Source organism: Pinus tabuliformis, chromosome 1_1 (assembly GCF_031772625.1).
Source record: "Pinus tabuliformis cultivar Carrire ecotype Pingquan chromosome 1_1, CPIR1, whole genome shotgun sequence".
In the NCBI taxonomy this organism is placed as follows: domain Eukaryota; kingdom Viridiplantae; phylum Streptophyta; class Pinopsida; order Pinales; family Pinaceae; genus Pinus; species Pinus tabuliformis.
In genome coordinates this window covers 853436399-853679867 of record NC_142297.1, presented here as the reverse complement: position 1 = coordinate 853679867, position 243469 = coordinate 853436399, and the positions used below count along the sequence as shown (strand labels likewise).

The 243469-nt window shown below is 39.8% G+C and overlaps 2 protein-coding genes across 3 annotated transcripts; one reads left to right on the top strand and one right to left on the bottom strand.

Moving 5' to 3' along the window:
- Positions 1-9996: 9996 nt before the first annotated feature.
- Positions 9997-11146, top strand: LOC149216956 (transcription factor MYB36-like). The gene is made up of 2 exons (XM_089391294.1): positions 9997-10356; positions 10596-11146. The coding sequence occupies exons 1-2, from the start codon at positions 10345-10347 to the stop codon at positions 10764-10766; spliced, it is 183 nt and encodes a 60-aa protein (XP_089247420.1). The 5' UTR covers positions 9997-10344; the 3' UTR covers positions 10767-11146.
- Positions 11147-25739: 14593 nt separating this feature from the next.
- On the bottom strand, positions 25740-238492 carry LOC149216955 (phospholipase D delta-like). Of its 2 annotated transcripts, XR_016251158.1 has the most exons (11): positions 236783-238492; positions 230708-230824; positions 228886-229080; positions 175518-175814; positions 175343-175411; positions 174850-174997; positions 163750-163898; positions 115683-115856; positions 33704-33901; positions 25906-26307; positions 25740-25814 (listed from the first exon to the last, which is right to left on the bottom strand). XR_016251158.1 is itself a non-coding variant. In XM_089392867.1 (10 exons), the coding sequence occupies exons 1-10, from the start codon at positions 237731-237733 to the stop codon at positions 26014-26016; spliced, it is 2592 nt and encodes an 863-aa protein (XP_089248993.1). In that variant the 5' UTR covers positions 237734-238492; the 3' UTR covers positions 25740-26013. The 2 variants fall into 2 exon arrangements, 1 of the variants encoding a protein (XP_089248993.1); XM_089392867.1 differs by having other exon boundaries at positions 25740-26307.
- Positions 238493-243469: the final 4977 nt, after the last annotated feature.

Genomic DNA, 243469 nt, shown 5'->3' with positions numbered 1-243469 from the left:
GAAAGGTTCGTGTAACAGACAAGAGTATATGGCCTTCCCATAGGTTACAAGAAGTTCTACCTTGTTAAAAGCAGTAGCAATTTTAATGTGCGGGTTAAAAGGTAGAGCTTCCCATTCCAAAGAGTTTGGAGATTCAATACAAGGAACGCGACAACTTTCAACGGGTACAAGCCTCGAGGTAGCATTACTCTATGGGCTAGTCAGAAACACTAAAAATTCAGTATTGGCTAATCAATAGCCACAAAATTCATAAAATGACAAAAATTGATGTGAACGAGTCTAGGTCGGGCCGTGAAGAAAATCATTTTAAACAACGATAAAATAGGATTACAAATCTCCGGGGGCAATAATGGAGGTAATTAACAGCAAATACCACCAAAGTGTCATGCAACAAATAGTACTAAACATACGATGGCCATTAACCCACGTGGCTACAGTTTGGATCTTATGCTCGGAGGGCGACCGTGATTGTCCAGGCTAAGATACAGCTAGATTCTTGTTCCTGCTACTAAAAACTAATGCAATCACACCTACCGGTGCCTAGTGGATCTTGTTATGCTCATACCTACCGGTGCCTAGTGGATCTTGTTATGCTCATACCTCCCAGTGCATATGCAATAAATAAATATAATTTAAACAAACAAACAAAAAAGAACACGGCCGTCATAAAATTAAGTGCGGGAATTCATGTCCAATAACTAAATAACCTCTACTCAATGCAATTGTGCATAGAATACGCAGACAAGGTACTAACAACAAGAATGAATGTACCTGAAATGGAGACTAAAGAAACTGTTATCACCTCCAGGAGCAGTGATTAGACTTGTACCCTACTCTCTTGCAATTTTACATAAACAGTAGATCAATTACAGCCAAAATTGAACCACAATTACAACAAAACCCTGAATTTAAATAATAATGAAATTTGCAAAAACCTTGAAAATTCACAGACAATGTGTCGGACGTCGTGAACCACCAGGAAAAAAAAATTATAATTTCTACAAAAATTAGATAGGATTTGCATCACTCAATTAACACAACTAAATAACCTAACACTGAGTAAACCCATTTTCAGCCCAACAACAAAAGAACAGAACCCCAAAACTGGATCTCAAATGAGTTGTAAAAAAGTTGTACCTTTGACAGGGCGCCTGCATGATAATTTGTGTTGAAACCCTCGGAAATTCAGCGGCGGAGGGTTTGTATTTCGTTTGGGAATCGAACCGACGAACAACGGGTAGTTAATATCTCGAGTGCCTCGAGGCTCCTTACACTAAAATAAACCTACTAAACTTGTAAGAACGATGGAGAAATCTAGCTTTTGAGGATATGCGGGGGTTTGGACCTAGCCATATCTTCTTCTACCATATTTCCAATGCTATGTCGCTTGCTTGCTTCCTGTTTATTCTGAGATACCACTTACCCCCTGTGAAAGCTGACTTTATCAAACGAGATCATCCAGACACAACAAGAAGATCATACCCAAAGGTATGGTGATGGGCTGGCTCGATACTTCCGGCCTTGAATTTGACAACAATAAGATCATGCCCAAAGGTATGGTGATGGGCTGGCTCGATACTTCCAGCCTTGAATTTGACAATGGCAGCAGTAGGGCTTTCTCTCACGATGCTCATGGATCCCCCTGGCATGATATCCACATCCTGGAAGTTTCTCGTTTTGCTTAATGAACAGAGAGCGCAAGAGGGTTTTGCTTAATGAATAGAGAGCACAGGAGGATTCGGAGTGCAATGCATACTTGCCAGATGATAGATGCGATGCACGGCCAGATGCCAGATGCGATGCGTGGCCAGGGATAATGAATCAAACACTTCGAATCAAACGGTGAATATTAATTCCATCGTCTAACAACGAAATCAATGGCGAAGAAAGTATAGACACTAAGTGCTCACCTAGATGAGGATCTAAATTGGTGAGAGTTAGTCCTGGCTATTTAGTATTGTTTTTATATTACAGTACCATTTCTTATTAACAGACGACAGAAGATAAGATAAGACTAGTTTTATTAATGGCAGTGGGTGACCAAAAGAGAGGTCGACGAGGCTAAAAAATACACTAGTTACAACATACTGTGGAAGTGCCCATTACTTGTCATTAGGTATAGATGTAAAAAGTATAGGAGGGAGAAGAATCATCCACATCTGTATCAATCACTCTGTAGCTACTGATGCGTTGCTTAATAATGTCACCTAGGGAGTGCCTGGGTAGTACCAATCTATAGTCTACATATTTAAATTAGTGCTGGAAAGGGGTTTAGAAAATTTCAGTCCTTTCATTAGTTGAGTAGGGTTTGATTCCCAACTTAAATCGTAATCTAGAATGAGATTCTTGATTTTGCCCACAATGAAACTCTCTAAATTAGCTAATTTGTAAGTCTATTTCAATTGTTACCAACCTATATCCTTTATGAGCTGGATGATAGGTATCACGCCTCATTACGAAAAGTATATATATTTTTATTATCTTATTTATGAGCCCTGGGGTTGGCTTGATTGGCCTTGGAGTTAGACATTGAACTTCTCAGAAATGGGATGTCACAAGTTCAACTCTTACAATTCCTTTGGGGTTATGCACTGTAATCAATGCTGATGGTCTACCTGGTTTACCATCTATGAATCATGGGGAATACTTGTAATCAATGCTGATGGTCTACCTGGTTTACCATCTATGAATCATGGGGAATACTTGTAATCAATGCTAATGGTCTACCTGGTTTAGCATCTATGAATCATAGGGAATACTTGGAAGGTCTCTGTGAATTTAACAACATCTATTTAAATTTTATAGTTGATTGTATTGTGACATGTATTGTTTTGCAATCGCTAGTCAATCAAAAATTAAAATTATACATTAAATTGGAGCAGGTTCAAAGTTTCTTTCCATTTTCCAAATTGCATATGTTTATCTCAATTTCCTAACTTGATTGTAACTTGTGAAACAATTTCGTTTTTTCCTCTATTGGTTCTATTATGATGTTTCTACTTGCATTGACTTCGTGGGTTAATTTCTTGTGTTTTATCTTTGGCATATGATATATATTGTTAATTGTAACAATGATCTGCATCAATGAACAAGATTTTTCTAGTTGTGATATATTGCCATGTCCATTTCTCAAACCTCAAAGGTGAAGATTCTCCAACATTTTACTTCTCACATATAATGAATTTCTTATTTTTCCTCGTCATATTTCTAGTTGAATATGTTTCATGCGTAAATACACTATTTTTCAAATAGCTTAAACTGTTCATATATTTCCTATACTTACATGTTCATTTGTCTCTTGCACCTATCCAAAGAAAAAACGCCCAATAGTAGCATTACGTCATGGCATAAAGCAATAGTGCTTCCTTATTGCAAAAATTGCGTTTGTGACAAATCGTTATCATTTTTGATAATTTCCTTCATTTATATAAATATGATGGTTCTCAAATGACTCTTTAGGAAAAAATTGTATATTAGATGAGATTTCTGACTCTAATGCACATCCAGTAAAATGCTTTTACAACTGATCTGCCATTCGTTGTATTGGTTGTCACTTGCTATTTTCAAAGTTTCGTATGGTGTAAAATGCTAATTAAGTATTTTAATGCTAAAAAGTATCTCTTGAATTTGACAACAATAAGATCATGCCCAAAGGTATGGTGATGGGCTGGCTCGATACTTCCAGCCTTGAATTTGACAATGGCAGCAGTAAGGCTTTCTCTCACGATGCTCATGGATCCCCCTGGCATGATATCCACATCCTGGAAGTTTCTCGTTTTGCTTAATGAACAGAGAGCGCAAGAGGGTTTTGCTTAATGAATAGAGAGCACAGGAGGATTCGAAGTGCAATGCATACTTTCCAGATGATAGTTGCGATGCACGGCCAGATGCCAGATGCGATGCGTGGCCAGGGATAATGAATCAAACACTTCGAATCAAACGGTGAATATTAATTCCATCGTCTAACAACGAAATCAATGGCGAAGAAAGTATAGACACTAAGTGCTCACCTAGATGAGGATCTAAATTGGTGAGAGTTAGTCCTGGCTATTTAGTATTGTTTTTATATTACAGTACCATTTCTTATTAACAGACGACAAAAGATAAGATAAGACTAGTTTTATTAATGGCAGTGGGTGACCAAAAGAGAGGTCGACGAGGCTAAAAAATACACTAGTTACAACATACTGTGGAAGTGCCCATTACTTGTCATTAGGTATAGATGTAAAAAGTATAGGAGGGAGAAGAATCATCCACATCTGTATCAATCACTCTGTAGCTATTGATGCGTTGCTTAATAATGTCACCTAGGGAGTGCCTGGGTAGTACCAATCTATAGTCTACATATTTAAATTAGTGCTGGAAAGGGGTTTAGAAAATTTCAGTCCTTTCATTAGTTGAGTAGGGTTTGATTCCCAACTTAAATCGTAATCTAGAATGAGATTCTTGATTTTGCCCACAATGAAACTCTCTAAATTAGCTAATTTGTAAGTCTATTTCAATTGTTACCAACCTATATCCTTTATGAGCTGGATGATAGGTATCACGCCTCATTACGAAAAGTATATATATTTTTATTATCTTATTTTTGAGCCCTGGGGTTGGCTTGATTGGCCTTGGAGTTAGACATTGAACTTCTCAGAAATGGGATGTCACAAGTTCAACTCTTACAATTCCTTTGGGGTTATGCACTGTAATCAATGCTGATGGTCTACCTGGTTTACCATCTATGAATCATGGGGAATACTTGTAATCAATGCTGATGGTCTACCTGGTTTACCATCTATGAATCATGGGGAATACTTGTAATCAATGCTAATGGTCTACCTGGTTTAGCATCTATGAATCATAGGGAATACTTGGAAGGTCTCTGTGAATTTAACAACATCTATTTAAATTTTATAGTTGATTGTATTGTGACATGTATTGTTTTGCAATCGCTAGTCAATCAAAAATTAAAATTATACATTAAATTGGAGCAGGTTCAAAGTTTCTTTCCATTTTCCAAATTGCATATGTTTATCTCAATTTCCTAACTTGATTGTAACTTGTGAAACAATTTCGTTTTTTCCTCTATTGGTTCTATTATGATGTTTCTACTTGCATTGACTTCGTGGGTTAATTTCTTGTGTTTTATCTTTGGCATATGATATATATTGTTAATTGTAACAATGATCTGCATCAATGAACAAGATTTTTCTAGTTGTGATATATTGCCATGTCCATTTCTCAAACCTCAAAGGTGAAGATTCTCCAACATTTTACTTCTCACATATAATGAATTTCTTATTTTTCCTCGTCATATTTCTAGTTGAATATGTTTCATGCGTAAATACACTATTTTTCAAATAGCTTAAACTGTTCATATATTTCCTATACTTACATGTTCATTTGTCTCTTGCACCTATCCAAAGAAAAAACGCCCAATAGTAGCATTACGTCATGGCATAAAGCAATAGTGCTTCCTTATTGCAAAAATTGCGTTTGTGACAAATCGTTATCATTTTTTATAATTTCCTTCATTTATATAAATATGATGGTTCTCAAATGACTCTTTAGGAAAAAATTGTATATTAGATGAGATTTCTGACTCTAATGCACATCCAGTAAAATGCTTTTACAACTGATCTGCCATTCGTTGTATTGGTTGTCACTTGCTATTTTCAAAGTTTTGTATGGTGTAAAATGCTAATTAAGTATTTTAATGCTAAAAAGTATCTCTTGAATTTGACAACAATAAGATCATGCCCAAAGGTATGGTGATGGGCTGGCTCGATACTTCCAGCCTTGAATTTGACAATGGCAGCAGTAAGGCTTTCTCTCACGATGCTCATGGATCCCCCTGGCATGATATCCACATCCTGGAAGTTTCTCGTTTTTCTTAATGAACAGAGAGCGCAAGAGGGTTTTGCTTAATGAATAGAGAGCACAGGAGGATTCGAAGTGCAATGCATACTTTCCAGATGATAGTTGCGATGCACGGCCAGATGCCAGATGCGATGCGTGGCCAGGGATAATGAATCAAACACTGCGAATCAAACGGTGAATATTAATTCCATCGTCTAACAACGAAATCAATGGCGAAGAAAGTATAGACACTAAGTGCTCACCTAGATGAGGATCTAAATTGGTGAGAGTTAGTCCTGGGTATTTAGTATTGTTTTTATATTACAGTACCATTTCTTATTAACAGACGACAAAAGATAAGATAAGACTAGTTTTATTAATGGCAGTGGGTGACCAAAAGAGAGGTCGACGAGGCTAAAAAATACACTAGTTACAACATACTGTGGAAGTGCCCATTACTTGTCATTAGGTATAGATGTAAAAAGTATAGGAGGGAGAAGAATCATCCACATCTGTATCAATCACTCTGTAGCTATTGATGCGTTGCTTAATAATGTCACCTAGGGAGTGCCTGGGTAGTACCAATCTATAGTCTACATATTTAAATTAGTGCTGGAAAGGGGTTTAGAAAATTTCAGTCCTTTCATTAGTTGAGTAGGGTTTGATTCCCAACTTAAATCGTAATCTAGAATGAGATTCTTGATTTTGCCCACAATGAAACTCTCTAAATTAGCTAATTTGTAAGTCTATTTCAATTGTTACCAACCTATATCCTTTATGAGCTGGATGATAGGTATCACGCCTCATTACGAAAAGTATATATATTTTTATTATCTTATTTATGAGCCCTGGGGTTGGCTTGATTGGCCTTGGAGTTAGACATTGAACTTCTCAGAAATGGGATGTCACAAGTTCAACTCTTACAATTCCTTTGGGGTTATGCACTGTAATCAATGCTGATGGTCTACCTGGTTTACCATCTATGAATCATGGGGAATACTTGTAATCAAAGCTGATGGTCTACCTGGTTTACCATCTATGAATCATGGGGAATACTTGTAATCAATGCTAATGGTCTACCTGGTTTAGCATCTATGAATCATAGGGAATACTTGGAAGGTCTCTGTGAATTTAACAACATCTATTTAAATTTTATAGTTGATTGTATTGTGACATGTATTGTTTTGCAATCGCTAGTCAATCAAAAATTAAAATTATACATTAAATTGGAGCAGGTTCAAAGTTTCTTTCCATTTTCCAAATTGCATATGTTTATCTCAATTTCCTAACTTGATTGTAACTTGTGAAACAATTTCGTTTTTTCCTCTATTGGTTCTATTATGATGTTTCTACTTGCATTGACTTCGTGGGTTAATTTCTTGTGTTTTATCTTTGGCATATGATATATATTGTTAATTGTAACAATGATCTGCATCAATGAACAAGATTTTTCTAGTTGTGATATATTGCCATGTCCATTTCTCAAACCTCAAAGGTGAAGATTCTCCAACATTTTACTTCTCACATATAATGAATTTCTTATTTTTCCTCGTCATATTTCTAGTTGAATATGTTTCATGCGTAAATACACTATTTTTCAAATAGCTTAAACTGTTCATATATTTCCTATACTTACATGTTCATTTGTCTCTTGCACCTATCCAAAGAAAAAACGCCCAATAGTAGCATTACGTCATGGCATAAAGCAATAGTGCTTCCTTATTGCAAAAATTGCGTTTGTGACAAATCGTTATCATTTTTTATAATTTCCTTCATTTATATAAATATGATGGTTCTCAAATGACTCTTTAGGAAAAAATTGTATATTAGATGAGGTTTCTGACTCTAATGCACATCCAGTAAAATGCTTTTACAACTGATCTGCCATTCGTTGTATTGGTTGTCACTTGCTATTTTCAAAGTTTCGTATGGTGTAAAATGCTAATTAAGTATTTTAATGCTAAAAAGTATCTCTTGAATTTGACAACAATAAGATCATGCCCAAAGGTATGGTGATGGGCTGGCTCGATACTTCCAGCCTTGAATTTGACAATGGCAGCAGTAAGGCTTTCTCTCACGATGCTCATGGATCCCCCTGGCATGATATCCACATCCTGGAAGTTTCTCGTTTTGCTTAATGAACAGAGAGCGCAAGAGGGTTTTGCTTAATGAATAGAGAGCACAGGAGGATTCGAAGTGCAATGCATACTTTCCAGATGATAGTTGCGATGCACGGCCAGATGCCAGATGTGATGCGTGGCCAGGGATAATGAATCAAACACTTCGAATCAAACGGTGAATATTAATTCCATCGTCTAACAACGAAATCAATGGCGAAGAAAGTATAGACACTAAGTGCTCACCTAGATGAGGATCTAAATTGGTGAGAGTTAGTCCTGGGTATTTAGTATTGTTTTTATATTACAGTACCATTTCTTATTAACAGACGACAAAAGATAAGATAAGACTAGTTTTATTAATGGCAGTGGGTGACCAAAAGAGAGGTCGACGAGGCTAAAAAATACACTAGTTACAACATACTGTGGAAGTGCCCATTACTTGTCATTAGGTATAGATGTAAAAAGTATAGGAGGGAGAAGAATCATCCACATCTGTATCAATCACTCTGTAGCTATTGATGCGTTGCTTAATAATGTCACCTAGGGAGTGCCTGGGTAGTACCAATCTATAGTCTACATATTTAAATTAGTGCTGGAAAGGGGTTTAGAAAATTTCAGTCCTTTCATTAGTTGAGTAGGGTTTGATTCCCAACTTAAATCGTAATCTAGAATGAGATTCTTGATTTTGCCCACAATGAAACTCTCTAAATTAGCTAATTTGTAAGTCTATTTCAATTGTTACCAACCTATATCCTTTATGAGCTGGATGATAGGTATCACGCCTCATTACGAAAAGTATATATATTTTTATTATCTTATTTATGAGCCCTGGGGTTGGCTTGATTGGCCTTGGAGTTAGACATTGAACTTCTCAGAAATGGGATGTCACAAGTTCAACTCTTACAATTCCTTTGGGGTTATGCACTGTAATCAATGCTGATGGTCTACCTGGTTTACCATCTATGAATCATGGGGAATACTTGTAATCAAAGCTGATGGTCTACCTGGTTTACCATCTATGAATCATGGGGAATACTTGTAATCAATGCTAATGGTCTACCTGGTTTAGCATCTATGAATCATAGGGAATACTTGGAAGGTCTCTGTGAATTTAACAACATCTATTTGAAAACAAACATACAATTTTCTGTTACTAGAAAATTCTTTAACTCAACAAATGTAATTGAATAACCTATTATTTATTTAAAGATTATAAAATGTTCCAAACTTATGGATAGGTTGATCGTAAATAATAAATTTTGAAGTAAACCCAACACGTACTCATCTGTAGACAACAACCACCTAAAATCGAACCCCCACAATAAAATCCAAAAAAAATTAACATTTAAACCTAAAATAAAGAGTAAAATATTTTTACCCGATACTCATCCTCTGTATTATTTCGGTGGCCATGAGCTGTCCATATTTAATATATCGGGAAAGGTGGAAAACGTAGATAAACGAACTAAAAGTTTATCAATAAATTTATTGTACCATATCCGACATATGTGGGTGGTGGCGCAGTTGGTTAGCGCTTCCTCTAGCTAATCTTAGAGAAATCCCGAGGTTGAAAGTTGAAACCTCTCTCACCCCACTAGTTTTAATCGAGAGTTCGAACGATTTTGAAAGTTAACTGATCTGCCGCATGCATACATCGTGCTGTTTACTGAATTATTTTTAATTTAGAAATTGCAAGAAAACTATTAAAATAATTTTATGTTTACATACATAGATTTATTATATTTAAAAAATCGATGATATATTTATACGGGTAAGTTCATAATCGGTGGATGTAATTGATATTTAGGTCGATAGGCCTTTTTTTAATCAATTCGACCGTTTACACTGTTCATGTGCGTTTGACATCTGTGCATAGATTTTTAGGCCACCTCTCTGCTGTTCATGTGCGTTTGACATCTGTGCACAGATTTTTAGGCCATCTCTCTGCTTTTCACTTGACATCTGTGCGCACTATTTTAAGGATACATCTGTGCGCACTATTTTAACCAGAGTATGTTTAAATTTTTAGTGGAGCTGGACACCAGAATGCCAGAATTGCTGCTAGTAAAACTCAGAATCTCATATAAACATTCAGCAGAGGTATCGTAGCCTGGCACCCTCACTACCTGTTCCGTCCTCTGATTTTACTCACCCTCACCACCCGTTCCGTCCTCTGATTTTACTCCAATTTCAAGCATTCTGAATAGGTCTCTCGCTCACTCTGCAACTCTTCAAGGAGAGGGAAGGACAATGCCCGAGAGGGAAGAACAATGCCCGCCAGAGGCTCCTGGTTTACGATCTCATGGACAACGACTCTCTGAATAAATGGCAGTAGGAACTGCCCGAGGTCGCCAAGTTCGGAAACAAATGGGCTCGCATGGCTGCTCAGGTGGTACCTATTGTTACTTTTTCCTTTGTTGGTTTGCTTTTACGTTTCTTTCTGATTAAAACAAAAGATCTCTGATGAAAACCCATTTGTTAGTTGAGGCCATATATGACTTTGTGACTCATTTTACCAGTGGTATATATGTTGGGATGACCTGTGTTTGGTTCCCTTTGAATGCTGAAAATAAATCAAATCAATAAATTTAGGGTCATGTATTCTTATGCTTTTAATTTTGGGTTCAGCTGCCTGGGCGGACTGATAACGAAATTAAGAATCACTGGAACACGGATCATGATAAGGCAGAGACAGGGATTACCTCTTTACCCGCCCGATCTGCCTCTAAAGCAATTAGCAGCAATCAACAAAATCAGCAGCCCATCAACGGTGCAGATGCTTCAACATCCCAAGCATAATCATAGTCATAATTATCATGAGTTCCTGTCTCGCTCTGCAAAACTGGGGATTCCTAATGTCACCTTTGATAGCCTGAAACCTAGCCAGCATGCATTGACATACACTTCGTTCCTGGCTTGATAGAGGTTTCCACGAGTTTGATTCTGAATCAGGCATTGGGATTGTCACAGAGTTACCGTATGGTAAACCCAATTCAGCGTGCAAAGCGGATTCGGGATAGCGAGAGGATGATGCCCTTTGGTGTAGGAGGAGGAGGGATCTCCCCTTTTGGTCAGTTTGTCGATGACACCCCATTAAGGAGCATAGGGGAACCGTGCTTCAAGACTGCTCGGCGATTGCCATATGCTCAGCCTCCAAGATTGGATGGGTTTGCGGCAAATGGTTTTCCTTATGATTCTAATATGAGCAACAGGAATTCCAACCATAATCTATCAAACTTGGGGGTTTGATGATTGGCAGCCATGCCGTTTTCATTGGCAATCTCTCTCCTCTTACACCCTTACCAGGTGTGAAGTTGGAGCTCCCTTCAAGCCAACTTGCGGTCTGCGGAGTCTGTGCATACCCCTGGCACGCGTCTGGACACAGTGACTACTCCTACAGAAAATAACTCATACGCACTACCACCTCTTGTTCCATCGAACTTAATGCCAACAATCTAGCGTAAATTTGGAGTTCCACATAATATGGTTGAGGTTCTCCTCCTTCCCACACACTAAGCACATGTTATCTGTGAATCCACTTTTGGCTAGATGAACCTTTGTTGATAACCTTGATAAATAATGAACCAGCCAAAGACTCTCAGCTTAACGGAGATTTTGAGGGTCCACACACTATGCAATCTTTCAATTCATCTCTTTTCAGGATCCATCAAAGGCCATCTAGGATTCAAAGTAGGGGCTAAGGGCAACTTCTTGCAACGCAGACAATAAATCCTCCTGGTATCATAAAAATAAAGAGCCTTACCAAATGACCACACCTAATCTCTCCAGCTAGGTCCCTGCAGCAGAATGTTCATCTTATATTGCTCTTCTGAAAGAATGAAGTTTTGACAGAGTAACCTATTAGTTACTCTGTCATAAACTATAAGAAAATTTTCAATTTTGGTCAAGATGTAGATTCCAAAACCATAAATCATTCGAAAACAAAATTCATTTCCCTCCTGAAAGCAAGGGATTTCAGCCATATGTTGATCATTCAGTTTCCAAATCCAAATCGGGCATGAACCAAATCCCAACCAAATTTGCTAACAGAAAAGTTCCAACATAGATGCCTCACAACCACTCCCCCACACTTCCCAAATACTTTTTGGAATGAAAGTACTTTGTCAAATTTATAATTGATAACATTTAATAAGAATAAGTAAAATTAAAGATCATCTCTAAAGATTCTTTTGTCTACTATTGTTACATTGAGTTATCATATTGCTTCTTATGTGAATAAAACTGTATTCAATAAGTTCCATTTATTTAAGGCTAGATTGATCAATACCTGATGATCAAATTTCATCTCCAGTCCCTACTTTTGTCATCCTTTTGTATTATAAATATGCATTGTTGGGTAATAAAAAGACAAAATTTAGTTTCAAAAATCTTACTTTTGTCATCCTTTTGTAGTATAAATATGCATTGTTGGGTAATAAAAAGACAAAATTTAGTTTCAAAAATCTTCAAATTCCGTGCTCTTTCTTTCAACTAGTGCTTTAAAGTTTAATATATTTTTGCCTTCGCAACAACTGAGGATATTGTATTGCACAAAGTCATTCCTTTTTGGTAGTGATTTACTTTTGTAGAGTCCCTTTAGCATCAGATTTAAAGAACGAATACACTTGACTTCCTTTTTCCTCATGTAAGTGGAAACATTTTTTTCATGATTTTTGTCAGATTCATCATATTAATCATCTTTCGATGGGCTAGTTCCATCCTCTTGTCATTTTTGTTAGAAGGTGAGAGCAGTATCTTTTTTTTCTCTCATATAGACAACTCCATTCAGTTTGGCAGATATGTTAAGGAGCAAGTTGATGTTGTCTGCTTGAAGTGTTGAACTCAACCTTCTTAAGATTTAAAAAGGTTGTCATCTTCCAACTTTTGCATTGTGGGCTTATATTATGGTACAAGTTTTTTAATATCGGTTGTCATTGCAAAAATAATAAGGTGTATTTCCCATTGTTCAATATTTCCAGATTATATTTAGCTAGTTTTTGTCAGAATAAGTTGAAGTAATTTCTAGCAACTTGGTTGAAGTACACTGCAACCTACTTCACAATTTGGAAAATTCAATGGAATTTAATCAAACTTACTCTTGTTCGAGCATAAATGAAAACAATTCAGTCTAAATAAATTTATGAATAGGTTTCTAATTTCATTTGGGGCAATCACTCTACCAATGTAAAGTGGATCCAAATGTACGTTCACTTGAAAACTGTACAGGTAAATTTATGAATAGGTTTCTAATTTCATTTGGGGCAATCACTCTACCAATGTAAAGTGGACCCAAATGTACCTTCACTTGAAAACTGTACAGGAAAACGGTTGTCAACTCCTTGCTTTTTGATTGCTACACTGACTATGTAGAGTGCATTGATATGCCAATGGTAATGAGCAAAAGCAATAGTAGTGATTGCTACACTGACTATGTAGAGTGCATTGATATGCCAATGGTAATGAGCAGAAGCAATAGTAGTGTTGATTTCAATCGCAGTCCTACACTGTCAATTATGCCATGTTCTGTTTGGCCGAGAATTGGACTCTGTGGAGTTACAAATTTGAGGGTTTGATATCCATGATAATGTAAATTTGGACTAAGCTATCGACTCGTTGCTTGTTGATTGCTATCACTTGAAAACTGTACAGGAAAACAACCTATCAACTCCTTGCTTGTTGATTGCTACACTAACTATATAGAGTGCATTGATACGCCAATGGTAATGAGTAGAAGCAACAACAGTGTTGATTTCAATCGCAGCCCTGCACTGTCCTCCACGTCATCCGCCACCCTCATTCATTATCGTCAATCTCATTCACCGTACCCCGACGCATTAGTCTTTTGTTCAATGCTAGAAACCTTGTAGCCAGTGCAGCAAATCTGAGTCAGTAACCGTCCCGGCAACTATCATCAGTGATTGTCACAAGCAAATTGTCACCTACAGTCACCATGGCCAAACAAGCATGTAGAGGTCAAGATTTCCCTTTTGAATGAACAGAGGGATGAGCTAGAAGCAAGCGCAATTGGTTCACAAGAGACAAAAGAAGATTGAGAACTATCTTCTATAGTGGAGGACGCAAGATTTTTCTCAACTTCCTAAAGGATTGTAAAGAGATAGTGAGGGCGAAAGAACATTGGAGATTAAGTTGCATCGTTTAAAATGGAAGATCGACGACGTAGAAAGAATTAAAACGACAAAGAACAGGAACCGTCAGATCGACCAGATCGATGGATAATATCGATGGAAGAGGAATGGCGTAGGAAACACCATAGTTGTCCGATGGAAGAAGATCCACGGTGATTGCATGGAAACTTGCAAGAAATTTACCTCAGCTAGCGGACATGAGAAAATAATTTAAAGGAGTTTAAGGTTCCGAAGGATAGGACCGTCCGTTGAATGGATGATCGGATGCATATCGTGTGCTAACAAACGCGAACGTTAATTCAAAAAATGGACGCGATAAGATTTTATTCAACGGGCTTAAAACCTCGTTGAGGTTTGACTATCGAGACCGTTCGTTGATTGAATGATCAGACAGTAATCGCGCTCGAATGAGTGCGTGGGTTAACATTTTTGGCAGACCTAATATGTTATGAACTGGGGTTTATTTCCTTTTGGGTTCCGACCATAAGCATTTAAGGAAGGACCGACGGTGATTGGTCGGGTTTCTTTGTCATTCCGCCAATTAGAACGCTTCTGATATATACATGGGCCCATAACCCACAGGTCCACGCACAGAATAATGGATGATAGGGCATACCAAAGATGCATCAGTAGGACCACCTACTCAAGCCACAGATTCGAATAGCGAACAACAATCACCAATCATACTCTGATTTTTGTTACTTCTTGTTATCTTATTTTCTTGAGAAGAATGAGGTGTCTTTTACCCTCCAATGTAATATTCTGTAATGACTTTTACTTTAGACAGTTAGAAGGTAGTTAAGCAGTTTTGACAGTTTTGGTAGTTACCAACTGTCTCATGATGTATAAGAAGAGGCAAAATTATAAAAAAGAAGGTTCGAATTTTGAAGAGCATGGAGACTATGCTATTGTATTTTTGATCAACTGATGATTAATGAAAGAATCAGGAGTTTTCCACACATTGTTGGGTATGATTTTGTAATTTCTCTGTTATGTGTCATCATGTGTCTTCCTTTCTTTAAGTATGGTAACGAAGTTGTAGGTCTTTGTTTACTTATGTGAATGAAGTTAAAATTCCTTAAAATAGCACTCCTATATTTAAAGTCACTACTTCTACATTTCTTCTAAGTTACAGATAATAGTTTCTATGAAGAACAACAAATTGTCTCTAACTTCTCAAAGCATTCTTCACTCATCATTTATATTCAGCATCATATGGCATCCTGAGACTTTCATATCAGCTAACTATTAAGGGTTAAGGGTTAAAAGTCAGGCCCTTTAGGCCCTTCATTTGAGGATACATCATACAAATAAGTGACATGAACAATAAAAAGTAATGTCTTAAGCACAATTTCTACACAGCCAAGAAATTTGTTTCTTAAGGGAAAACACCCTCCACGAAATGCTAACTCCAGTGAACTCTTTTTGTTGTAGATCAAACGTAGGGTTGAATTCCTCAATGTAGTACTTCTTTCTACCCAACTCTTTTCCCCATACATTTTTACGAAACTTCTCGATAACAAAATCCTTTAGCTCCTTGTTATTTGTGGGACAGAAATAGAGGTAGATATTCCATTTTTGCATCCATATGTAGTTTTGTTTCATCCATGTTTTCTTTATTTCACTCATTCCTTCATTGAAGATAACATTAGGCCATCTACCTACTCTCATTTGCTCAATTCTTTTTAGATATCTTATGATGGAAGGCTGAGATGCCTCCATACTGAGGTCAGAGTGCACCATTAAAACCAGAATTTTGGCCACGTTTCTACTTGGATTGGAAGTAGATGTGAGCCAGTCATGTGGGCCAATTGGGTGCTACGTGGGAACGGTATTGATGAATTAGACTAGTGGTTTGGGGAAAACTGTGGTAGGATTCCATTGCACTACATGCCATAGATAAGCATTTTTTGGGTCATGATGAAAATGGTTTCGATCCATGTCCAAATGAACGACGAATGCCAGGCCACGTAGGTATTATGAGTGTGATACCTGATTTTCAGGGGACTTTTGCATATGGATTTGATTATTAAAGTTTTGTTTATGGATTTAAACTTCAAATCTCACGAAGTACATATTTTAAATTATTAAACCTAGTTAATTTGTATTTGAACGTTTTTTATATATAAAATATATATTAATTAATTTAATATATTTATATATAAAATGATAAATATATGTATTTATATATATTAATCAATTTAATATGTAATACGTAATAATAATAAATATATTTATTTTATATGGTGTGAAAGAAAGTAAGAGAAAAGAAAATTGTAAAAGAAAAGTACGTAGATAAGGGGTTATTTTAAATAATTATGGATATGAACATGTGGATGACATGATCAGGTTAGGTGGTTTTGGCGACTTAATATGTTTACATATCTAATAACAATAAATAAATAAATATATTATATATGGTGTGTGAGAGAGATAGAGAAAGGAATTTTATAAGAAAAAGGTAAAGTACATAGATAAAGGGTTATTTTAAATAATCACAAAAATAATTGGATATGAACATGTTGATGACATGGCATGGTTGGGTGGCTTTGGCGCTAATTAGGAACCACACCAAGAGTGATACACGAATCTGGAGTGTCATGCCATCTACCATGTGTCAGATGTATGAATGTGTTGACATGACCATGATACAAATCTTCCAAGAGCTACAACTTTGTATCCCATGTTCCAATTGAGACAATTTACATCATTGAAAAGTTCTTGACGAGCAGAAGATGATGGTGCCCTTATAAATGGGGCTTAAATTGAATGAAAAAAAGAGTGAAAATTGTTATAACCCTCACTGATTTAAAGTGACCTAGGAGATTAGGTGTGTTACATGTTAAAAATCCATGCACCCCAAGTCTCGTCTATGATCTAGCTAGAAAAAAACGAGAACACATTGAAAATCCATAACTTCAAACAATTTGCACAATGGAATATACACCTGCAATTAGATCAATGGTAGTACACAATATTTATTGCCCAAATTTGTTTATTATCAATCCATTAATAAGAAAACTCATAGGGCTCATGTACTAGGGATGATGGCATTTTATCTCCCAGTACAATCCCCAAAATACAATGTTTTTTCATTGACTAAAACTCTAGGGTTGAGGCCAATTCATTTAGGTCCTATTCTGCCCAAAATACAACACCTACAACTATCAAATCACACTCGTAGCACTACTAGGGCTTAACTAGTCCACCATAAATCATCAAACAATCAAATGCTAGTGTCATAGTCCTTGGCCTATAGGTTTTAACCCTGTACGAAAATTACCTGCAAATGAATTCTTAAAAAACAGAAAATATATAATGGCGAGAAACACAAAACAAATACACAAATATTTCCCCTCGATCCCAAAATCGAGACTAATAGATTGATTTTTCATTATGTTCCTTTTCAATGTTACAAAACATTCATAAACCCCAATCCATTAACCTGGATTAGAACATAATTTTAGTTCCCTTGACCGGGCCTACAAAATACCATGAGTAGAAAACCATCATGCCCAAAATCATATGCAAAACCTGTTGAAGAAAGTGTAACTAGATTCGGTATTTACAAATGTAATTTTGATCTTTGTACTTGTCAAGAAAAAGAAATATTATTTTTGTAAATTGTAAGAATGAGTTTCTTTCTCATTTCATAGGTCTAAGAAAGTCAAAGAGTCAAAGCCATGTATAAGGAGCTCTTCTTGAGCCTATGTTTAAATGTATATTAGTCCAAAAGGTGCTCCAAGACAAGCACAACCTCTTGAAGACATCGGCTAACAAAATGATGTAAAACACAATCATGTCGGCCTGCAAATATATGTATAAATGACAAGTCGACTCAAATAATAGACACATCCTTTCAATGGATACGTCGGCTAAGGACGAAATGCTATAAATACCCAGCTAGGGTATCCGCAAAACAACAGTGAAGATCTCAGACTTGTCTGAGATTTTCAGAGGTCTGTCACAGGGTCATTTTCGTATGGGTCCAGGACAGATATCCGCATTACAAGAGTTTTACAGTGATAAATATCTGTCTCCTCATGATCATAGTCTCAGTCACAATTACAATGATATCTTCGAATTCCTCTCTGAGATTGTGGATAAGGAACAGTGGTACAGGAAGCTCGAGTGAAGGTGGCAGACCAGCACTTCAGATGGATCATTGTGATCTTCAGATAGACATTTCAGTGACACAACTTCTTGGCATAACTGTGATCTCGGTGGGAGGAGGATGCTGTCATATGTCTTGGCACAACAGTGTTGCAACAACAATAATCTCAATGATTACCTTTATAGTGCAGCAGTAACAAGACCTCATTGACATGGTGATAAAGCAAGATGCCACTGTAAGGATATTTGTGGTACTATGATAAAGATCTAGGTGAAGCGGTAATGATGATGATGATCTCAACATCAAGAAGAGGATTGGTGCCTTGGTCTTCGAGTGGCTTAGTAGGTCAAGGGTCATGGTCTTGGTATTCGTCAATGGGAATCTATAAGAAGAATTTTGTGCAAGTTTTCCTCTCCAAGAGGGAGAGGTTTTGGCCCTAGCGGAAAGCCAAACATCTTGTGTTCTTGTTTATTTGTTTTGGTAGTTATTTGATGAACTAAAGAAGACACACTCTAATAATAATAAGTGAAGATTTGAATAAGAAAAAAAAATGAAAACACCTCACAAATAGCTATCATGATAAGAAGAATCACGTTAACTACATTTTCCCTAGATTCTTCAACAAAACCCATGCACAAAACCATAGGTAGGTCTGCCCACCAAATATAGGGTCCAAAAAATATTTCTAGGGACACTGCCCCAAACCCCATACAGGGAGGCTACCACCCCTTGTGAACCCCACGTGCGTGAAACTAGTCGTGGAAAGAATATAACACATACCCAACATTCTCCTACTTGTTTTCTTTTCCACACAGGGAGGTCACAGGAGAGATTAGTCATTGTTCCAGCCCTGTAACACCCATTGTTTCTCTACACCAAGAAAACTTCTCAGTGCTCACAGACTTTGTCAATGCATCTGCAGCATTCTTCAAAGTGTCCACTTGTATCAACAACACTTTTTTGTCCTCAACCATATCCCTCACAAAGTGATACTAAACATCAATGTGCTTTGTCTTTTAATGATAAGAAGGGTTCTTGCTCATCCTGACTGCACCTCCAAATAGGTTAAACACATACCCACTTGTAGATCTTCTTTGATCTAGATCTCCAACCCAGACTGCTTCAACAAAGCAACAGATGCCCAAAACTCTATCAAATCTTAGTGTTCCTTGGTAGCACAGACCATAATCACTAGTGCCATGCAAATACCTGAAAACCCACTTCACTGTTGTCCAATGCTCCTTCCTTGGTTGTGAGATAAACCTGCTCAATACTCCCATTGCATGTGCAATGTCTTTTCTAGTACATACCATTGCATACATCAGGCTACTCACTGCACTTGCGTATGGAACACGAGACATATCCCCTTCCTCTTCTTATGTTTTGGGACACTGTTCAGCAAATAACTTTACACCTACAAGAATAGGAACCTTCATCGATTTACTATCCTGCTTATTAAACCTCTACAATATTGTCTCGACATACTTCCTCCGGCTTAACCAAAGATTCCTCTTTTCCCGATATCGTTTAATTTCCATGCCCAGAATATAGTTTGGATTACCAAGATCCTTCATATCGAATTTGGAGGACAAATGGGTTTTCAAATCCTGGATAATTTCTTTGTCATTTCCAATCAGCAACATATCATCCACATACAAGACTAGATAGATAACACGGTCACCAATTAATTTATATACACACAGTGATCTACTTTGCTTTTGGTGAAGCCAAGTCCCCGTATAAATGTATCGAATTTTTGATACCACATCCTTGGTGACTGTTTTAACCCATACAGAGACCTTTTTAACCCACATACCAGTGCTTTATTTCCCTTCACCGAAAAACCTTCATGTTGCTTCATGTAGATATCTTCTTCCAAATCCTCGTGAAGAAATGTTGTCTTCACATCCATCTGTACTACCTCAAAATCAAAAGTAGCAATAACAGATAAAAGTAATCTAATAGAAGCTACCTTGGCAACGGGAGAAAAAATATCACCACAATCGATTCCCGACACCTGGGATTAACCTTTTTCTACCAACCAAGCTTTGTATTTCTCCACCTTGCCTTCTACATACATCTTCTTCTTAAACATCCATTTGCTTCCAATGGGTTTCCTTCCAGCTGGCAACTCCACTAGATCCCAAACCTCAATTTTTTCCAAAGATGTCATTTCATCAAGCATGGCCTCTTTCCAAAGTTTCTCATCTTCTGAATTTACTACCTCCTTGACAGTTCTAAGATCATCATCAATAATAGATAAAGCAAAATTTGAACAAAAAGCAGATGGACTATACCTTTTTGGCTGCTTTCTTTCTCGAACTGATCTTCTCACAGCTAGAGTTTGTGCCTCTTCATCTTCTGATTTGCGTTCTGTTGTACAGTCTGATTCTTCCTCCTTTAGCTCAAACTCTATATTTTCAAGTTATTTTGGTATGACTTTAATAACACCTTTCACCTCTCTAAACACCACATCTCGTTTGTACACAACCTTCCTTATTTCTGGGTTCCAAAGCTTGTAACCTTTTAAACCATCTTTATACCCAATAAAAATGCACCATTCAGGTTTACTACCCAACTTGGTTCTTTTCTCCTTTGAAACATGTACATATGCATCACAGCCAAATACCCTTAGATGTGAAAGAAATTGTTTCTTACCAATCTATACTTCATGTGGAGTCTTATCCTCCAACACTGATGAAGGTGATCTATTAACCAGGTAACATGCAATCTCCACTACCTTTGCCCAAAATTCTTGTCCTAACCTAGCACCATTGAGCATGCTTCTTGCATTTTCCATTAACGTCTTGTTCATTCTTTCTGCAACTCCAGTTTGTTGAGGTGTGTATGGAGTAGTTTTTGTCATGCTATACCACACTTCTTACAAAACTCTTCAAATTCCTTCTTACAGAACTCTCCACCATTATTTATCCTCATCACCTTTATCTTCTTCTCTGTCTAGTTTTCCACCAGAGCCTTAAATTCCTTAAACCTGTCAAAGACTTCAGATTTCTTCCTGAGGAAATATATCTATTTATTCCTTGAAAAATCATCAATAAATGATACATAGTACACAGATTTACCCAGTGATAAAACCGACACAGGGCCAAACACTTCACTGTGCACAAGCTCTAATATTTATTTCACCCTCTTAGCAACATAGGGGAAACTCACCCAATTATGCTTCCCATGTACACAATGTTCACAGAAATCGAAATCCAGAGAGCAATTAGACATACCTTCTACCATACCATTACCATGAATTATTTAAAAGCTCCGCTCCAATATGTCCAAGCTTTTAATGCCATAACATAGTCTTTTCTCCAAAGACCACTAGATTTTTTGCTTCACTTTTAGGAACCATAGAATTGTTGCACCCATCAATAACAATACTACCCATAAGCTTGTACAAAGTTCCAATCTGAACTCCTCGCATCAATACCAGTGCTCCCCGAACCATCTTGCAGGTATCTTTCTCAAACACTATTTTTACACCTGCATCATCCATCTTGCTTACAGAAATCGAATTTATGGCCAATGCAGGAATATGCAGAACACTTGGAAGTGTTCCAATCCTTCTGCCTTGCAACTTTAGCTTGATTTTTTTGCGTCTGGCGATTATAGCCTTCCAATAATCCCCTAAGAAGACATCACCACCATCACATTTCTCATACTTGCAGAACCACTCCCATGGGGAGTGAAGTGAAAGGATGCACCTAATTCAATCAACCACACCTCATGATCTACATGTGTACTTGAAGAAGAAGCCAACTACACACCCCCACCTTCATCTGAGGTGATTTTTGCCTCTGCATAAGGAGCATCATCAGATCTCTTTCCTTTCTCAGGAACTTTAGATCTACAATCCTTTTTAAAGTGTATTTCCACATTCCGCATTTCTAGCACACCTTTACAGGGTTTCCTGGAGATATAGATCTCCCTCTAAATTTAGATCTCTCACTTGAGGACTTATTTTTGTTTCTGTTTTGGGACCGTCCTCATACAGACAAGGCATCTCCATTCAAACGCTCCATATTTTTCCATTTCTTCTCCTTCGACAACAACGATGAGACTATTTCGTCAAACTTCAAGGTAGTTGCATTGCTACCTATTGCAACAACTAGAGTATCCCACGAATCTGGTAGAGAACACAGGAAACTGATGCACCTATCTTCATCTGAAATTTGTATATCAACAAATAACAACTGGCTTACCACAATATTAAAGGCGTTCAGATGCTCTATCACCAAGTCTCCATCCTTCATCCTCAGGTTATACAACTTTTTCCATAGGAATGATTTATTCACCAAAGACTTAGACTGGTACAAAGTCTCTAACTTGTCCCACAAAGCCTTCGTGGTAGCTTCTCCTTATACATTCAACAATACTGAATCTAAGATACACAACCGTATTGTGCTCTTTTCTTCCTGATCCAACTTCGCCCAATCTTCAACTGACATTGTCGTTGGATTAGTACTCGGATCTACCGTGATCCAATGATCTTTATCTATCATCAGATCCTCCATCTTGAGCTTCCACAACTCAAAACTTTGACCATTAAATTTATCGATTTCTATCTTTCCACTATTTTCCATCTTCTTTCACCGCGAGAATTGATCCCACTGATCTCCCACTAAACAAGGTCTACCACAAGCCCGAGCAAAACCCCTCAGCAGCAAAGGTGTCCTCTTGAAGTCGAAACAACTTTGCAAAGGTGTCAGCAAAGGTGTCCTCTTAACCCTATATAGAAATTACCTACAAACAAATTCTTAAAAAAACAGAAAATATACAATGACGAGAAACACAACAAATATACAAAGATTTCCCCTGAATCCCAAAACCGGGACTACCAAGTTGATTTTTCACCATGTTCCTTTAAATGTTACAATACATATATATACATGTTTACACATTCATAAACCTCAAGCCATTAACCCTAAATTAGAACATAATCGTAGTTCCCTTGACCAGATCTACAACATACCATGGGCAGAAAACCATCATGCCCAAAACCATGTGTGAAACTCATGCACAAAACCATAGGTAGATCTACCCACCTAATATAGGGTCCAAAAAAATTTCCTAGGGTACTTCCCCGGACCCCGTACAGGGGGACGGCTATGCCCCCTCGCTGTGAACCCCTCACGCGTGCAACTAGTTGTGGAAAGAATATAAGACACACCCAACATGGCCAACTTCTTGTCCCTTGCAATCAAACCCTTGGCTTACTCCTTTAGCACTTTGTCAATCCTTCAACTCACTTAGTTAGCTTCCTTTTAGCCCTTAGCTTGCATGTATTTTCTCTTGTTCAACCTCATCCTGTCCGATAGCCTTCTTCTAGATAATCCTCAGACTGTTACATAGGCTTGCAGTTCCCTGTGACCAACCTAACCAAGTTTGTTTCAGTTGTGGTCTTCTTGCACAACAATCTACAGGGTTGCAACTACCCCCCAAACAACCACAAAAAACTAGGCCTTCTTACTAGAGGACAACTCCTTTGTGGCCTTAGACCGCAACTCCTTTGTTGTCCTAGACTGTGACTCCTTTGTTGCCTTTACTAAGTCACTTTTAGCCACTCCACAAGAAGAAAATTGTTTATGTTCACTAACCTCCCCATTGTATACTTTATTTATACTTGTCCTTAAGCGCCTTAAAGGCCTTATGTCCTAAAAAAAACCTCCACTCTCTCAACCATATCATTAAATTATAATTTTCTTGGATTCCAAACCCATTCACTTTCAATCTAATATTTTTTAACTCAACCATATCATTAAATTATAATTTTCTTGGATTCCAAACCCATTCACTTTCAATCTAATATTTTTTAACTCCACAATATTTTCATTAGAAATATTTTATAAATCTTAAAGCAAACGGAATTTTAAACACATTTGCTAATATTTTCCCAAAGAGAAAACAATTTCTGAAATATAAATTTTATATTCATTATAATCCATGAATTTGATAAAATACAATATACATGTAATTCTTATAGCTTTTTATTTTAAAAAAATTAAAAATAATCAACTTTTAAATACAATAATTTCTTTAATACGATGACCTTATTATGCATTTGACATTTTTAATATTCTAATTTAAAATTCAAACTCTACCTATTAGCATCAGTTTTTTGGCATTATCATTTTAGCGAGGGGACTGTGGGAAGTTTGGGTCAGCTCATCATCAATTTGAATCATTCTAATTTAAAATTCAAACTCTACCTATTAGCATCAGTTTTTTGGCATTATCATTTTAGCGAGGGGACTGTGGGAAGTTTGGGTCAGCTCATCATCAATTTGAATCAGAAAGGGACTGAATTGCAAAAAGCGAAAAACAGGGAACTAATGGTCTCATAAACTATGTTTAGTCTCGTGGACCCTAAAATATCATTTCATTTCATATATAAATATGTAGGACCTTAAAATATCATTTCATTTCATATATAAATATGTATATGGTATAAAAAGATGCCATTTGTAATTTATAGATTTCTTTTTATATGAATTTCTTCTTTCTTGCGAGAATGTTCATGCAATACAACATATTTTTTTTATATATAATTTAAATATGTTTTTTTGGTAATTAAAAATTTGAAAATTAAGTTTTCTTCTTTCTTACCAGAATGGTTATGCAATACAACGTATTTTTTTATTATATATAATTTAAATATGTTTTTTGGTAATTTAATTTTTGAAAATTAAGTTTTTATGGTAATTAAAAATATGAAAATTAAGTTAGTTTCATATTTGTAGTGATATATTTCATTTTGCTAATCAGAAGAATGAGTTGGTTTCTTATCGGCTCGACAAAAAGTCGATTTTTACGGTTACCACTATAATTTATCTAAACCATACTTTTCACACAAAAAAAATTAATCCAAAAAATTTAAACCTTAAATTCCATAGTTTACCTAATAATTCATAAAATTAAACCTTATATCCCATAGTTTACCTAATAAACTCAGAATTTTAAAGTCAGATTTATTAATTTTTTAATAAAGAAATGTTAGGATGGTTTAGAAGTAATATCTGAGGAAGAAAGCTGTGTCATCAATGCCCGCCATTCTGCTTTAAGACTGTTGTTACCAGAAACAGTGACGCGGTGCTATGTAATCAAAAAGTTACAAAACATAGAATTTGTTTATGTATTAAAAAACACTTAAGACTTCTGCCAAGCCACAGTTTATTTTGTAACATTTCTCCTTGGTTCAATCAAAATTTACATAGACAGCATATATTTATGAGATGACAATATTTACTTGGTCAGCCCATTACTGCATGCTCGGTTGGTCACGCGATAAGACAAAGACACATGTACATAGAGGGACCACCCTTTAGATAGATTATAGCTGCATGACCAGACTCTCTCAAATCAGTCATATATAATGTGAATTATAGACTCACACAGCTTTATTTTTACATGAATGAATCAAGTCTGAGTTTGTACAACCCAACTTTATTTTGTTTTACACGAATGAATCAAAATCTGAGTTTGTACAAAGGCCAGTGCATATGATACAACAATGCCATTCATTTCCGGGCCAGTCCCTTACAATAGCTAATATAATGGCTAATGTCGCAGTGGCTGCTGATAGTTTAGTCATAGAACCAAATTTACACATGAGAACGGAAACCTGAAATGAATTGAAACAATTGACCAGATAGTTTTTCCAACCTACCAGATCGAAGACATCTGGGTGGTAAGGGCAATCATTGCATTCCACAAAACTCTTCGTACAAAGACCAATATAATCATGGTGAAAGAAAGTATTACACGAAATGTAAACTCAAGTAGTTAGAGTGTCAGGAAGAATGCCAGGTGCCCCCAGAATTTTTCCCCCAACATCAGGGAAGCTCTCATTCCCAGGCAGGGGTAAAACTTTTCCATTTGGTTCCACCTTCAGTGGATATTTAAGAAGACAACCATGGATTTTTATCACTTCGTCTGCTGTGAATTGCTGCCAGTACGTTTCAGCTAACTCATTCACCCTCCGGACACACTCCAGACTTTGTGGATGATCGAAGCAGTCCTCAAGAAGCCCCAAATGCTCTACCCAAAGTGACATCCTGTATCCATAAATCTGTAAAAACAGAAGTTACTAGATTTAGCTGGCGGTACCCATAAAAGAAACAATGCACGAATCATTATCAACATCTGTTCTATTAAAATAAAGAACCTTAACTTCTCAGGTCTTCTTGCTTGAGATAATATTTATTCATTAAACCACATACATGAATGATTTTATTCGGTGTTTTTGATACTTTTCTGTGTAGAAAATTCATTGAAATTTCGAACATTGGTAAAGAGTTTATATAAGAACAAGGAAACTGACAAACCGTGGAACAAACTGAGAAACTCTAACTTCTGGGGGCTAACTGCTTCACAAAAACAGAAGTGCATTACCCAGACAAACTAGTACATGTTTTTCAATGTCCAGAAGTGATAATATCCGAAATTATCTTCCAATGTTTATAGCTATAAGCATATTTTATGTGCGAGGTCCTCAGTCCTGACTTATTGTGGTGCATTCAGCACAAGTATCCTTCAAAAGGATATATTTGTTGGGAGGTTTGTCAACTTTTTAACAAATACTATTGGACTTTGGTGACATGCATTGGCATTAGTAGAAATGAGTGCATACTTATACACGTACTTCATATGCTAGTATGAAAATCATGTTCTTATTCATAATTTCATACGATGGTACTCGACGAACTTGCACTAGTGTTCTACCTTTTCCAAGGGAGTTGATTTATGATACAACACTAGCAAATCAAATTATAAATTTAGATTATCCATCAATTACATTCAGAAGTTCCACCATAGATTGTCTGCATGCAAAATGTTATTGACAAGATAACCTTCCATTGGGTGAAGTTAAAAATTAGAACTCCATAGTCTTTAGATTATCCATCAATTACATTCAGAAGTTCCACCATAGATTGTCTGCATGCAAAATGTTATTGACAAGATAACCTTCCATTGGGTGAAGTTAAAAATTAGAACTCCATAGCCGATATCCACACAAACATTCTATGTATGAAAACAGCAAGGGATAAAATTGCTGATACCCGTGTTGATAATTTATGGTTCCTGAACAACTTCAGAATATGATCCAGGCAAAGACAAGATAGCAAATTTTGAATAAGAAACATTTGCTGGTCGGCCAAACTAATTTTATGTTTTAGGTCCTCAAAATGATGGTAATGCCGAGATGCTTTCACCACCAGCTGGCTGCGCTCCTCTAACATTTCTGTAGCGAATTGGAGAGTTTGAACTTTAAAGAGACTGTTGGAATTTCTAAGTCTGACCCGTTAGAAACCCTTCATGTACTTTCTGATTTATTCCTACCTACTTGTTTTGTTAATTAACAAGTTATTTACCATGTAAATACTGGAAATAAATACAAGTACATGCTCAACACATTACAGATCATCAACTGAAGGAAACAAAACAAGCTCACAAGTGACACCGTTGTTTTTGGACCAATATCCCTGGAAAAACCCAATGCGGGAAAACCGTGCAATGATCTGAGGGTTTTATTATTATGCAGTTTCTGAATACAATCTGGGTGCCAAAACCAGCTCACCCAACAAAGAATAATCTCGGCAATAGTACCTCTCCTTCGGAGACAGATGCTCCTGCTGAAACCCCAGATAAACACTCCGACAACTCCTCAACTCCAATCTGCCCTAGGAAAAACCCCAGCGTCCGCCTCTAGGGACTACATCAACCTCTTCTGCCCTTTGCGTCAGCTTTCTCGACAATTCCGGCTGTTCCTGGTAGTTCCCGCTTCTGCCCTCTACGTCAGCTTTCCCGATTGTTCTGGCAATTCCGGTTGTTCCCAGCAGTTCCGACTTCTGCCCTCTACGTCAGCTTTCCCGACAATTTTGGTTGTCCCCGACAGTTCCGGCTTTTGCCCTCTGCGTTGGCTTTCCCAGTTGTTCCAGCAGTTCCGGTTGTTCTCGGCAATTCCGGCTTCTGCCCTCTGTGTCAGCGTTCCCGACTATTCTAGCAATTCCGGTTTCTGTCGTCTGCGTCATCTTTCCCTGCTATTCCAGCAGTTCCGGCTTCTTGCCCTCTCTGCTTCTGTATTCACTGCCCCTCAACTGCAACTCTGATCACTCTCTCGACTTCCTCAGCAAACCCTGCCCCAGAAAGTCGAAATCTTGATCAACTCAGTGTGTTCTCCAAGTAACCCTCAAGCTTCTTCTTATACTTTTCTCATTGAAAAATCAACGGTCGAGATTAAGTCCCTAATCAACGACTAAGATTAGATCTGGCTTGATCCATGACTTTTGGACCATTCTAACATAGTTTTATATTAATTCACATTAATATTTTATTTTTCCTAAGTTTAGATTTAGGGACTCCATTAAAAATATTAATTGTTTTAATATCTCCCAAACTGTTTAGAATCTGCCCAAACTCTTTCTGAGTATTGGAGATCTCATGTGCCTTAGCCTCTCCACCAAATTTTGTAGCTAGAGCACATCCGATGCTACCCCAAATCAACACTCCCTCTTAGCGACGATTGTGCTCTAGCAATACTCCTCACTGAGTATTACTCTAATCATCCGACATCGGTCTCTGATGCTAGGCCTGTTGCCCATTATCTGTACTGCTATATCTCATACTGCCACTGTTGCATCTGTACGACAACTCCCTTTGCATCCGTGTTGCTGCCCATGGCCCTGCCACTGCCACTATTGCATCTATACGACAACTCCCTTTGCATCCGTGTTGCTGCCCATGACCCTGCCATTGCCACTGCTGCGTCTGCACTTCATCTCCTCTCATCATGCTACATCATGTTTCCCATAGCACCGCCACTGCTAACTGCTGCACTGCAACTCAATTATTGAGAAGCAAGTAATTGATCTCCCAACTTTGACATCTCTGTCAGTGTAGAGACACTCCCAATGCTGAAGCTCCCTCTGTCACTGACAAGTGTAGAGACACTCCCAATGCTGAAGCTCCCTCTGTCACTGACAAGTGCTCCCTCTCCGACCTCTACGCTATTGCAACAACTCCATGCATCTCGCACCGTTGCACACCTCTCTGTGCCATCCTGCACTAGTGCAACACTCTCGTGCCTCTCGCACTATTGCATCCTGCTAGCCTCGCGTTGTCCTCAGAATCCTGCACTATAGCTCCCTCTGTCGCTCCATCCGCATCCGTCTCCACTGACATCACCAGTACTGCTACTCCTCTTCGGGGCTTGCGTAGCAAGGTCTAATCCAAGACGCTAGGTACCTCAAGGATCCTGCCCCTTATCGCCTATAGTCTGCCTAACTATAGCTTAATGTCTCCCCACTTCTTCTGAAGTGGAACATGAGCACTCATGGCACACAGAATCGAAAGGATCCTGGCCTTCCAGATGACAATTGGATGCCTCATCCAACCTGTCATAATCCCTCAGCCCATTCATGGCCATCTCTCTGCTCTTTTTGTTCACTCCTCTAAGTCTCTCTACGTCCTGCCTGGAAGTTCTCGGTTCGACCCCTGCTGAGTCTCTCCACTTCCCGTCTGGAAGTTCTCGATTCGACTCATGTTGAGTCTCTCTACTTCCCGTTTGGAAGTTCTCTTTTGGACTACCTCTAAGTCTCAATTTCCCACCTGGAAATCCCTCTGTCAACGTCAAGTTGCCCCTCTCTGATCGTCTGTGCAACAACAACACTGATTCGGATTTCTTGGCTAGAAAAATCCGCCTCAGCAGCAACTCCCTCTACCTTGGCCTTGCCCTGTTAGGTACTGTTCTGACTACAGTACCCCACAAGCTCCACTCTGCAACTTACCCACAGCCTACTAAACCCCAACAAACTAAAGGTTAGAGCTCTTAGGCTCTATGCAATCCCGACACCAACAAATCAGCTTCCTCAGCCAACTGCGTCAGCCCTCTTGGCCCTCTGCATGGCTTTGTGTGAGCCTTTCTTTGCCTCCCTCAGTCTATGCGCAGCCTCTTCTTGGCTCAATCTTGATGATGCAGCCACTATGTCACCCCTTCCTTGCTGCTACTCTACTAGGAAGAGCTTTGCTACTCCTCTTTGGGGCTCGTGTAGCAAGGTCTAATCCAAGAGGCTAGGTACCTCGAGGATCCTGCCCCTTATCACCTGTAGTCCGCCTAACTACAGGTCGGTGTCTCCCCACTTCTTCTGAAGTGGAACATGAGCACTCATGGCACACAGAACCGAAAGGATCCTGGCCTTCCAAATGACAGTTTGATGCTTCATCCAACCTGTCCTGATCCCTCAGCCCATTCATGGCCATCTCTCTGCTCTTTTTGTTGACTCCTCTGAATCTCTTACTTCCTGCCTGGGAGTTCTCGGTTCGACTCCTGCTAAGTCTCTCCACTACCCGTCTGGAAGTTCTCGGTTCGACTCCTGCTGAGTCTCTCTACTTCTCGTTTGGAAGTTCTCTTCTGGACTCCCTCTGAGTCCTGATTTCCCACCTGGAAATCCTTCTGCCAATGTCAAGTTGCCCCTCTCTAATCGTTTGTGCAACAACAACACTGATCTGGATTCCTTGGCTAGAAATCCGCCTCGGCAGCAACTCCCTCTACCTTGGCCTTGCCCTGTTAGGTACTGTTCTGACTACAGTACCCCACCAGCTCCACTTTGCAATTTACCCACAGCGTCCTAAACCCCAGCAAACTGAAGGTTAGAGCTCCTAAGCTCTGCGCAATCCCAACACCAACAAATCAGCTTCCTTAGCCAACTGCGTCAGCCCACCTGGCCTCTGTGTGGCTCTACGTGAGCCTGTTTTTGCCTCCCTCAGCCTCTGCGCAGCCTCTTCTTGGGTCAATCTTGATGACGCAACCACTGCGTCACCCCTTCCTTGTTGCTACTCTGCTAGGAATAGCTTCTGTCACTCAGGATAGCTGTTTTCTGATGTTACTACTCTTGCTCCGCTTATGTCCTCAGTTCTCATGTGATCTACAACCACGCTTTGATACCATGTTCGAATTTCTAAGTCTAACCCGTTAAAAACCCTTCATGCACTTTTTGATTTATTCCTACCTACTTGTTCTGTTAATTAACAAGTTATTTACCATGTAAATACTAGAAATAAATACAAGTACATGCTCAACACATTACAGATCATCAACTGAAGGAAACAAAACAAGCACACAAGTGACACAATTGTTTTTGGACCAATGTCTCTGAAAAAACCCAATGCGGGAAAACCAGTGCAGCTATATGAGGGTTCTATTATTATGCAGTTTCTGAATACAATCTGGGTGCCAAAACTGGCTCACCTAACAGAGAATAATATCAGCAGTAGTACCTCTCCTTCGGAGACAGATGCTCCTGCTGAAACCCTGGATAAACACTCCGGCAGCTCCTCAGCTCCAATCTACCCCACGAAAAACCCCAACGCCAGCCTCTAGGGACTGCATCATCCTCTTTTTCCCTCTGTGTCAGCTTTCTCGGCAGTTCCTGGCAGTTCCGGTTGTTCCCGACAGTTCTGGCTTCTGCCTCTGCATTAGCTTTCTCGGCTGTTCCAGCAGTTCTCGGTAGTTCCAATTGTTCCCGGCAGTTCCAACTTCTGCCCTCTACGTCATCTTTCCCGGCTATTCCGGCTGTTCCCGGCAATTCTAGCTTTTGCCCTCTATGTCAGCTTTCCCGGCTGTTCCGGCAATTCCCGGCAGTTCCGGTTGTTCCCGCCAATTCCGACTTCTATCCTCTGCATCAGCTTTCCCGATTGTTCCGGCTTCTGCCCTTTCTGCTTCTATATTCACTGCCCCTTCGCTACAACTCTGATCACTCTCTCGACTTCCTCAGCAAACCTTGCCCCAAAAAGTCAAAATCTTGTTCAACTCCGTGTGTTGTGTTCTCCAAGTGACCCTCAAGCCTCCTCTTATACTTTTCTCGTTGACAAATCAACAACCTTAATGGAGTTCCTAATCAACAGCTAAAATTAGATCTGGCTTGATCCATGACTTTTGGAGCATTCTAACACAGTTTTATATTAATTCACATTAATATTTTCTTTTCCCAAGTTTAGAGTTAGGAACTCCATTAAAAATATTAATTATTTTAATATCTCCGAAACTGCTTAGAATTTGCCCAAACCCTTTTTAGGTATTGGAGATCTCATGTGCCTTAGCCTCTCCACCAAATTTCGTGGCTAGAGCACATCCGATGCTACCCCAAATCAACAGAGACCTCTCATACAAGATTAAGTGACAACTCAAACATGATCATTTTTCTAGAGAAAACATTAGGAAATGAACTCCCAACACTTAAATGCTACTGAACCACAACATATCACATTCATGGGAAGTAGTTACATATAATTCATACCTTTAAGCTATCATGCATCATATATATCAACTACCAAAGTCAAAGGGTGCTTTGATAACGAACACCAATTCAACCAATGATCTATTGATTAAACCTTTAAGAAAAGTTCAAATAACTTGATCCCATCATTAAATTCTTGGATCATGATATGACAATATTATATTTAAGTCAACATTTTCGTATGTTGTGTACAATATCTGACCATATTTTCGTATGTTGTGTACAATATCTGACCATAAGACTATACTGTTTGAAGACGCTACCATTGTGGTCATACCAGATAAACATAGGTTATAGTACTGACCAATGTTATTGGGACTAGATGGAAACTGGCTAAACTGGCCACTTAGACTGGTTCTGGGGTTTTCTAAGCAAAATTGGCTCCACACGGGAAATGCCCAATTTGGTCTGAACTGGCCCTGAATGCAGGCTGATAAATTATTACAGTGGCAAACCAGAGATGATTAAACTGAGACTCGTATTATCGGAAAAACATATCCATTATGGATGGATATACACGATTGTTAAAGATGTCCATTACGAAAATGTGTAAACCACACATCATTTTTCCGCGTACTTATTGAAAGAATCAAGTAAGAATTGTTGGTAACCGTGATTCGTAGTTTCTGAGCCCAACATTTAAAGTGGAAACTTGGAAAGCATGCTTGAAAGTGTTTAGACAAAATAGAGACCATAAAATGGCTGACACATCTATGTATGATATTCCATATATTGGTATTGTACCATCAAATACAAAGCTTTGTAACTCTTAGAGCCATTTTAGTTGGGCAATGACATCAATCTAGATTCAACAGAAATCATAAGAATGAAACTTTAATCGTGTCAATGTTGATATAAGACCTAGCTTTCAAAATTGGTAGGACTCTAAAGAGAGTTTGGTATTATTTTGCAACTGAAAATGAACATCATGCTCTTATGGTTGTCACCAGCCACCACCTTGCATTTATCAATATTGCAATTTAAGTCAAACATAAATTTCCTCTTCTCAATTTTCTAAGAAATCATCATGAAAATTTAGGAGCATTCATAATAATAGCTGAATCTGGTCAATCTTCAGAATTTCACATCAATATCAGTTTAAAACAATCAGCATTCCACAATCAACAAAAGTATTATTTGGTGCAACAAGGAAAAACTAGTCTAACAAACCTGGCCATGTGGGTGACGTTGTTTTCCAGCCCATGTATGGTGAGGTTGGTAGGAACCCATAGCAATCTCTGTGTCTCTTGAACCATCTAGAGAGCGTTCATTGATATTCGCAGAACCCAAAATTACATATTCATCATCCACTATCATGCCTTTTGAATGAACGTAGATCATAAAACGTCGAAATTTCTGAGCTTGACCCTTCAATCCAATTTTCATCAATCAGTCACTTTGGGAACTTTACTTTCATTGAAGTTCTATTAGAAAACTCATAACAACAATTCCTAATCCATTGAAATGAGCAGCCTTTAAACAAAAAACATGAACCATTCTGGAAATTGTTACTAAACATGCAAGCCTATTAAGTATTCCTACTTTGTCCTCCATCCATTTTTAAATTTTTCCTGTTTATGGTTATAAATGCAGAATTGATTGTAATACTACTTTGTTATAAGCAATAACAACATTTTCTAGGATGTGATATCATGAGACACCCCATTTAGTCTTACTAAAGATGATTTCTAGTCATATTTACATAAACAGAGCATGTCAAATTGCAGCCAAATTGCACATGCAAAATTTCCACAAATAAACATGAATCTGCAAAGTGTAATGGTTTTATTCTAATGAAATAAAACATATTTATAATGGTCCCTAGCCTACCTGGACTCTTTCGACCTAAGTCACCTCACACGGGGACATGGGACACACAAGACACGAGGATTCGAGTGTCTGACACGGGCACGTTGACCTCCTAGAATAGGACACATTAGGACACGTTATATATTATTTTATTAAAAACTCTCTCTCTCTCTCTATATATATATATTAAAAATTAGATATTTCTTACACAAATTATCCTCGTGTCTGACACGGGCACGTTGACCTCCTAGAATAGGACACATTAAGACACGTTATATATTATTTTATTAAAAACTCTCTCTCTCTCTCTCTATATATATTAAAAATTAAATATTTCTTACACAAATTCTCATTCATGATACAAATTCATTGATTCAAACATAGATATTCATCTAGATATAAGTTTTACAAAGTAACATTATGCATACAAATACAATTGTGATAGATCCATCAATGATCCAATAGGAGAAAGACAAGAAATTGTAGTTTTCTCATTAAGTCATCAAAATCAAAATGTGTTACATAGGTAGTAGCAATGCCAATAGCAAATACAAAAATGAAAACAACTACAAGTACAATGCAGTAGGTAGCTCATTAGTCATCAATCATCATCATCAAAATCAGTGTCACCATCATCAAAAGTGACAGGGTCTAGCACAGGTTCATTAAGATTCAAGTTGGCCAAATGCCAACTCGACATTGCTGTCCAAACCCATATCATCAAGAAAGACATCCACATCTTTGTCTTTCCCTTCAACCACTCATCCCTCTGCCTGTAAATAAAATGAAGGTTGGTGTGCACATACACCATTGTCTTTGCCCTAGACTGCTCAAGCCTGCTCTTCTCGACACTATACAAATTCCCATATGTGATTCAATTCTTCTCTCAACAAGAGGATGAAGTCACCTGAGAGAGGGGCCTCGTGGCTAACTGTTGTAGAGGAGGGCTTGTTGCCCCATGAGTTTCCCACCAAGAATAAAGCTTCTTAGCCCCCTCTAATCACATCATATCCTACAAATCGACCAGTGTCAGTGGAAAACTCTGCAAAGGCATCCTCCAACTCATCATGGGATGCTTTATCATGAAAAATTTGCCTCAATGCATCCTTTCTCCTCTGTGAAATTCACCATCCATGTGAGGAGGGAATCTGCGGGAAGGTCTACCATTCAACCACTCATGGTTGTAGCATTTTGGGTTCAATGAGTGAGCCAAACAATGCAAAGGTATGTAATTCTTGTCCCATCTACTAAAAAGAAGATCATGTATGTTGGTGAAGAGGCCTCTGATGATGTCTCATACTCAGGGCACTCACTCTGTAAAATAATTCTCCTCACATACTCAATCATGGAATCCCATCCCTCATAAACCTCTCCTAGGATGGGTTGGTCTGTATCTGTATCTACAAATCGTAGCAAAGAAATGATAGGGTCTAAGATCTTAATAAGTAGATCTACCCTCTCCCACCAAGCATCATCTAACATTGTGTCCTTCACTCTTTTTGAGGCTGCGTGATCTGTCTTTCTCCAAAAAGACCAAAACTACGAGAGGCTGCGTCCAATTTGATTATCGTATTTTTAATTTTTTTTATATGTATGCACAAACTATAAAAGTTTGTTATTAAAATGAGTTTTATTTAATAAGTAATATTTTCAATGTGAACGATGCATATAATTTTCATTCACAAGTAGAATAGTTTAATTTTCATTCACAAGTAGAATAGTTTTGAACTGTTGTTAAATTTCTCAGTGTGATATGTATTCGGATGCCTAAATTCAATGAAAAGTACTCTCATGACACATTCAAATGAATTGATCTTGATTTGATAGAGTTGATGCTAGGGTGACATTAATATACTTATTAATCTAATTTTTGATATCAAAACATTGATGTATATTTATAACATTATTACATTCATTATTATTATTACATCCAAGCACTCAATAAAGAGACTATCTCTTAGGCTTGTCTTGTACTCTTTTCTTGGAAATGCTCAAAGGTGACATTAATATATTTATTAAACTACATTTTGATATCAAAACAATGTACATTTATAGCATAATTACATTTATTATTATTACAACCAAGCACTCAATGATAAAGAGATTGTCTCTTAGGCTTGTCATGTACTTTTTTCTTGGAAATGTTGCTTATGGTCGCTGCAGTTGTCCTTTGGCTAAGCCTCCACACTATAAGGGGAGTTTCTATGCCATCACAATTACCTAAGACTTTGTAACTGGGCTCATCTGCACCCACTCAAAGGGTTTGGAATCCAGGTCTCTGCATTAATACTATTATATTTTCCTAAAACTCAGCAATCTAATTTGTGAATTATGCTAAGCAAAGAGCTGAAAACTGAACTTTAACTTCAATCCACAAATATACTGAGTTAACTAACTAGCATGCAGTGGCAAATAACGAACAAATGAAAGAAAACACAACATAAAAATGAACACAACAAATTTTACCTAAGAAACCCCTAATTGGGGAAAACTTGCAAACTTGGTGGCTTTTTATTGGTGGCTTATTACGTTGCTTCAACTATAGTAATATTCAGAAATTGATTACAATGAGGTGGGAAACTTCCCTAATCCTCTTCAACTTCTTTAACGCACCCTGACTGCCCTAGTCTCCTCAGGGCCTTCCTGATATGTGCTATACAGATCTGTATAACACTGAACCACTGCATACGACCTCCCTGCACTGATGCTAGCGGCCTGGCTAAAGATGATGATTGTTGCAAGTGATAATGAGTTTATCTGCCTCTCTTTTCTCCCTTGGTTGTGTTGATCTGAACTCCTAGTTCGTTGAAACCCTAGTTTGAAGTGTTCTCTTCCTGTTGCCTTCAATCACCAAGTCTCTAGTGCATTAATGAACCAAGTGAGCACACCCTTTTTTCCTCTTAGAAATTGACTTGGGCCCACCACTACCACAAAGGGCTGAGATTAAGTCTCCCTGGATGGCCGAGATCATTATAATTCTTGACTGTAGGAAAATGTAAATTTTCCCAAGTCAAGGAATAATAAAAAAAAAAACATAATTGTACCTTGATGTGTGGGTACCCCTGCCAAAGTTAGCACACCTCTAACTTTGGTTGAACCCTTCCTCCTCTAACTCCATTTAACACTCCCTCTTAGAGAGGAAGGTGTTCCGAACTACACCCAGTTTGTCCCTGAAATAGACAAAGCTCCCTCTAGGCAAAGTTTTGGTCAATATGTCCATTGTCTACTCTGTTGTAGGAATGTATTGAAGTCTGATCTTGCCCCTCTGAACACAATCTCTGATATGGTGGTATCGGATCTCAATGTGCTTGGAGAGGTCATGGAACACTAGATTGTTAGAGAGCTTAATGCACCTCTGATTGTCACAGCGTGTAACTGTAGGCTCCAACCTTCGACTAAAAATCCGAACAAGAAACTTCCTCAACCATATAGCCTCACAAATTTCCAGGCTGACAGACATGTATTCAACCTCGGTTGAGCTCAATGCCATTGATCCCTGCTTCCTGTTGAACCAAGAAACAACCTGGAGTACTCTTCCTGTCTACGGAACCCCTTCCCAATCTATGTCTATGAAGCCTTCCAACTTCACTCCATCAACCTATTTGTACAACAAACCATAATCCATTATGCCTCTGAGGTACCTAAGGATATGTTTGGCAACAACCTAGTGCACTCTAGTAGGTTCAACCATGAACTGGGTCAACTGGTTCACTGCATAGCAAATGCCAGGTCGCATGTTCACAAGATACATCAACAACCTAATCAATTGTCTGTAAAATGTGGCATCAACTCGCTTTGCTCTGCTAGCGTCCACCTTCCTCCAGTTTTCCACTAGAGGTGTGGCCATGGGCTTGCAATCTTGCATGCAGAACCTCTTGAGAATCTCCAGAGCGTACTTTCCTTGTCCCAAGAAAATTTGTCCATCGCCCTGCCATACCTCCAACCCAAGGAAATAGTGCATAAGCCCTATATCCCTCATATCAAACTCTATCGCAAGATCCTTCTTGCAGTCACTAATGAGCTTCTCGTTCCCATATCAATATGTGGTTGTCTACATACAACACAAGAATGAGAGGTTGCCCCCCAACCACAATGTAGTATAGGTTAGGGTCAGCTTCAATCTTGGTGACACCTAGCCCCAGAAGATAGATGTCAATGTGAGAGTACCACACTTGCAGGACCTACTTGAGCCCATATAGAGCTCTCTTAAGCCTTTGCACACATGCGTCTCCTTGCCATGTGCATTAAACCCCTTTGGTTGCTCTATGTAAATCTCTTCCTCAACCACATCATTAAGGAAGGCAGTGTTCATGTCCGTTTGGTGGATCTTCCACCCCATTTGCACTGCAAGTGCTAAATTGCTCCTAATGGACAAATAGTGAGCCACATGTGCAAAAGTCTTATCATAATCAATTCCCTCCACCTGAGAGAATCCTTTGGCTATGAATCTGGCCTTGTACATCTCCACACTCCCTTCAGCTCCGTGCTTAATCTTGTACACCCACCAGGATCCAATCATAGATTTGCCCTCCGGCCTTGGCACAATCTCCCAGACATCATTTTGCATGATGGAAGAGTACTCCTCCAGCGTAGCATCACGCCAAACCTGCTGAGAAACTACCTCCTTGTAGAAAGAAGGCTCTAAGTGTAAGGACTCAGTCATCAATGCCATATAGCCTATGTATCTTTTTGGTTGTTTGCTCTCCCTGAATGTAGAGCTAGGTGCCCCAACCTTGTCTTAGAGTCTTTAATTAACTGATCATCCCACCTTAGCTTTCTTTTGCTTGTGCTAGGAGTCAATACTGGAGTGGGCCCTTCTTGATCCTCTCTCTCCTCTTGTTCTTGTGTTGCCTCCTCTTCTAACCATTGTACAACCTACCCAACAATTGGTTGTGATGTGGTCTGTGTAGCTGGCTAAGCCTCCTGCTTAGGACCCAACAACTCCTCCACTTGTGTTGTAGCTTGCTCATGCTCTAAGGATTTCCTAAGAGCCCTTTCCTCCTCAAACTTGACATCACGCCTAATAATTGTCTTCTACAGTGTTGGTATGTACACCTTGTACGCCTTGGATATCTCACTATAGCCCACGAAAATTCCCTTTTCTACTATAGGCTACAACTTATTCTAGCTCTCTATAGGCACATGGTAGTAAACCAAACTACCAAAAATCCAGAAGTGAGAAACCTATGGCTTCTTACCGGTGAATGCCTCCTCTGGTGTAACTTGTCCAAGCACCTTATATGGACTCCTGTTCTACAAAAAGACTGCAGTGTTGCATGCCTCTACCTAAAGAAATAATGGTAGTCCCTAGTCATACAACATGTCCTTAACTACTTCAAAAAGACTGCAGTGTTGCATGCCTCTACCTAAAGAAATAATGGTAGTCCCTAGTCATACAACATGTCCTTAACTACTTCCTTAACTACTTCAAAAATACTCTGGAATGGTAGTCCCTAGTCATGCAACATGTCCTTAACTACTTCAAAAATACTCTGGTTCTTGTGCTTTGCCACCCCGCTTTGCTGAGGGTTATAAGGTGTGGTGAGCTCCCTCTTGATGCCCTCCTTGGCACACAAAGCCTTGAGGGAATTGAAGATGTACTCCCCACCGTTATCTGATCTTAGCGCTTTGACCTTCCTTCCTTTTTGGTTCTCCACCAAGGCTTTGAACTCCAGGAACTTCGAGAACACTTCGGCTTTCTTCTTCTTGAAGAAGATAGACATCTTCCTCAAATGGTCATCAATGAAGATGACATAATACCTGTATCCCATCAAGCATGGAGAAGAGAATGGACCACAAACATTCGAATGAACCAAGTCCAAGATGCCCTTGGCTTGGTTTTCACTATTGGGAAAGGACATCTTCGCATACTTGCCAAGTGTGCAGTGCAGCGTTGCACATGTCATGTTTGTCTGTGTTGCATTATGGCAATCCTGTGGCTATCTCCCTGAGGATTTTCAACGCTCCATGGTGTAAATGGCTCATATGTTTGTGCCATATCTCCCTAAGGTCTCAGCCCGACTCACGACCCTCTCTACTACTCAAGGGCGCGACTATCTCAAACTGTAGCCTGTAGAGGTTCTTCACCCTCACTCCAATCTACTTTACTGCTCCAAAATTGCAGGGCTTGAGGAAAGCCTTTCCTTTGCTGAAGATAACCTCATAACCCTTGTCCTCTAGGACTGAAACTGAAACAAGGTTCTTCTTAAGGCCTATAACGTAGAGGACATCCTTGAGATGAAGAGGGTTACTAGACTCCCTCTCAAACTTGATAGTAATTATGCCCTTGGTCAAGTACCTGCCATCATCTCCTAGCTCAATGTGAAACAACCAAAGTCACCTGACACGGGGATTCGTAGTATCGGATTTGGACACGTTGACCCCCCATAACAGGACACGTAGGATTCGTTATATATTATTTTATTAAATATATATATATATATATATATATATATATATATATATTTAAAAATATATATATATATATATATATATATATATATATTAAAAATTAGACATTTCTTACACAAATTTTAATTAATGATACAAATTTATTGATTTCAAACATAGATCGTCATCTATAACATGCATAGTACATACAAAATTCAAATTCAATATAATAGTAATAATATTATATTAATATCCACCTCTATCAACTACATTTATTAATTTATTAACCAAATTTATTAATTTATTTATTAATTTGATTGTGTTAATTTTAAATTGTAATTGTGCTAGTTTTATAATTTAATATGAATTTTTTAAAACTATAATATAAGAGTTGCAATAAATATTTCTAATCTGTGTGAACCGTTGGTGCCAACATGGTATGTGATCGCTGCTGCTTGCATACTTATGGCTGCGTTTCAGCCACATTTGCATGGAGGCCGACTTTTGACTGAATTGATACGTTGTTTGCGAGTAAGCACGGAGATCTCACTCTTCGTGGCAAAATCTAAATCCTGGGAAGCCATGTAAATCGGCATTTTGTTCCTGCAACAATCGTGGCAAAATCTAAATTTCATCCCAGAATTTAACGAGGAGATAAATACCTAATTATTTCTCTTTCACCTGCAACACACCTTCTCTCCTTGCAAACAGCTCAAACAATGCAAGACAAATGATAAACAGTGTGACTGAAATGAGGAAATGCGGCCTTTTTTAACCTGCGGGAGTCCCTTTTCGGCGAAACGAATCCTGGAAATCGGGACACGCAGGGAAAAATCGGGACACGCTGGCAAAATTCTGGATTCGTTTGGACTTCAAAGAATCCTAATAGGATTCGATGAATCCTATTTTAGGATTCGATGAATCCTATTTTAGGATTCGATGAATCCTATTTTAGGATTCGTTTTTTGGCTGAATTGTACCCTACACGCTGGATTCCGGTTCGCCAGGCCATTTGGACGAATCCGGTTACTTAGGAAACAACATGTCCTTCTTTGTTCATTGGCTGAAATATTCTGTGTTCCCAATCATATGGCGAGATGCTCCATTATCAATGTATGATACGTTGTTGGCTACTAAGCTTGCCATGCAAGCTATGAGCGAGAACACCATCTCAAATTTGGAACTGAACTTGTCCACATCCGTTGAAGTTGCCACTTGGTCCTTCTTGGACCCTTTCTTCCCGTGAGGACAGTTGGTGGTGTAGCGTTTGAACTGATGGCGCTTGAAGTATTTTATCTTGTTGAGATCCTTCTTTTCTTTCTTCCATTTGGAGTTGGACCCAACCCCTCATGTGCTCTTCCTGCGCTTGGCATTGCACCCTTTGCCACCTGAGAAAGGTTCTCCTCATCCTCATGCTTAATAAGATTCCTAGATCTAGCCTACCTCTTAATCTTGTCATGGACATAGTCACCCACAACCACTCCCAGTCTGAAAGCTTTTCTCTACCACTCATTGTGTCTTGGAAGTTATCCCATTATTTGAGAAGCCCTAACAGTGCAAGACTCGCCATGTCTACTTCAAGTATTGCCTCCCCCACACCGGCCAACTCATCCTTCACTTGGGTGAACTTGGTGAGATAAGAGATTATGGGCTCAGACTTGCCCATCTAGATATTTCTAAGTTTGTCCTTGAGCACAAGTTTTCTAGCCTCACTTGAGCCCTGGTATAAGTTCAAAATGGTTGTCCACATTTCTTTGGCAGACTTCTTGCCATAAAGATGTGGCACAATGTGGTCTTTGACTACTTTAAGGATAATCCTCCTTTCCCTAGCATCGTTCTTGTTATGTTGAACCAACTGTTGAGTGTCAACTGGCGTGGCTAGTGGGTTCTCCACAAACTCCTTCACACCCTGCTCCTCTAGCACCACAATAATCCTCTCCTTCCACAAGCAAAAAATTGTTGCTCCCTCCAAATTGTGCTCTAGTCTCAAACCCTGGTAAGACATTTTGTTGGTTGAACTCTTCAGAAACCCTACGTTTTGACTAGAAGAACTAAAAAATCTACATTCTATGGATCAAAACCTAAGTTGCACAATATAGGAGAACTATATGAGTTTTCGAAACGCATACAGATACAAAACGTGACCCCGCCCCAAATTTTGGAAACTAGGAAACACGATATATATATATATGTGTGTGTTTGTGTGTGTGTGTGTGTTAGGACATTTAAGAAATGTTATGTGCAATCATAAAGCATACATGATACATTATTACATTATGATTAAATTGTCCAATGTCAATGCATAAACTATAAGTCTATCAATTATACATGTCACATGATGATGAAACATACTAACATCACATTTACTCATGAATGATCACATAATGAAAGCAGCAATATCCAAAAACAACCTTGATAAATGAGGTTTATTATAAATATATATCCAAAATCAACCTTTATTATATATATGAGGTTGCAAGTACAATATAGACTATGAAGTTGCAAGCACTATAAAGGCTAAGGACTAATAGTCTTCAATCTTCATTCTCATCATCATAATCCTTCTAAAAAATAGAATCAACTTCTACTCTCGCTTGCACATTCACCAATTTAGCAACTTTGCTATCTTGAACTGAAACGGATTCACCAATTTAGCAACTTTGCTATCTTGAACTGAAACGGATGCCCCTCTGGTATTTTTGGATGGTGGTAGTTGTTGTTGTTGAGCCACTTTCCTCTTCCTTGCTTCAACCACAATCCTTGGCTCAATGTTTGGTGGAGCTTGAGGAGTAGCATTAGTAAGATCTCCATGCCTTCTTTTAAGTTTGTTAGGTGTCAGCCTTATCTTGCTCTCTTTGATATGCCCTCCTCACCATTGGGTCTGTTGTTTTTGTGCAACCTACAATCCCTTGTCCTCCTCCATGCAAAAGATGCATCTTCACTCTTGGGTAGGAGCCCTTATACGAATTACTGCAAAGATTACATCGCCATTCCCATGAGCCACCACCTGCACATCTTTGAAGCTTTTGAACATGCCTCCAAAGAGGATAATAGTTAGCCCTCTAGTTGGACTTGGGGGCTGAACTTGCACCTTGGTTGGATAGTTAGCCCTCTAGTTGGACTTGGGGGTTGAACTTACACCTTGGTTGGAAGCCATTGCTGCGAAAAAAAAAAAAAAACAAACAAGCAAATCTGTAAAGAAAAAACGTTTTTCACATTTTTGGAAGCATAAACCCTCAAAAAATAGAAGAAATAGTGGGAAAAAACTAAGAAAATGAATGCTTCTTACCCAAATTAATTTTTTGTAGTTGAAGCTACCCCAAAATGCCACAAAACACAAGAGAAAGATGGTTGTAGCTGAGCCAAAAACCAAGAATGTCATAGCCGAAAACTCCCCACTCTACATCTGCTTGTGAAATCTTTTTTTTCTTCTTGTTGAAATCAACATTGCTCACCGTTGAAAACGCCCTAGCTGAAACCACAACTCTCTTCCTCTTTTCTCCTTGCTAAAATCGCCCCTTTCCAAGTGAAACGACTTGCTCAATTCGTGTGATGAGGGAATGAGGCGAGAGTCTTTTTATAACTTGCGAGAGCCATCTAGAAACATCCGCACAATATTTTGATCGCCAAATTTAAAGAAAAAAATCCTGGAAACGCAGTCGTACGTCCTTGAAACATGTTTCAGGTTGTACTGGGGCACATTTCAACCTCGTGAAACATGCCACTATGTCCTGAAACGCATTTCAAGGTCGTACCATGCATGTTTCTGAGTTAACATTTCATTCTTTGTTGGAAACAGCTTCTTGCCTAGCATTTCCTACAACATAGGCCAAAACCTTAGCTCGCACTGCTAGAAACACTAATGCAGCCTTCAACCGTACTACGCCTCTCCTCTGCGCCTTAAACCTGTCCCTGAGGTCAAAAAAAGGGTGTTGGTATTCACTCAAAGACGTGGCTCTGACACCACGTTAGATTTTCTTAAAAGTCAACAATCTAATCTGTGAATTATGCTAAGCAAAGAGATGAAAACTGAACTTTGACTTCAATTCCACAAATATACTGAGATTACTAACTAGCATGCAGCATAAAATAAGGAACAAATGAAGACAAACGCACCATAAAACTGAACACAACAAATTTTACCCAATAAACCCTTAACTGGGGAAATCTTGCAAACTTTTTGGCTTTTTATTAGGCTGCTTCTGAAATAGTAATATTCAGAAATTGATTACAATAAACTTCCTTGATCCTCTTCAATTTCTTACACACCCTAACTACCCTAGTCTCTTCATAGCCTTCCTGATCTGAGCACTATATGGATCTGTACAGCACCATACAGCTGCGTACGGCCTCCCTATGTTGATGCTAGTGGCCTGGCTGAAGATGACAATGGTTGGAAGTTCAGCCAATGGTTGGAAGTGATAATAACGTTGTTATGCCTCTCTTCTCTCCCTTGGTTGCATTGATCTGAAGTCCCTAGTTCATTGAAACCCTAGCTTGAAGTGTTCTCTTCTTGCTGCCTTTAGCCACCAAGTCTCTAGTGCATGAATGAACCAAGTGAGGACCCTTTACCCTCTTAGAAATGACCTACACCTGCAAGTCCCATCAAGGGCTGAGATTTAAGTCTCCCTTGAGATTGTTCTAATTCTTGACTATAGGAAAATTTAAATTTTCCTTAGTCATGGAATAATAATAAAAAGTATAACTCAGCCTTGGTCCAGATGTGGGTCCCTCTGCCAAACCTAGTGCATCTTTCACTTTCGTTGAACCCTTCCTCCTCTAACTCCATTTAACAAATACAAGCTTGCCAACTCATTCACCCTCTAGTCAACAAAGACGTTCCTAGTGTCCCTTAAACCCATGTTTTACTGATAGAAAACAGAATTGGAAACCACCATCACAACTCTTGTGAGCAAACCCAAGCTTCTAGATATAAAAAGCCTCCAACCATTTCACTCCATGGATACAAAATCCAACCTTGAAATGAAGGTTTTAAGTCCTCTAAAATCTTAATTCCACCAACTATAAGATTTTTATTTCACAACATATGCTATTTGTGCAAAAAAATAATGACAACATAGAAGGACGTGGAAAAGTTCCCAAAAAATCATCTTTAAAATAAAAAAAAATATAAAGAAAAATAAAATTATGCATGAAGAACTGTTAAGGCCGCATGGCCAGATTCTAAGTAGCATACACTCGAATAAATATGTAGCATGTGTTGCCCGCTTCGTTTCCTCCACTTGGAAGGCATATTATTAATGTGATCACTCCTATAAAAGGAGCAGTGTTTTCCAAACAACCTAAGGTATAAGTGAACAGAAGTGTGGACAAGTGCAAAGCATTGCTAATATATTGATGGCAAGCTGGAAGCTAAGCATGGATACAGAATTTTAAGGCTTAGAAATGCAGTTTTATGCCATAAGTACCCTATTGGACCTCTATCTAAGTAAACCAAAGTATACAAAGCAATGCTGCAGAAAGCTTTCTTGGCCAAAAAATTGGCCAGTATTATGAAATCATGTTATCAGAAAATACAGGCAAAATATTGGCAAATTTTCGTATAGGAAAAAAAATACAATAGCTACTAGATTTTCTAACTATTTTAAAATTATAAACTAACAACAACATTAAATAATCACATAAATGTGAAATAAGACGGATGTATAACATGTGTAAAATGTAAAATGATACATCACATGATCACACATTAACTGCAGATGGTTGTTGTGTCAAGACTCAAAACAAAATACACAATATATAATTACATCAAAAATATAATAAATGTATGTCATGAGTCATGTACAATGATCAATCATAATGGCATCCACATCCATCCACATCCAGTGTTCTCTCAAGTTGTTTTGCCTACAATGGCATCCACATCCAGTGTTCTCTCAAGTTGTTTTGCCTACAATGAAAGATTGTAGAAGACATAGATCATATCCATTCGAGCATTAATAGTCTAACATACTAGAAAATCATAATAAATTTAATGAACCTTGAGAATCATAAGTAATGTTAGAGCGTCATGCCAATTAGAGTGTTGCAAATATCTCCAACTTCTCTCAGTATTTATCAATGTTGCACAAAGCGCGATCGGGATTTAATCGGCGCCGGGAAAAAAGCGGAAAAAATCGACAAAAGCGGGAAAAAAGCGGGAAAAAAGCGTTTGGCACAAAAATATTCATTTTTTTTCATTTTTTCTCAATTTTTTTAATATCTAAACCATCTACAACATAAAATAAATACATTGACACATAAATATGATAAAAAAACTAATATATAAGATGTTTAATATCATTTCTAGCGCTAAAATCACACATAACATTGAATCATGTCCTGAATAGTAAGTCCTGAGTCCCAAGTCCAACTCAGCCTCAAAATATCAACAAAAAATATGATAATGTATCTCATCATGTCATAATGTCATATACAATAAAATGAAAGTCTAATCCTATTGATTTCCTCTGCCCCTCTTGCGAGAAAATGGCACAGCTTTCTCTTTCCCTCTAGATGTAGAAGCTGGTGCCTGTGCTGGTGGAAATGGCAGTGGAGTCTAACGTGCTCTAGAAGCTGAAGAACTAGAAGTAGGAGCTATAGGAGGTAGACCACGTCCTCTACTGGTGGCAGGGGTAGGCTGGGCGGATGGTGTCACCTCGAAACATTACAATCTCCCAATCCTAAAATCCTGAAAAACTGATAAGTCTGCTGGATTTTAAATGAAATCTAAAATTCTACTTTTTCCATATGAAATCCAATGAGGCTGGAACCACTCTCAAACATCCTGAGTCATTTCATGGTAATGTTAAAAATTTAAGTAAAAGGATGAAAATGAAGATTAAGGAGAATGCCACTTTTACTTTAAGAATTTAACATTACCATGAATAGCATATCCATACTAGGGCATAGACTTGATCATTAAGTTGCCCCACTCAAAAATTATTTGTTTCTTTCAAAAAAATTGCATGAAAAAACCCAAAAAAAGTTATAAAACTATGCTGTCCCAAAGCCCCCATGATTTTTTCCTTAAAAATCGCGATTTTTTCGAAAAAATCGCGATTTTTTGGATAAAAATCGGTATAAAAAAAAGTGGCGATTTTTACGAATAAAAATCGCGATTTGATCGGGCAGAGGAAAAAATTGCGATTTTCCGATAAAATCGCGATTTTATCGCGATTTTAACAACACTGGTATTTATGGCTTTTTCTGTACTTTTCAAACTGTCAATGTTTTCAAGTTTTTTTAGAGATTTTTCAGTTCAAGTTTATGCTTGTCAAATTTTTTTGATATGTTCAAATAATTTCCTTGATGTTTATGATAAGTTTCTTTCAACGCTTGGCAATATATTTCTTGAAACAATGCTTGCAACAATGTTGTGAAATGCATATTGACCAGTGTTGCACAAACCCCCCCGAATCAAAACCCCGAAACGCTGCTCGTACAAATCTGTAGGTGATCCGCCGCCCAAAACGCATCCTGGAAATTCCGAAACAGGGTTCAGGCCGGAAAAGCCACTTCCTGCCCTGTGGAAACCATCCAGCCCTAACCGCGTTTCAGAATTGTCGGGACTCGTTTCGGGTGGCGGATCACCCGGTCGAAACGCCGCATTTCAGGGCTGAATCTGTAAGGATCGTGACCAACTCCATGGTCAACCGGCCAATTCTGTCGGGCAGCCCCACAAAAATGTTTTTTAATTTAATTTAATTTTATTTTGTTTTTATCTAGTGGTCGAGGGTGGGTCTAAGTGTTGATTTGGGGTAGCATCAAATGCGCTCTAGCCACGAAAATTGGTGGAGAGGCTATAGCACATGAGATCTCCAAGACCAAGAAATGGTTTGGGCAGAATCTAACCAGTTTGGGAGATATTAAAATAATTAATATTTTTAATGGAGTTCCTAAGTCTAAACATAGGAAAAATAAAAAATAAAATATTAATGTGAATTAATATTAAACTAAGTTAGAATGGTCCAAAAGTCATAGATCAAACCAAATCTAATCTTAGTCGTTGATTAGAGATTTAATCTCAGTCGTTGATGAAGCAATGAGAAAAGTATAAGAGGAAGCTTGAGGGTCAGTGGGAGAACACACCAAGAGAGATCAAGAACTCAATTTTCTGAGGCAAGGTTTACTGAGGAAATTGAGTGAAGTGATCTGAGTTGCAGCTGAGGGGCAGTGAATACATAGCAGAGAGGTAGAGTTAGTATCGGAAGCGTTAGTGCAAAAGCCGAGAGAGGGTTGACGTAGAGCTAGCTAGAGGCCACACAGAGGTAGCCAGGAGCTGCGCAGAGCCTGAGGAGGGCCAGCGTGTGAGATGCAGAGGCTCCAGAGGGTGACACAGAGCCCCGAGAGGCCGACGCTGGGCCAGAGAGGTTGACGCAAACCCTAGAGGCAGCGCTGGGAGATTTCGTGGGACAGATTGGACCTGGAGAGCTAGATAGCGTGACGCAGTCCCTATCAGGGTGACGCAGAGCAGCAGAAGTTGTATCGTTGTTGTGGGATCGTTCATCCGGTGATTTAGCCGGAATATCTGTCTCTCACTGAGAGTTACTACTGCCGAGGGCATTCTTTGTTGGGTCAGCCATTTCTGGCATCCTGGTTGTATTATGAAACTACATAATAATAAAACCCTCTGAATAGTTGCACTGGTTTTCCCGCATTGGGTTTTTCCGGGGATATTAGTCCAAAAACAACGGTGTCACTTGTGTGCTTGTTTCTTTTGTTTATGATCTGTATGTGTTGATAGTAGATACTGTACTTGTATTTATTTTCAGTATTTACATGGTAAATAACTTGTTAAGTAACTGAACAAGTAAGAATAAATAAATCAGATAGTACAGGAAGAATTTCTAACGGATAGACTTAGAAATTCCAACATGGTATCAAATCGTGGCTGCAGATCACAAGATAACTTAAGGCATCTGCCGAGCAGAGCAACAACTGCAGAAACAGTTGTCCCGAGTGACAGAAGTTGTTCCTAGCAGAAAGCAACAAGGAAGGGGTGACACAAAGAGCCTGCATCATCAGTTTGATCTAGGAGGAGGATCAGCGCTGAGCCAGAGAGGAGCAAACGTGTCCTACGCAGTGCCCAGTCATCTTTATCAGTCAGGAAGGATCAATGTTGTGGCCAAGAGGTGCAGATCGTCGGGATTGCGCAGAGCCCAGAGGCTCTAACCTTCAGACTGCTAGGGCATAGGAGGTTGTGGGTAAGTTGCGGAGCGAAGCTAGTGGGGTACTGTGGTCAGAACAGTACCTAACAGGGCAATACCAAGGAGGAGGGAGTTGCTGCCGAGGATTTCTAGCCAAAAAATCCGGATCAGTGGTGCAGCTACACAAATGATCGGAGTGGGGCATCTTGACATTGGCAGATAGATTTCCAGAAGGGAAATCAAGGCTCAGAGGGAGTCAAACCGAGAACTTCCAGACGAGAATTAGAGAGACTTGAAAGAATCGAGCAGTGAAATGGCAATGAATGGGCTAAGAGATCAGGATAGACGGGACAGAGCTTCAAACTTCGTAGTCTGGAAGGCCAAGATCTTCTGCATTCTAGACAAGTATCGCATCAAACACTTCGCCTTGAAAACAATAACAATCCCGGTTGACCTAGTTGAAAATGACAAGTACGAGGAGGCAATGGCCAGGGCAAAATGCATCATCCTTGATGGTGTCAAGGATCATGTGGTGCCACATATTGCCGAGAAGGAAACGACAAATGAGATGTGGGAAGCCCTGAAGAAATTGTACCAGCATACTTCCGTGCAGAGGAGGATGTTACTTGAAAATCAGTTGCAGTCATACCAGATGCAAAAGGGAGAGCAGATAGATGTCTTCCTCAGTGGATTGAAGGAGATCCGTGACCAGCTAACTTCCATAGGGGCCACACTGGATCAGGAACTGATGGTGAGGACCGCATTGAACGCAGTCTCAGAGGATTGGGAGGTATTTGTCCAGAGCATACTGGGCAGGACAAGCCTTCCAGATTGGGAGGAACTGTGGGCGGCTCTTTGTCAAGAAGAGATCAGACAGGTGTCCAAGGCGGGGAGTAGCGGAAAAGGGGTTAGAATCAAGAAGGAGGAAGAAGAAGATGCGGCTCTCGCATCTGCGGGAAAGCAGGAGAAAAGAAAGAAGAAGGACCTCTCCAAGGTCAAGTGCTTCCATTATGGGGAACTGGGTCACTATGTGAACCAATGTCCTAGGAAGAAGAGCAACGAAGAGGCTTTTGAGACCAAGGTTGAGCCGGCTAAGGCGGAGAAGGAAGTGGAGATTGATGACGACTGTGCCATGAGTGCTCATGCACCTCGAGAGAAGAGGTGTGGAGACATCGAATTGTAGTCAAACGGACTACAAGCGATGAGGGGCAGAATCCTTGAGGTACCCAACTTCTTGGATTATACCTTGCTACGGGAGCCCCGAAGAGGAGTAGCAGGACTGGCAGATGTCGATAGAGATGGATGCGGATGGAGCGACAGAGGGTGCTATAGTGCAGGAGTCCTGGGACAGTGTGAGGCAGCAATGCAAGATGCATCAGTAGAGGGAGCACTTATCAATGACAGAGGTAGCTTCAACATCGGGAGTGTTTCTAGCCTGACGGAGATGTCAGATTGGGAGGATCAGTTACTTACTTCTCAGTAACTGAGTTGCAGTGCAGCAGTGAGCAGTGGCATTGCTATGGGCAACACAATGCAGCATGATGAGAGGGGTTACAGTGTAGATGCAGCAGCGGCAGTGAGGCAAGGCCATGGGCAGCAGCACGGATGCAAACAGAATTGTCGTATGGATGCAGCAATGGCAGTGGCAGGGCCATGGGTAGCAGTACATGATGCAGTAGTGCAGAGGATGTTGGGCAAGGAGGCCTAGCATCAGCACAGGGACCGATGTTGGATGATCAAGGTGATACTCAGTGAGGAGTATTACTAGAGCACAATCATCGCTAATAGGGAGTGTTGATTTGGGGTAGCATCAGATGTGCTCTAGACACAAAAATTGGTGGAGAGGCTATAGCAAATGATATCTCCAAGACCTAGAAATGATTTGGGCAGAATCTAACCAGTTTGGGAGATATTAAAATAATTAATATTTTTAATGGAGTTCCTAAGTCTAAACTTAGGAAAAATAAAATATTAGTGTGAATTAATATAAAACTGAAATAGAATGGTACAGAAGTCATGGATCAAGCCAAATCTAATCTTAGCCATTGATTAGAGATTTAATCTCGGCCATTGATGAAGCAAAAACAAAGTATAAGAGGAGGCTTGAGAGTCAGTTGGAGAACACACCAAGAGAGATCAAGAACTCGATTTTTTTGGGGCAGGGTTTGTTGAGGAAATTGAGTGAAGTGATCTGAGTTGTAGCTGAGGGGCAGTGAATACATAGCAGAGAGGCAGAGTTAGTACTGAAAGCATCAGTGCAGAAGTCGGGAGAGGGTTGACGCAGAGTTAGCTAGAGGCCACGCAGAGGCAGCCAGAGGCCACGCAGAGGCAGCCAGGAGCTGCACAGAGCATGAGGAGGGCTAGCGCGTGAGACGCAGAGGCTCCAGAAGCTGACACAAAGCCTCGAGAGACTGACATTGGGCTAGATAGGCTGACGCTGGGCCAGAGAGGCTGACGCAGATGCTAGAGGCAGCGCTGTGAGATTTTGTGGGGCAGATTGGAGCTGGAGAGATGGATAGGGTGACGTAAAGCAGCAAAAGCTGTATTGCTGTTGTGGGATCATTCATCCAGTGATTTAGCCAGAATATTTGTCTCCGACTTAGAGGTACTACTGCCAAGGGAATTCTCTGTTGGGTGAGCCATTTCTGGCACTCTGGTTATATTCTGAAACTGCATAATAATAAAACCCTCTGAATGGTTGCACCGGTTTTCCTGCATTGGGTTTTTCCGGGGACATAAGTCCAGAAACAACGGTGTCACTTGTGTGCTTGTTTCTTTTAGTTTATAATCTGTATGTGTTGATACTAGTGTTTATTTTTAGTATTTACATGGTAAATAACTTGTTAAGTAACTGAACAAGTAGGAAGAAATAAATCAGATAGTACAGGAAGAATTTCTAACTGATAGACTTAGAAATTCCAACACTAAGTTGAGTTAGGGAAGGGAATGAAGGGATTAAAAGGCTCTTTCACCTCTCATTTGCTCACTTGTATTTTTTGAGAGCTTGGAGAAGAGAGGAGAAAGAGAGGACAGACTTTAGGAGTGAAGGAGGAGCTTGGAGGAGTAAAGAAGGGCTTCCATCTACAAGAGCTAAAGAGGTAAGTGAAAACCCCAAACTCCCTCATTTTTTTGTCATTGCTTTTTGTAGTTTTTTCCTCCCTCTCTTACTCTTTCTCATTCTTTCTTCTTGCTCATTTAATTCCAAGTTGTCCACCACCTATATTCATATTGCAAGATGGTGTTCTTTTGGATTCTATGTATCACTCCACTTTTGGTTTTCATGATGGCAAGGGGGAGTAGAAATAGAAGGGAAGAAGAACAAGAGGATAGTGGTCCCCATATGAGTGACCCAATGTATGATGAGGAGGAAGGGTTTGAAAAGGACGAGGAGGAACCTGAAGGGAACACTAAAACACAAGAGGGGAAAGTTGCATTGATACCCTTGTAGAATTATGTGACCAAACTGGAAGGGGGGAATGTGGTGACAGCTACAAATTTTTGTGCCCTCATGGTTGTCATGGAGGAAAACAATTTAGTGGTTCATATACCTATGTGAGGAGGCATCTTTGTGAGTTGATGGACAGTGATGATAAAAAGGCTGTTGTGGGGATACAAATTTGCCCAAACATTTCAGCTAAAAAAAAAAAAATGCATCCAAATAGAGGAGGTTGCACAACAAAAAAGCAAGAAACAAAAAACTCAGTGTGAATCAAGTGCAACCTCTAGATTTGGTAGCTCATCCCCTCATGGTACTTCTGCAAGCTTTGGAGGTAAAAGAACAATAGGGGATTTCCTCAATGTTGTCGGGAGGGATGATGTGGATGGAAAGATAGTCTGATTTCTTTGTGCTTGCGATGTACCATTCAATGTGCTTCGTTCTCCCTATTGGCATGAATGGTAAAGGCCATCAATGAAGCCCCAAAAGGATACAAGGCCCCCAACTATGAGAAAGCTAGAACAATGTTATTAGAAAGAGAAAAGGCAAAGGTTCACAGAGCTTTGACACATTTTACAAATGAGTGGGTGTATTGTGGGGTATCCATTGTATTAGATGGGTGGGCAAATATTAGAAACCAACATTTGATAAATGTTCTTGGCGTTTTTGCTAGTGGTGCAGTATTTATTACATGTCATGACTCCTCCTACATCATTGCAACTTCCCAAAACATTGCAGATCTCCTATTGCAATCAATCAGAGATGTTGGTCTGAATAATGTGATTCAAGTGATCACAAATAATGCAGCAAATTGTAAGGCGGCAAGATAAGTTATTGAGCGTACTCATCCACACATCTTTTGGTTTGGGTGCTTGGTGCACACATTGAACCTTTTGATGCATGATATTGTGAAGCATAAAGAATATGGGTGGATTAATGAGCTTTTACAAGAGAGGGAAAAAACTCGTTAAATTTATCATGGGGCATACAAGGGTAAACTACTTCTATGGCACTTACTCCAAGTTGCAGTTTCTTAAACTTGCAAAAACAAGATTTGCAAGTTATTACCTCACCTTTAGGCGGCTAATGAAGGTGAGAGAAGCTTTAACTAATATGGTGACCTACGAATCATGGGAGGAAATTAACACTGATAGAGATGGTGCTAATGTAGCCAAGGACACTATTCTTGACATGTTCTTTTCGTCACAAGTTAAATATGTTTTGCAAATCACCAAACCAATTTATTACATGATCAAGTTTGCAGATCCAAATCGGCCAAAAATTGGGGAGGTGTATGAGCAAATGGATAGCATGTTGGGGCAGATTAAAAACATTGTTGAGCCTAGGGATATCACCTTGTACAATTATATTTTTGCAGAGGTGGAAAACTGAAGGGAAATGCTAAATGTTCCATTGCATGCATTAGCATATGTTTTGACACCTAAATACTATCATCCATCATGGCTTTCAACAGAGCAAGAGAAAACCACACCTGGGGGGGAGCAAGAGAAATCCACACCTAGGGGGGAGCAAGAGAAAACCACACCTAGATCCAGAGGTTCTAGAAAAATATATGATTGCTTTGGACAAATTAGTCCCTAATGAGGAGGAGGCTGCCATGGTACATAAACCGTTGAGCAACTATACGCTTAGCACTAGTCCATTTGGGAGCATGCATGCAATTAGAGATCGAGAGAGTTTTTATTCTCTTGAGTGGTGGAACATGCATGGAGCTGCTACTCCACTTCTACAGACTTTGGCATTGCAAGTGTTATCATAGGTGGTAAACACTTCTTCTGCAGAGAGGTGTTGGAGATCTTATTCTTTCATCCACAGTGTTAAAAGGAACAGGTTGAGTTTAAACCGGGCAGAGATCTTGGTTTATGTTCATTACAACTTGCGATTGTTGTCCCATTACTGTGATGATGCAAAGACTAATAAAGACCTTAAGGTTTGGGACAGGAATCTAGAGGAGCCCAATTTGGAGGATGGAGTGTTGCGATTAGAGAAATTAGAGGATGCTCTTATCCAGGTATGTCCATTGTGGTATGAATTTCAAAATACAGCCAATAACTGGTATGTCCATTGAATTCAAATGTGTCAATTTTGCTTATAAAGCATTTCTCTAATTCTTGTTTTTAATTTTTTTTGTTAACTAGTGGTTTTTTTGGTATGAATTTTTTGAGCGATTCCAAGATGATGATGATCGAGTTGAGATGCCACCCCCATCTGGTGCCTTGGTTCCCAGGTTCCATGGTTCAACACCAACAGTAGGAGCTTTGTCTTCATCAGTTTCAACGCCACAACTTCCATGGGACCATTTTCTTCATTGCCACCACGTGGTAACCCACCACCGCATACTCTTCGTGGTGTAAGGAGGAGAGATTAGTATATATATTCACAATTTACTACTTTTGCAATAGATTAACCATTGGACTTGTAGGCTTCTTGTGAATTTGAACTTTTTTGTCTTGGTGGTGGCCAAGTGGCCTATTTTGTAAACATCATTATTTGAATTTTGGACATGACTAATGTTGATAGTTGCTCACTTGCTAGATAATATGTTTTATGTTTTAGAATATGCTTAGATGTTATATGTTTTATAATATGCTTAAAAATTTGATGTATGTTTGTAATTGCTAGAATCTAGATGGTTGAGGATTGAATAATTAATCATTGATGTACAATGAAATCATGGATGCCATATCGATCTTGATTTATATAAAAATATGCATGTTTTCATGTCTTCTACAACTAATTTGGTATTTGGGATGTTTGTTTTGAATATAAATGCAATATATATATATATATATATATATATATATATATATATATATAGTAGACGCTTATGAGACGCTTCACTTCCTAGATTTTTAGAAAATGACGCTTATGTGTCCTCGCTTCCAAAAAACACCCCCGTTTCGTCCCCGCTTCGTGCATTGTTGATCTTGACCACATTTCATGGTCATAGTCAATTTAATTTCTAACTTGTTGCACTTTTGTGTTAAATTTCAAATACAATTCAATTGTGCTCATAATTTGAAGCAATACAAATATGGATAAGCATTTGAATGGACAATCTCTATAAATTACTCATTTTCATCTAGTCCCATGGGATGTGCGCACTATGCCCAATAATGGGGGGGTGGGGGCGAAGGTGGTTTGATTGATGTTGCCATTCAAGGCAGTATTCTTGCTGCCAAGTGTCGATGTCTATTATTGATGTATGTAGCTCAGGCAAGTACTTATGCACGAGCCTAAGTGTCTAGGCGGGGAAGAAGTCACCCAAAGTCCTCATAGAACGCATGCTCAAGTGTAAGCAAGTTTTTAATGTAACATAGCCTAAATATACCTTAGAAAAACCACATAATTAATTATGTTAGCTAATTAAGCTATGGAAACTTAGGAAAAGAAAAGTAAATTACTCTAGTGATTATGTTTTGGTCTCATCCATTGATCTCAAATGAGGCAAGATCTAATCTCTGTCGTCAATCACTTAGGAGATTAGGGTTAGAGATATAGCTCAATGAAAAGTTATAAAAGCAAGGTTAAGGAGAGGAGAAAGATGCACCATACATTAGCACAAGACATTGAGAGATACATATCAATGGTGAGTGGAGAAGGATTTCCATTCTAGTGTGTTGGGTTTGAGGAAGTGCAACATAGGAGATCCAGATCAGCATTGGAGATCCAGATCAGTGAAGGAGATTGAGGACAAATCTAGGGACTCATCTACTGGATTAGATCTAGGGTATGAGTGTATCTTCTTCAGTTGAGCCATTATCCCAGGAAGGGAGCCCATCTAGGTTCTAAGTTATTAATTTTGGTTCCGCTATTTGAGTTAAGAACCTAGTTGTACCTTTATTTAGTAGATCTGTAATTTGTTAATAAAGTGTTGGGTGCTAAGATCAATGGTAAATTTAACAGTTATATCTCAAACAAGTGCTTATGCATGGGTTCAATGTCTCGCATGCAGAAGATGTTAGATTGCCTCTTTAGGTGCATGCTTAAGAGGAGTAAGTGATTTTTATGATTTCTTTTATTTAAGTACATCAATTATTTATTTAATTATTTAGTAAGTACATCAATTATTTAATTAATTAATGTTGACTATTAAGCGATGTTTCTAAGGATAAATAATTAAATTTTTCTAAGTGACTAACATCTATTCTCTACAATTGATTTCAAGTAAGGTTTAGGATTGTTGAAATATGTAACTAGGTTCGGTCTTCATAATGACATATGTAATCATGATTTTATGTATTTGATGTAAAAAGAAACAAAATTATTGAGGCATGGGTTTCATGCTCAAGATTATTTGATTTATAGGTCAAGCACCCATTGAGTGCTTCTAGGGCTTGTCTTTGAGTCAACAAGTCATAAGAATCATTGTAATATGTTGAAGACCCATATAGGCATCATGTATTATGTAATAGAAAATTATTTGAGTCATAAAAGACCCTCCAAGACAAGTCAAACTTGCTACCGTAAATCAGCCTTCAAAGGATGATAACTCAGCCTGCAAAGTAGGGACAGGAAGCTTATATATAAAGAGCTCAACATCATTTGTAAGGACATCCAATCCAGTTCAATCTTAAGCACAGAAACACAAGAAGATCTAGCGAAGAAAAGAGAAGACAAAAGGAAGAAGAAATCGGATTTTTTAATTAGGGTTACTGCAGGAGGGTCGAGAATCACAGTGAAAAAGTACATGTCTAGACTGAGGTTGATAGCTTAATAATAATCAAATAAAAGAAGATAATCAAGTAAATTAAAATACATCGCGAGCACTTATCAAGGAAAGAGAAATCACCCTAATCTACCTACCCCTAGATTTCTCAACATCGTATCAGAGCTAAGGAGACTACAACAAGGAAAGGCAACTTGAAGAAGATCATCCAATTGAAGAAGTATACATAAGGGCTAAGCAGTCTAAGGAGCATGAAGAAGGACCATTCATCACATCACAAGGATCACCTCATCACAACTCTTGGAAGAGGAAAAAGACCTCAAAAACCCTACCTCCATTAAAAGAAGGGCTCTACATTTGAAGCACCTTGGGAAACCTCCACATTCTACATTATCATCCAAGGAAGTAAGAAGAAGCATTGCAATCGTCATCTAAGACATCAAAGTGATCTCCCTCACATTGAAGCAAAGATCGCATCTCAAAAATCCTTGAAGAAAATCATCAAGGAAGCAACATCATCAAGAAGGCATCAAGTTGAAGATATCATTATCAAGGAGCATCTTCACTTGACAAGTATCTTTATATCTATGTCTGAATCTACTATCAAAATGACTTCATTCTGCAAGGAAAGCAACAAACTGGTTGGGTCATCAAATTTCCTTGCATGGAAGAAGAGGATAGATTTGATCCTCATAGAGAATGAAGTTGTTGAATTTGTAAAGGGCTCCATCTTGAAACCTTCTCAAGAGCAAGCTCAAGCATTGTCAAAGCATATGAAAGAGGAAATAAGGGTTCAAAGAATCCTTAAAGAATCAATCCAGGATTCACTCATCCCTTATGTAGCAAAGATGGAGACATCGAAAGAAATCTATGAAAAGTTGGTAGAACTGTTTTCCATAAGCACACTAGGAGAGGTTATATCTTTGAGAACCGAATTATACAAGATGAAGGTATCAAAGGAAGAAGGGATAGCCTCATATCTTATGAGGGTGTCACAAATAAGAGACCAACTACAAGAGTTAGGGGAAATAATGTCCGACAAAGAAATGACCATCGTTGTGCTCAATGCACTACCTGATGAATGGGTTAACTTTATATCAAGTATCTATGGAAAGAAGGAAACTACTCCATTCAGTAAACTTTGGTTATTATGTAAGATTGAAGAAACCATGTTGAAGGTAAAGAGCGATGCTGGATCAAACAAACAAGTTCAAGCATATGGTGCCATGGCCAGGAGAAAAGGAAAGTTTGGTCCTCAAAAAAAGAAGAAGATCGATATGTCAAAAATATAATGTTATGAAAGTGAAGAATATGGGCACTTTAAAAGGAATTGCCCCAAACTCAAGAAGGACAACAAAAAGAGAAAGGAAAGAAATGAAGCCCATGTTGCTGAAGAGGTGGAAGAATTAGAAAAGGAGAAATCAAAGGAGGAAGAGAAAGATCTCTACTATAACTGAGATAATCTCCTTCACTTAGTTCTTTTCAGTTTTGAAAAAGATAGCTATCATGATAGGAAGCATCACAAGAATACCAGGATGCATTAAAGTTGAAATAGAGATGATATCTATTAATTTTTGGTATGTTCTATGCTTAAGAGCAATTTACTTCAATTTCTTATTAGCCCAATATCAATTTCCAGTAAGAGAAAGGAAAGAAATGAAGCCCATGTTGCTGAAGAGGTGGAAGAATCAGAAAAGAAGAAATCAGAGGAGGAAGAGAAAGATCTCTACTATAACTGATATAATCTCCTTCACTTAGTTCTTTTTAGTTTTGAAAAAGATAGCTATCATGATAGGAAGCATCACAAGAATAACAGGATGCATTAAAGTTGAAATAGAGATGATATCTATTAATTTTTGGTATGTTCTATGCTTAAGAGCAATTTACTTCAATTTCTTATTAGCCCAATATCAATTTCCAGTTTAGCAATCACATCAACATGATAGTAAAATGCAGATAGAACATAAACATAAACAGTAGAAGACAAGCCAAGACAAGAGGACACAAGATGTGGCACCAGCCAGGGACAAACCCCAATGTGGGGAAACCCTTGATCAATTCTTCTTATAATCTTCAATAGTTCAGCAGAGAGAGAGATAGTACAAATATACAAAACTGATATTTTATGACAGCAACAACAAACCCTAACCAACAAAGTCAAAGCTGGTCAAACAGGTCAGATTTGACCTCCAATCAAGCTTGGTCAAAGCTTAGTCAACTTGGCCTCCAACAGCAAGATGTGACAGCCCAAAACAGTCCCAAAAAAAAGTCAAACGAAGGTCAACAAAAGTCAACCCACTGCCAGCAACTACGGCAATCAACGCTAGTCAAATCACCTTGACTTACGTGCCAAAATATATGGCATGCCAAGGAGAAGCAGCTACACCCAGTCCACAATCAAAAAAGAGTCAACGTTGGTCAACTAGACTCCCTGCAGCTTCGGTCAAACTCAGTCAACGTAGCGCTAAACAGAAACAGACTTCTTCCTTTTGCATGTGTGAGAGATAGAGATTTTGCTCCAGCTATGCGTACCCAAACAAGAGAGGAGAGAGAAGGATGTGAGGATGAGATGGTGAAACAATGGCATGAGGTCTCCTCCTTTTATATGCAATGTTGAGGTTAAATTGGGGGTGAAAATGACTCTTTTTCTTGGTGGTCAACCTTGACAAATTGTCAAGAATATAAATAAATTCATATCTCCATATATACATGTCGGAATCGCATGATCTTTAGATCAATCCTACACCTCTCGAAGAGAGGAATCCAAGAAAAATATCACCTACCATAAATAAGGTGACCCATATGGAGTTTGGCCCTAGTTTCCAATTTTAACACTCCCTCTCAACTAGGGAGAACTCCATCTGTTAATCGATCTGTCAATCGGTACTATCTCTGCCATCAATGCACTGCCCTACAATACTCTGCTCTACTGAACTATAAAGAAGAAGTGATCGAGAATGTATCATACCATTTTCTACTGACCCGAAGTCAGTTCCAGATAAAACAATGTCTCATACCACTCTTACTGACCCGAAGTCAGTTCCAATAAAGAGAGTGTGTCATACCACTCTTACAAACCCGAAGTCAGTTCCAATTGATCCCAGATCAATATCATCCTAGCATAGGGAGTATGGTAGTGCACGATGCATCCATCGGTAGTACTATGGTCCCTATCCTCATTTCCCTACTCATTGGACAGATGAGAGGTACTTCCCATGATTCCCAGACTGCATGGGTAGGATGTCTCGGCAGGAGGAGGATGAACGACTCATCCTGCCTACATGTCGCCACGGGGTATCACAAGGGAAGGCTGAACCATTCACCCTGTACACAACAAACCACTAGGAGAAGGTTGAACCGCTCACCCTATGGTTTCTCATTGCTCCAAGAAGTACCCCAAGCCCCCCGGAGCTCCCAGAGCTCAATGTCCATATCATACAGGACCCTCATAAGAGGGTCTCTCCACAACTCCTAGTCGTTCTCAGAAAGTCAAGAATTTGACCTTTCCCAGGGGCTTCGTCAGAATGTCGGCGACCTACTCATCAGTCCCAATGTGATGGAGTCTTATTGCTCCTCGTTGTACCATATCCCAAATAAAGTGGTACTTGATATCGTTGTGCTTGGAGCGATCATGAAATAAGGGATTCTCTGATAATCGGATCCCACACTGGTTTGTCGCAGAGGATCACGACGATATCCAGCACATGTCCAAATAGCTCATTGAAGAGCTTCCTCAACCAGACAACTTCACAGGAGGCCATACTCGCAGCTATGTATTCTGCCTCAGCGGTGCTCAAAGCAACCGACGTCTGCTTCTTGCTCATCCAGGATATCAAAGCAGAACCCAAAGAGAAACAACACCTAGAAGCGCTCTTGCGATCCACCACACTGCCTACCCAATCAGCATCAAAGTAACCATGCAGCCTCACATCTCCAGCAGTGTATCTCAGTCCATGAATGATACTGCACCAAAGATATCTTAGAAGATTCTTGGCACCAATCCAATGTGTGTGATGAGGCTCAACCATATATACGCTCAACGTGTTAACTGAAAAACATATATCCGAACAGGAGTTCACCAAGAACATCAATGCTCCTATGAGTTGACGATACTCAGAAGCATTTCCCAATTCAGGTCCGGCAGCACTACCGCATAACTTCTTAAAGTTAAGCTCCATTGGGGTAGTCATGGGCTTGCAGTCCACCATCCCAAATCTTTCCAATATCTTCACAACATATTTTCCTTGAGATAGGAAAATTTCTCCTGGCTTTTTCCAGACCTCCAACCCTAGGAAGTAGTGCATCAGTCCTAGGTCCTTCATCTCAAATTCGGAAGCCAACTCCCTCTTACATTTGTGAATGAGAGGGTCTGCACTAGTCAGAAAGAGGTCATCCACATAAAGCACCAGTATGAGAGGTTTATCATCTTCAACCTTAAAGTAAAGGTTCGGATCGACTTCACTCCTAGTGAATCCCAACTTCATCAGATAGTTATCAATCCTCTCATACCAAGCCCAGGGTGCTTGCTTCAACCCATAGAGAGCTTTCTTCAGCCTGCATACATGAGAAACCCGATTATGAATCTCAAACCCCTCAAGTTGTTCCACATAGACTTCCTCTTTAATTGAACCATGCAAGAATCCATAGGTTCATCAACATCCGACATCGTTCCATCTTCTTTTTCATCCTACTTTCTGGTGTCAGCTTCTTTATCCTTCCTTGGTATAGGAAGGTTATCAATCTTGCTAAGAGCCATATCTTTGTCAAAGGTGACATCACGACTTATCTCAACTTCCCTTTGACTATCCACATAAATTCTATAGCCCTTAGAATTTTCGCTACAACCCACAAAGATTCCTTTCTTTCCAGATGCACCCAATTTGCTTCTTTTCTCTTTCAGCTCATGAAAGTATACGGGACTTCTAAAAATTCTAAAATGAGAGACATCGGGTTTCTTACCAATGAACATTTCTTCGGGAGTCTTGGAGTCCAATACTTGACGAGGGCATCGATTTTGAACATATACGACGGTATTCGCAACTTCGGCCCATAGAAACTTCGAAAGCCTTTGATCATGAAGCATGGCACGAACAACGTCCATAATCGTACAATTCTTCCTTTCAGCCACACCATTCTGCTCGGGAGTGTATGGTATTGTGGTCTCCCTCTTAATGCCAGCTTCTTTGCAACAGTCATGGAATTCATTGGATTCATACTCGGTCCCATTATCAGTCCTCAATATCTTGACTCTCTTCCTGGATTGATTTTCGATCATAGCTTTGAAGTGACAGAACCAAGTGAACACTTCATCCTTCTTTTTCAAGAAGTAAATTCAAGTTTTGCGAGAATAATCATTTGTAAAAGTGAGATAGTATAAATATCCTCCCAAAGAGTTTACGAGCATCATACCAGATATGTCGGAGTGGACCAACTGCAATATATCTGTGGTCTTGTTATTACTTGAGGGGAATGGTCCCCTTGTATGTTTTCTCTCGACACATCCCAGACATATACCTTCATGCTCTACTTTGAACTCGAGCATACCTGTCACCATCTGACTCACATCAGGAAGAGCCTTATAATGAAGATGGGCAAACCTCTAATGCCATAGTTTAGATTGTAGAGATGTGTCACAAGACATGGCCCCTAATGGACTTCCTCCAACTTGATACACAGTGTCAACCCGAAACCCAAGAGTAAAAGCATCTTTAAAACTCTTTTTCCAAACACATACCTTTCCATCGATGAATGTCGCCTTGTAACATTTGTCTTCCATTGCCAAATGTACACCAGGTTCTTCTTGAGATTAGGTACATATAGAACTTCTTGTAAATGAATCATGTTACCCTGATTCAATTGAAGAGTAACATTCCCTACACCCTTCATAGGATAGGTGGCATTGTCTCCAAGAATAATTTCCAAGTTTGTCTCCTTCTCTATCAAATTAGAGAGAGCTTCCCTGTATCCGGTGAAGTGCCTTGAAGCACCACTATTAATAGGGTCGATATAAGATAATACTCTTTTTGTTTATTGTTAACAACATTTGATTCTTCATACCTGGAGTTCCTTGCTTTCTTGAAAGGTTGACCATTTCCATGATGTCCCACATTCCTTTTTCCTTTGCCATTGAACCTACCATTCCTTTGATTGTTGTTGTTGAAGTCGCCCCTAGAGTGATTGTGATCATCATCATGTGATGTGTCCCTTCTATTTGGACACTCCCTCGCATAGTGGCCAAACTTATTGCAAACAAAGCATCTGCCCTTCCTTTCACCCTTAGATCTGAGCTTTCCATTGAAATGACCTTTAGACCCTGCATTATTTCTCCTTTTGGCATGAGCAAAGAACGCAGTGGGGTTGCCTCCTATTTGAAGGCATTTCTAGCTCCACCATTCTTGTCTCTTCTTGAATTCATCTTGACATCAATTCTTCAAATCCCGGAATTCGATCATTATTGAGAATAGTGATTCTAAATATATAACACTTGGGTGGGAGCCCTCTAAGGGTAGTGATAGTAAGTTCCCTGTCAAGAATGACTTCTCCAATCGATAGAAGATCATTCTTGATCCCAGTGATCCTTAAGAAGTAAGATTCAATATCATTGTCCTTGCCCTTTTTAATATCCTTCAACTTATTTTCGAGGAACAAAATTTGATTTGCATCACTAACCTTGAACATGCTTACCAATCTGTCATAGATCTCCTTGGAGGTGTTCAAATTGGAGATGTAGGCCACCAAACGCTTATCAATGGAATCTCTGATAATCTTCTTCGCTTTGACTTCACCTTTGGTGTACTTGTTCTTTGTGGTAGTCGGTGCATTCGATGGAGGCTCAGGGATTTTACCCTTCACATAATCCAACACTTCTTATTCTTCCAATGTAAGATCAAGAGACATCTTCCATCCATGATAATCAGACTTTTCAAGGAGCTTGTCTTCAGTCGGGAAGTGGGATCAGGAACCCATTGAGCTTTTTGTCCTTACCAACTGTCTTTGTTGATTGCTCTTTCACTCTTTCTTGGGCTTTGTCTTCACCTCAGCTCTGATACCATGTTAATTTTTGGTACGTTCTATGCTTAAGAGCAATTTACTTCAATTTCTTATTAGCCCAATATCAATTTCTAGTTTAGTAATCACATCAGCATGATAGTAAAATGCAAATGGAACATAAACATAAATAGTAGAAGACAAGCCAAAACAAGAGGACACAAGATATGGCACTAGCCAGGGACAAACCCCAATGTGGGGAAACCCTTGATCAATTCTTCTTATAATCTTCAATAGTTTAACAAAGAGAGAGAGAGTACAAATATACAACACTGATATTTTATGACAGCAGCAACAAACCCTAACCAACAAAGTCAAAGTTGGTCAAACAAGTCATATTTGACCTCCATTCAAGCTTAGTCAACTTGGCCTCCAACAGCAAGATGTGACAGCCCAAAACAATCCGAAAAACCAGTCAAACGAAGGTCAACAAAAGTCAACATGCAGCCAGCAACTAGTGCAGTCAACACTGGGCAAACCTGAGGTCAGATCACCTCGATTTGCCTGCCAAAATCTACGGTCTGCTAAGGAGAAGCAGCGACACCCAATCCGCAGTCAAAGAAGAGTCAATGCTGGTCAACTAGACTACCTGTAACTTCAGTCAACGCAGCCCTCAACAAAAACAACCTTCTTCCTTTTGCACGTGTGAGAGATTCTGCTCCAGCTATGAGTACCCAAACAAGAAAGGAGAGAGAAGGATGTGAAGATGAGATGGTGAAATAATGCCATGAGGTCTCCTTTTATATGCAACGTTGAGGTTAAGTTGGGGGTGAAAATCACTGTTTTGTTTGCTGGCCAACCTTGACAAATTGTCCAGAATATAAATAAATTAATATCTCCATATATACACGTTGGAATCAGATGTGTAAAAATTTTCAGTTTTCCCACCCCGGTTTTCAGTTTCACCTTATTTCTCCCATGTAGTTAAATGCCCTTTCCCATATCCATACATTGAACAAGCTGGAAAAATAAATTTTGCTGAAAACACAAATTCTGGAAATTTTACAGAATGCTGGAAAATGCAGAAATAAAAATCAGCAGGTACAAACAGTCATTTAACACATTTAAACACAGACATTTTTGGTCAATGTGACCCTGGAAAAACCCCCTACAACTCTTGGGGAAAACCAGTTTGAGAGATCTTTATTTATGAAAATTGCCTTTTTACAATGAGAAATATTCAGCAAAAAATCAGCAAACAAATTTACAACTTATCTCTTTTCCCGTGCCTCACAACAATCTGGAAATTACGGCAAACATGACAGCAATTAATGTTGTACGACCTCCTCGACTTTTGTGCCCACTTTCAGCATTAAATGCTGCTGTACGACCAGCATTAAATACGTTGTACGGACTGCAATAAATGTGCCGTACGGCCCTCGTTTTGCGTGCAGAAAAACCAGCAAACTGCTCCTTGATTTTTGTGCAAACCACTCCTCGAAAATTGTGCCAAAATCTGCCTTTCATTGTGTGCTGAATCAGCTGTACAAATCTGCTCAACTGCTGCCTTGGAATGTGTGCCGAGCTGCTGTCTCTTTCTCCTCCTTGCTCAAAAATCTCTCTTGCTCTCTTGCTCTCCTTCTCCCAATTTGCTCATGAAAGAATGAATGACCTTTTCCTCCTTTTCCTTCTTTAATCTAACCCTAAGTGACTTTTGGGTGATCCCTAAATCCAATCGCTGAGATTAAATGTTCATTTAAATCTCACTTTCTATTATTTAATTCACTCCACTTTAATAAAGACCCACTTAGTCATTTATTTCCAAAGTCACTTTTCCTTTCTAATTTTTCATTGACTTTATAAAAGTCACTTTAATATTAGACTTTAGTAACTTTATCACTTAAAGTCACTTTTAAATTAGATTTAACTTTATAAAAATTATAAAGTCACTTTAGGAGAAAAATTAAATTCTTTTGGACATTTTTCCCTAGGCCAAAGATCAAAGCCTTAGGGAACCACCTGTCCTTCGGTCCCAAATTTCAACACTCCCTCTTACCGAAGAAGGTGTTCCTCACCACACCCATCTTGTTCCTGAAGTAGTCATGCTTGCCCTATGGTAAGGCTTTGGTAAGAATATCTGCAACCTGCTCATCAGTGGGAATATACTCGAGCTTCACAGCGCCCTTCTGCCCTTCTGAACACAGTCTCTGATGAAATGATATTTGATCCCGATATGCTTTGACCTGTCATGAAATACTGGATTCTCCGTGAGTTTAATGCAACTCTGATTATCATAGTAAATCACTGAAGGTCTCAACGGCTGACCAAATAAGCCAAACAACATCTTGCGAAGCCAGATGGCCTCACAACTAGCTAGACTGGCTGCCATATACTCTGCTTCCGCTGAACTCAATGCTACTGACTGTTGCTTCCGGCTGAACCATGACACTACTGTCGAACCCAACCCAAAACAACACCCTAAAGTGCTCTTCCTATCAGAATCACAACCTGCCCAATCAGAATCAATGTAACCTGCCAATCTCACTCCATCCCCCTGCCTGTACTCCCAACCATAATCCACTGTTCCCTGCAAGTACCGCAAAATGTGTTTTACAGCCACCCAGTGAACCTTCCTAGGGTCACACATAAACTGACTCATCGTGTTGATTGCAAAACAAATATCTGGTCTAGTGTTGACCAAATACATCAAGGAACCAATCAGCTGCCTGTACAATGTGGGATCCACCAACTTGAAATCCGAAGCATGAAGCTTCTTCCAGTTGGTGATCATCGGTGTCGACATGGGTCTACAATCCTCCATGTGGAATCTGCCAAGGATGTCCACAATATACTTCCCCTGCCCCAGGAAGAAATGCCCCTCCTCCTGCCACACCTCCAAACCTAAAAAGTAATGCATCAAGCCGATGTCCTTCATCTCAAACTCCGCCGCAAGATCTCTCTTGCAGTGCTTTATGAGTCTCTCTGCACCTGTAATGACCAAGTCATCCACATACAGCACCAGAATGAGAGGCTCCTCACCTATCACAATAAAGTAAAGGTTCGGATCTGCCTCACTCTTTGTGAAACCCAACCCCTGCAAGTATGTGTCTATCCTGGAGTACCAAGCTCTCGCAGCTTGCTTCAGGCCATAAAGGGCCTTCTTCAGTCTGCACACATGGGTTTCCTTCCCATGCACCTCAAAGCCCTGTGGCTGCTCAATGTACACCTCCTGCTGTATGAAGCCAATGAGAAATGCAGTCTTCACATCTATCTGGTGGATCTTCCAACCCATCTCTGCTGTTATCGATATAATGGAGCGGATCAAAGTATATCGAGCCACGGGAGCGAAGGTCTCCTCATAATCAACTCCCTCTACCTGGGAGAACCCTCTAGCCACAAACCTCGCTTTGAATTTCTCAATGTTGCCATCTGCAGCATGCTTTACCTTGTAAAACCATCTGGAAGTAACCACGGATTTGCCCTCAGGCCTCGGCACCACCTTTCAAACATCATTCTTCATGATAGAAGAATACTCCTCCTGCATGGCCTCTCTCCAGACCTGCTGGCTAGCTGCCTCCTCATCGCTAGAAGGCTCAGAGTCAAGGATGCTGGTAACCATTGCCATATAGCTACAAAACCTCTCAGGTGGTCTACTCTCTCTGACCGGCCTCTTCGGCTCAGCAACAGATGTGGCATCTCTCAAGGTGTCCTGAAGCCACTTGGGCTTCCTCTTCCCTGAGCGCACTTCTCCCACAGGAGAATGAAACTCCTCCTCCCCATCATCATCAGGAGCCTGAACTCCTGGCTATCTGTCTGCTGTCCTCCTGCCTGCACCTGAACCTGTAGAAGCTGAGGTACCGTGTGAACTGTCCATCAGTGGACTCCCTAGTGAACTGCTCTGCATGCTGCCCGGAGCACCAACCCTCTGGCTCGATGAGCCATTGCTCACTGATGGACCTGACATCCTCATAGATGTACCTCCAGATCCTCTTGATCCCTGCCCACTGGATCCCTGCGACTGACTCAACTGTTGCGGAGGGTCTGGCTGATCCAGATACTCTAATTCCCGTGATCTCCTAAAGGCCCTGTCCTCCTCGAACTTCACATCCCGCCTAACAACAACTCTCCTCTGTGCCGGAATGTAAATCCGAAAGGCCTTTGAGGTCTCACTGTAGCCCACAAAGATACCCTTCTCTGCGGTGGGCTCTAGTTTGGTCCTCTTCTCCTTGGGTATGTAGGAGTATGTAATGCATCCAAAGATACGAAGATGACCAATATCAGGCTTCTTCCCAGAGAAAGCCTCCTCCGGAGTCATGTGCCCCAAGACACGATGCAAACTCCTGCTCTGCAAGTAAACATCTGTATTGCAGGCCTCTGCCCACAAGAACAATGGCAACCCCTGATCATGTAACATGGCTTTGGCAGCCCCTACGATGGATCTGTTCTTCCTCTCCGCAACCCCGTTCTGCTGAGGGTTGTAAGGAACAGTGAACTCCCTCCTAATGCCTGCCTCCGCACAATAGTCAACAAACTCTCCAAGGGTGTACTCTCCCCCATTGTCCGACCTCAGGGACTTGATCTTCCGACCTGTCTGTGTCTCCACAAGAGCTCTAAACTCCTGAAACCGCTTGAAGACCTCACTCTTGGTCTTCAAGAAATAAATCTAGGTCCTCCTGGAGTGATCATCAATGAATAAAACATAGTACTCATATCCACTCAAAGAAACATGAGCCATCCGACTGCTCACATCAGAATGAATCAAATCAAGTATCCCAATCGCTCTGCTGTCACCCCTAGGAAAAGGGGATTTGGCAAACTTGCCCATCCCACATCCTCTGCAAGTATCAAAGTGATGAGTACTGAAATCTGGCACACCTGTAGTGATCTCCCGCAAGGTCCTCAAGGCTCCATGATACATATGTCCCATCCTACGGTGCCAAATCTCACACAACTCAGAACAGCTAGCTCTGCTGTCAGTACTACTGCTCAATGCCACAAGGGACTGGAATGCAAACTTGTACACCTTTGCATGGCGTACACCTATCACTCTAGCTGAATCAGCTTGATTGCCCCTGGGATACATCAACACCTGTCCTCCCCTGAACAGTACCTCATATCCTCTGTCCTCCAAAGCTGAGACGGATATGAGGTTCTTCCTCATCCCTGGCACATAAAGAGCATCTGACACCTTCAAGGGAGGTTTGGACTCCCTCTGAAATATCAGAGTCCCCACACCGACTGCTCTAACAATTCTATCATCACCGAGTACTACCTCTATATCAATGCCACTCTCTGAAAGCTCTGAGAAGTACTCCCGGACTCTTGTCATGTGACGTGAAGCCCCACTGTCCACATACCAGATACTTGAAGATGGTCCGCTAATCGAGGGAAAAGCATGCTCCCTCTAAACCTGTGTGGCAGGTGATCCTGCACTAGAGGACTCATACGCAGTGAATCCAAACTCCCGGTCAAAACGAACTGCAAAGTCCTCAACCTCTGCTGAAGCTGCCACGTTTTGGTTCTTCCCCTTCTTCTTCTTCTCCGGACACACCACTGCATAGTGTCCCATCTTTTGACAATTCCAACACTTCACCTTGGAATAGTCCTTCTGTGTGTCACCCTGTTTACCTTTACCTTTGCCTTTGCCCCCACCATTGCTTGTGGAAGTCTGCTTCTTCCCTTTGCCTTTCTTGCTTCCTGCCGACAGTGCTACATCCTCATCCTGCTCAACTGGCTTGGCTGCCCCAAGCTGACCTTTCCTAATCTCTGTCTGAATGCAATCATCCCAAAACCTCTCCCATGTGGGAAGGGTCTCACATGCACAAACCTTATCAGCAAAGTTCATCCATGAACGGGGGAGGCCATTCACTGCAATCCGCACCAACTCAGTGGGTTGAATGGCCTCTCCAATTGCTGCCAACTCATCTCTCACATTAGTAATCTTTGTGAGATATCCAGCTGCAATATCATTACCCATCTTAATGTTCTTCAGCTTCTCCTTCAGGATCATTTTTCGGTTCTCATTGTTACTCTGGTAGAGATTGGACAATGCTGTCCACATCTCATGTGCATTTCTATTTCCTCTCACATGAGGAATGCAATGGTCTTTGACTCCGTCTAGAATCAGCCTCTTACCCTTTTACCCTTGTTGTTCTTTTTATTATACTCAGCCAACTGAGTAGCATCAGTATGCACCATGATATGCACCATGATATCCCAGACTTCTGGCTCCTCAAATATACTCTGCATTCTCTCCTTCCAAAAGCTGTAATTTGTATGCCCATCCAACCTATCCTCCACCCTCAATCCCAATGACATCCTGTTGTCCTAAAACTGAAAAATAGCACTGCTGTAGTAAAGATAAAACCACTGATTTTTGGTCAATGTGACCCTGGAAAAACCCCCTACAACTCTTCGGGAAAACCAGTTCGAGAGCTCTTCTTTATTTCTGAAAATTGCCTTTTTACAGTGAGAAATATTCAGCAAAAAATCAGCATGCAAATTTACAACTTATCTCTTTTCCCGTGCCTCACAGCAATCTGGAAATTACGGCAAACAGGACACCAATAAATGCTGTACAGCCTCCTCGACTTTTGTGCCCACTTTCAGCATTAAATGTCGCTGTATGGCCAACATTAAATGCGTTGTACGGACTGCAATAAATGCACCGTACGACCCTCGTTTTGCGTGCAGAAAAACCAGCAAACTGCTCCTCGATTTTTGTGCAAACCACTCGAAAATCGTGCCAAAATCTGCCTTTCACTGTGTACTAAATAAGCTGTACAAATCTGCTCAACTGCTGCCTTGGAATGTGTGCCAAGCTGTTGTCTCCTTCTCCTCCCTGCTCAGAAATCTCTTTTGCTCTCTTGCTCTCCTCCCAATCTGCTCATGAAAGAATGAATGGCATTTTCCTCATTTTCCTCCTTTAATCTAACCCTAAGTGACTTTTGGGTGATCCCTAAATCCAACGGCTGAAATAGATTGAGATCTATGGCTGAGATTAAATGCTCATTTAAATTTCACTTTCTATTTTTTAATTCACCCCACTTTAATAAAGACCCACTTAGTCATTTATTTCCAAAGTCATTTTTCCTTTCTAATTTTTCATTGACTTTATAAAAGTCATTTTAAAATTAGACTTTAGTAACTTTATCACTTTAGGAGAAAAATTAAATTCTTTTGGACACTTTTCCCTAGGCTAAAGATCAAAGCCTTAGGGAACCACCTGTCCTCCGGTACCAAATTTCAACAGAATGATCTTTAGATCAACCCTACACCTCTTCGAGAGAGGGGAATCCAAGAAAAATATCAGCTGCCATAAATAAGTTGACCCATATGGAGTTTGGCCCTAGTTGTCAATTTTAACAACATCATCGTAGAAGCATGGAAGTGTAGCTGAAGAAGAAAGTCTACATGATTGTAGCAGTAATTATGATAGAAAGAAAGTAGTTCATGACATCTCCATTGAAAGCATACAAGGACAACTGAAGTAGCAGTCTATATGATTGGAGAATGTCATCTAACATAATAGAAGATAAAGAAATCATCATATATCATCATCATTAGGAAGGAGCATTTGCAAGAGGAGGATAATCCAGATCCTCCATTGGAATCTTCATTAGAAGGTTCACCTCTACTTGGAAGAAACAAGTGCCTCGTTGATAATCTACGATCCACCTTGTGTGGGATCCACTGGTAAGGTATGATGATGAACATGTGTAGCATGTTGAAGTACTTTCATCTTCAAGCAAGGAAAGGAAGCTGCTAGAAGGAAGTCTAGATGACCAAAAGAAGGAAAAGGTATGTATATATTTGATAGATGAAGTCATGTCATCATATAGTTGCAGATAACATGGTTGAATGTTCGAATCATGAGCATGATCGAAGAAGAAGGATCTCTTCCATTAGAATGAAGCATGAAGGCATATAGATAATGTGCCTTGAACTCTTCTACATATTGATAAGATGAAATCAACATAATATGACCTCATATAGAAGATGAGGTGGTTGACAATGATGGCTCCTATGATGAAGGAACTATGTATAGAAGTTCCTAAGAAGCAATATGTGAAGAAAAGAAGAAGAGTTCATGGAAAGATGCATCTATAGTAAGATAAGATAAGTGATCAACATCCGATGACTAGAAGCATTAGCTATGACATCTCCATAGAAAAGATATGAAGACCTTCATAAAATCTGAAAAAAGGAGACCCTTGATATTGAATGTCTTGGAGATGGAGTCATACATGTGCAGATGTTGATGTAACATAAAGTTGATGTCATGACGAAAGACCATCATAAAAAGGTAATTTTGATTTGATGTTCATTTTTTATTTTTGAAACATCTAGTCGGGTTGTTACAGGGCTACCAAAAGAGAGTTGTAGATGTCACCTACAACTAGTATTCATGTGATTGGGTGGAATATCTTGAAAGAAACATGACTTAGAAGAGGTAGTTGTATGAAGAAAAACCAGATGTGGATTAGACAATTACTTTCTGATAAAGAGAAGGATGACATGACTATAGGCTCAACACTATGGTTCGTTGGAGGGAAAGTGATGAAGAAGATGGTCGATGCCCTAAAAAGAAGATCTAGAAGATGAAAGCTCCACGATGCAAAAGTTGAAGTTCATGACATTGGGAAGAGGAGCCCCACAAGCAGTTGATAGTCCCATGATCTCCAACAAAAAGCAGAGAGTTGTTGTTGGAAACAAGTCCCTAGTTAAGAGGGAGCTTGAGTATATTCCTTTTATAGGAATGAGTATATCCTCCCTAGTTGAAAGATAGAGTTGTTAGTCAAGGCCTTGTTATGTGACAATGTTGGTTGGTATAATGAGATGATCTAGTATAAGCTAATAAAATGGCTTAAAAATCCATTCTTCTTATGAGAATTCTTACGTTTGAGAATGCCCATGTACCATGTATATGAATACCTCCCTAGTTAAGAGGGAGTGTTGAAATATGTAACTAGGTTCAGTCTTCATAATGACATATGTAATCATGATTTTATGTATTTGATGTAAAGGGAAAAATAAAATTCTTGAGACATGGGTTTCATGCTCAACATTATTTGATTTATAGGTCAAGCACCCATTGAGTGCTTCTAGGTCATTGTATTATGTTGAAGACCCATTTGGGCATCATGTATTATGTAAGAGAAAATTATTTGAGTCATAAAAGACCCTCCAAGACAAGTCAAACTTGCTAACAAGTTGGCCTTCAAAGGATGATAAGTCGGCCTAGAAACAATCACAAGTAAGGCTACAAAGTTGGGACAGGAAGCTTGTATATAAAGAGCTCAACCTCATTTTTAAGGACATCCAATCCAGTTCAATCTTAATCACAAAAACGCAAGAAGATCTAGCAAAGAAAAGAGAAGAAAAAAGGAAGAAGAAATCAATTTTTTTAGGTTTTCTATGGTCTAATCTCTCACACGTGTGGACTGCAATTAGGGCATCTTCCCAAATACAGCAAGACCGAATTAAAGTCAAGTTAAGAAGTCAAGTCAAGCGTTACAAAAGCATCAATATACAAGCTGCATTATCGGAGAAGGAAGCGCTGCCCAAGCAAAGGAGAAAAGAGACTATTCCTACCATATCCCTGTCACACATGCGAGTTAGGGTTACTACATGAGGGCTAAGAATCACAGTCGAAAAGTATAGATCTGAAATTGAGGTCAAAGAGGAAGGAAGGAAGTCGTTGGAAGGCTAGTTTGACTAACATTGACTTTGTGAAAGAAAAACTCATCAAGAAGAGGTTTGACTTGGTCTTGGAGGGGACTTGGTCAAGGGTCATAGGTCTTGAAATTCGTTGTTTGAATTTCTATAAGAAGAGGAGTTTTTGTGGGTTTACCTCTCAAGAGGAGAGGTTTTGGCTCTGGCTGATAGCCTATATCTTGTGTCCTCTTATCTCATTGTTCTCCATTGTTTGGTAGTTGTTTATAATCAAGAACACTAATAATAATCAAGTAAAAGAAGAAGATAATCAAGTTAATTAAAATACATCACAAGCAGTTATCATGGAAAGAGAAATCACCCTAATCTAGCTACCCCTAGATTTCTCAACAGGGATAAAATCCTAGCCATTGATCACTTATGGTCTTAGGGTTATGGATTTGGATTAATGAAATTAAAAAAAAGCCTAAGACGGAGGTGAAAGAAACATTGTGATTGAGAGAGTTGTTTTCTCAAGGAGTGAGATACTCAAAGACTAAAGAGAAGGTAAAGGTATGCAACAAGGAGTTTTTGGGAGAAAAATTCGGGGAGGCCAAAAGCTTGTAGAGAAGGGGGTTGATTCTTTGGAGTCGGACAAAACCAATGAAGAGAAGTTGAATTTTTATAACTAAATTTGCAATGTTGCGCAAAGTGAGGTTGAGTTTCCCAATGCACAAGGGGTTTTACAAGTGCAAAACGAGGTTGATTTTCCTGCCTCTTTGCAATTCCAAGGGTCGGATAGCAAAGAGGCAGGAAAATCGATTTCCAGTTCAAGTGAAGGAAAAGCTCAATTTTGCCTCAAGTCTATAGCAGCAAGTAGTAGGATTGTCGAAGAGAGGGTTTTGGTGAGCAGATCTAGCGTAATGATTTTGCAGCAAGGGTTTTGCAGTTGCAAATCAATGCAAGAAGGAAGAGAAAAGCACACAAAGAAGAAATTTCTAGAATTTCTCAGAGGGTTTCCAGTTTTCCAATTGGAGGAAAGGAGGTCGTGATTTACAGCAGCAGAAGGTCGTAGCAGACTTGCTAGTCTAGCCAGTGCGAATTTCAGGGACAACAATGTCTATGTCAGATCCGAAGGACATTCAGATGGTAGAGAGATTTGCTCAAACGAGGAATAGCAAGCGTGCAAGTTCTGGGAAGGACATTAGAGCCAAGTGTAGGAGCAGATTTGTGCATTCCCAATAGGGAGTGCAAGTAGAGGAGGCAAACCAAGGTAGGTTGCAGGAAGGAGGAGATTTCCAGTGTATAGTTCTCTAGTTTATTTGAGTTTCACAGAGATGGCCACAGCGGGGCTCAAGGATCAGAACAAACTTAACAGACCCTCAAATTTTGGCATCTGGAAAGTCAGGATGCAATTCCTATTCGATGAGCACAGGTTGAAGGAGTTTGTGACAATTGTTATGGTTGAGCCAACAGAAGCACAACAGTTGGCAACCTTCAAGAAAGAGATGGGCAAGACGAAGAGGATGGTCTTAAATGGTGTTCAAGACTATGTCGTTCCACATATTGCAAAAAATACAACAGCAAAGGGCATGTGTGATGTCGTCGTAAAGTTGTACCAAGATTCGTCTAAGAATTGGAAAATGATTCTCAAGGAGAAGTTGAGGACAACAAAGATGTAGAAGGGTGACAACATAATTTTCTATCTCACTAGGATTCAGAGTGTCTAAGATGAACTTGCAGTTGTTGGAGAGAAACCAGGAGATGATGAGTAGGTGCACACAACTCTAAACAGGTTTACCAAGATGTAGCGAACCTTCGTTCAAGTGATCTCTGGATGGGATAAACTACCAGATTGGGAGCACTTGTGTAGTGACTTTGCACTGGAGGAGCTAAGGCTTGACCTCGCAGATGGTATCATAAGCAACAATAGTAAGGGAACAAAAGTTGAGAAGGAGGAAGAGGAGAACGTAGCCCTTGCAAGTAAACTGAAAGCGCAAAAGGGTCCTAGTCAGGTACAAACTCAAAGGGAGACAAAGAAAAAAGACCTATCAAAGGTTAAGTGCTTTGGATGTGGTGAGTTTGGTCACTACACCCAGTGTCCAAAGAGGAAGAAGGATAAGAAGGGGTAACAGACAACAACTTCAACAGAGATTGATGAATTGACCTCTAGATTGGAAGAATTTGCATTGATAACAGGGCTACCTCCATATGGAGGAGCATGACGCTTCAGAAGACCAGAATGGGCAGGGTTCATGAGAGAGTAGCAGGTAGTCTAGATTAGATCCAGTTGCTGCATATTCTTCACATGGATCAGTACCTTCGCCACAGGAGCCCAAAGTATTAAAGTACCAAGAGGATTGACATGTCAACAAGGCGCAGTCAAATCTTAAGGGACGGTGCAGAGCTAGTTGCAATCAGATACTTGAGAGGCAATTGCAGAGCCAATTGGGCGTAGTCAGGTGCTCAGTAGATAGTGCAGAGCTAGTTGCAATCAGGGACTCAAGGGACAGTTGCAGAGCCAGTTGCAAGGACACAGTAGATCAAAGAAAGTTAGAGACTTAGGAGGAGTCTAGCTTCAGAGGGAGTAGTCCTATAGAATCTTGATCTTCAATATCTAGGGTGGTTAGTACACAGTTGCAGTGGTAGCAGCAGCGCAAAGGCAGTGCAGAAGCAACAGCACAGTAGTACCGACAATGCGAGATTAGATATTGATTCAGTTACAATTAGTGGCAGATGAATCAGAGTATGCGCAGTGTTGGCCACTACAGTGGCACCTAAAGATTATCTGAAGACTCCATGCCCAAGGATGTACCAAAGGCCACTTGTACCATTAGAGATCATCATATTACAAGAGTTTTTAAACTCTACTTCCTCTTATCATTTTCTTTTGTACCCATATTCCACAAGCCCTACGGGGATGATGTGTGATGCTAGTATGATGAGTTTGAGTCATGTAATAGACCTAAGTAGCTTGGGTCCTTGTCATCAAGTGAGTATTACTCTTAAGAGGTTTTTTTCACATGGTTAATTATCATCTCCTTACAAGGACTTAATAATTAATTGAGTTTTTTCCTCCAAGCATAACCCCAAAGTCGGAGTACAGCTTGATGGTGAGGCCTTGGATCAGTCTTAGTGTCTAGAGTCATTGTATATTACCATACTAGATCACTCGTAAAGTTTCGTGGAATTTGGTTAGGTTTGGGGCATCATTTTTTAATTTTTAAAATTTCCTGCAGGGCGGAAATTTGAATAAAATTTGTATCTAAAATGTAATAAGTGATGTTTAGAGAAGTTGTATGGGGTATGAGTAATAAAAATTGCACCTCTCACCCTCAACTTTCTACTAAGACACACTTCGAGGGGTTTAAAATGTGGTCTGGACCCTCAAAACCCATTTTTTCTAAGTTTAGAGGAAAATGTGGCAATAAATTAAGCCAACAATTAAATAAATGGAGAAAAATAAATATCCACACATGCCAAATGATGTGGAAATGAGGTGGAAAATCATGGAGTTAAAGTCCCTCCTCAATAATGAGTTAGCTCCTCTTAAGGATTGTGTGTGCCTCTCTGGAGAATTCAAATTGCATGAGAGAGCTTTGGGACTGTCATCATCACATTTTGCATTTGGTTTTTCATTGGGATCTCCACCCATTCTCTTATATAATTGAGCCTTGGGCTCTCATTTTGCATCTTCTGCAACGAGCTATTATGCTTGGGGAATTTTTGCTTCTATGTACTCTTGTTCTTCATTTGAATAAAAAGACTTTGGGGTTCATTCATGATTGTTATTCCATTGGAGCATGTGCTCGGTTCATTTATGGTATAATCCTCTCTACTTGATTCTTGGAATTGTATTTCATTTGCTCATATGCTTTTATAGAATTGTAGATGTATAGGTATTTTACATTTACAATTGGTTTATGGATATGCTCTAAGTGTATACTACCCGTAGTTGTTTTCATATAATTTCTAGAGTTATTTCACCATTGTTTATTGATTTAATCCATATGAGCTAATGTGTGTTGGAAGTTTTGTAGAGGATTATTGTTGAATCAACTAGCAAACGTGAAGGGATGTCTTCAAAAGACCAACCAACTCTTGGCATTGTTTTCAAGGAGCTCTCATCGTTATTTGAATTTCATAAGTCTAATGTTTAGAAGTACTTGTTCTTGCAGGGTTCTCTTTTACATAGTTTATGCATTAGTCAAAATTTTAAAAAATCTTTCATATCTTTTGATCTTGTGCTTTCATCTTTTTATCTAGCTAATCAAGAACTTCTTATAAGCTAGACAAGTGATCGGGTCTTTTCCCATCACTTCATTTAGTTTTTGTATATTATTTTGTTGCATTATCACTCACTTACATGCTCTCTTTTTCACACTAACTTTGGTATTAGTTTTGCATCCCTAACATTCTTTTTTGTAGATCCTCTCAAGCTTCAAGACTCATTTCAAGGAGGTCGTGGGCATTCGGAGAGTTTGTGAAGTTGGCTAGATCATGTATCATTTTGGAGCTTGTATTCTCTAATTGTAGAACCTATTCATCTCTTTCGAGACTCTCGTTCTTGAAGGGATTCCTTGTTGTTTCAAGATCTCACATTGTATTTTTCCATTATTCCTTGGGCAGCCCTCTAAGAGTGTTAATTTTAGGTATGTTCTATGTTTAGAGCAATTAACTTCAATTTTTCCATTTTAGCTCAATATCAATTCCAAATTAGCAATCACATCAGCATGATAGTAAAGTGCAGATAGAACATAAATATAAACATCAAAAAACAAGCCAAGACAAGAGGACACAAGATGTGGCACCAGCCAGGGACAAACCCCAATGTGGGGAAACCGTTGATCAAATCTTCTTATATCTTCAATAGTTCAGCAGAGAGAGATAGTACAAATACATTTGAAGTCAACACTTTGACTTGCCAAAATAAGATCAGAAATCAGAGATCTTCACCATGAATATGGCACAATGAGGTTGTAGATCTGATGACAAGGACTGCAATTATGAACTCAAGTGAAGGCATACTAATCAGTTCTCCTTCTTCAACTGATTCTCCAAGGTGATTCCATCACCATGCTGCACCTCGCTAGCTGACTAATCTTCAATGCAGTAATACTAACCCATGATAATAGTTTTGTCCATCTCATCTTGCAGCATCATACTGCCCTCTAATAGCTTCAGTAGTATGACAGCTCCATATATTATGCTAATGATCTGAGCCCTCAAATACCCATACGAAATGCTTCACTGTGGTGTTATGGTCTGCGGCCTAACACACAGTTTTCCTGTAGCAGCATAAACCTCTGCTGCTCACAAGGAAGTCCGCACTTTCATATTCTCATACACGATCAGTTCATCAATCTACCTTCTATTAATGACAAAGCTCCACCAAGGTCATTGAACATAGGCCTATATTAATCTGACCTCTAACAACCCCCTTTGCTGCTCCAAAGATCACTGTACTTAGGGTTTCCAACCAAGGTCTTCAACACAGTGATTTCTCTTCTATAGAATTCACTGGTCATAGCCTTCATCAAGTTCAGGATCACACACCCCTTGCTCCATCCAAGTGACTATACACAGCTTCTAAATCAAGGTCTGCAATATACAACAATTATGCCCTTGCATTTATTGTCAACACAACCCTAAAATATGTTGTCCAAGCACACCTTTTCGGACAGACTTCAATGCATACCCCTCAGCACTCTTCTCCATGTCATACAAGCCACTCACACTGATTTTCTGTTAAAATTGGAAACTAGGGCCAAACTCCATGTGGGTCTTCTTATTTATGGCAGTTGATATTTTTCTTGGATTCCTCTCGTCGAAAGGTGTAGGATTGATTTAAAGATCATCCGATTCCGACATGTATTCATGGAGATATGAATTTAATTGTGTTATGTGACATTTCGTCAAGGTTGGCCAGTGACTAAATTACCCCCACTTGTCCTCAACGTTTTATTATAAATAGAGGTGGCCTTCATGTCATTTGGTCACTCATCTCTTGAGATCTCTCTCTCCACTCGTTTGGGTTTTAGTGGAAAGAGAGGCCTAGAAGAGAAGGCATATATGCTGCCCTAGTGGAGATGCCCTAGCCCTAGACGCATTTATGAAAGAAAGGCTTTAACGCAGGTCTAGTGTGCCCTAGACGCAGTCATGAAGAATCCTCTATGCTGCCCTAATGAGACCTATTTGTTGTCCTAAAGGAAGCTCTTCTTCGTAGCAAGGAGAGGATTCAATTCAGTCTTAGGGAGCTTATATACGCTAGCAAAGGAGGCTCTAATAGAACCCTAGCCACAGTCAGGAGGAAGGTTTCTACCGTTAGCCTAATCCACAGTTATGAAGAAGCCTTATCCGCAACAATGGAGGGTTGAAACATCAGTCCTATACACAGCAGTAAGGAAGCCCTACTTACAGTTAAGAAGAAGTCTAACCACAATCCATAAAGGATGCCCTAGCTGCAATATGAGGAGAGCCCTAGTAGTCGTTAAGGGATAGATATAGCTACTATGGAAGGGAGGCCTATATCAGCAGCCAAAAGAGCCTAAACTGCAGCAAGAAGAAGACTGATCAGCGTGGATATTTAAGGGTTGTTTCAGGGGTCCAATTAGAGGATTGAATTGCTAGTTAGTAGGCCAAGGCTAGGAGGTTTGATTGAGCACTTGCTGGAGGGTTATCAGTCACTCTAATAAGTTGTCATAAGCTTGTTCTAAGGGTTATTGTATGCCACTTAGATGTCACGGTAATAAGAAGAAGGCATAGCCATTAAGGGCTTCAAGGCTACTCTGAATAGTAAAGGGGACCGCCTTTCCTTGGAGGACAATTGCAGACAAATCTGGGCAGATTTTGAGACTGCTAGGAGATAGTACTTTGGACCTTATTCAGGCTCAATCTTGCTGAGCTTGGCCGCAAGCAATAACCAGCAACATGATGTTGGAAGGACTGCGTTGAGGTTGATTCAACCAGCAAGGTGCAGCATGGTGATGGAATCACCTTGAAGAATCAGTTGAGGGAATGTCTACCGAGTTTAGAACTGCAGTCCTTGTCATCAGATCTGCAACTTCATTAGGTCATCTTCATGGTGAAGATATTTGATGTCTGATCTCTTATCTTGACAAGTCAAAGTGTTGACTTTAAATGTATTTGTACTATCTCTCTCTGCTGAACTATTAAAGAATATAAGAAGAATTGATCAAGGGTTTACCCACATTGGGGTTTGTCCCTGGCTGGCACCACATCTTGTGTCCTCGTGTTGGCTTGTCATCTGATGTTTATGTTTATGTTCTATCTGCATTTTACTGTCATGCTGATGTGATTGCTAATCTGAATATTGTCATTGGGATAATCTGAAAAATTGAAGTAAATTGCACTAAGCATAGAACATACCAAAAATTAACATTTGCAGACCTTCCTTATCTACCTGAAGCTTGACATTGTCCCTGTCCAAATTAGAGGTCAGATTAGGCATCATTTTGTTGTGGTAAGACTCCTCTTTTCTCTGCGGCAAGGGCATAGCTTGACCCTCCATTCTCTGTAGCCAGATTACTCCTTGTTGGACTGCGAATGAGGGCTTTCAAGGGCCTCCTCTTGCTGCATACAAACCCTCAATGACTGCGGCCTAAGACATCGTATTAGGGCTAAAGCTTTGTTGTAGTTGGATCTCATTTAGGGCTTCTCCTTACCTGCGTTTAGGGTACTTTAGAATAGTGTCATAGGGTCTCTTCTAGACCTACGTTAAAGCCTCTCCTAGTTGCATTAAAGCCTTTCCTCTATGACTGCGTTAGAGTCTCTATGACTGTGACAAGGTCTCTCCTCCATGGCTATGTTAGAGGGCTAGGGCAGCGTATAGACCTTCTCTTCTTAGGCCTCTCTTTCCACTAAGACCCAAATGAGTGGAGAGAGGGATCACAAGAGATGAGTGACCAAATGACTTGAAGACCTCTCTTATTTATGGTGAAACATTGAGGATAGGATGGGGTAATCTGGTTGTTGGCTAACCTTGACGAATTGTCACAACACAAATAAATTCATATCTCCTTGAATACATGTCGGAATCGGATGATCTTTAGATCAATCCTACACCTCTCAATGAGAGGAATCCAAGAAAAATATTAGCTCCATAAATAAGATGTCCCACATGGAGTTTGGCCCTAGTTGCCAATTTTAACACTCCCTCTCAACTAGGGAGAACTCAGTCCCATAAAGGGAGTGTCTCATACCACTCTTACTGATACGAAATCAGTTCCAAATAAAGAGTCTCATACCACTCTTACTGATCCGAAATCAATTCCAAATAAAGAGAGTGTCTCATACCACTTACTAACCCGAAGTCAGTTCCAATTGATCCCAGGTCAATATCATCCTAGCATAGGGAGTACAGTACTACACGATGTGTCGATCAGTTGTACTATGGTCCTTATCCTCATTTCCCTGCTCATTGGCCAAATGAGAGGTACTTCACATGAGTCCCAGACTACATGGGTAGGATGTCTCAGCAAGAGACGGATGAACCACTCATCCTGCCTACATGTCGCCATGGGGTATCACAGGGGAAGGCTGAACCACTCACCCTATGATTGTGTCTCAACAGGGGAAGAATGAACCACTCTTCTTGCCTACATGGCAAACCACTAGGAGAAGGTTGAACCACTCACACTATGGTTGCTCATCGCTCCAAGAAGTACCCCCAAGCCCCCCGAAGCTGCCAGAGCTCAATGTCCATATCATACGGGACCTTCAAGAGAGAGTCTCTCCACGACTCCTAGTCGTTCTCGGAAAGTCAAGAATTTGACCTTTCCTAGAGACTTCATCTTAATATCGGCGACCTGCACATCAGTCCCAAAGTGATGGAGCCTTCTTGCTCCCCGTTGTACCATATCCCAGATAGAGTGGTACTTGATGTCTATATGCTTGGAGTGATCATAGAACATGGGATTCCTCAACAATCGAATCCCCTTCTGGTTGTCACAGAAGATCATGATGATATCTAGCATGTGTCCAAACAGCGCACTAAAGAACTTCCACAACCAGATAGCTTCAAAGGAGGCCATACTCTCAACTATGTATTCGGCCTCAGCGGTGCTCAAAACAACAGTCTTCAACTTCCTGCTCATCTAGGCTAACGAAGCAGAACCCAAAGAGAACCAACACCCAAAAGTTCTCTTGTAATCCTCCACATTGCTTGTCCAATCAGCACCAGAATCACAATGCAGCCTCACAGCTCCATAAGTGATTGTACCCCGAAGATATCTCAGAAGATTCTTGGCACCAATCCAATGAGGCTCGACCATATGTTGGCTCAACATGCTAACTGCAAAACATCTATCCGGACGGGAGTTCACCAAGAACATCAATGCTACTATGAGTTGACAAAACTCAGAGGTATTTCCCAAATCAAGTCCAGTAGCACTACCGCATAACTTCTTAAAGTTAAGCTCCATCAAGGTAGTCACGGGCTTGCAGTTCACCATTCCAAAATCCAGAATCCAACTCCCTCTTACTTTTGCAAATGAGAGGGTATGTACCTGTCAAAAAGGGGTCATCCTCATAAGGTACCACTATGAGAGGTCTATCATCCATAACCTTAAAGCGAAGGTTTGGATTGGCTTCACTCCTAGTGAATCTCAGCTTTATCAGATAGTTGTCAATCCTCTCACACCAAGCCCGGGGAGCTTGCTTTAAATCATAGAGAGCTTTCTTCCTCTTGCATACATGAGATTCCCGATCATGAATCTCAAACCCATCGGATTGTTCCACATCTATGGTCTTGCTATTACATGAGGGGAATGGTTCCCTTCTAATATTTCCTTTGGTACATCTTGAACATGTACCTTCATGCTCTTCTTTGAATTCAGGCATCCCAGTCACCATCAGACTTACATCGAGAAGGGTCTTACAATGAAGATGGGCAGACCTCCAGTGCCATAGAAGAGATGTGTCACATGACATGGTCTGCAATGGACTTCATGCAACTTGATACAAATTGCCAACCCTGACCCCAAGAGTAAAAGCATCTTTTAAAATTCCTTTTCCAAACACTTACTTTCCATCAATGAATGTCGCCTTGTAATCTTCGTCTTCCATCGCTGAAATGGACACCAGGTTCGTTTTGAGATCAGAACTTCTTGTAAATGAATCGTGGCACCCTCATTCAATTGAAGGGTAACATTTCCTACACCCTTTCCGGGATAGGTGGCATCGTCTCGAAGAATAATCGACACGATTGTCTCCTTCTCTATGAAATTAGAGAGAGCTTCCTTGTATTTGATGAAGTGCCTTGAAGCACCACTATCAATAAGCCAGTTTCCTAAAGAGTCCAGAGGAGAAGTAGTGGAGAGGGCCGATATAAGATAATACTCCTTTTGCTTATCAGAAACAACATTTGATTCTTCATCCCTAGAGTTCCTTGCTTTCTTGAAGAGTCGACCATTTCCTTGATGCCCTGCATTCCTTTTTCCTTTGCCATTGTACCTGTCATTCCTTTGATCATTGAAGATGCCCCTGGAATGATTGTTATCATCATCAAGTGATGTGTCCCTTCTATTCAGACACTCCCTCGCATAATAGCCAAACTTATTACAAGCAAGGCATCTGTCTTTCCTTCAACCCTTAGTGTACTTGATCTTTGGAGCAGCAGGTGCATTTGATTGAGGCTCGGGGATTTTACCCTTCACATAATCCAGCACTTCTTGCTCTTTCAATTCCGCCGGGAAGTGGGATGAGGAACCCATTAAGCCTTTGACCTTGTCCAACTATCTTCGGTGATTGCTCTTTCACTCTTGCTCGGTCTTTGTCTTCAACTTAAGCTCTGATACCATGTTAATTTTAGGTATGTTCTATGCTTAGATGAATTTACTTCAATTTTTCCATTTTAGCTCAATATCAATTCCAAATTAGCAATCACATCAACATGATAGTAAAGTGCAGATAGAACATAAACATAAACATCAGAAAACAAGCCAAGACAAGAGGACACAAGATGTGGCGCCAGCCAGGGACAAACCCCAATGTGGGGAAACCCTTGATCAAATCTTCTTATATCTCAATAGTTCAGCAGAGAGATAGTACAAATACATTTGAAGATAACACTTTGCCTTGCCAAAATAAGATTAGACATCAGAGTTCTTCACCATGAAGATGGCACAATGAGGTTGTAGATCTGATGACAAGGATTGCAGTTCTGAACTCAGGTGAAGGCATACTTATCAGTCCTCCTTCTTCAACTAATTCTCCAAGGTGATTCCATCACCATGCTGCACCTTGCTAGCTCACTAATCTTCAACGCAGTAATACTAACCCATGATAATAGGTTTGTCCATCTCATCTTGTAGCAGCATCATACGGCCCTCTAATAGCTTTAGCAGTATGACAACTCCATATATTATGCTAATGATCTGAGCCCTCAAATACCCATACGAAATGCTTGACTGTGGTGTTATGGCCTACGACCTAACACAATTTTCCTGTAGCAGCGTAAACCGCTACTGCTCATAAGGAAGTCTGCACCTTTATATTCTCTTACACGATCAGTTCATCAATCTACCTTCTATCAATGACGAAGCTCCACCAAGGTCACTTAACATAGGCCTATATTAATCTGCCCTCTAACAGTCCCCTTTGTTGCTCCAAAGGTCACTGTACTTAGGGTTTCCAACCAAGGTCTTCAACACAGTGATTTCTCTTCCACAGAATTCATTGTTCATAGCCTTCATCAAGTTCAGGATCTCACACCCCTTGCTCCATCCAAGTGACTGTACACAGCTTCTAAATCAAGGTCTGCAACATACAACAATTATGCCCTTGCATTTATTGTCAACACAGCCCTAAAATATGTTGTCCAAACATGCCTTGCTGGACAGACTTCAACGCATACCCCTCAGCACTCTTCTCCAGGTCATGCAAGCCACTCACTGATTTTCAAACCCTCCTTATCTGCTTGAAGCTTGACATTGTCCCTGTCCAAATCAGAGGTCAGATTAGGCATCATTTTGTTGTGGTAAGACTCCTCTTTTCTCTGCAGCAAGGGCATAACTTGACCCTCCATTCTCTGCAGCCAGATTACTCCTTGTTGGACTGCGGATGAGGGTTTTTAAGGGCCTCCTCTTGCTGCATACAAATCCTCCATGACTGTGGCCTAAGACAACGTATTAGGGCTAAAGCTTTGTTGTAGTTGGATCTCTTTTAGGGCTGATATTAGGGCTTCTCCTTACCTGTGTTTAGGGTACTTTAGAAAAGCATCATAGGGTCTCTTCTAGACCTGCGTTAAAGCCTCTCCTCGCTGCGTTAAAGCCTTTCCTCTATGACTGCATTAGAGTCTCTATAACTGTGATAAGGTCTCTCCTCCATGACTACGTTAGAGGGCTAGGGCATCTCCTCTAGAGCAACATATAGACCTTCTCTTCTTAGGCCTCTCTTTCCACTAAGACCCAAATGAGTGGAGAGAGGGATCAAAAGAGATGAGTGACCAAATGACTTGAAGACCTCTCCTATTTATGTTGAAACGTTGAGGATAGGATGGGGTAATTTGGTTGTTGGCCGACCTTGAAGAATTGTCACATAACACAAATAAATTCATATCTCCATGAATACATGTCGGAATCGGATGATCTTTAGATCAATCCTACACCTCTCGATGAGAGGAATCGAAGAAAAATATCAATTGCCATAAATAAGATGTCTCGCATGGAGTTTGGCCCTAGTTGCCAATTTTAAAAAAGAGGCTCTAACCTCATTGTAACACTGTAATAATAAATTTTTCAGTTTTTGTTGTGGGAGCGTGGGTTTACCCATTGCATCCTATTTCTCCATTTAGGGAGAAAAGGTTGTGGGTGGATTGATTGTTAACATTTCTATTTTTTTCATTTTTCACACATATGCATGCTCTGATTGGGAAGTAACACAAATCGCATTTCTTTTTTGTTCAAGTTTGCTCCATGCTTTATGCTTGCACCACTTGTCATTGTTGCTACAAGTTTCAAATTTACATTTCCATTTATTTACTCTTACTTTATACAAGCATCTCTATATTTTTGGGCAAACTTTGATACATTTAGCTTGGCACTTGTCTAAATAATTCATGCTTTATTGTTATGCCAAATTTCCATTTAGAGTATACTGAAGCATTGTGTATTGGACAAGTTTATTTTCCAAAGCAACTATTTACTTTCATGTCAAGCTAATCTTCTTTTCATCAATCTTATCTCTATTCATTTTCAAGGCATTGCAATTTACATTGAGAAATTTTACATTTCAAGGTTCATTTGCTTTAGTTTGTTATTGGTTCATCATTTATCTTTAGCAACTCACAATTTTAATTGTTCATGAAGTTTATGCATCTTATGTATAGTTGAGCCACGATACAAGTGATCTTGTGGAACATATTTACTTGAAGCAATTCTATTTCTACATAGCACTTGCAAACTCACTTGCATATCATATTAGGCATTCTAATTTAGTTGCATTTTAAACAAATTAACCTCCAAGCATAAGCTTGGTTGATAGAAATCATAGGAAAAATATTTTCTTGGAAAGTTTTTCCAATTGGTACGAAGTAAGGTAAAGGTGTGTGACCCTGCAGTTATGAAGGTGGCTTGTCCCCTTGTAGGAACAAAGGCACACGCTGGCTAGTAAGACTCAGGGGAAGGGTATTGTTATTAACACCACCATGTCCTCAGCCCATCTTTTTTACAGTCACCCCAATTTTTACCCTTTGGGAAGAGCTCAAAAGGAAGATCTCTCACCTAGATTAGGCATTTAGATTAAAAGTAACCAAGATAATTGCATCCAATTTTAGTTTAGGTGCATTTCATATTGACACATCTCATTGTTTTACTTGCAAATAGTTAAGTATTATCTCATTGTGCAAGTAGATTCTAATTGGTTTCCTTTGCAAGATATTATTTCCTTGTATGCTTTGGATTAATAAGTGATCATATATCTTGAAAGCATTTTTATATCTTGCATTGATTTTGCTAACATCTTTTGTTTCATTTTCAGGATTACTCGTGTTTTAATCTAAAGCACCTTATTTTATTTTGAGCAGTATCATTCATTTTGAACAATATTTTGAAGGCACTGACTTTACATGTGTTTATTATTATCTCATGTGTTGATGGTTTATTTTAGCTCATATTATATTTGCTTGTAATCTCACAAAAGTAATCCATTTCACTCTAACATCTCCTAGAAACTTCACATATTTTAACTTAGTTTCCATTTAGGGACCACCCCGCTTAGCTAACCTAGGAGATAGCTTAAACGAAGAGAGTTGGGAATAGGTGACAGCCCCTTCTCTTAGTTTTTTCCACCAACCACACCTTGCGGAGTTTGTTGGAAAATGTAACTAGGTTTGGTCTTCATTTAATATATTTGAGTCATCTTGTAATGTACTTGTCAAATGACTCCAGTGGTGCTAACAAAGTAAAATTTAGGGAACAAGAATTGGTGGCCATGACTCTAATGGTAGAAGGAATAAAGGACAATGTTGTCCCATTCATAGCCAACATCAATCATGCTCAAGAAATGTATGAAGCCTTGTCAAAGTTATTCACTATAAAGAACATTGGTCAAGTAGCAAGTTTGAAAAATGAGCTGAAGACCACAAAGATGACTAAAGAAGACATTGTGGCCTCCTCCTTTGTGAAGATAGCAAGAATCAGGGATGATCTTTTGGCCATTGATGAAATTGTTCCAGACAAAGAACTCGTGATCACTACTCTATTAGGATTGACACCTACTTGGGGTGCATTTGCTCAAGTCTTAACAGTTAGAAGGAAGCTCCCACTTTTGAAGAACTATGGACTGCCTGCAGTCAAGAAGAATTGAGTATCTCTCTAGCTCCCAATCTTGAAGGAGTATCAAATGCCTACATTGCTCAACATAAAGGAAAGAAATTGAAAGGACCAAGAAAGAAAGTTGACATGTCCAAGGTAGAATGTTATCAATGTCATAAAAAGGGTCACTACAAGGGTGACTATCCCGACAATCCAAAGAATAAGAAGAGAGATAGAGATCATGCTAACATTGTTGAAGAAGGAGACCCAAAGAAATAAAACCCAAAGAATCTAATATAAGGGACTTACACTATTAAGTCCTTTGCTTTTAGTCTTAGATATTCTATTCTTAGATATTCTATGTTTGTATATCTGATGTTTAGGATTTATTGGTTTTAACATGTTTTTGGAAAAGACTTTTTCTTTTGTTTTATAAGTTTATAGGTATCCCTCAAGCTTTGGAGGGAGCCCCCAATAACTCTCAAAAGAAAAGTATCTCATTCAGTTTTTGGTTTCATGTACTCATTTAGTTTTGATTATATTAATAATTTAAGACTAATCACCATTCTCCCTCTATTGTCTTGATTAGGAAAACATCTGATATATTCTCAGGAAAACATCTGATATATTCTCAAGGAGTATGAAAGAGGACCACTCAAGACAAGGTTTGTTAAGGAACAAAGGTATGCCTTAAAACATTGATTTCTTAATAATAAATTCTTATTCATTTGACAATCTATTACTAACAATGGTGTGTCTAGCTATAGTGAATCATATTGATTCTTATTTTGGGTGATTCATCACTTGATAGAACCTCACTCTTATTCTTCGCTGATTTTATAGAACCTTATTCTTAGCTGATTTTATAGAACCTTAGACAGGTTTTCTAGAAAACCCTAACCTAAGGGCATGCTAATGTGAATGTCTGAAACCCTAATCTACTTAGGGATATTGAGAAATACTATTTGAAGTTCTTGTTGATGATGTCATGATTGGGATTTAGGTATGATAAAAAAAATCTTAACTTGTTAGGGTTGAATAATGTTTGTCTGAGATCTCGAACTTTGAAATTTTTGGAATAGTAGGGTTTGCTTTGCTATGTTATGAAACCCTAGATTTTTAGGGTTTCGTTGGGCCTATAAGCAAAACATTTGTTGTGAATGCAAGATCCTAGGAATGAAACCCTTGGTATATATAGATGTGACCATTTGGTCAAAATCCTAGCTTGGTCTAGGCCAGTATATGTCTAATGTATTAATGTTGCTGACATATGATATGCTTATGCATGATAATGAATTTCTAGATACATGTGTTGACCCAGTTATTGATGATCACAAGTCTCAGGATCTAATATAAGTCCTTGTTTGAGATTCTAGGATGATATTTGGAAATCTAGGGTTTTGCAGCGAAACCCTAGTAGTAGTTAAATTCTCTAGTATGTGAGATACAACAATCTAAGAGCTATTTATATAGTGATTATTGAGATTGTAAAAATGAAATTCTAGGGTTTTGGAGTTAAACCTTAGTAGAAGTAAAAATCTCTGATGTATGATGACAATGTGATGATTTGAGATTTGTGTAAGATTGTTAAAATCTGAGCTTTAGTTGTGTTAGGGACTGCAACTAACCCTAGTGGAAGTTGGTTTTTCTCTTATATGAAATCTAGGATTTGTAAGAAACCCTAGTGGAAAATCTAACATATGAATTCTAAAAGTTGTTAGATGCCTTGTATATCTATATTTGTTTGAATTGTTTCTAGGGTTTGCTATATGTTGTAGTAGGGTATGTTACACCTTTGAAGGAAACATTGAAACCCTAGATGGAATGCAAGTTGTTATGAAGTAGTCTAGGGTGTATGACAAAGTCCCTAGCAAGATGTTAGGGAGTATATGTCTCTTGTTTGTAATTAAGTTTGGGTACTTGATATATATAAAGTTGAAATGTTTCCGTGATTCTAATATGGATAACTTCATGCTTCTATAGATTTGGTTGCACCTGCGATCTAAGTTGTGTAGATACACAATCTTCAATATGGTGAAGATGGTCGTTGATGTGATAAGCATGATGAGGATGATAATAACTCTGATGAAATGGTTGGAAGCCACGAAAGATTCGCCAATGACGAAAAGAAAAAGTTGATCTCCTTGAGAAAGCCTGAATAGAAGAGATCTCCCTAAGATTAAGAGGGAGTCTGGATAAATAGATGCTCCCTGGTTGAGATGCAGGGCATAGCTTGGTTGAAGAATGAATTTCGGAGGATGTGTTGTTGCATGAGAAATAGGAAAGGAAAGTGTATGATTGAGGTATCTTTTGTTAGAGATTCGGTTGATAGGCCTATTGACCCTGTGTTAAATTATGGTATGTTCTATTCTTAGAGTAGTTTGCTTCTTTTCTTCTTATTAGCCACTGATTAACAATCACATATACATTAAGTAAAGTGCAGATAAAACATTAAACGATCAACAGAAAACAAGCCAAGGCAAGAGACACAAGATGTGGCGGCTATCCAGGGATAAACCCCAATGCGGGGAAACCCTTTGATCAAATCCTCTTTTATCTTTAATAGTTTAGCAGAGAGAAATAGTACAAAATCATCATTCTGTAATTTTATATCAGCAACAGCAAACCCTAGATCAGCAAAGTCAAACTTAGTCAAACGAGATGAAATTGACCTCCAATATGCTTGGTCAATTTCCCGATCAACTAGTCCTCAAACAGCTTGAAGAAGCAGTCCATAAATAGTGCCAAAAACACAGTGAAACTGTTGTTGACTGAAGTCAACTTGCTGCCCCAAACTAGGGCAGTCAATGTTGGTCAAACTAGAGGTCAGATTGCCTCGATTTACGTGCCAAAATCTGCGGCCTACCTAGGAGAGGCAGCCACACCAAAACCGCACTCTTCTAAGGTCAACGCTTGGTCAACGCTGGTCAAAGAGACCTTCAGCAGCTTCTGCATCTTCCTTGCCCTTTTGCGTCCTCCTTCTTCCCACATGTGAGCTGCTCCTTGTGTAACCCAAAGCTAAGGAGAGAGAGAGAAGAATGAGATGAGTTGATAATGAATCAACCTCACTTGTACTTATATGATTTGTTGGGCATGTGTGCCACACATTTAGTTGTTGGCCGACCTTGACAATTTATCAAGTAAATACAAATAAATTCATGTCTCCATAAATACTTGTCGGAATCGGATGATCTTTAGATCAATCCTACACCTCTCAACTAGAGGAATCTAGGAAAAGTATCAGCTGCCATGAATAAGATGACCCACATGGACTTTGGCCCTAGTTGCCAATTTTAACACTCCCTCTCAACTAGGGAGAACTCCATCTGCCAATCCAGTGTTACTTGGGAGTGGGAGCGAAAGCAGGGAGCGGGAGCGAAAACGGGATCGGGAGCGACATTTTCAGAAGCTCCCGCTTTGGGAGCGAATCCCAGAGCGTTTTATATATATATATATATATTTTATATTTTGATACATATATGTCAATAAAAACATGTAGAATAATGAATTAGATATAAAAAACATAAAAAAACATAGATTGAACCATACAACAACAATCATCTAGAAATGTCTAATTTTTTAGTCTTGTTGGAAAATTAGGATCTTTGTAATTAATATCACCCTCTAAGCATTAATATCTAGAGGTATCTTTGTCATTACCTCTGTATCTGTATAGGGAACTTTGTCATTAATATCACCCTCTAAGCATTAACATAAGATAGAACAAGCATAGCATGTCAAGTCAAGATTTTGTTTGAGTGATGCGTACATTTTTAGGAGGGTCGTGATAGAGGAGTTCGACAACCAATGCCACTAACATCAAGGTACATAGAGGGATTGGTGCTCTTGATTAAATACGAGTTCCATACCCTAATACATGACAAAATTCAATGGAAACATTGCAATCCCCCAATCCTGAAATCCTGAAAAACTGATAAGTCTGCTGGATTTTGAATGAAATCTAAAATTCTACTTTCTCCATATGAAATCCAATGAGGCCAGAACCACTCTCAAACATCCTGAGTCATTTCATGGTAATGTTAAAAATTTAAATAAAAGGATGAAAATGAATATTAAGGAGAATGTCACTTTTACTTTAAGAATTTAACATTACCATGAATAGCATATCAATACTAGGGCCTAGACTTGATCATTGAGCTGCCCCACTCAAAAATTATTTGTTTCTTTCAAAAAAAGTTGCATTTCAAACATTACTACAAAAAAAAATTGCAAAAAAGGCAAAACGCTCCCGAAAAGGCAAGGAGCGAAATTTTTTTTAGGGAGTGCGCTCCCAAAATGGGAGCGATTTCAGGAGCGCGCTCCCGAGTCGCTCCCGCTCGGAGCGCGCTCCCAACCCGCTCCCGAGTCGCTCCCGCCCGGAGCGCGGATTGGGAGTGGGATCGAGGGGGAGGGGAGCGCTCCCCCGCAACTATGTGCCAATCCATCTGACCGTCGGTATTGTTCCAGCCATCAAATGCACTGCCTTGCACTGCTTAGCTCTGCTCTGCTCTACTAAACTATGAAGAAGAAGAGATGATCGAGGATGTATCATACCATCCTCCACTGACCCGAAGTCAATCTCAGAGTGTGTCAACCACTCTCACTAATCGCAAATCAATGTCATTGATCCCAAATCAATGGAGTTCATCCTAACATAGGGAGTACGGTAGATACAATGATGCGTCCATCGATAGTACTACTAATGGTCCCTAACCCCATTTCCCTACTCATTGATCAGATGAGAGGTACTTCCCATGAGTCATAGACTGCATGGGTAGGATGCCTCGACAGGAGAACTAATCATCCTGTCCACAAAAGAACAAATCATCCTGTCCAACAGTTGCCACAGGAGAATTAATCATCCTGTCCCACAGTCGCCACAGGAGAACTAATCATCTTGGCCCACAGGAGAACTAATCATCCTGTCCCACAGTCGCCACAGGAGAACTAATCATCCTGGCACACAGGAGAACTAATCATCTTGTCCCACAGTCGCCACAAGGTGTCACAGGGGAAGGTTGAATTTTTCACCCTGTACATAGCGCACCACCAAGGGATGATGAGTCGCGCTGTGGTCGCATGTTGCTCCAAGAAGTACCCCACGCCCCCCTAGAGCTCCCAGAGCTCAATATATACATCATACAGGACCCTCATAAGAGGGTCTCTCAATGACACCAAGTCATTCTCAGAAAGTCAAGAATTTGAGCTTTCCTAGGGGCTTCATCAAAATGTCGCCGACCTGTTCATCTGTACCGATATGTTGGAGCCTTATTGCTCCCCGTTGTACCATATCTCGGATATAGTGGTACCTGATATCAATGTGCTTGGACCGATCATGAAATATGGGATTCTCTGGCAAACGAATCCCACTCTGGTTGTCACACAGGATCACAGTAGTATCCAATGTGAATCCAAACAGCTCATTGAAGAGCTTCCGCAACCAGACTGCCTCACAGAAGGCCATACTAGCACTAATGTATTCTACCTCGGCGGTGCTCAAAGCCACCGACTTCTGCTTCATGCTTATCCAGGATATCGAGGCATATCCCAAAGAGAACAGCACCAGGAAGTGCTCTTTCAGTCCACGACACTGGAAGGTTGAATCTTTCACCCTGTACATAGCGCACCACCAAGGGATGGTGAGTCACCCTGTGGTCGCATGCTGCTCCAAGAAGTACCCCGCACCCCCTTAGAGCTCCCAGAGCTCAATATATGCATCATACAGGACCCTCATAAGAGGGTCTCTCAATGACATCGAGTCATTCTCAGAAAGTCAAGAATTTGACCTTTCCTAGGGGCTTCGTCAAAATGTCGGCGACCTGTTCATCTGTACCGATATGTTCGAGCCTTATTGCTCCCCGTTGTACCATATCTCGGATATAGTGGTACTTGATATCAATGTGCTTGGACCAATCATGAAATATGGGATTCTCTGACAAACGAATCCTGCTCTGGTTGTCACACAAGATCACAGTAGTATCCAATGTGAATCCAAACAGCTCATTGAAGAGCTTCTGCAACGAGACTGCCTCACAGAAGGCCATACTAGCACCGATGTATTCTACCTCGGCGGTGCTCAAAGCCATCGACTTCTGCTTCCTGCTTATCCAGGATATCGAGGCACATCCCAAAGAGAAACAGCACCAGGAAGCGCTCTTTCAATCCACGACACTGCCTACCCAATTAGCATCGGTATATCCATGTAGTCTCACATCTCTGGTAGTGTATCTCAAACCATGTGTGAATGTGCCATGAAGATATCTCAATAGATTCTTGGCACCAATCCAATGTGTGTGGTGAGGCTCAACCATATGTTGACTCAATGTGTTGACTGCAAAGCATATATCTGGACGGGAGTTCTCCAAGAACATCAATGCTTCGATGAGTTGACAATACTCTGTAGCATTTCGTAAAACAGGTCTGGCAGCACTACCGCTTAACTTCTTGAAGTCAAGCTCCATCGAGGTAGTTATGGGCTTGCAGTCCACCATATCGAACATTTCCAATATCTTCACCACATATTTTCCTTGAGATAGGAAAATCTCCCCTAGTTTCTGCCAGACTTCCAGTCCTAAGAAATAGTGCATCAGTCCTAGGACCTTCATCTCAAACTCAAAAGCCAACTCCCTCTTACATTTGTGAATGAGAGGGTCTGCCCCTCTTAGAAAGAGGTCATCAACATACAGCACCAGTATGAGAGGTTTGTCATCTTCAACCTTAAAGTAAAGGTTAGGGTCAGCTTCACTCCTAGTGAATCCCAGCTTCATCAGGTAGCTATCAATCCTCTCATACCACACTCGGGGTGCCTGCTTCAACTCGTAGATGGCTTTCTTCAACCTACATACGTGAGATTCCCGATCATGAATCTCAAATCCTTCGGGTTATTCCACATAGACTTCCTCTTTGATCGAACCATGCAAGAACGCGTTCTTGACATCTATCTGATGTAGGTTCCATCCTTGCAAAACAGCAAGGGCTATGATCGAGCGGATGGTGGTATATCGGGCAACAGGTGCAAATATGTCGTCATAGTCTTACCTTCCTTCTGAGAGAAGCCATGAGCGACAAAACGAGCCTTATACCTTTTAGCACTTCCATCAGTTGCATGCTTTATCTTGTAAAGCCATTTCGAAATGACAACTGCTTTGTCTTGGGGTCTGGGGACCACATCCCAGACATTGTTTTTCATGATGGACTCATATTCCTCAGTCGTAGCATCCTTCCATACTTGATGCTTGATAGCTTCTGCAAATGATGAAGGCTCATTTTGGATGATCGTGCTCATGATAGTCAAGTATCCCTGATACCTGGTCGGCTCCTTACTTTCCCGGAAAGTCCCTCTGGGTGCAATGTGTCCTTCAACATCATCAAGTGTCCCCCTAAGCCATGAAGGCCTTTTCCTAGAAGAGGAAGGCTCTTGCGGAGGGGGATCAATAGGATCCATAGGTTCTTCCACATCGGGCATCGTCTCATCTTCCTTTTCCTTCGGTTCCCTCATGTCAATTTCTTTAGATCCCCTTTGAGCAGGAAGATTGTCAACTTTGCTAAGGGCCATATCTTCGTCAAAGGTGACATCAGGGCTAATCTCGATTTCTCTTTGACAAGCCACATAAATTCTATAGCCCTTAGTATTTTCGCTATAGCCCATGAAGATTCCTTTCTTTCTAGATGCAACCAATTTATTCATTTTCTTCTTCAACACATGAAAGTATACAATTCTTCCAAAAATTCTAAAATGAGATACGTCAGGTTTCTTACCAGTTAACATCTCTTCGGGAGTCTTCGAACCCAATGTTTGATGAGGGCATCAGTTTTGCACATATACGGCAGTATTCGCAGCTTCGGCCCATAGAAACTTTGAAAGTCTTTGATCATGGAGCATAGCACAGACAGCTTCCACAATCGTACAATTCGTCCTTTCTGCCACGCCTTTCTGCTCAGGAGTATATGGTGTTGTAGTCTCCATCTTAATGCCAACCTCTTTGCAAAAGTCATGGAACTCATTGGATTCACACTCAATCCCATCATCAGTCCTTAAGATCTTGATCTTCTTTTCGGTTTGATTCTTGATCAAGGCTTTGAAGTGACGAAACCAAGTGAACACTTCATCCTTCTTTTTCAAGAAGTATATCCAAGTCTTGCAAGAATAATCATCTGTAAAAGTGAGGTAATATAAATATCCTCCCAAGGAGTGCACAAGCATCATACCAGATATGTCTGATTGAACCAGCTGCAACATATTGGAGCTCTTGCTTTGGCTTGAGGGGAATGGTCCCCTTTTGAGCTTCCCTTCGGCACATCTAGGATATACACCACCTTGCTCTACTCGGAACTCCGGCATCCCTGTCACCATTTGTCTTATATTGGATAGAGCTTTATAATGAAGGTGAGTGAACCTCCGATGCCATAGTTCGAACTGAAGTGATGTGTCACAAGACATGACACCCAGCGGACTTCCTCTAACCTGATATAATGAATCGACTCGAAACCCAAGAAAGCTTCTTTAAAATTCTTTTTCCATACACGTACCTTGCCATCGATGAAGGTCACCTTGTAGCCTTTGTTTTCCATTGCAGAAATGGACACTAGGTTCTTTTTTAGATCAGGTACATATAGGACTTCTTGCAAATGAATTGTATTACCCTGATTCAATTTAAGAGTGACATTCCCTACGCCTTTCACAGGATATTTTGCGTTGTCCCCCAAAACAATTTCCAAGTTTGTCTCCTTCTCTATTAGATTAGAGAGAGCTTCTTTGTAGCCAGTGAAGTGCCTTGAGGCACCACTATCAATAAGCCAATTTCCCAACGAGTCCGGGGGAGCAATAGTAGAGCTAGTAGACAATATTCATCTTGCTTATTATTAACAACGTTAGATTCATACCCTGAGTTTCTTGCTTTCTTGAAGGGTTGTCCTCTTCCTTGATTTCCAACATTTCTTTTACCTCTGCCATTGGACCTGCCATTCCTTTGATTGCCTTAAGAGTGATTTTGGTCACCGTCATGGTGTGAGTCCCTTTTGTCAGGGCACTCCCTCGCACAGTGGCCCATTTTGTTGCAATTATAACATCGTCCTTTTCTTCCACCCTTCGGTCCAACATTTCCATTGAATTTAGCCCCAGAATTGTTTCTTCTTTTAGCATGAGAAAAAAAAGCAAAGGGATTGCCTTTAAGTGCGGGCATTTCTTGCTCTTCCGTCCTTGTTTCTTTTTGAATACATCTAGCCATCAATTCCTCAAATCTTGGGATGACATTATTGTTGAGAAGAGTAGTCTTGAATATATACCACTCAGGTGGCAGTCCTCCAAGAGTTGTGATAGTCATTTCCCTGTCAGGAACTACTTCCCCAATAGATAGGAGATCATTCTTGATCTCAGTGATCCTTAAGAAATATGCTTGCATACTCTCATCTTTGCCCTTCTTAATGTCCTTCAACTTATTTCTAAGGAACAAAACTTGATTTGGATCATTAACTTTAAATAAACTCACCAGCCTATCATAGATTTCCTTGGAGGTGGTTAGCTCGGAAACATAGGCCACCAAGCGCTTGTCAATAGAGTCCCGAATGATCTTCTTTGCTTTGACTTCTCTCTTGGTCCACTTGCTTCTGGTAGCAGCGGATGCATTTGATGAAAGCGCAACAATATTGCCTCTCACATGGTCCAACACTTCCTGATCTTCTAAAGTTAGATTGAGAGACATCTCCCATCCGTCATAGGCAGACTTCTCACAGAGCTTGTCTTCGGCGAGGAAGAGTGTTGAGGACCCAATGAAGTTTTTAGGATAGCCTCGCCAACCTTCGGTGATTGCTCTTGCTCTTGCTTGGGCTTTGTCTTCACCTCTGCTCTAATACCATGTTAAATTATGGTATGTTCTATGCTTAGAGTAGTTTACTTCTTTTCTTCTTATTAGCCACTGATTAACAATCACATATACATTAAGTAAAGTGCAGATTGAACATTAAACGATCGACAGAAAACAAGCCAAGACAAGAGACACAAGATGTGGCGGCTAGCCAGGGACAAACCCCAATGTGGGGAAACCCTTTGTTCAGATCTTCTTTTATCTTCAATAGTTCAGCAGAGAGAAATAGTGCAAAATCATAATTCTGTAATTTTATATCAGCAGCAGCAAACCCTAGATCAGCAAAGTCAAACTTAGTCAAACGAGATGAAATTGCCCTTCAATATGCTTGGTCAATTTCCCGGTCAACTAGTCCTCGAACAGCCTAAAGAAGCAGCCCATAAATGGCCCCAAAAACACAGTCAAACTGTTGTTGACTGAAGTCACCCTGCTGCCCCAAACTAGGGCAGTCAACGCTAGTCAAACCAGAGGTCAAATTGCCCCGGTTTGTGTGCCAAAATCTGCGGCCTTCCTAGGAGAAGCAGCCACACCAAAACCGCACTCTTCTAAGGTAAACGCTTGGTCAACGCTGGTCAAAAAGACCTTCAATAGCTTCTGCATCCTTCTTTCTGTGTCTTCCTTGCCCTTTTGCGTCCTCCTCCCCACGTGTGAGCTGCTCCTTGTGTAACCCAAAGCTAAGGAGAGAGAGAAGAATGAGATGAGTTGATAATGAATCAACCTCACTTGTACTTGTATGATTTTTTGGGCATGTGTGCCACACATTTAGCTGCTGGCCAACCTTGACAATTTGTCAAGTAAATACAAATAAATTCATATCTCCATAAATATTTGTCAGAAGCGGATGATATTTAGATCAATCCTACACCTCTCAACCAGAGGAATCTAGGAAAAACATCCACTGCCATGAATAAGATGGCCCACATGGAGTTTGGCCCTAGTTGTCAATTTTAACACCCTGCCGCCTACACCTACCTACAAGTCAGTGAGAAAAGTCTTCAACCCTACAAGGTGTGGTTGGTGGCAGGGAACTCAGAGAAGGGGTTGTCACACTAATCCCGACTCTCTTTGTTTGAGCTATCTCCTAGGTTGGCTAAGGGGGGTGGTCCCTAATGAAAAGTTAAGTTAAAAGATGTTAGTTTCTAAGAGAGTGTTATAGTGAAAGTGGATTACTTTTAAGGATCTATGAGCAAATATGAAGTGAGCAACTTGAAATAACAATGTCAATCATTAATATGATTAAAAACCATAAAACCAGTGCCTTATAAGGAATTTGTTCAACAATTCAAAGATATATTTGTTCAAAGTAAAATGCAATGTTCTCAAAAGAGAAAACAAAGTCACCCTGAAAATGTAAATAAGAATTGTTAGCACAAGATATGTAAGATACAAAAATATCAGCAGCCATGAATAAGATGACCCACATGGAGTTTGGCCCTAGTTGCCAATTTTAACACCCTGTCGCCTACACCTACCTACAAGTCAGTGAGAAAAGTCTTCAACCCCACAAGGTGTGGTTGGTGGCAGGGAACTCAGAGAAGGCGTTGTCACACTAATCCCGACTCTCTCTGTTTGAGCTATCTCCTAGGTTAGCTAAGGGGGGTGGTCTTTAATGAAAAGTTAAGTTAAAAGATGTCAGTTTCTAGGAGAGTGTTATAGTGAAAATGGATTACTTTTAAGGATTTATGAGCAAATATGAAATGAGCAACTTGAAATACCAATGCCAATCATTAACATGATTAAAAACCATAAAACCAGTGCCTTATAAGGAATTTGCTCAACAATTTAAAGATATATTTGTTCAAAGTAAAATGCAGTGTTCTCAAAAGAGAAAACAAAGTCAACCTAAAATGTAAATAAGAATTGTTAGCACAAGATATGTAAGATACAAAATGTTTTTGAGATAATCAACTTTATAAATCAAAACATGTGAAACATATCTTGCCAAAACCCAAAAATTAGTAATTCACTTGGAAATGTAAAAGAAATGAAGTGTTAAACCAAGACATCAATATGCAATTAGACCTAAAACATGAAAAGAAAACACTTGTTTGAAATGATTACAATACTTTCTTTTGGAATAAACTTTGCATATGAAAACTCAAACCATCAAGTGACAAGTAAAGTAAATGTAATGGAAAGTGCTCTTGGCTAATTTTATCAATTAGCTCTAAAACAAGATTACAATTTAACTCTTCAATCCTCAGACCTCACCCTCGCCCAATGATATGGATCTCACAGTGAGGAGTCAATAGAGGATCCCTAAGATGTCTACTTCAACCAACTTATGTTGGAAGTAAAATTTTAATGAGGCTTGGGACATTCCTACACTAAAATGCCTAGATGAAATGCAAATTGTGTTAATTCCCCAAATTAAAATAATGATACATGCAAATACTTCAAAGAGATTGATTTGCAATGCTTGAAAATGAAATAGTGTTCAACATAAGTTGCAATTATAACTTCAATTGGAGGAATAAAATTAGCTTGCAAGTGTTGCATGTGTTTCATCAATGAATTAAAATGATACAAGTAATTTGCTTGAAAGTAAAATTTGTTTCATATAGACAATAACAATAAATTGCTCCAACATTCAATATAACAATGTAGCATAAAATTGAAGCATGTATTCAAGTGCTCATGAAACAATTTACCAAGGTAAATGGAAACGAATCATAATTTGTTAAGAATATAAAATGTTTGCATGTAAAGGATGAATTGCCCAAAGTAAAGTGTAAGCTTGTAGCTCCAAGCAACAATGAGAAAAAAAGCAAAGCTCAAATGAAATTGTAACAAAACTTTAACTTAATAAAATTTGACAATGAGGTTGTGTTAATTCCGAATTAAAGCATGCATGTAAGTGAATGAAGTATGAAAGCTTAAACCATGCGAATGTCAATCCACCCAAGAGAAGCCTCCTTCTAAATGGGGAGATAGGATACCATGGGAGAAATCCCGAACTCCCACGAGCAAGTTAGATCTTTTACTAATATTACAATGAGAAGAGTGCCCTTCAAAGTTCTCAACTATACTTCAAGGAGAGTCCTCACAATAATTGCTTGAAACTTGGACACTAGACCTCTTTTCTTGAGAAAGTAGTGACAAGATCTCACAAAACTTATGCAAGGGAAACAAGGTGTGAGTTTCTTCCAAATGCCCACAGCGTAGAGAGGAAAATGGGCAGCCCTCTAGTGAGCTCAACTTGGCCAAAATAAGCCTCAAAAGGGCTCACGACATCGTTGGAAATCGAACCCCCAACACTTGCCAAAGGTCCTACAAACACTTGTTAGATGTTGCGGGAAGTTGCTCCTCAAAATCTGCCACACAAGAGTTAGTAAACAATCCAAACAATGACTACAAAATAAGTCAAGTATTAATGGAAAAATCAGCAAGATAAAATGTATATGTACAATTATAATTTACAAAAGGCTAAGCTAAAGAGAGAGTAAACTCTCGTCTTTGCTTAGCCATCTTCAAGCTCTTAGATAGCAAATGAAATAAATGAAGTACATTTTTTTTAAAAGAGATTTAAATTTAGAAGTTCTCAACTTGTGTACAAGTTATGTGCCGAAATCCCTGCAAAACCACTTTGTAAGATAAGACTATGAAGGTTCAAAGAACAAATGGGAGCTACTTTAAGAATGTATCAAGAGTGGGTTGATCTCTCTAAAGACTACCCCTCACAATTGATTCTATAATATCCCAACAAGATGTTCTCTCTACAAAATTTCAATCAAAAATTAGTTCCATATAGATTTAACAATAAACAATGATAATAAACTCTAGAAATTTATTTAAAACCAACTAAACCATTCTATACCTAGAGCATACTTCTAAATCAAATGTCAAATCAAGATAGCTCTACATTAACAAATCTACAAGAGCATATGGAAGCAAATTAGATCAAAGCATGAGTAAAAGGAATTATAGCAATGCTCAACAATTCATCACACTCGAAAAGAAGGAACACCTCATGAATGAAACCCCAAAGTCTTTATTGATATTTCTGAAAGTGTACAAGGCGGCAATGCTTCCGCAAGCACAATAGCTAGTAACAATATCATCTAATGTGAGAGCCCATGGCTCTATTATATAGAGAGTTGGGAGCGAATCCCAATGAAGAATGACAATGACAAATGGAATTGGAGCCAATCCCAATGTAGAAGTGATTAAACAAGTGGCATGAGGTGACAATCCCAAAAAGAAATTTGAATTTGTTGAATGGAGCTTCAATGCCAAGTGTAAAAATCGAATTCTGGCCAGTGGACATCATTTTCTTCTTCCCTTATGTGCCAAATTCGAATTTTATGGTGGAATGACAATGTATATGGGTGGTAACCCATGTGGGGACAATTTCCCACACAAATCTCCACCAAATATTCTCCCAAATGTGCATTAACTTCACAAATTCGAATTTCCAAGCAGCTTGTTTCATTTAATGCCAGAAATTCGATTTATTTGAGCACATGTCCTTTCTTTGATTTTAGGAGTCCACATCACCTTCGGACTTCATTTTAACTCCGCCATAACTTTCTACCTCATTTACACAACATTTAGCATGTGTGGATACTTATTTTTCTCAATTTATTTAATTTCTAGCTTAATTAATTGCTAGATTTCCCACTAAACTTAGGAAAAGTGAGTTTTGAGGGTCCAAGGAACAAAACACATTATTAACCCTTCAAAGTGTGTCATAGTAGAAAGTTGAGGGTGAGAGGTGTAATTTTGATTACTCATACCCCATACAACTGCTCTAGACTACACTTATTACAATTTAAATACAATTTTATTTGCAATTTTTGACCTGCAGGAAATCTAAAAAATTAAAAAATGACTACCTAGACCTAACCAAATTCCACGAAATTTTTTGCGTGATATAGTATGGTAATATACATCGACTCTAGACACTAAGATGTGTCAGGGGCTCAACCTTCAAATCATCACCCCGGCTTTGGGTTAAAACGTAAGTGAAAAAACCTAGAAAATTATCTGCCTCTGAAAAAGAAAGGATAATTAACCAGATAAAAATAATACTCAAGGTGTACTCGTTTGTTGATCGAGTCCCAACATCCTAGGCCTGTTACAGACTCAAAACTCATTATTACTAGTATCACTTATTACAATTCCCCGTAGGGTGTGGAATCTGGGTATAAGAAAGATGATGAGAAAATAGAAGTAGAGTTTAAAAAACTCTGTTGACTGATGATATCTGATTGTACAAGTGTCCTCTGGATCATCCTTGGGCATGGAGTCTTCACATAATCATCAGGTGCCACTTCAGTGGTCAACAAGTCCAACTATGAAAAGTTGAGAAGCAACATCAAGACCCTAGAGGTTTGTATTTGATTATGTACATATGAAAGTATATTATTGATTGGGGTTGTGTTTGTATGGGTAAATCTCTCGAAGGTGTTGATAGCATGTTGGTTACTAATCAGTTTGACTAGGAGAGATTGGTTATCCTTGATCTGCTGGATCTAGGGGTGTTGAGGCTTTGTGAGTAAAGCATTGCCTAGGAGGACGTATGGCAGACACTTTGTGTTGATCTCTAGGTCCCGAAGTTGGAAAAGGTAGTGTTAATTATAGAACTCTGTTTTTGGATACACACCTGAATCTTTGGGTTGATAGTTAGCAAGTCTGATGGTACCTAGACAGACTGAAAGCTTGAGTCCATCTTAGTCCCACCCGGATAGATTTCCCTGGTCAAGAATCTAGTACGTGGCATTACAATGCCTAAATTGTTGAAGAGACCAATTGATATATTGCCCTGATCAAGAATCTAGTCCATGGAATTGCGGTGCCTAAAGTTCTTCATGGTTCATATAGTTGAGATCTTCCTTGTACTTGTATATGGTGAATAACTCCCTAGTTATGAGGGAGTTTTGGAAAATGTAACTAGGTTCGGTCTTCATTTAATGTATTCAAGTCATCTTGTAATGTACTTGTCAAAAGAATAAAGAAAAGAATTTTTATTATTATTGTGACTTATTAAAGCATGGGTTTCATGCTTGGGTCACCATGCTTTTAGGTCAAAGTCCCCATTGAGGACTTCTAGGATTTATTTTGCGTCAATAGAGTCATTGTACTTTTAAAGAGACCCTTCTTGTGCTTTTGAATCATAAGGTTAATTATTGAGTCAAATATAATTTATGTATCCTCCACATCAAGTCGACCTAGAAGAGATCAAGTCGACCTAAGGAAATCAATTCGACCTCCCTTGAAGCCTATAAATATTAGCAAGTCGAATTCATTTGGAGCACTTCATCTCAAGCAAGTTCGATATCTCTAAGGAAGTTGGGAAGTGCGAAGTACGAAGTCAAGAAACCAAAGGAAGTGCGAGTTGGGTGGAGTCTAAGGAGAAGAAGAAAAACAAAATTTTGGTGCTTCTCTCTCTGTTTCGTGCCCTAGATTGGGAGATCGAAGTCTTCCAAATTTCACTAATGTTGGAAGTTTCCTGATGTCATAAGCTGCTGCCTAGTCAAAGTTGCAGGAAAGGAGGTCGAAGATCTAGGAGGCTGACTTGGTGTGGAGGGAAGGTTTGGTCTTTGTCTAGGGTGAAGATGTGAAAATACCTAATCCTCAAGGAACCGTTATTGCAGCAAATCTGAATCTCCTTCACCTACTTGATTTTAATATAGATTATCAAGGTATTCTCTGAATACTGAAGCAAATTACTTCTACAGCCTACACTTCTTTAATACATGAAACAGAAAATTGAGCAAAGAACAAGATACATAGGACACAGTTATTTTTATACAAAATAGTCCCTAGAAAAATCCAATGCGGGAAAACTAGTGTAGTAGCTCTGAGGGTTTTCTATTATTAAGCAGTAATTCTGAATACAAATGTTGGACGCCCTCCCGGCAATCCAGTGATAGAGAAAATATAATGGCAAAAAACTGAGTGAGTTTTACCTCACTTCACCCGGCAAATTCCGGTTGATCCGACAGCAAAACTGGCTAACCCTAGCTACCTCTGTGCTGGCCCTATGTCAACCCTACAGGCTCTGCGTCAGCTCTGCGTTGTCTCTTTTGCCCACTGCGTTAGCTTTCCCGACTATTCCAGCAATTCCTGCTTGTTGCGTGGAGGGCAGCTTCAGCATCTGCGTTGGCCCTTCTGGCTTTGCGTCAGGACTGTGTGGGCCCAAATTGGCCCAGCGTCAGTCCTCCTAGATGTTGTGTTGCCTCCACAAGCTTATCTCGGCCTCTCTATCAGTACTCACAAACTATCCCTATCCCTCTGCTGCAACTGATCAATCAGTTTGAATTCTCAGCTTCCTAGCCCCAGAAATCGAACTCCAGATCAATTTGTTCTCTCATGTGTGTGTTTCTAAATGAACCCCAAGCCTCATTCTTATACTTTTCTTGTTGAAACTTCAACGGTCGAGATTAAGTCTCTAATCAACAGCTAAGATTAAAACTTGACTTGATCTGCCTTCTAGATCATTCTCACCCATATTTTGATTAATACCCACTAATACTTTAATTTTCCTAAGTTTAGACTTAGGAACCCCATTAAAAATATTAATTATTTTAATAAAATACAATCCAGGTGGAATTTCACCAAATGCTTTATGGGTTCTTTAGAATTCATGTACCTTAGCCTCTCCGCCAATTTTCATGGCTAGAGCACATCCAATCCTACCAAAAACTAACACTCCCACTTGGCAAGGAAGGTGCTCTAGCAACAATGTCCAACTGCATGTTGCTCTGTTCTAAAGCATCTCCTTTCTGCACTGTTGCCGCCACCAACATTGTGCTGTTGCTGCTACTGTATTGTTGCCCATGACACTGCCACTGCCACTGCCATCGCTGCATCTGTACTACAACTTCCTCTGCATCTGTTGCTAACATTGCCACTACTAGCTCTGCACTGCGTCATTTTCCAATTGTTGTTGTTCAGCAACGGAAAAGCATCCAAAATCAACTAACTTTGTTCAGCATAATACCATGAATGTTGGAATCTAACTGCTATTAGTCTCTGACCCTCTAAATCTTCTGCGCTGTTGCTAACTTTTGCATTGCTGCCAACCTTGCTCTGCGTTGATCAGTCCCTGGTCTCAGTGTACTACATCTGTCTCTCCAAACAATCCACTGCATCATCTGACACTAAGTCCATCTCGCTACTCTGAATCTCAGGCTCCCGTAGTAAGGAATTGATCCATGAGGTGGACTCCTCAAGGGTCTTGCTCGCATGTAGTCCTCCCGACTATAGCTCAATATCGCCCCATTTCCCTCCTGGAGATGCATGGGCACTCATGGAAAACTCATCTTCGTCAATTCTTGCTAGAGCAGTCTTAGGATTATGTTTCTCATCCTTATCATTTTGTTTCAAAGGACACTGGGATGCAAAGTGGCCCATCTCACCACATCTGAAACATTTCACCTTCGAAATGTCTTTCTGCTTCTGCTTTTGTTGTCACTTTGATGCTAAAGTTGTGTTCTCCTCCTCCTCCTTGGTCTTCGTGCCACTCCCACTATTTCCATTGAGGGACCTTAACCAGATCTCTCCTTAATTCCTCCTATTGAAATGTTGCCCACATCTCCTCCCATGAAGGTAGTTTTTCCCTGCCCAATATACTTTGGACGAAGACTTGCCATTCATCTGAGACTCCATTCAAGGTCGTCCTTACCATCATAGTAGACTGAGGAATAGACCCCACTGCAGCAAGGTGGTCTTTGGTGTCCTGAAGACGTTGAAGATAGGAGTTAAACCCTTGGCCCTTCTACATCAATGTCAGCTGCAACTTTTGTTCTAAGTACATCTTCCATTGTTTGGAAAAACCTTCAAACAGTGAAGACAAAGCTTCCCACATCTCCCGGGTTATATCTTTGCCCTGCAAGTGTGAGACCACATGATCTCGAACTCCATCGAGTATGAACCTCGAATAGACCCCACTGCAGAAAGTTGGTCTTTGGTGTCTTGAAGACGTTGAAGATAGGAGTTAACCCCTTCTCCCTTCTGCATCAATGTCCGCTGCAACTTTTGTTCTAAATACATCTTCCGTTGTTTGGAAGAACCTTCATACAATGAAGACAAAGCTTCCCACAACTCTTCGGTTGTATCTTTGCCCTGCAAGTGTGAGACCACATGATCTCGAACTCCATCAAGTATGAACCTCTTCGCCTTCCCCTACTCAGCCTTGTACTTCTTCTTCTAAACATTGTCAGCGGGAACAACCACAACACTCTCGACGTAGGCTTCGAGATCATACTCCTTTATAACAGCTAATATTCTGGACTTCCATATGACAAAGTTGGAAGCTCCTTCCAACCTATCCTGATCTCTGAGCCCATGCAATGCCATCTCACCCAAAATGTCGAATTGACTCCTCTAGTCACTGCTTGTCATTGTTCAACAATGCTGCCCGGCAAGTAAGAAATTTGAACTTTTGGCGAGAAAAGTTCTCTGAGGAGAAAATTTCCCTTCTATGTGTCTTCACTCTTTCCTGACGGATTTTTGCCCCGACAGAAACTGTGTCCTTCAAGCACTACGCTGAGGCTCTGCGTCACTCCCTCTGCCTCTACAAACTCACGAGCTGGAAATCGTACCTCTCTATCGGCTCTCTCAGAGAGAGATTTCCTTGGACTCTCTGCTTCTCGGCAAGGACTGTGCAATCCCTTCAAGGGGATTCGAATTGTTGCCAAGTGAAGTTTTTGGCCTCTCTGCTCAGTGCTGGATCTGCTCTTCTTGTTTCAAAATCAATGCTCTGATACCATGTGAAAATTCCTAATCCTCAAGGAACCCCTACTGCAGCAAATCTGAATCTACTTCACCTACTTGATTTTAATATACATTATCAAGTTATTCTCTGAATATTGAAGAAAATTACTTCTGCAGCCTACACTTCTTTAATATTTGAATACATGAAACAAAAAACTGAGCAAAGAACAAGATACATAGGACACAGTTATTTTTGGACAAAATAGTCCCCGGAAAAACCCAATGCGGGAAAATCGGTGCAGCAACTCTGAGGGTTTTCTATTATTAAGCAGTAATTCTGAATACAAATGTTGGATGCCCTCCTGGCAATCCAGTGACAGAAAATACAATGGCGGAAAACCGAGTGAGTTTTACCTCACTTCACCTGACAGATTTCAGCTGATCCTGCAGCAAAACTGGCTACCCCAACTACCTCTGTGTTGGCCCTGCGTAGGCCCTGCGTCAGCCCTACAGGCTTTACGTCAGCTTTGCACTGTCTCTTCTTCCCACTGCGTCAGCTTTCCCGGTTGTCAAAATAGGACACAGTTATTTTTGGACAAAATAGTCCCCGGAAAAACCCAATGCGAGAAAATCGGTGCAGCAGCTCTGAGGGTTTTCTATTATTAAGCAGTGATTCTGAATACAAATGTTGGATGCCCTCCTGGCAATCCAGTGACAGAGAAAATACAATGGCAAAAAACCGAGTGAGTTTTACCTCACTTCACCTAACAGATTTCAGTTGATCCGACAGCAAAACTGGCTAACCCCAGCTACCTCTGTGTTGGCCCTGTGTAGGCCCTGCGTCAGCCCTACAGGCTTTATGTCAGCTTTGCACTATCTCTTCTTCCCACTACGTCAGCTTTCCCGGTTGTTCTGACAGTTCCCCAGTAGTTCCGCCTTTTTGCGTGACAGGCAACTTCAGCTTTTGCACTGGCGCTTCTGGCTATGCGTCAAGCCTGCGTGGGCCCAGATTGGCCCAGCATCAGTCCTCCTGGCTGTTGCACTGCCTCCACAAGATTCTCTCCACCTCTCCATTAGTACTCCCGAACTATCCCTATCCCTATCCCTCTGCTGCAACTGATCACTCAGTTCGAATTCTCAACTTCCTAGCCCCAAAAATCGAACTCCAGATCAATTTGTTCTCTCCTGTGCGTGTTTCTTGTTATTATGATTCATCATTCTACATGCTTTCTTATTCTTGATGAACTGAAGAAGGATGATAGACGATGTTTGCCAAATTGAATTCTTCATAGTGATTTCCAATAACATGGAGTCGGATCAATTGAGATGTGAAGAAAGGAGGTATAATAGATGTCAGACATTAGCAGCGTATGACACTCCAGCTATAGGATGTTCATCAAGATAGATGAGTAGAATGGATAGTGGAGTGTGGAGAAAACCTTCCTTGCTAAGACGGAGTGTTAGTTTTTTATGGATATGATAGCATTAGACAGGTGTTCTAGTCTCTATGGTGTCAGAGAAGCTATGAAACATGAGATCTCCAAAAGCCAGAAAAGGTTTCGAGAAAAAACATTTAGAAGCCCCCAATTAAATTAATCGATCAATAATTAAAAATGTCGTAAGTTAAACATAGGAAAATTGATTAATTAATGGGTATTAATTGAGGAGATTGATTTTGCTCTAAAGACTTCCAGAAAAGTCACTTGATGGAGTCTAAGATGATCTGAGCCATCGACCATAATTAGATTTTGGTTATCGATGCTCCAACAAGAAATTATAATAGCAAGTCGAAGGGGCTTGGAGAAGACACAGTTCACAATTTGTGAGCAAGGCAGTTTGAATTCCACAGTTCGCGGTATTCAGTGAGGATGCAGTTCAAGCCAAGAGAGAGAGTAGCAAGGGTTTGCAAAGTGACAATTTCTGGAGAAATTCTCAAGAGGTTTTCCAGTTTCCAGAGTTAGGGAAGGAAGGTTGAATTATCCAGCAGGAAGGCCTCATTCTGTAGTACGAGTTGCTCAGTTTACTAGTGCGAGTTACCAGAAGGAAGATCGATTCAGCAACTAGAGCCCAGATCTAGTCTTGGGAGGCCTAGCGAATTGTTTCAAGAGGCAAAGAGAGGCAAGACAGCCCATCTAGAGGTGTTCCGAAGGCAGGACGGATTTTCTCCAGCAAGTTGTGCACATTCCTAGTCCAATAGTTTGTATTAGTTGTAATTCTCTATATTTGCAACATAATAATAAAACCCTCATCTGCTGCATTGGTTCTCCCTTTGGTGTTTTTCCGGGGACAATTGTCCAAAAAATGACGGTGTCATTTTATTTTGTGTGTGCATCTATTTCTCAATTCCTATTTTTATTTCCCTGACATATTTTAATTCGTGAAGAATTGTACGTGAAATATTTGTTATTTGTCATAATAATAATTAAATAAGACAAATAAAGTGTTAAGTTAGAAGAATAATTTCCAGTTGTTGCAGTTCAAGGAATTTTCACAGTAAGTGTCTCAAACTAGGGCTTAACCAACCCCCAAAGTGAAATTCCCACCAATGATGATAATCCTTGGCTCAACTCCCCTCCTCCAAGATGGTGCACTTCCAACAAGTTATTAGTCCAATGAAGCCTCTTTCATGATGGGCCACTATCTAAGTGTTCTCATCTAGGCTGCTTGGAACCAGGAGCAAAAGAAAAAGCAGGGGCGAGGAGCAACAATTTTCAAAATCTTTTGAGTTGGGAGCGAATTTTATATAATATATGCTTTTATATAGTTTGATGCATATATGTCAACAAAAGCATGTAGAATGATGAATGAGTTATAAAAGGCATAAAAACATGGATTAAACCATATAACATCAATCATCTAGTAGTTATAATCTTAGTAGTTATAATCTTCATCCACCACAGGTCCACAAATTACAAGTTCTCATTTATATAGCATGTAAGGGTGCACATAACCAAAATAGCATCAAACGCAATCCATCTTTGAATTGAAAATACATCAACAAACAAGCTCTAGATGGTCTCTAGCATCCAAAAAAGTCATGCTACGAAAAAAACCTACATATCATCGGAATCATTGCCTATCTTGGGATCTTTGTCATTAATATCACCCTCCAAAAATTAACTTAAGATAGAAAAAAAAGTAGCATGTCAAGTCAAGATTTTGTTTGAGTGATGGGTACATTTTTAGTAGGGTCATGATAGAGGAGTTTGACAACCAATGTCACTAACATCAAGGTACATAGAGGACTTGGTTCTTTTGATTAAATATGAGTTCCATACCCTAATACATGACAAAATCCAATGGAAACATTGCAATCCCCCCAATCCTGAAATCTTGAAAAACTAACAAGTCTACTGGATTTTGATTGAGATCTAAAATTCTACTTTCTCCATATGAAATCCAATGAGATCAAAAGTTCAAAACCACTCTCAAACATCCTGACTCATTTCATGGTAATGTTAAAAATTTAAGTGAAAATGAAAGATAAAGAAGAATGCCACTTTTACTTTAAGAATTTAGCATTACCATGAATTGCATATCAATACCAAGGCCATAGGCTTGAAGATCAGGCTGTCCCACTCAAAAATTCTTGTTTCTTTGAAAAAATTTGTGTTTGGAACGTCTTTGTGAAAAAAAATTTGTGAAGAAAAGCTAGGGAGCGAAAAAAAATTGTGGGAGTGCACTCTCGGGGTCACTCCCTAAGCATGTCCCTCTTCTTCTGACTATGTGCCACGTCCTCTCATATGCCTAATGCTACTCTCACATGTGCCAACATGGTCACTAAGCTCTAATGCTCAACATATGTGTTTATGTCCATCACCAACCTCCATGAAGTATGCTCCTCAACCGAAGCAACCTAAGTCAAGTGTCCAACCTCCAAGTTCACTATCACATGGTCCCAAGCTCCTAGGGCCAAGTGCCCTTCTCTGAGTTCCTAGCACTCGTCTTAGATAGGTACCTCCTCTAAAAAAAGAAATTGATTCCCCCATTATGTGCACCCAATGGGTTGGTGATTGTGTCAATTGAAGAAACAACCTCCGAGGTAAGGATCTATGGTAGCACTCTAACCAAGATAAAGCATGCAACTAAATTGAGACATCCATATGTCCTTGAAGCATCAACAAAGGAGTAGTGCTAAGGGAAAACAATTTTGGAGTTACCCAAAAAGCTAACAAGAATAACCCTAGGAAAATAGGGCGCTATCCTTTAAAGGAAGGTTTATGCCCCATAAAACACTATAGAATCCAAGAGGACAATGCTAAAGAGTAAGATAAATTCACGCATGCTAATGATATCGTGATGAGATTCATAATAGGGAGAAATGGTTGAAAGGAACCAACCAGCAAACCCTAAACCACCTACACTGAGAAGGTAAGCCAGCACTAGGAGAAAGATAATTTTGCACCAATCCACAATAAAAGAAACCAACAAGAGCACCTTTAAAGAGAAATCACCCAAGAACACTAAAAGACAATTCTTGAAAGATAACCCTTAAAAATAGATCAAACCATCAAAGAGAGCACAATTCTAGCTTATGGTGCTCATAGGCTAAATGAATGAGTAGAGCAGAGCACCCTCCCAAGAGGGATTATGGGCCCAAATAACTAGGTCAGTGTTAACCACCTTCACTATGTTAACTAGGTCAGTGTTAACCACCTTCACTATGTTGCAAGAATCACAGAAGGGAGAGTTGTACCCCATACATTTCCATGCAGAAAAGCATGTGGTACAGCTTGGAAACACATTTCAAGCTCTACACACGTCCCATGTGTGTTATACATGTATCATATGGCCTGAAATGCATTTCCTGGTCATACAATTATCCATCCATACAGTGTTTCCAAAAGTGTTTAATGACTACTAAAAGTTCACATTTCCTTAATCTTTCATTATTTATCCTTTTTGTTAAAAATTTAACATTACCATTAAAAGTTCACATTTCCTTAATCTTTCATTATTTATCCTTTTTGTTAAAAATTTAACATTACCATTAAATTGTTTGAGGATGTTTGAGAGTGGTTCCAACCTCACCAAACTTCATATGGAGAAAATAGAAGTTCATATTCTATTCAAAATTCAGCAGACATAACAATATTTAAGTTTTTACGGTTGGAAGGATTGCAGCATTTTCATTGGATACTACCATATATGAGCATATGGGATCAGCATTTAATCAAGAGCGCCAAGACCTTTATGTGCGCCAATGTTTGTTGACTTCATATGGAGAAAATAGAAGTTCATATTCTATTCAAAATTCAGCAGACATAACAATATTCAAGCTTTTACGGTTGGAAGGATTGCAGCATTTTCATTGGATACTACCATATATGCTCCTTGCAGCATTTTCATTGGATACTACCATATATGAGCATATGGGATCAGCATTTAATCAAGAGCGCCAAGACCTTTATGTGCGCCAATGTTTGTTGACTTCATATGGAGAAAATAGAAGTTCATATTCTATTCAAAATTCAGCAGACATAACAATATTCAAGCTTTTACGGTTGGAAGGATTGCAGCATTTTCATTGGATACTACCATATATGAGCATATGGGATCAGCGTTTAATCAAGAGCGCCAAGACCTTTATGTGCGCCAATGTTTGTTGTGCTATTTCTTGAACTCCTCTATCATGGCCTTAACAAAAATGTACCTTTTAATCAAGCCAAATCATTGATTAGGCATGCTTACTTTTCCTACTATATTTTAAGGCTTGGATTAGGCAGTTTCATCAAAATTGAATGGTGTTGACTGATGTCCCTAAAGGATCAAATCTATTTATAAGGCTTTCTTTCAAAATTTCACTATAATGAGCTATTTATAAGATAGATCTCTCTCTCTCCCTCTCTCTATATATATACACACACATTTATCCATTTCTCACAAAATCTCTCTCTATATATATACACACACATTTCTCCATTTCTACATTTTTCATTTCTCCATTTCTACATTTTTGAGGGGTCTCATTTCCAGAATGTTTCCATTTAGAAACTTGTACCTGTTTCCTCATATCATGCAAATTAGCAGCTAGGAATATAATAAATGACTATTGATTAGTTCAGCTTTCAGCCAAACCCTGGGAAAATACTAATACACAATACTAATGATTAAAAAGTAAGGTCAGCCTTGGCCACAACTAAAGATAAATCAACATTGAAGAAGAGATTATATGGTGCCAAGATGGTGTATTGCCTAAAGCCTTCTCTAAGTGACTATATTTGAGAGCCCCAAAGTTTTAAAGGTGCCTCTGGTCAAGGTAATATTTGTAATTAGGAGTCAAACATAAGGGCAATCCATCATGGATAAACACATAATTCTAATGACGATCAAACATAAATCTTTCCCACACATGCAATCTTCTGGTCAAGAATAAAGCACATGTAACTGGCAGAAGAAACAAGAGTACATTATATGAGGAGAATTATATACACCAATAGAATTAAACATGTCCTAAAGTGACAGTTTCAGAGAACCTCACCAACACATCAATCAAACACTGTAAACACAAACATGATGCATTAACTATGCTTTCTGATGTTGCCTATAGATCTAAACTAAGGATACTTTTTTTCTTTAGATTTGATAATGTTTCTTTGTAAATTCAACATTTAAGTTTTAACAGACAAAAGAAAAAGTAAGTTGAAAACAGGCATTAAATATGTACAGGACACAAAAGGACAGAATAGATTAACAAAATCCTCAATCAATTGACTGCATACACCTGGAATTAGTACCTGGGGGCTGTTTTCGGCTGGTGAGTTTATTGAAGGTGGCTCACTCCCAAACTTTGGTTCCCTATTTCCAAGGCAGTAAAAATTCAAATAATCTTGTGGATGTTGACTATCTGCCAATCCTTCATCCTTCAGAGCCTCTGCAATAACGCCATACATCATCTCCATTGTCTGGCTCTGTTAAGAAGAAATGAAAATTTGAAAGAGGATTTTAGAGACTGAAATCTGTCCAAAGAACCTTCATCATTTGAAAATCTGCAATTGAATGTGATAGCTTTCTGATCCAGAATATTATCAATGGTTATAGCATCTTCATAACATCTAGTCAACAGATACAATTTATCCACAAAAATCAAAAAATATAGTTGTGTTTCCTGTTCAGAAACTTCTAGAAAATGATTTGAATATAATATTATTAGAGATCAAAGAATATTTAATCACCTCTGAAGAACTAAAATAATGAACTGGTTCTATAAGATAAGATAGGATAATTTTACTAATGTTCAATGAATGACCACAAAAGTAGGTCAATGGGACTCAAGAATACAGCCAGTATGAATACAATGTGGGAGTACAAGTGCAGCTCCAGCTCCTAGAGAATGCTGAAAATAACATAAAGAAAGAAACCTGCAATAATAAAACCTCAAAACACGTGTATATCTGTGACAAAGGTAGGGTGATACAAAATACTAAATGAGTTTGACCAAGAGTAGAAAAGTGGGCAACTCAAGAACCTCTCAAGAAAGAGAGAGAGAGATCTGTCATTGAAGCTAATAATGTCAAGGTCTCTTGGGTCTGATGGCCGAGGCTGAGGGGAGTGAACTGGGCACTGGCTTGCTGTCGGAGTCCTCTGGGATCATCAGAAGGTCCAGCTGTATGATCCTGAAGAGGATGTAGGAGCGCGGGATACTCCTAGCATCCGAGGTCGAAAGGGAAGTGTGTCAGCCATATCTCCTCAAGAAATGAAAAAATATTACTAGAGGAAAGGCATCATTCAAGAGAGAACAGGCCAACTTAAACATAGAATGCAGGCTTGTGCAAGCCACCTTGCAAATAGCAATGAAATATATAACATATGAGAAAAGGTTAACTTGAAGTAGGAGGTTTAAGTAATAACACCTCCTTAAATCATTGATATTATATAAATATCATGAAATGGGATACATTTCCACAATTTTTTAATGCAATTTTCTCTCCAAAGCGAGCTTCCTTTCTCTATAACTGTAATGATTTGCATATTTTACTCCAAATTTCTCTCTTTTTCTATAACTGTAATAACATATGAGAACAGGTTAACTTGAAGTAGGAGGTTTAAGTAATAGCACCTCCTTAAATCATTGATATTATATAAATATCATGAAATGGGATACATTTCCACACTTTTTTAATGCAATTTTCTCTCCAAAGTGAGCTTCCTTTCTCTATAACTGTAATGACTTGCATATTTTACTCCAAATTTCTCTCTTTTTCTATAACTGTAACAACTTACATATTTTACTCCAAATTTCTCTCTCTGTAACTGTAACGACGTACATATCTTACTCCAAATTTCTCTATCTTGATATGTCTATTTGTTGTTCTAGAGATATATCAAAGCTGTATAGTGAAGTATTGTTGGTGAGATAAAGTTCTTCCATATTGGAGGATCATTTACAAAAAAGTACTATATTTTTATATGAAAAAGTACGTTGATTTATTCACTGTACTACATTAAATTGCATTTCCGCATAAAACAACACGAGCCTTGATGACTGGCACTGGAGTTAGAATCAAATGCTAGTTTTCTTTTCTCAGGTTCCATTCCCTTTTGTGTCTTGAATTGACTCCCTTCATTGATCGTCTTGGTATTATTGAGCTGTTGATGTATATGTTGCACTGGTCCCTGGTACAGCTAGAGAACACCCCCAAATTCACCATAATTATTTGTAGATGCTTATAAGCATATCAGACTATTCTATAAGTATTAAGCACAGCCCTTACACTTTGCAATTATTGAAAGCTCGGGCAATGTAGAAAAGGGCAGAGAGGCATTCCATTATTTACCCGAGCAAAATGAAATTTAGCTTTAGGTAACTTAAGCGTAACTATTTTCAATTTGAAATAATTCCATGAATGCTCTATGAAACAAAAAACTGTCTCTGTAACTATTTTCAATTTGAAATAATTCCATGAATGCTCTATGAAACAAAAAACTGTCTCTATAGCAGCTTTTATTCCTCACATTTCTTGTCAATGATAATAATATTTAAACTTAAAAGCATTCTCTATGATTTTTACTGCTGTGTTGTAAACCACTACAAGACACTCTTGTTCTTTAAAGAGATTAAATCATATTCCAGATTAAAAGGTGGTTGAGTAGGAATGTATTCAAACATCTAGTACCCAATCTGAGTCACTACAATGCTTGAGCTTGTGTTGGTGGAAGAATTGGACTTGAATGACTCTTAGAAACCCATTTATAATATGTAAAGGTTGAGATGACCACAACAACGAGAAATGTTGACCACTGAAGTGTACCCAAAGAGTTTTGAAGACTCCATGCCCAAGGATGTATCAAAGGCTTCATGTACCATTTGAGATCATCATATCACCAGAGTTTTTCAACTCTACTTCTCATCTTCTTTTGTTTTATTCAGATTCCACAAGCCCTACAGGGGAAGTGATGCAAGTATTATTCAGATTCCACAAGCCCTGTAGGGAAAGTGATGCAAGTATGATGAAGTTGAGTCATGTAACATGCCTAGGTAACTTGGGACCTTGTCATCAAGTGAATTTACTTTGGGAGGTTTTTTTCACTTGGTTAATTATTATATCCTTACGGGTACTTAATAATTAATTGAGTTATTTCCTCCAAGCATAACCACAAAGCAGAAGTACAGCTTGAAGCCAAGGCCTTGGATGAGTCCTAGTGTCTAGAGTCATTGTATATTACCAAATTAGGTCTAGGGGTCATTTTTTTAATTTTTTTAATTTCCCACATGGCGAAATTTTGAATAAAATCTTAATGTAAAATGTAATAAGTGATGTCTAAAGAAGTTGTATGGGGTATATGTGCTCAAAATTACACCTCTCACCCTCAACTTTCTACTGACAAACTTTGAGGGGTCAAAAATAAGTTCTAAACTCTCAAAACCCATTTTTCATAAGTTTTGTGGAAAATGTGGCAATAAATTAGCCCAACAATTAAATAAATGGAGAAAAATAAATATCCACACATGCTCAAATGATGTGGAAATGAGGTAGAAATTCATCTAAAGGTCAAAGTTGAGTTACCAAGTGATGTGGACTCCACATAAGCCACAAATCAAACAAATCGAATTTTTTGTGGAGAAGACAACGAGTTCCAGTGACAAGATCCATGATTTGAGGAAGTTAACTCAAGCTTCAAGGAGATATCATGAGTTGACTTGAGATTGGATTAGAGTTCACTTGATTGACATGGAGAGAGGTCTCCTACCACTCCACTTCACTCTTGTTAGAGTTTCTAACTTTACTTAGTTTAGAAACCCTTCATGCACTTTTTTTTGATTTATTCCTACCTACTTGTTATTATTCTTTAATAAGTTATTTACAAAGTATACATTGCAAATAAACACCAGAGCATGCTCAATATATTACAGATCAACAACTAAAAGAAACAAGAACAAACACACCACATGACACCATTATTTTTGGACCAATGTCCCCGGAAAAAACCAATGCGGGAAAACAGGTGCAACGATCTGAGGGTTTTCTTATTAAGCAATATTATAGTACAATCTGGGTGTCGAAACTGGCCTACCCAATAGAGAATTTCCTTAGCAGCTATACCTCATACTTTGAGAGAAATCTCTTGGCTGAAACCCCAGAAAACCCTTCCGATAGCTCCTAGCACAAAATTGCTCCTACAACCCCAGCGTTTGCCCAATCTAGACTGCGTCAGCCCCTCTCTATCTCACGATGGCCCTGCATCAACCTTTCTTGGCCTGCGTCAGCCCCAGGAGACCCTGCATCAGCTCTGGGAGCCTCTGCGTCAGCACGCTGGCCTCTTTGGTGCTCTATGCAGCACTTTGTTGCCTCTGCATGGCCCTGTGTGAGCCCTTTCTGGCTCTGTGTCACTCTCGTTGGTTGTTGTGCTGCTCTCCCGGCAAAATCTCTGCCTTCTCTATACTCAATGCCCCTTAGGTGCTCTCCCGATCATTGATTCTATCTCTCTTAGCAAACCTCGCTCTAGAGAATAGAATGAATGATCATCTGGTGTGTTCTCCAAGTGACCCTTAAGCCTCCTCTTATACTTTTCCTATTGACATCTCAACGGCAGAGATTAAGTCCCTAATCAATGGCTAAGATTAGATCTAGCTTGATCCATATCTTTTGGACCATTCTAAAAAAGATTCATATTAATACACATTAATATTTTATTTTCCCTAAGTGACTCCATTAAAAATATTAATTATTTTAATATCTCCTGATCTGTTTAGAATCTGCCCAAACCTTTTCTGGGTACTGGAGATCTCATGTGCCCCAACCTTTCCAGCAAATTTCGTGCCTAGAGCACATCCGATGCTACCCCAAATCAACACTCCCTCTTAACAAGGACTGTGCTCTAGCAATTCTCCTCACTAAGTATTACTTTGATCCAGTGTTGCACGAAGCGCCCCCCCCCCCCGCTCCGAAGCTCCGAAGCGCGCCCTGTACGGAAGCGCAGTACGAAGCGCCTTCCGAAGCGCGCTTCGGAAATTAGGAAGCGCGATTCGCAAAAAAATTTGCGCTTCCTGGAATTTCCGAAGCGCGCTTCGTACGGCGCTTCGGGCCGCCGAAGCGTGGCGCTTCGGAGCAGGAAGCGTGCGCTTCACGCACACTTCCGTACGCTTCGGCGGAAAGGGGCGTGCCCAAGGGAGAAAAACAATTTTTTTTTTTTATTTTTTTTTAAAGTTAAGTTAACTCAACCTTAAGGGGGTGGGTTAGGGTGAGGTTAGGGTGAGGAATGAAAAGAATAAAGCCCCCATTCATTCCGCATTTTCTCACTTTGAGTTTATGAGAGTTGGAGAAGAGAAGAGAAGAGAAGAGAGGAGAGGAGAAGAGAGGAGAGCTTGGAGGAGTGAAGAAGGAGGAGCTAGGAGAAGGAGGAGGAGCTTGGAGCAAGAGCTTGGAGGACTTCATCTACAAGAGCTAAAGAGGTAAGTTCAAACCCCAAACTCCCTTGTTTTTTTGAAATTTTTTTTGTATTTTTCTCCTCCCTCTCCTACTCTTTCCCATTGTTTCTACTTGCTCCTTTATTTACAGGTTGCCGTTGTCCACCACCTATATCCATATTCCAAGATGGTGTTCTTTTGGCTTCTATGTGTCATTCCACTCTTGGTTTTAATGATGGCAAGGGTGAGGAATAGAAGGGAAGAAACAGAAGAGGACATTGGTGATGGTCTTAATAGTAGTGACCCAATGTATGATGAGGAGGAAGGGTTTGAAGAGGAAGGGGATGAACTTGAAGGGGACACTGAAACACAAGATGGGAAAGCTACATCAACACCCTTGTGGAACTATGTGACCAAACTTGATGGGGGAAAGGGTGGTGGATCTTACAAATTTGTGTGCCCTCATGGTTGTCATGGAGGAAAACCATATTGTCGTTCATATACCCGTCTGAGGAGGCATCTTTGTGGGGTGCTGGACAGTGATGAAAAAAAGGGTTCTGTGGGGGTACAAATTTTCCCAAACATTTCAACTGAAGAAAGAAGAAAATACATCCAAATAGAGATGGCTGCACAACAAAAAAACAAGAAACAAAAAACTCATTCTGAATCAAGTGCAACCTCTAAATTTGGTAGTTGCTCATCTCCTCATGGTACTTCTGCAAGCTCTGGAGGTAGAAGAACAATAGGGGATTTCCTTAATGTTGCTGGGAGGGATGATGTGGATGGAAAGATAGTCCGTTTTCTTTGTGCTTGCGGTGTACCATTCAATGTGCTTCGCTCTCCCTATTGGCATGAAATGGTAAAGGCCATCAATGAAACCCCAAAAGGATACAAGGCCCCCAACTATGAGAAAGCTAGAACAATGTTATTAGAAAGAGAAAAAGCTAAGGTTCAAAGAGCTTTGACACGTTTTACAAATGAGTGGGTAGATTCTGGGGTATCCATTGTATCAGATGGGTGGACAAGTATTAGAAACCAACATTTGATAAATGTTCTTGGTGTTTCTTCTAGTGGTGCAGTATTTATTGCATGTCATGACTCCTCCTCCATCACTGCATCTGCACAAAACATTGCAGATCTCCTATTGAAATCAATCAAAGATGTTGGTCCGAATAATGTGGTTCAAGTGATCACAGATAATGCAGCAAATTGTAAGGCAGCAGGAAAAATTATTGAGCGTACTCATCCACACATCTTTTGGTCTGGGTGCCTGGTTCACACATTGAACCTTTTGATGCATGATATTGTGAAACACAAAGATTGTGGGTGGATTGCTGAGGTTTACAGGAAAGGGAAGCAGCTCATTAAATTCATCACAGGGCATACAAGGGTAAACTACTTCTATGGTACTTACTCCAAGTTGCAATTGCTTAAAATTGCAAAGACAAGATTTGCTAGTTATTACCTCACCTTTAGGCGGCTAGTGAAGGTGAGACAAGCTTTAACTAATCTGGTGTGTGCTGAAACATGGGATGAAATTAACACTGACACAGATGGTGGTAATGCAGTCAAGGACACTGTTCTTGACAGTTACTTTTGGTCACAGGTTAAATATGTTTTGCAATTCACCAAACCAATTTATTACATGATCAAGTTTGCAGATTCAGATCGACCAGTAATTGGGGAGGTGTATGAGCAAATGGATAGCATGTTGGGGCAGATTAAAGACATTGTTGAGCCTAGAGATATCACCTTGTACAATTATATTCGTGTAGAGGTGCAAAACCGATGGGAAATGCTAAATATTCCATTGCATGCATTAGCATATGTTTTGACACCTAAATACTATCATCCATCATGGCTTTCAACACCAGCACCTGGGGGGGGAAGCAGGAGAAAACCACACCAAGATCAAGAGGTTCACCAAAAATATATGGCTGCATTGAGTAAATTAATCCCTGATGAGGAGGACGCTGCATTGGTACGGAGACAGGTGAGCAACTATACGCTCAACACTGGTCCATTTGGGAGCATGCATGCAATTAAAGATCGAGAGACTTTTTCTGCTCTTGAGTGGTGGAACATGCATGGAGGGGGTACTCCACTTCTACAGAGTTTGGCATTGCGGGTGCTATCACAGGTGGTAAACACTTCTTCTGCAGAGAGGTGTTGGAGCTCTTATTCTTTCATCCACAGTGTTAAAAGGAACAGGTTGAGTTTAGACCGGGCAGAGAGCTTGGTTTATGTTCATTACAACTTGCAATTGTTGTCCCATTACTGTGAAGATGCAAAGTCTAATAAAGACTTGTTGATTTGGGACAAGAATCCAGAGGAGCCCAATTTGGAGGATGGAGTGTTGCGACTAGAGCAATTAGAGGATGCTCTTATCCAGGTATGTCCATTGTGGTATGAATTTTCCAATTTTCCCTTATAAAGCATTTTTCTAATTCATGTTTTTAATTTTTTTGTTAACTAGTGTTTTTTTTTTGCATGAATTTTTTGAGCGATTCTAGGATGATGATGACCGTGTTGATATGCCACCACCCCCACCCCCATCTGGTCCCTTGGTTCCTAGGTTCCATGGTTCAACACCAACAGCAGGGGGTTCTTCTTCATCAGTTTCAGTGCCACGACTTACACAGGCACCATCTTCTTCATTGCCACCACGTGGAGGCCCGCCACCACGTTTTATTCGTGGTGGAAGGAGGAGAGATTAGTAGATATATTCACAATCTACTACTTTTTGTCATAGATTACTCATTAGACTTGTAGACTTGTGAATTTGAATTTTGAACCTTTTTGGGTTGGCGGTGACCAAGTGACATATTTTGTAAACATTATTATTTGAATTTTGGACATGACAAATGTTGACAGTTGCTCACTTGCTAGATAAATCATAATATGCTCTATGTTTTATGTTTTATAATATGCTTAAAAATTTGATGTATGTTTGTAATAGCTAGAATATAAATGATTGTTGTACATACTAGTAACTACAATGGAATCATGGATGCCATATCTATCTTGATTTATGCTCATGTCTTCTACAATTAATTTGGTATTTGGGATGTTTGTTTTGAGTATAAATGCAAAAAAATATAAATATATATATATATATATATATATATATATATAGAAGACGCTTCCGCGGACGCTTCGCTTCCTAGATTTTTGGAAAATGACGCTTCCGCACTTCCGCTTCCGCTTCGCTCCCGCTTCGTGCAACATTGCTTTGATCATCCAGCATTAGTACTTGTGCTGATGCTAGGTCTTCCTGCCCAACATCCTCTACATTGCTGCATCTTGTACTGTTGCGCATGGTTCTGCCATTGCCACTGCTGCATCTATACGACAGCTCCCTCTGCATTCATGTTGTTGCTGGTCCTTTCTCCCAGCACTGCATACCCACTACACCTCCTCTGATCATGTTGCATCATGCTGCCCACTGCTGCACTACAACTCAGTTACTGAGAAGTAAGTAACTGATCTCCCAACTGACTTCACTGTTGGGCTAGAAACACCCTCCGATGTTGAAGGTACCTCTACCGCTGACAAGTGCTCCCTCTCTCTGACCTCTGCGCTGCTGCAACAACTCCTTGCATCTCGCACGTTGCACACCTCTTTGTGCCTTCCTCCATTGGTTCAACACTTCTGTGCCTCTCGCACTGCTGCAGCCTACTAACCTTGCGCTGTCTCGGGACTCCTGCACTGTAGCTCTCTCTGCCGCTCCATCCGCATCCGTCTCTTCCCACTCAGACAGTCCTGCTACTCCTCATCGAGGCTCTCGTAGCAAGGTCTAATCCAAGAGTTTGGGTACCTCAAGGAGACTGCCCCCCATTGCCTGTAGTCCACCTCACTACAACTCACTATCTCCCCACTTCCACTCAAGTGGCGTGTGTGCACTCATGGCACAGTCATCGTCTGTCGAAACCTCCTTCTGTGTCTGTGCTAGGGCTGCCTTAGTCTCGGAAGACTCTCCGTTACTCTTCTTCCTTGGGCACTGGGTCGCATAATGACCCATCTCCCCACAGTGGAAGTACTTGATCTTGGAGAGATCTTTCTTCTTCTGCTTCTCCTACTTTCCCTCAGATGCTAGGGCCACATCCTCCTCCTCCTGCTTGACCTTGATCCCTTTGCTGCTGCTACCTGTCATTGACTGTTGTCTGATCTCTTCCTGGCGAAGAGCTGCCTACATCTCGTCCCAAGGTAGGAGAGTCCCTCTGCCCAGGATTCTCTGGACAAACACTTCCCACACTTCTGAGACGGCATTTAGGGCTGTCCTTACCATAAGCTCCTGATCCGGTGTCACTCCTATAGCAGTCAACTTATCTCGAATCTCATTTAATCCTCTGAGGAAGGAGTCAATCGTTTGACCCTTCTTCATCTGATACGACCTCATCTGGTTCTCAAGCAACATTCTTCTCTGCACAGAAGTATGCTGGTACAGGTTCTTGAGAGACTCCCACATCTCAACTGTCGTTTCCTTCTCGGCTATATGTGGTACCACATGATCCTTGACCCCGTCAAGGATAATGCACTTTGCCCTCGCCATCGCCTTTTCGTACTTATCATTATCATTTGGGTCGACTAGGATAGCTACCGTTTTCAAGGTGAAGTTCTTGACACGATTCTTGTCAAGAACTGATAAGATTCTGGCCTTCCAGACTGCGAAGTTCGATGCTCCGTCCAGTTTATCCTGGTCTCTTACCCCATGTAGTGCCATGATGCTCCTCTACTTCCCTCCTGGAAGTTCTCTGTTCAACTCCTCTGAGTCTCTACTTCCCATCTAGAAGTTCTTTTCTGGACTCCCTCTGAGTCCTGATTTCCCTTCTGGAAATCCTTCTGCCGCTAGTCAAGATGCCCCCTACTCTGATTGTCTTGTGCAACTGCACTGTTGATCTGGGTTCCTCGGCTAGAAACCCTCGGTAACAACTCCTTTGGCCCTGCTCTGTCAGGTATTGTTCTAACTACAATACCTCACCAGCTCCACTCTACAATATTCCTGCAGCCTTCTAGACCCCAGCAATTGCCTCTTTGTTGATTGTGTCAGCCCCTCTGTGCCTCACGCTGACCTTGCATCACCCCAGATGGGTCTGCGTCAGCCCTCTGGCCCTCTGCGTCAGCAACGCTAGCCTCTTGAGGCTCTGCGCAACTCCCGACTTCCTCTACATGGCCCTGGCTGGCTTTGCGTCACACTCCTTGGCTTTTGCGCTGCTAGAAACAACTTTTGTCACCTCGGGGCAACTGTTTTCTGCTGTTATTGCTCCGCTCAGCTAATGTCTATTAGTCCTCCTGTGATCTGCAATCACGCTCGGATACCATGTTGAAGTTTCTAACTTGACTTAGTTTAGAAACCCTTCATGCACTTTTTTTATTTATTCATACCTACTTGTTATTATTCTTTAACAAGTTATTTACAAAGTAAATATTGAAAATAAACACTAGTGCATGCTCAACATATTACAGATCAGCAACTAAAAGAAACAAGAACAAACACACCACATGACACCATTATTTTTGGACCAATGTCCCCGGGAAAAACCAATGCGGGAAAACCGGTGCAGCTATCTAAGGGTTTTCTTATTAAGCAATATCAGAGTACAATATGGGTGCCAAAACTGGCCTACCCAACAGAGAATTTCCTTAGCAGCTATACCTCATAGTTTGAGAGAAATCTCCTGGCTGAAACCCAGGAAAACCCTTCCAGCAACTCCTCAGCACAACACTGCTCCTGCAACCCCAGCATCTTGCCCAATCTGGACTGCGTCAGCCACTCTCTGTCTCATGTTGGCCCTGCGTTAGCCTTTCTTGGCCTGCGTCAGCCCCAAGAGGCCCTGCATCAACTCTGGGAACCTCTACGTCAGCACGCTGGCCTCTCTGGTGCTCTACGCAGCACTTGGCTGCCTCTGCATGGCCCTGCGTGAGCCCTTTCTGGCTGTGCGTCACTCTCCTTAGTTGCTGCGCTGCTCTCCCGACACTATCTCTGCCTTCTCTGCTTCTCTGTACTCAATGCCCCTCAGCTGCTCTCCTGATCACCGATTCTATCTCTCTTAGCAAACCCCGCTCTAGAGAATAGAATGATTGATCATCTGGTGTGTTCTCCAAGTGACCTTCAAGCCTCCTCTTATACTTTTCCTGTTGACATCTCAACGGCCGAGATTAAGTCCCTAATCAATGGCTAAGTTTAGATCTGGCTTGATCTATGTCTTTTGGACCATTCTAACATAGCTTCATATTAATACACATTAATATTTTATTTTCACTAAGTTTAGACTTAGGGACTCCATTAAAAATATTAATTATTTTAATATCTCCTGATATGTTTAGAATCTACCCAAACCCCCTAAGGGTATTGGAGATCTCATGTGCCCCAACCTTTCCACCAAATTTCGTGGCTAGAGCACATCCGATGCTACCCCAAATCAACAACTCTCCCACATGTCCTCTCATCTAATTCGAGCTCCCTCATCAAAGATTGTGGGGCTCTAAGTAAGAAATGGAGTTGCCACTTAAGGAAATTTGAATTTGCATGAAGGAACATTGGGATTGTCACCCATTTGTCTTGGGATTGTCACCATTTGCCTTGGGATTGGCTCCCAGACTTCTATATAATAGAGCAATGGGCTCTCACTATATGATCATTGTTACGAGCTATTATGCTTGGGAAAGCTCTGCTCTTATGTACACTTGTTCTTGTTGGAAAATGTAACTAAGTTCGGTCGTCATTATTGTACTTGAAGTCAAAATGTAATACATTTGTCAAAAGAATTATATTATTATTGAAATTGACTTATTAAAGCATGGGTCTCATGCTTGGGTCATTTGTATAGGTCAAGTCTCCATTGTAGGCTTTAGGTCATTGTCAAAATAAATGTGTGAAGACTCCTCCATCTATTGAAATCACCTTGTTGTTGAAAGACTCCTTCAAGTCGGTCTCAAAGGAATTGTCATAAAATAAACTCATGTCGGCCTACAACAAAGATGCATCTCTTCATGGTCATGTCAGCTCATTTATGATGGACAAACTACTATATATACCAAGTTGAGGTGTTCGCATTACACATAACAGAAACTCGTGTAGATCACAGAAGTATAAGTTCGAAGTTCACAATTCAGATGACTTTATGTCGGTGTTCTTTCAGATGGACAGGCTCGTTGTCATTACAAGTGTGGAAATCATAGTGGATTGTTCTATGCTACCACAGTTTCGTTTCTATTACAGTGAGTACACTTCGATGATATCTCAAAGGACACATTTCGGTGGACACTCTTCAGTGCTATCACAGTTTCGGCATTATTACAATGAATTTATTTCGGTGACCTTTGATATTGTTGTCGCACAAGGTGTCTGGGCACCGCGACAATGCTCAGAGTAAGAGTTGTCACTCTTAATCCTTACTCCATTTAGACTCTCTCCTAGGCAAGTCAGGGGGGGTAGTCCCTAAGGTAAATGGATGAGAAAGCCTGTGGATCACGGGCTCTAGGAGATTTTAATGATGGACAAGTTGATGAATCTAAACGATTAAATCCGATTGATAGATTAAACGCCAACCTAAACAAGACACAACCACAAGATAGAAACAATTATAGACCAATGTCTTTAATTAACCATCAACTAAATAAAACAAGTTATCCAAAACAATCTTCAATATGTGACGAATAGTGACAATCATGAATGATTAAAATAAACGCCCAAAACTTTAACATGCAAGAGATCCGCATCTAAAATGATTCTCATTAACTACCCAGATCTAGATTTAATTAACTTTCTCCAACAGTCAAATATGATTTAAAACGTTTTATTGCACCTTGACCATAGAAAAAGATGCATTTAATAACACTAAGGAACTTCAAATTTAAATCTTGATAACTAAAGAAGTAAAACAAATCAACAAGTGAAAAAATTGAAATTTTTAATGGGTAGTAGGCCACATTAAAAAATTTAATGTTTAAGCGAAAACCCCTTAATTCATTTCATTTTTAATTCTCAAGTCACCAAAAATTTAAGAGTTTTAGAAATTTTTTAATGTTTTAGAAATTTTTTAATGTTTTAATGTTTTTTAAGATTTTTATATTTTTTTAAATATATTAGATTTCTTAAGATTTTAGATTTTTTTAAGGTTTTTTAAATTTTTTTAGGATTCACATAAAAATGAAAATCATAAAAAAGAAATCGAAAGAAAAACAACAACAACAACAACAAAAATTAAGAAATTCAAAATCAAATCAAAAAGTAAAAATCAAAAATCAAAACAACTTGAAATTTCACAAAAATTAAGAAAATCAAAATCAAATCAAAAAGTAAAAATCAAAAATCAAAACAACTTTGAAATTTCTTTTTTGAATTTCGATGAATTTAACTAAAATTCTTGTTTACATGAAAGTGAAAATAAAAAAAATAACTAACACTAAAACCTAAACGAATATATAAAAGAAGTGAAAGAAAATCGAACGAATAAAAAATAAAAGAACTAAACCTAAACTATGCGATGTAACATAAAAAAAAGAGAGGGGAAATCGAACTGCTGTTTGCGTTTAGTGTGTGCAGGTGAGAGAGCAGAGAAGACGACAGCATGGAGATGGAGCAACGGCTTTGAAGGAATGACGCAATAGAACAAGACTGTGTATGGAGCAGAGGGAGAAAGAAGAAGCTCAATGAAGGCAGAGAGGGAAAACGTGAGGCAAGGAGCTGACAGAGAATGCGGGGTTAGAACGCTGGAGGTAATACGCAAGGGAGGAAGGGTTCCAGATGAGGAAACCACAGGCCAGATGGGGAAGATTATGGCTGCGGGTGCAGGTTCGAAGAGCGGAAGGAGGGTTCGGGTATGGCTACAAATTTGGCAAAGGGTTATAGCAACGTGAGGATTAAGGGATGATGAAATTGCAGGGATGAGAGACTGCGTGAAGATGGGAGCTTCAATGTGGACAGGGAGGATCGATTGCAGGTGTTGTGTGAGGGTGGATACAACTGCGCGGATCTGAGGGAAGAAGGATACGCAGGGGAGAGCCACGGTTGAATGGAAATCGGTAACACGTTGGTGGGAGAAGACTGCAATGACGAGTAGAGAGCTGGATGAAATTAGCTCAGCAGAACGACGGCAGCGAGGGTAAGGAACAACAGAATGAGGGCTTGATTGAGCAGCGGATAGGAGAGCTGCGGGATGGTCTTAGGGAATGAAGGATGCTGGCAGATTAACGAATATGGACAGTAGCGAGGAGAAGAAAAATGCATTCGCAGCATTGAGAAGAGGATGGAGGATCGTGGATCTGATGGGTAGCGAAAACAGCGAGGGTTTTACACAGCTTGCCCAAAATTTTCGAAATTTTCCTGCAACAAAAAATGAAAACCCTAGGCAGCAACAAACAGGTGGCCCAGAAACCCCTTTGAAGTCTTTCTAGAAATTTTAATTAAAATTTTGAATTCACTTGTTGCAAAATTCCCAGATCTTACAAAAATTTTCAGATTTGAAGCTCTTAAAACCCTTAGACTGTATAATTAATTGAATAATCTCCCTGCAGAATTATGTTGATGAGCCTCAGGGATCCAAATCTTAACCTCCAGGGCCTAGATCTTGACTCTGGACAGCTTTCAACTTCAGATTTGTCTCTACAATACAACAGTAAACACCCAAACGATATAGCACAATGACCCAAAAAACACTAAAACCTCGAAAACCCAATTCAGAAAACTAAAATTAATTATAGATCTATGTACATAAATGGCAGATCTATCAGATCTAGGGAGTGTGAGTCCGACTCTGCTCCCAGATGTGATGATCTGCAGCTCCCAACAGCCAGATCTGAAGATTTAGCACAAAAAAATTAATTTTTTTTGAATTTTAGAGGAGGTACTAAGCTCGAAACCTTTCATGCATCACCCATAAAAATATCTTATGATAAGCCCGAGCTCAAACTCAAACTGGGCTCTTCAGAAAACACGGATCGGAAGTTGGCGGAAGTTCTCGGCTGAACCAGCGAGAGAACAATAATAAAATTCAAATCTAATAGAGATACCTGCTATTATATTCAAAACTTAAATTATCATTCAAACCCCAGCGACTAAGCAAGATACCTGTACTCAAATCGCTCTTTAGAAGCTATTATTAATGACAAAAAAGAAATTACGCACGAAAATAATACATCTTACAGCTTTTCCATGAAGAGTAACACCAACAGAAATTTAACCCCAAAGTATTTCTTTATTGCTCATAAAAAGATTACAAGAGAGAGCTTTTCGCTTAGTACACGATCAAAAGATCGAATCCTTTTGACTGACAAAATGACCTCCTATTTAAAGATAAACCCCCCAATGGCTAATTCGAGTGATCATTGTCAAAGTGATCTTGACTGTTGATGAGGACCAAAATTTCTTTTAATCTCATCCGTCGAAATTTTAAATATTGAGGAAATTTCGAATTTTTCAATTAAATGCATTTTAATAAATTCAAAAATTTAAATTTTGCATTTATTTCCTCAAAATTTTGACTTTGACTTAACCCCAAGGACACAAGGCATAAAATTTAGCAAAATAATCAACTAACCTTAGTCCCTGGACCTGTTAAGATTTAATTTTTTTTAAAGGATCCACGAATTTTACCTCTGGAAAATTTAAATTTACCTAGGACCTAGGACCTATGAGGGGATAAATTATTTTTCTAACCCTCAAGACACTTTACATCATGATTTTTACATTTTTACATCTCAAGGGGGAAAACCCATTTGCAAAAGACCCTCAAAGACTACCCAGTTCTGCGACACAAATACAATCTAGCAGATCAAGCAATTCGTGATAAAATAACTTAACCAAATAGTTAGGAATATTCCTCAATCACTTTTACATAGATTCGATCTAAAACACTAGGACTCCCCTAAGATTCCAGTGACAAAATCCATTCCGACTTTGGGGTAGGCTGAAGGAAAACTCTGCCAACCATCCGAGAATGAATCGTTGAGACAAAAAACCTCCCGGAATGTAGATCGTTACCAGAAAACTAGGTTTACCTAGGTGATTACATGCACGACACGAATCTGCTGAGATTATTTACATTATACACATGCAGACTGGGTTTACATTATAAGATGATCCTCAGATTGACGATGATCGCTGGATGGCTGGAACACGTCGATCAGGCGCTATTCCTTTTGCGAAAAAAGGGGCGTACTGTTATGGGTCATTGACATGTAGTAATCAACAAATACTACAGTGGATATCTCTCAGTGTTACCACAAAATGGCTCAATGTTAGTACAGTGATGAAGTATTGGTATCACAGTCTCAATGCTAATGCTATCACAGTGAGATCATTGCTACAAGTTCAATGCCATTGCAAGTGTGAAGAAGAATGACTACTACAGGAGCTATTGAACTGAAACATGGCAAGGTTGATTTGGTGGATGGAGGTAGTATCGAGTCTAGATTGTAAGGGTCATGGTCGTCTCATCTTTTTGAACGAATAATTTGTGACTGGGTTTCGAGGGAGTTTTCCCTGACAACGTGCCTATATCTTGTGTTCTCTTCTTTTGTTGCTTGGCATTAATCTTGATGATAAGAAAAGATAATTAAAAGATCTGATACTAATAATGAAAACATCACAAGTTAACGCCATAATAAGGAAAATTGTTTTAACTGCCAAACCTATGGATTTCCAACATGGTATCAGAGCTATTGATCTGAAAATGGGGCACTAAAGGCTTCTCGTCAAGCTTACAAGAAATCCCACTTCTAAAGCTTAAATATTTCCCAGATCTTATGATTAACCAATTGTAGAATTAATAATGCTTGAAATAGTTGTATGCTTGTGTTTATTTTTAACTGACCAAATGCCTTTAGTTTATTTACTTAAACTGATATGCAGCATATGCAATGAGATAGTGCGGCAAACAACATCATACACATAGCAATAGATGCAGCAAGTAAACAGACCATAAGACAACAAGCTTAATATGGAGTTCACCCAAAACTCTTGGGCTACGTCTCCTTGAGCTCTAGTCAACTCAACTAGGCTCTCTGGGATTATGTCATAAATTCTTTTACAAGCTCCACGCTCAACTCCATTGGTTTACAACTCAACCTATGGGTTTATAATGCCATCTTATCCTGCTGGCTGTCCCCACTCCACAAACAGATCTAGGCTTCGCTGGACTTGACTCCTTCAATCAGCGCTCTGAGCGATCTTGCTCTAGCTTGCACCAACTCCCTCAAAATTCTCTTAACTGTCTCTAGAATGCCTTTTTCTGTCTTCAGCACATTCTGGACACCAGCAACAGCTGGATCATTGGATCTCTTTGTTCTGTAGCTCCACTATGGCATCATGGCTCTTGGAAGTTTGCTTTGAGCTCTGTGGCTCTGAGGCTCTGCCTCCAACCTCTGGTGGCTATGCCTTTGTCAAGCACTTTGGCTCTACGGCTCTGGTGCTCTCGCTCTCGGCTCTGGCTCTAGCTCTCACGAGCTTCTCTCGGCCTCTGCGTGCATCAATGGTTCGCTCGACCTCCAAGCGCCCCTTAGCAACCTCCAAAACTCTCGGCACTCTCTCAGCCTCTGCGTGCTGTTTGTCAAGCGTGCTCTCTGTATTTTTGTGGAATCTTCCGACTCTGCAGATCCCCCATCCGTTCTTCTGTCTCTCATCATGAGGAGTCATTCCCTTGCGGCTCTTCAGCTCTTTGACTGGCCCTCTAGCTCACTGGCTCTACGTCTAGCCCTCTGGCACTCTGGCCCTGTGGCTCTGCGTTTGGCCATCTGGCTCTGTGGCTCTGTGGCTCGCTGCGTGTAACGCATCACTGTTACAAATGCCCACTTACAGTAAGGCAAGGAGAATGGGACAGTTACAAAGGAAATACACAGGCGGCCTCTTCCCAGGACAAAATCCACGAAATAACCATATTTCCAATACACAGAAAATATACACGGAAATACACTATCAAGCGCAAAATCCGGACTTCAAAATCTATGAAATCGCGCTCATAATCCCTATCAGGTCTACCATCCATCGCAATCGCATCATCGCATGGCCAAATGGCCAAAAACCCATTTACACGGGAATACATTGAAAATCCGAATTTCCGGATTTCAAATATTATGAAATTGAGTTTATAAACTCCATCGGGTCCGCCCTTTATCGCAAGTCGCATATCGGCATATTGCAGTGCATTAGCCCTATGGTATTGGGGATCACCGATCTCCCGATCGCCGATTAAATCTGGACCATTGATCCCGCTCCAACGGTCAACATCGCACATTGCATGTCGCTATCGCAACGGTCCCAGGTGTCTTTCCATATGCCATGGACCACGCCGACGTCGATCCGCCGATTGCCGATATCTCCGAATTTTATTATTGTTCTCTCGCTCAATTTAGTCGTCAACATAGAGCGAGAGAACAATAATAAAATTCAAATCTAATAGAGATACCTGCTATTATATTCAAAACTTAAATTATCATTCAAACCCCAGCGACTGAGCAAGATACCTGTACTCAAATCGCTCTTTAGAAGCTATTATTAATGACAAAAAAGAAATTACGCACGAAAATAATACATCTTACAGCTTTTCCATGAAGAGTAACACCAACAGAAATTTAACCACAAAGTATTTCTTTATTGCTCATAAAAAGATTACAAGAGAGAGCTTTTCGCTTAGTACACGATCAAAAGATCAAATCCTTCTGACTGACAAAATGACCTCCTATTTAAAGATAAACCCCCCAATGGCTAATTCGAGTGATCATTGTCAAAGTGATCTTGACTGTTGATGAGGATCAAAATTTCTTTTAATCTCATCCGTCGAAATTTTAAATATTGAGGAAATTTCGAATTTTTCAATTAAATGCATTTTAATAAATTCAAATATTTAAATTTTGCATTTATTTCCTCAAAATTTTGACTTTGACTTAACCCCAAGGACACAAGGCATAAAATTTAGCAAAATAATCAACTAACCTTAGTCCCTGGACCTGTTAAGATTTAATTTTTTTTAAAGGATCCACGAATTTTACCTCTGGAAAATTTAAATTTACCTAGGACCTAGGACCTATGAGGGGATAAATTATTTTTCTAACCCTCAAGACACTTTACATCATGATTTTTACATTTTTACATCTCAAGGGGGAAAACCCATTTGCAAAAGACCCTCAAAGACTACCCAGTTCTGCGACACAAATACAATCTAGCAGATCAAGCAATTCGTGATAAAATAACTTAACCAAATAGTTAGGAATATTCCTCAATCACTTTTACATAGATTCGATCTAAAACACTAGGACTCCCCTAAGATTCCAGTGACAAAATCCATTCCGACTTTGGGGTAGGCTGAAGGAAAACTCTGCCAACCATCCGAGAATGAATCGTTGAGACAAAAAACCTCCCGGAATGTAGATCGTTACCAGAAAACTAGGTTTACCTAGGTGATTACATGCACGACACGAATCTGCTGAGATTATTTACATTATACACATGCAGACTAGGTTTACATTATAAGATGATCCTCAGATTGACGATGATCGCTGGATGGCTGGAACACGTCGATCAGGCGCTATTCCTTTTGCGAAAAAAGGGGCGTACTGTTATGGGTCATTGACATGTAGTAATCAACAAATACTACAGTGGATATCTCTCGGTGTTACCACAAAATGGCTCAATGTTAGTACAGTGATGAAGTATTGGTATCACAGTCTCAATGCTAATGCTATCACAGTGAGAACATTGCTACAAGTTCAATGCCATTGCAAGTGTGAAGAAGAATGACTACTACAGGAGCTATTGAACTGAAACATGGCAAGGTTGATTTGGTGGATGGAGGTAGTATCGAGTCTAGATTGTAAGGGTCATGGTCGTCTCATCTTTTTGAACGAATAATTTGTGACTGGGTTTCGAGGGAGTTTTCCCTGACAACGTGCCTATATCTTGTGTTCTCTTCTTTTGTTGCTTGGCATTAATCTTGATGATAAGAAAAGATAATTAAAAGATCTGATACTAATACTGAAAACATCACAAGTTAACGCCATAATAAGGAAAATTGTTTTAACTGCCAAACCTATGGATTTCCAACATGGTATCAGAGCTATTGATCTGAAAATGGGGCACTAAAGGCTTCTCGTCAAGCTTACAAGAAATCCCACTTCTAAAGCTTAAATATTTCCCAGATCTTATGATTAACCAATTGTAGAATTAATAATGCTTGAAATAGTTGTATGCTTGTGTTTATTTTTAACTGACCAAATGCCTTTAGTTTATTTACTTAAACTGATATGCAGCATATGCAATGAGATAGTGCGGCAAACAACATCATACACATAGCAATAGATGCAGCAAGTAAACAGACCATAAGACAACAAGCTTAATATGGAGTTCACCCAAAACTCTTGGGCTACGTCTCCTTGAGCTCTAGTCAACTCAACTAGGCTCTCTGGGATTATGTCATAAATTCTTTTACAAGCTCCACGCTCAACTCCATTGGTTTACAACTCAACCTATGGGTTTATAATGCCATCTTATCCTGTTGGCTGTCCCCACTCCACAAACAGATCTAGGCTTCGCTGGACTTGACTCCTTCAATCAGCGCTCTGAGCGATCTTGCTCTAGCTTGCACCAACTCCCTCAAAATTCTCTTAACTGTCTCTAGAATGCCTTTTTCTGTCTTCAGCACATTCTGGACACCAGCAACAGCTGGATCATTGGATCTCTTTGTTCTGTAGCTCCACTATGGCATCATGGCTCTTGGAAGTTTGCTTTGAGCTCTGTGGCTCTGAGGCTCTGCCTCCAACCTCTGGTGGCTATGCCTTTGTCAAGCACTTTGGCTCTACGGCTCTGGTGCTCTCGCTCTCGGCTCTGGCTCTAGCTCTCACGAGCTTCTCTCGGCCTCTGCGTGCATCAATGGTTCGCTCGACCTCCAAGCGCCCCTTAGCAACCTCCAAAACTCTCGGCACTCTCTCAGCCTCTGCGTGCTGTTTGTCAAGCGTGCTCTCTGTATTTTTGTGGAATCTTCCGACTCTGCAGATCCCCCATCCGTTCTTCTGTCTCTCATCATGAGGAGTCATTCCCTTGCGGCTCTTCAGCTCTTTGACTGGCCCTCTAGCTCACTGGCTCTACGTCTAGCCCTCTGGCACTCTGGCCCTGTGGCTCTGCGTTTGGCCATCTGGCTCTGTGGCTCTGTGGCTCGCTGCGTGTAACGCATCATTGTTACAAATGCCCACTTACAGTAAGGCAAGGAGAATGGGACAGTTACAAAGGAAATACACAGCGGCCTCTTCCCAGGACAAAATCCTCGAAATAACCATATTTCCAATACACAGAAAATATACACGGAAATACACTATCAAGCGCAAAATCCGGACTTCAAAATCTATGAAATCGTGCTCATAATCCCTATCGGGTCTACCATCCATCGCAATCGCATCATCGCATGGCCAAATGGCCAAAAACCCATTTACACGGGAATACATTGAAAATCCGAATTTCCGGATTTCAAATATTATGAAATTAAGCTTATAAACTCCATCGGGTCCACCCTTTATCGCAAGTCGCATATCGGCATATTGCAGTGCATTAGCCCTATGGTATTGGGGATCACCGATCTCCCGATCGCCGATTAAATCTGGACCATTGATCCCGCTCCAACGGTCAACATCGCACATTGCATGTCGCTATCGCAACGGCCCCAGGTGTCTTTCCATATGCCATGGACCACGCCGACGTCGATCCGCCGATTGCCGATATCTCTGAATTTTATTATTGTTCTCTCGCTCAATTCAGTCGTCAACATAGAGCGAGAGAACAATAATAAAATTCAAATCTAATAGAGATACCTGCTATTATATTCAAAACTTAAATTATCATTCAAACCCCAGCGACTGAGCAAGATACCTGTACTCAAATCGCTCTTTAGAAGCTATTATTAATGACAAAAAAGAAATTACGCACGAAAATAATACATCTTACAGCTTTTCCATGAAGAGTAACACCAACAGAAATTTAACCCCAAAGTATTTCTTTATTGCTCATAAAAAGATTACAAGAGAGAGCTTTTCGCTTAGTACACGATCAAAAGATCGAATCCTTCTAACTGACAAAATGACCTCCTATTTAAAGATAAACCCCCCAATGGCTAATTCGAGTGATCATTGTCAAAGTGATCTTGACTGTTGATGAGGATCAAAATTTCTTTTAATCTCATCCGTCGAAATTTTAAATATTGAGGAGATTTCGAATTTTTCAATTAAATGCATTTTAATAAATTCAAAAATTTAAATTTTGCATTTATTTCCTCAAAATTTTGACTTTGACTTAACCCCAAGGACACAAGGCATAAAATTTAGCAAAATAATCAACTAACCTTAGTCCCTGGACCTGTTAAGATTTAATTTTTTTTAAAGGATCCACTAATTTTACCTCTGGAAAATTTAAATTTACCTAGTACCTAGGACCTATGAGGGGATAAATTATTTTTCTAACCCTCAAGACACTTTACATCATGATTTTTACATTTTTACATCTCAAGGGGGAAAACCCATTTGCAAAAGACCCTCAAAGACTACCCAGTTCTGCGACACAAATACAATCTAGCAGATCAAGCAATTCGTGATAAAATAACTTAACCAAATAGTTAGGAATATTCCTCAATCACTTTTACATAGATTCGATCTAAAACACTAGGACTCCCCTAAGATTCCAGTGACAAAATCCATTCCGACTTTGGGGTAGGCTGAAGGAAAACTCTGCCAACCATCCGAGAATGAATCGTTGAGACAAAAAACCTCCCGGAATGTAGATCGTTACCAGAAAACTAGGTTTACCTAGGTGATTACATGCACGACACGAATCTGCTGAGATTATTTACATTATACACATGCAGACTGGGTTTACATTATAAGATGATCCTCAGATTGACGATGATCGCTGGATGGCTGGAACACGTCGATCAGGCGCTATTCCTTTTGCGAAAAAAGGGGCGTACTGTTATGGGTCATTGACATGTAGTAATCAACAAATACTACAGTGGATATCTCTCGGTGTTACCACAAAATGGCTCAATGTTAGTACAGTGATGAAGTATTGGTATCACAGTCTCAATGCTAATGCTATCACAGTGAGATCATTGCTACAAGTTCAATGCCATTGCAAGTGTGAAGAAGAATGACTACTACAGGAGCTATTGAACTGAAACATGGCAAGGTTGATTTGGTGGATGGAGGTAGTATCGAGTCTAGATTGTAAGGGTCATGGTCGTCTCATCTTTTTGAACGAATAATTTGTGACTGGGTTTCGAGGGAGTTTTCCCTGACAACGTGCCTATATCTTGTGTTCTCTTCTTTTGTTGCTTGGCATTAATCTTGATGATAAGAAAAGATAATTAAAAGATCTGATACTAATAATGAAAACATCACAAGTTAACGCCATAATAAGGAAAATTGTTTTAACTGCCAAACCTATGGATTTCCAACATGGTATCAGAGCTATTGATCTGAAAATGGGGCACTAAAGGCTTCTCGTCAAGCTTACAAGAAATCCCACTTCTAAAGCTTAAATATTTCCCAGATCTTATGATTAACCAATTGCAGAATTAATAATGCTTGAAATAGGTGTATGCTTGTGTTTATTTTTAACTGACCAAATGCCTTTAGTTTATTTACTTAAACTGATATGCAGCATATACAATGAGATAGTGCAGCAAACAACATCATACACATAGCAATAGATGCAGCAAGTAAACAAACCATAAGACAACAAGCTTAATATGGAGTTCACCCAAAACTCTTGGGCTACGTCTCCTTGAGCTCTAGTCAACTCAACTAGGCTCTCTGGGATTATGGCATAAATTCTTTTACAAGCTCCACGCTCAACTCCATTGGTTTACAACTAAACCTATGGGTTTATAATGCCATCTTATCCTGCTGGCTGTCCCCACTCCACAAACAGATCTAGGCTTCGCTGGACTTGACTCCTTCAATCAGCGCTCTGAGCGATCTTGCTCTAGCTTGCACCAACTCCCTCAAAATTCTCTTAACTGTCTCTAGAATGCCTTTTTCTGTCTTCAGCACATTCTGGACACCAGCAACAGCTGGATCATTGGATCTCTTTGTTCTGTAGCTCCACTATGGCATCATGGCTCTTGGAAGTTTGCTTTGAGCTCTGTGGCTCTGAGGCTTTGCCTCCAACCTCTGGTGGCTATGCCTTTGTCAAGCACTTTGGCTCTACGGCTCTGGTGCTCTCGCTCTCGGCTCTGGCTCTAGCTCTCACGAGCTTCTCTCGGCCTCTGCGTGCATCAATGGTTCGCTCGACCTCCAAGCGCCCCTTAGCAACCTCCAAAACTCTCGGCACTCTCTCAGCCTCTTCGTGCTGTTTGTCAAGCGTGCTCTCTGTATTTTTGTGGAATCTTCCGACTCTGCAGATCCCCCATCCGTTCTTCTGTCTCTCATCATGAGGAGTCATTCCCTTGCGGCTCTTCAGCTCTTTGACTGGCCCTCTAGCTCACTGGCTCTACGTCTAGCCCTCTGGCACTCTGGCCCTGTGGCTCTGCGTTTGGCCATCTGGCTCTGTGGCTCTGTGGCTCGCTGCGTGTAACGCATCATTGTTACAAATGCCCACTTACAGTAAGGCAAGGAGAATGGGACAGTTACAAAGGAAATACACAGGCGGCCTCTTCCCAGGACAAAATCCACGAAATAACCATATTTCCAATACACAGAAAATATACACGGAAATACACTATCAAGCGCAAAATCCGGACTTCAAAATCTATGAACTCGCGCTCATAATCCCTATCGGGTCTACCATCCATCGCAATCGCATCATCGCATGGCCAAATGGCCAAAAACCCATTTACACGGGAATACATTGAAAATCCGAATTTCCGGATTTCCAATATTATGAAATTGAGCTTATAAACTCCATCGGGTCCGCCCTTTATCGCAAGTCGCATATCGGCATATTGCAGTGCATTAGCCCTATGGTATTGGGGATCACCGATCTCCCGATCGCCGATTAAATCTGGACCATTGATCCCGCTCCAACGGTCAACATCGCACATTGCATGTCGCTATCGCAACGGCCCCAGGTGTCTTTCCATATGCCATGGACCACGCCGACGTCGATCCGCCGATTGCCGATATCTCCGAATTTTATTATTGTTCTCTCGCTCAATTCAGTCGTCAACATAGAGCGAGAGAACAATAATAAAATTCAAATCTAATAGAGATACCTGCTATTATATTCAAAACTTAAATTATCATTCAAACCCCAGCGACTGAGCAAGATACCTGTACTCAAATCGCTCTTTAGAAGCTATTATTAATGACAAAAAAGAAATTACGCACGAAAATAATACATCTTACAGCTTTTCCATGAAGAGTAACACCAACAGAAATTTAACCCCAAAGTCTTTCTTTATTGCTCATAAAAAGATTACAAGAGAGAGCTTTTCGCTTAGTACACGATCAAAAGATCGAATCCTTCTGACTGACAAAATGACCTCCTATTTAAAGATAAACCCCCCAATGGCTAATTCGAGTGATCATTGTCAAAGTGATCTTGACTGTTGATGAGGATCAAAATTTCTTTTAATCTCATCCGTCGAAATTTTAAATATTGAGGAAATTTCGAATTTTTCAATTAAATGCATTTTAATAAATTCAAAAATTAAAATTTTGCATTTATTTCCTCAAAATTTTGACTTTGACTTAACCCCAAGGACACAAGGCATAAAATTTAGCAAAATAATCAACTAACCTTAGTCCCTGGACCTGTTAAGATTTAATTTTTTTTAAAGGATCCACGAATTTTACCTCTGGAAAACTTAAATTTACCTAGGACCTAGGACCTATGAGGGGATAAATTATTTTTCTAACCCTCAAGACACTTTACATCATGATTTTTACATTTTTACATCTCAAGGGGGAAAACCCATTTGCAAAAGACCCTCAAAGACTACCCAGTTCTGCGACACAAATACAATCTAGCAGATCAAGCAATTCGTGATAAAATAACTTAACCAAATAGTTAGGAATATTCCTCAATCACTTTTACATAGATTCGATCTAAAACACTAGGACTCCCCTAAGATTCCAGTGACAAAATCCATTCCGACTTTGGGGTAGGCTGAAGGAAAACTCTGCCAACCATCCGAGAATGAATCGTTGAGACAAAAAACCTCCCGGAATGTAGATCGTTACCAGAAAACTAGGTTTACCTAGGTGATTACATGCATGACACGAATCTGCTGAGATTATTTACATTATACACATGCAGACTGGGTTTACATTATAAGATGATCCTCAGATTGACGATGATCGCTGGATGGCTGGAACACGTCGATCAGGCGCTATTCCTTTTGCGAAAAAAGGGGCGTACTGTTATGGGTCATTGACATGTAGTAATCAACAAATACTACAGTGGATATCTCTCGGTGTTACCACAAAATGGCTCAATGTTAGTACAGTGATGAAGTATTGGTATCACAGTCTCAATGCTAATGCTATCACAGTGAGATCATTGCTACAAGTTCAATGCCATTGCAAGTGTGAAGAAGAATGACTACTACAGGAGCTATTGAACTGAAACATGGCAAGGTTGATTTGGTGGATGGAGGTAGTCTCGAGTCTAGATTGTAAGGGTCATGGTCGTCTCATCTTTTTGAATGAATAATTTGTGACTGGGTTTCGAGGGAGTTTTCCTTGACAACGTGCCTATATCTAGTGTTCTCTTCTTTTGTTGCTTGGCATTAATCTTGATGATAAGAAAAGATAATTAAAAGATCTGATACTAATAATGAAAACATCACAAGTTAACGCCATAATAAGGAAAATTGTTTTAACTGCCAAACCTATGGATTTCCAACATGGTATCAGAGCTATTGATCCGAAAATGGGGCACTAAAGGCTTCTCGTCAAGCTTACAAGAAATCCCACTTCTAAAGCTTAAATATTTCCCAGATCTTATGATTAACCAATTGTAGAATTAATAATGCTTGAAATAGTTGTATGCTTGTGTTTATTTTTAACTGACCAAATGCCTTTAGTTTATTTACTTAAACTGATATGCAGCATATGCAATGAGATAGTGCGGCAAACAACATCATACACATAGCAATAGATGCAGCAAGTAAACAGACCATAAGACAACAAGCTTAATATGGAGTTCACCCAAAACTCTTGGGCTACGTCTCCTTGAGCTCTAGTCAACTCAACTAGGCTCTCTGGGATTATGTCATAAATTCTTTTACAAGCTCCACGCTCAACTCCATTGGTTTACAACTCAACCTATGGGTTTATAATGCCATCTTATCCTGCTGGCTGTCCCCACTCCACAAACAGATCTAGGCTTCGCTGGACTTGACTCCTTCAATCAGCGCTCTGAGCGATCTTGCTCTAGCTTGCACCAACTCCCTCAAAATTCTCTTAACTGTCTCTAGAATGCCCTTTTCTGTCTTCAGCACATTCTGGACACCAGCAACAGCTGGATCATTGGATCTCTTTGTTCTGTAGCTCCACTATGGCATCATGGCTCTTGGAAGTTTGCTTTGAGCTCTGTGGCTCTGAGGCTCTGCCTCCAACCTCTGGTGGCTATGCCTTTGTCAAGCACTTTGGCTCTACGGCTCTGGTGCTCTCGCTCTCGGCTCTGGCTCTAGCTCTCACGAGCTTCTCTCGGCCTCTGCGTGCATCAATGGTTCGCTCGACCTCCAAGCGCCCCTTAGCAACCTCCAAAACTCTCGGCACTCTCTCAGCCTCTGCGTGCTGTTTGTCAAGCGTGCTCTCTGTATTTTTGTGGAATCTTCCGACTCTGCAGATCCCCCATCCGTTCTTCTGTCTCTCATCATGAGGAGTCATTCCCTTGCGGCTCTTCAGCTCTTTGACTGGCCCTCTAGCTCACTGGCTCTACGTCTAGCCCTCTGGCACTCTGGCCCTGTGGCTCTGCGTTTGGCCATCTGGCTCTGTGGCTCCGTGGCTCGCTGCGTGTAACGCATCATTGTTACAAATGCCCACTTACAGTAAGGCAAGGAGAATGGGACAGTTACAAAGGAAATACACAGGCGGCCTCTTCCCAGGACAAAATCCACCAAATAACCATATTTCCAATACACAGAAAATATACACGGAAATACACTATCAAGCGCAAAATCCGGACTTCAAAATCTATGAAATCGCGCTCATAATCCCTATCGGGTCTACCATCCATCGCAATCGCATCATCGCATGGCCAAATGGCCAAAAACCCATTTACACGGGAATACATTGAAAATCCGAATTTCCGGATTTCAAATATTATGAAATTGAGCTTATAAACTCCATCGGGTCCGCCCTTTATCGCAAGTCGCATATTGGCATATTGCAGTGCATTAGCCCTATGGTATTGGGGATCACCGATCTCCCGATCGCCGATTAAATCTGGACCATTGATCCCGCTCCAACGGTCAACATCGCACATTGCATGTCGCTATCGCAACGGCCCCAGGGGTCTTTCCATATGCCATGGACCACGCCGACGTCGATCCGCCGATTGCCGATATCTCCGATCATCGCTATCGACTCCAATCGCAAATCGCAATCGACATATCATAGTGCCTGGGGTCTCGATATTGCATGCGGGCCTATCTCTAATGCGATAAGTTGGAGGTCGCAGTCGGGGGAGTCCTTCTACCTTTGCCTTAAGTCTACCCCTTCGCACATTTGCGATGCAATTTCCTTAAAGAGCCTTTTATGCCATTTTTAGAAGAAATGCCTCATTTTTCAAAGGACAAAGGCAATCTTCTTTCTGCGATAATTTCTTTATCCGAAGTCCATTTTAGCCCATTCAAATTGCAATAGATTCAGAATGAAAAGATCTATGCAATGGGGCTATTTCCAAGAGCAACCCTTGACTTTCATTTTCCTTTGTGAGGAACACTTTAGACTTAGAAGTCTATTCTAGATCCAATTTGGATAAGCTATGGTCAAAGTAAAAGGTAGTTTAAAGACAGTTACAATGACAATGCAAGGTTCCAATATGTCACAACAAAGAAGCTCGGTCAATCTCAAAAACAAGAGCAGTGAAAGCTCAATACAAAAACTCAGAGGGAAATTTTGATGTAATGAATTATGGTATACTTTGTGAGATAGTCAGAAAATGAGTGATCAAGTTCAGTGCTTCCTCATAAAACCAATTTAGTAGAAAGGTCAGAAAGAAGTTTCAGTAAAAAATCAAGTAACAAAGGAGTCAAATTCGGATCAACTTCAGTGATGAATTGGTGTGAAAAGATCAGTGTAAATCACAGTCACAGTCATAAAGGAACTCAGATAGCATATCTATGTTTCCACAGTTCGATATTATGTATACTACAATTTGATGCCTCCACAGATTCGGTGATACATGACTCGGTGCCACTACATATCACAGTTTGAGTGCCATTTTAGTTCAGTGTCACTTCAGTAACCTCAATTCGAAAGCTATCACGTCAACGTCAATATCACAGTGACATCAGTTTGGTGATATTGCAGTGAAGATATATCACAATGAAGAAATTCGGAGAATAAGGATTGATGAATTCACAATCTGAAAGAGAAACATATTCAAAGGCTTTTGATCAAGTGTCACAGTGATCTAGTTTGGATTAAATTCAGAGTGATCAACTATTTTCTTCCAAGCCTTCTCTACAACATTCAACAAGATTGAGAACAACTTCTAACACAAGTATTGTGATCTTTGTGCTTTAGTCTTCTAACAATGTGTTTACTATTTCCACGGAGAGCATAAAGTCCTATAAATCATTGATCTCTCAATTAAAGAAGTTCAAGGTATGAGAACTCAAGGTACAAATATTTATAACCTTTCATGGTCTATATAATTCTAGCCTAGATAAAAGAACCTTGAACCTTACCTTCTAGGATTTATAAAGCAATCTAGGATGTCAAGTAAAATCTTAGTATTAATTAGAAGGAGAGATAAACTTGATTTTCATATAAAGGTTTCCATCCTCCATTGTAGATTGAGAGCTAATATCATATTCTAGGTATCTCATATTCTGCCTAGAAGTATTTGTTACAGGTACAAAATATCATGGCACTTCAAGGAGTCTGTACAAGGTTTGTCAAGAAACAAAGGTATTTTTTAAATTACAAAACATTGATTTCCTTATAATAAATGTTTATTCATATATTACTATTACTAACATCATTATGTCCAACTATATTAAATCATAGAAATTCTTGTTTAGGGTGATTCATCTCTCGATAAATCTACCCCCCCTTATATTCTTAGTTGATTTTATAGAACCCTAGACAAGTTCTCTGAAAAACTCTAACCTAAGGGTATGCTAATGTCAATGTTCAAAACTGCTTAGGGTTATTGTGAAATACTATTTGAAGTTTTTGTTGATGATGTCATGTTTGGGATTTCGGTATGATCATAAAAACCTAGCTTGTTAGGGTTGAATGATGCTCGTCTGAAATCCCAAACCTTTGAAATTTTCAGAATAGTAGGGTTTGCTTTTCTATGTTGTAAAACCCTAGATATTTAGGGTTTGTTGGGTCTATAAGCAAAACCCTTGTTATGTATTTAGAGTCCTAGGAATGAAACCTTAGGCATGTGTCCATTGGTTGAAACCCTAGCTTGGTCTAGGTTGGTATATGTCTAACATTTTAATATTGCTTGTCATGTGATGTGCTTATGATATGTTGATGAATTCCTAGATATATGTGTTGACCTAAATGTTAATGGTCATGAGTCCTAAGGTTTGAAAACAAGCCCTAGTCAAAGTTTGATGGCCTAGGATGATGTTTGGAAAATCTAGGGTTTAGCAGCAAAACACTAGTAATAGTTAAATTCTCTAGTATGTATAACTGTCTGGAATTTATGAATCTATATAGTGATTGTTTAGAATTTGAAGATGGAAATCTAGGGTTTACATTAAACCCTAGTAGATGCCAGTCATGATGTTGATTAAGCTGTGATTGGTTTTGATTGATTCTCTTGTATGAAATCTAGGATTTGTATGAAACCTTAGTGGAAAATATAACATATGAATTCTGAAAGTTGTTAGATGCCTTGTAGATCTATATTTGTTTGAATTGTTTCTAGGGTTTGCTATACGTTGTAGTAGGGTGTGTTATACCTTTGAAAGAAACATTGAAACCCTAGATGGAATGAAAGTTGTTATGAACTAGTCTAGGGTTTATGACAAAGTCCCTAGCAAGATGTTGAAGAATATGTGTTTCTTGTTTAATTTTGGGTATCTGATATATGTAAGGTTGAAATGCTTTTGTAATTCCGATATGGCTAACTTCATGCTTCTATAGTTTTGGTTGTACTTGCTATCTAAGTTGTGCAGGTACACAATCTTCAATATGGTGACAATGTCGTTGATGTGATAAGCATGATGGGGAGGATGATAACTCTGACGAAATGGTTGGAAGCCATGAAAGATTCTCCGATAACGAAAATGGAAGAAATCTCCCTTAGATTAAGAGGGAGTTTGGATAAACAGATGCTCCTTGGTTGAGAGGGAGGGAATAGCTTGGTTTTGATTGAAGAATGAATTTCGAAGGATATGTTGTTGCATGGGTAGGAAAGGAAAGTATATGATTGAGGAATCTTCTGTCAAAGATTCGGTTCATAGTCCTACTATGAAAAGTTGAGAAGCAACATCAAGTTGTTTGGAAGATCCCCGAGCTTTGTATTTGATTATGTACATGTGAAGGTATATTATTGATTGGGTTTATGTTTGTACATGTAAATCTCTCGAAGGTTTTGATAGCATGTTGGTTACCGATCAGTTTGATCGGGAGAGATTTGTTGTCCTTGATCTGTCGGATCAAGGGGTATTAAGGCTTTGTGAGTGAAGCATTGCTTGGGAGGACATCTGGCCAACACTTTGTGTTGATGTCTAGGTCCCGAAGTTGGAAAGGTGGTGTTAGTCATTGATCTCAGACATGCTCTTGGATTTTTGCGTTGATGGTTAGCAAGTAAGCCTGATGGTACCTAGAGAGGCTGAAATCTTGAGTCCATCTTAGTCCCACTCGGATAGATTGCCCTGGTCAGGAATCTAGTCTGTGGCATTGCGGTGCCTAAATTGTTGAGAGACCAATGGATAGATTGCCCTAGTCAAGAATCTAGTCCATGGCATTGTGGTTCCTAAACTTCTTCATAGATGATGTGGTTTGAGACCTTCCATGTACCTCTTTGGTTATATGTAATATGAATACCTCCCTAGTTAAGAGGGAGTGTTGAAAAATGTAACTTGGTTCGGTGTTCATTATTGCACTTGAATTCAAAATGTAATACATTTGTCCAAAGAATTTTATTATTATTGAAATTGACTTATTAAAGCATGGGTTTCATGCTTGGGTCATTTGTATAGGTCAAGCCTCCATTATAGGCTTTAGGTCATTGTCAAAGTAAATGTGTGAAGACTCCTCCATCCATCGAAATCACCTTGTTGTTGAAAGACTCCTTCAAGTCGGCCTCAAAGGAACTTTTGAAAATTCTGAAACCTGGAATCCTACTGCGACAACTAATAATATTTCTTCTATTTGTTAAATTAATTAAACAAATTATTTGCAGTTTCCTACGGCAAATATTGAAATATATACGCTACAGCCTTCACAAAACAAACACTGTGGAAAATAAATGCTAGAAAATTAGAGAAATTCTAGCACACACAAAAATATTGACACAATTATTTTTAGACAATTGTCCCCGGAAAAACCCAACTTGGGAAAACTGGTGCAACATATGAGGGTTTCTTTATTAACTCTTCAGCAGAAATTCAAGTACAAGAATTCAGACATCAAAATAGAGGAAAAACACTGACAAATTTAGTGACAAATTTCTCACTCTCCACAGCAACTCCCTGACCCCGAGATGAACCCTCTGTCCATACGCTAGGGTTTCTGCATCACCCTTTGTGTTGGTGCTGCGTAGAGCTCTAGTGGACTGTGTCTCTCCTCCTCCAATCTCTTCCGAAACTCATTATGCACTTCTCGAATCACTGTTGATACCCTCTCTCTCCCTCTGCAACTCACCCTTTGGCTCTATCTCCTCTGTTGAACTTCAGCCACTGAGAAAATCGATGCAACTGAGTAGCTGCTGGTGTGTGTTCTCTAAGCCCCATCGAGGTTCTTCTTATAATTTCTTGTTGAGACATCAATGGCCAAGATTAAAACATAATTGATGGCTAAGATTAACTAAAACTCGATCCGTGTCTTCTTCTAGAAGATTCTCACCATGACTTAATTAATACCCTTTAACTAATCATATTTCCTAAGTTTAGACTTAGGAAACATTAAAAAATGATTAATTATTTTAATTAAGTCGTCTCTAGGTGGAATTTCCAGAAAAGATTTCTCAGTTTTGGAGATCTCATATATTCTAGTCTCTTCACAAAATTTCAAGGCTAGAACACTTCCAATGCTACAAAAACTAACACTCCCTCTTAGCGAGGAATGTGTTCTAGCACTGCAACCTACTGAAGCAACACCATGCCATTGCACCACCTCCTATTACGCTGCTAATATGTGGCTGCTCTGCGCATCAACTACTGCGCAACTCTGATATGCGTTGCATCTTTGTTGCTGCTAACCCTACTGTATTGTTGTCAACTACTGCAACTCCCTCTCATCTACTACAGCTGCAACTGAGAATCCATCTGTTTCTGCTATTGAAACAGGTCCTCTATCATACCCATTTGTTCCCTAAACTGGATGAACTTAGCTCTCCCTAGAGCTTTTGTGAGTATGACTGCTACCTGATCTCCTGTGGGAACATACTGCAACTGGACAGCCCCACGCTGAATGTAGTCTCTGATGAAATTACATTTGATATCAATGTGCTTCAATCTATCATGAAAAAATGGATTCTCAGAGAGTTTTATGCAACTCTGATTATCACAGTAAACATTGGTCGCCCCCATCTTCTTCCTGAATAAACTCATGAGCAGCTTCCTAAGCCATATAGCTTCACATGTAGTTGTGTTGGCTACCATATATTCAGCTTCTGCTGAGCTCTATGCTACTAACTTTTGCTTCCTGCTGCACTAATAGACCATCCTTGATCCAACACTGAAGTAGTACCCGAAGGTACTTTTCATTTTGTTGAACACACACATGGCAGCGACAGACTATGAAAGATAAACATGAGAGTACATTTATTATTAACAAATGATATACATTTATAATACATGGTGTGACCATTGGGTTCCACATCCCAAGGTCTCTTGGACTTCCTTTTGGTTGTTCAGCTTCCACACCAACCCCTAGAGGATTAGGTGTCCAACATTCCCCCCCTTAATCCGAAGGGTTATGTATGAGTCCAAAAAGAGAGTTGTAATACAAAATGTGCAAAAATGCATGGCAGCACTACGTTGAATGTGTTCTCTGAAATGTTGGTATAAAGGGCAGTGGTTTAAGGATGACCACCAACACTGGAACGCTTAGTGCAGTTCCCAAAACTCTTTCAAGTCTGGCATGAAGCTTAGGTCTTCTGCTAGAGGAAGTGCCCCTGATGTTTTGAAGAGGGAAACCTTCAACCATGAAAGGGAGGTCTCACCCCACATAAAAGGGAGAATCTCAACCTGAAAAGGGAGGTCTCAACCTGTGATGGTTAAAGGATTACCACCAACTCTGGAATGCTTAATGCAATTCCTAGAACTCTTCCGAAACTGGCAAGAAGTTGAAGTCTTCTACTAGAGGAAGTGTCCCCAATTCTTTGAAGAGGTATCACCGACTAAAGGCATGCTCAGGGGCATCTTTATCTTTGGCTACAACTCTGAATCTGGTATGGTAGGTTGTGGCTCAAGCTCGCTTGGTGTGGCTTTGAAGCTTGTAGATGACCATCATTTCACCCCCTGTCAGATACAAGGTGAGATGATGGAGAAAACTCAACTACAAGATTGTTCAATACTCTATAACAAGTTCTGACATGTGACTGAAATATCTTCTTGGCTGTTGATGCCCATTGCCAAGAAGCGATCCATCCAAGATGAATCTTTGTTCTTGCAAGAGGTTTGTTTCTAAAGCATCTGTTTGAAGAATGACTAGTTTTATGACAGTGCTTACATGGATGAAGATCAAAACAGTGATCTTTCAAATGGCCAACTCGGTCACAGTGTTGGCATTTCACAATCTGTTGTTGTGGAAGAGGGGCAGAATCTGGAATAGCTGAAGGTGAACTATCATGAGGAGCAGGTGAATATGAACTGTCCTGAAGAAATCCAGCACTTTGAAATTGGATTGGTTTGGAGTAATCTGGAATATGAAAGGACACGTCCTTGCCATATCCAAGACCAGTTCTATGCTTGTTGTGGACAAGCTCTTCCCAAGGTCTGATGACCGACTTGGGAAGTGCACACTGAATTTCTGCTTGTGCATGCAATTTTGCTGTTTATTGGGCAGTGGATCTGAATCAATTGTAACATTATTGTCTTGTTGTTTATGGGAGTCTGTTTCGATCTTCTGAACAGAAACAGGTTCAGAATGATGACTCCACTGCTGTAATTCTTCTTTCTGTAGTTGAGATTCAAGCTGCAAAAATTCAACCTTTTCTTGTGTATACTGCAGATAGGTTTTAATATCACAGAGAGTGCTCTTGCTGATTTTCACTTTATCATGATCATTAGAATGTATCATAGTTTTCAAGAACTCTAATATTTCAGTAATTCGAGCCATATTCTTCATTGTCAAAATTACAATTTGTTTTTTTTTTTAATTGATCACAACTTTGAACAAATGAAGAAACAACACCCACTCACAATACTATGTCAAAAATCTTTTCTTTATCGCTGGAACCTTGAGCAAGTCAACATTACCATTGACCAAGAAAATTTCAGCTTTGGAAAGAGCACAACTTACAGTTCAAGGTATATAATTCAAAGCAGAGAAAGCATCAACATATATATACCACACAACCTTAAAAAATAACTCAATGTGCATATAATTTGTCATTTGTCATCCAAGTCAAGTTGTCAATGCAAAGAGAAGAGCCACCATACCACATACTACTTGCAAAGCATACCATGAATTACACACTCATACCACGACCTTCAAAACATATGCTCCATTCACCAACGCATAAAAATAATGCAGCATATAAACCAACACCCATCACAACGCATATATATGGCTTCAACATATATAAAAGAAATGCAGCAAACAAAGTTTGGATGACACCAGTGCTCACGGAATTGTAAACACACCAACACACCTCTTTCCCTTCCAACCATATATCCCATAAACGTTGTCCATGGTTTTTCATCCAGGCTACGCAGTTGCTCTGTAAGCTTGAATTATAGCTTCTAGACAACAGTTTTTGGAGGGATTTATCCCCACGTCCCTATCTGCAAAATCAGAGGATTTGGGCACCATACTCAGAAGGATTCGGCATACCCATATGCGCATCTGCTGCGAAATCTAGAGGAGTCTAGACCCAACAATGCAGGGCCCAATGAGGAGCATCCAGAGCTCAAGCAAAAGGGAGCAGAGGCTGAAAAAGTACTTGAAACCTGGTGCATTGGCCCAGCTTAGGGATGTAAGGATCCATGCCAGATCTCAGACTTCAAAAATCGTATTCCATTAATGTAATTAGCACAACTCATTCTACTATTCATCAAAATGAAAGAAGCAATAGCATGTAATGCAAAACCAACCACTATTATAATCACCAAACAATCTCTATTAATTCCGACCGAAAGGAAGCATAGTCGCCCAACAATTGCACATCTTCTGGGTATGAGGGGAATATGCCCATTTTTCTATATCGCAGAGTTTCACGTCGGGTTTACCAGAGTCAGGCCTTCCAGTCCCTGAGCAATGAGGAAATGAGGCGCAAATATGACTTTACAGGTCTCGATGAGGATTTCGAGTTAGCCCAACAACAACATGTGAGGAAACGCCCTCCGGATGCAGATCGGATCGAAGGCCAACCAAAATCGAACGCCCGACCTCTAGATCATCTCAGCACGTCCATGGAAATTGGCTTCTGGGTATCTAGCCTTCTGAGTATCCATGGATAGCAACAAACCATTGTTGATCTCAGAAAATGAGTATCCATGGATGGCTATGGAGTTTCTCGCTGAATAAACACAGTCAAAAAACGCCTTCAAGAATCCACCAATGTTGAGCATATTCCATAAGCTCTTGAGAATCCAAGTGTATTTTTTGGAAGCTTGGAAATTGTCGTAGTGACACTATATTCAGTCTGGTCTCACTAGGGTGTATCATTTCATATTGAAAAACAATATATCCAACTCCCACATGGGCTCCAGTTCACCACTATCCACTGCGCGGCTCCGATACGGATCGAATATGCCACTTCTCCCATCTACTATGCAGAAGCCTGGAATAATTTGATTGCGATTCGCAGAAGAAGAGGGATGATAAAGAAAGTGCAATTCATTAGCTATTTCTTCGCCATAGACACATATCTGCCCGGGTCAAGTGCTAAGTTGATGCTGCTCCTCAAAATCGCTATCAATGTAATGTTCATGTTGTGTCAGCACTGACGAGCTGAAAAGAATAGCGTTATATTTTTTATAGCAGATTACTATAGAGAAACGGTTGAGCAGATTCAAAATGGCAGGACAGAAATGGCAGAGAGCAATTTTGAATTGGTTTTCAAAACTGTATGCAGCACAAGCCAACACTATTCAAGGGAATATGAATCGACTCTTCAAATCCTTGGCGAGCAGCAATGATATTTTATGTCAGCGTTAGAGAATATTAATGGTTAGATGTAGTGTGGCAAAGTAATGCCTGGGTAGAAATATGATAGGTATAGTTCTAAAATGCGTAGATAGACAGACTTGATTTGCTCAGAAAAATTAAGAGAAACATGTCCAACAATTTGTGGGTAGAGATTGCAACTAGAATTTAGCTGAGAAAAGATTCATGAAATGTAGAACTCACCTGCACAGAAAGGCCATAAAACGAGTGGCTCAAATATGAGCAGGTGCAGGATATCGCCCGCTCTAATACCATGTTGAACACACACATGGAAGCAACAAAATATGAAAGATAAACAGGAGAGTACATTTATTATTAACAAATGATATACATTTATAATACATGGTGTGACTGTTGGGTTCCACATCTCAAGGTCTCTTGGACTTCCTTTTGGTTGTTCAACTTCCACAGCAACCCTTAGAGGATTAGGTGTCCAACACATGTCCATTGAACTACCTACCCAATCTGCATCTGTTAATTCGCATAATCTGGCGTCATCTCCTCGAGTCTATTTCAACCCAAATCCGATTGTTCCACGCACATCTCTAAGAATGTGTCTAGTTACCACCCAATGTACCCTTTTAGGTTCTACCATGAATTGACTAAGGGTATTGACAGTGAAAGAAATGTTTGGCCTAGTGTTAACCAAAAACATGAGCAACACAATGAGCAATCTATATAAGGTGGGGTCGACTTGCTTGTTCCCTGATGCATCTATCTTCTTCCAATTAGTGATCATGTAGCATATCTCTCTTGCCCAAGGAAGATCTCCCCATTCTTCTGCCATACTTCCAATCCTAGAAAATAGTTTATCAACCCCATATCCTTCATGTCGAATTCTGCTTCAAGGTTTCTTTTGCAGTCCTTTATGAGCCTTGATGATCCTGTCAGAAACAGGTCCTCTACATACAAAACCAGAATGAGAGACTCATTCTCCACCATCAAATAGTAGAGATTGGGATCTGCATCACTCTTGATGAATCCCAACTGTTGCAAATAATTGTCAATCCGACCATACCACACCCTGGGTGCCTGTTTGAGCCCATATAGGGCTTTCTTCAATCTACATACATGAGTGTGCATCTCATGAGTTTTGAAGCCTTTAGGCTGATCTATATACACCTCTTCCTCTATCACCCCGTTCAAGAATGTTGCCTTGACGTCCATCTGGTGAATCTCCCATCCTAACTGCGTTGTTAGGGATATAACGAATCTGATAGAGGTATATCTGGCAACTGGAGTGAAGGAAACTCTGGCAACTGGAGCAAATGTCTCCTCATAGTCTATCCCTTCCTTCTGTGCATACCCCTTTGCCACGAATCTAGCCTTGTACTTCTCTACACTGACATCTGCAGCGTACTTGATCTTGTAGATCCATCTGGAACCTATAACTGATTTGCCTTCTAGCCGAGGCACTACCTCCCAAACATCATTTGTCATTTGTCATCCAAAATATTATTGGGGTGAAATAGGGTTTCCCCTTGTCCCCCACATTTTTTGGGATCTACATTGACAAGCTAGACGCCTTGTTTGAACATATCCACGATGGTGATGGTTTTATACAAGGTCTTAATTTCTATCTTTTTGTTTACAAATTATGTGATCCGTCTAGCCTCATCCTCAGACAAGTTGTTGCAATAGCTAGATGCCCTAGCCTTTTCTATGATCTTCATCAAATGACAGTAAATCTAAGTAAAACCAAGGTCATGATCTTCAACGAACCGAAGAAGATTCATTATGATCACCACTTCTTTTTCAACGGTGAGGAGATCAAGATCACCAACACCCAGGTTCTATTCGGCGTTCGCAGGTCCTGACTTCAGTTTGTCGTATGCACTTCAGCCCTAAATTAAAGGATATGGGTCCTTGGCCGTTCTTGAAAGACGATATTTTCAAAACCACTTTCAGGACATATTATCCAAGATGTCATTCATGGACACTCTTGTTCAACCTATAGTTCTATATGGCTTTGAGGTTTGGGGACCTGGTTTACTAGAGTATAATTAGTCCTCATTAGAGATAGCACAAACCATCCTCCACCACTTTATATCATGCAAATAGACAGTTCCCCAACCCATCATCCTCGAAGATTTTGGCACTCACTCCTTCCACCTTGAGGCAATGTTCAGTCTCGTCTCACTTCTCCACTGTTCAGAGTTTTGTTAATACAATGCAGGGGTGTGACAAATATCCATAGTTGGCCTATCATTAATCAGATTCCATTGTAGCAGCTAGTCCTTTAGCTCGGTACCAATGCTAGTACACTAAAATCTCAAATCTCCTTACTTTAGTTGGCATTACCTTGGACCAGCTTCCTCCAATTAGATATTTCTTATCTGCACTAAGCTACCTCTTACCTACTAACTAGGAGATGAATACAACCATTTGTGAGTATAATAGGAGATGGATACAATCATTCATGAGGATATCTACAGGAAATGTATACACCCTCAAGGTGGGTTACATCCATAGATGGCCTTCTATGTTGAGCACTTCATGATGATGAGGGAAGGACTCATTGTTTGTCCCATTACACATTTTACCATTGGTTGTGTGCCCTTCAGATTCCCTTAGAACAATTCAGAGTTGGCTCTCATCAACTATGGATTGAGACGGACCACCAACTAGACCACTTAGACAAGATCAACCAGCTATGTCATCTCTAAAAGATTGATTCGAAGGAGCACTTCATCTTTTGTTGCTCCATTTATTATGAAATCTGGGGATATTTCATTACTTTTTCAGGACTTAAACCCTTTACATGCAAGAGGACCCCAGAATAAGTTACCAGGAAACAAAATATCAAACACAGATACAAATTCAAATTCGGATCCTGATATAGATCCAACATATTTTGTAAAGCTAGGATCCGAATATGATAGGGAAACACGGCATACAAAATATACAATAATACTTTTCTAATTTTAAAAATCATATTCAAATTTAAAAAACAAAACCATTCATGTATCACAACAATAGGACTGAAATCATTAGATAACTTATAAATCTGAACACTAAAATCATGATGCGTCATGCTTTATACAACAAGGATAATTGTAAATACAAAACTATGTGTCTCATCAATGATCATTCTATTGATATGATGATGTGTAGGGCTAACTAAATGTCCAAAATGGGTCTACATGTTCATCATTTGAATATTTCAAGTTTCACTCTACATCATGATCAACCTGTCTTCCCTGAAATTTGCCTCAAAATCTAAAAATTCCCATCTATTTACAATGGTAAATAAATATTGTACACTATTTAAGAACATATTATAGTCTATGTATCATATTGTTCTAAGAGGACTCTTCATCTAGAGTTGGATGGAATTGATCTAATTAAATTAATAATGACACAACCATCCCTTGTACGTTATATATGATTATCTATGTATTGTCTCAAAGCTTTCCTATTAGCGTAATAAAAAATTGAAAATTAAAATTTTGATGTGCAATACCTTTCCTACTAGCATTATAATGTGATATACAACTTATAGGTAGTTAATAACTTATACAACGATACAACCTACATGTTACTAATAAGTAATCTAATTAAAAATCTAAATAGAGTATTTGCTTTTCGTGGTTTTAAATAGGTGGGAAATATCCTTGAAGAAATAAAAAATAAACCAAAAACTCTAATTTTATTTGCTTGGGAGACAGTGTGTGAGGGCTAGCTGGCACAAGATTCATTTCAGTAGCATGGGATACATTTTTGGGTTTGAAGGATCCATTTACGTGGAGAATCCTACATGGATCTGGGTGGATCCACATCTGTATCCATTTCAGAAAAGTGGATCTGCGGATCTGGCATCAAGACCCTGTGGATCCGAAATTACAACCCCCAAACTTTGTGCCCACACTCTCTAGCCTCCTTGTTGTTGAGAAATGTAACTAGTATCAATCTTCATAATTGTTGTAATTCTCATGTATTGTCAAAGAAAAATTATTTATAAGCATGGGTTTCATGCTTTATTTATTTTGTTTTTAGGTCAAAGCACCTATTGAGTGCTTCTAGGGTTCATGTCATGAGTCATTGTCCTTGTCATTATGTACTAGACCCTTCTTGGGCTCATTGTATCAAAGAAGAAAATTATTTTTATGTAAAAGGTGGCAATTATCACTCCACCAATTCGGCTCCTTCAACTATCTACTCAGCCTCATGAAGGTGACTTTGTCCACACTTGAAGACAATATATAAGAGAAGACTTCGACCTCTTGCGAAGATTATTATCAAGAAGACATTTGATCTGCAATTTTTGTAGGAGAAAGAAGTGCAAAGTTGAAAGAAAGAAGAGAAACCCTAACCAGGAAGGAAGGATCTTTTGTCAAGCAAGGACCAAAATTTTGTTGTTTCTGCCACACGTGTGAGCAAATTAGGGTTACAGCAGTTTCAAAGTGTTGCAGGAAGAGTTTCAGAAGTTGCAGTGAGGTCCGAGACTCTTGTTGGTTTGTTTTTGGAAGAATTGACTTGAGTTGACTTTTGGAAAACTTGACTTGAAGGAGGTCTCACTGTTGGTCTAAAGGTCTCGGTTGTCTCATTTGATTTGGTTCTAAAAGAAGAGAAGAATTTTTGGGTTTTCCGCTAGAAGAGGGGTTTTGCCCTAGCTAAGTGAGGATGTTACAAACATCGGCATCGATATAAAATCAGCAAGGGTTCAGAAAACCAAAAAATCGCAAAAATCTGGAAAATATCGGAAAATATTGGCAAACATCGGTAAATTCAAGATACCATCAAAATATCAGTGAAAATCGGCAAACATCGGCTATGCCAAAACATCGTGATTTCGAGGTAAAATCAGGATATTATCGAGATGTTAGCAACACTGTGAGTGCCTACATTTTGTGTTCTTTGTTGTGTTTGTGATCTTCCTTTGTTTGATATTTGTATTGATGATAAAAATATAATGATTGCAAAGAAGAATTAATAAGGAACATCAAAAGAAAATGTCAAGAAAAAGAAATCAAATTAATATAACCCTAACTATGCTGCCTTAAGGATTTCTCCACACTTGTAGGATGAATCTTGCTCAGTAGATTACCTCCTCCTTTATGGTGCTCCCATCAAGTAGGAGCACTAAGAGACGGACTGGTGACAGCATTGCTTCTAGCTCCAAATCAGTGCGGACCAAGCGGACCGTTCCCCCTCCTTAGAGACCTCTGAGATGTCACCAGACTAGATCCCTTACCGGTGCACAGATGAGATCACATAGACATCAGCAGCAAGTTACAGCTGCGAGGCAGAAATGCAGTAGAGCATCCAAATCGTCTTTGTGCTCTTCCTCTAGGCATCATTCTGTCCTGATTTTTCTTCATACGGTCTTCGATGGTAGAAGAGGTAGTTCTAGTGGACCATAACCCAATCCCTAGATCCCTTCCCTCTGCATCTACCTCCCATTGTGGCTACCTGCACTTGTGTCCGAAGATTTTTCCATGCTTTTGCATATAAACTTCATGTTTTACTTTATTTCTTGTTCTTTATATAGGATACCTTTCAGTAGTCATGCTTTGTATTGACATCATTGTACTCAACAATCCCATCAGTGGTTCTTACTCTTACTCTATCAACCTGATGGTTGGTCTTGTGGGAGTGACATCGGAGGTACAACAGATGTTGGGGTTGTAACAGAGCACATTTTTATAGCCTACTACAATTCATCTGAACAACAGGATCATGTTGTGGATGATGGCTTAGTTTTCAATGCCATTCGTGGCCTGAGGTTATGAAGTGTAAAACTTCCGAATAAACAGAAATATATATAAAAATACTTTTATTAATAAATGAATTACAGATAGATGATGATGATTTACAATGGGTTGCCCGGCTTATATACCGCCATGGGCACCCTTTGTAAATCATCATCATCTATCTGTAATTCATTTATTAATAAAAGTATTTTTATATATATTTCTGTTTATCCGGAAGTTTTACACTTCATCTATAAGCCGGGCAACCCATTGTAAATCATCATCATCTATCTGTAATTCATTTATTAATAAAAGTATTTTTATATATATTTCTGTTTATCCGGAAGTTTTACACTTCATCTAGTATCGGAGCTTAGCGATCCTCGGTCTCTATTCGTTGCACCCACTCTGTTGTTGCTGCATCCGTTCGCTGTTCCCACCTTGCCGAAAACCACAAACGCCGTGGTACTAACTGCCACAATCGAGCCAACACAACCCACGTCGTCCATCCCTGCGTCCGGCCCTAGCCCTCCGCAAACACTGTCGGCGTCCCTCACGCTGTTACCCATCTACGTAGATTAGCGTGGAAGAGAATCTAAAGACCGCAGTGCTGGAACAGTCAACCACGAATTCTACTGTCTGCATTCTATTTGCGTGGTGCATTTCGTCTACGTGGTTCAGCATCGTCCATGGAAGCAGCTATTAAAATTGTGGTTATTCTATTAATTTACAGCTTGTTGTTGTTGCGTCTCCACCTAACTCGCTGGTATAACCTGTCCCGTGACCACGGTATTTCTGTGCAGATACGGGGCATCGGACGTGACGTTAGGGTGTACGTGACTCTCCGTGTCAGCCATCGGGTTTTGGACAGTCAACCGGTTCCAGCAAGAAACGTGACGGTCGACAAAGAGTTGGAATAAATATAACGTGATTGTTTGGTGTTATATATAATATAGTTCGATTTTCTGAACAGTTAACGGTATAATATAGTTCGATTTTCTGAACAGTTAACGGGTGCCGTCAGCCAACCTAACTGTTCGGTGGTAATATATAATATATATAATATAGTTATATCATTAATTCATATATATCTAATATATATATATATATATATTACATAACTTTATTTAATTATATTATATATTATATATAATATATATAATTTAATTAATTAAATTTATTTTAATTAATTAAAATTTATATGTATAAAATTTATTTTAGCTAAAAAAAAAAAGAGGAGAGGAAAAATATTTTAGCTGGCAAATAAATACACGCCCCCGCAAACCCGCTCAATGTCGACAATGACAATGGCAGATTTCCAAAAAAGGTTGTTGGATGTAGAACATAAGATAAATAACAACCAAGACAAGGTCAGTAAAAGATTAAATGAAGTCGAGAGCAAGCTGGGGGAGCAAGCAGACAAAATCAAAAATCTTGAAGATACGACAAATTGAATAGAGATAAAAATGGAAAGTCAACATGTCCAAACAGAAGTAAACTTCAAAGAGGTTTTAGCAATGCTAAAAGTTCTGTGTAAAAGGTCGAATTGTACGCCCGAACAACTACTAAAAGAAGGTGAAGAGAATCAAGAACACGTCTCGTCGGATTCAACTAAGTCCACAGACTCTCATGACAAGGTTGAATCCCCAAAAAAATCAGCGACACCCCACCAAGAAGCAAGTAACACAGTCTTTACAAACAAGCAACTCTGGGATAACTTTACCAATCAACACCCTTTTTTCGCTCAACCAGTGGCAACATACCAGCGAAGGGCAAAAGTCGAGATGCCTAAATTCGATGGAAACGAAAAAAACAATGTTGCATGGATAAATAAAGCAGAAGAATACTTTGAGATATATGACATCACTGACGATGACGAAAAGCTCAGACATGCATCCATGAAAATGGAGGGAGAAGCATATAACTGGTATATGTGGTGGAAAAAGACAACACATGTCATTAGCTGGAGGAAATTTAAAGATGCATTCTTCAAAAGATTCCAAGGTGTAAAGGAAGAAGAGTTCTTTTCAAAACTCATCAAACTACGACAAAAAGGAAGTGTCGATGAATACACTCAAGAATGGGAAACCTTAGTAACACGAGTACCTGGGTTATCAGAATCTCGTCTAATTCAGTCATACATCTCGGGACTCAAAACCCATTTACAAGCAGAACTTGAGATGCATGATATTACATCTATAGAAGAAGCAAGACGAAAAGCAAAAACAGCCGAAAAGAAATCCAAACCAATATTTTGGTCAACAGCGGAAAAAGCTTATGCAAGACGAAGGATACCCCAGTATGTGGACTCAAATAATACAAGGTATGCTCCACCACATCGTCGTGAAGATGAAAAATCTAATGTGGAAATGCAAAGGATAAAAGAGGGTAAATGTAAACGTTGTGGTGAGAAGTGGGACCCCAAACATAGATGTGCTAAAGGAAAAGAACCAAAGAACCTATATAATTGTGAAGCAACCAATGATTCAAACAGTGAAGATTATGACGTAGAAGACACAGAAGACGCCCCAGAATTCTCACCAGAACTAGATGATGGAAGTATTCCACAAGTATCATTATCAACTATGACAGGTATATCACAACCTCAGACTTTAAAGTTAAAAGGACACATAAAGAAGAACAAAGTAGTGGTTCTCGTCGACTCTGGAAGCACACACAATTTTCTAGATACGACTGTGGCAAAGAAACTCAATATTTTTTCGTTTCCCTTACCAAACATGAAAGTGATGATAGCTAACGGTAAGAAGATTGAAAAGGTGGGAAAATGCCATAAGGTTAAATTGCAGATTCAAGACTTCAGTTTAGAGTCTCCGTTTTTCACAGTATCGTTAGGAGGAGTAGATGTAGTCTTAGGTATCCAATGGCTACGAACTTTAGGTACTTATGCCGCCAACCATCAAGTACAATTTATAAAATTCAAATGGGGAGGTCAGAAGTACAAGCTACACGGATTCCAAGCACCAGAAAATCAAGTTACATCATCATCCCAGATGATGAAGCTGAGTCGAAATGGAGCACCTGCTTATGTAGTACAATGTCACCAATTAGAGATGTTAGCTGCAAATACAACCAGAGAAGAGTCACCAGAGATACAAGATTTGATTCGGAAGCATGAAAAAGTATTTCAAGACCTACCTATGAAGATGCCACCTAATAGGGAAATTGAGCATACAATAGAAGTCAAGGCAGGGTCAGACCCTGTCAACATCAAGCCATACCGATATCCACATCACCAAAAAATGGAACTTGAGAGATTAATCCAAGACCTTTTAAAGTGTACGACCTTGATCATCTTAGAATATCCGATCAAGTGGAAGGACTTACCCGAAGAAGACGCTTTCTGGGAGAATGAATCATTCTTCAACAACATCCGTCGTTACATATGCTTTGAGGACAAAGCATTCTTTCGAGAGGAAGGCAATGTTATGTAAAAAATTAGTTTATTGTAGGTTATTGTTTAATTTTAGGTTTAGTTAGATGAAAGGGCACGATCATAAGATCATGCCCTTTCCCAAAGGGTGCCCATGGCGGTATATAAGCCGGGCAACCCATTGTAAATCATCATCATCTATCTGTAATTCATTTATTAATAAAAGTATTTTTATATATATTTCTGTTTATCCGGAAGTTTTACACTTCAGGTTATCCGAAACATGGGTCGTAGCTTCTAGAATCTATGTCTCTGTACAAAACTGTGGTCCCAATGTTACCCATACATTTTGCAAATCTGATCTTTCTGTCATAGCTTAATGAACATGTTTGTCATCACCAACACTCGCATATCCTGCCAAAGGTCTGCTCTTTTGGTGTATGCTTTGCAGTCTCTACCTTTAATGAGTAAATGACATCCTGTCGAAAATGTTACTTGGTGTTGTATGGCTTGCAGCCTTTACATGTATAGAGTCTCGACATGCTTGCAGCAAGTTAGAATTTTACTGTTGTTGAATTTATTTTGCCCAGAAGGAAACTTATTCAAGTTAGTCCAGAAAGAATGGCATATGGGTAACTTTAGCTACAGGATCGCTTGATTGAAGCCCATTTTTTAAATCATAAAGAGCATTTTACCACATTAACTTATCCAGATAATGGAAAAGCTAATTTCCTATTTAAAAAATATATATGGAGACAGGACAATCTTGCAATCATGTGGACTAGATGGATATAACAAGCTGCAACTTGCCCAACGATTCTGATTAGTTGATCCTTTGGGATCAAGGTATGCAATGATAGATAGCATACCATATGTTTTCTGTAATAAACGATTCATATGAAATAAGACTCTGACAGAACGAAGAAAATGTTGACTTCCCAAACGTCTTATTACCATAGGAAAGACAATTTTTGGTCCAGAACAGAATATTTCTATGTGAAGCACTGCATTATTTTATGATAGGACCTCACCTCATTACATGCACTAAATTTTTAAGTAGTTAATTTTAGTCTTTTTAACTAGTTAATTTGAAACTTCATAGAGGTTCATATAATGTGCTCCTTTTCATTTTAAACACTACTACCAAATAATAGTACATCAATGAAAATGTCTATCCATCACTTCATACAGTGCCTCACCTGCCAAAAAAGTATTTCTTGTACAGATGCACTGGTAGGAATGCCTTCTGGCCACATCGGTATCACTACATACACTGCAAACCTTTCACGTTTTCTGATTTTACCAGCAATCTTCAAGGCTATCTCCATTGGAATCAAATTATGAGCACCTGTTTATAACATGCAAAGGTTGTAAACCCAGTAAGAAGAGTGGCATATATAAATGCTTGGAATATAGAAATAAATAATAGCATGACTTGGTAAATAACAGTGACTACTTTCATAGACACCAAATTAATCTTAATCGTCAACAGCTATCAATGATTTTCATAGGATTAATGGAAAGGATCCGCTCAAAACACCAGAGAGATATTGGCTCACGCATTGGGATCATATAAGTGTAAATCCTATTACCAAAAAAGAATTCAAAACAAAAGCAATTTTTTTCCCCACTGACAGCAGCCCAAAACCTGTTTATCAAAATGCCCATAGGATGCCTAGTCTCGAAACGGATAGACCCCAGGAAAGCCAAAGGAGCAATAAAAGCAAGAAATTGGAAGATTTCGTCAGCCCTCAAACCACGGCACATTATGAGGTCATACCTTGAATATCTCAACTAGAGAAAATGAACAAGGATACATTTAGGTAAATACTGGAGAAACATTCTACTACTCTAGAGAAGATAGAAGAAGAAACCACGACACCAACTGATTGCACACCACTGAGTACGCCCAATGGAATTTTTTTAAATTGATCATCATTTATCAAAAACAAATCAGAACAAGAGCAGACACTGGGGTAGCATACAATTTTAGATACTCCGATGCAGGGTTGCGGGGCAGCATTGTGTCTTTTTTGCAAAAAAAAATTGCAGTAATATTGCAAATGCAATTTTTTTCAAAGAAACAAATAAGTTTTGAGTGGGGCAGCTTAATGATCAAGCCTATGGCCCTAGTATTGATATGTGATTCATGGTAATGTTAATTTCTTAAAGTAAAAGTGACATTCTCCTTAATCTTCATTTTCATCCTTTCATCCTTTTACTTTAAGGATGAAAGGATGAAATGAAGATTAAGGAGAATGTCACTTTTACTTAAATTAATAACATTACCATGAAATGACTCCAGATGTTTGAGAGTGGTTCTGACCTTATTGGATTTCATATGGAGAAAGTAGAATTTTAGATTTCATTCAAAATCCAACAGACTTATCAGTTTTTCAGGATTTCAAGATTGGGGGATTGCAATGTTTCCATTGAATTTTGTCATGTATTAGGGTATGGAACTCGTATTTAATCAAGAGCACCAATCCCTCTATGTACCTTGATGTTAGTGACATTGGTTGTCGAACTCCTCTATCATGACCCTCCTAAAAATGTACGCATCACTCAAACAAAATCTTGACTTGACATGCTATGCTTTTTCTATCTTATGTTAATGCTTAGAGGGTGATATTAATGACAAAGATCCCTATACAGATCCAGAGGTAATGACAAAGATACCTCTGGATATTAATGCTTAGAGGGTGATATTAATGACAAAGATCCTGATTTTCCAACAAGACTAAAAAATTAGACATTTCTCGTGGTGGCAAGAGGCCCAAGCATAAGCAATAGATAATAGATTTACTTGTCTTTTCTAGTTTCTAGTAGTTTTTATAACTATTGACTCTTTCATATTTATTATGATATTTTTTTAAACAATATATGACAATTTAAGTTTGAAGTTTGAAGTTTGAAGTTGGCAATTATAACTCATTAGTAATGAATTATGAATATGATGCTTCATGAAAGTTGAAAGTTGTTTCATTTCATTTTATAACATTTCATTTCATGTTAGATATTATTTGTTGTAATGGTTACACTTAGCTTACAAGTACAACTTCGGTGATCAATGATGATAAATGTTATATATTGAATTTTGAAGGCTTGAAACTTTAAGATTGATGAATCATGAGACTCAATATGTTGTATGTTACTATGTTACTAACTTGTGGACGTGGTTGATGAAGATTATAACTTCTAAATGATTGTTGTTATATGGTTCAATCTATGTTTTTTATATCTAATTCATCATTCTACATGTTTTTGTTGACATATATGCATCAAAATATAAAAAATATAAAAATATAGATATTATATAAAAAACCCTCCGGGAGCTTCTGATAATGTCGTTCCTGCACACGTTTTCGCTCCCGCTCCCAAGTAACCTTGCTCCGATGATCTTTCATCAAGCACTTTGATTTACTTTATTAGGGTGTTGATTTGAGGTAGCATCGGATGTGCTCTAGCCACGAAATTTGGTGGAGAGGTTGGGGCACATGAGATCTCCAATACCCAAAAAGGGTTTGGGCAGATTCTAAACAGATCAGGAGATATCAAAATAATTAATATTTTTAATGGAGTCCCTAAGTCTAAACTTAGGAAAAATAAAATATTAATGTGTATTAATATGAATATGTGTTAGAGTGGTCCAAAAGACATGGATCAAGCCAGATATAATCTAGCCGTTGATTAATTACTTAATCTCAGCCATTGATATGTCAACAGGAAAAGTATAAGAGGAGGCTTGAGGGTCACTTGGAGAATACACCAGAGTGATCAGTCATTCTATTCTCTAGAGCGGGGTTTGCTAAGAGATATAGAATTAGTGATCGGGAGATGCAACTGAGGGGCATTGAGTACAGAGAGACAGAGAGGCAGAGATAGTGTCGGGAGAGCAACAACGCAGCCAGAGAGAGTGACACAGGAGCAGCCAGTGCTCACGCAGGGCCACGCAGAGGCAACTAAGTGCTGTGCAGAGCACCAGAGAAGCTAGCATAGCTGACGCATAAGCTCAGAGAGCTGACGCAGGGCCTCCTGGAATTGACGCGGGCCAAGATAGGCTGACGTAGGGCCAGCGCTGGGCTAGGAGAGACTAACACAGTCCAGATTGGGCAGACGCTAGGGTTTCTGGGGCAAATTGGTGCTGAGTAGCTACCGGAAGGATTATCCGGGGTTTCAGCCAGTAGATTTGTCAGAAGCTGAGAGGTATTACTGCCAAGGAAATTCTCTGTTGGGTAGGCCAGTTTCGACACCCATATTGTACTCTGATGCTTAATAAGAAAACCCTCAAATAGTTGCACCGGTTTTCCCACATTGGGTTTTTTTGGGGACACTAGTCCAAAAATAATGGTGTCATATGGTGTGTTTGTTTTTGTTTCTTTTAGTTGTTGATCTATAATATGTTGAGCATGCACTAGTGTTTATTTTCAGTATTTACATTGTAAATAACTTGTTAAGGAAAATAACAAGTAGATAGGAATAAATCAGATAAAGTGCATGGAGTGTTTCTAACTAAGTAAACTTAGAAACTTCAACATGGTATCAGGGCGTGATTGCAGATCACAGGAGGACTAAAAGACATCAGCCAAGCGGAGGAATAGCAGCAGAAAACAATTGTCCCGAGGTGACAAAAGTTGTTTCTAGCAGCGCAGAGGCCAAGGAGTGTAACACAGAGCGAGCCAGGGCCAGGGCTCACGTAGGGCCACGCAGAGGCAACCGGGAGTTGCGCAGAGCCCCAGAGAGGCCAGTGTTGCTAATGCAGAGGGCCAAAGGGTTGACGCATGGCCTCCCAGGGCTGACACAGACCCATCCGGGGTGAAGCAAGGCCAGCGTGATGCAAAGAGGGGCTGATGCAGTCCACAGATAGGCAGTTGTTGGGGTTTAGAAGGCTACAGGAATATTGCAGAGTGGAGCTGGTGAGGTACTGTAGTCAGAACAATACCTGACAAAGCGGGGCCAGAGGCGTTGCTACTGAGGGTTTCTAGCCGAGGAACCCAAATCAGTGGTGCGGTCGCACAAGACGATCAGAGTAGGGGGCATCTCGACAAGCGGCAAAAGGTTTTCCAGGAAGGAAATCAAGACTCAGAGAGAGTCCAGAATAGAACTTCCAGACGGGAAGTAGAGACTCAGGGGAGTCGAACAGAGAACTTCGAGGAGGGAAGTAGAGGAGCATCATGGCACTACACGGAGTAAGAGACCAGGATAGACTAGACGGAGCATTGAACTTCGTAGTCTGGAAGGCCAGAATCTTATCCGTACTTGACAAGAATCATGTCAAGAACTTCGCCTTGAAGGTAATAGTTGTCCCAATCAACCCCAGTGATAATGAAAGGTACGAGGAGGCGATGGCGAAGACCAAGAGTATTATCCTTGACGAGGTCAAGGATCATGTAGTACCACACATAGCCGAGAAGGAAACGACATTTGAGATGTGGGAGGCTCTCAAGAAGTTGTACCAGCATACTTCTATGCAGAGAAGAATGCTGCTCGAGAATCAGATGAGGTTGTATCAGATGAAGAAGGGACAATCAATTGACACCTTCCTCGGAGGACTGAATAAGATCCGAGATGAGTTGACTGCTATAGGGGCAACACCGGATCAGGAGCTAATGGTGAGGACAACCCTAAATGATGTCTCAAAAGACTGGGAGGTATTTGTCCAGAGTATATTGGGCAAAGGGACACTTCCACTTTGGGACAAGATGTGGGCAACTCTTCGTTAGGAAGAGATCAAACGACAGTCGAAGACGGGTAGTAGCAGCAAGGGGATCAAAGTCAAGCAGGAGGAGGAAGACGTGGCCCTAGCATCTGAGGGCAAACAGGAAAAGCGAAAGAAGAAGGATCTCTCCAAGATCAAGTGCTTCCACTGTGGGGAGTCGGGTCATTATGCGACCCAATGTCCAAGGAAGAAGAGTAAGGGAGAGTCTTCCGAGACTAAGGCAACGCCAGCACGGGCAGAGAAGGAAGTTTTGGCAGACGATGACTGTGCCATGAGTGCACACGCGCCACTTGAGCGAAAGTGGGGAGACATACCCAACCTCTGGGATTAGACCTTGCTACAGGAGCCCCAACGAGGAGTAGCAAGACTGGCTGAGTGGGTAGAGACAGATGCGGATGGAGCGGAAGAGAGAGCTACAATGCAGGAGTCCCGAGACAGCGCGAGGCTAGTAGGCTACAGTAGTGCGAGAGGCACAGGAGTGTTGCACCAGTGCAAGATGGCACAGAGAGGTGTGCAACGGTGCGAGATGCAGAGAGTTGTTGCAGTAGCGCAGAGGGCAGAGAGGGAGCTTCAGCATCAATGGGTGTCTCTAGCCCAAAAGAGAGGTCAGTTGGCAGATCAGTTACTTACTTCTCAGTAACTGAGTTGCAATGCTGCAGTAGGCAGCACGATGCAACATGATGAGAGGAGGTGCAGTGCGGATGCAGTACTGAGAGAAAGGACCAGCAGCAACACGGATGTAGAGGGAGTTGCCGTACAGATGCAGCAGTGGAAGTGGCAGTGGCAGAACCATGGGCAATAGTACAGGGTGCAGTAGTGCAGAGGATGGTGGGCAGGAAGGCCTAGCATCAGCACAATTACCGATGTTGGATGATCAGAGTAATACTCAGTGAGGAGTATTGTTAGATCACAATCCTCGCTAAGAGGGAGTGTTGATTTGAGGTAGCATCAGATGCCCTCTAGCCACGAAATTTGGTGGAGAGGTTGGGGCACATGAGATCTCCAATACCCAGAAAGGGTTTGGGCAGATTCTAAACAGATCAGGCGATATTAAAATAATTAATATTTTTAATGGAGTCCCTAAGTCTAAACTTACGAAAAATAAAATATTAATGTGTATTAATATGAATCTGTGTTAAGGTGTTCCAAAAGACATGGATCAAGCCAGATCTAATCTTAGCCATTGATTAGGGACTTAATCTCGGTCGTTGATATGTTAACAGGAAAAGTATAAGAGAAGGCTTGAGGGTCACTTGGAGAATACACCAGAGTGATCAGTCATTCTATTCTCTAGAATGGCGTTTGCTAAGAGAGAGAATTAATGATCGGGAGATGCAGCTGAAGGGCATTGAGTACAGAGAGACAGAGAGGCAGAGATAGTGCTGGGAGAGCAGCAGAGCAGCTAGAGAGAGTGACGCAGGAGCAGCCAATGCTCACGCAGGGCCACGCAGAGGCAGCTAAGTGTTGCGCAAAGCACCAGAGAGGCCAGCATAGCTGATGCAGAGGCTCAAAGAGCTGACGCAGGGCCTCCTGGGGCTGACACAGGCCAAGATAGGCTGACGCAGGGCCAGCGCTGGGCTAGGAGAGGCTGACGCAGTCCAGATTGGGCAAACGTTGGGGTTTCTGGGGCAAATTGGTGCTGAGTAGCTGCCGGAAGGATTATCCGAGGTTTCAGCCAGTGGATTTGTCAGAAACTGAGAGGTATTACTGCCAAGGAAATTCTTTGTTGGGTAGGGCAGTTTCGGCACCCAAATTGTACTCTGATATTGCTTAATAAGAAAACCTTCAGATAGTTGCACTGGTTTTCGCACATTGGGTTTTTCCGGGGACATTAGTCCAAAAATAATGGTGTCATATGGTGTGTTTGTTTCTGTTTCTTTTAGTTGCTAATCTGTAATATGTTGAGCATGCACTAGTGTTTATTTTCAATATTTACATTGTAAATAACTTGTTAAGGAAAATAACAAGTAGGTAGGAATAAATCAGATAAAGTGCATGGAGGGTTTCTAACTAAGTAAACTTAGAAACTTCAACATAGGGAAGAGAAAGACATGACACATGATGCGTTAACTTCCGAGCCTTCACCTCTTTCCTATCTTCACCTCTAAGGCCTTTCCTTCAATGACTTCTGACATTTCATACCCTTCTATCTTTCAATTACAATTCTCGGCCCTAAGCCAATAATCATTGCTTTCATAAATGAATAAAAGCCTTAACAGTTCCCATATGGAATTTGCATATATCCATGTGACCCATCAACTCACCAACATATAATAACCCCCTTGCATTAAAGAGGATGTGAACCCGTGCCTTGTAGTAAAGAAAACATTATTTCTAATAACCAACGGTCTCAATTCACAAGGTAGGATAAAAATGGGCCTGAACAATCATTCCCTATAAGAAAGGCCTCCGCTAGATTTCTCAACACAGAGAGATGAAAGAAAGTAGCAAGGCAAGATAACAACCGTCATAATAAAACTCATGATCTCAAAAACCTTTCTCATTTGTGTGAGCATATGCACAAATACCAAGAGACCAACAATGGGCAAATCATGATTGTATTCTCAGAGAATATTTATGGTGTTAAACTGAGAACTTTGAAATATCAAATGATAAAAAGAATAATTTAGGGTCAAAATACCTGACCGTTAGGGTCTATACTTGTTTTTGTTATATGTATTGAATTTGGTTAACATCTCAGTGCTTCTGGATATACTGCTAGTGCCCCTTCTGGTTCCTTAGGATATGAATTTGTCAAAAGTGTGGAAAAAGTCTGCAAAAAATCAGGATTAAATCCTAAAATTGCGATTTTTTCAACAAAACAATTTAATCCTTCAATTTTTTTGCAGACTTTTTCAGAAACGAAAAAGTCGCGATTTATTCGTTATATGCCCGATTTTATCTGGAGTCGACCGAAAAAGTCAGCCATCTCTGCTGAATGTGGGATATGACAATGGTGTTTAAGGGCTATCATATAGTGATTTGATAAGCAAAATTACTATGAGTTGCCACTACTGTTAGAACTGTTATACAATGAATTTGACAAGGCAAATTTGCTGTGAGGAGGCTGAACAATAAGGGTTTTGGACAACTAGTATTCAGTGTCTTGGAAGGGCCAAACCATTGTGAGTTGATGATATACTTTGATGCTGATTGTACAGTGATTTGGTGGTCAAATCCACTTGAGAAGTAGATCTGGTTAGGGCTGAGTATATTGTGTATTTTGGAGCAGCAAATACTCAGTGAGCAATTGATGGCAAATGAGGCAAAGGACCTGCCAGGTGTCAAGGACAAAAAATGCAGAAAGGGTTGATCTAGATGGGCTACTTCAACAAGTAAGCTATATGTTTGTTCTTGTCTATTTCTCATTGGTTAGATTGCAGATCTGATGTTGCAGACTACAAGCCCTAATGGATTGTGGATACTCTAGATGTTAAAAAAAAATCAAAATAAATGAATATTTTTGTGTTTTTTTAATTTTTCCGACTTTTTGCCGACTTTTTCAAAAAACTCCCAACTTTAACGAGTTTTTCAACTTTTGGACCCTTGCCGATTTAATCCCGACTTCGACTTTTTCCACATTGGTCAAAACACCCTTATGATATTCTACTGGAGATCTTTTAATCAATAAAGCAAAAAAAGGCCATTGTCCTATGTGGGTTGAGTTTCTAGGTCTTCCTTTATAATTTTGGCTATTATTGGAATAGCTTGTGCAGCTTAAAGGCAATTCTGTTTTTCATGAACCACACTGTACTTTGAATCCTGTGCGCAAAAGGAGAGGTGTTTAGGTTGATCTTTCCTGAGTTCTTAACGAATTCATTGACATCTAGGCAGGGAATAAAAATTTGGTAGCTAGTTCAAAAGACTAGTATCCCACATGCTTAAACTGTCAGGGTCCAAGCCACAATAATTGGGACAGCTCAATATATACTAGCAGGACAGCTCAATATATACTAGCAGGATTAAGGTGCAAAACATGAGCATGAGCATGAGCACTTAAGTGGTTGATAGCTTCATTTGTAGTCATTTCACATCCAATACGGTTGATCACCATTGGGCCTTGATTGGATGATCCCTGCCACTGTTCACCTTCAAATCATTCATTCACAAGTGGTGGGATGTGCTCATTCCTTAACACCCACTAACCTTATTGGTGGGTACCTTCACTCCTAGCAGATGTCTCCATCATTGGCATTTGACTAGGTGACTTTCTCCTTTGTGTCAACTTCAGCACATTTTGCAGGAGTATACATGATAGATGAGATGCAAGAAGCATCATTTTCTTTAGGCATGCATGGGTAAGACCTCCGTTCAGTCCATCTATAAGGCACCATATAGTACTTTGACTCCATTTTCCCAATGGGCAGGCGCTGATTTATATACATATCTTTCTATGGTTTTATTCATATGGCAGTTCATGATGAAAGATGTTGAGGTTCTCAGTGTCTCCAGTAATCCACTATCCCCTTGGGCTACCATTGTTAAACCCTAGATCTACTTCCTATGAAGTATAGAGGGTTAGAGGCCAGCTTGCATCATCTTGCTGGTGATGAGTGAAGGATTTCAGGCATTGCTATTCTGTCATCATCCCAATCACAAGAATCATCAACGTCATCAATCAACTTACTAATGTCCCCAATATTTCGAATAAAAACAAAAGTTTGTTTACATTCCAAAGAACCAAAATTTTAATATAACTTCATCCTAAACAAATGTTGGTCACAATAAGAGAAGTCTCATTCAAGAATCTTATCAACAGATATTCCAATTAAAGCCAACCTGAGATGTATTTATGCTTCTAAAATGCGTCAATGTTACTTGGAGCTCCGATGATCCTTTTGTCTTCTTTCCTCTTGTGCTTTGATGACAAAGCATTCTTGGATAAGAGAGCATGTAATATACCTAATTCCTATTATTATACTCGTTATTATGCATAGTTATTATGGTAGTAATGCCCTTTATGTCTATATTAAACTATATGACAGTGTTCTTAACTGCATATCACTATACCTTTTTAATCTACTTTTATCCTCTGGACTATATAGCTTTGTGCCTTTAACGACGAGTGCCTAGAGCATACATGATTACCGTTAGGTACATCATAATGTAAGTTTTATTTTTACAAGGCTCATTTATCTCCCCCATTTTTAGTAAGTGCTAGCCTTTTAATGATCAAATCAGTGTGACTAAACCCCCGTCCCATTTGAACCAGGCTCTGGAGTCAAACCAGGCCAAATTGCCAAAATAGGTTGCTTCGATGCATTGGCAAGTCAAACTCACCACCAACACGGACTCATGAGGACTTGTCAAGTACTCGCAGTTCATTGACAGGTCAACCTCTTTTACTGGTTAACACATTAGAAAATCCTATCTGTCTCTTTATAAAACCAATAAACTAAAAAAATTCAAAACTTGCTGATTCTTTTATAGTTCTGTGCAAGCCGATCTTTTCCCATGCTTTTCCTGAGCCAAGTTGAACCCTTGACTCTTTTTCCTTGCTGAGTTTTTGCCTAGCTAAGTCTCGTAACACTGTTTCAAATTACAGGTGAACTTGTATCATGCTTCTATTGCATATATGTCTCCACTCTTATAGCACAGCTTTCTTTACTTGAGTGGGCCTAATCTTTAAAAACATGTGTTTCCTCCTAGGATGTCAGAGGTTCAAATCCATAGGGGGTAGAGCATGTACACCTGTGTAGAATTAGCAGTCAAATCACTGCATGGAGGGGGGGCCATTGTCCCACAAACAAGGGGGTCTCATGCACCAATTTGGTGTTTGGCTTGGCCGTGGCCTTAAAATTAGGTTATTATTTGGTGTTTGGCTTGGCCGTGGCCTTAAAATTAGGTTATTATTATTATTAGAAGCACATTGTGTTCTGCATCATAAAGGAATTTCAAGAATCTGTTAAAACCATTATATCATCAACAGGATAATTATTTTAATGAACTTTTTTGTGAGTGTCTTCTTGGAGGCTGTTTACATCTGTCTCCTCTTCTTCTACTAATATGCTTCACTTTCCCATATGTAAATTGAATCGGTGTATTTAGTTAAGATTCAAGATTGACAGTTCCCATTACCCCTCCTTGACACCAAGATGACAACCTAAATGTAAAATCTTCCATGGCTTTGGCTTGTTATCTTAGCATGGATAGCAATTTTCAGTAGATCTAGACAAGGGGAAGATATTTAATATCAGACCCACTTCTAAGTAGCTTGGTTTAGGCCCCTGAGGTCAATGGTTGAATATCAGACCCTCAACCTAAATGTAAAATCTTCCATGGCTTTGGCTTGTTATCTTAGCATGGATAGCAATTTTCAGTAGATCTAGACAAGGGGAAGATATTTAATATCAGACCCACTTCTAAGTAGCTTGGTTTAGGCCCCTGAGGTCAATGGTTGAATATCAGACCCTAGATGGCATTCACCCAAGCAGTATGTGCGACAAGCTTTCATTCATATCATCTTTATTTTAATAGAATTTATTTGCTTGAAAAATGGAAATGGCCCATTATACAAAAACCTACAAAAATTACTGATTCTAATGCATTTCAGAGTCGAAAAATGACCAATAGCACAAACCTGCATTTTTGTACGAGGGCCAATTGTAAGATGATCCCAGAAAATACTGGTTTTCAATGTAAATAAAGTGCTGTGCAGATCGGATGGCCTTCACATATGCTGTGTGAATGCTTTTATCGATTAGCAAGTTCTTTCGGCAAACAAGGTTCTGTAGCAATGGAAACAAACATCACTACCAACCAAAATAATCCCGGTATTATAAGTCAGCTATATTTTACAGACTGGCAACAAACAAACAAAAAATCAATCTGTAGCAAAGCAAAAAAATATTACTTGCAACACAAATAATACTTTTATCAGAGGTCAACATTATCTTACGCTGTTACAAACTTGCCACAAATAAAGTTCAATTAAAACATGACAAGATATATGTTTCATTCAGTTCACCGAAATATATATTTTTATGCAAGAAAATACATAACATGCTTCGTAAATGCTAGAAACATGTTGAAGCTTAAGTAGAAACAACTTGCTGAACTAATTGATGAACTACCTGGTTTTGTGCATCATGAACAGACTTTGGAAAGCCTTTTACTGATCCCGAATCAATAGATCGGAAAACCTAACATGACAGATAAAAACAATAACAATAGAATTCATTAGTCTAAGAAAGTTCACTTCACTTGGAAGATGGAGCCACAAATGATATATGTGCTGTCTCATCCAACCTGTACATGCCAATTGTCTTGATCATCTTCCTTTGAAACCCATAGCTTAGGATCACCATCAGGAGGATTTTGTGTAGCACTAGGGCTAAGAATCCATGCAATGTGTTCAACTTTGATGAGTGAATCATCAGTATATCTATGAGCAGCCTTCCTGAAACGTTTACCAAACCTATCTAATTTTGTTGCGTTACGCCAACGTTGCTCAAAATTTGTGAGTATGTCGTATGCAGCTGGACCTTCTATTTTAGAGTGTAAATCGTGCCATGGCTGCCTTGGCCCATGAGCATCAGCATTTGTCTGTAACCAAAAACCAGCGCAGTAATTCAGGGTTATCAAGGAATGTTTATAATAACACCCTCATATTCAACACTTTTAGTTAAAGATCAAACCAAATGGAAGAAAACTTTAACAGTATTTGAGACAGATGAAATTAAATAACATAAACAAGTTACAATGGTGACCAATCCCAAACTCACCACCAATTAATATCATTACAAAAGAAAAAGGGCATTTCATGTTTGGAATGCCACCATTGTAATAGTGATAATGGTCACAGTTACTGGCAAGCTCCAATATACGGTTAAGAGTGTGATCTTATTTTCACAGAGACCCATAAAAGTCCACAATGCTCCCTGCAACATATCAGAAGGTACAGAGATATCATTCTTCATAAAATAGGCTACAAAATCTTGTGGAGTTCAAGGATCTGGACATATAGCTCATCTCATACATGCTAGACGAGAGATGTGCTATGATCAAGCATAATGTTGTTTGTTCTCTGGATAGTCACTCCACCTGCTACTAGAATTATATAGCCTGCAAAGCTCCCATGGAGTTCCATACCACGAGAAGGAAACTGCTCACATGTTACAGCAACCCATCATCATATAAAACTATGGGCATAAGATGTCTATCCTTGGTGACCCAGCACCTCTTATCAGGGATGTTACTACTTATGTTGCGGGGTTCCCTTTTGTTATTTTCATCACATTGATTAAGATTTGCTGCCAGTACTCTTGGAGCATAGGACTGACTTGGGGTATTCATCTTCGTGGAGCCCCTTCTTTTCATTGCATTTGATCACTTGATTGAGATCTTTGGTTCGGGCAGTCTCAGTTCTCCTTGGTTGGATGGTGATTGTGCTTCCTGCCTGGGTGTCTTCTCATGTGTTTTCCTTGTTGATCACTCCTTGGTTTCACTTTTGATGGATGTGGAGCATACTATCTCATTATGATGGTTTGGTATATATGCTTATCTTGGATATGGATGATGGTTCTAGGCACCCAAGGGGTTGTAAGATGATGGTTAGGAAACGTATTATAAAGATTCTTGAAGTTTCCTGCTGACTTTTGCATAATGATGTGATATTATTTGATGGCACTAGGAAGGGTGCTCTACATCACCTTGGTATGTTGTATATGTGATAGGGCACAAACTTTATGATCGGATGGGTTAGCCTTTTCATTGTGTCACTATCTCTTATGATGTTGCTATGGTGGGATGATTCATATTGCTCTCGTGGGATTTTCCTGGTGATTTAACTTTATAATGTCACATTTACTAGGTGTTTCATGATGTTAGTACCCTCATTCATATGTTATTTCCGAAGTTTGAGTTAGAGAGAAGGTATTACATTATGATTTGATGGTGATCTAACATTTTTCTAATGTTATATGGTGATTTTGATTTAATAATCTCTTGGTGTTGGCACACTTTAGGTTGGTACTGTTGATGTTTGTAGCTCAGACAAGTATTTTCGCACAAGATTAAGTGTCTAGATGTGTGGAAGTTGTCTAATTACACTTTAACCTTAGCAATTATGTTAATTATTAAAGTAATTTATTTTTATGAGAAAAGTGACTTAATTTAATGAAACCCAAAGGTTACTTGCATTAGTGAATTAGATGGATTTGGTCAATAACTCAATCATATAAAAGGAAGGCTTGCCTAAGAGAGAAGACACATTAGTGAGCACAAGACATAGTGAACAAAGGGTGGAGAAGGACTTTTCATCCAGAGATCAAGTCTCTTTTCTCATAAACAGAAATTACTTTAATGAAACCCAAAGGTTACTTGCATTAGCGAATTAGATGAATGTCAACCATTAATCTCAAGTGATGTTGATATCTAATCTCGACCATCAATCACTTTGGAGATTAGGGTTGTGGATTTGGTCAATAACTCAATTTTAGATTCTTATAAAAGAAAGGCTAGCCTAAGGGAGAAGACACATTAGTGAGCACAAGACATAGTGAACAATAGGAGATCTCAGCAACAGTGAAGGACTTTTCATCCAGAGATCAAGTCCAAGGGAGGAGAGTGCAAGCAGGTAACAGCAAAGAGGAGGAAACCCAGCAAACCAAAAATCCTAGACAAATTTTCTAGGCAGCAGATCATCCAAGGCAACAAGTATAGCAGCATCTGTGCGACTGCACAGAAGAGAGTCACGTGGACATACAGGGTGGCTGAGATGCAGAGCAGCAACGCCGCCACACAGAGCAACCGTACAGCAGACAACAGCACAGCTGTGCATCTTTGCAAACACATAGCAGACAACTGCCCAGAGACTGTATAACAAGTTGCAGAAGGCACATATGCAAATCAGGGTTTTTCGAAGGAAACAGAGGGTCATACAACAGTATAGGTGCGCTGTAAAAAAAATTGTAAATGTTGTAGCTTATATTTTGTTCAATGGGCCATTTTCCCAGAAAAGGGAGCCCTTGTATGTTGTGAAATTATTTGAACAAGCAACAGATTTGAAGGGCAATAAATTATATGTGCATAGTTGTGGAGATTGGTTCAATTTGCTTCTGCTGAAAAAAAATTATACACCAGTTAAAATCCCAATAATACGTTTCATTCAGTACACTAAAAATTAAATTAAAAATCAGCAAGGAAACTACTTGGAAATAATTTGTTGATTTACTAGGGGTTGGAAAGAGCATCTCTAAAGAGAAGGCTGATTTCCTAGTTTGCACAATAGAAAACCAACAGTAAATTCTTGTGAGTGCTAAAAGGAATTATCACACATCAGTTTATTTGCTCAGATCTAGAAATGGTAGCAACTAATCATAGGTTTGAAGATAGGTTGGATAGGGTTTCAAACTTCCTAACCTGGAAGGCAAGAGTTACCTTGCTGCTGAAAGAGAATGATCTTTGGGAGATTGTTGATATTCAGCCACCAACAAATGCAATACAGTTGGAAACCCATGAAAATAAAGCCAAAGCTCAATGAGTCATTACGGATTCTATGAAGGATCACTTGATCCCTTACTTGGTGAAGAAGAAGACAACCACGAGAATGTTCAAGGTTCAAGTGGATTTATTCCAAAGCGATAATGTGAATAGAAAGATGATCTTAAAGGACAAGTTAAGATCCATCCAGATGTCAAGATCGAACAATATAACCAGCTACCTAATGAAGCCCGTATACAGGATCAGCTTGCAACAATATAACCAGCATGTTGTGAGGTGTCTTAAGAAGGATCTTTGGGCTCAAACAATGTGTGGAGAGGCCTCGAAAAGGACAGCAAAGAAGCAGTTTGTTTGACAAGGGAATACAGTGATTTGAAGCAGGGATTTAGGGCTGCTAGTGTGCCCTAACTAGACTGCTAAATGCACATATACCAAGGCGAGAGGTTTTGAGAAATCTAGGGGCAGCTAGATTAGGTGATTTCTCTTACTTTGATAACTGCTTGTGATGTTCTTTTACTTAACTAGAGATACTTGTAGTTAGCTCTTCTTTGCTTGATTATTATAGTGTTCTTTAATCATCAAACAGTTACCAAACAATGAAGAACAATGAGAAAAGAGGACACAAAATTTAGACTGCTAGCCAGGGCCAAAACCTCTCCTCTTGAGAGGAAAACCCACAAGAATTCTTCTCTTCTTATAGAATGTTCAGATGACAAATTCCAAGACCTAAGACCCTTGACAAAGACCCCTCCAAGACCAAGTCAACCTCTTCTTCCATAAGCTTTTCTTCCATAAAGTCAACGTCAGTCAAACTTGCTTCAATACCTCAAATTGTGGCCCTTCAGATTTTTGGTCGCTTCTGTAAATCTGCAATTTTTGGCCTCCATAGCAGAAACCATAGCTCGCACGTGTGAATAAATTATGGTGAATTTGGTCTTCTTTCCTCTTCACTCTATGCACTTCTTCCTTCTTAGAATTTCAAATTGCAAATGTGACCTCTTTTAACCCAAAACCCAGCTTCAATAGGTGACTGCAATTTGGTTCTTCCTGCAATAGAAATCAGCCCCAATTCCTTCGCACATGTGGGATATTGTAGCCCTAAAAACAAACTTTTAGAATTCGATCTCTCTTCCACTTGTTCTCCTCTTCTTTACTCGACTTTTCTTGCCTTTCTTGTCCTTGTAGGAACTGCTCGGATGTCATTCAAATGAGGCCGAGTGCCTCCTATTTATAGGCTGCTTCTTAAGAGCCCTAATAAGCCGACTTCTCACAGCTAGTAGGCCGACTTGTCATCTGCAGGCCGACTTGTCTTGCAGGGTGACTTTGACTCAAATAAATTATCTTGACTAGATACAATATGCCCAAAAAGGGTCTTTCACATATTACAATGACTCTTTTGACTACTTGACTTCATGACAAAACCCTAGAAGCACACAATGGATGCTTGAACTAAAACAAATTGACTTTGGGCATGAAACCCATGCTACAAAAATAATAATAATAAGATTTCTTTTTCTCTTTACATCAAATACATAAAATCATGATTACATTAGACAATATGAAGACCAAACCTAGTTACACATTTCAACACTCCCTCTGAACTAGGGAAGTATTCATAATCTACAGTATATACAAGGTACTTGGACATTCTCATACTGAAGAATTCTTATAAGAAGAGTCGGATTGGCAAGCCATCTCATAAGCTATCATATCAGCTTATATCAGTGCATCTCATCATATCAACCAGCATTGTCATATAGCAAGGCCTTGACTAACAGCTCTATCTCTCCACAAGAATAGAGCACAATGTTGGGGAGACAATGATTTATAGACACCATCATCATTGTCTCTCAAGGCACATACCCCATCCGGATGTTCACAAGGTATGTCCTTTTAGGACCATTCCCATCTTGGATTAACACATCCTCATGGAATTTCCTCTTTGACTACTCTTACTTATTGGATGTCCTACCTCATCCTCAAAGAGTATCAGAATCAATCTCAAATGCTTACCCAATCCTCCATTCTTTCTTCATAACATGAAGACAAGAATGATGTGTCTATCTCTCCCTCTCAACTAGGGAGGATCTACTCATTCCTATAAAAGGAATATACCCAAGCTCCCTCTTAACAAGGGACTTGTTACCAACAACAACTCTCTTCGATGGAGATCATGGTACTATCAGTTGCCTGTAGGGCTCCTCCTTTCAGCATCATGTCATGAACTTCAACTTCTTCATCATGGAGCCTTCTTCTTGTAGGGCATCGGCCATCTTCTTCATCACTTCCCTTCAACGAAACATCGTGTTGAACCAATAGTCATGTCATCCTTCTCTTCATCGGAAAGTGATCTTCTAGTCATCATCTAGCTATCCTTCATACAACTACCTCTTCCAAGTCATGTTTCTTTCAAGATCTTCCATCCAATCTCATGAATACTAGTTGTAGGTGACTTCTACAACCTTCTTCTAGTAGCCCTGTTTCAACCCAACCAGATGTTTTCAAAAATCAAAATGAACATCAAATCAAAGTTACCTTTTTATGATGGCCTTTCATCATGACATCTGCTTCCTGCATCAACATCCTTTCGCATATTGTATGAATCCATCTCCAAGACATACATTACCAAGTTTTTCTTTTTCCAACATATCAGGGTCTTCATATCTTTCTCCATGGAGATGTCATAGCTAATCCTTCTAGTTATCAAATGTTGATCACTTATCTTATCTTATGTGACAATAGATGCATCTTCTCACGAACTCTTCTTTCACCTTTCTTCACATATTGCTTCCTCGGGATCGTTTATACATAGTTCCTTTATTATAGGAACCATAGTTGCTAACCACCTCATATTCTCCATGAGGTCATATTATGTTGATTTCATCTTGTCAATATGTAGAGTTCAAGGCACATTATCCACATGCCTTATTGCATCATTCTAATGGAAGAGTTCCCTTTTCTTTCATCATGCTCATTAGACGCAACATTATGTCCATTCAATCTACAACCAGATGATGACACGACTTTATCTATCTAATATCAAGTATAAACATACCTCTTCCTTCATTTGGTCATCTAGACTTCTTTTGGCAACTCCCTTTCCATGCTTGAAGATGAGAGCACTTAAACCAACTTGACATGTTGCATATCTTTGTCACCCTACCTTCATCCTTCTAACTAGTGGATCCCACACAAGGTGGAATGTAGACTACCAGAGAGATGCTTCTTATAATAGAGGTGAACCTTTTAATTAATATTCCAATGGAGGATCTTGATGATCCTCATTATGTAAATGCTTGTTCCTAATGATGATGATGTATGATGATCTCTTTGTTGAAGAAAGTGTAACTAGGTTCTTTCATCATGACATTGTAATTATGATTTTTGTAAAATAAGAAAAAGAATTTATTATTATTCCTTGTTGCATGGGTTTCATGAGCAAGAGGTTTATTTTATAGATGGCTCCCATTGAGAGCCTTAGGATGTCAGGTTTCATGAGCAAGAGGTTTATTTTATAGATGGCTCCCATTGAGAGCCTTAGGATGTCAAAGAGTCAATGCCATGCTCTTCTTGAGCCTATATGTAATGTATACAAATCTATATAAAGGTCTAGAACAACCCTCCAAGACAAGCACAATCCTCTTGAAGAAGGCAGCGAGCAAAACGATAAAGAGAGCAGTGATGTCGGCCTCAAATTGAATTAAATAAACTAAAGAAAGTCATGTCGGCTCAATAAAAGGACACAACACTTCACACTGTCACGTCAGCTCAAATATAGAGACATAACTACTATATATACGCAATTAGGGTCACCATAGAAAAGCAAGATTTCAGATTCTTCTCTGAACTTCAGATGGGTGCAGGAGGTACAGGAATCTCGGATCAAGGCAACAGAATAGTGTCTCGGATCTCTGAAACTTCGGGTAAGTACAAGACCTCAGATCCTCTCGGATGGGTACAAGAATCTGAACCTCGCATTACAGGAGGACACATCTCGGATACCCCTGCTATTTCGGGTATAATTTCAGTAAGCAAATTACAGTCTTCTCCTCCTTGGTGGTGACAGTCTAGGGTGCAAGGAAAGACCACAATCACAATCTCGTTATAGATGTAATGACATAGACCTTAGTGTTGATCACTGTCTCGGTATGTTTGTTATGAAGAAGATGAAGATGATACACTGATCACTGTCTCGACATAATAGTAATCCCACAACAATGCTCTCTCAACATATTGTACACAGTTATGACCTTGGCATAATGATCTTAGTGAAGACAAGGGCATGATGAAGACCTCAGTGCATCGATGAAGACATGGTGATGATAACATAGAAGAATGCAGAAATGATCTAGGTGAAGGAATAGCAATGGTGCAACAATAATGACCTCAGTGATGCAATAAGTGATGACCTCAATGGTGCAGTAATGATGATGATCTCAACTGTGACAAAGAAGAGGATTGGTCTCTTGGTCTTGGAGTGGCATAGCATGTCAAGGGTCACGGCCTTGGTATTTGTCAATTGGAATCTCTATAAGAAGAATTTTGTGCGGGTTTTCCTCTCTAAGAGGGAGAGGTTTTGGCCCTAGCAGAAAGCCAAACATCTTGTGTTCTTGTCTCTTTGTTTTGGTAGCTATTTGATGAACTAACGAAGACACACTCTAATAATAACAAGTGAAGACTATGTTAAGAAGAAAAGTTAAAACACCTCACAAATAGTTATCAAGTCTAAAAGAATCCTATTATATCTAATTGCCCTAGATTCTTCAACATGGTATCAGAGCTAAGGTGATGAAGTCAAAGGAAGGGCAACAAAGAGACATTCAAGGATCAAGCTTTAAGAAGAACATCAAAGCAAGTTGAAGGGTTTTGTCAAGATTGAAGGATCAAAGAAGCAGTCTACAACAGTAAGAACCTTTTCTCCACAGTCATCATCAAAAGGCCACCAAGACTTCTATCAAGATATCTACAAAGCAATGTAACTCAAAGGACCTGTTGTCGCTTTTTCTGGCACCCGTAGCACAACTGCATCGGGAGACATAGAAAGCTTCCTAGAGACAACCTCTTGGTTGATTGTAGACCAGTGCCTAGGACATCTTAAAGAGAGGAGTGCATAGAAGATTATCAATGGGAGCTTTCTATTGCACTCCAATTGTCACGTAGTTAAAAGGATAATAAAGGGGGCTTGGTTCAATAGGCCTTCATTAAGGTAAACTCAAGCCAATACATGGATCCAAATGTTCAAGGGGTAAATCGGGCCAACCTCAAAGAGAAATGTCTGATTCTGGTGGCTGACACACAACAATGGGCAGCTTAATATTGACGTTGTAGTAAAGTGAAGAAGATAAAAGAAATGAGGGAATTCGGTGCGTAAGGATGATTGCAATGCAGAATCCTAAGCCATGATGTTCTAGTAGAAATATGGAAGAGGGAGGAGATGAAAGAGCGGAAAGAGTGGAGCGCAAATTAAGGTTTCATGCCATATACCTCATGGGTACCTTTATCACCAAACAGCATGAGTAAATTTGTGCTCATATAGGTACTGCAGGTTAATCGAATAATGCAAGTAAGTCTGTTTTATACACAAGTACTGCAGGTTATAGACTAACATAAGTAAACCTGTCTTATACACGGGTATTGTTCGCTATTTAGAAGCCTAGATAAATCCATGAATCAGAGAGAAGCAAACAACTTTATCACACTATTTCAGAGAAAGAAACACATATATGAAATGAGATTTATAGAGGGGAAAACATATTGTGCATTGCCATGATTGGAATCACCAAAGAGTTTCATTAATCTTCGAAATGAGTCTCATTCACCAGTGCAATTACATTCAACAATCTATAGCTAAAGTCCCTCATGACCAAGCTTCATAGAACGAAAGTGGAACCACATAATTTGGACCACTGCAGGTGCAAAATTCCGGACCCCCATATTAAGTGTTTCTCCCCCTTATTTGTACAGGGAAGGGGGGCTTTGAATCCACATTTACAAAATATCTCAGTCAAGGGCCAACTGTCAAATTGACTAGTTGTCTAGGCCTGCGATAGCTCTACTGCACAAATTGATTTCCTCGGATTTGATTCCGTTCTTAGAAATATAGAAATTATGAAATAAAAGAAATTACAAAATAAAAGAAATTATAGAAAAATAGAAAAGAAGAAACTGAATGATGATGGAGGAAAATATCATCCTTCGGTTCCTATGAAGGCCCCTGATCAGGCCACATCTCTACCACAATGTGTCCCTCCTGCTGCTTGGCCAGTTTCTATAGCTTTCGCCTTAACTGCCTTAATCGCTCGTTCTCCTGAGTAGGAAGTGGATCGACTGAGTTGCTTGTTACAGAGTATAAGTGGCGAATGTCCTGGCAGTCCTTCGTTGTGTATCTGAGTGGAGCCCCATGCCAAGCCATTCAGTCTTCCTGAGTCCCATACCTCCCTTTACTCTCCGACTAAGTTGCTCGAAACGGGGAAATGGGTACGAGTTTCCGAAATGGGCACGGGTACGAAACGTGACCCCCCCCCCCCCCAAATTTTGGAAACGGGGAAACGCAAAATATATATATATATATATATATATATATATATATATATATATATATTAAGACATTTAATAAATATGTGCAATCATAAAGCATATATGATACATTCTAATTTATTACATTATGATTAAATTGTTAATTGTCAATGCATAAACTATAAGTCTCTAAATTTACATCACATTTACTCGTGAATGACCACATAATGAAAATAGCAATATCCAAAATCAACCACGAGAAATTTCTAATTTCTTGTCTCGTGCTTGATTGGGAGTCTCCTTCTACATAGTCGAACGAACTTAGTGCTCTTGATTAAATACAAATTCCATACCCTAGTATCCTACGTGCTCTTGATTATTGGGAGTCTCCCCTGCATAGAGGGCTTGGTTCTCTTGCTTAAATACAAGTTCCATACCCTAGTACATGACAAAATCCAATGGAAACATTGCAATCCCCCAAATCCTAAAATCCTGAAAAACAGATAAGTCTGCTAGATTTTGAGTGAGATCTAAAATTCTACTTTCTCCATATGAAATCTAGTGAGGGCGAAACCACTCTCAAACATCTTGAGTCACTTCATGGTAATGTTAAAAATTTAAGTAAAAGGATGAAAATGAAAAATAAAGGAGAAGGTCACTTTTACTTTAAGAATTTAACAATACCATGAACTGCATATCAACACTAAGGCCATAGGCTTGAACATTAGGCTGCCCCACTCAAAAAAATCCTCCTTTTTATAACTTGAGAGGCATCTAGAAGATATTTTAGTCGCCCAATAAAAAATTAGAAGTGAAAAAATAAAATAAAAAATACAAGAAAAAGTCAAGTTAGAAGAGAAAACTCCATCGTACGGCCTAGAAACATGTTTCCAGCCGTACCGGCCACGTTTCCTCCTCGAGAAACAGGCCAGTACGGCAGGAAGCACATTTTCAAGCCGTACGGTACGAGTTTCCTCATTTCCGTTTCGTTTCCGGAACGGACCCTTCTCCAACGTTTCCTGCAACTTAGCTCTCCGAAGACGTGCAGCGAAGCAATCAGATTCATTCTTGAGGCGATTGTTGTCCAAGGTTTCTTGTTGTAGAGGCTTCCACAAGATTAGCCCATATCGCTCTCCAACTACTCCATACCTCTATTCAAAGTCTCACTTGCTGACCCATCCAACTTTAAAGCATTGTACCACGCCATCGGAGTGTCGTTGTATTGGAACTTTTATTCTAGAGGACGTTACAAACAACAAGTCCTGATGCTCCTTAGACCCCTTTGGTTTAGCTCCTTTCAGTATTTCTTCATCATAGGACCATGAGTTGTGACCTAGGGCTCAGCCTTTATATCAGAGCTCCCTAGGCGGTGGATTGCAATCAGGGTTTCCAATCAGGACTTTTACATTGAAGCCGCAACATGTTTGCGACCGTCGATTGCGATAGCCCTTTAGCGCTCGGCCCTTGGTTCCTTGACCCTAGGGCTCAACCTTTATATCAGAGCTCCCTAGTCGGTGGATCGCAATCGGGGTTTCGAGTCGGGACTTTTACATTGAAGCTGCAACATGTTTACGACCTTCGATTGTGATAGCCCTTTAGCGCTAGGCCCTTGGTTCCTTGACCCTTTATATGATCATGGGCCAGCCCCCTTATTGGAGGTTCGCAATCGGCGATTGGTTTTTTATGCACAACACAATTGTCGATCGTCGATCACCCTCCGTGCTTAGCCCCTGGTTATTTTAGCTTTTTATGTGCCTGTGGGCCAAAGCCTGTATTGGAGCCCCTTTATCACACTTTCTCGTGTGTGCCCTGCGTCACAAAGTGCCAATAAGCCACAACCTCCGATTTGCGATTGTCAATGTGACGTCATCACTGCCACATGGCACTTCCTGAGTGGTGACATGTGTCACTCGGATATGCCCTCTTTGGACCCTTGAAAATGCCAGATCTGCGTGCCACGTGTCCTCCGTACTGCCACGTCATGGTGATGTCAGCGCCATCGTGTCTTTATCGGCTCCAATAGTGCTTTGCCACGTGGCCCCCTAGAGGAGAGAGAAAGGGTCCGCTTGCCCTTGGTTTTTCGTTGCAAACCTTTGTTAAATTGTTTTCGGCCCTCCCAGCGTTTTAACACCATCGGTGTATTCCTCCCGCAACTTCTTAAGAGTGGTATGCTGGACCCGCCGATCACCGATATGCCTAGACCCGCTAATCTGCGATTTGCGATATGTTCCCAGACCTCCGATCTGTGATTCTTTCTTTCTTTCAAAGGTGACAAAAACCTTCATCTTTAACAGGCCATAACTTCTGATCCCGAGGTCCATTTGAGGAGTTCCATATACAGTTAGAGAGCTTATTCCGAGCCCTACCCAATGAAGAGGGTCCGATTTAGCTTTGTGAGCTTCTGTGGCTTGGAAGATGGCTGCAAAATTTACTGCTCTTTTTCACTTTGGACGAGTGAAAACAAATTTTGCAGCGAGTGACAACATTGGCTCCAACTGGAGAGAGTGCCTTGCTGGCAAGGTGCTGAGAACCTGCAAACCAGTAGCCTTCACAATTGGGCATGGAGTTAAAAATATAATGAACTTGTACAACCATAATATCTCCATGAAACTTTCTTTGCAGGGAGTCCTTTCCTCATCAAACTAAAATGCAAAAAAATAAATTCTACCAACTGGAAAAGTAAATGCTCAGTTAGTGAAATTATTTATATACAACTCCTATCTACGTATAAGGCTCAATTCACCTAAGTGAGTTCAACCCTTCAATGGAGCCAGGCCAACATTTGGGTGTTGGACCTAATAACTCCCTATTGCTGAAATTTAAAAATTAAAATAAGCATGCACCATGAAAAATCTACAAATAAAAAGCTTGATGCATACTCCAGAAACAACCTCTGATGCTGACCGAAGAATGCCGTCATGTAGTCAGCTTCAGGGTCATAGAGCTGACAAGAGGAATTTGCAGTTGCCTTCTTTTCATGAAAAGTCTGCTAACCAATATCTTCTAGGTTAGGGCAGCCACAAATCCTGTTCAACTCCTCAGCTTTAGACTCTTCTAGAAAAATGTTGTTGATCATTTACTACCCATTTGTCAATGGGCCAACCCTCTTGTAAATCTGGAATAGATTCTTCATTGTCTGAACTGTAAGAGTCATAGATTGGAGAATCTACTGAGAATTTCTGGCAGGAATCTTTCTGCAACCGGCAATCGCATGCTCTACTTGGTCCTTCAACTTTGGGCTCTTCTTGAAATTCAGACAGTGGAGTCGCCATGATGTTTGCCATAAGATTGAAACAGTGGAGTCGCCAAGGTGAGAGATCTTCAAACCACACTTCCCTTGCTCACTTCACAGAGGGAATGTAAAGATTTGTCGTACCCAGGGAAAAATATTCTAAACCGTTCCCCGACAACGTCGCCGAAAAGATGTCGCTTTTTCTGGCACCCGTAGCACAAGTGCTTTGGGAGACATAGAAAGCTTCCTACAGACAGCCTATGGGTTGATTGTAGACCAGTGCCTAGGACATCTTAAAGAGAGAAGTGCATAGAAGATTATCAATGGGAGCTTTCTATTGCACTCCAATTGTCACGTAGTTAAAAGGATAATAAAGGGGGCTTGGTTCAATAGGCCTTCATTAAGGTAAACTCAAGCCAATACATGGATCCAAATGTTCAAGGGGTAAATCGGGCCAACCTCAAGTTAAATGTCTGGTTTTGGTGGCTGACACACAACAATAGGCAACTTAATATTGACGTTGTAGTAAAGTGAAGAGGAGAAAAGGAAGGAGTGAATTCGATGCGTAGGGCTGATTGCAATGCAGAATCCTAAGCCGCGATGTTCCAGCAGAAATATGGAAGGAGGAATTGAAAGAGCGGAAAGAGTGGAGCGCAAATTAAGGTTTCATGCCATATACCTCATGGGTACCTTTATCACCAAACAACATGAGTAAATTTGTGCTCATATAGGTATTACAGGTTAATCGAATAATGCAAGTAAGTCTGTTTTATACACAAGTACTGCAGGTTATAGACTAACATAAGTAAATCTGTCTTATACACAGGTATTGTTCGCTATTTAGCAGCCTAGATAAATCCATGAATCAGAGAGAAACCAACAGCTTCATCACACTATTTCAGAGAAAGAAAAACATATATGAAATGAGATTTACATAGGGGAAAACATATTGCGCATTGCCATGATTGGAATCACCAAAGAGTTTCATTAATCTTCGAAATGAGTCCCATTCACCAGTCCATTTACATTCAGCAATCTATAGCTCAAGTCCCTCATGAACAAGCTTCATAGAACCAAAGTGGAACCACAAAATTTGGACCACTGCGGGTGCAGAATTCCAGACCCCCATATTAAGTGTTTCTCCCCCTTATTTCTACGAGGAAGGGGGGCTTGGAATCCACATTTACAAAATATCTCAGCCAAGGGCGAGTTGTCAAATTGAGTAGCTGTCTAGGCCTGCGATAGCTCTGCTGCCCAAACTGATTTCCTCGGATTTGATTATGTTCTTGGAAATATAGAAATTACATAATAAAAGAAATTATAGAAAAATAGAAAGGAGGAAACTGAATAATGATGGAGGAAAAATATCGTCCTGCGGTTCCTGTAAAGGCCCCTGATCAAGGCACATCTCTACCACAATGTGTCTATTAAAATTGGCAACTAGGACCAAACTCCATGTGGGTCACCTCATTTATGGCAGATGATATTTTTCTTGGATTCCTCTCATCGAGAGGTGTAGGATTGATCTAACGATCATCCAATTCTAACATGTATTCATGGAGATATGAATTTATTCGTATTTCTTGACAGTTTGTCAAGGTCGGCTAGCAAGCAAAACAGTGTTTCTCACCCCCAGTTTATTCTCAACGTGGCATATAAAAGGAGGAGACCTTGTGGCATTATACCACTCATCTCAACATCTCATTCTTCTCTCTCCTAGCCTGATTGGGTATGCGTAGGAAGAGAGGCACTCACACGTGGGAAGAAAGAAGGACACAGGTCTAATCTAGGGCAACATTGACTAGGGTTGACCGCAGAGCAGCAGGGCTGTATTTTGACTGTGTTGACCAGCGAAGAGGACAGTTTCAATGCGGTTTGGTTTGGGCAGCCTCTCCTAGGCTAGCCACAATTCTGGGCAGCAAAGCGTTGACCTGTTTGACCACGGATTTGACTAACGTTGATTGTTGAGGGTTGACAGCAGAGCTGTGCATGCATTGGCCAATGTTTGACCATCTTTCTTGGACTATTTTGGGTTGCCTATCATTGTTGTTGGAGGCCGAGTTGACCAAGGTTGACTTGAGGTCATTTGTGAGTTGTTTGACCAGCTTTGACTTTGCCGGTTAGGGTTTTATTGCTGTTGTTATAAAATCACAAATTTGTGAAATTGTACTATATCTCTCTCTCTCTGGTGAATTATTGAAGAATATAAGAAGAATTAATCAAAGGGTTTCCCCACATTGGGGTTTCTCTCTAGCTGGTGCGACATCTTGTGTCTCTTGTCTTGGCTTGTCTTCTACTGTTTACATTTATGTTCTATCTGCATTTTACTATCATGTTGATGTGATTACAATTCTGGAAATTGATACTGGACTAACAAGAAAATTTGAAGTAAATTTCTCTTAAGCATAGAACATACCATAATTTAACATGGTATCAGAGCGAGGTTAAGACAAAGCCCAAGCAAGAGTGAAAGAGCAATCACCGAAAACAGTTGGAAAGGTCAAGGCTTCATGGGTTCCTCATCCTACTTCCTGGCCAAAGACAAACTCCATGAAGTCTGACTATCACGGATGGAAGATGTCTCTTGATCTACATTGGAAGAGCAAGAAGTGTTGGACTATGTGAGGGGCAGAATTACGGAACCTCCATCAAATGCACCGGCTACTACAAAGAACAAGTACACTAAGGGTGAAGTCAAAGCGAAGAAGATTATCCGAGACTCAATTGACAAGCGTCTGGTGGCCTGCATTTCCGAGTTGAACACCTCCAAGGAGATCTATGACAGATAAGTAAGTTTGTTTAAAGTTAGTGATGCAAATCAAGTTTTGTTCCTCAAAAATAAGCTTAAGGATATTAAGAAGGGCAAAGACGAGGATATTCAATCCTACTTCCTAAGGATCACTGAGATCAAGAATGATCTTCTATCGATTGGAGAAGTCATTCCTGATAAGGAACTAACTATCACTACCCTTGGACGGCTCCCATTCGAATGGTATATATTTAGAACCACTCTTCTCAACAATGATCGAATTCCAGGATTTGAAGAACTAATGTCGAGATGCATTCAAGAAGAAATATGGATGGTGGACCAAGAGAAGCCTTCAAGCAAAGGCAACCCCACTGCTTTCTCCTCTCATGCTAAAAGGAGAAATAATTCTGGGTCTAAAGGTCAATTCAAAGGAAAGCCTGGATCGAAGGGTGGAAGGAAGGGAAGACGCTTCGTTTGCAATAAATTTGGCCACTGTGCGAGGGAGTGTCCAAATAGAAAGGACACATCACATGATGATGATCAAAATCACTCCAGAGGCAACTCCAACCACAATCAAAGAAATGGCAGGTTCAATGGCTTGCTTGTTAACAATAAGCAAGATGAGTATTATCTGATATCGGCCCTCTCCACTACCTCTCCTCCAAACTCGTTGGGCAATGGCTTATTGATAGTGGAGCCTCAAGGCACTTCACTGGTTACAAGGAAGCTCCCTCTAATATGATAGAGAAAGAGACAAACTTGGAGATTATTCTTGGTGAAAATTCCACCTATCCGTAAAGGGTGTAGGGAATGTTACTCTTCAATTAAATCAGGGTAACACGATCCATTTGCAAGAAGTCTTATATGTACCTAATCTCAAGAAGAACCTGGTGTCCATTTTAGCAATGGAAGACAAAGGCTACAAGGTGGCCTTTATCGGTGGCAAGGTATGTGTTTGGAAAAATAATTTTAAAGATGCTTTGACTCTTGGGTTCCAGGTTGACTCTTTAAATCAAGTTGAAGGAAATCCATTAGGAGTCATGTCTTGTGACACATCTCTACAATCCTAACTATGGCACCGAAGGTTTGCCCACCTTCATTATAAGGCTCTACCCGATGTGAGACAGATGGTGACAAGGATGCTCAAGTTCAAAGTAGAGCATGAAGGTGTATGTCTAGGATGTGCCGAAGGAAAGCTCAAAAGGGGACCATTCCCCTCAATCCATAGCAAGATCTCCGACATTTTGTAGTTGGTTCACTCCGACATATCTGGTATGATACCCGTGAACTCTTTGGGAGGATATCTATATTATCTCACTTTTACAAATAATTATTCTCGCAAGACTTGGATATACTTCTTGAAAAAAAAGGATGAAGTGTTCACTTGGTTCCGTCACTTCAAAGCCTTGATCGAGAATCAAACCAAGAAGAGAATCAAGATTTTAAGGACTGATAATGGGACTAAGTATGAATCCAATGAGTTTCATGGCTTTTGCAAAGAAGCCGGCATTAAGAGGGAGAACAAAACACCATACACTCCTAAGCAGAATGGTGTGGCTAAAAGAAATAATCGTGCGATTGTGGAAGCTGTTTGTGCCATGCTCCATGATCAAAGGATTTCGAAGTTTCTATGGGCCGAGGCTACAAATACAGCGGTATATGTTCAAAACCGATGCCCTCATCAAGCATTGGATTCCAAGACTCCCGAAGAGATGTTCACTGGTAAGAAAATTGATGTCTCTCATTTAAGAATTTTTGGAAGTCCCATATATTTTCATGTGCCGAAAGAAAAAAGAAGCAAATTGGGTGCATCTGAAAAGAAGGGAATCTTTGTGGGCTATAGCAAAAATTCTAAGGGCTATAGAATCTATGTGGGTGGTCAAAGGGAAGTCGAAATAAGTCATGATGTCACCTTTGACGAAGATATGGCTTTTAGCAAGGTTGACAATCTTCCTATTCTAAGGAAAGATAAAGAAGCTAACACCAGGAAGTCGGATGAGAAGGAAGATGAAACGATGCCCAATATAGAAAAACCTACGGATCCTATTGATCCCCCTCCGCAAGAGCCTTCCTCTTCTAGGAAGAGGCCCTCATGGTTTGGGGGGACTCTTGAAGATGTCGAGAGACATATTGCATCCAAAGGGACTTTCCGTGAAAGCAAGAAGCCAACCAGGTATCAGGGATAATTGACCATTATGAGCACCATCATTCAAAACGAGCCTACATCATTCGAAGAAGTCGTGAAGCATCAAGTATGGAAGGATGTTGTGAATGAAGAATATGAGTCCATCATGAAAAATGATGTCTAGGATGTGGTCCCCAAACCCCAAGACAAAACAGTTGTCACCTTGAAATGGCTTTACAAAATCAAGCATGGCGCCGATGGAAGTGGTGAAAAGTATAAAGCTCGCTTTGTTGCTCGAGGCTTCTCTCAAAAGGAAGGTGTGGATTATGATGAGATATTTGCACCTATTGCCCAATACATGACCATCGGCTCGATCATAACCCTTGCTGCTTCGCAAGGATGGAACCTACATCAAATGGATGTCAAGACTGTGTTCTTGCATGGTTCGATTAAAGAGGAAGTCCATGTGGAACAACCCAAGGAGTTTGAGATTCATAATCGGGAATCTCATGTATGCAGGTTGAAGAAAGCTCTCGATGGGCTGAAGCAAGCACGTCGAGCTTGGTATGAGAGGATTGATAGCTATTTGATGAAGTTGGGATTCAATAGGAGTGAAGTCGATCCGAACCTTTACTTTAAGGTTGAAGATGATAAGCCTCTCATACTCGTGCTATATGTTGATGACCTCTTTCTGACAGGTGCAGATCCTCTCATTCATAAATGTAAGAGGGAGTTGGCTTCCGAATTTGAGATGAAAAACCTAGGATTGATGCACTATTTCCTAGGTCTGGAGGTCTGGCAGAAGCCAAAAGAAATTTTCCTATCTCATGGAAAATACGTGGTGAAGATATTGGAGAGATTTGGTATGGTGGACTGCAAGCCCTTGACTACTTCGATGGAGCTTAACTTCAAGAAGTTATGCGGTAGTGCTACCGGACCTATTTTGGGAAATGCTTCTGAGTATTGTCAACTCTTAGGAGCATTGATGTTCTTGGTGAACTCCCATCTGGATATATGTTTTGCAGTCAACACGTTGAGCCAATATATGGTTGAGACTCGTCACTCACAATGGATTGGTGCCAAGAATCTTCTGAGATATCTGCGGGGCACAATCATTCATGGACTGAGATACACTGTCGGAGATGTGAGGTTGCATTGTTATTTTGACGCTGATTGAGCAGGCAGTGTGGTGGACTGAAATAGCACTTCCGGGTGTTGTTTCTCGGGTTCTGCTTCGATTTCCTGGATAAGCAGGAAGCAGAAGTCGGTGGCTTTGAGCACCACTGACACCAAGTACATTGTTGCAAGTATGGCCTCCTATGAAGCTGTTTGGTTGTGGAAGCTCTTTAGTGAGTTGTTTGGTCATACGCTAGATACTACTGTGATCCTCTGCAACAACCAAAGTGGGATTTGTTTATCAGAGAATCATGTATTTCATGATCGTTCCGAGCACATTGATATCAGGTACCACTTTATCCGGGATATGGTACAACGAGGAGCGATAAGGCTCCATCATATCGGGACTGATGAGCAGGTCGCCATCATTCTGACGAAACCCATGTGAAAGGTCAAATTCTTGACTTTCCGAGAATGACTAGGAGTCGTGGATGGACCCTCTTATGAGGGTCCTGTATGATACATACAATGAGCTTTGGGAGCTCCGAGGGGCTTGGGGTACTTCTTGGAGCGATGAGCAACCATAAGGTGAGTGGTTCAGCCAGTGTTGCGGGGGAGCGCCCCCCCCCCCCTCGCTCCCGCTCCCGATCCGCGCTCCGGGCGGGAGCGGGTCGGGAGCGCGCTCCCGAAATCGGGAGCGCGCTCCCTAAAAAAAATTTCGCTCCCTGCCTTTTCGGGAGCGTTTTGCCTTTTTTGCATTTTTTTTTTTGTAGTAATGTTCGAAATGCAATTTTTTTTGAAAGAAACAAATAGTTTTTGAGTGGGGAAACTTAATGATAAAGTCTAGGCCCTAGTATTGATATGCTATTCATGGTAATGTTAAATTCTTAAAGTAAAAGTGACATTTTCTTTAATTTTCATTTTCATCCTTTTACTTAAATTTTTAACATTACCATGAAATGACTCAGGATGTTTGAGAGTGGTTTCGTCCTCATTGGATTTCATATGGAGAAAGTAGAATTTTAGATTTCATTCAAAATCCAGCAGACTTATCAGTTTTTCAGGATTTCAGGATTGGGGGATTGCAATGTTTCCATTGAATTTTGTCATGTATTAGGGTATGGAACTCATATTTAATCAAGAGTACCAATCCCTCTATGTACCTTGATGTTAGTGACATTGGTTGTCGAACTCCTCTATCATGACCCTTCTAAAAATGTACGCATCACTCAAACAAAATCTTGACTTGACATGCTATGCTTTTTCTATCTTATGTTAATGCTTAGAGGGTGATATTAATGACAAAGATCCCTATACAGATACAAAGGTAATGACAAAGATACCTCTGGATATTAATGCTTGGAGGGTGATATTAATGACAAAGATCCTGATTTTGCAACAAGACTAAAAAATTAGACATTTCTCGTGGTGGCAAGAGGCCCAAGCATAAGAAATAGATAATAGATTTACTTCTCTTCTCTAGTTTCTAGTAGCTTTTATAACTATTGACTCTTTCATATTTATTATGATATTTTTTTAAACAATATATGACAATTTAAGTTTGAAGTTGGCAATTATAACTCATTAGTAATGAATTATGAATATGATGCTTCATGAAAGTTGAAAGTTGTTTCATTTCGTTTCATTTTATAACATTTCATTTCATGTTAGATATTATTTGTTGTAATGGTTACACTTAGCTTACAAGTACAACTTTGGTGATCAATGATGATAAATGTTATATATTGAATTTTGAAAGCTTGAAACTTTAAGATTGATGAATCATGAGACTCAATATGTTGTATGTTACTATGTTACTAACTTGCGGACGTGGTTGATGAAGATTATAACTTCTATATGATTGTTGTTATATGGTTCAATCTATGCTTTTTTATGTTTTTTATATCTAATTCATCATTCTACATGTTTTTGTTGACATATATGTATCAAAAATTAAAAAATATAAAAATATATATATTTTTGAAAAATCGCTCCGGGATTCGCTCCCAAACCGGGAGCTTCTGAAAATGGTCGCTCCCGCTCCCGCTTCCGCTCCCGCTCCCTGCTTCCGCTCCTGCTCCCAAGTAACATTGGGTTCAGCCTTCCGCTAGTGGTTTGCTATGTACAGGGCGAATGGTTCAACCTTCCCCTATGATACCCCGTGGAGACATGTAGGCAGGATGAGTGGTTCATCCTTCTACTGAGACATCCTACCCATGCAGTCTGGGACTCATGGGAAGTGCCTTTCATCTAGCCAATAAGTATGGAAATGAGGGGACCATAGTAGTACCGATGGACGCATCGTGTATCTACCGTACTCCCTATGCTAAGATGACATTGATCTGGGATCAATTGGAACTGACTTCGAGTCAGTAAGAGTGCTATGAGACACTCTCTTTATTTGGAACTGACTTCGGGTCAGTAAGAGTGATATAACTCACTCTCTTTTGGAACTGATTTCGGATCAGTAAGAGTGGTATGACACACTCTCCTCATCGGGACTGACTTCGGGTCAGTAAGAGTGCCATGAGACACTCTTTTATGTGGCACTGACTTCAGGTCAGTAGAGGATGGTATGATACATTCTCAATCACTTCTTCTTCTTCATAGTTCAACAGAGCAGTGCAGTGCAGAGCAGAGCAGGGCAGTGCATTTGATTGCAGAGATAGTACCGACAGACAGATGGATTAGCAATTGGAGTTCTCCCTAGTTGAAAGGGAGTGTTAAAATTGGCAAATAGGGTCAAACTCCATGTGGGTCACCTCATTTATGGCAGATGATATTTTTCTTGGATTCCTCTCATCAAGAGGTGTAGGATTGATGTAACAATCATCCAATTCCGACATGTATTCATGGAGATATGAATTTATTTGTATTTCTTGACAGTTTGTCAAGGTCGGCCAGCAAGAAAAACAGTGTTTCTCACCCCCAGTTTATCGTCAACATGGCATATAAAAGGAGACCTTGTGGCATTGTACCACTCATCGCATCATCTCATTCTTCTCTCTCTTAGTTTGATTGGGTATGCGTAGGAGGGGGAAGGCACTCACACATGGGAAGAAGGAAGGATGCAGGTCTGATCTAGGGCAACGTTGACTAGGGTTGACCGTGGAGCAGCAGGGTTGTATTTTGACTGCGTTGACCAGCGAAGAAGACTATTTGACTGTGGTTTGGTTTGGGCAGCCTCTCTTAGGCTAGCCGCATTTCTAGGCAGCAAAGCATTGACTTGTTTGACCACGGATTCGACCAGCATTGATTGTTGAGGGTTGACCGCAGAGTTGCACATGCGATGACCATTATTTGACCATCTTTCTTGGACTGTTTTGGGCTGCCTATCATTGTTGTTGGAGGCCAAGTTGACCAAGGTTGACTTGAGGTCACTTGTGAGCTAGTTGACCATCTTTGACTTTACTCGTTAGGGTTTTATTGTTGTTGTTATAAAATCACAGATTTGTGAAATTGTACTATCTCTCTCCGCTGAATTATTGAAGAATATAAGAAGAATTGATCAAACGGTTTCCCTGCATTGGGGTTTGTCCTTGGCTGGTGCCACATCTTGTGTCTCTTGTCTTGGCTTGTCTTCTATTGTTTACATTTATGTTTATCTACATTTTACTATCATGTTGATGTGATTGCAATTCTAGAAATTGATATTGGGCTAATAAGAAGTTTTGAAGTAAATTGCCCTTAAGCATAGAACATGCCATAATTTAACAGTGTCCCTCCTGCTGCTTGGTTAGTTTCTATCGCTTTCGCCTTAACTGCCTAAATCGCTTGTTCTCTAGAGCAGGGAGTGGATCGACTGTGAGTTGCCTGTTACAGAGTACAAGTGGAGAATGTCCTGACAGTCCTTCACTGTGTATCTGAGTGGAGCCCCATGCCGAGACATTAAGTCTTCCTGAGTCCTATACCTCCCTTTACTCTCCGAAGGCGTGCAGCGAAGCAATCGAATTCATTCCTGAGGTGATTGTTGTCCTGGGGTTCTTGTTGCAGAGTTTTCCACAGGATTAGCTCACATCACTCTCCAACTGCTCCATACCTCTATTCAAAGTCTCACCTGCTGACCCATCCAACTTTAAAGAACTGTACCACGTTATCGGGGTATCCCTGTATCGGGACTCTTATTCTAGAGGACGTTACAAACAGTGAATCTTGATGCTCCTTACACCCCTTTGCTTTAGCTCCTTTCAGTGTTTCTTCATCATAGGACCGCGAGCTGTGACCTTGGGCTCAGCCTTTATATTGAAGCTCCCTAGTCGGCAGATTGCAATCGGGGTTTCCAGTAGAGACTTTTACATTGGAGCCGCAACATGTTTGCGACCTCCAATTGCGATAGCCCTTTAACGCTCGGCCCTTGGTTCCTTGACCCTTTATGTGATCATGGGCCAACCCCCTTATCGGAGCCCCTTTATTGGAGGTTCTCAATCGGCGATTCTTTTTTTATCCACAACACAACTGTCGATCGTCGATCACCCTCCGTGCTTAGCCCCTGGATATTTTAGCTTTTTATGTGACTATGGACCAAGCCCTGTACTGGAGCCCCTTTATCACACTTCCCTGTGTATGCCCTGCATCACAAAGTGTCGATAAGCCACAACCTTCGATTTGCGATTTCCACTGTGACGTCATCACTGCCACATGGCACTTCCTCAGTGGTGACACGTGTCACTCGGATATGCCCTCTTTGGACCCTTGAAAATGCCAGATCTACATGCCACATGTCCTCCGTACTACCATGTCATGGTAATGTTAGCGCCATCGTGTCTTTATCGGCTCCAATAGTGCTCTGCCATGTCGCCCCCTAGAGGAGAGAGAAAGGGTCCACCTGCCCTTGGTTTTTCGCTGAAAACCATTGTTAAATTGTTTTCTGCCCTCCCGGCTTTTTGACACCATCGGCGTATTCCTCCCGCAACTTCCTAGGAGTGGTCTGTTGGACCCGCAGATCACCTATATGCTTGGACCCGTCGATCTGCAATTTGCGTTATGTTCCCAGACTTCCAATCTGTGATTCTTTCCTTCTTTCAAAGGTGACAAAAACCCTCATCTTTAACAGGCCATATCTTCTGATCCCGGGGTCCATTTGAGGAGTTCCATATACCGTTAAAGAGCTTATTCCGAGCCCTATCCAATGAAGAGGATCCGATTTAGCTTTGTGAGCTTCTGTGGCTTGGAAGACAACTGCAAACTTTACTGCTCTTTTGCACTTTGGGTGACAGAAAACACATTTTGCAGTGAGTGACAACATTGGCTCCAACTGCGGACAATGCCTTGCTGGCAAGGTGCTGAGAACCTGCAGACTAGTAGCCTTCACCATTGGGCATGGAGTTAAAAATATAATGAACTTGTACAACCATAAAATCTCCATGAAACTTTATTTGCAGGAGTCCTTTCCTCATCAAACTGAAATGCAAAAAAATAAATTCTACCAACTAGAAAGTAAATGCTCAGCTAGTGAGCTTATTTATATACAACTCCTATCTACGTACAGGGCTTAATTCACCTAAGTGAGTTCAACCCTCCAATGGAGCCATGCCAACATTTGGGTGCTGGACCTAATGCCTCCTTGTTGTTGAAGATTAAAAATTAAAATAAGCATGCATCATGAAAAATCTACAAATAAAAAGCTTCATGCATACCCCAGAAACAACCTTTGATGCTAACTGAAGAATGTCGTCATGTAGTCAGCTTCAGGGTCATAGAGCTGACAAGAAAAATTTGCAGCTGCCTTATTTTCATGAAAAGTTTGCTGACCAATATCTTCTTGGTCAGGGCAACCACAAATATTGTTCAACTCCTCAGCTTTAGATTCTTCTAGAAAAGCTTGTTGCTGATCATTTGCTACCCATTTGTCAACGGGCCAACCCTCTTGTAAATATGCAATAGATTCTTCATTGTCTGAACTGTAAGAGTCATAGATTGGAGAATCTACTGAGAATTCTTGGCAGGAATCTTTCTGCAACCGGCAGTCGCAGACTCTGCTTGGTCCTTCAACTTTGGGCTCTTCTTGAAAAATTTGTTGTTGGGAGCCTTCTCCCCACTTGTTTGTAAGTGGATCCCATTGACAATTTGTAACCACCTCATCCTCCTCTGAATCATATGAATCATAAATCGAAGGAGGTAGAAATTTAGACAGTGGAGTCGCCAGGATGTTTGCCATAAGATTGAAACAGTGGAGTCGCCAAGGTGAGAGATCTTCAACCCACACTTCCCTTGCTCACCTGACAGAGGGAATGTAAATATTTGTCGTACCCAGGGAAAAATATTCTAATATGTTCCCCGGCAACGTCACCAGAAAGATGTTGTCGTTTTTTCTAGCACAAGTGCTTCGGGAAACGTAGAAAGCTTCCTAGAGACAGCCTCTGGGTTGATTGTAAACTAGTGCCTCGAACATCTTAAAGAGAGGAGTGCATGGAAAATTATCAATGGGGGCTTTCTATTGCACTCCAATTGTCACGTAGTTAAAAGGATAATAAAGGGGCTTGGTTCAATAGGCCTTCATTAAGGTAAACTCAAGCCAATACATGGATCCAAATGTTCAGGGGGTAAATCAGGGCAACCTCAAAGAGAAATGTCTGGTTCTAGTGGCCGACACACAACAACAGGCAACTTAATATTGATGTTGTAGTAAAGTGAAGAGGAGAAAGGAAGGAGGGAATTCGGTGCATAGGGCTGATTGCAATGCAGAATCCTAAGCAACGATGTTCCAGCAGAAATATGGAAGAGGGAGGAGATGAAAGAGTGGAAAGAGTGGAGCACAAATTAAGGTTTCATGCCATATACCTCATGGGTACCTTTGATCAATTCTTCTATATTCTTCAATAATTCAACAGAGAGAGAGATATTACAATATCACAAATCTGCGATTTACAACAGCAGTAATGAAACCCTTTAACAGCAATAGCAAGGGTGATCAATCAGCTCCCAAAATGTCCTCGAGACAACCTAGGAGAACTCAGTCTCCAACAACAATAATAGCAGCCCAAAACAGTCAATATAAGATGGTCAAAACAACAGTCAATGCTACAACATACTACAGCCAGCCCTAACCAGTCAACGCAGTCACAAATATGCCCTCCGACAAGTCAACACAGGCTTTTCCAGCAATGTGACTAGTCTAGGAGAGGCTGCCCACACAAATCTGCAGTCAATGCTGCCTATACGTTGGTCAACGCAGTCCTTAATCACTTGCTGCACCTTCCTGCGTCTTTGTTGCCCTAACTGCGTCCTCTCACAATGATGCCCTAACAACGTCCTCTTTTCGCACATGAGAGAGAGTCTTCTTTCTTCTTCGTATACCCAAGAGACAAGGAGAGAGAAGAGATGTGAGGATGAGATGAGTGTGCTAATGCCTCAATGTCTCCTCTACTCATATGCCACGTTGAGGTTTAGCTGGGTGTGTGCAACACTATTTTACTTGCTGGCCAACCTTGACAAATTGTCAAGAAATACAAATAAATTCATATCTCCATGAATACATGTCAGAATCGGATGATCGTTAGATCAATCCTACACTTCTCGATGAGAGAAATCCAAGAAAAATATCAGTGGCCATAAATAAGATGATCCACATGTAGTTTGGCCCTAGTTGCCAATTTTAACACTCCCTCTCAAATAGGGAGAACTCCATCTACTAATCCATCTGTCTGTCGATACTATCTCTACCATCAAATGCACTGCCCTGCACTACTCGACTCTACTCTGCTTTTCTTTGCTCTGCTAAACTATGAAGAAAAAGAAATGATCGAGAATGTATCATACCATCCTCTACTAACCCAAAGTCAATCCCAGATAAAAAAGAGTGTCCAATAGCACTCTTACTAACCCGAAGTCAGTCCCAATGAAGAGAGTGTGTCATACCACTCTTACTGTCCCGAAGTCAGTTCCAAAAGAGAGCGAGTTATAACACTCTTACTGACCCGAAGTCAGTTCCAATTGATCCCAGGTCAATGTCATCCTAGCATAGGGAGTATGGTAGATACACGATGCGTCCATCGGTACTACTATGGTCCCTATCCTCATTTCCCTACTCATTGGCCACATGAGAGGTACTTCCCATGAGTCCCAGACTGCATGGGTAGGATGTCTCAGCAGGAGAAGGATGAACCACTCATCCTGCCTACATGTCGCCACTAGGTATCATAGGGGAAGGTTGAATCATTCACCCTATACATAGCGCACCACTAGGGGAGGGTGAGTCACCCTATGGTCGCTCGTCGCTCCAAGAAGTACCCCAAGCCCCCTGGAGCTCCCAGAGCTCAAAGTATGCATCATACAAGACCCTCATAAGAGGGTCTCTCAACGACTCCTAGTCGTTCTCGAAAAGTCAAGAATTTGACCTTTCCCAGGGGCTTTGTCAGAATGTCGACGACCTACTCATCTATCCCAATATGATGGAGCCTTATTGCTCCTCGTTGTACCATATCCCGGATAAAGTGGTACCTGATATCGATGTGCTTGGAGCGATCATGAAATACGGGATTCTTGGATAAACGAATCCCACTCTGGTTGTCGCAGAGGATCACGGTAGTATCCAATGTATGTCCAAACAGCTCACTGAAGAGCTTCCTCAACCAGACAGCCTCATAGGAGGCCATACTCGCAGCTATGTACTCAGCCTCAACAGTGCTTAAAGCCACCGACTTCTGCTTCCTTCTCATCTAGGATATCGAGGCCAAACCCAAAGAGAAATAGCACCCGGAAGTGATCTTTCGGTCCACCACACTGCCTGCCCAGTCTGCATCGGAATATCCATGTAGCCTCACATCTTCGGCAGTGTATCTCAACCCATGAGTGATTGTGCACCGAAGATATCTCAAAATATTCTTGGCACCAATCCAGTGTGAGTGATGAGGCTCAACCATATATTGGCTCAACGTGTTGACTGCAAAACATATATCCAGACGGGGGTTCACTAAGAACATCAATGCTCCTATGTTGACGATACTTGGAAGCATTTCCCAAAACAGGTCCCGCAGCACTACCGCATAACTTCTTGAAGTTAAGCTCCATCAAGGTAGCCACGGGCTTGCAGTCCACCATACCAAATCTCTCCAATATCTTCACCATGTATTTTCCTTGAGATAGGAAAATTTCTACTGGCTTTTGCTAGACCCCCAGCCCTAGGAAATAATGCATCAGTCCTAGGTCCTTCATCTCAAATTCGGAAGCCAACTCCCTCTTACATTTGTGAATGAGAGGGTCTACACCTGTTAGGAAGAGGTCGTCAACATACAACACCAGTGTGAGAGGTTTGTCATCCTCAACCTTAAAGTAAAGGTTTGGATCGGCTTCACTCTTAGTGAATCCCAGCTTCATCAAGTCGCTATCGATCCTCTCATACCAAGCTCGGGGTGCTTACTTCAGCCCATAGAGAGCTTTCTTCAACCTGCATACGTGAGATTCTCGATTATGAATCTCAAACCCCTCAGGTTGTTCCACATAGACTTCCTCTTTAATCGGACTATGCAAGAATGCGATCTTGACATCCATCTGATGTAGATTCCATCCTTGTGAAGCAGCAAGGGCTATGATCGAGCGGATAGTGGTGTATCGGGCAACAGGTGCAAATATCTCATCATAATCTACACCTTCCTTTTGAGAGAAGCCTCGAGCAACAAAGCGAGCCTTATACTTTTCAGCACTCCCATCAGCTCCATGCTTGATTTTGTAAAGCCACTTCGAGGTGACAATTGTTTTGTCTTGGGGTCTGGGGACCACACCCCATACATTATTCTTCATGATGGACTCGTTTTCCTCATTCATAGCATCCTTCCATACTTGATGCTTCACGGCTTCTTCGAACGATGAAGGCTCATTTTGAATGATGGTGTTCATAATGGTCAAGTATCCCTGATACCTGGTCGGCTTCTTACTTTCACGGAAAGTCCCTCTGGGTGCAATATGTCTTTTGGCATCATCAAGTGTCCCCCCAAGCCATGAGGGCCTCTTCCTAGAAGAGGAAGGCTCTTGCGGAGAGGGATCAATAGGTTCCATAAGTTCTTCCGCATCGAGTATCGTCTCATCTTCCTTCTCATCCAGCTTCCTGGTGATAGCTTCTTTATCTTTCCTTAGAATAGGAAGATTGTCAACCTTGCTAAGAGCCATATCTTCGTCAAAGGTGACCTCATGACTTATCTCGACTTCCCTTTGACCAGCCACAGATTCTATAGCCCTTAGAATTTTCGTTATAGCCCACGAAGTTTCCCTTATTTCTAGATGCACCCAATTTGTTTCTTTTCTCTTTCGGCACATGAAGATATACGGGACTCCCAAAAATTCTAAAATGAGAGACATCAGGGTTCCTACCAATGAACATCTCTTTGGGGGTCTTGGAATCCAATGCCTGAGGAGGGCATCGGTTTTGAACATATAAGACGGTAGTTGCAGCTTCGGCCCATAGAAACTTCAGAAGACTTTGATCATGGAGCATGGAACGAACTGCTTCCATAATCGTGCAATTCTTCCTTTCCGCCACACCATTCTGCTCAGGAGTGTATGGTGTTGTGGTCTCCCTCTTAATGCCAGCTTCCTTGCAAAAGTCATGGAACTCATTGGATTCATACTCAGTCCCATTATCAGTCCTTAAGATCTTGATCCTCTTCTCGGTTTGATTCTCGATCAAGGCTTTGAAGTGACGAAACCAGGAGAACACTTCATCCTTCTTTTTCAAGAAGTATATCCAAGTCTTGTGAGAATAATCATCTGTAAAAGTGAGATAATATAAATATCCTCCCAAAGAGTTCACAGGCATCATACCAGATATGTCGGAGTGAACCAACTGCAAAATGTCGGAGGTCTTGCTATGGCTTGAGGGGAATGGTCCCCTTTTGAGCTTTCCTTCGGCACACCCTGGACATACACCTTCTTGCTCTACTTTAAACTCGGGCATCCCTGTCACCATCTGTCTCACATCGTGTAGAGCTTTATAATGAAGGTGGGCAAACCTCAGGTGCCATAGTTCAGACTGTAAAGTTGTGTCACAAGACATGACTCCCAACGGACTTCCTCCAACTTGATATAGGGAGTCAGCCTGAAACCCAAGAGTGAAGGCATCTTTAAAATTCTTTTTCCACACACGTACCTTGCCATCGATTAAGGCCACCTTGTAGCCTTTGTCTTCCGTTGCCGAAATGGACACCAGGTTCTTCTTGAGATTAGGTACATATAGGACTTCTTGCAAATGAATTATGTTACCTTGATTTAATTGAAGAGTAACATTCCCTACACCCTTTACGGGATAGGTGGATTTGTCTCTGAGAATAATTTCCAAGTTAGTCTCCTTCACTATTAGATTAGAGAGAATTTCCTTGTAGCCAGTGAAGTGCCTTGAGGCACCACTATCAATAAGCCAATTTCCCAATGAATACGGAGGAGAGGCAGTGGAGAGTGCCGATATCAGATAATATTCATCTTGCTTATTGTTAACAGCATTTGATTCATACCTGGAGTTCCTTGCTTTCTTGGAGGGTTGACCACTTCTTTAATTTCCCGCATTCTTCTTTCCTTTTCCATTGAACCTGCCATTCCTTTGATTGTGGTTGGAGTTTCCTCGGGAGTGATTTTGATCATCGTCATGTGATGTGTCCTTTCTATTTGGACACTCCCTCGCATAGTGGCCAAATTTATTGCAAACAAAACATCTTCCTTTCCTTCCAACCTTAGGTGCGGGCTTTCCTTTGAAATGACCTTTAGACCCATAATTATTTCTCCTTTTGGCTTGAGAGGAGAAAGTAGTGGGGTTGCCTTTGCTTGAAGGCATTTCTTGCTCCACCATCCTTGTCTCTTCTTGAATGCATCTCGCCATCAATTCTTCAAATCTTGGAATTTGATCATTGTTGAGAAGAGTGGTTCTAAACACATACCATTCAGATGGGAGCCCTCCAAGGGTAGTGATGGTTAGTTCCCTATCAGAAATGACTTCTCCAATTGATAGGAGATCATTCTTGATCTCAGTGATCCTTAAGAAGTAGGATTGAATATCTTCATCCTTGCCCTTCTTAATATCCTTCAACTTATTTTTGAGGAACAAAACTTGATTTGCATCACTAACTTTAAACAAGCTTACCAGTCTATCGTAGATCTCCTTGGAGGTGTTCAACTCAGAAATGTAGGCCACCAGATGCTTGTCAATTGAGTCTCGGATGATCTTCTTCGCTTTGACTTCACCCCTAGTGTATTTGTTCCTTGTAGCAGCCAGTGCATTTGATGGAGGCTCCGTAATTCTACCCCTCACATGGTCCAACACTTCCTGCTCTTCCAATGTCAGATCAAGAGACATCTTCCATCCGTGATAATCAAACTTCTCACAGAGCTTGTCTTCAGCAGGGAAGTGTGATGAGGAACCCATGAAGCCTTTTGACTTTTTCCAACTGTCTTCGGTGATTGCTCTTGCTCTTGTTCTTGCTTGGGCTTTGTCTTCACATCAGCTCTGATACCATGTTAAATTATGGTATGTTCTACAATTAAGCGCAATTTACTTCAATTCTTCTTATTAGCCCAATGTCAATTTCCAGTATGGCAATCACATTAACATGATAGTAAAATGTTGATAGAACATAAATGAAAACAACAAAAGACAAGCCAAGACAAAAGACACAAGATGTGGTGCTAGCTAGGGACAAACCCCAATGCGGGGAAACCCTTTGATCAATTCTTCTATATTCTTCAATAATTCAGCACACAGAGAGAGAGATAGTACAATATCACAAATCTGTGATTTACAACAGTAGTAATGAAACCCTTGAACAACAATAGCAAGGGTGATCAATCAGCTCCCAAAATGTCCTCAAGACAACCTAGGAGAACTCTGTCTCCAACAGCAGTAATAGCAGCCCAAAACAGTCAATATAAGATGGTCAAAACAACAGTCAATGCTACAACATACTGCAGCCAACCCTAACCAGTCAACGCAGTCACAAATGTGCCCTCCAACAAGTCAACGCAGACTTGTCCAACAATGTGGCTAGCCTAGGAGAGGTTGCCCACACAAATCCACAGTCAATGCTGCCTATACGTTGGTCAACGCAGTCCTTAATCACTTGTTGCACCTTCCTGCGTCCTTGCTACCCTAACTGCGTCGTCTCACAATGATGCCCTAATAGCGTCCTCTTTTCCCACGTGAGAGAGAGTCTTCTTTCTCCTTTGTATACCCAAGAGACAAGGAGAGAGAAGAGATGTGAGGATGAGATGAGTGTGTTAATGCCTCAATGTCTCCTCTACTTATATGCCACGTTGAGGTTTAGCTGGGGGTGTGCAACACTATTTTACTTGTTGGCTGACCTTGACAAATTATCAAGAAATACAAATAAATTCATATCTCCATGAATACATGTCAGAATCAAATGATCGTTAAATCAATCTGACACCTCTCAACGAGAGGAATCCAAGAAAAATATCAGCTACCATAAATAAGATGACCCACATGGAGTTTGGCCCTAGTTGCCAATTTTAACAAAAGGTCTCCGTTGAATTCATGGAAAGGGATACTTATGAAAGTGTCAGGCTAGGTAGTAACTCCACGAATTAATTCATATTTTATTCCTTTAGGTTGGTCTTTATTATATACATGAGGGAGAGACTGTTCACTTCATCTCTCGATGACTGTTCATATTTCTTATTATTTATTTACATTAATTACATTCACCCAATACTGATGATTAGGTGTCAACATTCCCCCCTAATCCGAAGGGATGTTGGTGAGTCCAAGCATCATTCTGAATGGTTCAAGCTTTTCTCTTCCAAGCGCTTCGGTGAAAATGTTTGCAATTTGCTCATTAATGGAACAATGACGGAGATGGATTGTTTTGGCCTCAACGTGATGTCGAATCAAATGATATTTAGTATTGATGTCCTTTGTTCGATCATGGAACTTTGGGTTCTTGGCCAACTTTATTGCAGAGGTATTGTCAATCATGAGTGGAGTTGATTGTACTTGTTTTACCTGCGAATATTCAAGAATTTTCCTGAGCCACACAATTTCTTTTGTTGCCTCAGTTGCTGCCACGTATTCTGCTTCTGTTGTGGAATCTGTTGAAACTGATTGTTTGCGTGATCTCCAAGAGACAACTCCTGATCCAAGACTCATAGCATATCCTGAAGTAGATACCCCAGTTTCTTTGTCTCCATCAAAGTCTGAATCAGAGTATCCAGTCAAGCTCAAGTCGTCCACCTGTGTATACTTGATTCCAAAGACTTGAGTTCCCTTCAAGTACCTTAGAACTCTTTTTGCAGCAGACCAATGTCCCTCACAAGGCTTTCGCATAAACCTGGAGAGGATTCCAACAGCAAACGAAATGTCTGGTCTGGTAGTAGTTAGGTAGTTGAAACTTCCTACAAGCTGTCTATACTTTGTTGCATCCTCAAATTCTTTTCCTTCAATAGATGTGAGCTTTAAATTTTGTTCCACTGGAGTAGTAAGAGGATTGGATTCTGTCATGCCAAACCTATTCAACAAATCTCCAATGTACTTCTTTTGAGAAAGAAATATGGACTTTGGATGTTGAGTTACTTCAATACCAAGATAGTAATGAACATAGCCCAAATCAGTCATTTCAAAACTTTTCCCCAATTCCTTCTTTATGGATGCAATGTAGCTTTCATTGTTCCCTATCACCAAAAGATCATCTACATATACCACAAGATATACAATTGTTTTGACAAATAAAGTCGCATCATTAAGATCATAATGTTTGAAATTGAGTTTCAGAAGATGCTCAGTTAGTTTTTCATACCAGGCTCGCGGTGCTTGTTTGAGGCCATACAAGGATTTCACAAGTTTGCATACTTTTTGTTCATGTCCTTTCACAACAAATCCTTCAATTTGGGACATAAAAACATTCTCTTTTAGATCTCCATTCAAGAAAGTAGTGTTTACATCCATTTGATGGACTTTCCAATTGTTCTGAGCTGATAGGGCAAAGAGTGTCCGGATGGTAGCCCATTTTGCTGTGGGGGAAAAAGTCTCCTCATAATGACCCCTTCCTTCTGTGCAAAACCTTTTGCCACAAGCCTAGCTTTGCGCTTGTCAAGTGAGCCACTTGTTCTTGTAGACCCACTTGCAGCCAATTGGTTTAGTTCTTAATGGAGGATCAACTAGCTTCCAAGTGTCGTTCTTTATGAGGGCATCATACTCCTTTTGCATCGCTTCTTTCTATTCATCAATAGAAGCAACTTCTTTGAAGGAAGTTGGTTCAAAATCTATAGACAAGTTCAATTCAGAATCATAAGAAACATCCATATCAACAGGTGAATTAGAGTCATCTACATCACCTCCATTTTGTCGGTTTGAATTTCTAGTTCCTGTCTTTCCAACCTCATCAGGATGAACACTTTCAAGTGTCTTTGTCAGCCACTTTGGGGGACCTTTCTCAAATGGTCCAGGCTGCTCCGTTGATTGAGTTAGGACTGAATCAAGATTGAGTCTCCCAATTATATCAATCACATCACTTAAAGCATCATCCGTTGTTGGAGTTTCATGCGGGGGAGAGTGTTCTTCAGAGGAAGATTCCACATGTTGATCTAGGATAGGAATCCCCCCTTCAAGATGTGGAATCTGATTATCAAATTCTTGAAATGATTTTGCATTTGTGAATCTATCCAAGCGATCAAGTTGCCGCTCAAAAACATTGTCAGTTTTGGATGATTCAAGAAAAATTACATCTCTAGATACAACCAACTTTTTATTGACTTCATCATAGAGATGGTATGCTTTGGAGGTGTTTGAATACCCTAGGAAGATACACTTACGACTTTTTGCACCAAGTTTGTTTCTATGTACCTTTGGTATCAAGGCATAACAGGTGGAACCAAAGACCCTGAGATGCTTTACCGAAGGAACATGCCCATACCACATTTCATATGGGGTCTTGTTTCTAATAGCATTAGATGGACATCATTCTTTATATATACAGCACATAGAACAGCATCAACCCAAAACATTATCTTTGCATTTTTTAAGAAGAGCATGGAGCATACCATATTGAAGATTGTCCTATTCATTCTTTCAGCGACACCATTTTGTTGGGGATTATAAGGTACAGTTGTTTGATGTTTGATCCCATGTTGGCGAAGATAGTTTTCAAATTCATTTGATGTGTATTCTTTTCCATTATCAGTGCGAATAGACCCAATATGAGATTGTGCATCATTTTCAATCCATTTATGAAAGTTCTTGAATGTTTGAAAAGCATTAGATTTGTTCTTCAATAAATAAACCCAACACATTCTGGTGTAGTCATCAATAAATGCCATCATATATTTATTTCCATTTGCAGAAGGAACAGGGATTGGACCACATAAATCTGAATGAATGAATTCAAGTTTTCTATGTGCTCTTGAATGTGAATCATGAAAAGACTGTTTGCTATGCTTTCCTAGAATGCAAGCATCACATTGCTTAAATTTCCTAGGAATTGTAGGCAAACCAGCAACACCATTTTTATTCAACAAGCGGAGGTTGTCATAGTTCAAATGTCCAAATCTAGCATGCCATAATAAACTTGATGGAAGTGTACCTTCTTCATAATGAGAATTGTATGAGAAATGTTGTGCATGAGCAGAGGTACCTTGCAGCTTGAGAAGCCTTTCTTCTTCTATTCCCCTCATGACAAGTGAGTGGTCAGATGCTTTTCTCACCTCAAGCTTTCCATCAAATATATGAATGGAGTGACCTTGCTGGCGAATGTGGACCAAGGACAGCAAGTTTCTCTTGAGCTGTGGGAGATATAGAACATGATGCAGAAAAAAAGTCTGGAAGACCAAGCAATTTAAGCATGATTGTGCCAAGCCCTGATGGCTTGATTTTTGATTGGTCTACAAAGTATACTGCTCCATCAACATTGTCAGTAAATTCTTCAAAAAAATATTTTCTATGAGTCATGTGGCAAGTTGCTCCTGAATCAAGTAACCAATCATTTTTCCAAGAAGCAAGTGAAACATTAAATAAATCTTCATTTACTCCAATATTACATTGTGCCACAACATAGTGAGCGGATTCAGATGCTTTACCTTCGTTTGTGTCATTAGTTTTACCTTTCTGTTGGTTTCTTTGCTGCTCAATTTTGTCCCATGGTAACTTGCATGTAGAGGCATCATGTGATCCATTTCTTTTGCAGCGTATGCAGTGCAAATCTGCCTTTTTTTCTTGAGAGTGTCTGCCCCCCCTATCTCTGAAATATCTTCCTCTTCGACCATCTCTTCCTCTGGAAGAATCTTGGGCAAGATTCTTTTCTTTATGAGTAAGGCACACAGCCTCTTCAAAAGAAGATATGATTGAGTGCATGTAAAATTTGTAAAAAAATGCACTGTAGTAAAATATAGTTTTGATGTATATATCAGAGGTACCGTGACAGTGTATGATAATGGCAGAGTCTTCAAAACACTTTACATGAAAATTGATTATTATAAAACATTTCCCAAAGAAATATTCAGATCAGCTATGCACTGTCAAAAAATCTCTTCCAAATCAGCGCCAGATCGATATGACATTAATCACATAAAATGCAGGTTTTTCCTCTTACATCACGAAAGGCCCATTTTAGTACATATTACATTAATCACATTAAATGCAGGTTTTTCCTCTTACATCACGAAAGGCCCATTTTAGTACATAGTGCACCTCAAAATTCCATAGAGCGCTTTAAAAACCAATTTTTCTTTCACCTCTAAAACCTCATTTAAATCCTGAAAAATATACAAACGCCACAAAACCTACTACATCCAAAATCCCCCAACTATAACGGATTCAGGTGCTATAACGGATTTAGATGAAATAGAGGTGGTATGGTTGCTGCGGGTGTTATGTCAACCAGAGGAGCGGGGATACCGGAGTTCAATGGAGAGGCCATTCGATGGAGAGGCCGAGGTGTATTAAAAAACGCAGGTGATTCATGATCCGGAAGCATACCACGTGGGATAGAGAAAAACCATGTATACTCTATTACCGACGTGTAACGCCAGGGTGAACAGGAAATGTCTGGTCATTCTTAATGAGAAACACAGACAAGGAGAAAAGAATGACAGGTAGGCACAAAACGGGAGGGAAGAATCAACGATGAGGAGAACAACGTGTAACGTTCCATGAAAGATATTTGCACGGATTGAAGTCGCGCATTAAACTTTTGCAGAGGCACCTTAAACTTTTGCAGAGGCGCCGGTGATGATTATTTCAATCCCCGGATCTCTTAAGTTCACTGCGTTTTGACTCCTATTCCCGCGGCGTGCATGCTTAGTGTGTATCAATGGATTGTTTCTCAGACAACGCATCATATAATATCGTTTCAATGCAACCCACAGGCAGCGTATGCGGTAAACATGAAGATGAGATATACGACTAATAGATATGGGACTCTCCAGAGCAGTGTTGTTAAAATCGCGATATTATCGTTTAATTGCAATATTTTCAACAAAAAGATAAAATCGCGCTTAGTACTCGTAAATTTTTATTTTGCGTGATTTTTTCGGTATTTTAAAAGGGAAAAACATGATTTTTGTTTATTTCATTTGGACAGCAGAGCACGTAGTGGGGTTTGGAGACTTGGAGTGTTGGAGAGGCTTGGAGATCTTGCCATTTTGGAACTAAATCAACTACGTGGAGGAGAAAATCAAAGAGTGTGCTAAAGAAGAGACCAATTATCTCCATAAAAACGGTATGGGCACCAATGTTTTTTTTTTCATTGTTTTGAAACTTTGTTTTTGTTTTTTTTCAATGTTTTTGGTTGGGTTTGGAATGGGGTTTTTGACATTTGTCCAATGTATTGTTTTTTTAGTCTTTTTGGCTGGGTTTGGAATGGGGTTTCTTAAATTGTATGTAATTTTTTTTTAGTTTTTGAACAATGTAAATAGTAAAATACTAAATTGTAAGTTTGTAACTTGTAAATACTAAATTGTAATCCTTATTTTCCCATAGATTCACCGAAACACCATTCAAGTTTTCAACTTCAAAGTTCAAAATCAAACATGCCAAAGAAATTGGACCCTTTCTGGAAATTTGGTGAACCTAATGCTGCAAATGATAGACTAAACTTGACTTGCAAGTTGTGTGGGCACCATATGTCCGGGGGGGTGTACAAATTGAAGTATCACCTTGCAAAAATCCCTGGATTTGAAGTAGGGCCTTGCAAAAATACAAATCCTGAACTCATCCAAAGAGCCATGAAAGCATTGGAAACTTTAGACCAGAATGGAGAAGCCAAAAAAGAAGTGAAGAGGCAACTAAAAAAGTCAGCGGAACAAGCAAGTGGCACTGGTTCTACTGCAGCATCAACCAATCCGGTAGCTGCCTCATCATTTTTGTTCCTCGAACCACACCTGGTTCACAACCATCTATCAGTTCAATGCTAAAAAAAACTGAAAAAGAACAAGCTGACAAGTTGCTGGCAAAATTTCTCCTTTGGAGTGATATTCCTTTCAGCATTGTAAGGAATAATCCAATTTTCCAACCTGCTATTGATGCTATTGCAACTGTTGGCCCAGAGTACAAAATCTCTTCTTATCATGATTTCAGAGGTTGGATTCTTCAAAATGAAAAGCTTGACTGCACCAAAAGATTGGAGGATTTTAGGGCATCATGGGCACAAACAAGATGCACTGTGATGTCAGATGGTTGGACTAACCAAAAGGGGAGAATCCTTATAAAGCTCTTGGTTAGTTGTCCCAAGGGGACTATGTTTATCAAATCTGTTGATGCATCTGCACAAATCAAAGATGCAAGAACTTTATGTGATTTGCTAGATGTGTTTATTTTGGAGGTGGGTGCAAAAAATGTTGTCCAAGTCATAACGGACAATGATGCAAATTATGTTGCTGCTGGCAGAATGCTTATGGACAGGCATCCTACTTTATTTTGGACACCTTGTGATGCACACTGTATTGATTTGATGTTGGAGAACATAGAGAAAATTCCCTTTGTCAAAGACATTATTGAGTCATCCAAAAGCATTACAAAATTTATATATAACCATACATTTGTGCTTAGCTTGATGAGAAGATTCACCAACAACAAAGAGTTAGTGCGCCCTGCCATTACACGATTTGCCACCAGTTTCATATCTCTTCAATTCCTCTTGAATTCTATGTGGGATGTGAAAAGAATGTTTCTTTCAGAGGAGTGGCGTGCTTCGCCAATGAGCCGCAAACCAGAGAGAGAGGTCGTATGCAGACTAGTTTCATACCAGGAAGACTTTTGGGCGGGAGTGCAGGAGGTGTGCGCCATTACTGAACCTTTGGTAAAGGTTCTTTGGTTAGTTGATGGTGAGAAGCCTGCAATGGGCTATTTGTATGAGGCCATGGACAAGGCCAAAGAAGCCATTCGGACCTACTATGATGACAAGGGAGATGAGGGTTTTCAAAGACAACTCCTATGGGGAGTGATTGATGAGCGATGGAACAACACACTCCATCGTCCCATTCATGCTGCTGGGCTTTTCTTGAACCCTGCATTTTTTTACGCATGTGGGTTTGTATTTGATGCTGAGATCATGGATGGATTCTTACCTGTGTCTAGAAGATGGTGCGATCTCCAGCAAAACGTACAGAGATCTCTAAAGAAATTGAGACATATAGGATGGCAGGTGGCATATTTGGCTTTGACATGGCTGTGACTAGCAGGACAATTAAAATGCCAAGTATTTTTTAGTTTGTAACTTTGTTTCAAATTTCATTGTCTCTTCAAATTCCATTTTTTTCTTATGTTTATTTAAAATTTTATCTATAATTTTGTTGTAGATGCATGGTGGAGAATGTATGGTGCCAGGGTACCCCTTCTACAAAAGTTTGCCATTCGAATCCTCAGCCAAACATGTAGCTCCTCAGGATGTGAGCGCAACTGGAGTGTATTTGAAAAAATACACAACAAGAAGCGCAACAGGTTAACACTTTAAAATTTAAAATATTGCAAATTTCCAAATAAATTTTTGAATTCATTAAACAATATTTTTTTTATAATTATTAATTATTATTTCATGATCTTTGTACAGGTTGGAGTCCCAACGACATAATGACATGGTCTACGTCTACTACAATCTTTGATTGTGAGTGAGGCATCTTGAGAGGACCCCTGATATGGAGGCCATCTCATTGAATGGGATTGACACCACTGTTGCATGGAGGGTTGAGGCCGAGAGGCCTCTCATGGAGTTTGTTGATGATTGGTTAGTGCAGGATGTAGTGGAGGGGGGGGGAGGACGACGAGGAGGCCAAGGAACAGGAGGAGGAAGTGACACCACCTGCCCGGGCTACCCCTGCCACCAGTAGAGGACGTGGTCTACCTCCTATAGCTCCTACTTCTAGTTCTTCAGCTTCTAGAGCACAGCAGACTCCACTGCCAACTCCACCAGCACCAGCATCTACATCTAGAGGGAAAGGGAAAGCTATAGCATTTTCTCGCAAGAGGGGCAGAGGAAATCAATAGTATTAGTTATTTGGTTCATTTCATTGTATATGACATTATGACTCATGATATGAGATACATTATTATATTTTTTGTTGATATTTTGAGGCTGAGTTGGGACTCAGGAGTCAGGACTTACTATTCAGGACATGATTCACTGTTATGTGTGATTTTAGCACTAGAAATGATATTAAACATATTATATATTAGTTCTTTTATCGTATTTATGTGTCAATGTATTTATTTTATGTTGTAGATGGTTTAGATATTAAAAAAAATGAAAAAAATGAATATTTTCGTATCAAACGATTTTTCCCCGATTATTACCGATTTTTTCCCCATTATTACGATTTTTTCCTCGCGCCGATATTATCCCGATAACGATTAGTGCAACATTGCTCCAGAGTGCACCCACAAAACCTGCAGCTGAGACCAGCAGCAGAACGACTCCTATGGTGATGAGAGGCCAGCGGAAAAACCTCACGCAACAGCGTGTCCCCTTCCCTTGTTTGTAATCACAAAGGCAAATATCACCAGGGCCAACAGCGCAACATATCATACCAGCGTATCACTAGCATAGTCATTTCCCCAAATGCGCACCATTCTATCAATTAGAAACAAAATGAAATCCAGGCTTACCACTCTTCCGCTGCGGCGCTCTCCAGGAACAATACTTCGCCAACTGCTCTTTGTGTTCTTTTCTTCTAGGTTTTACCGTTGCCTGAACGTTCTCCTCGCTTCCACCGAGATTGATACGCCATTTGGCACCCATGGCAACAGATTATACCATGTCAGGGCAGTGCATTGTATGAAACAACGGATTATATCATGTCAGGGCAGTGCATTATATATGCATCAAGATTATATGTCAGAGAAGAGCAGAGGGGCAGCGCTCTGTATGTAAGGTAGAACATAGCTAGAATAAGGAGTTGCAAAGCAGAAGGAAGCCAAAAATGCCGCTAGCTCTGATACCATGTCAGGCCAGGTAGTAACTCCACGAATTAATTCATATTTTATTCCTTCAAGTTGGTCTTTATTATATACATGAGGGAGACACTGTTCACTTCATCTCCCGATGACTGTCATATTTCTTATTATTTATTTACATTAATTACATTCACCCAATCCTAATGATTAGGTGTCAACAGAAAGATCCCCTCATATAGCAATATTGGAGGAATCAAAGGAAAACTCACTCTCTAAAGGGTGAAATGAAGAAGGTCACATGAAATCTGATCTACATGGAAGCAAAGGTATCAAAGGATGTAGGATATCTTCATAAGATCCCATCTACAAGATCGAGGAAGGAAGATAACCATCATTGATCTATAATGCACTAACAGATAATCAAGGTAACAAATATCCATGAGATACCTCATTCGACAACTTATGGTCTCTATGCTAAATAAAGAAAGACAAGCTGATGGCAAAAGTATTGAAGGTTAAAAGGACTCAAACATGTGCAAAAAGGAAAGGCAAGTTTGAAATAAGTATAGGTAAGATTCAATGCTATGGAAAGCTTATAGAAAGAAGCTCATATCACTGGAAATATGGAGGACGCTGAAGAAAGAGACCATGGAAAGAGAGAGTAACAAATCTCTCCTATGAGTAAGATGGCATCCCCCATAAAAGGGTCCTATCATAAGCTCCTAAATCTTGTGTTAGAGATATGACCAAGATAATGAGTTGCATCATGGCATCATGGAAGCATTAGAAACAAGAGCTCGTGACATCACCATGGGAATCATGAAGGATAAAATCCATGGCAAACAAACATGTAGGATATAGCCCTTGAGAACCTCAGTGAACATCAAAGGAAAGGAAGGAGTCATCTAGGACAAGGCTCATCATACATCAAAGTCAAAAAGGAAACATCCGCCAGTTGGGGATATACAAGATCCTCAAAATTCTCTGATGGGATCCTGAACGTAGGGTTCACTAATCTAAAGAGGAAGCAAGTGTTTCAATAGGAACTCCAACTTATTGAATCCATGAGACGATGATGTGATGACATAAAGCAGATCAAGGGATTGAAGATCTCTTCAATCTAGGAAGCTGTTGGAAGAAGCCTCGATGATCTGAAGGTAAAAATAAGGTATGTATGCTTGTGTTTAATATTATAATGACATGTCATATGGTTGCAAGTAACATAGATCATTACTTCTATCTTGAGAAGCATGATCAAGAGAAAAAGGATCTCCTCCTCTGAAAGGATGCAAAAAGACATAAGACACACTAGATGAAATCAACATAATGTGTCCTTATATGAAGTATGAGTCATGATGAAGAGCCACCTAATAAGGTACGATTTGATATAATGATATATTTAGATTTCTTGAATAATATCTGGATAAATTCATGCAGGGCTACTTACAAGTGCAACTAGCATTCATGTGATGAATGGAAGAAGCATTATGAGAAAGAAGTAGTCATATGACGAAGGTTCCAAATATGAAGAAGGCCACTTTCCATGAAGAAAGAAATGACATGACGAACTAAGGAGGAAAGTGATCGGTGGTTGTTGCCCTACAAGAAAGAAACTCAACTAATTTTCATGACATCAAGGAGAGAAGTTAATCAAGCAAGTGAAGGACCCACGAAGAAGAAGTTGTTGATGTATAGAAGAGTCCCTAGCTAAAAGCAAGCTCTAACAGGTCCCTGATCAAGAGGGAGCTTGAAATAGATCACCCCTGATTAAAAAGGAGTGACAGTTGTGTTTTTTCTATTTCATGTGTCATTGACTAGACCAAGACTAACAGCTGTAAGTCTAGGTGAAAGAGGGAGCTTGAAATAGATCACCCCTGATTAAAAAGGAGTGACAGTTGTGTTTTTTCTATTTCATGTGTCATGCACTAGACCAGGACTAACAGCTGTAAGTCTAGGTGAAGGCCATGAATGGAAATGTAGACACACGATATACACAACATTCTTGTCTTCACCTAGGAAGAAAGAATGGAGGGTTGGGTAATCATCTAGCATCCGATGCTCTTTGAGGATGTGTAGGGCATCCAAAATAAGAGTAGGCAAGAGGACCGCTATTCTTTGAGGGCTGGGAACCCAAGATAAGAATAGTCCTAGAAGGTCATACTCAGTGAACACTCGGGTGGGTTTGTACCTTAAGAGACAATGATGAAGGTTTCTATAGTCATTTGTCTCGCCAACATTGTGCTCTGATCTGATAAGAGCTGTTAGTGAAGGCCTTGCTATGGAAACAATGTTGGTTGTGAAAATTCCTATACTCAAGGAACCCCTAATACAGCGAAACTAAATTCACTTCTCCTACTTGATTTTAATATACATTATCAAGTTATTTTCTAAAAAATACTGAAGTAAATTACTTCTGCAACCCACACCAATTTAATTTGATTACATGAAACAAGAAACTGAGCAAAGAACAAGATATATAGGACACTGTTGTTTTTGGACAAAATAGTCCCCAAAAAAACCCAATGCAGGAAAATCGGTGCAGCAGCTCTGAGGGTTTTATATTATTAAGAAGTAGTTTTGAATATAATGTTGGATGCCCTCTCGGCAATCCAGTTACAGAGAAAAATATAATGGCGGAAAACTAAGTGAGATTACCTCACTTCACCCAACAGTTTCTGGTTGATCCGACAGCAGAACTGGCAAATCCCCAATTATCTCAGTGTTGGCCTTGCGTAGGCCCTACGTCAGCCTCAGAGGCTCTGCGTCAGCCCTGCATTGTCTCTTCTGCCTCTTGGAGCTTCTGCGTCAACCTCTCCCGGCTGTTTTGGCAGCTCCCCGGCAGTTCTAGATTTCTGCATGAAGGCAACTTCCCTTTTGCGCTGGCCCTTCTGGCTCTGCGTCAAGCCTGTGTGGGCCCAGACTGGCCCAGCATCAGTCCCTCTAGGTGTTGTGCTGCCTCCACTGGTGGCTCTCCGCCTCTCTGCCCAATATTCCTGAACTATCCCTGCCCCTCTGCTGCAGAATGATCACTTAGTTCAAATTTCTCAACTTCCAAGCCCCAGAAATTTCGAACTCTAGATCAATTCATTCTCTCTGTGTGTTCCTGAATGAACCCCAAACTTCCTTCTTATACTTTTTTCATTGAGACTTCAACAGCCGAGATTAAGTCTCTAATCAACGACTAAGATTAAAAACTTGACTTGATCGGCTTTCTAAAACATTCTGTAAAAATTTCTGTTTTCCCACCCCGGTTTTCAGTTTCACCTTATTTCTCCCATATAGCTAAATGCCCTTTCTCATATCCATACATTTAACAACTGAAAAAATAAATTTTTGCTGAAAACACAAATTCTGGAAATTTTACAGAATGCTGAAAAATGCAGAAATAAAAATCAGCAGGTACAAACAATCATTTAACACATTTGAACACAGTGATTTTTGGTCAATGTGATCCTAGAAAAACCCCCTACAACTCTTGGGGAAAACCAGTTCGAGAGCTCTTCTTTATTTCTGAAAATGTCTTTTTACAGTAAGAAATATTCAGCAAAAAATCAGCAAGCAAATTTACAACTTATCTCTTTTCCCGTGCCTCACAGCAAACTGGAAACTACAGCAAACAGGACAGCAATAAATGTTGTACGGCCTCGATTTTTGTGCCCACTTTCAGCATTAAATGCTGTTGTACGGCCTGCAATAAATGCGTTGTACGGGCTGCAATAAATGCATTGTACGGACCTCAATTTGCATGCAGAAAAAAACAGCAAACTACTCGATTTCTATGCAAACCACTTCTTGATTTCCGTGCAAACAGCTGTACGGATTTCTAAAAAATCGTGCCAAAATCTGCCTTTCACTCTGTGTTGAATCAGCTGTACAAATCTGCTAAACTGCTACCTTGGAATGTGTGCCAAGTTGCTGTCTCCTTCTCCTCCCTATTCAAAAATCTTTCTTGCTCTCTTGCTCTCTCTCTCTCAATCTGCTCATAAAAGAATGAATGACATTTTCCTCCTTTAATCTAACACTAAGTGACTTTTGGGTGATCCCTAAATCCAATGGCTGAAATAGATTGAGATCTATGGCTGAGATTAAATGCTCCTCACTTTCTATTTTTTAATTCACCCCACTTTAATAAAGACCCACTTATTCTTTTATTTCCAAAGTCATTTTTCCTTTCTAATTTTACATTGACTTTAATAAAGCCATTTTAAAATTAGATTTTAGTAACTTTATCACTTAAAGTCACTTTTAAATTAGATTTAACTTTATAAAAATTATAAAGTCACTTTAGGAGAAAAATTAAATTCTTTTGGACACTTTTCCCTAGGCCAAAGATCAAAGCCTTAGGAACCACCTATCCTCCGGTACCAAATTTCAACACTCCCTCTTACCGAGGAAGGTGTTCCTCACCACACCCATCTTGTCTCTGAAGTAGTCATGCTTGCCCCGTGGTAAGGCTTTGGTAAGAATATCTGCAACCTGTTCATCAGTGGGAATATACTCAAGCTTCACAGCACCCTTCTGAACACAGTCTCTGATGAAATGATATTTGATCCCGATATGCTTTGACCTGTCATGAAATACTGGATTCTCCATGAGTTTAATGCAACTCTGATTATCACAATAAATCACTTAAGGTCTCAACGGCAGACCAAATAAGCCAAACAACATCTTGCGAAGCCAGATGGCCTCACAACTAGCTACACTGGCTGCCATATACTCTGCTTCCGCTGAACTCAATGCTACTGACTGCTGCTTCCGGCTGAACCATGACACTACTGCTGAACCCAACCCAAAACAGCACCCTGAAGTGCTTTTCATATCAGAAGCACAACCTGCCCAATCAGAATCAGTATAACCTGCCAATCTCACTCCATCCCCCTGCCTGTAGTCCAGACCATAATCCACTGTTCCCCTGCAAGTACCGCAAAATGTGTTTTGCAGCCACCCAGTGAACCTTCCTAGGCTCACACATAAACTGACTCATCGTGTTGATTGCAAAACAAATATCTGGTCTAGTGTTGACCAAATACATAAAGGAACCAATCAGCTGCCTGTACAATGTGGGATCCACCAACTCGGAATCTGAAGCATGAAGCTTCTTCTAGTTGGTAATCATCGATGTCGACATGGGTCTACAATCCTCCATGTGGAATCTGCCAAGGATGTCCACAATATACTTCCCCTGCCCCAGGAAGAAATGCCCCTCCTCCTACCACACCTCCAAACCCAAAAAGTAATGCATCAAGCCGATGTCCTTCATCTCAAACTCCATCGCAAGATCTCTCTTGCAGTGCTCTATGAGTCTCTCTGCACCTGTACTGACCAAGTCATCCACATATAGCACCAGAATGAGAGGCTCCTCACCTATCACAACAAAGTAAAGGTTTGAATCTGCCTCACTCTTTGTGAAATCCATCCCCTGCAAGTATGTATCTATCCTGGAGTACCAAGCTCTGGGAGCTTGCTTCAGGATAGATACATGGGACTCCTTCCCATGCACCTCAAAGCCCTGTGGCTGCTCAATGTACACCTCCTCCTGTATGAAGCCATTGAGAAATGCAGACTTCACATCTATCTGGTGGATCTTCCAACCCATCTCTGCTGCTATCGATATAATGGAGCGGATCGAAGTCTATCGAGCCACGGGAGCGAAGGTCTCCTCATAATCAACTCCCTCTACCTGGGAGAACCCTCTAGCCACAAACCTCGCTTTGAATTTCTCAATGCTGCCATCTGCAGCATGCTTTACCTTGTAAAGGCATCTGGAAGTAACCACGGATTTGCCCTCAGGCCTCGGCACCACCTCCCAAACATCATTCTTCATGATAGAAGAATATTCCTCCTGCATGGCCTCTCTCTAGACCTGCTGGCTAGCTGCCTCCTCATAGCTAGAAGGCTCAAAGTCAAGGATGCTGGTAACCATTGCCATATAGCTACAAAACTTCTCAGGTGGTCTACTCTCTCTGACTAGCCTCTTCGGCTCAGCAACAGATGTGGCATCTCTCAAGGTGTCCTGAAGCCACTTGGGCTTCCTCTTCCCTGAGCGCACTTCTCCCACTGGAGAGTGAAACTCCTCTTCATCATCATCAGGGGCCTGAACTCCTGACTGTCTGTCTGCTGTCCTCCTACCTGCACCTGAACCTGTAGAAGCTGAGGTACCGTGTGAACTATCCATCAGTGGACTCCCTAGTGAACTGCTCTGTGAATTGCTCTGTATGCTGCCCGGAGCACCACCCCTCTGGCTCGATGAGCCACTGCTCACTGACGGACCTGACATCCTCATAGATGTACCTCTTGATCCCTGCCCACTGGATCCCTGCGACTGACTCAACTACTGCTGAGGGTCTGGCTGATCGAGATACTCTAACTCCCATGACCTCCTAAAGGCCCTGTCCTCCGCGAACTTCACATCCCGCCTAACAACAACTCTCCTCTGTGCAGGAATGTAAATCTGAAAGGCCTTTGAGGTCTCACTGTAGCCCACAAAGATACCCTTCTCTGTGGTGGGCTCTAGTTTGGTCCTCTTCTCCTTGGGTATGTAGGAGTATGTAATGCATCCAAAGATACGAAGATGACCAATATCAGGCTTCTTCCGAGAAAAAGCCTCCTTCGGAGTCATGTGCCCCAAGGCACGATGCGGACTCCTATTCTGCAAGTAAACAGCTGTGTTGCAGGCCTCTACCCACAAGAACAATGGCAACCCCTAATCATGTAACATGGCTTTGGCAGCCCCGACGATGGATCTGTTCTTCCTCTCCGCAACCCCGTTCTGCTGGGGGTTGTAAGGAACAGTGAACTCCCTCCTAATGCCTGCCTCCGCACAATAGTCAACAAACTCTCCAAGGGTGTACTCTCCCCCATTGTCCGACCTCAAGGACTTGATCTTCCAACCTGTCTGTGTCTCCACAAGAGCTCTAAACTCCTAAAACCGCTTGAAGACCTCACTCTTGGTCTTCAAGAAATAAATCCAGGTCCTCTTGGAGTGATCATCAATGAATAAAACATAGTACTCATATCCACTCAAGGAAACATGAGACATCCGATCGCTCACATCAGAATGAATCAAATTAAGTATCCCAGTCGCTCTGCTGTCACTGCTGGGAAAAGGGGATTTGGCAAACTTGCCCATCACACATCCTCTGCAAGTATCAAAGTGATCAGTACTGAAATCTGGCACACCTGTAGTGATCTCCCGTAAGGTCCTCAAGACTCCATGATACATATGCCCCATCCTGCGGTGCCAAATCTCATACAGCTCAGAATTGCTAGCTCTGCTGTCGGTACTACTGCTCAATGCCAAAATGGACTGGAATGCAAACTTGTACACCTTTGCATGGCGTACACCTATCACTCTAACTGAATCAGCTGGAGTGCCCCTCGGATACATCAACACCTGTCCTCCCCTGAACAGTATCTCATATCCTCTGTCCTCCAAAGCTGAGACGGATATGAAGTTTTTCCTCATCCCTGGCACATAAAGAACATCTGACACCTTCAAGGGAGGTTTGGACTCCCTCTGAAATGTCAGTGTCCCCACACCGACTGCTCTAACAACTCTGTCATCACCGAGTACTACCTCTATATCAGTGCCTCTCTGAAAGCTCTGAGAAGTACTCCCGGACTCCTGTCATGTGACGTGAAGCCCCACTGTCCACATACCAGATACCCGAAGATGCTCCGCCAATCGAGGGAAAAGCATGCTCCCTCTGAACCTATGTGGCAGGTGATCCTGCACTAGAGGACTCATACGCAGTGAACCCAAACTCCCGGTCAAAACGAACTGCAAAGTCCTCAACCTCTACTGAAGCTGCCACGCTCTGGTTCTTCCCCTTCTTCTTCTTCTTCTCCGGACACACAACTGCATAGTGTCCCATCTTTTGACAATTCCAACACTTCACCTTGGAATAGTCCTTCTGTGTGTTACCCTGTTTACCTTTGACTTTGCCTTTGCCCCCACCATTGCTTGTGGAAGCCTGCTTCTTCCCTTTGCTTTTCTTGCCTCCTGCCGACAGTGCTACATCCTCATCGTGCTCAACTGGTTTGGCTACCCCAAGCTGACCTTTCCTGATCTCTGTCTGAATGCAATCATTCCAAAACCTCTCCCATGTGGGAAGGGTCTCACGTGCACAAACCCCATCAACAAAGTTCATCCATGAACGGGGGAGGCCATTCACTGCAATTCGCACCAACTCAGTGGGTTGAATGGCCTCTCCAATTGCTGCCAACTCAGCTCTCACATTAGTAATCTTTGTGAGATATCCAGCTGCACTCTCATTACCCATCTTAATGTTCTTCAGCTTCTCCTTCAGGACCATTTTCCGGTTCTCATTGGTACTCTGGTAGAGATTGGACAATGTTGTCCACATCTCATGGGCATTGCTCTTTCCTCTCACATGAGGAATGCAATGGTCTTTGACTCCGTCTAGAATCAGCCTCTTACCCTTGTTGTTCTTTTTATTATACTCAGCCAACTGAGTAGCATCAGTAGGCACAACAACAGGGTTCTGTGTGGTATGCACCATGATATCTCAGACTTCTGCCTCCTCAAAGATACTCTGCATTCTCTCCTTCCAAACGCTGTAATTTGTATGCCCATCCAACCTATCCTCCACCCTCAATCCCAATGACATCCTGCTGTCCTAAAACTGAAAAAATAGCACTGTTGTAGTAAAGATAAAACTGTTGTTTGTGAAAAATCAGCTTGCTGGAATTTTCTGAGTGAAAAATCAGCAGGCTGTAATTTTCTTCCTTGTTGTCCCAAACTGCACTTTAGCACTCAAGCTCTGATACCATGTAAAAATTTCTGTTTTCCCACCCCGGTTTTCAGTTTCACCTTATTTCTCCCATATAGTTAAATGCCCTTTCCCATATCCATACATTTAACAACTGAAAAAATAAATTTTTGTTGAAAACACAAATTCTGGAAATTTTACAGAATGCTGGAAAATGCAAAAATAAAAATCAGCAGGTACAAACAATCATTTAACACATTTGAACACAGTGATTTTTGGTCAATGTGACCCTGGAAAAACCCCCTACAACTCTTGGGGAAAACCAGTTCGAGAGCTCTTCTTTATTTCTGAAAATGCCTTTTTACAGTGAGAAATATTCAGCAAAAAATCAGCAAGCAAATTTACAACTTATCTCTTTTCCCGTGCCTCACAGCAAACTGGAAATTACAACAAACAGGACAGCAATAAATGTTGTACGACCTCCTCGATTTTCGTGCCCACTTTCAGCATTAAATGCTGTTGTACGACCTACAATAAATGTGTTGTATGGATTGCAATAAATGCACTGTATGGACTGCAATAAATGCGTTGTATGGACCTCGATTTGCGTGCAGAAAAAACAGCAAACTACTCGATTTTTGTGCAAACGACTGTACGAATTTTTAGAAAATCGTGCCAAAATCTATCTTTCACTGTGTGCTGAATCCGCTGTACAAATTTGCTAAATTGTTGCCTTGGAATGTGTGCCAAGCTGCTGTCTCTTTCTCCTCCCTGTTCAGAAATATCTCTTGCTCTCTTGCTCTCTCTCTCTCACTCAATCTGCTCATGAAAGAATGAAATGACCTTTTCCTCCTTTTCCTCTTTTAATCTAACCCTAAGTGACTTGCTCATGAAAGAATGAAATGACCTTTTCCTCCTTTAATCTAACCCTAAGTGACTTTTGGGTGATCCCTAAATCCAATGGCTAAAATAGATTGAGATCTATGGCTGAGATTAAATGCTCATTTAAATCTCACTTTCTATTTTTTAATTCACCCCACTTTAATAAAGACTCACTTAGTCTTTTATTTCCAAAGTCACTTTTCCTTTACAATTTTACATTGACTTTAATAAAATCACTTTAAAATTAGGCTTTAGTAACTTTATCACTTAAAGTCACTTTTAAATTAGATTTAACTTTATAAAAATTATAAAGTCACTTTAGAAGAAAAATTAAATTCTTTTGGACACTTTTCCATAGGCCAAAGATCAAAGCCTTAGGGAACAACCTGTCCTCCGGTACCAAACTTCAACACATTCTCACCCATATTTTGATTAATACCCATTAATACTTTAATTTTCCTAAGTTTAGACTTAGTAACCCCATTGAAAATATTAATTATTTTAATAAAATACAATCCGGGTGGACTTTCACCAAACGGTTTCTAGGTTCTTTAAAACTCATGTGCCTTAGCTTCTCCACCAATTTTCATGGCTAGAGCACATATGATGCTACCAAAAACTAACACTCCCTCTTAGCGAGGAATGTGCTCTAGCAACAATGTCCAGCTGCATGTTTCTCTGTCTCTAAAGCATCTCCTTTCCGCACTGTTGCTGCCATCAACATTGTGCTACTATTGATACTGTAATGTTGCCCATGACAGTGCTAATGCCACTGCCATTGTTTTAAAAAATGGTCGAGTCGACTCCGACTCGGCCAAGTCAGACTGAGCCAATGCCTGGCCGGGTCGGCTTGGTGGCCGAAACAGAACAGCTGGTTGGGTTGTTACCAAGCCAGTCATTGACTCAGTCGACTCGGTAACAGCTTGGCCGACTCGATAATGACTCGGCCAACGCAATAACAACTCAGCCGGCTCGGCTCTTTGACAAAAATCTTGAAGCACATTTGTCAAAAGTTGTTCCACCTCCTACATATCAATGGTTGGGTTGTTGTTTATTGCATATTTATAGCCCTAAAGTAATCTATCACTGTGAGAAAGTTTTGAAAATTACAAGGCCGAAGTATGGTTATCCTAGTGGCATGAATTAGAAAACTGAAACAATGCATTGAGCCATACAATGTTTTTAAAAAGGCAAATGTTTTGGCAATGGACTAATAAATACATATTTACCTCTGATTGTTCTGGAGCTTGACCAGAATTAAATCAAGGGTTTTGAGACTTCATTAGGGGCAGAGAATTGATATTATTGTTGTTGTAGTCTAGCGATCGTCCTTAGGCTGAGGCAGAAAAGAATCCTAGCATTGGTGGCTAAGTATGAACTTTGTATTGAACAGTGCACTGGGTGTCATTTTGATATAATGGATATATTCATGAGCCTACTTTGATCATATGTTGTCTTCTCTCTGTATTCTAAAGCTTTGTGTTTGGAAACATGAATGAAAATCTTTAAAATTATGTTTTTATAAAAAAAAAATATATTTAATGTATTTTTTACAACGACCGAGTCATTGAAATCAAACGAGTCGAGTCGATACCGAGTCGGAGTCAGAGTTCAGATGGTTATATATAAACCACTCTTTTTTATTTTATTTTTACATGTGATCATTTTCATTCTTTCATTCTTTATGCAAGTGATTAGCACATGGGCACATTTACCTATCATGTACTTTTTTGTTCCTGGTTGCTATGGTTGTGATCTCTCTCTGGTGCACTAATGGTTGAGCTCCAGCACACTTGTTATGGATTTAATGCTGCGCTGCTCTAGTTCTGATTCTGAAGAACTAGGGTTCTTACCCCAAGAGAGGTTTTGGACCCATACAACTAGCCCTAATTGACTAGGACGGCCTTAGACAAACCTAACAATAACAATAACATAAGTTTGATTGTGGCCGGAAGTGAAGCTTACACCGTTCTCAACAGCACAGACAACAGAGAATAGAAGGGTGGTGACATGCACCAAATATTATGCATGGAAGACCAATTTCCCGGGCTCAGATGAAGGAAGACTCGAATACATAAATAGCAATCATAGATGACTCTTCAAAGATGGAGCAGCATAATGATAATTCAGCAAGTTGGACAGTCTCCGTCAGTGGACAAACAAGCATATGGACAGCCTTCCATGCCATACAATAGCTGATAGCAACAGCTTCCATTTACTCTGAAATTTGAAAGGACCCAGCAAGTTCCTTACCCATGGGCGTACTTTCAGCTCAAATACAGATTGCTACAACATGTGTATACAAACCACCATAGATAATATTGGATTACAGTTGATCCAATGATGAAACATCTCTACCAAATATTTGTTATGTCAAATTGCATACCCGGTATAAAAAGCTTTTAATATGTTTTAGTCAATCATTGGCAGTAAAGTTATATTTCAATTTCCAAACATGTTTGTGGCAAGTACAGAACAATAACATACTAAAATAAAAGGGAACACATACTGTAAAAGTAGGATTATGATAATCTTCTTTGTAGACAGTCTCAAAATCCTTGAACAAACGATGCTCGGGAGTATCATAACGACCATCACAAAGATCAAGCCCCCCAATAAATGCAGTTATTTTTCTGTTGTTTCCATGAGCTTGTGAGTCCACTATCACATTTTTCTGATGATGAGTATGGATGATAGGCACAACCTGCGAACAGCAATGCCACATTGAAAACAATGTAAGTAAAAGTTAGAACAAGAAAAAGAAGATATGCTCAAGCCTCAGACAAAATCGACATAAAACATGTACAGGTTTGTTCACATACACCCTCCACTACATGCCCTTTACTCAGAATCTATTTGCATCTTGTTAATGTGGATATCAATCAGCATAACAGCCTCAAAAATTATTGCACCTTGAGTGGAACTGATATTTCTTAGCAACTTACACGGACCGACCTATACCATTAACAATTAATCTCATTAAAAGTTATAAATCGTGTGCGTTGGAAGAACTCAAACAAGATTTTCAAAGAATCTTTGTTTTTAAACAACATGAAACAATAAAGATCTGAATTCACAAGGGCATTAAATTCTTGTTACGATATATTTCCTAAAAGGAATTTACATTACACTAACGTGTTTGAAATGATAAAATAATATGTCACATTTGCAAATCCTTTACTAGGGGAAACTCTAAAATTCCATGTTTTGATCTCTGATGAGGGAGAATCTGGTGAGTAATCAAAGTAATCATGACAGGTATGATTTACTGAAGAAATAACAAGACTTCCACCCAAAGTGATATTCAGGAACAGAATTGTGGTAGGGAATGTTTTCCCACGGAACAGTATCTAAAATTATTAGAAATGCCAGATGAGAACTCGTCCTAATTCATGCCAATATACAAGCTGACAGATGATCAGTACTGCTAGAGATAAAATTCATTGGATGATTTGTTGCTAACTTAGATATGGACAGATCAGGTTCAGACAGGTTTTGGAAAATAATGGAGTCCTATTCAATAGTAAAGCCCAATTATATCTCCTTTGTTGAGAATAGTGGCCTACTACAAATATTACAATTATGTGTAGATCTAGAAAGGAAAATTTGCTGGAATGCCATCTACTACATTAAGCTAATATCGAAGGCTATAGGTTGCTGGGCTTTTGTTATACTACAGTTTTCTTTACTGAGTAAAAAGGAAAAGCAGATAAATAATCGGTCCAATATATTTGAGTGATCACTATTCAAGCAAGCATGCTTCCACTTGAACTACTCAAAAACTCAAATCCTTAACTTGGATCTCTTTCTAAGGCTTTTTGGAACTAAATATCAAATTGGAGAGTGATGTTATCCCAGTTGTTTAAATCATACAACTAAATATCAAATTGGAGATTGATGTTATCTCAGCTGTTTTTCTATTTGTATCTCAATACATAATTTCATAGGAATTTGCCTATTCAATCATATAGTATTTTAACTGTTTCCTTCTGTGAACAGTTCAAACTCCAAATTATCACAGCTAAATAAGGTCAATCGTCATGAGAAATATATAATTGTAGCTCTTTCAAGAAAAACTAGAATGATGCAACAGTCTTCTTCGTTAAGTTTTTGAACTATGAAATCATCCTGTTTTGTTTTTCTTCTGAATAATGTCAAAGAAAGCCAATAAAATGATAGCAAGAAAAATATGGCAACCAACACAATCTCAATCTGTTCTTGGCAAACCACATACTACCATATTCTATTGTCAGTAGCAAATTCACGATAATGTCCTAATCCCAAAAACATAAAATTTCAGAAAGCAGAATGAATAATTCTGGGAAACTTACCATTTGTTTGACGCAACTCAATTCAGTACTTGCATAACGCGGAGCTAGCACACATTGAACCGATGAGTGCTTGAAGAATTTTTTTGTTTCCTCATCATGTGTTTGCATAACTCCTTCCTGTTCTTACACAATTATAGAGAGAACTTAGCTATTCCAGTATTTCCATATATTCATAGTATTGCATTCTCTTACAGGAAATGTCTTCATGTAAATTAAATGGGCATGAAATAGTGCAAATTCACTAGCATGTTACCAACTAGAAACACCTCAGTTTATAAAATTTAGCCCATGACACAATATCCATGCACAAAAACAATCAAAGAAACATCACCCACAGAGAGTTTCCTTCCCAATTTTAATATCCGTATGTCAAATTTGAGTTCATAACCTCTATAAAAAATCACCTCTATAAAAAATCATAACGTGTCTATGAAAAATCCAAGTCAATGCCCTCCTTCATAATTGTTGATAAAATTCACGAAATAAATAAAAACGTCCACCTCAATTTTCGATTTCAAAAAGGCTCTAATGCCAACCACATATTAGGTAAGATAAGTGAAGCTACTAGAGAGTAATATCACTCAGAATAACCAGCAATAAAAGAGGAGAAAGTAAACTACTGCGTGCTTTCTTACATAATTGTCTAATGAAAGAAATTTCGTACCATCTTTAATTGACTAAAAGCAGATAGGTCTAAGAATTACATGTCGAGAAAGTTGAATGGTAAAGATGATGAACTAAAGATTTGAAGAACTTGAGAGTGATCAAATATGAACAAACATGGATCTCCTTGATCCGCACATGGATATGACCCTTTGATTGCAGAACTTGAGAGTGATCAAATATGAACAAACATGGATCTCCTTGATCCGCATGGATATGACCCTTTGATTGCAGTGCATTTTGGATATTTTTGAAGAACTTTGATGGAAAGATGCAAGTCCCCTGGAGAACATTGAAAAAAGTGGTGTCAGCTTTTGGGGTTACTCCAAAAGTGTTTTCACATAGCTAGGAGAGCACCAGGTCTCCAAGTCCCTTGGTGATCCTTGAGGGAGATATGAATGACTCACTTTGAGTGGATGCTTGACCTTGAGTAGAAAACTAGCATGGTACATTTACCTAGGAGCTCATTCTCTATTCTCTATGTGGCATGATGTCTAATTCATTGGGTGCACATAATGGGGGAAGTCAGTTGTTAGACAAGAGAGGTGTCCACATGAGAGGTATGAGCACTAAACACTTGGAGAAGGGTACATGGCCCTACGAACATGGGACCACGTGGCATACACCTAAGAGGTTGGATAGTTGACTTTATGATGCTCAAGTTGAAGAGGCTACTTTATGGAAATCAGTTGTGGATCTGGCCATGGTACATTTACCTAGGAGCTCATTCTCTATTCTCTATGTGGCATGATGTCTAATTCATTGGGTGCACATAATGGGGGAAGTCAGTTGTTAGACAAGAGAGGTGTCCACATGAGAGGTATGAGCACTAAACACTTGGAGAAGGGTACATGGCCCTACGAACATGGGACCACGTGGCATACACCTAAGAGGTTGGATAGTTGACTTTATGATGCTCAAGTTGAAGAGGCTACTTTATGGAAATCAGTTGTGGATCTGGCCACATAAGTTGAGGAGAGGCATTGGAACAAGTAACTTCCTTGGCACACATGTTAAGGAGCATTAGGAACAAGAGGACATGTGGCACACAACAAGAGGGGCACCTTGGATGAGGACACTTGGAGAACTAACCATGACATAAGAGGGAGCATTGGGCTAACAACTAGTTGGGTAGCACACCATCTTTTTGGTAGAGTTTATTTTCTTGTACTGCCTTATGTATTTGATTGGACGGAAGTGAAATATACATTATTGTAATTTATATCTAGTTCACAAGAGAAAGATCCAAGGAATCCCAAGGTTGAAGTGAAATTTCTAAATTTGCATTGAGCAAGGATTCTCAGAATTTCCACATGCCAGTGGCATTGATTTGACTAAGATTGCCTTCTTGCTGATTTGAGAGCCAGATATTTCAATGGCTGAACCTAGGAGAGATTATTCGGTAGTAAAAGTTGAAATCACAGTGTGCTTGAGATGAGCACTTGCACACCATAAAGGACTGGATGGGTTGATACCCTAGTTACTCCTGTGATGAGAGTGCGTCTTCACCTGTGATAGGTAGAAGATCTACTTCAATGATCATTGGTATATGATTTATTTTCAGCAAGTGTGATACATAGAAGGATCTGTGATAAGTAGTTGATTTATTCCAATGGATGCTAATTTTTGGAGTGGATTGATGCATGTGATATGCATGCTTAAACATTTGATTGTTTTGTTGATTTTCAAAGCTCAAGGGGAGCTGATCCATTATGTGATAGATTGACAATTATTGGCTGATCTATTTTGGCTGAGTTGTGACTCAAGGTTTTACAAGAACAGCAACCTTGTTCAATTTCAATGATTGCTATAGACCAAATGGAGCTTCCAGCATTATTCCTTGAGGATAGTTGTACATATTGTACATTGTACTTGTAGAGAGATTGAGCATAGATGTGATAGCTAGTGTGATGTGATTCTATCGTATATTGTAACTGTTGTTTGAGGGTTGATCTTTCATGTTATACTCTTGTACTCTTGTCTTAGAGTGCTAGGGTTTGAAGAAAACCCTAAGAAGATCACTAGTGTTTGGATTTACCCTAGTAGAGCAAAGAATCATTTGGCATTAAAGAAGGTTATGGAAGACAAACTTGGCAATAGGTTCAAAAACTGTGGTGGTGGAATCAATGATTGATTCCAAGCCTGCAACTGACAGGAGTAATGGCAACTGCTATTGACAAGGTTGTTGGATTCTCAAGGGAAGAGGTAGTTGACCTTGATGTCACTCTTGTCCCAGAATTCTATCAAAAAGAGAGAGGTGACCTTGTTAAGAATATTGCTCAAATGCTAGAGGTTTTGAGGTGCATGAGAGGGATTTCGATGTTCACAATTTGATGATAATCCTTTATATCTTGGTATTCAAGATCAGTGAGTTGAGATGTATACATGTTATTATTTTGTGTTTTTGATAGATCTAATCCACCTGCCTTGGTCTTGTTTGGAGATGTGAATGTCTTTGCAATATGTCTTAAATGACTCTCAATATTGTGCCAAACGAATTTGGTCTGTGATGTTGACTATAAGGACACTAGAGTTTTGATAGATTATTGTTGATGTTTTCCTAAAGTGATTTTAAAGTTCAGCAAGAAGTAGTCATCCTGGGTTATGTTCCTTCAATTTCACAAAAGGTCATTGTTGTTTTCAAATCCCTAGCAATGATTGCTTGGATGATGAGGTGTGCTGGTGGGAGTGACTCTCATGGATGCTTGCAAAGTACATAGGATATCGATGTCACAATGGAGGAGTATTCTTCCAGCTTTATGGAAGCACAAGATTTACAAGTTTCATAATCAAAGGGAGTTAATTAGTGTTATAGAAAACACTTTACTCATAAAAGGGGAGTGCTAACTTTTGAGGTTACTCCAAAAGTGTTAGATAAGAGAGCACAAAGTCTCCTAATTCCTTAGTGATGCATGATGGATATATAAATGGCTCAATTTGAGTGGATGATTCACCTTGGATAGAGTGTTGCCATAGTGCACTTACCTAGAAGGATGTTCTCCTATGTGGCATGATGACTAGCCCATTAGATGTAAATGATGGGGGACTCAATTGCTTGATTAGGTGAGGCACCTACTTAGGAGGATGAGCACTAGGCACTTAGCCCTAAGAGCGTGGGACCGTGTGACATACACTTGGAGGTTGGATACTTGACTCGTGTGACATACACTTGGAGGTTGGATACTTGACTTGAGGACGCTTAGATCAAGAAGCATAACTTCATGGAGGTTGGTTGTTGTCTCAAACACATATGTTGGAAAGAACCATGTAAGAGAGCATTGGGTTAATAGCTTGTTGGATAGTGCGCCAACTTGGATGAGTGTTAGGCCCAATGGGGCATCATGCTTAAAGAATGCACCATCTTTAGGTTAGATAAAACCCTAGTGTGACATTTGTCATCCTCGTATTGTAGAGCACTCCATGTGTGGTTGCTTCGTTGGCTTAGGCCTAGGGTTACTTGTATGTACCTAGTCCATGTTTTATGTTGGCCTCTCTCACCTATTCTATATAAAGGGAGGAGAAAGCCTTTGTCATTAACTCAATATCGATGTACCCATTCTTTTATCTTTGTAATTGTCTTTAAGAAGTCTTACGAGAAAGACCTAGAGTTTTTTATGTAAACCCTAGAGAAGCGATGAAGACGAATGTCAGTGCCATGCATGAGCTTGTGTCTTAACACTTGTGTGATGCAAGCAAAGATGACCTACGATTTGTGTGATATAAACTAGTTAGAACATGGAGTGCTAAAGGACTAGAGAAGCCTTGGAGCTTGGTGTGATCCTTAGCTTGAAAAAGACTTGGAGCTTGTGTTAATGATAAATCATAACAAAATTTCCTAATTACGTATATCCAAGACATAAAACAAGAAATGCATGATGAAAACGCCAAAATGTTAAGAGTCAAGGAAATAAAAGAATATCTTGTGGAATGGCCCAAGAAACTTCTTAAAGTGGCAACATGGGAATTTACTAGTTTTATGTAAGTAGCTGGCCTCATCAAAGTCAACGAATTCTCCATGGGGAAGAAATGTTACAACCCAAATTCCTATGTTGAAAAAGAATCCAATGATTAATAAACAAGTAGCTGGAGTTGTATTTATAATTAATGAGGTTTTTGCTATAAGATAAAGAAGTTTTACGCATTGGATAATCCAGCACTCCCTGTGTGTTTCACGACATGTGCTTAACCGCCTCTTGGGTATCCATTAACTCTTGCGATCCATCAGTTTACTAACACTTGCAGGTTTTGGTGTAACGGCAATCGTGATTCCAACAAATGGCCAAAGGTCTCGAGTTTGAAACAGCCCGGCTCGCACTAGGGGGAGATTGTTGGGCATTGGATAATCCAGCGCTCCTTGTGTATTTCATGACATGTGCTTAACTGTTTCTCGAGGATATGTTAACTCTAGCGATGGATCCGTTTACTAACACCTACGGATTTTGGTGTAACGGCAATTGTGATTCCAACAAGAAGTCAAACAAATCTTAGAAGACACCTCTCACTTGTACTCTACCTTCCATGCCAGCAGGGCCAGCATTCTTTGTGACAATATAAATCAATGGGACTCCATAGGTGGTGTTTGTTTCTATAGTTGCACATCTAGAAAGTACAAGCGTATACAGGGATGAAAAAATATTGTATACAGCTTCCATTGGCATCGTTGCCTCTCACTCTCTTTCTCTTTTGGTCGACTCAAACGTTTATTGCACTACACTTGAGACTTTGGGATTTATAAGGAGAACAACCTCCTATATGGCTGTTGCACTATACTTGTGATGACATTTTTGAGCTACTATTGTGCATTCATGGCATAATTTAAATTTGATAAGGGAGCAAGTCCTATTCAGCTGCAAACACTTGCATTTTTTACACGACAGTTGGCATCATTGCCTCTCACTCTCATTCTCTTTTGGTCGACTCAAACGTTTATTGCGCTACACTTGAGACTTTGGGATTTATAAGGAGAACAACCTCCTATATGGCTGTTGCACTATACTTGTGATGACATTTTTGAGCTACTATTGTGCATTCATGGCATAATTTAAATTTGATAAGGGAGCAAGTCCTATTCTGCTGCAAACACTTGCATTTTTTACACGACGGCATGTGGTCTCAAATCCATATTAACGAAATGATGACGCTAACAACACTTTTTTCATTTTAATTGTTAGATGAGAACTAGCTAATGTCAGACTGAAAATGTTTCATTGCACACAAACAGTCATGTTTGTCAACATGCCTTTAGTATCATGATGAGCATTAATTTTTCAGTTCCCGGCCCTCATCCAAAAGAACGAAGGAAAGAACATGAGAAATAAAAATTGATTGGTTCATGGTTAGGGCGGCAACTACTGAATCAACGCTTTCAAGAAAGAATACAGAGAAATATCATGGAGAGAATATCAAGTATACCGTTTTCAGAAGCATATTGTGGTGTGAAGTTTTGTCATCCCAGAGTAATAGAAGAACACGGACACCTTGTCGAGATTTAAATTTTAAAAGGTTCCCCAAGTTCAGATCTCCTCCTTCTGGAAATGGCCTTGTGGATTCCCTCACAAGCTTTACTTTATGATATATGGACCATCCAGTAATGTAGACCAAATGACGGGCTTCAAGTATAGCATGGCAGATATCTTCCCAGCATTTTCCATGTTCAAACACCTTTCCGCCATCCAATGGAATTTTAGGAAGTAAGCCATCAACGACATGAGCATCCTGATAAACAGAAACCATCCCACCTTTACGCAGAGGAAAATAAGTATTGGGAACCCCACCACCATCTTTGCACAGGGCTTCAGCTTCTGCTTCTGCTGGGCGGAACTGAATTGACAACCTCAAAGCATAATGGGGCATACGAGGCTTACCACTGGAATTATGCACCTGAAACCAGTCGTCGATCTTGTCACCAATCAAAACCTTCTGGACAGGGATCACCACAGTTCCTATTTGAGTAGCTCGAAAAACATGATTGTCCATGACAGCGAACTCCACATTCGATGCAAAATGAGCCAGGTCAACATGGAAATGCTCATCCCAGTGAGGATCTTGGCTGTTCCTTATGATACGGGTTTGCGCAACAGTTGCCCCTGCAACACGGATCGAAACATAAGGATGACTGGCCATAATCTTATGATGATGGTGGTGGTTCCTCTCTCTCCTCGGGTTTCTCTTTGTACATGTCTTAAGCAATGAGATGCATTGCCTTAGATTCTCCGATACCATATCCATGTTGGGCAGTTCCGTTGCCTCATAAATCCAGACTTCCAAACTACCGTGCAGAAGAAGAGGTTTCTGTGATGGGCTTTTATTTAAGGGTACATCATCCATCTTCTCAGATCCTTTCAATCGCCCAGACCAAACCATTTCAATTGAATCAGAACACCGAAATCCAAAGGAAACAGAAACCTTAAACCAATCCCAGAACTGCAAATGCTCAATGATGCCAGATTCCTCCTGTTATGTCCTCGAATTCACCCAGAACCATACGTTTCAGCAAAAACTCAAAAAACTGCCACCCAATAGCGAAAAATAGATTGAAACCAATCCCAGAGTTACAAATGATCAATAATGGCAGATTACTCCCTGTACGTATGTACTAAATATTTCGTATTGAAATCACAACCTTGATCCATAATGCCCAGCTGAAATTTCAAAAGGGCATTTCAGCACTCTGCAATAGGTTTGGATTCTGTAGCTTTCTCTTTCTTCCCACCAACATAGAAAAACTACGAATTTCATTTCACTGTCTTGTGAAATATCGAATTTAAGTTTACTCTGACAACCCAGAATGCATCTCACTTCACTACCGAAATGCCAAATCTTATATTTATGTTTCCTCTTATCACCCAATAGCCAAGATCACTGACAAAGTAATGGATCTCACCACTTTTTCTATTACAACTATAGATCCTGGCATGACTCAGCATCATACCGATTGCAACTTAAGCCGAAATCTCCACGACCTTGCAGAGCCTTCCTGTCACAGTCGGATTTTACTCCCTGCGCCTGTGTTTTGTTGCGTCGATGTGAGGCTGTGTATTGAAGGCGACTGCTGAAAAGCCACTCCTATTTCCAACTCTGCGCGCGTGTTATATATGGCTACTATCTGGCTACTGCGCGCGTGTTATATCTGGCTATAGAAAGCGCAGGTCGCATTAACTTTTCCATTAACTTTTCTATAGCATTATGGAAATAGGAGCCGCCATTTCTTGAACGATCAGACTTTAGATATTGCTGCACTGCACGTCACGTGTTATTTAAAATCGAAATTGATATATTTTATTTTTTTAATTTAAAATTTTGAATTAGTGAAGTATTTCATAATTTATTTGTCATAAGGGTTGTGTGACAGGGTATATATTGTCTCTAAAGAGTAATGACCGCCCTAGTGGAAATTAAGAAATATATATTAAAAAAAATAAAGAAATTCAAAGTTAATAAAATTATAAAAAATGAAAAATAAGGTTCTGGTAGTTAATTTGTATTTAGATTATTTAACTTTATATTATGTAAAGTTTGGTAAGTAAGGGATGTTTTATATTCAAAAGTTAGAATTTTTTTTAGTGGTTTTCTAAGTGGTGAGGTGTTTATATTTAGATGTTAGAAAGAAAGAAAAGAAAATTATTTTAGCATCTATGAGGTTAAAGATAGTGTATGGGACAGATTGTTTTTTCATATGCTTGATGTATTCCGCTTTTTTTTGTGAAGCTTCACAATAAATGCTACAAGCTTATCCACAAACCCTCACTAAATAGATTATCCCAAGAGCTAGTTGTCAGCATATATGCATAACTTTCCATGTTGTCTTTGAAGGCCTCACATTCTAAAATGAAATGCTTTATGTTTCCACTTTTCCGAAAGAACAAAAAATGCATACTCTTTCCTCCCAAACTTCTTTTGGCCTTTTCCAGCCCATACTCTTTCCTCCCAAACTTCTTTTGGCCTTTTCCAGCCCATGTTTCACAACGGAGTTGATGAGAATTAGTCTTTAACTGAGCAATAAGAATTTTTTTGGCTCTCCAAGAGATATTAGCCTCCATGTATGCTTTTGGTTGATGACTATGAGTGGGATTAAACACTTCAATATAGTATTTTTTCTTTCTTTCTAACTTCTTATCCCAAATTCGCATGTGGAACTTATCCATAACAAAAGATTTTATTTCTTTGTTGTTTATGGGACACGTGTTCAAGCAAATACGCCATTTACTAAACCATTTGTTATTTTGTTGTATCCAAGTCTTTTTTTTTGTTTCACAATATGTCATTAGAGACAACCTTAGGCCATCTACCTCTTCTATTTGCTCAATTTTTTTTAAATACCTTATGACTCGCACCATAGTAATTGCTTCAATAGGAGCAGCCCCTATTTCACTTAACAAAATAGCATAAGGAACTACACTTTTAATCTTGAATTTGTTTGTAATCAAACGCTTCTGGATTTTCTTAATTTGTTTCCACTGCATGTCGAATGTACTACTAGCCCATAGTTCACAATCATAGAGAATCATTGGAATCACTAGAAGCCCAAAAAGAGTTTGAGTGGTTTTTCAGTCTCGTAACTCTGCGTCTCTACACCTATTTTGAAAAGCATAAAATGCTTTCCAACCCCTCAAAGTTATTTTCTTTCTACAACCATCCCAGCTTAGATTTTTGTTGAAGTCAATTCCGAGGTATCTGTAATCCGCAACTTCTTCCAGAATGTTGTCTTCAAAGTAGAACTTATGTTGGTTATGTTTTCTTTTTTTTTTTAGAAAACCACTACTTCCGTTTTGCTGATATTGACTTGCATCCCCACACTTCTACAAAAATGCTCAAGGGATGGTAAGTGCTCTTGCAAACCAAGAGTCGGTTTAGCAAACAGAATAAGGTCATTTGCATACAAAAGAAGCCTTATAACAAACTTGTCCAAATAGATACCATCACCCCCTTACGAATTTAACCACTCCTCAAGCTTGGCGATATATAAACCAACAAGGGTAGGAGATAGTGGGCAACCTTACTTGACCCTGATATCACTTCTAAAAATTTCAGAAATGCCTGTTGAAGTTCTAATTTTGACTTTCACCTCTTCATACAGTCTATGCACAGCGACTCTCAAATGTTTAGGAACCCCAAGTTCCTTCATTTTGCCAAAGCTTATCCCTAGGAACCGTGTCAAACGCTTTTTTGAAATCAACAAAGCAACAAAAGGCTTCTTCCTTTTTCTCCCAAACTTTTTCAATGATGTGCCTTAAAGTTATACAATGATCAACTGTGGAATGTTTAGGTCTAAAACTTCCTTTCCTTTTAGCACGCTTATCTCTTTCTTCTGCCCACTTGCTAATTTTTTATTTTCTAGCATGCTTCCAAATAGCTTTGCAAACAAAGGGTTTATCTTGATGGTCCTATAATTGGAGGGATTATTGACATCACCACTCTTGAAACGATGTATTTCCAGACTAGTTATCCAATCTGTGGGGAACCCCTGTTGTATGATGTTCTTGAAAAAAAAAATGTGAGGTGCAAGAATCTTTGAGCCCCACTTTAGATATTCTGCTTGGAGTTCAACGAAGTCTTTTGCTTTTCCAACACCCAACTTCTTGATACCCATCTCTACCTCTTGCACCATGAAGAGTTCAGTATTAGTGTTGACCAAGGTGGGAAGATCAACCTTGGGATCTTGCTCATGGAGTTGTCTTGCAAGTCAAACCATTTAGAAGTTGTAATACTATTTCCAGTTTGTATCTTACTCGGTCGGAGCTCCTTCCAAAATAATTTGGGATTATTTTTCACAAGGAAGATTAGTTCTTCCCTCCTTGAAACCATGAAATCGACCTTTTTCTTGCTTAATAACTGCTTGTAAGCTTTGAGCTTTATGTTATCCATGTTTGACTCTTTCCACATTCTCCTTGCTTTTTTGTATTCCTAATTATATTTAAAGTTTTGAGCTATATTTTTATTTAAAAATCATAATAATAATATTTGTGATAGTTGTAGTTATCAAAAACGATCTCAACTTTTTGTATTCCTAATTATATTTAAAGTTTTGAGCTATAATTTTATTTAAAAATCATAATAATAATATTTGTGATAGTTGTAGTTATCAAAAACGATCTCAACGTAATGGTTGATTCTTCTAGTATAAAAATAAAAACTATAATAAATAATTCAATCATTTTGTTTTAAAGAATATTTCACTATTTTGTTTTAAATAATATTTCACTATTTTAAATGTTTGAAAAACCTATAGCACTTTGAATTGATGATGAATAATTGTACTATCCACGTACACCTTATGAAAAACTATGTGGTTCAAATCCCTCCATAGGTTTGATAACAAAGAATAAAATGTAAATATTAAGGCAATTTGCTAATCATTTTTATTTTTGCTATATATTAAAATTTGATTTTGCATCATTTTAATAGGGAAAAAAATTAAAATTTTATTGTGGAGTGGGTAAATAATAATTGAATTAAAAATAATAATAAAAGGTAAAAAAAAATCATAAAGATAAAAAAATCCAATTAACTGAACAATTTTTTATATATAGTATAATTTGAATGGGTCTAATGGTTAAGAGCATGTGTTTCTTCCTATGAGGTCATAGGTTCAAAAACAGGGGGTAGAGTATGTATGTCTTCATTGACTTAACAGTGAAATCACTACGCGGAGGTGGGTCCCTTGTCCCATAAACAAGGGGTTTTATACACTAATGTGGTGTATGGCTTGGTCGTGACCTTAAAATTAGATAGTAATATATATATATATATATATATATATATATATATATATATATATATATATATATATATATACATACATTAGTGTATGGCTTGGTCGTGACCTTAAAATTAGATAGTAATATATATATATATATATATATATATATATATAAGTTATTCATTTTAATTTATTCATATAAATTTTTGAAATGTTTTTTTGCAAAATTCTTAATGAAGGCACAAATTAATAACAAATTAAAGACAAAATAGTTGCACATCTCATATTAAGAAATATATAAATTATTTCAAAATAATAAGAAAATATAAAATTTGATTTATAAATATAAAACTTTGGAGTATTTTGTGCAAAATATTTAGTTAAGGCATAAAGTAATAACAAATTAAAGGAAAGATAAGAATAGTAAATTTGTTTTTTATTTTTATTTTTTTAATAATAATGAGACTATTTGTTTTGATTTCAAAATTTGTGTCTGATTCACAGCTTTATATGGTAGGTTACAATTCAATTTTATAAATCATATACTTTAGGTATATCTACCATAACTTGTATTAAAATTATCCTCTATTGAAGGACACTAAAGTAACTTGTATCAAAATTATTCTCTTTTGAGGGGCACTAAAGTAACCTGTATCAAAATTATCCTCTATTGAGGGACACTAAAGCGACAAACAAAGTACAGGTCTTTTGAGTTGAAAACCTTTAAAAAGGGCTCCAAAATAAAGAAAACTCTGCAAAACATCCAACCTACTTGAAACTTAAGGAAGAAAGGATGGCCTTAATTGGCTATCCAACTTTAATTCACCAAACTTCACGATGTAACCTTCATTGTCACATTCATCTCCTTTATTTTTATCTCGTAAGACATGGAAATAGTTAATTGAGAGGATTTCTTTTGTGACCTTTCTGATGTGATTTAATAGATTTTCCAGTTTTTTATCCCTCCGAGAGGATCCTTTTACCATGTGATAAATAATTAGAAGGGAATCCCCTAGCATAGTAAGAGAATCAATATTATTTTATTTAGCTATAAGGAGGCCTTGCAGAAGACCATAGGCTTCTGCCTAATTATTTTTCATCTTTCCTAAACCCCATGAGTGCTTCAATATTTTAGTTCACCATAGAGTATGCCTCCCCCTCCTGCCACCCCTAGATTCCTTTTTGAGGCACCGTCAAAGCTAAGAACAAAGCTTGAGAGATGTGTTTTCCAATCCTTGAAAGCTTCCCAAGGGAGGCAAAGTTTCCATTTTTCTTGAGAGACATTTTGTAACAACCCTAGAGCCAAATTGATGGCCTTTGCAAGGGAGAGCTTTTAAAGCTAGGCAGCTTCCTAGGCATCCATAACTTGGGGAGAGGCTACTTTACAAGGGCTTTGAGCC

Bases quoted from the DNA above. Each gene is read 5' to 3' on its own strand.
- LOC149216955 (XM_089392867.1), bottom strand. From the start codon at position 237,733: ATGGTTTGGTCTGGGCGATTGAAAGGATCTGAGAAGATGGATGATGTA. The intron at 174,998-175,342 runs GTAGTTCATCAA...CCATTGCTACAG, and splicing joins TTCATGATGCACAAAACCAG to AACCTTGTTTGCCGAAAGAA. The intron at 26,308-33,703 runs GTTTGTTAGACT...CTGTTTTTACAG, and splicing joins AACGTCACCCACATGGCCAG to ATTTATGGATACAGGATGTC.